The sequence below is a fragment of the Canis aureus genome, chromosome 22, assembly GCF_053574225.1.
Source record: "Canis aureus isolate CA01 chromosome 22, VMU_Caureus_v.1.0, whole genome shotgun sequence".
NCBI lineage: Eukaryota > Metazoa > Chordata > Mammalia > Carnivora > Canidae > Canis > Canis aureus.
The window spans coordinates 1580287-1868644 of record NC_135632.1 but is presented as its reverse complement, the minus strand read 5'-3'; the positions used below and the strand labels follow the sequence as shown (position 1 = coordinate 1868644).

The 288358-nt window shown below is 43.0% G+C and overlaps 2 protein-coding genes and 1 long non-coding RNA gene across 6 annotated transcripts; 1 reads left to right on the top strand and 2 right to left on the bottom strand.

Moving 5' to 3' along the window:
• Positions 1 to 53833: 53833 nt before the first annotated feature.
• On the bottom strand, positions 53834 to 58352 carry LOC144294274 (uncharacterized). Its single transcript, XR_013361703.1, has 2 exons — positions 57321 to 58352; positions 53834 to 54866 (listed from the first exon to the last, which is right to left on the bottom strand). It is a non-coding gene; the product is annotated as an uncharacterized LOC144294274 (long non-coding RNA).
• Positions 58353 to 64924: 6572 nt separating this feature from the next.
• VEPH1 (ventricular zone expressed PH domain containing 1) lies at positions 64925 to 287764 on the bottom strand. 4 transcript variants are annotated; one of them, XM_077864581.1, is made up of 15 exons: positions 286102 to 286186; positions 281768 to 281824; positions 281543 to 281663; positions 263620 to 263835; positions 253099 to 253273; positions 233537 to 233703; positions 219471 to 219680; positions 193114 to 193334; positions 173336 to 173545; positions 172138 to 172535; positions 120838 to 120977; positions 117503 to 117637; positions 90691 to 90808; positions 71636 to 71772; positions 64925 to 66484 (listed from the first exon to the last, which is right to left on the bottom strand). In XM_077864581.1, the coding sequence occupies exons 6-15, from the start codon at positions 233693 to 233695 to the stop codon at positions 66248 to 66250; spliced, it is 1965 nt and encodes a 654-aa protein (XP_077720707.1). In that variant the 5' UTR covers positions 233696 to 233703; positions 253099 to 253273; positions 263620 to 263835; positions 281543 to 281663; positions 281768 to 281824; positions 286102 to 286186; the 3' UTR covers positions 64925 to 66247. The 4 variants fall into 4 exon arrangements, with proteins under 4 accessions (XP_077720707.1, XP_077720706.1, XP_077720705.1 ...); XM_077864580.1 differs by lacking the exon at positions 286102 to 286186 and adding an exon at positions 287499 to 287764 and having other exon boundaries at positions 281543 to 281824; XM_077864579.1 differs by having other exon boundaries at positions 281543 to 281824; positions 286102 to 286240.
• On the top strand, positions 237486 to 243376 carry PTX3 (pentraxin 3). Its single transcript, XM_077864578.1, has 3 exons — positions 237486 to 237705; positions 238242 to 238532; positions 242150 to 243376. Exons 1-3 carry the CDS (start codon positions 237576 to 237578, stop codon positions 242761 to 242763), a joined length of 1035 nt encoding a protein of 344 aa, XP_077720704.1. The 5' UTR covers positions 237486 to 237575; the 3' UTR covers positions 242764 to 243376.
• Positions 287765 to 288358: the final 594 nt, after the last annotated feature.

Below are 288358 nucleotides of genomic sequence, written 5' to 3'. Positions count from 1 at the left end.
AATAGGCAAATGGGGCCAGGTTTTGAGCAGGGGATGTGTCCACTGGATGTGGACATTAATTTCCTAAGTCTAATCTCTGTGGTGTTGTTTTTTTAAGTCTTTTCGAAGGAGTCCCCAAAGCTAGCCACTATAGTAGTCATTGAGAACACCCTATCGATTTTTTCATTAAAATATAATCAATTTAAAGGATCCATCATCTGGAAATGATGAATAGGATCTTTTCATCTCAACAGTGACTCAGCCAATAATCCTTTTTATGGGAAGAGGCAGATGCAACTTTCAGGCTTAGACCATTGACGCAAGAGAGGGAGTAAATAATGTGTCCCCTATGGCCCAAAATGTTACTCCCCAAACAGTCTAAGGCAGCAAAGGCCTTGGTTGCACAGGCAGGAAAGATGGTGTAGACAAAATGGTAACTTCACGTCTCCCACAAAAATGTGAGACGTCTTCAGCCCCAACCTCACAAATCTGTGACATGGGGCAGGCACTACTGCCAAGAGATTTTTCTAGAACTAACAAAAAGCAAGATGACAAACGTCCTGTAGGGTCCGGGGCCTCTGCTGGCTCGCTCCCTCAAGAGGGGCAGCGGGCGAGCGGGGGGCTCGGGACCCCACTCTACGTGACAGGCCCCCAAGTTGTATCCCAGAGACAATATTCTCACTAGTTGCAAAGCCAAGCTTGGGACATTAAAAGACAAAAGGGAAACCCAGGGCACGTCTAGGTGGAAAGGGATCCGCCAAACCGACGGCCTCCACGAGTGCCCGCCTTCGGGCCAGGAAGCGCCACCGACCTGGACGGGCCCCGCCGGCCGAGCCCAGGCCCAGCCTCGCAGAAGCTGAGCCGTGGAAGCAGGACAGGGTCCGTCCACGCAGCCCCCGGGCCGCTGAGGTCTCCGGACCACCGGGTACAGGGAAGGCACGTTTCACACGGGGGTCACGCTCTGCCCTGTAGACACGAGTGAGGCCGGGCTAGAACCCCCGCACCCGCTGGTTTACAAGTAGCTTTAATTCGGAACAGCCAATGCGCTGAAAGTGGCAGCTCCTGTGGCAGCCGGTGCTTGACCCCACGCGTGCATCTGGGAAGGTGAGGGCGTGCGTGTAGGCAGGTGCCCTGAACCTCCAGGAGCCCACACCCGGGCCCCAGCCTCCCCCGACTCCCGCCCAGTTCCGCATCCGCCAGGTGCTGCCAAGGCACCCGGGCTGGAGGTCCTGCAGCTGGTCCTACCAGCAGCTAGCCTAGCGTGGTCCTGACCCCAAGCACCCCCACGGGCTTACTTAGAGGTGGAACCCCCAAACCTCACCTTTGGGGCAGCAGCTGCAAAGTGGAGACAGTCCCTTACCATTTGGACTTGTAGCCTGTGGGCTTCCAGAGCTTTTCCAGAGAACAGAGCTCCCAGGGGTCTCTTCTCGGAGCATCCCCTGGCCCGCCCTGCCAAGGCCGTCCCCTTACCTGGAGCTCTGCCCTCGAAGGGGTTATTGCCCGGGGGCGGGGGTGGGGTTAGGGCTTGCGGGGACCCATCCACCTTTCCCCCGTGAAAGTGAGTAAAGGAAACCATCTGAAGGGGTGTCGGGAGCCCCGACGGGGGAGCGCTCGGGCACACACCACACCTGACGGCCCGCATGACCAGCAGCAGGAGAAAGATAATTCTTACCTCGACGAGACAAGACATCCTCCGAGGAATTTTATCTCCTGGTTTTAAGAGAAAGAAGGAAGATCTCTTACAGGCCAGCACCAGGAACTAACCATGGCCTGTAGCCGGCGGGAAACTGCCGCCACCTCAAGCTCTTGTTCTTTCCATTGAACTTTGGTTCAAAAACAACTCTCCGCACTTTTCTCCTAAAACCTAAGAAAAGCCGACCTTCCTTTCATTTCTTCAGACTTGCCATCATCTTGCCATAGGTTGCTTGTCCCAGATTGCCATTCCTCTGCGATTCCTGAATAAACTCATTTTGTTAGCGAAATAACTGACTCTGAGTCTCCTTCAGGTTTTGAGGGCTGCTCTCTTAGTACTGTGAGCTCTCTGGGTTTATTTGGAATTTTTTTTTTTTTTTTAGGAAGGCATCACCCTTCCCTGGTGACTACTCTTTTGTGTCTGTTGTCTGAAGCTTCTTGGTAAGGAAGGAAAACACATGATGCACAGTGTTTTGGAATAATTGTTCAAAAATAAGGCCTCTCATTGTTAAGACGTCTCAGGGAATCCGAAGGCAAGTTAGGCTCCACCTGGCTCTTTAACCAGCGTCTTGGCGCCTTTCTTGAAAAATGCATAAACTTTTGAAGAATTTGGAATTCTTTAATGGCCGTTCTGGTGAAGTTTTTAGATAAACCCACTTTAAGGAGCCTCCTTAAAAGAGAGGGTTTCAAACCTCAGGGAGACAACGGCAGGCAGTCTGTGATTGAGGTGCAGAATCTTCTAAAGAGAAAATGAGTTTAAAAACAGATCTGATCGGATCCTTACAGTGTGCATATAAATACGTACTGTAATGAAGGACTTTGGCCATCTGAGCAGGAAACATTAACTTAGTCCACCTGCACAATTTGGATCCCATTAAGTTGAACTCTTGACTAATGCAGAGGTTAGGGACACCCACCTCCACCCGGTCCAAAAGCCCCGCGTGACATTTGACTCCCCCAAAACTAATAGGCTGCTGTTGACGGTGTAGGAAAGATTTTGGGGTTTGGAGCCCAGGGCCAAGAAGGAATTCTGGAGACATCTTTGGTGCAAAAAGGTGGTTCTATTTATCAAAGCACGGGTACAGGTAATGTAGTGTAGAGTGTGCATTTGTGAAGGCTAGGGCTTGGATTTCGGCAGAAAGAGCTGCCCTCGGGTCAGGAAGAGTGACTAATAATATATCTTCAAGTTGAGAGTGGGTTGGAGATGGCATAAGCCTCTAAGGAATTTTGGAAGCAAGGTTTCCAGGATCTTGAGGGGCTAGCTGTTGTTGGGAAAAGGTCATATTACCGCAGAATAAAACCCTAGTCATGAGACCCTTTAGATGTGTATCGGTGGGTCGTAGGCTTGGGGGATGAGCGCCAACATCTATCTTGAGGGGTAGAGATAAAGCAAGTTTCCAAAGGAATTTTTATTTTTTATTATTATTTTTAAAGATTTTATTTATTTATTCATGAGAGACAAAGGAACTTTTAGATGTTAAAGTAGACTCACAGGATCCTGGGGGTCGGGCTAAGATGGCTTTTTGCCCATAGCAAAGTATGAACACTGAGGCAGCTGAGTTCCTAGAGGAATGTCCCTCTGCCTGTTTCAAGGACTTGTCAGTGGGCTGCAGGTAGTGAGGAAATTTAATTTTTCTTTTGTGTTTGTTTCCCACATCACGGACAGTAAGCCTTACCCATAACAGGAACCATCAATTAACATATTGTACGCGTTATGTGGATTACATACTATATCCTTACAAAAAGAAAGTCAGAGAAAAGAAAATACCATTGCATAAGTCACAAAGAGGAGAAAATATATTTATAGTACTGTTTGGTATTTATTGGGGAAAAAAAATCTACATGTAAGGGAATCTGCACAGTTCCAACCCACGTTATTCAAGGTCAGCTTTACTTTTTCTTGAGTTTTGTACCTGAGACATGGCTAAAATTTCTAAACAAAAGCTACCATATATCTGAATCTATGTGTTATCTATGTCTGCATGTGTACCTTACAGATATGTCAGATTTTCCTCCCAATGGTATTATCAGAGTTAATTCATAAAGAGCTCAATTTAATTGGCTTAAAGAAAATTAAGCATTCATATAAATCAAATATACTTTCAGAAACATAGAAACTAATTCAAGTTTTTCCAGTTCATATGATCTGAGATAATCTCTGATGAATTGGTAGTTTGTTGGGTTAATTTTTAAGAAGGCAAGTCTTCAAAGTTCTCAGCATTAAATAAACATTTTGTACCTGAGTTTACCAGGCAGTCCAGACTCTCTCTATATTCCAAATTTATCAACTTCTTGTTTTTCAAAGTATAGTCACAGACCCTTGGTGAGTCATGATTGACATTTACACAAATAGAAAATATATGTCTTGTCTAGGTCTACATAGATAAATAGATACTACCTTCAATGTTATCTATAATTTATAAATGGATTCACTACAGATTACATATAAACAAAAAAGTAATTTCATAAAATGCAAAAGAGTAATACATGGAATATATTGGAAATAAGAAATACTTGTTAAACTTATTTCAGTTACTTATACGGGTATGTTATATATATGTGTGTGTATATATATATAAACATATGTTTATATATAATATATAAATATAATATATATTATATTTATTTATAAATATAATATATGTTATATATATATAAACATACATATATATGTATATGTACTGGGCCATAAAACACACTCTCTTACTGTAGAATGACCCAGCATGTGTGAAGGCCATTGCTTTTATATTACAGTAAATTGTGCCACAAAAGTCTGTGTGGGCAGCTCAAAAGGCCAGCATAAGAACAACCACTATTTTTTTTGTGTGTGTGTGAATACCCAGTGATTACTCCTCAAGACCAAGGTGTCATCACTGTTTGATAGGCTCATACTTCATTGCTTTTTCAGATTTGCATCCAGGCAGCAATCTAGTTGAAAGAACTTCCTCCATTTCTTAGAACTACTTGCAAAGCTGTTAATTCTGGTGGGGGCGGGGGGGGGGGTTCCCAGGGATTGATAACTGTGCCGCCAGTTTAGAAATCGTTTTTCGAATCTTTATTCTCCCTACTTCACTTAGAGCAACGCTCTTCATCAATAATGAGGGGATACTGTTGGCCCTGCCTGTTCTGTGGTTCCCAGTCTAACCGCGATAGGTCAGGATGAGCCTATAGACATGAGTAAACCTCATTCTGTAACTTCCAAGAAGTGTGTGGGTTTAACTCTATTATATAGGAGTTTACATTCGTTAAATATAATGCACAAGCAATTGCACTATCTTCTAAAAGTAAGTCTGGAATTATTTTGTAACAACTGCCTTACATTTCTTTTTAGATAAGCTTTATATGCTTTTGAAAGTGAGAAAGTAACATTTAAACTAATAAAGATGAAAATTATCAGCAAAAAAAAAAAAAAAAAAGAAAAAAGAAAATTATCAGCAAAAAGGTTTTGTTCCTCAGAACTACCAGAAACAATAACAAAATAAAAGTACTATATGAAAAATACATAAGGAAAAGAGAACGTGGTTGGGTTTTTTGGGGGAGTAAGGAAGTTTATAAAGAACATGGTTGGTTGGTTGTTTTAGTAAATGAAAAAAAGAATTTTGTCCTCAAGTAAAATGATTGTTCTGGAATAAGGAAAAAGACCATTGACATCTAAATAGATATAGAAAATTGTTGAAGGTTTATGGAAAAAAATTTTGAAAAAGAAATTTTATGTATGGTCAAGTTGGCTAAAAATTTTTCTTTGCCTTTTAAGGTAATCTACTTGGAAAGCAAAGATCTTATGTGTGTATTTTTTAAAGATTTTATTTATTTGACAGAGAGAGAGAGACGGGGAGCACAAGCAAGGGGAGCTCAGCAGGCAGAGGGAGAGGGAGAAGCAGGACCCTGGGATCATGACCTAAGCTGAAGGCAGATGCTTAATTGACTGAGTCACCCAGGCACCCAAGATTTTTGTTTTATTTATTTATTTATTTATTTATTTATTTATTTATTTATTTATTTATTAAAAAATTTATTTATTTATGATAGTCACACAGAGAGAGAGAGAGAGAGGCAGAGACACAGGCAGAGGGAGAAGCAGGCTCCATGCACCGGGAGCCCGACGTGGGATTCGATCCTGGGTCTCCAGGATCACGCCCTGGGCCAAAGGCAGGCGCTAAACCACTGCGCCACCCAGGGATCCCAAGATTTTTGTTTTATCAAAATAATTTCTTATACTTCGTTATCTTTATTGTCAAGTAAATGGAATCTTCTGGAGATTAAGAAAGCTAAGTTTTGCTTACAATCACATGACCCTTTGTTTTTGCCTTTGACACCTTTTACTGTTGCTTTGGTTGAGAAGATAATTAACTATTGTTTCATAATGATCTATGATCCTGTTCAATCAAGTGTCCAAAACCTACTGGTTTTTGTTTATGAATTTCCCCAAGGCTAATTCTAAATGTAGTCTTTTTGGTCTAAAAGTAACTTTGATAAATCCCAAAGGGTCCCTGAAACTTTTCAAAAGATTTGTTCCCTTTCCTTAGAAAAAGGGACGGGCTTTACTGTTTAGGATTAGTTGATATGTTAAATGACATGGGAAGCACGTCAAATGAGACGTAATATTATGCATTGTGTTATATCTGCATGGGTGTACATTATAAGTGTTCTAGGAATTAAAAAAAAAATCCCTAAAATTCTGATATGCCCTGGTATGATGTTATCAGTCATAATTCTAATTACTATCTTGAGCTGTTGTGTGGCACAAATAACGAAATTTCCTTGTCAAAATCATAATTAACTCTCATCAGCTCTTTAACCATTGCTATTTTTACATCTTTTGTCATTTATGCCCAGTTATTAAGTGCTTCATCTTCAAAGACATTCATGAGAAAGACCTTGACAAGTACTCTAGGATGCAGGTTGATAAATTTAAGATCATGACACCGAACGGAAGAATTTCTAAAGCTCTTAATAGAAAACTAGTTGCTTTAATATTTTGCTTTCCAGACTTCAAAACCCCCCTTCTTTCCTCTCCTTTAAGTTACCCATAACTTACAGCAGTTTGGTGAAATGTTCCAATTCTAGTACATGCGCTGCCAAAACGAGCATGCAGTTTGGTGAAATGTATCTTTACCACAAAGGTTGAAGCATTTATCTTTTTTCCCCATCCTGATTTCCCCAGAACTCTGAAAATCTTATTAAATATTTTTATTTTTCATGACAATGTGCCTATTTGCATAGGTTCAGTAAGAATCTCTTTTCCTCGTGATAAAACTCTCAATGTACCTTGCCCCTGCTTCTTTGATCCACAGCTGACAAGAAGAGATTTTTTTTTTAAAGATTTTATTTATTTATTCATGAGAGACAGAGACACAGGCAGATAGAGAAGCAGCTCCCCTCGAGGAGCCCGATGTGGGACTCGATCCTGGATCCCAGGATCAGGACCTGAGCCAAAGGCAGATACTCAACCTCTGAGCCATCCAGGCATCCCGACAAGAAGAGATTTACTCAAATACCATAAAGGCCTAATTGCTTCTATCAAAATATCCATGCTGGTAGAGCATTCTTTTCGGAGTCCTCCCAGGAGATGAAGACCTTATACGTCACACCTTGCAACCTGGGGACTCCATCTCTACAAAGACGCTCTTCCACCCCTTTGGGAAGATCCCATCAGGTACTGTTAACTGACCCTTGTGCAGCCAAACACCAAGGAATCGACACTTGGGTTCATGTGTTACATCTCAAGAACGCACCAAACCCATCCTAGACCTCCCTGCATATGTCCCGTGACCTGAAAGTAAAGATTTCCAGGAATTGGAGCAAGTGACAGCTTTTCTAGAATAACAAGACCAGGCCTTTATACCCCTTTCCTGCTGCTGCTTCTCACTTTGTTTTTCACCCCCCTTTCCCTTGGAAAAGTAATGGTCTTATGCACATTTCTTGGTCTATTGCCAAAGCATTAAGCCTCTCTGACTGTTGGATCTGTCGCCCGAGACTCCATTTTGCTTTCAAAGTCAGAGACCATTTGGTCTTACTTGTACCTAATTTCCCTTCAGTCCAAAATACCACTACAAGCCTATAGGTTCTACCTACGTGGTTAGGACCAGGCGTTTCTATTTCTTGTTTCAACCTTTCCCCAGTCATAACTGTACTCACTAAACATTTCCACATTTATCAATTGCACAACGCTGGCTCCTCTATTTTTCCTTTTCTAAATATAATCTGCCCGCCTACAACCTAAGAAAATACGATGGAATTTAGACCTTTTTGGGACACCTGGGTGGCTCAGCCGTTAAGGTCTGCCTTCGGCTCAGGGTGTAATCCTGGAGTCCCACGTCAGAAGCTTCCTACAGGTCCGCCCCCTTGAGACTTCCTGTCTGTCGCAAGCAGGATTTTCCAGGAGGCTCACAGGATTCTGCATCTGGGGAGCTTTTCTCCCACCCAGGGATCTGAGTAAATGCCGATGGATGCGTGATCAGAGATCTCTTCCTACATTCCAGACAGCTAGCTGACCCCACAACCAAAGCAGTAACAGCCCAACAAGGATCGCTTGACTCAACTGGTTAAAGTAATTTTGAATAATCGCACAGCCCTTGATTTACTTGCTCAACAAGGTGTTGGGCAACATTAAGTACCTGTGTGTTGCGCCTGGAAAAACTCCCCCAGGGAAGGAGAACCTTTATCGCATAAAATTAGAGAATAAGCATATTGGCTCCAACAAGCTCCACCTAAGGATCCGTGGTCGTTTATGTAGCTGCTCACCTCTTTGGCTTTGGGCTCTTGGTTTTGGATTATTATTTAACTGGAGTCATTATGCTGCTCTTTGTCTTATTTTGTATCATCAGTTTTAAACTTTGTACCTGTCGCCTGTCAGATCTCTGCAGAAGCCATGCACCAAATAGGGTGATGCAGGCTCAGTGCTTGGGGATGACTTTTAAGGCCTACGCCCCTGAGAAGAGAGCCTGTAGGTGGAAGATGCCTGCAAGTTCTCCCTCCTTCCCGTCCGTGGTACTCAAACGTGGCCTTGATGGTTTCCAATCAGTGCACTTTCCCTCCAGAGGAGGATAGGACAACCAGGGAAGGTTGTTCCTGGCACCGGGGTGGGGGTGGGGGTGGGGGTGGGGGTGGGACAAACCACTAACTGCGGAGAGCCTGACTCTTGATCAGCAATGCTTTCAAGAAAAGATCGGAACCAAGAGGGGGAGGTGGGAAAGTGAGTAAAGAGAACCTCATTTCAGAGGCCGGAGGTGGGGTGGGGGGGTGCGCGCTCCTCACGGCCTGCCTAACCAGCCCAAGACAAATCTTGTCTCCACGAGGGAGGACACGTCCACACGAGAATTTTATCTCCTGCTTTTATGGAGGAGCATGAGGCGGTCTCCCTGCCGCAGCTCCCCACACGCACCGCGGGCGGCCAGCGGGGAACCGTCACAGCTCAGTCTTGTTGGTCTCCCTCCCCACTTCCTCCTAAAACCCACCCAAGCGGGCCTTTCCTTGGCCTCTTCAGTCTTGCCTGTGGCTTGCCATAGGTTGGGTGGCCGGAATTGCCATTCCCCTATTTCCAAATAAATGTGTTTTTTCTAGTAAGAGAGCCGGCTGTCTAAGGGCTGGCATCCGGCCGGCGGCTCCTCTGGGCGGCCTCTTAGGGCCGCGGCCTGTGCCAGGCCCCTGGTGCCCTGCCCTGTGCCGGCCGCCCCGCCTGCGGGCCTGGGGAAGCGGAGGCTCAGCTCCAGCAGCTGCTGGGCTCCAGGGTGCAGGCGGCCCAGCCGCGACAGTCACCCGGAGCAGGAGCTGCAGGCCGCCCCCCAAAGGCTCCGGGGCCTCAGCAGCCGGCTCCCCCCACCCATGGTGGATGCACGCACCTGGGGTACCCCCGGGCACCAGCCTGGGGTTCCTACAGAGGGGCCACTTCCAGAAAGCACCCTGAGGCAGCAGCTGCAAGGGGCCACTATCGGTCCCCACTGGGACTGGCCCAGCGGGTCCAGGGCTCTCGGGCCACCAGGGGTCCCAGCAATTTTTTTTGAGAAAGCAGAGCACTCTGGAGAGAGGGGGCGGGAGCAGGAGGGAGGATCCTTAGCAGGCTCCTCGGCCAGGGCAGGGCTCGATCTCACAACCCTGAGACCGAGACCTGAGTCAGAATCAAGAGTCTGATGCTTAAGCGACTATGCCCCCCGCCAGGGTCCCCCAGGAAGGCCTTGTTACACCACAGCCTGGCCCGCTCGCAGCGTCACGGTGGGGAGACCGGCCCGCAAGGAGGCCGATGCCTGCGCGGCTTGCACCTTCTCGGCAGGCCTGCGGGCTCTGGCCTGTCCCCGTCACCGCAGGGGCCGGCAGCGTCGCGGGCCCCGGGGAGTCCACACTGTGCCCGGACACCGGGTGGGGCCCAGGCGCCTGTTGCTCGGCCGCGCCCTGCAGGGCACCGCTCTGTCCCCCAGCTCCGCCGGCAGGTGTGGGTAGGAGAGGCAGGTGCAGGCGCCCCACACGCCGGCCCGCGCCCCTGGGCCCTGCCCCGGTCCCCGCCGCCCTGACCTCAGCAGCCCGCCAGGAGCTGCAGGCGCCCACCGGCTACCCTGGGGCAGCTGGGCCCCTCGGTGTGTGGAGCCCAGGCCTACCCCCGCCCGCCTCAGGGGTGCACCCCAGAAAACTGCTCCGTGGCAGCAGCTGAACCCGGCGCCAGTCAGTCCCCGAGGACGCAGCCTGTGGGCCGGAGCTGTGGGCGTCTGCAGCCGTGTCCCGGGTCCATTACTGGGGGGCAGGGACCCTGCCCAGGGCGCCCCAACCCTCCCGGCTTCCAGCTCTGCCGTCGGCAGGTATTTGGGCAGGTTGGGCTTGCAGTCGGGCAGCCGGCAGGCGTTCCCAGCCCTGCTGTGACCCGCGACTCCTGACGACCCTCCACCCCAGGTCCCTGGGCACCCCGACCCCCACGGCTCATGCACCTGCAGGTCACGCTCCGTCCCTGGGCCTTGGGCTGTGGAGTCACCCCGGATCTGGCCCGACCGGGCTCAGTGCAGAGAGCCGGCGCCCTGAAGCTTTCTAGGCAGCCCTTCCGAAGGGCACCCGCCAATCCCCGTTTAGGCCAGTGGCCTGACGGGCCCCAAGTGTGGGCTAGTAGAGCTCCAGGGGTCCCCTCCCCCAGGAGGCGGCCCCCAGGTCCCCAGCTCTGCCACCCAGGGGGTCGTGGGCCCCTGTGGGGTGCCCAGGTGCTTCCTGTACCTGCTCTGTTGTGCTGACCTGTGGCCACGCTTGCCCTGTGCCAAGTTCCCCGCATCCTGCGCCCCCGGAGGTGCGCCCCACTGGCCTCCCCTTGGCAGGTGGCGCCTCCCCCAGTGGCCGGCAGGGCCCCGGGCCCACCCTGACCCCCCTCAGCCTCCCCCACCTCTGCGCGCCCTCACATGGGCTCCTGGGGCCCTTCTGTCCCGCCTCCACGTCCATGGTTAGTCACCAAGGATCTGCCTTGCGGAACTCTGCCCACCTGCCCACCCGCCCACCTGCAGGCCGCCCTCCTCTATGCGCAGGGCTCCAGCCCCAGGACAACCGGGATCCTGTTGGACAACCACACATCCTTCGGGAATGTTCTCCCCCTCCTACACCCTCTGGACGAAGGGCGCACTCTACTGCATGACTGGTTGCTACACCCTCCCTCTTTCCAACCCCCAGGACCCCTCCCACCCTTAAGCTTTTCCATTTTCTTAAGCAAAGAGAAGCAACCGGAATAGGACACCGAGGCTTTCGGCCCCACAGCTGCTCACGTGTGCCTGAGGGGATGCGCTGCCCTCTGTGCCTGTGGGTGACTGACCTGCTCCCAGCTGAGGACAGGGCTTTGCCTGTGCCCAAGGTCAACAATTATCAATGATCAGCTGATGGATTATTTTCATCCATTTATACTTTGTCCAATTGCAAAAGAAACAAATCTGTCCTTTGATTTTACATCTCCTCCAGCTGCTGCTTCATTCCCCCCCCCCCCCCCCCCCCCCCCCCCGTTCTCCTTCTAGCAAATACCTCAACATCCCTTTAGCTCCACCTTTCCCATTCTTTCATGGGCCCAACTCAAACCACGTTTCACCCCGCCACGTACCAAATGTGTTCACGTCAAGGTCATAATAACCTGCGCTTACTGGTTAACTCTCACATCTCACCTCCCTTGACCCATCACAGCCGCGGGGACGCAGTGGCTCCTAACTGGTTTCCCTGCTTGAACCCGTGGCCTCCTATAGTCTATTCTCAACACAGAAGCCACAGGGATCTTTTTAAGACTTAAAGCATATTATTTCATTCCTCTACACAATAAATTCTGATTAGAAGCCAAAATCCATATCATGTCCTCAGAGCCTCCCTGGATTGACATCTCTAGAGCTCTGGAAGCTTCTCCTGCTGCTCTCTCCTTGGCCACTCTGGCTTTCCAGTTGTTCTTTCAACAGACCTGGATGTGCTTCTCCTCGGAACATTTTTGCAGGGATTTTGCTGTGCCTGGAGGGTTCTGTTACTTCGTTTACTGCTGTAATTTCACTAAGAACTGTGCTGAACTCACAGGAGGCCCTCACCCAATGTTTGTTGAATGACTGGAAGACAGTCATGCTTCATCTTGGCCCTGGGCCTTCCAGCAAATGACATTGGCCAGGAGTGCTCTTCCTTCCACCTGGAAATGTTCATTCACTTTTTTTTTTTTTTTTTTTTTGGTGAAAAGTCTTTTTCCTTAGGTAGCCTCTTTTCTCTATCACTCATACTGGTGATTTTACATACACGTAACCACAATAACACAGCCTTTAGCATACTTAAAAATTTTGACATCGACACAGTATTTTCTAAAATGTATTTCCTATTCAAATTTCCCCAACCATTCTAGTAATGACTTTATGTCTTTAAAAAAAAACTTAGGGGCATCTGGGTGGCTCAATGGTTGAGCATATGCCTTTGGCTCAGGTCGTGACCCTGGGGTCTTGGGATCAAGTCCCACATCGGGCTCCCCACAGGGAAACTGCATCTCCCTCTGTGTCTCTCATGAATAAATAAAATCTTTAAAAAAGGGATCCCTGGGTGGCTCAGTGGTTATTGCCTGCCTTTGGCCCAGGGCACAATCCTGGAGTCCAGGGATCGAGTCCCGTGTCGGGCTCCCGGCATGGAGCCTGCTTCTCCCTCCTCCTGTGTCTCTGCCTCTCTCTCTCTATGTCTATCATAAATAAAGAAATAAATCTTTAAAAAAATCTTAAAAAAAATTTAGATCAATGATTTAATGAAGGACCACACATTACCTTGTTTTAAAAATTTGCTTAGTTTTCAATGTTTCTATTACTAATCCATGTCCATAATTTTCAAGAGAAAAGTGCCCCTCAGCAAGGTCAAATAAATGAGAAAATCTCTTAATGCCATTTTTTTTTTCTTCTAGATGCTATTAGAGCCTGACCACACAGCTTTCTCCTGGTGCTTCCTGTCACCACCACCCAAGAATTCTCATCACCTCTCTCCTAGGTTGGGTTCCACGAGAACCTAGATCTCAGGTTCCCTCTGTCTTGATTTACTCCCTTGTTTTGGTAGAAAACATCTTCCAGTAGCTTCTTGTGGAAGGGTGCATTGGAGGTAGGTTCTTTGAGGACTTACATGTCTGAAAAGACCTATTTTCCACCTTCAAACTCTATTGAGAGTATAGAATTCTAGGTGTAAAGATGATTTATCCTTGGTATTCCAAGGCATTGTTCTATTAGCTTCTAGTTTCCACTGTAGAGGTACCCAGCATGTTCTGATTACTTGTTCTTTGTAACTATTGCCCCAAGGCTTTTAGGATTAATTCTTCATCCCTTATGTTCTAAAGTTGTACAGTGATATGCCTTAGATTTAAAAAAAAATTATTTAAAGAGAGGGAGAGAGAGAGAGAGGAGGGAGGGGCGGAGGGAGAGAGAGAATCTCGAGCAGACTCCATGCTTTGTGCAGAGCCTGACGCAGGGCTCGAACCCAGGACCCTGAGTTCATGACTTGAGTAGAAACAAGAGTTGGACACTTAACTGACTGAGCCACGCAGGTGCCTGTAGATTTTTTTTTCTAATTCAATAACTTGGGTCCTAAGTAGATGCTTTCAATAAGGAAACTCATTCCTTTTACCCATTTCTTTCATATTTATTCAATAATTTCTTCCTTTTGGCTTATTCTCATTTCTCATTCTAGGACTTCCATTAGTCTCATGTTAAACTAGATTTACCTCCTAATGTTCCTATTATTTTGCCTTTTCTCCCTCCTCCTCCTCTTCCTCCTCCTCCTCCTCTTCTTTTGCTTTTTGTTTTATTTAATGGGCAGTTTCCTTAAGATTCTCTTCTAACCTTTCTATTGAAATGGTTTTCATCCTGGTTATTATACTTTTAACTTCCAAAACCTTCTTTTTCTCTGATTGCTTCTTTCTCTTTGGAAAAAAAAAAAAAAAAACTTTTAATGTCACCTCTTTTTATGTTATGGGTCCAATAACTTTTCTTCTTTTTTAGAAGGATACTAGTTTCTTTGAAATTTTCTTCTGTTGTCTCCATTATCTCTGTTTCTTCTAAGTTCTGCTCCCTTCCCCTCACCTGTCTGGTCTCTGTCCCTTCTGTCGGAAACTTTCCTAAAATGTGTGGTGATTCTTGGCTGTCTATCTGTATCTAAGAGCCAGAATGGAAAAAAACTGATTTTGATGGGAAGGGGAAAGCCTGATGAGTGGTGAGCTTCACTGGAGGTTTAACAAGCCTGGAGTGAATCAGTTTGTAGAGGCCTTTCCCCAGTGTTGGACCACAGAAGGACCCACCACTCTCTAGCCGTGGAGAGAGCACAGCAGCCTGGACTGACCACCTATCTGGGAATTGAGCAGGCAAAGGGGCTGAGAGGTCTGCAGACCAAGATGCATAGTTCCCCAAATTTTATTTTGTTTTCCGTTCACTCCTTGCCCCTGCCTTCTTGGGCCAGGGCAGGGGGACACGTTTGATTTCTGAGCACTCCCCCCTCCCTGCCCCTTTAGGTGGGATAGACTTCCTTCTCACTGGTTCCCCCTCTGTTGGTGCTTGAGTTTCAGCTTTTTCCCGGACCAGCCACATTAAGCCATTGGGTTGTCACCTTCCTAGAAATGTGCCTTGGTCTGCTGTTCTTATCTTCCCTCTTCTTCACTTCCTTATGGATTTACAATTCTGCTTTTGTTCTTGGTCTTTAAAGGGAGTGTAGGTTGGGAGACAGTAAAGATAGCACGGGTTCAACTCTCCATCTCTTTAGGTAAGTTAATAATTTGTTATTAGATGTTTTAGATAATCACTGCACAGGTTTCCCTTAGAAGAGGCCTCCTTCAATCACACCTGTAGTTGAATCCGCAGTACTTTATTGCTTTGCCGGAACAAACGGTCCTCGGCTTAAAGGACCCCGGTAGGTCCTAGGGCCATCTAGCGGGCAGCTTGAATTCGAGCCGTCGGCTGGAAATCTGACCCGGTGCTTTCTGAAACCCAGGAGAGCTAGAGACCATCCTTTACCACCTCCTCGGTGTCTCTGCGCAAAACCTCCCCACCTAGAAGGGTCTCCTCTGTCACATGGAAAGGACCTGCACACATTTAGGTTGTAGTTTATTTTAGTACCTATTTTATTTCATCTTCATGGTTATCTAGAAGTGTCAGCAGTTGAAATTTGAAAGATTTCTCTACTAATATCCTCATGAGAGATGAAAAAATAACTGACCTGTTCTCCTTTCTTTTAACAGCCTTTTTATTCAGTGAAGATTAGGTTCTATTTCTTCCTCCTCTGGGATGTTTCGCTCGTCCATGGCTGGCCTTTCCTAGGAATTAACCGAAAAGGAAATGACAGATATGATGAGGCTGCTAGAGCTGGTCAAGTGGTAGAGGCCAGGCTGGGAGGTTCCTGTGGCCAGCTGAGGCAAGCGGCCCGTGGATTATGCTGCTCTGTCGTTATTAATACATCGTGTCACAGAGGTGAATTGAAAAGACGTAAGTCATCCAGTCTCTCAATCTTACCCTCAATAGTTTACAAAAAACAAAACAAAACAAAACAAAAACAACAACAACAACCCGATCTAAAGATTTTAGGCAGAAATTTAAAATTACTCCTCTTTTCTTAACCCCAAAAGGATTTTATATCTGTATCTGAAGAACCTACTGGAGATGTTCCTAAACGTTGACTCAGCCAACTCCTGAGAGTTTCCACAGTGTCAAAATATATGAATCGCCAGTGCTTGAGCCAAGTGCAAACCGATTAAGGTTTCACATAGATCAAGTGTGAGCTGGAACGGCTTAGGTAATTCAAATGCCATCTAGTGGCCACGTATCTTTTTAGTCTTCAATCAAGATGGTTTCTGGTGCCTTTGAATATTTTTCTCAGGGCGATTTACTAAATAGTGTTTGAGTCGGAGATATTATAGCTGCTTCTGCTCTTGGACTGAAATGGAACTAGAATATTTCCACATCATAAAAAAAAAAGGTTTCACAGCTTGAAACGTGCCCAAGTCCCGACTCTTATGCCAGCTTTCTCTGTTTGTATGGCTGTGAAACGGAGTTGTGGCCCAGCTAGGCTACTACGCCATTAAATAGCACCGGTAATTATAATTTATTACTTTGTAATTGAGAAATAAAAAGTATATCTGTAATGTCAGGTAGCCGACAGAAGAACAAAATTCTAAATATTGACGGCCAGAGAATTTAAAAGATCAATCTTCAGTCTAGAAAGTTGAAGAGCTAGGAGAGAGACACAGCATTTATTAATGAATGAACGGCACGGACACGCACATCGGTGTGACGTTCATCACGGTGGTGGCAGTAACAGCATCTAACACGTATTGGACTAACAGGGGTCCAGTGCGCTGCTTGTATTAACCCATTTGACCTTCACAACAACCTGATGAAGTAGATACTATTTTAATACCCATTTTAGAGACAGAATTGAGGCACAGAGTGGCTAACTCATATACCCACTACTGAGAGGCTGACTAGGAATCAGAATGTTTAGTGCCCTTTGGTCTCACAGTTGGGTTGGGTTTTGGTTAACACTGTTTCGGTTGAAGCATCCTTGGAGAATCATGCAAGTCCCTTTAATAGAACCAGGGCACAGGTAACCCTTGATCATCTTGGGCTAGGGTTGCGGGTGGAGTTGACCCAAGGATGATGCTGAGCTCTGGGTTCCTGAGCGTATCATCTTTGGGTAGACCCTGGAGAACGGACAGTAGAATTCACTTTTGTAACAGTGTGGCCTGGGGTTATCTCTAACCTTGTTTTCCAGTCTGCACTCCAGATAGTAGAGAGTAGATTGATTTGAGCGTCACCAAACTAGCTGTGGTGATGTAATAAATAGGACATCGTTACATGTTTTTCTTCTCGTTGATCAGAAATCTGGTTCTATTCTTTCACTTCGGGCATGTGACCATTTAAGACCTTAAAGATAACAAATGGGTTTAATACCTCACAGGTGCTTTGTGGATTTCACTGGGCCTCACAAAGTGTTTTTGAGGTTGGGAACAATGAGTTTATTATCCTCGGTAGAACGATAAGAAGACTAGGATTCAGGGTAGGTGGCAAAAGTCCCATGACTACAGGCTGTAGGATTAAGACGAGAACACTTAGGCCCGTCATTGCATTCATTCACATCCACACACGCACACCTCCCCAAGTATGTAGTACGAGAATTTGTGCATGCATAAATGACCATGCCAACGGAATGTTAGATAAGGTAGCCTAATGTAAAAGTGAAAATTATTCTACTTGCAAGTTTGTCATCTATTCTGTGCTTTCTCAGCTACTGTTCAGAGATCTTTAAAAGAAAGTCAGATGACCAAATCAGCTAGTTCGGATAAGTAGTTTAGGTGTATTACAGCCCCAAAGGCAGACTCTAGGTGGTCTTTCAAGATCTACTTGAGTCCTCTAATTTCATTTTTTAATTTAAAAATGTAGCGCTCTAATTCTTTAAAAGAATGTTTGCTCGTACAATGGTGTACGTCCGTCTGTAGCAGTCTTACAGGCTTATCGTGCCTAATACAATATATCCAGAAGGAGGCAGCATTTTACTATTAAATTGATGCTTCTGCAAAGTTCTAACAAGTACTTTTTTTTTTTTTTTCCTTTAAAAATGTAGGTTACCTAATCATACACATCCAAAAACCTTTCAGGGCAAAGATTCCGAGATGTCACCAGAGCTTTGCATATTGGAATAGTCATAAAATCGAAATCCTCCTCCGATCAAATGCATCTAAAATGAAAAATAGCATATATGGTGGCCAAATTGGTAGGAACTATTTTGGCAGGAAAGACACTGATCAAAATACAGAGTTGGAGAGGAGAGTACAAGAAGGGTGAAATGCATGATTCAATTATTGCTAACTTGTGGAAAATAAGTATTTGGTCAATAAGAAATCAACTTTAGAGGAAAAAAAAAAAACCCTTTGAATCCCCTCAGAAATAAGGACAATGACATAGTTTTAATCATCTCCCCAGTTTCATAAATGTAACTTGCTTCTTTCCTTGTTTTCACGCAAGCACATGGTCTTTAGAAGGGACCTTGCAATATCATGTGACACAGCTCAGGGATTGCAGGCCAGAACCCATTGCATCCATCTAGGGAAGTGAATCTATCTGCTTTCAAGGAATTAGGAAGAAATGGATTCCAGCATGATAGGGGAAATCCAATTATATGGACGGTGGGGTGACCTCTGTTTGGCAGTAAGGCCCAGAACTAAAAGCAGTAATTGGGGTCTGACAATTTTTCTCCAAATTTTCTGAAGGGGCTAAAGCACTGAGCATCAGTCCTCGAGTATATGTCCTTAGTACCCACTTACTGGTCTATAAAAAAAGCCAGGCAAGGACTGGGCTGGGCAATTTCTCCTCTTTCCATTGGTGAGAGTCTTCTGACTGGCATTGCCAAGAGAATAAAGAGGATGCAAGACAATGGCTTTTAGGGGCTGCCTCTGGGGACTTCTGCTTAGAGAGCAGACTTGCTGGGCTGCCCATTCCTTCCAGAGCAGAGAAGACAGAAACTAGGGAGAGCTGGCTGGCAAGGTGGAAGAGGTGACAATGGAACAGTTTGCCCATCCATTATGTGTCATGGCCAGGGTGCGCGAAATCCCTTAGGACAAGAGGACATATGGAAGACAGCTGTTCTTTAGTTACCTTACTATACAATCCCCTTCCCCACTGCCCCTTCCACACACCACCCACCCCCTGCACGACAGTGCACCGTGACTTGGGGTATATTACTGAGGTAGTTGAGAGGGTAAGTGGGAGGGTCCATTGAGAGCTGAATCCTTCCTATGGGGTGCGGTGTTGTGGGGAGACCTCTATGACTAAATCTCACATGTGCTCCCCAAGAGACTTCAGATCCTGGCGTGCACACTCAGCTTCATTGGAGAAGCAGAGTAGCCAACAGAGGGAGGGTTACAGCTCTCCCTTTCCTTCCCCTTCTTCCTGATTCCCATACTTGAGAGGACCCAGGCCTGGGGCAGGAAAGAAGGGGCGTTTCAGAGCCAAGACCCCTTCCAACCCCATTTCACTACAAATAGTCAAGGTCCCAACTCCTACCTTCTCTGGAGAGGTGGGCTATGGAGGAGATGAAATTTATATAGAGCTCGAAATTGAAGTTTTAGATGATCCCTTTTTAATAACCAAAACTTTATACGAAGTGATACAATCTGCCCGGGATGCAATGGAGTGGTAGTGAAGGAAACTCTAAAGGTGAAGGCAGGGACAATTCTGATCACTAATTCCAGTGTGTGGGTTTTCTTGACACCGCCGGGCAATGCTCTGGACACCAGTTGGGTGTCCTACGATTCGACTCAATTCTAGCACTATCTACCTGGAGATGACATCAGATTCCACAGGCTCAGTCCTACAAGGCTGTCCCCACTTCAGATGGTAATCACAAGTCCAGATTGTTCTCTGTGCTTCTGACCAACGGCTACAAATCAGAGTTTTCCACAAGCACCTCCTTGGGTTCAGATAATGTGCTAGCGTGGACCACGGAACTCAGGAAACCTGTTTGCTCACTAGATTACTGGTCTACTACAAAGGATATTAAAACATATGAGTTAAAAGATGAAGAGAGACCTAGGGTGGAGTCCTAGACAAAAGAACTTCTGTAGACTCTGGAGCCCAGCACAGCGGCACACAGAAGCATTCTGGTTCTAGAAGCTCTCGACTCCATTCTTTTGAGTTTTTATGGAGGCTTCCTTACATATAGGCATGATTGATTAAATCATTGGCCATTGGTGATAGATTCAACCTCCAGTCCCTCTCCCCTCTCTGGAAGTAGGGCGTGGGTGCTAAAAGTTCCAATCTTCTAATCCTCTAATCACACGGTTGGTTCCCCTAGTAACTAGCCCCATCCAGACGTGCTTTCCCAAAGTCACCATTAATGTAATAAAACCCATCTTTATGGCTCCCAACACTCAAGAAACTCCAAGGGCTTTAGGAACTCCGTGCCAGGAATTAGACAAGACGAAATTATATATTTCTTATTATAAATCACAATATCACAGCAGGGATTAGGAAAAAGATCATTTCATATTTATGCACCACTGAGTAGAGAGAAATTTACCTCATAAGTATGTAATCAATGGGAATGTCTTTAAAGAACTGATATAATTTAAATTTTTCCACCCTTCACCATTACGGCTTATTTCCCAGGGCTGGAAAAGACAGTATCAAAGAAGTTCTGAAGGAAATTGTGACAGTGTTTCCCACCCAACGGGAAGAGAAAGTAGGGCAGCTCTGGTGGCTCAGCGGTTTAGCGCCGCCTTAAGCCCAGGGCATGATCCTGGAGACCCTGGATCAAGTCCCACATCAGGCTCCCTGCATGAAGCCTGCTTCTCCCTCTGCCTGTGTCTCTGCCTCTCTCTGTGTGTGTCTCTCATGAATAAATAAATAAAATTAAAAAAAAAAAAGAGAAAGTAGATAATACTTCTCATTTCTAGGAAGCTGTGAGTGGGGGGAGGTGGGAGGAGAGACAGACACACGCATGTGCACACACACACCCAGGACAAAGAGAGAAAGGAGAGCACAGGAGGAGGAAGGGAGATAACGGTCAAATAAGTGGGCTCTGAGTTTTTCCTCATACCTTCATGTCCAAAGGAGAGAGCAAGTTAGAAATAACCCTACCCTTTTTTTTTGGGGGGCGGGGGGAGGGTGGTATTTCCCAGAACAGAGTTTTGTTTCTAGTTTCCCTAAATGCAGACTGGGAAAATGTCAAGCCTTCTTTTTTTATTTATTTATTTATTTATTTATTTATTTATTTATTTATTTATTTATTTATTTATTTTTTTTAATGTCAAGCCTTCTAAAAGAATCATCATATCCAATATGGAACCATCCAGGCAGCAAAGTAGAAATGGCCAAAGATGGAGCATTTAAGCACAGAGAGGGTGAAATAGAGAATCCCTAAAATCCCTTAGTTTGTGTAGGATTTGGAAAGTTCCAGAAGTTCTTACATGCCTTGATGCAGCAATTGAAACCAGAGGCCTGCACTTACACAATTTACTATAACAACAACAACCACAAAATCCAGTTGAAAAATGGACAGAAGATCTGAATAGATATTTTTCTAAGGGCGACGTACAGATGGATAAGAGGTACATGAAAAGATGCTCGACGTCACTGATCATCCAGGAAAGGGAAACGGAAACCACAATGAGATATTACTTCACACCCGTCAGAATGGCTATTAGCGAAAAGACAAAAATAGCATGTGTTGGTGAAGAAGGTGTAGAGAAAAGGGATCCCTCCTACACTGTTAGTGGGAACGGCAGTTGGCGCAGCCACTCCGGAAAACAGCATGGAGGTTCCTCAAAAGGTTAAAAATAAAACCACCATAAGATCCAGCAATTCCACTTCTAGGTATTTATCCAAAGAAAATGAAAACACCAGTTCAAAGAAATACATACACCCTGAGGTTCACTGCAGCACTATTTACAACAGCCAAGATACGGGAGCAGCCCAAGTGTCCACTGACAGACGGGAATAAAGACGGTGTGACGTGATGGGTATCATGGGATATTATTCAGCCACAAAAAAGAACGAAATTTTGCCATTTGTGGCAACGTGGATGGACCTAAAGGGCATTAAAGTAAGTGAAATGAGTCAGACAATGACAATACCATGTGATTTCACTTACATGTGGAATCTAAAAAAACAAAATAAAAAAAATAAAAAATAAAATTAAAAAAATAAAAAAATAAAAATAAATGAACAAACAAAACAGAACAGAAACAGTCATAGATTCAGGAAACCAACCGTTGGTTACCAGGGGGAGGAGGGACCAGAAGGGCAGGTGGGATCGGTGAAGGGGACTGTCATGAGGGTATAAAGTACAGCACGGGGGACGCTGTCAACAGGGTTGTGATCATTTTGCGTAGCAAGAGAGGAAACTCGATGTGCCACGCGGATCACTTAGCTACGTACAGATATTGAACCACTGTGACGTACACCTGAAACTAGTAGGATCTTGTACGCCAATTATGCTTCAATTAAAAACCAAAAAAAAAAAAAAAAAGAAAAACAAAAAAGCGTAGGCCCGCTAAGGCTGTGGCAGCGGCGAGGGAGGACCCCCAGCGCAGGCCTCTCTCAGGCACCGTGGGAGGAGGAGGTAGAGAGACTGCACAGGGTGACAGGGCCAGCTGACGGGAGGAGGGGCCCCTGGGGCTCCCACTTTGCCAGAACACCTGACCCTGAGTGTCACCTGCAGGGTATGACCAGGAGGTACAGGGGACAGCTCTGAGGAGGCCAGCTTGGGCTCAACCTTCCCTTCCCCTTCCCCTTGGAGATGTGTGACCTTTGCCCTACGCCCAAGCCCCCACCTTGGGAGGGAAGAGAGGCGCGAGGGAGGGGAGACCCACCTCAGAGGGAGTCTGAACCTCCAGGTGGCTGCTGGCTTGGCTGGAAGAGACCGAGGCCGAGCAGCTGACTGACCCCTAACCGGCAAGCTAGGCCTCCCCTCGCCCCGGCCCAGGCTGCAGCCTCGAGAAGTGGGGGCCAGAGGTGTGGGTCAGGGCCGGTGCCTGACAAGGTACCACGGGCCGGGCACCTAACAACGGGAATCTAGTTTCTTACGACTCCAGAGACTCGAAGTCCAAGCTCAAGGTACCAGCAGGCTTGGCTCCTGGTGGGAACCTCCTCCTGACTGTGTCTTATTTGAAAACAGAGAAAAGAGAGAGAGAGAGGGAGGGAGAGAGGGAGGGAGGGAGGGAGGGAGAGAGAGAACACTCTGGCATCTCTTCCCCTTTTCATAAGGATCCTTTTAAGTTTAGAGGCGCTCCCGAGGGTGGAGCCCCGCCATGACCCCGTCTAAGCCCAATCACCTCCCGCAGGTCTCACTTCCTAACCAGCATTGGCTCGAGCGTCGGGGCTTCAGTACATGGATGGTGGTGGGGACACCCAAGTCCAGAGCAGGGGGCTTGCGGGGATGCGTCTATCACTTGCAGGAAGGCCCGATGCCACAATCTCTTGGGTGCACGAGTGACAGCAGCTGTGAGAAGGCTGATCCTACCCCAGGTGCCTCCAGTTGCCCCCATCTCCAGGCCCCGGGGACCATGTGTGTGGGCAGAGAAAGAAACGAGAAGGCAGGGGAGGGGGCAGGAGGAAGAGCCAAGAGGCTGGAAGGAGAGAAGAGGAGGAGGAATGAAGAGGGCTCAGGGGCGGGGAGGAGGGCACGGTGGCTTGCCAGGAGGGCTGCAGCCTGGGGTGAGGGGGCTGTAAGTAGAGAGCGTCTTGGATGGTCTCCTGTGGCATCTGGCATGGCGCCCCCCCTGGTCTCCCTGGACGCTGCTGTCAGACCCCCCCTTGACCCCCTCCCCGCTGTGCCCTTGCCGTGACACCTCTGGGTGCTGCACCTGCTGCACTGCCTCCAGGTTCCCCAGCTGTTTCTCCTATGGGGATGGAGTCTCCTTTGGAGCCTCAAGGTACCTGGGCCCCTACTGGGTCCCCCCGCTGCCCCCCTCCCCCCTCTCCCCCGCTGGCCAGCCTGCACTGGGCCAGCCACACGGTGCTGGGTGCAGGGTGGGGGCCGTGCGCTAACTCCCTCAATGAGTTCACAGTTCTTTCTTCAGACGATTTGCTCAGTTACCTAGAAGGTCCAATTTTACGTATGATGGTCCCGGTGATTTCAAGCTCTCTGCTGTGTGGCTCTGACTCCCTTCGAGTTCGATCTCACTGCCTTTTCTGACAGCCCTGGCTAGAGGACACGGGTGTCGCAAGATTTTCTTTTTTTTTTTTTTTTCTGATGGTCTATTTTTAGTGTAAAACTCTTGGTGAACATTTAGAAGTCTGGCTTACAACAAAGTTGAGTGTGTGTGTTTACTTAAAACAAGCGAACTTTAAATCTATCATAAATGCCTATTTTGGTTGATTACTTGCCCAATGAGGCATAATATACAAAAATGCAGAACATTCTGCTCAACCGCGTGAGACAGACTGGGAATTCTGAAGGATTAAATATCAGCATAAGAAAATTATAAAATTCCATATAGTTAAAAGAGAAGAGGAGGAAGAAGGAAATGGTAAATTTATAGTTTCTGGGGGGATAAAGACAACCTTTTGTTCTGTGTACAAAAGTAGGAGAAAGAGCTCCAGAACTTATAAAGTGCATTGTCTTTACGTCTTAGGGTAGGTTCTGTGGTCCACTCTAAAGCGTGAACAGAGGATGTGCAGCCACACTGAGGGCATCTTTCACAGTTAAAGACTATCTAGGGATGTTCAGGAAATAGTAACAAATACTTTAGGACTCATGATCCCAGGCACGGAGTCATAGAAGTAGTTTAGAAGGCTTCCTGGAGGCTATGTCAAAAATTTTTTGGACAAAGTCAAAGGTACTCTGAAATATCACGTACATTATGTTATTGTGACCAAAAGAATAGAAAAGTAAAATCATGTGTTAGAATGTGTTATAGGTGCAAAGTAAAGTGAAAACGTGAGCTGATTATCTGGGTAATTCAAATATAGGAGTCTGAAACATTCATTTAGAGGCACAAGTGAATTAGGATGAATCCTTTACTGAGGTGACTTCACCCACGGAGGATCAGTCTCAACACTGGGAAGGGGTAGGACCGTGTGTGTGTGTGTGTGTGTGTGTGTGTGCGCGCGTGCACGCGCATCATTTTGGTAGATTATTTGACTTAGTTGAGGAGTACCTCACCATTAGGAAATGTTTTCTCTGAATACGCACTTTAGTCATTTTGTCTTTTGCCTTATTCCTTTCCATTACTCCTCATATTCAAAATTGAAAGAGAATGGTCAGGGTGTGCTTTAGTTCTCAAGGTCGCCTACTTATTACCCGATCGTCAGTGAATTCGCCAATTATAAGACAGTCCTTGAGAGAGAACCAGAGTTACGCGCATCATGAAAGGAAGTAAAAAGAGGAGGACCCAGAAGGAAGACTGGGCTGATGCAGTCTCCAGTGTGCTGTGCTGATATTAGACTCAGAGCCACCTCAACATGCCTGTGCCCAGGTCACACGCATCTAGTCGCATACCCTTGCCAACACCCACCCCACACGTTCATTAACTCACATGAACAATAAATTACATCTGAAAAAGTAGGGCACAGTTCGCCTACCCAGAATCCTCCTTTCTCTTCTGGCATGTGATTGTATCTTTTGTCTCTTTTACATCACATTAAAGTGTCACCAACAGGATTGGTCAGCACTGAGGTAGGGCACGTCAGATGGTTCTGGGGAACTGGACCTGAGGTCATGGGGCAGCAATCTTAAAAACACAAAAGAAAGGAGTTTCAAATGGAGCACCTATTTGGGGGGCCTTGACCTTGCAATAAATCTTACCACAGCATACCTGCCACTATAATATTTTAACATTTTCATAGCGATTTTGGTCTAAGTATCTTAGAAATTTTTCAAGAAATAGCCTTGCCATTAGAGTGCTGTTTTATGTAAGTGGGAATAGTGAACCGCAGTGACTTTGAGGAGCATTAGTGAGTGATAAATGGGACTGGTAGCTGGTAAGAGATATAGAAATCAAGGAGAAATGTATGTAAATATAAAGATATTAGTCAAAAAAAATCTAGAAATGTGACTCCAACAAGACTTTACCTTATTTCATATTTTTGGTCTCTTTTCCCTTCCTACCAGCTCAAAATTTTTGTGTTTTTTTTTTAAACCCATTCTTTAGAATGTTCTAGAATAAAATTTGTAAATTTCAGCCAATATATTACCTCTTCCAGAAGTATTTTCAAGCCTTCCCTTTCTTTATGAAAGATAATTTCTGTCCTTAGTAAAATGATTTTCAAAGTCAAAAGAGGATAAAGAAGAACCTTTTTTTTTTTTTGGAAATAGTCCTTTCTAGTATAGTTCTGCTTGCTTCATCTGGAAGTGTTGATGGTTTTTGTCTGTAAATATATCTTTATGTAAGTTAGGCACAAAAAAAGCGAAGCGTTTCAGTTGATCAAGTGGAAATTCATCCATTTACTTTGAGATGGTCAGCTATTAATAGAATTTTTGTCTGCTCCATGACATAAGCCAAGAAGTCTCCACTAGCATGTTTTCTGGCAATATTGCAGAGCATATGTTACTGAGTTAGTAACATAGCTCCTCCTCAGTATCTCCATCTCAACAATACTGGGAGAGGCATTTAAGAAAAAAAAAGTAGCAAACTTGGAAAATAGAGTATGCTAAATGTCTGGACTAGTTAAGAACATTGTTTTGAAAGAATGAATGGCTTTATGATATTTGTGAAACATCACCCATATTCTTTGGTAAAATTTAAAAGGAAACACTGGGATGAAGACAATAGCACAGTTTTTGTTTTCACGATTGCATATCTCAAAATCAAAATATCAAGTCATTAAATTTGTTCCAAAGATTTGTCAGTTTACATATGATTTATTCTTTATTGCTGACAAGGGCAAATATATTGAATTAAATTTTTGTATCAAACCTATGTCCTATAGGATTTAAAACAAACCAGCCTGGATGACACATGGGTATGAAGCAGAAAGTCACTAATGAAACTACGGCAGGATTCCAAGTGTCTCAGATGTCCGTGTTTGTGTATGTTACATTTTAAAGAATGGATTTGTGATTTCATAAGCCTAAGGCCTTGGCTTGGGTTTAAGATTTTGATATTTTAATTACCATCCAAACCCTTTTTTCATCATTCTTTGACTATTCCAAAAGCCTCTACTCCATTTCTGCCAACTCTTGGTATCCTCATATCTTAGACCTTGTCATCACCTGGAAATACTTCCCACACCCTGCATTTTTTTTCCCTTTAGCCACATGACCTTTTCTCCTTCAACCACCCTCTCCCCCATTTCTCAACCCCTCCAAAATGGTTCTTCTTTCCATTCCACCTCTGGCACTTCTCTGTGTGGAAAGTCTGTTCTAGCTGTTGCTTCTTCTTCTCTCTCTCTCTCTCTCTGCTCACTGGGGGTCCAGAATCCTGTCTGGGCCACACTTGGTCCTTAAGAATGTGAATTCATTTGGGGAATATAAATAATAGTGAAAGGGAAAATAAGGGAAGGGAGAAGAAATGTGTGGGAAATATCAGAAAGGGAGACAGAACATAAAGACTGCTAACTCTGGGAAACGAACTAGGGGTGGTAGAAGGGGAGGAGGGTGGGGGGTGGGAGTGAATGGGTGACGGGCACTGGGTGTTATTCTGTATGTTAGTAAATTGAACACCAATAAAAAAAAAAAAAAAAAAGAATGTGAATTTAGAGTAACAAACAGGCTGGATCTCATTGTTATGTCCTTTTCCTTAACACCTTCCTCTTCTTAGTCTGGTGGGCCACCATTTCATTTGCTTCCAGCTGCATGTTTGGGAAAGAGAGAGCGTGGGGAAGGTACATCATGTACTTACCCACCCTGCTCAGAAGTGACTCACAAAATTGCTCACATTCTATTGTCCAGTAGAGCTGTAAGGGAGGCAGGAGTATAGAGAGGTACGAAGATAGTGATGAGCATTAACAGTTTCCTCAATAACTACCTTGTAAGATTGAGAATTAAATACAATAAAATTTGTAAAGCTTGGTAGATCATTTTCTCAGTAATTATTTTGTACTCCAATTTGATTAAAGTCTTTTTTCTCATGGTAAGTTGATGAACTCGCATTCCATTTTGTATTTAGATATTTCTGTAAGCGTGGTTAATGCAAGCCAAAGTCGGAGAGGACACCTCATACCCAGAGTATTAATAAAACGATGTTTCTGTGTTTGAAGATCATCTAGAAACCACTGAGAACATCATCCAATTGCTCTGTCACAACTGCTACCTTTTTTAGAATTGCACCAAATTCTATAGTATAATTTTTCTTTCTAGTCTTAGCCGGGCTTTCAAAACTAAGAGCTAAGGTACAGAGAATCTATTTACATGGATATTTCAAGTCATCCTAAGTTGTCTCTAGCAGGCTCCCTGTCCCTGCCCCACAGCAGTTCCTGAGCTTTTTGGAGCATGCCTGCCATGGAGTTTCCTTCTGGTATAGCCAATGGCGTTGGCTTGGAGGTCCTCCATTCGCTCCATAACCACAAATACTCAGCTGGCTTCCCTCTAATACTGACTCTGAATATGTCATCCTTTCTAATAATTCCACACTGTTCCATCTTCTAATCTTTCTGCCACATGCTTCTCAGATCCGGGCACATCTATCTCCAGGAAAGGCATGGCACATCGGCCTCAACATCAATTTTACTCAGTAGGAAGATATAAAAGTCATTATTTTTATTTTGGAGCAAACATGAATATGTGAGGGAAGAGGATGTAAGATCCCCTTAAATTTTAGGTCTATAACCACAAGAAGATTTCTTTTTTTTTTTTTTTTTAATTTTCAGAAGATTTACTTGAGAGAGGGTGCAGTGGGGAGGGGTGGAGGGAGAAGGGAAATCTGGAGCAGACTCCTCACATACCAGTCACCAGGTCTGGGTGAGGACCAGTCAGCAGGTACAGGTGAGCCCCATGTGGGACCCAGAGCCACCAGGACCAGATGAGGCTCAGGACTTAAGAAAGTCCATGTGTCTCATTTAACTCGGACTTGTTCTTATTGAGGTTAATATAGACTCTGATCCGGCCTGGCATCTTCTGAGAGGCCATTTCTGAATGGAGATTCAGAAAGGGTGGAGATATCCCTTTTTCATTCTTAGAGCCACACATGGTTCTCTTACGTACCTTGTTTAAGTTTTATGACTTAGTTATTTAACAAATATAGCAGTTACTAAGGGTAAGGCGATCTTCTTAGAGTGAACACATTTTATTTAAAAAATTTTTAAGTTCAGTATAGTTAACACACAGTGTTATATTTGTGCACAGTATAGTGATTCGACAATTCCATACATTACTCAGAGTTCATCAAGGTAAGTATACTCTTAATCCCCTTCACCTATTTCACTCATCTCCCTACCACCTCCCTTTTGGTAACCCCCTGTTTGTTCTTTATAGTTAAGAGTCTCTTGTTTGGTTTATTTTTTTCTTCCTTTTTTGTGTTTCTTAAAATTCCCATATGAGTGAAATCATGTGGTATTCGTCTTTCTCTGATTTATTTCAGCACAATACTCTCTAGATGTATCCATGTTGTTGCAAATGGCAAGATCTCATTTTTTGTGGCTGAATAATATTCCATCGTGTGTGCATACGTACACATACCTCTCACTTCTTTATCCATCTATTGGTGAATACTTGGGCTGGTTATTGTAAATAATGCTGCAATAAACACAGGGGTGCATATATCCCTTAGAATTGTTTTCATATTATTTGGGTAAATACCCAGTAGTGAGATTACTGAATCATATGGTAGCTTGATTTCTAATTTTTTGAGGAATCTTCAAACTGTGTTACACAGCGGCTGCACCAGTTTGCATTCCCACCAACAAGGTACGAGGGTTCCTTTTACTCTGCCTCCTAGCCAATACTTGTTTCTTGTTTTTGATTTTAGCCATTCTGACAGGAGTGAGGTGTCATCTCATTGTGGTTTTTATTTGCCTTTCCCTGATGATGAGTGATGTTGAGTATCTTTTCATGTGTCTGTTGGCCATCTGGAGGTCTCTTGGGAGAAATGTCTGTTCATGTCTTCTGCCCATTTTTGATTGGATTATCTGTTTTTTTGGTGTTGAGTTGTATAAGTTCTTTGTATGTTTTGAATACTAACCCTTTATTGGATGCCATTTGCAAATATCTTCTCCCATTTGTAGGCTTTTTGTTTTATTGTTTCCAGCAATGAACATATTTTAATTCTCACAACCACCATAGAAGTATTGACGTGTGTGTAGCTGAATGTATAATGCATGTGAGTGTGTGTGCATAAAACACTGAGGCAAAGAAATTAACTTTTTTGAAGTCACACAGTCAATATAAGCCACAGACCAAAGTTAGGATTTGAACTTGGTTATCTGACTTCTACATCTACACTCTTTGTCACTATGTTTGTTGCCTGTTGCATTAATAACTGGTTGTCTTTTTTTTCCCCCTCTCTCTAGACTATGAGGGCCTTGAGGATAGAGTTTTACTTATCTCTGTGTCCCTCAAACCTAGAAAGGGGCCAGGCCCATAGTAACAGTACAGCGAATATTAGCTAACCCTCAGAGCAGATGGGGGTGCCTAGGGCTGTGTGCTAGGCCAGGTGATGCTAATCACCCCAACACCTTCTTTATGTATGTAGCCTGTGGCCTCTAATTGCTAGAGGAGATTTAAGCTCATTTCATTCTCGGCTTCTCAGAACAGATTGTGACATTTTTCTGTAAGATACCTTTAGACATTTTCTTGGAATATTTTAACATTTTCTTTGAATGTCTGAGTGTGAATTCTGGGATTCCAATTTCCCTCTGCACCCTGTTTTTATGATTCTAGGAAACACGATTTAGTTGTGCCTATTCAAGGTTTGCCTTCTCATGCTAAGTGCGGAGATTTCATTTTGTACTACCTGTCCTAGAGCCCTGATGTCAGGGTCAGATTCCACCAAAAAAACAACACAAAACGAAACAAAACAGGACAGCTTGCGAGGCTTTGGAAGTAGAAGCAAATGCCACTACCTGCAATGTCAGCAGTTTCTCTTGGAAACTTTCCTCAGCCACATCTCAAGAAGGTGGTTTAAGATCGCAATTTTATATTCCCTGTGAGCTGAAGCATTTCAAAAACATTCATTTTAAATGAAGACTGGTTAGAAATAAATCTAGCTCCATGTAGGAGTCATCATCAGAGCTTAAAAAATCAAAACCATATTTTTCTTGGAAAACATTTTCTTCATGAATATCAAGCCGAGGATTTTCCTTATTTTGTTTATAGTCAAAAAAAGGGCTTTGTGTTACAACAAGTTTTGACTGGTCCTCTGGTCCTCATTTCCCCTGGCCGGTCCTGCCCTATTACACACACACACACACACACACACACACACACACACACTCACTTTTGTTGTTGTTCGTTTCTGTTTGGAATATTGCAAGAAAATGCTGTCTCCTGCGGTCAGTCCCCATGTCAACACTTACTGACTCACTAATATGGTAAACATGCTTTGTAATTTTACTATTACCTAACTAGCATCTGATTTTCTTTTTCAAAAACTGGAAATAGTTACACATGTCTTTCTATGATTAGATAGAATTATACCAAAATTACTCTTTCTCCCTGTTTCCCTCTTGCTCTTGCCCCCTTCTCTTCCCCTACCTCCAACTTTGAAAACAAACCATGGATGTTTATAGTCAAGGAGTACCTTGAGGGAGGAAATAGTTCTATTTCCTCTTGAGGGCAATCTAGTAAATTCTAACACTCTAAGAGGTGTGAATCAGTCCAGCAAAGCCAAAGGGATCATATGGTCGAATTCAGATCTTGAAGCAGTTACCCTGGATATAAAATGACTTTGCCACTAATTGTTTATGACATATTAAGGCTTATGGGCTGCAAAGATGATAAATAACAAGAATTTAGGGTAACGTATTTGAATCGTTGATCATTATCTACAGTAGGTAGACATAGTACGAAAAACATGACTGACACAGCCAAGATCAATGCTTCACATATTCACAATTAAAATATGAATCCGAATGTGTACATATGTTTATTCATGGCCTTTCTTATCTCAGAAAGGATTTTGGATTCTCTAAAATATACACACTACAGAGAGATTGAGAGAAAAAAAAAAACAAAGCAAATAATGAGGGTATCAGCCCCCGTTGAGGGTGGGAGCAATGTGGCTAAAGATGAGCGTGGTCAGTACGCACAACCTGTGCTGTCAATGATGGGTCTCTGCTCCTGCTGGGCTACAAATTCTGCTCTGAACTTCTCAGCAGTTAATAGGAGATTTAGCAGGAGAAAAACCACTCCTAATTCTATGAACGGTGAGGAATTTCTCATAAAGAGGGTGTTGTAAAGTAATCACAAAGCCCTCTGCAGTGTCCCCTGAGGAAGCACGGTGACAGGTTTCATGCGGTTGTCCCACAACCGGGGGCACCCTGAGGCTGCCTGGTACGCCTCCACGGGTAGCTTTGTGGAGCTGCTTAAGTTTACCATGACTGAGGAATCTTTGAAGGAGGGGGATGGCCACATATTATCTTTTTAGATTAAAATAGGTAATATTTTTCCAGCTGATGTATAGCCAATGTATAACCGAAGAATTGCATGTATATATTTTGAATCCCAGAAATATAATTTTTCTTAACTTTAGTGAGTAGCTATTTTTGCTTATTACTTAGTGTTATTTGAATATCTTATACTATCTAGTATGTGTATAAAGGAAAGAGGCTAGTAGTTAGAGGTTTTTAAAAAATTTCTTTCCTGTGTTTGCTTTAGAATCTTAAAAAAATTATGAAAGTGATCCATGCTCAGTACAGAAGATATAGAGAATATGGAAATAAATGGCCTCAAATCTCACCATCTAGCAATAACTTTGAAGTGCATGTATAATGTGTCTCTATTTATGCAGTGTATACATTGGCTTAGTTTCTTAATTTTATGAGGGTCACCTAACCACAGACATAGAAACTAGCACCACTGTTTCTCTACATACAATTAAGTAAAACTATTAATTTTCTCTGAAACTAATTTACTTTGAAAACACAGAACTCTCCTAAGATACTGTGGAATGGTAAGAAAAACACGAAAATAAATCTTTGCATATGAGGCCAGAGACTTGACATTCACAACTGGCATTTCCTCCTCCCCCATTTTTAAAATTAAATCCTTTTAGGTCTTGGTTTTCCACAAAGTTCGAATGGTACCAAAGTGATGGTGCTTCAGAAAGAAGGATGCACTGTACGAACGCAAGTGCTACTATCCTCGTTAACTAGCACAGTGGCTTAAAAATTGGATGAGAGCCCAATGACCAGGGTCTTGACTATGTACTCTCGACCCTTTAATACTGAGGAGGAAGAAAGAGGAGAAATTAGAAGGAACACACCAAAGCGGCAACAAGATCTAGACATTAAGAAGTCAAATCTGTACTCCTCGGAGTCTTTTCTATCCTTATCAGCATGTCCCTCCTCTTTCTCTACTTTTTGTTTTCTGTCTTTTCCTCTCATCTCCCTCCTCTCTTTCTTCCTCTTCTCCTTACTCCCTCTGCTCCTTCTCTACTTTTATGTGTCCTACATTCTAGACATGTTAAAATGGGGAAACGAAGGTAGGATACAGCCTCTAGAGTGGAGTTTGAGTTTTGAATCCTAGTGAAAAAGTTATATAAAATCTATGGCAATCTTGACTTGAGGGCCACAGCTAAAAATTAAAAAAAAATGTCCTTTTTCCTGGACACTTATATGCAAGATTTATGGGTAGGTGGTTTATAATTCCATGTCACTGCTGAGGGTGGAGTGATCATCTTGGCCACCTCCATGATTGCTCGCAACTGTCCTTCCGTTCCCAGGCCGTGGCTGCTAACAATTACAGCCATGGAAAGTTGTCTGAATTTTATGACAAGTGGACATTTTTTCCTCCTGAATCTGCTGCTACTTTTGCATATATAGCCATCCTAAGAGTAGGAAAATAAACGGATTATCAACCATACAATATATGTCTAATTATAGCAACTTAAACACAACCTTCAAAAGTATATTTCTAAAAAAAAGTATATTTTTAATATAGCATGTGTATCCTCAAATTTTTATCTTGTTTCCCTCCTATAGGAGAACACACTGGGTTGAGTCCAATGAACATCTGAATAAGGTTGAAATCTACAGCATTTGGCATGTTCACTGATTTCCATCTTTGTCTCAATAGTATTACTTCTATGAAGCCTATATTTCTCACTAATATCAACCATTCCATTTTCTCATTCTCCACTACTTTTTACAAAATGCTAATGGCAAAATATAATAAAACGGTCAAACTCTTTTGACAGCACTATCCACTGACAAATGCTGGCCAAAGTGAGTGGCTGTCTGGCCTCAGGCAGCTCCCCATATCATGGTTCAAAATGTTTGTCTGGAAGCCAAGAAAAAAATTCAGAATGTGGCCAACAATCCCTAGTTTGAGGGCCCTAATGTATAAAGTATGTTAAAAAAAAATGTGAGTTATATGGAAGTTGAATTTAAGAAAGTAGAGGACTATGCGTTCAAGAAGATGGATTAGGGACAGCAGTTAGAGCCTAAAGATGAAGTCTAAGCCACCACTACAACAAAATGATTACGTTGTAAGGATAATATTTTCATTATTTAGGATACGGGCTGCTATTCCCTAATTTAATTTTATTTGGGGTAAGAGACATGTATTGAGGCAATAGGAGAAAAGTGAGAAACATTTTTTGGAACATTGCCATTTTAATATATTTTTCCTGAAGCATCATTAAAGTTGACAGGAAAAAGTAACAATTGAAAGCATAAATTAAAGTGGCCAACAGAGAGCTCTTCATTCTCAGTCTGGGCCACGCCATTGAGTGCCTACTACGTTCTGGGCACTTTGGGGGTGATGTTGATGGAGATGCAGTCTTTACCAATGAGAAGTTCCAGGTGCATCATGCATAATACTGAGGGTAAAAAAACTAAAACGTGTAAACAGCCCACATTGAATAATGAGGTTCTTATTTAAATAACTATATAATAAAGTTGTATACATATTTTATTTAAAAATTTGGGACAATAAGTGATAAACTTTTAGAAAAATTGCAAGCAGAATACAGGACAGAAAACTTTTCATTTTCCTGAGTAATTTGAGAGGAAGTTGCTGACCTGATCTTTCGTCATCCCCAAATACTTTGTGTACATTTCCCTACAAGCACATAATCCTACACAACCGCAAAATAACCATCAAAATTGGGAAATGAACACTAAGTCATCATGAACTTCTAATCCTCAGGCCCCATGTAAGGTTTGCCAATTGTCCTAATGATGTACTTTAGAGCAAGAGGATCTGGTTCAGAATCCGACGTCGTTTTTAGCGGTCACGTTAGTCTCCTCCAGTCTTGACAAGGCCCTCAGGTTTTTCTTTTTTCTTTTCACTTTCACAACATTAACCTTTTAGGGATCATAGTCCAATTGTTTTATTAAGGGTCCCTTAATGTTACCTGATGTCTTTTCATGATTACGCTCAGGTTTTGCATCTTCAGCAGAAACCTCTCTTTGCGTCTGTGACGTACAATTTAGGTTTGTCCCATTACTAATGAATTTCACTTCCATCACCTGGTTAAGATGGTGCCCGCCTGGCTCTTCCACCGAAAGTCACTCTTACTCCCTTTGGCACTTTGAAACTATGTTTCTCATCAGACTTTCAATTCATTCATTGTTTAAATCTGTTTAGATTCATGGTTTCCTATTTTAATCAATAGGTTATGATTTTTATTTTGATGCTCAAATTATCCCTGTTTTGGGCAGTGGCAGCTCCTGCTCCTCCACACTGGCTTCTGTATCCTTTTGTCATTTCCCCATCATTCTTTGCATACTTCTTTGCTTTCTGATATAATAAGATGTTATCAGTTCATCATATCGTCTCCATGCTCCAGTTCTCGAATCATCCATATCGCCAAGAAATATAGGTTGCTGTTAGTGGGGAATCATATTTATAACCAAGATCTGGTTGCTGGGTGTGTGCTCATTGCTATTGGAATTTGGTTATTTCCCAGGGCCTCTCAGTAGACAGAGCTAGAGAATATATATGTAAATATGTGTATATGTGTGTATACATACATACGTACATAAGCATTTTTGAGCACATACGATATGTTAGATATACATCTTTTAAGACTGTTTAAGTTGCTATGATTAGACTTCTAGGTTTGATAAAGTATATATAAAGCATAAAGACACATTTGTATCTTTACATAAAGACACCTTTGCATGCATCTATATGCTCTTCTGTAGCTCTATACCTATATATATTGAAAATTATAAGTTCACACTAAAACCCTTCAGTTCCAATCCAACACCGCAGGTTTCATTCTAGTTTTCTCCCTTCTCTGACAATAAGGAAGCTGACTCTTAATATCCTTATTATTCCATCCATCTCCTCATATGTCACCCTACCTCCACTGCCATACTCTTGCCCACATGGGCAGTCACCTCACTCAAGGACACGTGTTTCATGTGTTTCCTCTGCTTGGGCTCCAGCGCTCCGTGCTGGGCAGCCCTCAGGCCTGCATGCCTTCCTCACCCTGCTCATCCTCTGACCGCCTACACCAGGCTACCCCCTCTCTGTGGACCACCTCTTCCCCCAGCTCTGACTCTGACACCCACATGGGGCAGTCATCCTGTGTGGTCAACCTCTTGTTGGGTTTGAGCTCTGGCACCCTGGTCTGTGGCGCTGTGGTTTCCCCTGTCAGGGGCCGATGCCCACTTGACTCTGCCTCACTTCATGGCTTTGAGGCTGAGCTGTCATGCAAGGGAAGGGGGCAAGGAGGAAAAGGAAGAGTAAGTTCTATTTTAAATTCTGAAATTTGAAGGAAATAAAACAACGAACACTGTTTTCCATGCCAAAAAGAAGTGAGGTTTTCTCTAGGTCTTCTAAAACGATTAAGAGATTAAAATGTTTTTAAGCTTTACATTTATTTTTTTTCTGGGGACTCATGTAATGCTGGGTAATTAGACTCAGTTTCCTTATTTATATTCTTACTTGGGGCCAGAAGGGAAGTCTCTTTCAATATACAGCCTCCCCCCCCCCCCTTTTTTTTTTCAGCCTCCCCTTTTTTTAATATGCCCAGAGGATTGGAAAATATTGGGAATTAACAATTATTGGTGAAGAGACTAGATTGTAAAGCTATTATAGTTTAAAATAAGGGTCAACACTGCTCCCTTTAATCCCTCCTGCTGTTTTCCCCAAAGGCATTTATCTTTGTCTTTGTCCATTGAAATGCATTGTAAACCCTATTGATTTAATCCAGATGAAGTCAAACAGTTATTTCTGACTCCATTTTGCAATTTTATTGGGGTAAGCACTATCAAGTGATCAGTGATTGAGTCTAAAAAAATGCATTTACTGATTATTAATTGAATAAACACTGAGTTAATAAAACTGTCCTAGGATATTATACTGGATGTTAATTGAATAGTATATAAATATCTACCTTCAAGAAATTATATCTGGAGGGAGATATTGGAGGAGGAATAATCCTTTCCACTTAAGTAAAAAGACACTAAGTGTTCCTTAAATAAAATGTTTTTCTAATACTTGGGAGCTAGGCTGCCTTAGGGTTACTAAATAACAATTTTACTGATGAAAATTCTTAATATGCCAAACATCTCAAGTTAATTTTTAAAATGTTGGAAAATCCAATGCCTTGTCTGAGAATTTTAATATCCAGCTACTAAACTGGATTTTCAAAAACGTATCTATATACCCAAGGTCTATTTTCATAGATTAAAAAAAAGTAGTAACAAGGTCAGATTAAATTAAGTTGAATACCCTCAAGTCAAAAGGCTTGACAATGGCCACAAGCCCATTACTTTCTTTTTAAAACTCAAGAAGCCAAGCAATTTCTTAAATAATCACGGCAGAAAATACAGGCTTTCTGTCTGTGACTGGCTTAGCCTTGCACTGTTTTAGGATTCTGGCTGAGGACTCCTACTAACCATAATATGGAAGACTTGTAGGGCCTTAATGCAAGACATGGCTCTGGAATTGTCATCTTGTAAATTCACAGACCAAAAGAGAAGTGAGAGGTCTTATACTTGGTAATGCAACGAGAAAGTTGGAGAGGTTATCCCAAGTGAGTGCTTCTGGAGAATACGCAGCGTCTAGGAGGCTACAGTTGCTCCCTGGAAAGGAAAACGACCAAAAATACCAACGATAACTTTAGTGATTCATCACCAAAATACATCTCACTTTTCTTTATATGAATGTATTTAGAAACATTAAACAGAGTCACAGTACAGTTTCAAGGATCCAACAATCCTTGAAAAGCAACAAATAATAGGATCAAAGGGAATGAACTGAAGGAAACTATGCACAAGGATGAAAAGATCGCAGTCTCTGGAAACAGTCAAGAAAAAAGATTACTACCCCCTGAACGAGGCCCCCATTCAAGTTCTGGGGAAACAGAAAAGCACTAAAGTGATGAACGGATCTAAAGAGTTCTTTGCTAAGAGACGAGAATAACACTTTGGCTTGCAGAAGCAAACACCTCTGAGACGTCAAAGAAACATTTTCTTTCTTTCTTCCTCTTTCATTTCTTTTTGAGTCTTTAGGAACCTGGTGACAGAGCTGTACCTGATGATGGCTTAGTGGACTTTGGGAGCCACCGCCTCATGCTCGGGACTGAAGTCATCTGCAATGTTCGTCAGGCCCTGTTCCCCACGCCCCCCTTCACCTCCTGGACCATTTCCAGGCAGACCCCATTCTAAAACTGTATCTGAATTAAAAATGCTTGCCTGAGGAAACTGAGTTCTTTTAAATTTATAGAGCTTAAGGATCTTAAACAGGAAATGTTTCCAAGCACAAAACCAGATTAGGAAAGTAGGGTAGCCTTTGTGAGGGCCAACTTGTGTTCAGTTCATTAATATGGAACCACTGGGGCCCATTTGATAATGACTCAATATCAGTGTAGGAGGCTGAAAAGGGATGGATGGGGGTGCAGACCACTACCTAGTCATTCTGAACTCAGAAGGAGATTTCAGATAGACTGTATCACAAATAATATCAAATTCTCAAACGTGTGAAACTCAGGTCATTTGTCTATGAACTCTGTGGTTCCCAATGACAAGAAGTCATCCTATAAGCAGCGGTCAGGAGTGTTGTTCTCAGTTCTTCACCGTCTCCTATAACATCATGATATATCCATGTTATCTGCCATCGAGATTTGAAGTGCTTCCCAAAGATTATATTTTCACGCCTATTCATGTTGGGCTTGGCCATGTGATTTCTTTTAGCCAACAGAATGTGGGAAGAGAAGAATAAATGGGTAAGGAAGGCGGGGTATGCATATCCAATGGAATATTATGCAGCCATCAAAAAGAATGAAGTCTTTTCATTTACAACAACGTGGTTGGAGCTAGAGGGTATCATGCTAAGCGAAATAAGCCAGTCGGAGAAAGACAAATGCCATAGGATTTCACTCATCTGTGGAATTTAAGAAAGAAAACTGATGAAAATAGAGGAACGGAAGAAAAAATAAGAAGAAAACAGAGAGGGAAACAAACCATAAGAGACTCTTAACCCTAGGAAACAAACTGGGGGTTGCTGGAGGGGGGGAGGGATGGGGTAACTGGGGGACAGGCATTAAGGAGGGCACGTGACGGGATGAGCACTGGGTGTTGTATGCAGCTGATGAATCACTGACCTCTACCTCTGACACTAATAATACAGTATATGTCAGTTAAATTGAATTTAAATTTAAAAATTTTTAAAGAATATAGGAGGAGGTGACAATGTGACAGTGCTGAGCCAAGGCCTTGGGGGTATTGCCTGCTTCTTCGCCCACCTCTTATATTCTTTCATTATCATCAGAAAAACCTACCACACGTAGCGGCGGCCTCTTCTGGCTGAGAGAGGAGGCCTGAGGGGCAGACCCAAACCAACTGAAAGACCCCGTTTCCATCCGGCCCGCCCTGAGCTCAGCCACCTTGCAGACCAACGTAGGGAGAGATGAAGGGTTGTTGCTAAGCCACTAATAAGTTCCTTCGTAAGCTTGCTTTCAAAATTTCCTTCTTAGACTACCCTTATCTCCAGGAGGCCTGACATATGGACGTGTTGACCCACTACATTGTGCACCTGAAACCGATAGAACACTGTATGGTGACTCCACTGGAATTAAAAATTTTTTTTGATTTTTATTTATTTATGATAGTCACACAGAGAGAGAGAGAGAGAGAGGCAGAGACATAGGCAGAGGGAGAAGCAGGCTCCATGCACCGGGAGCCCGATGTGGGATTCGATCCCGGGTCTCCAGGATCGCGCCCTGAGCCAAAGGCAGGTGCTAAACCACTGCGCCACCCAGGGATCCCTGAATTAAATTTTTAAAACTTAAAAATTTACTTCTTAGTATAAATCTTAAAAATCAAATGACATAATAGTGATGTCATCAACCCCTCCTATTTTGCATGCTTTCAAAATGAATTCTCAAAGCCTCCAAATACAAACATATAATTGAACCTTAGATTGTTATGATTAATAGGACTTGAGCATTGCAGCTCGTTTTCACGTATCCTCCTTTCTCAGACCTCCAACACCTCCTCCCCAGCCTCATTCCCAGCTGATGATGTTCTTTTTAGCTCACTGTACAAGCAGAGGCAGTCAGGAGAGGTCTAACTTCTCTTCCCACCTCCAACTCTGCTTACCTCTATGTCTATACCATCTTCCCTCTTGTCCTATGGTCTAGTCATCTCTGTGCCTGCGAGGACCACCTGTTCACAGTCACTGTCCTGCCTCCTTGACAGCTTTGCCTCTGCAATCATGCCCTCTCTTTTCCGCACTATCAATTTTTACCTCCTCAGTAGATCATTGCCATCAGCATACAAATGTGTGATCTCTCCTGTTAAAAAACCTTCTCTCCACCCAGGTTCTCCTCCATTATGGTTCTTGCATTGTAAAACTTTCAAACAGTTGCCTGTAGTTGCTGTCTTCACTTCCTCACCTCCATTCTCCCTAAAACTCATTCCAATCTGGCTTTTTAAAAGATTTTACTTGAGAGAGAGAGAGGCAGAGACCCAGGCAGAGGGAGAAGCAGGCTCCATGCGGGGATCCCGATGTGGGACTTGATCCCAGGTCCCCAGGATCACACCCTGGGCTGAAGACAGTGCTAAACCACTGAGCCACCCGGGCTGCCCCCAATCTGGCTTTCATCCCTACTGCTTCCATGAAAATATTCTCTTCAAGGTCACTGGACCTCACCAGGTCACTTGTCCCCTGCTGACTACTCCTTTCTCCTTGAAATACTCTCTTCACTGGGGTTCCAGTTCACTGCTCTCTCCCAGCTTCTTCCCACTTTACTGGGCACTTCCCCATCTCTGCTGGTTCCATCTGATCTCCTGGACCTCTACATGTTGGCGGGCCCTAGGGACAGCGTCTTTGATTCTCTTTGCTTATCTGTCTTATCCTGTCTAGACGATTTACATTTTTTAAAAGAAATTCTTGAGATTACAAACCAAAGCAAAATACATTAATAGTCCCTTATCTTTTTATGACAAAACAGAAAAAAGGTAAGTAAATGTTGACATCTGAACATAAAAAAGCTGTTACAATTAAAAAAATCAAAAGTTGATAATAATGTGGAAACCTAAAATTTACGAATTACTTAAAATTTGGAATTGCTGACTCTTCAAAAATTCTACAGATAGATTTTGAGTGGCTAGCAGCAGAAAGGGTTTGGGGTGTTCCTTATGGATCAGATCAATATTGGCAGATTTATTTTTAAAAAGATTTATTCATTTCTTTTGAGAGAGAGAGAGAACGCCCACATGAGTGGGGGGAGGGGCCCAGGAAGACCATCTCCAAGCAGACACCCCCATGAGCATGGAGCTGGACACAAGGCTCCTTCCCAGGACCCTGAGATCATGACCTGAGCTGAAACCAGGAGTTGGAAACTTAACCACCTGAGCCGCCCAGGTGCCCCTGTTGGCAGATTTAATTTGAAACTCTACCTTAGGTATTTGACCGCTCTCATCAAACTTTGATAATTTGATTCCTGATTTTGCAGCCAACTAAATATTTTGGAAAAGCAAGTTCATGGGAACTCAAATGTGGAAGGATTCAATTAGACCCAAAAGCTTTTTATCTCTGGTGAGCTGCATCAGGCTCCACGGAATCCAGTACAGTCACATAACACGGGGAAAGAAGACTTGTATTTCCATTTGGTGCAGGTTGGTCAAGCCCAGAGGTAGGTCCTCCAGGTCAGTGTTGAGGCACATGGATGATGCCTCATTGATGGTGTGGGGAAAGTTTTCTTTTTTTTTTTTATATATATATTTTTTAAATTTTTATTTATTTATGATAGTCACAGAGAGAGAGAGAGAGAGAGAGAGAGGCAGAGACACAGGCAGAGGGAGAAGCAGGCTCCATGCACCGGGAGCCTGATGTGGGATTTGATCCCGGGTCTCCAGGATCACGCCCTGGGCCAAAGGCAGGCGCCAAACCGCTGTGCCACCCAGGGATCCCGAAAGTTTTCATTGTTACCTGGACTACCTGTGTCCTGCAAAGAGGACCAGAGCTTGGGCTGATACTGGAGAGTCATGCCTGCCAGGGAGACCAGGGAAAGCCCCCAACAAGACCACAGAATATCTGGTCCACCAGATTAGTGTTGGATCGTGTCATGGGAGCAGCAGTGATGGCCTATTCACTTGAGTGGTCTCCGACCCGCCCTGCCACCAGGTCCGGAGTTTTGTATGCTCTCATATTTCCTCCATCTTGGATCCACCTTTCCCAAAGGAGAGCCACACTGGTTGGAAGGGATTAATATTTTGGAAAAAGTGATTCATAGAAACTCACGCAGAAGCGCCCAGTTGGGCCTCAGGCTGTACTGATCAGAGTGGCTGATGTCCTCTTTTAGATTTTCAACGGTAACAGCAAACACTTTACAAATGGTCATTGGTGGGAATAAATGTCAAAAACACAAGTTCATGATGACAGAGAAAAAGGGGACCAGTTGGGAAGGAAGTTAGGACTCTAGAAACGGATCCGTGGGAGGGTGGAACGAGAAGGGCAGGGAGAAATGCCCTGTCAGAGGGCAGCATGGGGAAGGAGAAGTGAAAAAGAGGGTGGAAGCTCAGAAAGTGGAAGAAGGTGTGGAGTGCAACAGCTCTAGCTATTGCTTTTACTGTTCTAGGACGATCCTGAACATTTCAAGACACTATTTAAGTCTGTTCACTAGGAACATTTTCTTCTCATTCAAACTCAATTTAAATTGTGGGCTCTTTGAAAGCAGGGACCACTTAAAATAGGAAAAGATTGCTTAGATCTGTTCTGACCCAGTGGCTCTCAATGTGAGGCCCTAGCCTAGCAGCATCAGCATTTCCTGGAAACTTGCTAGAAATGCAACATTTCCAGTCCCAACCCAGACTTACTGAATCGGAGACTCTGAGGATAAGGCCTAGTGATCTCTGATTTGTCAAACTGCAGTGATTCAGACACACACTGAAGATGGAGAGCAGCTGTATTAAACTCTGATTCATCGACCAGCCCACTGTCCTCATTCCTAATGCATTCATTAGTCCTCAGGTTCTTCTCCCCTTCCTGGGCAAATGGAAGGATCTCTCTTCTTCCTTTCATTGACATTAGGCATAAGATTTGCTTTAATTAATGAAATGTGAATGGAGATGCTGTGTGTCCCTCCCAGGTTGAGGTATGTGAGAGCCAACACATGATTTTCCTTGTGTTGTTTCTGGTCATGGTGATTGTGGAAGGATACTTTGATACGGACATCCATTGGATGAAAGTAGGCAGAAATCCCAGGACACCATAGGGAAGGCAGTTTCACTGAAGGTTCCCTGCCCCAGCTTTGTGGGAGCAATAAACATACGGTTTGTGAAGCCACTGTGGGTTTGGGATTCTTTGTTACCACAGCTTAAAGTGGCCTATCTTGGTCAATATGCTTACTTATTATAAATATCATATAATTATAGTGCTTGAGTAGTTTCAGGCACTTTGACAATAAGTATTAGTTAAATGAATTGGGCGAAGAATGAATTTAACAGTCAATCAACAAATGCCTGTCATTGGGGGAAGACATCAGCCATATTAGCTCGGTTCAGCAAACAATGACTTACGTGGGGGCTGCAAAGATGAATGAGACATACCTTCTAACCTGGAGGATTTCAGTTGGAAGGCAAAATTGGAAAGGTTGATTTTTGTTGCATGTGGAGGACTTTGAATTCAAGACTAAAGAATTTTATTTCATCTTGTAGACCATGGTGTATGTGGGTGGGTCGGGGGAGAGGGTCAGCGGGTTTTGAGTAGTGGAGAGGATTAAATTGTCATTTCAGGGAAGTGAATCTGTCGATGGTGGAGGAAGACCATCTGAAAGGCTATTGAGCTGCGAGGAGATTAGGGCCTAGGCCAGAGTGCCAGTAACTGGAAAGAAAAGGCAGAAGCAGAAGCAAGAGAGATCAGAAAATAAAAGCGGGATATTGGGTGTATCAAGGGCGGGAGGAGCGGAAGAGGAACGATTTAAGGACTCTGAGGTCCCACATCTGTGATGCACTGATAGGAGTCGGAGGACGGAGCAGACCAAGTCCTTTGTTAGGAGTTGAATCTGAGGAAGACAAGACGGCGCACTCGGGGAGGAAGGTGCTTCACGGCAGGGCGTGCAGTAGGGCCGGGGGAGCCTGGTGGAGAAGTCCTACCTGCACTAGAGGGGGAGAATGCAGTGGTCACGCTGGAAACCGTGAGGAGATGGGGTGTCTCAGGGGGAGCCTGGAGAGAGGAGGTGGCAGGAAGCTTTGGGAGAAATCTGCATTTAGGGTGGAGAAATGAAGACGAGGCAGCAAGGAGACCAGGGGGTCATTGGGAAGCTGGGATAAGGGGCGGAGGTAACGGTTCCTGAGAACCTGACGTGTATTTTCTTATTTAGTCCTCACGCCTTACCTGGAGCAGGAGTCCTCTAATTCTCCAGGTGAGCAAGCGGAGGCTGAGAACCTTAAGAGCAGCCCCCGAGGATCGAGAGCTACGACGGGCGACGCCAGGCCTCCCTGGCAGCACCACCTGTCCTCACCATCTCGGAAACGCAGGGGATCTAGTGCTCCCCCAGATCGTGGATCTGATTCCAAGGTCCACACGTGGCAGCTGTGGTCCCGGGAGGGCCAGCCGGACCCGGGGAGCTCAGGGGGAGCGAGCATTCAGAGGCCCACAGACGTGACCGGCGGGTCGGTGAGCAGGGTGGTGGTGGACACAGCCTGGGGGGGCGGCCGGACAGAGTGGGGCCGGGGGGGGGTCTGCTGAAGGGAACGAGGGAAAGGAGATCCCAGAGGCAGATCTGGGGTGACACGAACAGGTGCATTGGGTTCCAAGACAGAGAGACCCCACACAGACAGAACTGAAGTTTCCGGGTGAGCCAGAGAAGGAGGGGGCCACCCAGAGGTGCCGAGGGAGGGGGCAGCTGGAGACACTCGCCCCAGAGCCTGGGACCCGGGGGGAGGACGACAGCGGCTCCCTCCAGACAGAGCAGCTGAGTGAACGGGTCGTTCAATTTATTTGAATTTCCCGGAGTCTCCCTTATTACACCAACACCAAATGGAGCCAATTCTAAGTTAGATTAGCTCAGAATTAAATTTTCTGGTTATTAAGATATCCGACAGCTTGTGAAAATGTGAGAACTGTTCCTTATAAAGTTGGATCTCTAAAGCAAAATGATAAAAGTTCCCCGAGTTAGGCTCTTGAGTCCTCAGTACTTTATTTCAGGAAACAACTACTTCCTTCACCTGCTGACCTGGTTTGCCTTCTGACTTTAAAAACTACTCTTTAAAAACAAAAAACAAAAAACAAAAAAGCAAACTACTCTTTAATACAACACTCTTGTTTTGGAAACATCTCGTGCAGCGGTTTTTAAAAACATTCTTCGTTAAGAACCTCTTCGTTAAGAGCTTGCATCTTAAGTTTATTGGTTTTGGCCACTTTAAGTCACAATACACAGGTTTATATCATTTTTGTAATAACTTGTTGGCTTCTTATAGAAATTCCAAGGCGTGTTCTACGAGTCTCACCGCAATCTAAATCATTTCTTTTCCCCTCGAGCAAATAATCAGAGGGGCTTTAGGATTAATTACATGCTTAAACATTTAGGGACTCCCCTCACCCCCCCCCAAAAAAAATCAGTGAAATGTCTAGAAACCACCCCCTCGGTGTTCTAACTAAAGCCAGCCTTGAGGAATGTCCTTGGCTTTGTCAGGATTTAGGGAGCACAAAAATTGCTGGGAAACTCGTAGGACATTTAAAAAAGAACAGGAACATTTTGCCGTAAAACGGAGGAAAGGAACTCAATATTCTTGTCAGAAGCAAGTTTTCTCATATGGAAAAAGAAACGTAATTCGATTTGCATGACTTTCTGTCAACTCTGGTGTATTTTGTTGCTTTTGTTTGTTTATCTGCTTGGAAGGTTTTGGCTGCCGGGGCCTTGGACGAAGGCCCGAAGAACTGCGAGCTCCGTTGCCCTGGACTCGCCAAGGGGTGTAAGGAAATCGCGAACTTTTTGTATTTGTGAATCCTGGGACAGAGGGGGTTATAGCACTTATTTTTTTAGAAAACGTTTGCGAGTTTTTATATAAAAGGATGAACAATACAGTAGTCCCCCTCGTTGTGTGGGAAACACCCCAAGACCCCCAGTGGATGCCTGAAACCAGAGACGGCCCTGAACTCTCTATGGACTACGTTTCTTTCCCCCCCATGCACACGTACCCATGACAACGCTGAATTCAAAAATTAGGCACAGTCAGAGCCGAACGAGAGGGTGATAAAGGATTATGGCCACACACGGGGAGCACAGCCCCGTGGAGATGGAGAGACCATACTCACCCTCTTCTGATGCTGCGAGAGGACAACGTGCCCTCGTGGGGACACGAAAGGAGGCGAAGGACGCTGGAAGGGTGACCTGCTTGCTGACCTCAGGAAGCGACCTGGGCTGCGGGGACTGTCGGGCCTTGAACTCGAGGAGCAGCTGGGGGGCTGCCCAGCCTAGCGGGCTTCCCGGATGGCAGCCCAAGTGCCTCCCTCCCAGGCTCCTGTAGCTTAACCACATCCACCTTCGCAGCCTACGCTAGTAGAGCGGCTGCGCCCCCTGCGACGGGCCTCCCACCTCTAATCAACCCCGAGTTCTGGGAGCGCTGTCTCAACTGACTTCCCCTGCCCCCCTTTCCACATCTGGGAAGCAGCCATCTTCCGTCTCTCCCACCTCTAAATGGTTTCCAACCCTCCTGACCTCCTCCTTTCCAACGACTGTTGACCTTGTCCTGACCCCATGACCTCTTGCATCAACCAGCTAGTTAGCCTCCTCGCCTCCTTCCCTCTTCATTCCCCCCTGCCCTTGGCTGCAGGGATGATCACGATCACCTGCTGCTAAGGCGACGGCTCCTGTGCACAGTCTGGCCCCAGGCTGATCTCTGATCTTACCCCTCCTCCTCCCAGGCCGTATTTCAGATGTGCCATATTTCGCTCGTCAAGCGCATCATAACTTCCACGGCCTCCTGTTTGTTTCCCCTCCTATAATCACCTTCCTGCCTTTTCTGCTTGTTCAGATTATACCAATCCCTCAAACTCCAGCTCCACGACAGACACAATAAAAGAGGTGTAGAACGTAGTAGGATTCTAATACATATTTTTGGGGCTGAGTAAGTGAAAAAGAAAACACAAAAACCTCATGGCACAAATAAAAGATGGGGGGGGGTCATTTTGTTAGCTGAGAAGCAGAATTGAATTTGACTTTGGGGCAGCCCGGGTGGCTCAGCGGTTTAGTGCCGCCTGCAGCCCGGGGTGTGATCCTGGAGACCCTGGATCGAGTCCCACATCGGGCTCCTGCATGGAACCTGCTTCTCCTTCCTCCTGTGTCTCTGCCTCTCTCTCTCTCTGCATCTCTATGAATAAATAAATAAAATCTTAAAAAAAATGAATTTGACTTTGATGTGAGTCAAGTTTACTGTCTGTGACGCGACCCCTCTCCTGCAACGGCGTGGTCTGTCCTGAGCAATCCCTTCCCTAGATCCCCACTTAAAGAGAATTTCCTTTTTGTTTTTTTTTTTTTTTTAACTGAAAACAATACTGCAATGAACCTATTTTGTGACCTTTTCCACGTGTATCTGTAGTGTAGGTTCCTAGCACTGCAATTGCTGAATAAAAAGGATCATGGATTAAATCGTTGGATACACGTTGACAGATCATAGCAACCACTCTTAGCTCCAAGGTGTATGAAGATGTCTGGGGTCCGTGGCCTGAGCAAAAGTATTATCAAGCTTAGGTTTTTGCCAATTACATTGATTAGAAAAGGTTATTTTGGCTCACTAGAATTGAGCTTTTTTTCTGTACGTCTTTCAGAAGGAAATATTAATGACCCAGGAGCAAGACTCTGATAATTTGCATAGACACAAAAAAGAAGGCAGGAGGAATTCCTGAGAGAACTGCTGCGTGCTGTCGCAGAGCAGCAAAACCGGGGAGCCCTGCGCTGATTCCTTTAATAACATTGTGAAATTCAGAGTAAGCAGGTTATTTTCAAATACGAATGCATTCGCACAATATGCTTTTTTGAAAATGAAGCGTAACAGTTTTTGGTCAAAAAATGTAAGAAATTACCTTTAATTAGAAGATTCGTAAATCTTTCCTCAGTTTTTATCATCACTTGTGTTTGTAAGCTTGCTTGGCTAGAATGCCTCAGTTACTAAAATTAGCAATAAAAACTTCTGATTTCTCCATTTCCTCTAAGTGCGCCTATACTCATTTGTACCTACAAAGAATAAAATGATCACTGTTGCAAAAAAAACCCCGTTATTTTGGTTTACGTTTCTTTAATCATTAATGGGGTTGAGCCTCTTTTAAATATGCATTAGCCATTTTTTATCTTTTTCTGCCTTTCTTGTTCATGTCCTTTGTTTAATGCTCTATTGGGTTGGTCATCTTTTTCTTAACTGATTATAGCTGTTCTTTGTAAATGTAGGAAATTAACCCTGCAATGTGGGTTGTAAATAATATTCCACGTTTACCAATTACCTTTTAATTTTGTCCATTATGTTTTATTGTACGGAAATTTTTAAAAATGCAGTCAAATTTATCAATCTTTAAACTTCAATCTTTGTGTCATTCTCAGAAAAGTCTTCCCCATTCTAATATTATAAATAAATATACCCAGTTTTCAAGTGTTATCATAGTTATTTTGTGGGGTGTTTTTTTTTTTTTTTTTTTGCAGAGTTTAAATCTTTGATCTTTATAAAATTTACTTTGGTATAAAGAGCAAGATGGAGATTTTCCTTAATTATTTTCTAAATGGTTCCTAGTTATGCCAATTCCACTTACTGAATAATCTTTTCCTCACTGGTCTGAACTGTAGCTTATTTTTTTTTAAAGACTTTATTTATTTATTCATGAGAGACATAGAGAGAGAGAGAGGCAGAGACCCAGGCAGAGGGAAGAGCAGGCTCCATGCAGGGAGCCCAACCTGGGACTTGATCCTGGGACCCTGGGGTCACGCCCTGGGCCAGAGGCAGGTGCTCCACTGCTGAGCCCCCCAGACGCCCCTGAACTGTAGCTTTTATGTTAAATTCTGGGGTATGGTTAGGTCTATGTCTGGACCCTGTACAGTTTAGACACCATGTGTAGTTCCCTAAACTCTAGGAGACCCAGCATTTTTTTTAAAATTTTTTATTTTATTTTATTTTTTTGAGACCCAGCATTAAATCAGTGTTACTTTGCATCTAGATCTTTTAACAGGTATAAATACTGGTCATAAAAATCAGGGGACAAAGATGTACCTTTATTTCTCTACAATTAAATCTAGTTTCACCCTTGCATGCCATGTCCACCCTGTGGCAGGACAAAGGATTTAACCAATTCGTGGTATCTCTAAGCTGAGTGTTGGGGTGACAAAGGTTTCTCTTTCATCCTGGCCTTGGGGAAGAGAGTGAGTTTTTGGACAGCCCTCTTCATCCGTCTTTCGCTGGCATCCACAGACAACTCCATCCGCCCGGTCCTTATCCTTGTGCACTGGGGGCTGCTTGTGATCCTGCCACGGGCCTTCATTTGCTCCATGTCTCTGGGCTGCTGCCTGCGAAGTGAGGCAGAGGTTTCCTGGGCTCTCAGGCGCTCCTAGAAACCCATCTGGGCCTTCTCTTAGAGGTCCTGACTCCAGCACCGTGGGTTTGAACCCGGGGTGTGCAAGACACAGAGGCCTCTTTCGCAGGAATTCATATTGATGACTCATGCCTTGCTCGCTTTCCCCAAGTATCTTCTTTCCTCCAACCTGTGAGATTTTCCCCTCGTCTTGGGGGGTGGAGGCAGTGGCTGCAGTGGGAGGAGGAAATGGCTTAGTCATCATCCCACAATCTCTCCAGCTCTATTGTTTACAGTACAAACTTTGACTATAGTATAAACTTTTTGTTCAGACCACTGGGTCCTGATATTCAAAGCCAAGCTTTTGGAACCAAAACAATCTTTTGTCTCTCAGAAGTCCGATTCATACAAGTGAAAATATTTTGGCTTCTAATAAGATCATTTCTCTTATGAATTTTAAAAGCCTATTTTGGAACTCATGGACAAGAATCTGATTCTTTGTTCTTGCTGAATCATAAAGAGTAATGGGCAGAAAGAAGCCCTGGGGAAGGATGCTCCGGAGAAGCCTTTGTTAACATCTCAGAGAGTTCCCTGCAACACGAATCCTTGATCTGGCATCTAGACTGCTGTCTCCATCCTTGTGATCACTCTACTCATTAGGGGATCTATTTCAGTTAACGGCCTTCTGGTCCTCCTGGTTCCTTTCCTCTGCTCTTGCTTCATCCTGCTGTTTTCTGAACTGAGGTCCCACTAGGCTTCCCTCACCACCGCTCCTCCCAGGGATCAGAGTCTCAGAATCCACTCTCTTTGGCTGGGCCATCGTTTTGACTGCAGAGCTGTCTACCTTTCAAACCTTTGCCTATTCTCTGTTCTGGGATCCCGCTGATAAAGTTCTCCATCCGCCTCCTGTTGCAGCTGCTGGATCTTCCCAGATTACCTCCCCCATCGCCCAGCCTCTCTGCCTGACCTGGGGGCACACAGAGCGTTCTAGTGTAGGAGGCAGGCATGTGGGGTGGGTGGGGCAGGAAGTAGTATGTGAGGAGGGCCCCAAGGAGAATTACTGCAAGAAAGGCTGCATGGGCAGAGGTGGCTCGCCAGGAACAAAGCATCATAATGTTGCCCAGCTGAGCCTCGGGTAGCGTGTGATCCCTGGCGGACCACTGCTTTGATGTTCTCTGTAGCGAGTGACTCTTTTTCATGACATTACTCTCCTTCCTCCCATTTCATCTCCCACCCCTGAAAATTCTTCAGGTCTAACTCAGTATTTGGTCATCACAGGGAATCTTCCTTCCTATCAAGAAGTAGCCACTATCACAGGGTTTTGGGTTTTGTTGTTATTTTGTTTTTGTTTTTTATTTTTGTGCCACAAATGGCTTGATCTTTTTCTCTAGAACTATGTAAATAGGACTTCCAAAAATTATTCTTCTCTGACCACTTGTTTATGCTTGTTCTCTTATTTTGCCATTTCATAAAAGGCCTTTAACACAGAAGTTTTGATTTTGAAACAATAATTAGGAAAGAAAACATGTCTTGTGGGGGTGGGGATTATAGGGAAATGGCACAGTCTTCTTCCTCAGCATGTTGCTAGATGATCAAGTTCAGCAGAGCACTCTTTCTCCAAACTAATATTATTCTCTTTCCCAAATTCTGTCTTATGAGAGCTATTAGGAAAATTATGACTTTTTTGGTAAGTCGAGGATGTAATCTTTTCTCCTTTTTCTTTTTGGCTCAGCTGCTCCTTTGACTCAAAACAAAAAGCTGTGGAGTATACCTTTGTGCAAGTGTGTTCTTACATTGAAAGAACATGGGATTTGCTTGAGATCTGGGATCACTTCAAATGGCCCCATGTTGTGCTGTTCCCAATTAAGCTTCCTGGAATGTTCCCACAAGATGCTTTCCATATTTATCAACTTTTTCAGTAATCCAGGAACCCTTAGAACCTGATAAAGTAAAGGAATTAGGAAGGAGCTTCTCAGATTTGGGGAAGATGTATGTCTCTGTTATCTGGATAGTGTCTCTTTCCTAATCATAAAGCAGTTGATTTCTGACTTGCAGAAATAATAGTGGTCATTGTTCACTGATGACTTTGGGGGCGGAAACAACAGCTCCCGCACTTCTGTTTCTGTCATCATAACAGACTCGGTACCCTGTGGAATCAATCCATACAAAATGCCTAGAAATGATGGATCAAATGTAACAGATGATCTTTAAAGTGTCAGGCTCTCAGATAATACACTGTATGTTAACTGACTTAAGTTTAAATAAAAACATTACTCTTAGGAAAACAGGAGAAACTTTCAAACACCAAAAGTGATGAGGTGGTGGTCATTCTAGCCCCACCCCTACTTTGGGGACATTTGGTGACCTTTTGGGTTTCTGACACGTGGGGACAAACGACAAGGCCTTGAAGCATGGAAGGGAGGTAGAATTGAGGCTCTACATAATTTCTAGGACTCTCAAACACCTATACCACTGGAAAAAAGATGTCCAGGCAAAGAAAAAAACACAAGAGAACTTACCTGCTTTACCTGGGCTCTGGGTCAAAAAAAGAAAAAAAAGAATTCGGATGTGCCTATACATGATTTTGAGATTTGAATTTATATACACTGAGTGGTCAGAAATCCTAAGTTAAGAAGTTAAAATAAAGTGGTTCTTGTTTGTTAGCTCCTCTGCTAATTGGTAGAACTTGAAAGTGAAAAAAATTTCTTCTGGCAGCCATACATGCTCGCTAAGGGTTCCCTTCTCTGCTCTCCCCTAAGACTCCCCCATAAGGCTATTCTGGTCACCTCTCACCCTGATGCAGCCCCATGAAGAGTGGAGTGTGGTGATCCCACGTTGTGGATAGAGGCAAAGGGGAGAAGGAGTGCAATGGGCTTCTCATCCCAAACTCAAATATAGGGGCACCTCCACCCTCAAAAGGGGCCGGATCCCAAGCTTCCCTTCTCTCAACAAAGAAATCTCTCAGGTTCTCAGGGAATCCAGGTTAGTGCGCAGAATGGGGGTCAGCTACTATGATGGGTACCAGCATTGTCAAAGTGACAGCTGGGTCTCCCTGCTGTCCCCCTCTCCCTGACTACCAGGGGCAAAGCTTCCAGGATGGAGAGAACCTCTAGGAAATCCTACCCGTTGCTCGGATTGAGTCTTGCCTGTGGCAGGCTCCAAGCATCACTGTGCATCTCCAGTTTCAGAATGGGATGGAAAACAGTAAATTAAAAAAAAAATTTAGATAGATATGTATACACACACACACATATACCTACACTATCAAAATAACAGCTTAAATCCTACAGATAAACTTTACCAACATGAGCTTATAAACCATGAGGAAATAACCTACTAAGACTGAGAGTTAATAGAAACAGTAACAATGTGATTAAAGCTCCTCCCAAATCAGGAAATGAAAATATTGAGTACAAGATATTTTAAACAAATTATTTTAAATAATAAATAAATAACTAAAGTAATGGACTAACCAGTGAGAGAAAGGAATAAGATACTACTTTAAAATACCTAGAAGATTCAAAAAAGAAGTGAAAGAGAAGCCCTAGAAATGAAAATATAATCATTGAAATGAAAACTTGGTATACGTGATAAGCAGCCAGGAGATGAATTCAAAGAGCTTATGTATGACAAAGAGCATATGTATGACATCTCCAAAGAGATGGAAAAAAAAGAAAAGAAAAATTAAAGCACATGGAAGATAACATTTGTAGGTAAAATACACATTTAGAAAGTGTTTTGTTCCATTCCTTGTTATTTTACCCAAAAATAGAAAATGAAACAAAACAAAAAACATATACAAGAATGTTCATGGCAGCTTTACTTATAATAGCCCAAGACTGGAAACAACCCAAATATGTATCTGCTGAATGATGGATAAATGAAGTTGCGTATATTTATATGATAACCGTATCAGGCAATAGCAAGGAGGGAGCTCCTGATACACATAACCACATGGAGGAATGTCAGAACATGCTGAGAGAAAGAAGCCAGACACGAAGGAACACATCAGATATGACCCTGTTTATCTGAAGTCATAGAAAAGACTAAGTTAATCTATGGTGGTTGCCTCTGCAGAGAAGCATGAGGAAATTTCTGGAATGAGAGCAATATTCTGTATCTTGTGTTGGATGTTGATAACATGAGCTTATATAATTCTCAAAACTCATGACCTCAACACTTAACAATACGTGCACTTTATTACATGCAGTTTACATCTCAACACAAAATTAAAAACTTAAAGGTGAAAAAAGGAGAGAAACCAACTAGGATACATGTCTGGAAAATGTGATTTTTTTCCCCCCACAATTAACGTGAAAAGACAATTCAATAGAGGAATGTGCAAAAAAACAAAAACAAACAAAAAAACAAACCATAAGCAGGATTTTCAAAGAAAAGAAAAATCTGTAGAGACAATACAGGGAAAATGCATAGTTTCACCAATAATCAGAGAAATATAATCAAAACAACAGTTTGACACCTATGAGATATAAAAAGATTTAAGGTTGAAACAATTCCAAAATGCTGGTAAGCATGTAGGCAATGGGCATTCTCATATAGTGCAAATGGGAAGTTAGATGCAATCATTTTGAAGAATAGTTTGGAAATACTTAGCAAAGATAAATTACAACCCGGCAATTCCGCTCTTGGGTATAGTCAACATCACCGGTGCTTAAGCATTCAGTTCCCAGGACCTTGTAAACCTTTAGAAATTACCGAGGATGCTGAAGAGCTTTTGTTTATGCGGGTTATATCTGTCAACATGTACTCTTCCAGAAAACCGAGAAATTAAAAATGCATTTATTAACTCCTTTCAGAAGCCTGATAAGCCTGCTACATGTTAACACAAAAAAACATACTTTTTATAAAATATATTTTTCCAAACAAAAAATTTCAGTGAGAAAAGTGGCATTGTCTTCCATTTCTGCAAACACCCGTATGGCTGGCTGAACGGAAGACAACTGGAGTCTTTTTCTGCCTTCGGTGTATTGCGGTGCAGTGTTTTTTTTTTTTTTTTAATTTTTAAATTTTATTTATATATTTATTTATTTTTATTATTATTATTATTATTATTTTTTGCGGTGCATTGTTTTGACGGAAGCAGGTGAAGAAAACCCACTCACACAGCTATGGAACCCAAGAAGGGAGGAGCGTCTCAACAACTTCTTCTGTCCTCTTTGGTATGGTTCTCAAAACTCAACAAGTAGCGATTTCTTAAAAAAAAAAAAAATATATATATATATATATATTTCTATTTATTTATTTGTTTATTTATTTATTTCATCAAGAAGGAGGAGGTGAGCAGGGGGAGGGGAAGAGAAGGAAGGACACCAGCAGACTCCCTGCTGAGCCTTTTTTTTTTTAAAGAAGCGTATTGTATTATTGCTTATGGCTGGCTCTCCTTTGCAGAATTTCACGATCAATGACAGGCTATGCACACCCTGTTCCCCATCCCTCCGCCCACTTCCCCTCCAGCAGCCCTCAGTCTGTTCCCTATACTGAAGAGTCTCCTATGGTTTGCTTCCCTCTCTCTTTTTATCTTATTTTTCTTTCCCTTCCCCTATGTTCATCTGATTTGTTTCTTAAATTTCACATATGAAAGAAATCATGGTATTTGTCTTTCAGGCTGACTTATTTTGCTTAGCATAATACCCTCTTCCTCCATCCACGTCACTGCAAATGGCAAGATTTCATTTTTTGATTACTAAGTAATATTCCATCATACACACACACACACACACACACACACACACACACACCCCACATCTTCTTTATCCATCCATTCATCAGTCAAAGGACATCTGGGCTCTTTCCATATTTGGGCTGTTGTGGACATCGCTGCTATAAACACTGGGGTGCAGGTGCCCCTTTGAATCACTATTTTTGTATCTTTTGAATAGATACCTAGTACTACAATTGCTGGGTCATAGGGCAGCTCTATTTTTAACTCTTTGAGGAACCTCCGCACAGTTCCAGGTTGGGCTGCACCAGCTCACATTCCCACCAACAGTGCAGAGGCTTCCCCTTGCTCCACATCCTCTCCAACATGTGTTGTTTCCCGTCTTACTAATTTTCCCCATTCTCACTGGGGTGAGGTGGGATCTCACGGTGGTTTTGATGTGTATTTCCCTGATGGCCAGTGATGCGGAGCATTTTCTCATGTGTCTGTTGGCCATGTGTAGTAGGTCTTCTTTGAAGAAATGTCTGTTCGTGTCTTCTGCCCATTTCTTGACTCAATTGTTTGTTTTTTGGGTGTTGAGTTTGATACATTCTTTATCGATCTGGGGTACTAGCCCTTTATCTGATGTGTCATTTGTGACTATCTTCTCCCATTCAGTAGGTTGGCTTTTAGTTTTGTTGATTGTTTCCTTGGATGTGTACAAGCTTTTTTTATCCTGATGAGGTCCCAATAGTTCATTTTTGCTTTTGTTTCTCTTGCCTCTGGAGACGTGTCCAGCAAGAAGTTGCTGCAGTGGCCATTGTTGACATATTGCAGGCTTCTCTCTGTTAGGACCTATGGGAAAATTTTCTAGGGTGTCAGTATTGGGGGTATTTTCTTCCTCTGGGTACCTGGTTTATATTTAGTCTGGGAAACTGACTCATGAATCTGACTGAGCATCTCTCTTAAATTTGCTCGCATGAACGCACAGAGTCTGCTCTGAACCTTGCCTACCTTTTGCTAGTGAGTAGAACCTCGTGGCATGCATTTTGCCTACTTACCTCATCCTGGTGACTATCCCTCCTGTCTTGTTTTCTTCTTTCCCTATGCCTTTACTTGCTTTCAATATGGTTGGACTTCCTGGGAAGTAGACTCTGAGACAACTTAAGGTGCAGAACATTTCTTAAGGAGTAACTTTAAAATCAACACTATGGAAGCGAGTGAAGAGCAATCAAGATTGGGGAGGGGGAGAAGTTGGGCCTTGATGCAGTTCCAATGACAGCCTCAGCTGATCTCAAGGGGAACTCTGGAGCTAGAATGGCCCCTCAAGCTCAGTCCTAGGTTGGGCGTGAAGAGCCAGGTCTTTATATTCCTCCAGCAACCAATCATTAGATGTCAGATGCTTCAGGAAGAGTTGTGACATTGACCCTCCTGAGGCAATCCTTGAAGGGAGTGACAGTGCAAGGGTGTCTACCTAAAGCACTCCTTGCAGCTGGAGCACCAAATTCTTCATTGGAGGGGGGCTTGGTGATACGTTGGTGCTATAGACTGAAAGTCTGTGTCCCCCAAATTCACATGTTGAAACCCAGTCTCCAAAGTGATGGTATGTGGAAGTGAGGCCTTTGGGGGTGATTAGGTCATGAGGGCAGAGCCTTCATGAATTAGATTAGTAACTTTATAAGAGAGAGCCCAGAGAGCTCCTTCATCCCTCCTGTCGCGTAAGGACACAGCAAGAAGACAGCCATCCATGAACCAGGAAGCAGACTTTGCCAGACACCAAGTTTGCTGGCACCTTGGTTTTGGATTTCCTCGCTTCCAGGACCCTGAGAAAGAAATTTCTGTTGTTTATGAGCCACCCATTCTGGAGGGATTTGTTACAGCATCCTGAATGGATTAAGACACTCACTTATTTTTTAAAAATCTGGTATACATTTTAAAAGAAAGATAATTTTTGGAACAGAGCACAAATAAAATAAGTGCTCTAAAAATAAGTGGCCCTTGTTCTCACCTTCACCCGTTTGTGTTGTCTCAACTTTGATCCGAATCTTTGCATATGCTGTTCCCTAAGACTAGGGAACATGCCCTTTCCCTTCTTCGACTGAGAAAGTGGGAAAGTGTAAATGAAGAAAAGTGGGTTCCTTCTTCGGTTCCTTCTTCAGGGCCCAGAATCTCTGCACCTCCTCGGTGGAGGGTTTGCTGACTCCCTCCAGGCAGGGTCATCTGCTTCCTGTGCCATCTCTGCCATGCTCCCCACATCAACCTCACCCCCTTTGGTGTTCTCTTCATCATGAGCAGTGCTGCCACCGACCCACTGGAGCCATAATCCCAAGGGTGAGTTCCCTGCAATGGTTTTTTTTTTTTTTTTCCCTAAAATTCTCTCTCTGGCCTTCCCTTTATCTCCATTTCTGGTGCCACTCCCTCCTTCCAAGCTCTCAGTATGTCTCTTGACACAGCAGCTAGAGTGCTCCTACAAAAATGAAATATAGAAGATTAACAGGTATAAACTTCCAGTTATAAAAAATAAATAAGTCACAGAGACGAAAATTACAGCATAGGGACTAGAGTCAACAACACTGTGATGTCATCACATGGCAACAGATGGAGACTACACGTTCCATGGTGAACACTGAGGAATGTGAAGAATTGTTGAAATCACTGTTATAAACCCAGAACTAATATAACACTGCATGTCAGTTATACTCTAATAATAATAATAATAATAATAATAATAATAATAAATGCTGATCTAATTGTGTCACTCTGTTTTAAGCCTGTCAATAGCTCCTCCTCTGGGCCTGCATGACTTGCTCACCTCCCCAGCCTCACTACCCTCATTGGTTTTCCTTTCCCTGCTGCTATTTTCTGGACACAGTGGCCTGTTTTGATTTCTCTGATGGGCTGTGTCCCTGAGATCTTCTCTCATTGTGCTCTTTCTTATCTGCTTCTCCTCCGCCACTGCCACAGATTAGAGACTCCTGTTTGTCTTTCAGATTTCGGGTCAGCCTCCCTAACTTCCTGACCATGCACTGTGCTTCTTTGTAGTACTGGTCACATGGCAATTTCCTAGTTAATTAAGAAAAGACTTTAACATCTCTTTCTTCTACTAGAATATGAATTTCACAAAAGCTGGGACACTTGGATCGCCTTAGCATTCCTAAGTCCAGGACATAGGAGGTGCTTTATGTTTTAATTTACTTACTGGATCAATGTGTATTTATTTATTGAGTTTCTTTTTTTTTTTTATTTATGATAGTCACACAGAGAGAGAGAGAGAGAGAGAGGCAGAGACACAGGCAGAGGGAGAAGCAGGCTCCATGCACCGGGAGCCCGACATGGGACTCGATCCCGGGTCTCCAGGATCGTGCCCTGGGCCAAAGGCAGGCGCCAAACCGCTGCACCACCCAGGGATCTCCTATTTATTGAGTTTCTTAAAGGCAGGACAATTTACTAGTCATCTTTGAGCCCTGATGTCCGAGCATAGTATCTGTCACCTATTGGATGCTCTAAGTATTTGTTAAATGAATGCCTGAATCTAACTATTTGAAGGGTTGTCGGGGAAGAGGGAACAGACATTTTGTGTGGCTGCAGGGGAAAGAACCAGGACTTGAGGTTAAAATTTAGGGAAAGGCAGATTTTTTCCCCCCGAAGCTAATACTAATAAAAAACTAATAAATATAACCTTATAGGAATCACATCTGAACATGTCTATTGAACGTGTTTGGGTTCTGGGATCATGAGTAATTTTTATTATATTTTAGTAATCTTTTTGTGTTTTCTAAATTTTTTTCTACAATAGTACATTGTTTTCACCTACCATAAATAAATCCAGTAACTACAATTAGACAAAAATTATTTTTAATAGCTATGGACAGGTGACAAGGTAGTGGGATCTCTGTCTCTAGGAGTGTTTGAGCAGCTGGGAATGACACCTGCCAATGATGACAAGGAAGGGACTTCTCCATTGGAAAGGGGGATGTTGGAGTCCACATGCTCTAGGATTTTTCTGATTTCAATAGCCCATGATACGTTGTTTTTTTTTTTTTTTCCAGATTTTATTTATGTATTTGAGAGAGAGAAAGAAAGAGAACACAAGCAAGCAGGGAGAGGGACAGATGGGGGGGGAGGGGGAGCATAAGAAGCAGACTCTGTGCGGAGTGTGGGGCCTGACTTGGGGCACAGTCTCAGGACTCTGAAACCAAGAGTCAGAGGCTTAGCCAGCTGAGCCACCCGGCACCCCAGCCCGTGATACTGTTAACTGAATGATAAACGCCGTGTCCTTTTTCTTGGAAGAACTTGCTCCAGTGTGCTTGGTTGCCTTACCTGCTTCCAGTGGCTTCCTTACGTTGGAACCTCCCTGGGGCAGGATTAGCTACAGTAGAATATGATTTGTATTCAACTGAGGCTGATAAACAGCAGGATTTAGTGATGCCAAGAACATGAATATGTAGTTGAGGGGTGTTTGTGTGGAGAAGCATTAGAGATCTGTCTAAATTGTTTGAATAAGTCCTGATTAAAATGTTCTCAAATCAGCGCTTAACTCACACATACCCTAAGTATTGTATTTGATGGTTAATCTTTTAAAATAGACATTTCCAAACTGACTGCGGTTTTGGAAAAATTAAAAAGATGGGCTCCACTCTGATTTTTGTGTTTATAGGCTAGTTTGGCAAACGGGACCCGTGTTTTTCTCTCTCAAGAGAAAGGGCGTTTAGACCATTTCCTACATATTACAATAGCTCAGAATTGAGAGGGAACAGAGAACTCCCAGAGGAAATCTGGTGTGTAGAAGTGAATCTCTGTCTAGAAAACACTGGAACACACATAAAGCTCTTCCGATTACATTAAATCCCAGCCTAGATAAACGGAAAGAGAGAAATTTAAGGTGATGAAATAGAACCCCTGATTTCTACAACGCACGTGTGAAAACCACCGCACTGTTGCCGTAACACCCATGTGAAAGAGTATGCGTGTGTGTGCAAACGTGTGCTGTGGGCATTACTGAGTGAAATCGTGGTCAAAAAATAGAACAAGGTGTAGAGGAATTCAAAATGGAAAAAAGTAGAAGTCTCTATTATCCCCGCTCCTCCTCCTTAGTTTCCGGTGAGGTCTTGCGGAGCAGCCTCATTCCAGGAACAAATGAGCCTGTCTCTTGTATGTCACTTGTCATACTTTACGTTTTTACATTATTTGACTTCTTTAGGACTCTTCAGGTTCTCAGTACCACAGTGAAATCTAATCATTTCATTGATCAAAAGAGGAAATGCATTTTCTTTCTATTAGATGTAAGCTTTTAAAAAGGTTTGCCCGCAGAGCCCTAAGGAACCACGTACACACGACGTGTCTGATTATCATCTTACAGAAAAATTGGCGAGAAGGTTTCAGGATTTCCAACTCCCCCTCCTCACACCCTCAGAAAGTCTCTCTTTGAAGTAGGTAAGTTCATCATCATTGGGTTGGGGGTGTAGGATGAGAAGAATGTCCATCTGGAAAGTACTCTGTAAGGCTGGAGTCTCGTGGTGGGCCCCGTGCTCCCGCAGGCCTCTGGGGGAGCTGGTTGCCTGTTCTGCCAAGGTCATGGCTATAAGGCCTGACGTAACCTAGTCACAGATAAACACGCATGAGGAGATAGAGACTTGTCTCATCAAAGCACATTGAACAGAACCCTTCTCACCTGGGGAGTGCCTGAGAACACCCAGCCCTAGGGATTAGCATGCTGCTCCCCTAAAGGTCCTACAGGCCTCAGCACTTCCATCTGCAATACCCTGTGCCTCCTTCTGTTCTACCCTTGTTCCCCAGCTTCCAACCTGGCTCAAGGCCCTGGCTCCCTCATTTTGTCTCTGGTGTGGTTGACCTTGAGGGCCTCTTCTGGAAATGTCCTTCCTACTTGGTCTGGAATTCCTCCTTAGAAACCATCCTAATTTCACCTCCAGGCTCGCCAATCTGTGACAATGGGTAAAAGGCATACCAGTGCCCCCTATCCTCACTCCTACCACCTTGGCCCATTCTCTATTAGCTTCCCTGCCAAGAAAGAGAACTTGGAGAAAGGAGAACGCAGGAAAGCAGATACAGAGGCACCAGGAACATGCCTTGTGTATGGATATTAACCATCTTTATTTCCATCAAAAGAGAGGGTGTGATGGTTAATTTGAGGTGTCAACCTGACTGGCATAAGGGATGCCCAGAAAGCCAGTAAAACATTATTTCTGGGTGTGTCTGTGAGGATGTTTCTGGAAGAGATTAGCATTTTGAATCATTAGACTGAGTAAAGAGATCCAGCCTCACCACTGTGAGTGGGCATCATCCAATCCACTGGGGGCCAGAAGGGAACAAAATGTCAAAGGAAGGGAGGATTCTTTCTCTCTACTTGAGCTGGGATGTCCATCTTCTGCCTTTGGACATCAGAAATCCTGGTTTGTGGGTCTTCAGACTCTAGGACTAACGCCAGTGGCTCCCTGGCTCCCAGGCCTTTCAACCTGGATGGAATTACACCACTGGCTTTCCTGGGTCTCCAGCGTGCAGACGGCAGATTGTGGACTTCTCACCCTCTGTAACCACATGAGGCGATTTCTATAATAAATCTCCTCTTACATATCTATCTCCGTATATCTTGTTGGTTCTGTTTTTCTTGAGAACCCTGATAATACAGAAGGTAAGCATTCACGGAAATGGTTGATCTCATACCTTTGAGAATGGATGCACGGGGCATATCTTTACCATTTTAAAAGATTTAAAAATGCCTTACATTTGCGACAAGCCTTATTGTTCATGAAAACTTTTACATACAGTTTTGATTACTATGAAACAAATGCACGTACAACTCTTCAAGTAATACTTTTGCTCATTTATTTACATTTTTTCCTCCCATATAGTAAGTTCGGAAATTGGGAGGTGTCTTAGAATCAGTGGTGTTTTGCAGTTGTCATCCACCAGGAATGACTGTGACCAGGTGTCACTTAAACTTGGTCCCAGTTCTTTGTGTTGTCACTTTGGTTGAGTCATATGCATGGTTGACACCGTATGTGTTAACTGCTATTTGCATGTCTTAAAAATTATAATATGATTTTATTTTGAGACAAAAAGTTATCAGCTACAGGGAGAGGCAAAAAAAGAGTGGGATGAAATGTGACATTAGGGAACCAAAGAGCTGTCACTGGAGGAATGACTGCAGGTCCTCATGTCTTGCAAAGCAGCCACCACGTGTTTTACCTAATACAGGAAGATATCAACATGTAGAGAAGGCCGGATTTCATTTTGTTGCTGAAATAGATACAAAAGAATTACCTATCACACATCACTCAAGGTACCCCAACTAGAAACAAATGCCAAAACTCTCAAAATAGATAAAAGACATCTGTAAGTAAAACACCACTGATTAGACTATTATTAAGACATGGCATCATAATTTCATTTGTAGGATTTTTTTCTCCAGTGGTGATGTGTCAGAAATGGTGCACCATCAAGTACCTGTTCAATTAAAGGTTCTCTGTGGGCTGCTTTTACTTGACATTTAAGCCTCGCACCAAGTCTCCTCCATTGACATCATTATCCTCAACCTAGAGGTGAGAGACAGTCATTTGCTCAGGTTGGTCATTTATTTTTTGTAGACCTAGGACTTGAATCCTCATATGCCCGTGCCCAGAGCCTGTGCCACCTTCTCTAGCCTTCACTGCCTTGGTAGAAATCACCCTGATTTTCCAACTCCTCTGTCCTTCAGGAGCACCCATGGGAAGAAATGGCTCCAAAAGGCCTATAAACTAGAGCTGTTCTGGAACAAGATGACATTTTGGGTTTTTCTTGGTTTTTCATCTAAAATCTTATATTCTGGGGACTGGAAATCCTGGATAGGGCTTTTAAGCCTAGTGTTTCAAATCTTGACTAGGGTACTTATGGCATTTACTTCTCCATGAATTCCCCTCACGTATTCTCTCACCTCATCTTGCAATGGTTTCCTAAAGGCAATTTTTAAATGTAAATTTACCTTTAAATTTGAAAATAAATCTCAAAGGTAATTTTTCAGCTGGGTAATCTTTATTTATGCCCGAGAATAAAGTTACAATAATAGTCCCCAAAGGGCCTATACAAAATAGGTGAATTGAAGATAACTCAATAAATGTTTCTCAACATCACCAGCCAAGGATTTTCCAGAAAACTTGGTGTTAGAAAAGTATTGAACATTTATTTTTACCAAACTCCAGGTTCTCAAGAAATAACTAGATGAGAATTTCACATACAGATGTTTGTTTCCACAGCTATCTGAGACGGAAAAAAGAACCAAAATAAAATAAAAATGAAAACCACTTGGATTTCTAACCATGATTATAATTGTATTCATCCCAGAATTTTTAAAGGTTTAAACATGTTTAGAAAAGTGGTTTCTTCTTAGATCAGGATCAGGAACTTCAGCCCTCTTGGGAAAGGCCAGCCTGTGGTAAGCTAGCTGGCAACAGGGGTGGAAGTGCCAGAAATATCAGTGGGAAGACAACGAGTCTGAGATTCTTGTGTGATTCAACAATTTGCTTGAGTTTGGAATTACTACTATGTCATGGAATGAAACCAGAAAGATCATTATTCACACTTCATACATTTATTTCTTTCTAGCTTTGTAAATCTTTTCTGAAAGTCATATTCTTAACTAGAGGTATCCAGTTAATTAAATCACAAGGACTTTGTATCAAGTAACAAAAAGAATTCATTTCTTCTAAATCGAGCTGGTGGGGCCATTTTCATCTTTCTTGGGACAAGCATTCAGTGAAAACAGAATCAGCGTGCATCCAGGTTGAGTTTTACTATAATCTCTCTACTGTGAAAGGTTTGAGCACATTGCTGGCGTTTAAATTATTAATAATTAATGCAGTGTCACTTAATATTCTATTTGCCTGTTACCAGTTTTTTTCTAATGAACAGCTCGGATTACTCAATGGACTCTTAAGAATGGGCTGCTAGATCTCACAATAATATTTAGAGACTCATGTACAACTATACCTATTCCCACCTTTTCCTGCCTGACTTCATAGGAGGAGATATGTCTCTAGTCCAAGATGAATCACCGATCTGTACTCTAAATGTTTACATGGAATTAACTTTACCATTTGGCTCACCTCCTAAACTATTGCTTTGGAATTTTTTTCTCTCAGCAAATGCTACCATCTTGCATCACTTTCCTTCCCATTCCTATACCTACACTCCATCCAATCCACCAGCGTCCAATTCATTTTACTAATTCAACATTAACTGATTACCTTCAGCTAGTTCCACATCTTCAATGACCATCTGTATACCCAGTAAGGCAAAATCTTGACCTTCACAACTGTTTCCAACTTGTAATAACTTCTGTGACTCACAATACCCTCAAACTTTACATGTTAAAATTCAATTGTTTCTTTCCTCCAGCTTGGCCTCGTACATATTTCCTGTCCTACTGAGTGAGCAGTAGAGTCAAGGTAGAATTAAGAATACTGATTACTTAGATTCCCCGCACCCCCCCCCCCCAGGTTTCTATACTAGACTATGTAGTCAATAAATTTTGAAGAAAAAAATGACCCTTTATAAGTACTCCAACTTAACTTTTGTATTAATGATCTATTTCTATGGAACAAATTTTCACACACTTAGTGGCTTTAAACAACATGTATTTATTATCTCAAAGTTCCTCTGGGTTAGATGTCCAAGCATGGCTTAGCTGGGTCCTTTGCTCAAGGTTTCACAAAGCTGCCATCAAGGTGTAGGCTGGGGCTGAGATCCTCTTCCAAGCTCACTGGTTGTTGGCGAAATTCATTCCCTTGAAACTGTAGAACTTGTGGCAGCTTGCTTATTCAAGGCCAGGGGAAGAGAGAGTCTCTGACTCATTCACTCTTTTTTAAAAGGCTTATCTGATGAGGTCAGGCCCAACCAGGTAGTATCCTTTTGACTGACTCAAAGTCACCTGATTAAGAACCAGAAACCTCTTCACCTTTGCCATGTAATATAACATAATCATGGAAGAGACTATCTTATTCTTTCTGCCATATCCTATCAGTTAGAAGCAAGTTATAAGTCCCCCAGTTAAGGAGACAGTCAGGGTGTAGACCATTGGGGATCATTCTATAATTCTATCTGCCACCGCTTAATTAAAAAAAAACATATGAGTGATGAGAAAAACCATTAAATGTAATTCTGAGATATTAAAATGTTGACTATAGAGAAGAAAAGTATAGAACTTGAACATCTCCAAGTTTAGTGGAAATGGCACATATTTTGAAGATGGTGAAAATGGTTTCCTATGCCTAGCCTTACATTTACTGCCTTGGGCAGGAGATATACCCAAGAACCTAAACTTTAGATCATATTATATGCACCTAAATGGAATAATCAGAGACGTTGTTTTGAAAGACAGACATTTAATTACATAACTGTCTTCACTTGCAAACCATCTTACTATGTGTTAGTTTCATTTGCATTAGAGAGAAAAAAAACATCATTTTATGAATGTAAGTAAGTTATATGTGTTCCCTCAGGGTCCATAATTTTGACTTTTCCTCTCTTTTTTTCTTCTAATACTTTTGGCAGACAGTGGTTTTCCTCTGATTAAAAAGTGTTTAATCTTTCCTCCGGATAGGTATTTCAGGTATCTTGTAAAGTTGTGTTCTTACAGCATACAATGGAATACCTACAGAGGTTCCTAGATCCTCGACACCCCCATTTCTGCCCCATATCATCTCTAGCTCCTTTTCCTGGATGTATCACACAGATGCTCTTGGAGTTAACGCAGGCGTCATTAGAACATGAGATGCATAAGAATCCTGCCACTTTTAGGTCCTGCTTCTTAGGGAAAACTGTTCCACTGGTACTTAGTAAAAACACAATGTGACTTGGTGAATTTCTTTCTTTCTCTTGACATTGGCAATGATCAGGCAATGCCCATGGTATACGATCCATGTGAGGTCGGCTTGCAAATCCCTAGAGATATGTGGTTACTTCTCTACTTTCCCTCTCTTTTGCTTGGGCAACTGCCACATTGATGCACTGGAGCCACTCTTCTGCATTCTTCTCATCCTTGGCCTTGAAAACATAGGTTTTATTGTCTGTGAAGATTTCAAAAGCCCGAGGGAGGGAGCGGTCCCTGCGTTTCCTGGCCACAACTTTCACACTCTGTACTTTGCTGAGTTCTATTGGGGAGTCATCAGGATCATCTTTCTGAAATGCATATGGGAAGGAGAGAACATGAGCTGGCTCCCAGGGTATGAAAAGATCTCTGGCAACTGGAGACTTTTTTAAGAGGATCAGAATCCTTTCACTGAATATAGTTCATAACCTTTGGTATTTTGAATGCTAAGGCCTCAATGAGTCATTAAAACAATGGAAGGAGTGAGCAATTGGCCCTATGTTACTGTCTATTAAGTTGGCACAGATGGCTAATTTATAAAAACTTATTATTTGGTGGGATTTGGGGGAATGTTTAATTCATTTTCTTTGATTTTATGTCATTTTTATTGATATCAACACTGTATCAATAGAGCAAAAAGCAATGGTACAGTTAAAGTACTATTAATTCAGAATTTGAGACAGTTTGGGAAGCATGAAAATGAATTTTCCTTTGTATTATCTCTGAGAAAGGTGTATGAATTGAATAAACAGGGTTCTAATGTTTAAGTAAATCAAACTGTTTTTGAAATACACTGGAACTTTGGAAGTATGATTTGTCTACAAACATTTAGTGAAAGAATACTTGATGATTTACATTTTTCTTTAATTTTTTTTAATTTTTATTTTTTTATGATAGGCACACAGTGAGAGAGAGAGAGAGGCAGAGACACAGGCAGAGGGAGAAGCAGGCTCCATGCACCGGGAGCCCGACGTGGGTTTCGATCCCGGGTCTCCAGGATCCGGCCCTGGGCCAAAGGCAGGCGCCAAACCGCTGCGCCACCCAGGGATCCCTGATTTACATTTTTCTTGCATCAACACAGAGCCTCAAAGATCCCTGCTGCAACACAGGAGGGTCATCACAACAGGCTAGTATGAATAGTTTCAAAAGAGCAAGTACTTCTTTACAGCAATTTCTTTAAAACCCCTGAATACATTTGTCTACCGGAGGACTTGCCTGAGCCTGAGGCTCTTGCCAGCTCTCCTTTCCCGCCTCCCCTATACAACTACCTTTCTTTCACCTTCCAATGAAAAGGCACCCTTCTCACTCATCCCAAAGTTACCATGGTCTATCATCCAACTTGGAAAAATCTCAGGAGGATCAAACAAGTGAGAAAAGCAATTGAAAATACTGTTGCTGGGGAAGCGTCTTTCAACCAAAGCAATACAACCACTCCCCAGCTGTTTCGTTAAGAGAAGCATTTCCAACAGCATTTCACTTTTTAATGGTTAGTACCCATTTATAACATTTTGTATTATACTCATGACTTTTCAGAAGTGATAGTCTTAAAAATATAATAATAAAATATTAATACTTAGAGACTGATGTCACAAAATATTAAAATAAATTTCAATTTATATAGATCATTTTACTGCAGTGAAAAATGATTGGGTGATCAGGATAAAATACTGTGGAGCAGGTAGGAAACAATATGACTTGAAGGAAAAAGGATACGTGTAAACACTGCGGTAAGAGATGAACTAATTTGTTTATATTTTTAAATGGATGGTCGTAGGTGCCAAATTGCTACGGTATGTTATTCCAATGGTTATATTTGAAGGAGAAGTGTGAACTTTTTATTTTAAAATGATAATATTGGGATCCCTGGGTGGCGCAGCGGTTTGGCGCCTGCCTTTGGCCCAGGGCGCGATCCTGGAGACCCGGGATCGAATCCCACATCAGGCTCCCGGTGCATGGAGCCTGCTTCTCCATCTGCCTGTGTCTCTGCCTCTCTCTCTTTCTCTCTCTGTGACTATCATAAATAAATAAAAAATTAAAAAATAAAATAAAATGATAATATTTTCAGTTCAACAGAAATTACAATTTGGACAACTTCTTAAACGTAGGATAAACTTAAAATGCTGCGAGATTGCACAGATTTTCAAAATTCTTTTAGGGAATAGAATAAAGTTTGAAGATACTTGTACTAGATAATATTTTGTTAGCGCAATTTGGTCTAAAGTAAATATCTGTCAGTGATAAGTTTGTATTTCTTTGAATTAGAGACTAGACATTGATACCTGGAGGAACTGATCAAGAAAACAAAAAGTTACCCTAATTCTCTGTAGTCTTTCAGTTCTTATTAAAAATGCACATTTTTCTCATTTACAAGAAAGGTCCTTTACTTTTAGTTTCTGTCGTTAATGTTTGTTTATTTATTTATTTATTTATTTATTGTTTTTAAATTATTATTTTTTTAATTGGAGTTCAATTTGCCAACATACAGCATATCACCCAGTGCTCATCCCGTCAAGTGCCCCCCTCAGAAAGGTCCTTTATGATGGGGCCGAAGTCTCAGGTGGCCTGGTGACCCCTGCTAGGTCCCTGTGTCCCTGGGGGTGAGCGGGAATTTGCTGTGGTCCTTCTACTGCATTATATTATTTCTCAATATTTGAGCCACATGTTCCATCACATTTCTGAAATGTCAAACCATTATTTCCCAATAAAGATGTCAAACAAGTTAGCCAATTATAAAGTAGTTTATTCTTTAAGCTTTCTTAAAAAGCTCTGAATCAAGAAGTATAAAGGTTATTATCTGAGCTCAGGAAAAATATTCTTATGCACAAACTCTGCTCTGACTCAAGGGATCGGAAAAATCACTGTATCTTAACTTCTATTTCTGATTTCTTTTAAAAAACAGGAAATTCAGATGGTCATTTTTAGATACTTTAAAAGTACTTCAATGTGGAGCTATGCTAAGAAGAGTTTCTTTAAACCTCCCACCACGGTCTGAATCGAGCACACCATTATGCTTCTCCTTCAAAAAGATCTTCAGCCACAGAAAAGTCCACCTGTATATTTGATAATACCCACAGACGAAGAAAGTAGCATGAGCTTAGCGTAGGTATCACCAACTTCTTTCATTCAAAAAGTTAACATGAAGTTTTAGTAACTAAAGAAGTGTTGATCAAAATTTGTCATAATTCAGATATACTATGTTCCTGTTGAGTAAAATGTTCAAATAAATTTTATAATGAGCACTCCAAAGATATAGTGCGAATGTGCTCAGTGAATCGTGATTTTTAAATACTTTAAAATCTTTCATTATTTAAATTCAAACATAGTTTGGTTTGCCACTGACTGTATTGTAAGTGTTCATGGGACGCAGGACAGTACACTCATTTAATAACATGCTCCGATGTCATACTGTCTGTGTCAGACTCCAGTTTTATTCCTTTTTACCTTACTGGCTCTATCTTTGGTCAAGCTGATCAGTGTGTGTGTCTCTCCCTCACAAGGGGAAGGGAGTAGGGTGGGGCTTGATGTTACATGATGTTAAATGCTATATGGTGGAACAACTTTGAGATATGCTAGTTAACCAAAATTAAGTGGGCTATCTCCTGCGAGACTTGTCAGAGCCTTTAGCTCCTTTGTATCTCACAGATAACTTTGATGAGGACCAAGACCGACACCTGGTAATGACTGACAGACCCTGGGTTTTAAAGGCCACCAGCGGAACACAGTGGGCAGAGAGGCCAGCGCAGGGTGCTGTATGCGTGTTCTTTGGGGCATCTTTGTGCAGGAGTGGATGACCACATGTACATATGCACATGCTTTCTCCATCGCTCTGATTCTGGGGCTCAAATAATATCTGTAAAAGGGGGGACATGACAGAAATCCAAAGGCCAAGGTCTTGCCCTTCCTGGCCTGCCTACCAGCAAGATAAAGACAGAAAGTACCTCCGCTGCCCACTCAAGTCAGATCCCACAAGGCTTTCTTGGGTCAGACAACCTGGTATCTGCTCCTCCTGGGAAAGACACAGGCAAGTGAGGGCTCTCACTGTGCACTGTGCAAGGGGCCTCCGGGATCACCCCCCACCCCCAGAGGAGTAGGCTTCCATTCGCTGGCAGGGAGGGAGGGAGGGAAAGGCACCCCAGACTTACCCGTCTGTAATGCAGCAATAACAATAATGCTGACCTCAAAGGACTCTTCTGAAGGTTTTTAAATTTTGTTTATTTGACAGAGAGAGAGAGAGAGAGAGAGAGAGGCAAAGCAGAGGGAGTAGAAGGCAGAGAGAGAGGGAGAAGCAGGCTCTCATGTGGGGCTCGATTCCAGGACCCTGGTATCATGACCTGAGCAGAAGGCAGATGCTTAACCGACTGACCCACCTAGGCACCACCCCCACTTTTTAAAGAAGATTTTAGGGTAGCCTGAGTGGCTCAGTGGTTTAGTGCTGCCTTCGGCCCAGGGCATGATCCTGGGGTCCTGGGATCGAGTCCCACGTCGGCCTCCCTGCATGGAGCCTGCTTCTCCCTCTGCCTGTGTCTCTGCCTCTCTGTCTCTCTGTTTCTCATGAATAAATAAATAAAATCTTTAAAAAAAATAAAGAAGATTTTATTTATTTATTTGACAAAGAGAGAGAGAGAGAGAGAGTTCTGAGGATTCTTTCAGGCAACCCAGTGTGGCATGCAATAAGCTGTTATCATTATATTCACAATATCCAAGAAGTACGTCAAGATTTCTTTCTCTCTGATCCTGAATGAGTAGAATTTAATGATAAATAAAACTGACTTGAAAAGAAGAGAATAGCTTCGCATTGCTGATTGGAATAGAATGCTATTTCAGAAGTTTCCTACTCAAAATCCAGAGCACAGATATTTACTGAGCATCCTACTTCAGACTGAAAATGATATTCAATGAATATTTATTAATTCTTTTAGAATCCCATTCTAGTTATTATCTGGGTATTAAGTGAAGGGTGATAATGGTTTTCCCTAACCAGAACTGACCTTTGTTGACTACAAGAAGTACTTAAGATAAATCAGCCTTTGTTTCTTTCTCCCAGCCTGCTGTCTCTCTTCCCTGGGTCTCTGCCTCCAGATATAACCTTTAGTTCTAAAGGAAATCAGGGCCAATGTCATACGCTATTAATTTATGTGAGTGATCTATAAGGAAACAAAAGAAACACTGTTCAAGTCAAGCTCATTGGTAGGAGCTCATCTTCAGTAGTTCATCTTCTAAAACTTAAGTCAACTTTTAAAAAGATCTCCCCTAATAAACCAAAGAGAAAAAGTGAACCGACTAACATAAGACCAAACAGAATAGACAGTCCAGGGAACGTATGCAAAAAAACGCCGACACTGTAAAATTATAAATGGAAAAGGGCAAATTATTGGTGTTTTAACTCGAGACAAAATGCCTAGCTGGTTGGTGGAGATGGAGACCTTAGAAATACGAGTATAAAAGACAAGGGGGAAACTTACAGACTTTCCTTTTTGAAACAGAAGTTGATTTCCAGCCAGTGTAAAATAACGAGTTTTCCACCTCTTGATGAACTTCCATCGGACTTGCTTCTCTTTAAGTTTTCCTTCTATGAGAGGCTGGCCATCTTGATTTATAACTGTTGAAGGTAAGAGAATGATCAAGCCGTTTATTTCCCATTATTTGTTTGGCAAGCGATCAAAAGTCAGAATTATACAACAAACCAGAACCCAGGAAAGTATATTTGGAAAGTGCGGTAGTAAATTATGAATTTGGTTAACCTTTCCCCCTTTTGTCCCTAAAGGAATGCACAATTTAGATATGATGATGGGAACCCGTTGAAAGCCCTCATTGAGATTTTCAAAAGGAATAGAGTTCACAAAAAAGAGCATCTGGTTAGCAGTTTTTAAGATGTAGCCAGATATTCAACTTTCTGTGCTTAACTCTTTTGTTTCACATTAACTGCTCATACAAGCTGCTTAGAAGTATAGCTCTATAAATAATCATAAATCAAGGATATTTAGCCATTTGGCTGAAGAAATGCCCCTGAAGATGTGTTTTTCCTGAAGACACAACATCGCAAAGGCCAGCCCAACTCTTTTGAACGTGGTATTTCCACTCGGGAACACACGTCCTCCCTCTCCATTCTGCATACGCCCATCTCCGCCCAATCAACAACTAATCATTTCAGGTGTCAACCTAGATGTTGCTTCTTTTGGGAGAACTTCCCCAGTCTCAGACGAGGGCGGATTCACCTGCCATATGTTCTCATCACATCTGGCATGTTTTTTCTGTTTTTGTGTGTGTGTGTGTTTTTTTTACATCAAGAATCATTGGTAGATAGTTATTGGTATTTATCTGATTCACATGTGTCTTTCCCATTGAACTGAAAACTCTACAAGGGCAAATTTTTGCTTTGTTCACCGATGTATCACCCGACACCTAGTATAGTAGTGCCTGACGAACATAGGGAATCTGTATTTGCTGACTGAAAAGGTTAATTTTACAGTGAGGTAGAGTGTGTACGATAACGTGTAATCATGGAATTAGAAGATGTGTCACAATGCCAGAAGTCAAAAGTTACAATGCTGAACTGAAGAGTTTCATTTATTTTGCCAACTACACAAGATTCACTCTCCAAATTCACAGGCGAGCATCTGATTTCTGGGGATTATGCAATATTTACTTACATACATTATGTTCAATTTTCATAATGCTTTGAATGTAATGAAATGTGTTCCATCACTTAGAAATCCAGACAGTGCCTGTTTGACCATAGAAACACAACCCATTCTTGCTATCCTATTGTTTCTCTTTTCCAATACAGGTCAAGGGACTACTTCAGACCAGGAGGATTTGTCCATCTTGACAGTATTTTCAGGATAAGAATGATGCAATTTACAGCATGGATAGTTTTCATAAACAAAGTTCTACTAAGGCTAGTTTGGCCCTTTTCCCCCCTGTCTGATGAATGTTCAATGGAATGTTCTATTGTCAATCCCAATAAGGCTAAACACTGCAAACATCAAATATACCGTTAGATAGTGACAGGGCTATGATGAAAATGAATTGGGAGTGACATGGGTGTTGGTGCCCGCGCACATAGGTTGTCAGGAAATAGCCTGGATGTTTGAAGGGAACTTCAATCTGAGACTTCACTGTTGAGAAGTCTCCTGTCTTTGGAGGAGCTTCATGGCGGCGAGCATGGTGCACAGCAGAGCATAGAGAGAGCAGGAACTCAAGAAATATTGACTATCAATTTCAAGAAAATTATTTCAGAGCTCTGCATTGCCTTACTAGGAATCATCTGATTTAGACTATTAATACAGTAATGCTCTTTGGAAATTGAAATGTCCCATCAACATGGTGCTTGCTCCTTCTGTATGGCCTCTACACTCAGCGGTTACCTCGGACAGAGCACTTAGGACAGATGCTCTGTCTTTCCTGTGCTGCGTGGCCTAGAGAGCCAGAACAGCCTCACAGTGTTGGCCTGGACCGTGGGTTCAGTGTTTACTGACTGCATGCTCTTGAGGCACGAAGGGGGCAGCAGTCCCTCTGAGAGGAGGAACAGAAGGTCCAAAGGGAGATCCAAGAAAAAAGGAAAACACACTCTAAGCAAACAATGAAAAGCCCAGGCCAAAACTTACATTAAAATCTTTCCTAAAACATCCATTTCTTATGCTTTCAAATCAGAAAAAAAATCGCTAATCTAATTATGATGTCCGAGGATTTTTGAATAAGAATTCAGAAGAGTTATATTTGAGTCCTTTCAACTATAGTTTTCTGATCAGCAAGATCCCACCTGCTTTGCAAAGATGATGCGATCAAAAGTCAAAATTAAGAAACTTATGTGAGGACACCGGGTAAGTAAACGCTACGGCCCCCTCCGTCCTCTGCTTTTAGTAGACTTTACCACATAGTTTGTAATCCCATTGCTTTCTTGCCAAGGTTTTCATGGTAAGATGATTGAACGTAATGGCTTCATAACAGCACATTTTTCTAGTGTCTATCTTCTATATTTACTCAAAGAAGCATTTGAAATAGTCATGATACCTGAGCTGATTAGAAATCATGGTTGACTTAAATAATATTTAAGCCCATGGATCCTTCTGGATCTGACATAGGGGATTTTCTTCAAGTATTTCTCCTCAAGGCAGGTCCAAATGTTGCACTTGGGGCACCTGGGTGGCTCAGTCGGTTAAGCATCTAATTCTTGATTTCGGTTCAGGTCATGATCTCAGGGTTGGGAGATCCAGCCCCTCACTGGGCTCCACACACTGGGCATGGACCCTGCTTAAGATTCTCTCTCTCCCTCTCCCTCAGCCCTTCCCCTCGCTCACTCTCTCTTTCCCTCTCTCTTACTCTCACTCTTAAAAAAAAAAAAAGACTTTACAAATGTTGCACTTGAAGAGTATGTGACAAAGGTTTTCAAGGAGCACTTGGCAAAATAGTTGAAGGAATTGTTTGAGATGCAGAGTGGATAGGATCTCACACCCACAGACCGAACATAATGACCATAATGACCATGAAAGACTCAAGACGAAATGATAGGATTACTGGAGATCAAAAAGATGAAGGACTGCCGAGAAATTCTGCTGAACAGAGGCTTTCCATTATATAGCCCAGCCAAAATTACCCCAGGGAAAAAGTCCACGGAAAGGGCTGTAGGAAGGAAATGTTAGCAGAACTTTAAAGTAGCTGCGTGTGAGGGCCTGAATTTAGGGGTCGGAGTCAGCTTCTGATAGTTTTGTAAAAGCCAGACTATTTGTAGCTCTGGGATTAATTTAAAAATAGTTTCAGAAGTTAAAAAAAAAAAGAGACTTAAAAACGCTCCACCTACTATTCCATATCTTAATTTTATTTTGCAGTGATATCTAGCACGTGCACAAGAGGCCAAGTGTCAGTTTAATAGGTCTACTGCCCGTATCATGTCCTTATCAGCAATAGTTCTCATGATAACACTATCTTCATGATCAAAACGAGGAATTAATTCTTTCCAAGAATGATCATATCCTATTTGAAAAATAGCATATGTGGAATGAGACTGAGAGAATAATCACGTGCCTGAAACTATGTAACACATGCAGGATGTGCAAATCTTTTCTCACTCGCCAACTAATGCATTAGTTCATTGAAGGGCCACCATTGGGCTAAGACATTCTCTGCCAACCCAGATCTGTTCTTCTCTTCGTCAGTTAGCTGAAAAGCTATGGAAAATTAAACTGAATTCCCTCGTGCAATTGGAACCCAAACTGTTAGCGTGCTTACCAACTTAGAAGTCTTTCTGAGTGTTAATACAAATGTTTATACACTAATTGTATTTCTTTTGGGCACCAAGGGTTGAAGATATTTATGTCAATAAAAAATGAACTTTGAAGGCATTAATCTGACTCAGTGTGATGTTGGTAAGAGCGAAATAGTACCAGGCAGAGACCTCAAAGTTGAGAAGCCCCTCGGCAGGGAGAGCAAAGCAGTAAAGAATAGTCCTCTGTTCATCCGCCAACCATCCAGCCACCCCCGCACATACTCCTGAGCACAGATAAGCTGAAAGGCACTGTGCTTGGATCTGAGCGGGTGACAATGTCCAGTTCAGAGGGAGCTTGAATTTATCATCTTGCAGGTGAGGTAAAGTATTTTTACAAATTACACAGCTCAATGTGGAGTTTGGCAAGTGCCACCGGAGAAGTAAAAGCCAAGCACTACGATACTCAAAGAAAGGAAATTCTACTTCTGGCTGGGAGGAGGTGACATGGGGACTGGGCCTGTGCTAAGGAAGAGAAAAAGGGTATTTAGGAAGAGGGAAAAGGGCAGAGGTACAAGGGGTGTGTGTAAGGGAAAGCTCGTGAAAAGAAAAGAACGTAAAGAATCTGAAAAAAATCCATGAACTCAGAAGCAAGTTTATAAAGCACTTGCCCTGGGACAAAGCCATGAGGACTGAGGGTATGAAGGCAATTCAAGGTTTTCTTGGTGTAAGATCCAGGAAAGAGACTGGGTAACAAACTGTCATGGGGAGGTCATATTGGACTTCAGTTGTAGGTCCTTTTGAAGACTCACTAGAAAGGACTTTGCTTTTCTTAAGGACTAAGCAGGAGCCCAGAACCTGTGAAGGTCCTGCTGGCACAGGCACGAAGCCCCCCAGGGCCCCAGATGGGATCAGTTACGTATCACAGAGTCTCAGCAGGAAACAGAGGACACTTCACGCTGGGTAATTGAGGGGAGTTAATAAAGGGACTATTTACACAGATGTGAGCAAGGTGTAGGAAAAGCACCCTCGTGCTCTGGGCCAGGAGCCACAGGGACGCCTAACACGCCTCTGCATGAAGAGGAAAGGGGAGAGAGCAGTGAGGACCCAGAGGGAAAGCTGTGGGCAGAACACCGACTCACAGGAGCTGTGGCCCTGGGCATAGGGCACAGTCAACCTGCAGCAACCAAGGGGAGGGGAATCTGGGAAGAAATGACCCAACCCCACTCTGCTCCCTCCCTCTGATCTCCTGCCTTTGTCCTAGTGGTCAGCTGTAACCGAAAGCCGGAGGTAAGGGAGACTGGGACACTTCTTAACTGGGCAGAGGAGGCAGGAGAGCTTCCTGGAGTAAACGTATCTGAGCTGAATTCTGAAGAACAAGTAACGGTGATGAACATGAAGGGAGAAGAGGCATACTGAAAAAACAAACAAACAAGAACAAAAACAAAAACCATAGGCAAAGGGCCGCAGCTTAGAGACGGGTTGTGCAATGCATTCTAGAAACTAACTCATTCTATGAGATGGGACTTGGAGGGGCGGAGATGGTGTGAAAGTCGAGGAGAGGCCATTTCTTAAGGGTCCTGGACATTGTGCAAATTGGAACCTCAGGCTTTGCAATGAAACATAATGAAAAATAATAATTTCTGTAGTCACATAACTTTTATCTCAAGAGCACTAGAGTTTCCTTGAGTCAAGGTCTCCATCTTGTTTTAAGCGTTCTTGCAATTCGGAATATGTCTTCAGTCATTTATCGCTTAATTTAAACATGGTGCGCTGAATGCCACGTTTACTCGCCACACAGGGCTACGCCAGCAACTTTCTCCGGTATAGGCCTATAGTTTATGAGATGAGGGCAGTGGTTTTGAAGCCAGACCTCAACTGGAGTCCAGAATCTGCTACTTAACAACTGACAGGTCTTGCGCAAGTTACTCCACTGAGCTTCAGGTTTATCTTCTCTAGGGTTGTCACGCTTAACACCAAGGCCACCATGAATGGCTGTGCAGTTGGCCACTGCACAGGAGCACTCAGTCAAGGTCATGAGTAGAGGCTGAAATTCGGCTTGTATTTTGCTGTTCAAGTCATACACCCCCAACTGGATTTCATCCACCATAATAAATAAAGACACACGAAAATGCCATTAAAGTTCACAGTGGCCTTGCTTAACCAAATGGCTGGTATATTGTAAGGGATCAATAAATAGCAGCTACTATCATCATGACCATGATATCATCATCAACATAAAATGATGCTCATCATCCTTTTACTGTGATGATGAACAGATGGTTCTTATAAATCCCATATCCTAATGGCTCCAGGATAAAACCTGCCTCCATCCCCCCAAATCAGGAATGTAGTGAAATCCACATGAAGATGTTGGAATAATGAGAGAATTCAGGGTGAGGCAGTGAACACCTTTAAGGTTCAAGGACTTCAGGCTTTGAACTTAAGGTGTGAGGGGGATTTCAAAGAGTCTCAAAAGGGAGGTGAACTCTCCTGTTTTTGTGTGACAAATTAATTTATTCACTAATACTGCCATTTTCAAGCCAATCCAGTACGGATTGGGCTGCATTGGGAGTGGTTTCCACACCATCTGAGGATGCTCCCCTTTCTTCCAGACTTCCTGCTTGTTTTTATGATGGTAGATGGTAACCCCCATATAACTACTATTCACATTGCACAGTGACTTCCATCCAGACTCAGAGACTCAGAACTCCCTGATACTGTGTGTTTTTTGGATTATGTAACTTTTGTCTCGAAAACATTGCACTGTGCATGAATAACCCATAATGGAGACTGCCATGAATTTCATTTGTGATATTTGAGTTCTTAGATATTCTTTCCTGATTGTTAAAGATACATATACCTTCAAAAGAAGGCATATTCTGGAAGAAAAAAATATATAAATGTCAAATACTTAGTTTTCTGAATAAGAACAGAGAAAATGCATTTTTAAAAAAATTTCCCTTGAAATTACTGCTTCTGGGAATTATAACTCCTATACAGTCTGTGGGGAATTTCTTTGTGTGCACTGAGATTTACTTGAATTCCCTTCCACAGTTTTACCTATTTTTTGTAATGTGTCAGTTCTAATAAAGGCAACTCTAATTATAGAGGAAATGCTTAAAGAAGGATAGAAGCATTAAATGAGGAGGTTATAGGAGTCACATTTAGTAAACTGTGTCTGTGGTTTTTGAAATCACTAAGGATCATCACGAATGGTATGTTTCTAATGAACATCTAGGCGTTATTTTAGAGTGCCATATTTCTTTATCTGTAGTAGATGAAGCAGGAGGTACAATCCAGCATAGGTTTTGAAACATCCTTCAAGATGCCGAGGGTCCAGAATAGGACAGACAAACTCAATTTGACAGCAGCCCTTTGAGCACACTTCCACATTTAACTGAATGGCTTCCCTCCTCAATAATTTTATACCTGTCAAAACGTAGTATGCTTTCTAGGCTTCTCTATCAGTCATGGAAATGTTGATCTACAGAAGCCTCAGAACTGCTATTTTATAAGCCCGTAGAACAGTGTTTTCCAGACTGTTCTGAGGGCCACCTACATTGGAGTTACTTGCTGGTTTGTTGAAATGCACCTTCCAAGGTACCACCCAAACCTTTTGAATCATATTTTTAGGGTGGGGTGAGGGACCTTACATTTTTAATAAGATCCCTAGGTGACTCTCCTGTAGCCCAAGAACTTCTAGGAAATGAAAGAAGCCTCATGGCAAATGACAGTAACAGGTCACATAATACACAAAACAGTTAAACTGCAAAACCAAAAATGGGAAGAAAATTGGTATAACCTTTCCATGAAATTAAAAAACAGGATAGCAGTATGAGGTAGCAGGCACATCCTTGGCTTAAATCAACAGCGTTAACGGAAAAAATGCTCAGAATCAATATTCATGGAATTTGGCTTACTATTGTATCAGCTACTTGCTAAGAAGGTAACCTGTTCAGTAGTTTTGCGCAGCAAGCACGATCACCTTTGTGCCTTTATGGCAGCTATCAAGGAAGACTGGCCTGGACTTGCCCAGTAATGACTAGTAGGGGCCAATGGGAAAAGATCAGGGACAGTGGAAGTGAATGAAGATAATTGCTCAATTTTAGGATGGAATTTTGAATGAGGAAGGGTTCCAGACACATTTCTTATGTTGGGCTCACACTGCCATTCCGTTAATACGAGCTCATGGATGGGTCTTGCTGGCAGAGTTGGATTTACACACTTGTAAATGTTGAGGGCTTTCTCACTCCCCTGTGGACTGTGGAGCTGCTTCCCTTGCAGAGGGAAAAATCCATCTGACATACTTGTCAGCTTGTTAGCATTGTTCAACTTGAACACATCCTAGCCATCATCCCAGCTTCCTGTACATTGCTGCTGTGTTGGAACATCCTAAGGTGTTCTCTACAATGCTTTTGTGGAATGATTTAACACAAGTTCCATCTGTTGTGGTTCCAACTTTTTGGTAATAAATAGAAGTCTTACAATGTCTACATTGGAAACTTGATCTGTAACACGTATACATGTATGCCATCTCTCTCTGTGCTCTCATATTTGAAAAGAACTTATTTAGGAAGATACTGTTAATTCAAAAGAATATGTTTGGCACAAAAATTACACCAGAAATGTTATAATACGAATTATCTGTCTCTTAAAATGAAACACTGTGAATTCATTAATTTGTTTTTTGTCATCATTTGCCTGAGAAAAATTTTACTGAAAATTCTCTGAGAAGATACAAACTTTGGATGTTCACTTATTTGACAAATATTTATTGAGCATTGTGTGCTAGGGGCTGAAGGTGGATGGATGAGGAGGGCTCCCTTCGTATAATTTACTATTTACCAGAGGAAATAGACATTAATCAAATAACCACATGTAGAAAACAAAACCAAAAACAAAAAACAAGACAGCAGGTGTAACGATTGTCATGAGAAGAAGGCTTTGAAGGTTTTGAAGACCCTTGTTATCATGGAGGTCACAGAAGGCTTCCCCATGGTGGTGAATTTGAATTGTAATGGGAAAAGCTAAAATCTCTATTAACCAGATGAACAGAGGAGAAACTGCACTCCGTACAAAAACCCAGTGGCAGGAAGAAGCAAGGTGTGTATGGGAAACTGAAAGAAGATCCTCCTAGCCTTAGCGGAGAGAGAGAATAGATGACATATGGGACAAGATGCTGCTGCAGAGGATGGGAGAGACCATGTGAGGCTGTGAGGGGCATGTTACAGTCTGGTCTTTAAACTAAGACCTGTGGGAAGCTGTTTTAAGGTTTCATGCAGGGGAGTAGGATCATCAGAGTTGTGTTTTGAGGAGATTGTTCTTGTTGCATCATGGGAGGCCAGCTGGCAGGGTTGAGTAGCTCATTTAGGAGGCTTTTTCCATTATTTTAGGGAAGAGGTGATGGTATCTTGCTCTATGTGATGGAGAGAGAGAGACAGGGTTGAGAGCCATTGAGAAGGTCAAATCCACAATGCTAAGTGAGGGGCTGGGTGGAGGTAGGGAGAGGGCAGTGGGTCTCTGACTGCTACAGTGGAATGATTGATGTGTTTACTCATGAAGAGAATGCTGGAAGACAACTTAGTCTTTTTCAGGGGCGAGGGAGGGACAATCATTTGAAATGAAATGAGCCTGAGATGCTTTTGAGGCAGCCAAGTAAGTGATGGGAGATGCAAATCCAGAGGTGGGAGGAGTGGCAAGCACCGCAGATACACATTTAGAAGCTGTCACAGAGAAGGGGCTGTTGAAGCTGTGGACCCGGTGAAGATTGACTGGGGAGAGGTTGTATGGTGAAAAGGAGAGGGGTCTTGGCAATGAGAGTCTGGATGGAGGAAGGCAGCCTGGAAAGCGGGTTGAAAGGACTATTTGGAGAGTAGGAGGGAGACCAGAGTGCTGCATCACACAGTTAAAAAGGGAAAATGCTGGAAGGAGGAAGAACTGGTCAGCAGAACTCAATGCTGCTCAAAGTCCATAAAGCAAGGATTGAAGCACACAGTACATGCGAGACTTACCTGCCTGAACCTGCCTGACTCCAGAGAGCACAGGGACAAAGGATTTAGAAGGCAGCTTAGAGCGGGTCTGGTCAGGAGGAGAAAGAGGCAAAGACATACAGAGTGAGCACTGACACTTCCTTTTGTCTTAGAGGAGGCAAGAGGCAGGGCAGCAGGTGGAGAAAAGGAGAGTGTAAGGCACTTTCCCTGAGTGAAAGCCAATGGCAGCCACCTGGCCCTGGACTCTTGTTTGTTGGAAGTTTTTTGATTACTGCTTCAATTTCCTTTCAGGGCAATTCTACCAAACATTTAAAGAAGAATTAATATCTATTCCTCTGAAGAGAATGGAAAGAAAACTTCCAAATTGGCTCTATGAGGCCAGCATTACCTTGATTCCCAAACCAGACAAAGATCCCAGTGAAGAGCAGAATTACAGATCAATATCCCTGATGAATATGGATGCAAAAATTCTTGCCAAGACACTAGCCAATAGGGTCCAACAGTACATCAAAAGGATTATTCACCACAACAAGTGGGATTCATTCCTGGGATGCAAGGATGGTTCAATGTCCACATATCAATCAATGTGATAGATCACATTAATCGAAGAAAGGACAAGAACCATATGATCCCTCAACTCATGGAGAAAAAACATTTGACAAAGTACGGCATCCTTTCTTGATTAAAATTCTCCACAACGTAGGGATAGAGGGAACATACCTCAATATCATAAAAGCCATCTAGGGAAAGCCCAAAAAGAATATCATTCTCAGTGTGTGTGTGTGTGTGTGTGGGGGGAAACTTAAAGCTCTTCCCCTCACATCAGGAACATGACAGGGATGTCCACTCTCACCACTGTTGTTCACATAGTACTAGAAGTCCTAGTCTCAGCTATCGACAATGAAAAGAAATAAAAGCCATCCAAGCTGGCAAAGAAGAAGTCAAACTCTCACTCTTCACAGATGACAAGATATTTGATGTGGAAAATCCAAGAGACTCCACCAAAAAATTGCTAGATCTCATACAGCAATTCAGCAATGTGGCAGGAAATGAAATTAGTGCACAGAAATCAGTTGCATTTCTAGTCACCGACAATGAGACTGAAGAAAGAGAAATCAAGGAATTGATCCCAAGTATAATCGCATCAAAACCTGTATGATACCTAGGAATAAACCTAACCAAAGAGGTAAAGGATCTACACTATGAAAACTAAGGAACACTGATGGAAGAAATTGAGGAAGACACAAAGAGATGCAAAAATATTTCATGCTCATGGGTTGTAAGAATAAATATTGTTAAAATGTCTATGCTCCCCAGGGCAATCAACACATTCAGTGCAATCCCCATTAAAGTACCATAGACTTTTTTCACAGAGCTGGAACAAGTAATCCTAAAATTTGTATAGAACCAGAAAAGACCCTGAATAGCCAGAGGAATATTGAAAAAGAAAGCCAAATCTAGTGGCATCACAATGCAGGGCTTTAAGCTCTATTACAAAGCTGTGGTCATCAGGACAGTGTGGTACTGGCACAAAAACAGACACACAGGTCAATGAGCAGAATAGAGAACCCAGAAATGGACCCAATGGTCAACTAATCTTTGACAAAGCAGGAGAGAATATCGAATGGAAAAAAGACAGTCACTTCAATAAAGGATGTTGGGAAGATAGGACAGCCATATGCAGAAGAATGAAACTGGACCATTTTCTTACGCCGCACACAAAGATAAACTCAAAATGCATGAAAGACCTAAATGTGAGACAGGAATCCATCAAAATCCTAGAGGAGAACATAGACAGTGACCTCTTCGACCTTGGCTGCAGCAACTTCTTGCTAGACACGTCTCCAAAGGCAAGTGAGACAAAAGCAAAAATGAACTTGGTAGTTCATCAAGATAAGAAGCTTTTGTACAGCAAAGGATATAGTTGAAAAAGAAAACAAAATACAACCTACAGAGTGGTAGAAAATTTTTGCAAATGTCTTAACAGATAAAGGGCTAGTATCCAAGATCTATAAAGAACGTATCAAACTCAACACCCAAGTACAAACAATCCAGTCAAGAAATGGGCAGAAGATATAAACAGACATTTCTCCAAAGAAGACCTACACGTGGCCAACAAGCACATGAAAAAGTGCTCAAAATCGCCTGTCATCAGGGAAATACGAATCAAAACCACAATGAGACATCACTTCACATCAGTCAGAAAGACTAAAATTAACAGGACAGGAAACAAAAGACGTTGGCGAAGATGTAGAGACAGGGGGAACCCTCTCCCACTGTGGATGGAAATGCAAACTGCTGCAGCCACTCTGGAAAAGAGCATGGAGGTTCCTCAAAAAGCTAAAAATAGAGCTGCCCTACGACCCAGAAATTGCACTATTGCATATTTATCTAAAGGTTACAAACATAGTGAACCAAAGGGGCATCTGTACCTAAATATTTAGAGCAGCAATGTCCATAGTAGCCAAACTATGGAAAGAGCCCAGAGGCCCATCGACAGATGAATGGATAGAGCAGTGGTCTATGTACAATGGAATGTTACTCAGCCATGGAAAGGATAAAATCCTACCATTCACACTGACGTGGATGGAACTGGATGGTATTACGCTAAGCGAAATAAGTCAATCAGAGAAAGACAATTATCGTATGATCTCACTCATATATGTAAATTAAGAAACAAAACAGGACCACAGGGCAAGGGAGGGAAAAATAAAATAAGTTTAAATCAGAGAGGGAGACAAAGTATAAGACACTCAACCGTCAACACAGTGAGGGGTGCTGGAGGGGAGGGGAGTGGGAGGATGGGGTAACTGCGTGAAGGGCATTGAGGAGGGCATGTGATGTGATGAGCACTGGGTGTTGTATGCAATGGATGAATAACTGAACTCTACATCTGAAACTAATGATACACTATATTTTAATTGAGTTTAAACAAAAGAAGGGATCCCTGGGTGGCTCAGCGGTTTAGCGCCCCCTTTGGCCCAGGACGTGATCCTGGAGTCCTGGGATTGAGTCCCACATCGGGCTTCCTGCATGGAGCCTGCTTCTCTGTCTCTCTCTCTCTCTCTCTCTGTGTGTGTCTTTCATGAATAAATAAAATCTTTAAAAAAAAAAAAGAATCTGTTTAAAAAAAAATAAGTCTTAAAAAAATAAGTCTTAAAAAAAAAGCCAATAGGACAATTCAGTTCGGAGGAAGAAACAGAACAGGGAAGAAAGGGTAATCTATAGGATCTATAGGAGAAGGGGGAAGGATGAGATCCTACGTAAAATACTAGCCCTCTCTTGAGACACTTGATGACTTTATTCTTTGTGGCTGCTAAGAGCACATGTATGTCATCCACAGAGGTGAGTTTGTAGCAGAAACACAGATTTCTTTCCTAATGTATTTAAGTAGGTAAATAAAGGGGGTTACTCTGGCAGGTGATGACTGGAGCTCTTTTGAAATATATTAAGTGCTTTATTTTAGAACGACATAAGAATTTCTTAAATCAATGTGATCGTAAGCCTGCAGAGTGGTAAGAGATGGATTTGCTCATCTCGTCTGCCTTTGGAAAGGGTGCTTCTCCTCCTCCCCCGCAGATTGGCTTGACTCAGCTTGTTCTCCACGTGGAAAAGGACACATTTCCATGCCCGATGATTCACTGGTGGAGAACCACAGGGTGACTAATGCTTGGCGGCAAGTATAAGGCCTATCGGACACTTTTATCCTATTTCAAGATAAGATTGTTGACCCAATATGAAAAGGCAGAAGGATGAGGAAAGTGACGGGAGACGCAGAATAGAAATGAACCCCTGAGGGGTGCTAGCTTACTGACCTCAGCTTCTTTCCCGTGGAGGCTCCCGTGTTACTAGCGAGTTTCCTATGGACTCTGTGTGAATTGCAACCTTTTAGTAAGATATTAAAATCGAGTATGTTGGGTAGCCCCGGTGGCCCAGCGGTTTAGCGCCGCCTTCAGCCCGGGGTGTGATCCTGGGGTCCCGGGATCGAGTCCCACGTCGGGCTCCCTGCATGGAGCCTGCTCCTCCCTCTGCCTGTGTCTCTGCCTCTCTCTCTCTCTCTCTCTCTGTGTCTCTCATGAATAAATAAATAAAAAATACTTATTAAAATTGAGTATGTGAAAATCCTGTCCACAGCAACATTTTCTTCTTACAGACATTTATTTTGCAGAAGTTGTTATGTTAAGGTTTAAGTTCAGGGTGTATTTAATTCTGAGAAAGTATTAGACGCTAAAGTCGCACTTCAAATCTTGTATGTCTCATAGTCATCCTGTCACCTACACTATCCACGAGTTACTCAATAGTCCATTTATTACCTGGGGTGGGGGGTGCGTCTGTGTGTCCCAGCGTGCGAGCTCTGTGAGACAGAGGGGGGAGTGTGCGGGCAGGTGTACGAGAGAGAGGCATGGCCACGCCAGGAAGGCGCAAAATAGAAAAATGGGAAGAAGGGGGAGAAGGAAAAAGATTTCAGGATAATACTTTATCTGAGTCAACCGACGTGTCATTAGGGAATAGAACGTACGTCTGAGCAACAAGCTGGGGGTCGCTCTTACATAAGGAGTGCGCAGTCGGTGGTCACCAACAGGAGGTGAGTGTGCAAGGGTGACGTTTTCCTACACAAGCACCGCACTGCTCTTGGGACTCTAACAACCCTGAGCACGTAAGACAATGTCCTGACATGTGTAGGAGGAGGGAAGGCCTCACAAGACACCCCAAATGGGCTTTTCCTTTCATCACCTCCAAAGTAGTGTGCGAGCTGACCATGAAATTCAATGGAAAGTTTCATATCAGTGGACTCACGACGCTATTTGCCGCCTACGGCTCGGGTCCTCAGAGGTCACTGAGCCACTCGCACGTTGGCGTCTGGAGTGGAAGGCCGTGGAGCCCCCTCCGGGAGTGTCCAGCGAGGAGCGCCCCGGTGGCTGCGACCAGTCACCTAGCAGCGTGTGAAGCCAATCTCCTTCCAGAGTCCTTTCTTCCCATGCTGTCATTTTGAAGCCACCTCTGCCTGCCCGTGTGACCTAGCGGACGGCGCGCTTTAGAGCACAAAGATCTGAAATCAGGTTCTAAAGAGGGATCCTGATCGAAGGTTGTCTGGAAAAAAAAATGCACTCAGTTTCTTTCATACCCTAAGGAGACCTCCTCCCGGCAGTCACGCTCAGCATCTAGATACCTAGTGACTAAGAGCACAATCACACTGGGGGCCGCCAAGTCCTAGAGGAGGACCCGGTGCCAAAACTGAGAGGTCTCCGAGTTATTTTTCTGTAGGGTGTAAGAGCAAAGGCATCCTGCGTGTCTCAGGAAATAAGTGAAAGTCACGACCTAGTTCTTCCTCCTTTTAACAAATGTGACTTCACAGAAAGCCGGACGTGTCCCAGGATGGCCCAGCTGACTAACTGTTACTGTGACACGTGCGCTCGTGGCTCCAAGACATGAGGCCAACTGATAAAGGGCTTTTGCTTCATTTTCCAGAAGTAAGTTCTGTTCTGTTCCACCCACTTGCTCAATCTCTATTCTCTCATTCATGTGGAGTAAGGGGATTGGCCACAAACGCCGCCAGCAACTCCCAGAGGATTCTTGAGATATGTCAGGGATGTGCTAATCTCCTTCTCTGTGCTTTCATGAAACGATGATCAGAAACGGAATCAGCAATTGGAAGGACTGGAAAGAGCTTCCACTAGACCCATTTCCCTCATGTGACCATTTCCCACCCATTGTCATACCAAAGCCCCTGTTCTTTTTTTAAGTAGAATAAGTCATCAGGGAGGCGGGTGTTCTAACATCACGGAATAAGGGTTCGTGGCGTTCCCAATACTCTCTGTCCTTAATTTGGACGTGCCCAAGGGGTTGAACTTTCAGGCTCAGGAATTAATCTGCATTAAATCTGGGTTCTACCACCTGATAGCAGTGTGACCTTGGGACAATTACTTAACCTCTGTGTTTCGGTCTCCTCATCTGTAAGATGGAGTCAACAATGATGAGAATAGTGCTCAGCTCATAGCACGATAAACGACAGCAATGATAGTCATTCCAGGACGTTAGACCCTCCGGCGCTCATTTTCCTCGGAGTTCGGCTGTACCTAATTGGATTCAAAGCGTATTTTCCTGACTCCTAGATATTAAATGTCCGAGAATTTCTGTAGGTTGAGGGGGGTGTTAGTGGGCGATAAGGCTTTGATCTAACGAAGGGGATATACTTAGGCGACCTTGCAAGCCGCATGATTTGCTGTCGGTTTCTAGATGAGTCCCACGGTTAAGCGTACACACTGTTGGGAAGGATTTATATATATATTTTTTTTGGGGGGGGGAGGATTTATATTTTAAGATGTCTTTCCTGATGGCTAACTGAAGTTTTCTAAATGACTTGTTTTATTCCTCATTTATGGAGATGTTGAACGGTCCTTTTTGTTTTATATTGGAACAATGAATACTTGACAGCAATTGTCAAAAAAAAAAAAAACCCCATCCAAATCCAGTTTTTAAAATTTCTTTTAACGAACTAGGCATGGTAGAAACGGAGGTGGGCGGGGGGTGGGGGTGACTGGGTGATGGGCACTGAGGGGGGCACTTGATGAGCACTGGGTGTTACTCTATATGTTGGCAAATTGAACACCAATAGAGAATAAATTTATTAAAAAATTGACAAAATAAAATAAAATAAAATAAAATTTCTTTTGTCTTAGACTCCAATCCTACTGCTTTACATCCCTCCTCTCCGAGGCTGAACCCTGTGAGGGGCCTCGGGACCCTATGGGGGCACTGATTAAACCCAGAATGGTAACAAGTCTCAGGCATCTATGTCAGGTGCTAAGTTAGGAAGGGAGCCATTTGTTTTATATACGGTGACTTCTCTCAAGGAGGAAAGAAGCACCAACCTCCACTTGCCAGATTCACAATGCCCTGGGTATGGTGTAGTGATATATTTGATTTTATTAACACATAATCACACTCTTGAAACATCTTATTGTAACATTCGAGGTATATTTGATTTTGCCATTCCCAAATATTATTCATTCATTCACTCACTCAGCAAGTATTCATTGCATGCTATAAACACACAGGGTGTGTGCTAGACTTTTTCCATATAGGCCTTCTGGCCCTAACTGGATTATGAAGCCTTTCAGAGCAGGGATACTGCACCTTCCTCGTATTTTATCCCAAGCCTCAGCCTGTAGAAGACATTCAACCAATGCAACAAGCATATATCACGTAAATGAAAAGTGGGAGGCAGGTACTATGCTTGCTGTGCATAACCAAACGATAGAATATTTATTTCTATGTCTTGTTCATCTTTAAACTCAAAATTTAAGAACACGAATGCAAACATCACCTCCATGAATAATATATGTCAGGAGTATTACGTTGGACCTTTCACTTTCGTGAAATGTATGATCTATACGCTTCTATAAAAACAAGAGATCAACAACCTACATAAATTTCTCAGGGAATCGAGAGTTTTTGGTGAAAATAATAAGTTTAAAATAGGATTTCTTGCAGACTCACACCCCCTTTCATGTAGCAAAAGGAAATGAGCAAAGAAATCTAAGCACACTGATGTTTTCAGAGCCACGCGTTTTGATCCAATATGTTCTGCTATAAAATATTTGGCCTTGTTTGAATCTTTATTGCTGTGTGTTCTCAGTCTTTATTTAACTGGGAGAAACACAAGTAAGAAAGAGCAAATTGCAAAATGTTCTTTTCAAGTGTATGGCAGCGAATTTGAGAAAACCTATATTAAAGGAACGCTTTGTGTTTTTAACTTCCAGCCCCTTTTCTGAGGCCTCCATTGGCCAGAAACGATGAAATGTTTATTGGACCAAGGACTCAGTTGACTTGGAACGAGAATTCTTAAGGGTCTCTGAGAGCCACCTACGATCAGTGCCTTACTTCTCCGTGTCTTTCATGCTCTTTTTCAGAGATGAAATCAGGTCTACTTAGAAAGTTTTAGAATTCAATTCCCCAATTCCTTATTTGCTCAAATTAACTTTTTAAAAATTGGGGTGTTCACTCTGGCATCAGCTCTGTGCAGACTCTGTAATCAGCCAACAATCTGTGCCTCACAGAGGCTTCCGTCCTTCACTGCCAGCTTCTTCCAGCCACACCTTTTCCGTGGGGTAATACATCTTAATTGGTGTCTCTCCGGGAGTCCCTCTCCTTTCCATCTGGCCAAAGAAACACACGTTTTCCCCCATTCAGCTTTAACTTCTTGGAAAGAGAATAGGCTTGCCACAACGGGCAATCTTTAAGATGCACAAAGTCCTAAAGTGAAGGGAATGGGTACAGGCGGTGCCATCTGGGGCTCTCTAGTTAACCCACCTACAGAGTGGCTTTGTGCTCAACAGTGTTTTAACACTGCTCTCCTGGTAGAAACTGCAGCTCCCGAGCAGTGTCAGTGTTGAGATCTCTGTGTCCGCTCAGAAGGCAAATGAGTGATGAGATATCCTATTTCCAAGGGCGGCACAACTTCCTGAAGACAGGCTTACTATCAACCTAATTCCACTGGTCAGATTGGAGCAAGTGCAACCAGGAGGCAGGGCGGTGGAATGATGGTTAAGAGCACAGGCCCTGCGGTCAGACTGGGTTCAAATCCTGTTGCTGTTAATATGTGACCTGTGAGACTTCAGTCAATCAAATTGCTCTGTGCCTCAGTTTCCCCATCAGTAAAATGGAGATGATATTAGTACCAACCTGATAAGGTCATCATGAAGGTCAATGAGATATACCGACACGTTTAGCCGAGGGCTTGCCTCATGTTCACTAGTAATTATTTCTAGGCAAGGTCAGTAGGGCCAAATTCTTTGGGCACCAGAAAGGGAGGGAGAGGGTGAGTAACAGCTCTGCAGGGATTCCTCAAATAATTCCTCACTCCTTAAATGTTTCCCTTGTTTTGCAGCTCTGTCATGAAGCAGAAGGTAAGGGACGACCAGAGACGCCAGCGTTGGAGCGGGCACCCACTGCTTCAGTGTGGACTCCTTCCTTTGGGACTTTGGATAGGATGCCTGTTTTTCTCTAAGTCTCAGGGTCATCTGGGCTCTAATGACTGCTTTCAGGGCAAAACAGCCAGGCCTGCTTTCTTAATCACTACGGGCAGGTAAGGTGGTGTTTCTCTTGCTCGTATCTGGTCTATGTTTCTCTCCCTTTCCACATCTTCCCTTTCTCTCCATCCCGCTTTGGTCAGAGACCTTCCTCGGCCATCAGGCCTTCCTCCATGCACTATTGCAACCTGGGATGGAAGAAGGTGGCCGACTCGAACGGCGGGGCCCACGGGTCCCTGTGAATCCCAGGGGCACAAGGCTTCTGAGCAGGCGGGAGGGGGGTCTCTCACCGGTCGCTTTGTCAGGGTTGTTGCACATGAAGCACTGCCATGCTCCTGCTGCTTCGCTGAAGCCAAATACGTCAAAGAATCTCACTTCTTCCAGATGGAGCTGTACCTGGTCCAGATCCTGTTCCAGGAACACAAAGCACAAAGAACTCATGAGCGGGTGTGCCTGCCGCACGGCATTGTGAGGCTGGAAGGAAGGGCTCTGAGAGCAGGACGGCCGGTGCTCCCACTCGGCGCTGCGGACATGGAGGGAGCATGGAGAAAGGCTCCCGTGGGCATCCCGGGCGGCCTCAAACCCCTCCAACGCGGCGCTCCTCCGGGCCGAGGGCCGTGAGCACGCGGCCCAGGCTGGGCCCAGCCGCCAGGGTGCGGCCTGCAGTGGCAGGTGCATTCCCTTGCACCTAATGGCAGCTCCAGGATCTCTAAAGAGGTTGGGCAGCCAAGGGACAGTGGGGCCGAAAGCAATGCCGCAGGGGCATTTGTCTTTTACGTACACTTTGCATAAAACTGGGAATCGACCACGCATATAAAAAATTATTTTTGTCATGTTGGTTTTGCAGGGGGCTGATGGGAAATATGGGAGAGGGCTAATCCCTTGGCCCTTGGCTCTGGCACTGTTTTAGGTCTACATTTTATCTTAATAGTATATGCAAACCTTGCGTTACATTCCGTGATATGGCTGTGTCGGTTCTAATGGAAAATAATGTCTCAAATGACTTATCGGTAAATTAATTAATTTCTCCCTCCCAAGAGCTGAGTTGGACCGACCCACCGAGGATGCCCGCCCCTGTCTTGGGTACCCTGTGGCGTTGTGCCCGTGTGTCCCTGTTGAAGACGCAGGGGAGAGCGTTTCCATCACACTGTAAATGGACGGAATACGATTAGCCTGAGCAAGTTAAATGGCTCTACCGTCCTCCTTAGGCTCTCCTGTTATGTAAAGGGCTTGTATCCTCTGCTACAGGGTGGTCAGAACCACATTCTTAAAAGCTTGCTTTCCTAAGAGGGATTTGACCTCTTTGCTAGCTAGCCTTACATGTGCCCAGCTGACGGATGGGTTTGTCCTCTGCTGAGTTGTGATTTTATTCCCTTTCCTCTGGTCCACACACTCTGACCTTCTCCCCAGGGTGACAGCTCTTAGTAAGCTCAAGAGCCAAGGGATGGAGGCACTGTGCTGCTTTCGACGGATCTAAAATAGAGAATGGGCAAGTGGCTCCTCAGTCCCTACCCTAAAGTTCCTGTTTCTCAGGTCTACATTTCTTGACAGAGGTGAGAAATATGCCGAACTCTAAGCTCCTTGAGAGAATAAGCATCTATTTTGTTCACAGTTGTATCCCCAGGATCTAGTCCAACATCAGGAATGGATTAATAGCACTAGTTTACAAGCCCGGTGCAGAGCTTTCCAATGAGCTGTATGAAAGTATTATGAACACTTAAAGGGAATTCTTTTAAGAGAACATTTACACTCACTGGAACATAAACACAATGAAGGCAGGGATTTTCTCTGTTATATTGGCTGCTATGATCCCAGCACTAAAAATGCCTATCACATAAGCAAGCATTAAATAAATATATGTGGAATAATAAAAGGTATAAACTGGGACCAGAAATAAATCCTTTTCAGCACTCTTTATTAAGACTGTGATGGCTTGTGTTCTGGGATTGGACATCTTGGAGGCTCAACATGCTGAATACAGCGTTTTGAGTTGCTAACGTTTAATATCATTTTTTTAAAAGCATGTTCCCAAGGTAAAGACTGAAGAAGCACCTGGGAGTTTTGAAGGTTTCAAAGGATGAAATCTATATTAAAATTTATGGGGAAAAAGCAGATGTTCATAAATATCAATTTCAAAACTGCGAAGTCTCTGAAGTCTATGCTTGGCCATTGGGAGGCAGATCACTTCTCTATCGCTCACACAACTAAGGACCAACTTTTCATTCACCACAAACACTGCTAACAAACAAAGTACTTAAAATAATACTTAAGGGTTCCTTTATCTTTCCTGTTCTGAGACCAGAAAAGTCCCAGGTTGTTGCTTATAATCCACACTTGTCTTGGCAAAAAAGTTACTTGAAAAGTTTAGGACAGATGGCAAGCTACATCCCAGGATTCAAGTTCTGAAGTCAAAAGCAGGCTTACTTCTTCAGAGGATTTAGGTGTTGTGCAAAGGGAACTGACTGAAGAAGATAGACAGTAATTCTATGAACTGTTGGAATCAGCAATAACAGCCAACTTTGAATATAGAGAGATGAAACACACGTGGCTCCAAATATTGTTGGAAATTCAGAGTAAAATCAGTCACAAAACAAGCAAACAAAAACCGTGAACTAGTGATACCTAAATTTTTGGAATTTTGGTTTCCTGACTGTGTTTGAGATGATCATTTCTCTCCCCAACTTCTTTACGCTTCTGGGTCCTATAGCTTCCCAGGCCTTGCCCAGGAATTGCTTATATGATTTTATTTTTTAATACAAGAGAACTAAAATTGATTTGTTTAAAGAATTACAAGCTTCTTTTAAAAACAATTAGAGTCCAGAAGAATAATAAAAATCATGCATGGGATCCCTGGGTGGCGCAGCGGTTTGGCGCCTGCCTTTGGCCCAGGGCGCGATCCTGGAGACCCGGGATCGAATCCCACGTCGGGCTCCCGGTGCATGGAGCCTGCTTCTCCCTCTGCCTGTGTCTCTGCCTCTCTCTCTCTCTCTCTGTGTGACTATCATAAATAAAAAAAAAATTAAAAAAAATTAATGCATATGTAAGTGGAGTCCCTCCCTGAGTAGTTCAATGGGATTGTGGTGGACAGACCCTCTGGTGACCCTCCTCCCAATAATTCCCATCTCCTGGTATTCATCCCTTCATGTAATCCTTTTCCCTTAAGTGTGGAAGAGATCTGTGACTTGCTTCTGAGAAAATGGCAAAGATAATATCAATTCCATGATTACATTATTGTGTACACACACATACCACTTACACACTACTCATGTATATACACCACACGGACCTATCTTATTAGCAAATGCATAGGGAGACTCTCCTGTTGGCCTGGAAGAAGCAAGCTGCCAAGTTGTGAAGTGCCTACGGAGGGGGCTACATGGCAGGTAACTGTGGGTGCCCTCTAGGACCTAAAGGCAGTCTCAACCAGTAGCCAGTATGAGTTCCAGGCCTTTAGTCCTTCCACCCCAAATAAATGGTATCTGCTAACAGCCTAAGCACATCTGGAAGCAGACCCTTCCCATTCAAACCTCCAAATGAGACCACAGCCCAGCCTGTATCTTGATTTTGCAGGCTTGGGAGACCTTGAGCAGAAGAACCAGCTAAGTCACAAGCAGAGTCCTGACCCAAGAAAACTGCGGTAACAAACAGATACTGTTTTGAGCTGCTAGGCTTTGGTAATTTGTTACGCAGCACTAAGAATCAATACTGACATTGTGCCATGAAGAAGGGAATGTGACGGATACCCTGTTGGCCAATTCTCAGTGAAAATGATGAATCTACTTAGAGGGGTTTAGTTCTTCTGAGAACACTCCAGATCGGGCCTCAATAAAATCAGAAGGATGTAAAGAGAAAGAGATATAATCACAGTAAGAATATACTAAAAAAGTTTTCCTGATAAACACCATCAAATTCAAAAGGGATAGAAGCCCCTGGAGGAAAAATGATGTTTTCAAACAGTTGATCAAATGAATGTTTCTCCAGGTTTTTTTTTCATCATCAATGGGAGTAGGAATTTGCAGAACTATATAAAAAGTCTCTTGCAAAGTCTCTTAGGGGAAAAATAAGCCAGATAGCATGGAAAGATGAGAGCATACTTATAACATTATTTTGATGACGGTGACAGCATGAGTCAATGCTATGGATTCCGTAAAAGTGCAAAGTAGCCTCTGGATCTTATAACGTGGTCGATGTACTGTGAGAGGGTACGGGGAAGCAATTTTCCAGAAATCAGTGAAAGCCTACATCTGGAAGAACTTTGGGTTCTGGTACATTTAAATTCTGTTTAAAGCTATTTTTGCACAGATACAAAACATGGCATTGCCTCATGTGTTCTGTGCGCCTATGGTTAATGGGATCAACTCTAGGCACATACCTCAAGTATGTTTTAAGAAATGTAAACAAGAGTTTTTTTTTTTCTTTTTTAACGATCTCCAATATTTTCACATAATATTATTTATGGTTATTTCTAGTGCCTGAATTCTAACTATATGGAGTCCAGGGTGTGCAATAAACTTACTGAAGGAACAAAATTAATGAGGCATCCTTATATCATTTATCTTTCTATTATTTATATTGTCCTACATCGTGCAACCATAGGGTCTTGTAAGAAACATACTGTATGCTGAATGAATAAATCACCAAGAGAGACTCTAAAAAATACTTATGCTGTAATTTAATTTTTAAATTTATTTCAACTTCTGAAAAATGTTACTATAAAATTTAGCTTATAGCAATTAGCATTTATGGCATCCAGTGTCAGGAATCAAGGATAAATGGAGGAAGGAGACGCCATCCCGTATGCCAAGAATGTTGACACAGTAATGCACTGGGTCCATAGTATTCCTCACAGAGGAAAACTGGAATACATCTTTATTTGTGTTTAGTTGTGGTCATTATTAAGTTTCTTCTGGTGTGACTCTTGGCTCTCAACTGGATTAAGGCCCCTTGGCAAGAAGACTAATTTCTATATTACATTGTAGCTTCTGAAAATACTAAGTATAGCGCGTTACTCATAAGAGATGTTCAATGAATCTTTTTAAATTTTTGCTAATTGAGACACATAGATTTGTAATTTATATTGATAGTAGCATTTAGATTTCTGTTCTTTGTTTTAAGTAGGCTCCATGCCCAGTGTGGAGCTCAGTGCAGGGCTTGAACTCACAACCCTGAGATCAAGACCTGAGCTGAAACCAAGAATTGGACACTTAACTGACTGAGCCACGCGGGCACCGTAGCATTTAGGTTGTTAATTTTCACATCTATTCAATTATGCCCACTAAGATCTTTTAGAACATTTTTGTTTTTAAAAAAACATACCTACATCTCTATGTATATTGGAGGAATTCATTTAATTTTATAAAACAAGTTTCTAGAATAAAATGTTGGTAATTGAAGAATGATTGTCTAAATCCATCAGGGTAGCATTGTCACTGCTTGTTCTCAGCTTTTCCAAATCACCAGTTCTCAGGAGGCACAATCCCAGGGAAATGTGTTACAAACATCAAATACAGGTTCCGCCCCTGGAAGCCTAACCGGATCAGTCTGTGTTTGTGCCCAGGAATCTGCATTTCTAAGCAAATCCCTAGGTTATTCTGATGTGCAACGACTGGCAATTACTCCTACATCCTTGGAAACAGATGAGGATGACTGATTTGACTCCATCGATTGGTATTTGAGGAATTTTTTTCAACTCTCATGTGCATATGTTCATACTTCTCCACAATAGTTTGGTTTCAAATGTCAAAATATACAATCTGGTTGCAAGAACAGAAATTCCATTCTTGAAGATCAGAGACATGATTACTCCAAATTGTGAAACTTGGAAGGAAAGAAGAGGCGTGAAAATTGAAATTGTTGGGGCTCGTTTGAAAGTTGGCAGAAGGCAGGGATGTGTGGGGAAGGGGTGGGCAACAGGTGGGAGGCAGACTCTGAGCAGAGGCAGTGAGGGTACTGACCCAGGAGAACTCCCAGGGTGATCTAGTGCTCAATGTAAATGCCACACATGTGCTCTGTTCCATGTCTCTCCTTTTTCTATCCCAGATTAATAAGGGAACTCTAGGGACACACGAGTAAATGAGGTCAGTGTGGCCAGCTTCTTAGTTTCATTACAGACCATGAAATAAACTTGACTTTCTTCCTATCCTTTGAGTACCCACATGTTGGGAAGAACTGAATTGCTTCTTGGCAAGTTGTGGCGATTCTAACCATGGGTCTGGCTCCACGTAGCTGGAACACAGCATGTTTGACTCATTTCACAGAGAGGTTCTGAAGAACTGTTTCATGTAAGAACCAACAAATATGATAGAATATTTGATTTGATTCAAAAAGCCAAGTTTTTACACTTGCCTAAGGATCGTGAAAAAAAATGTGATTATAAAATGTTGGCAGTAAACATTACAAGTGTTTGAATAAAGCAGTTTATGCAAAAGCTAACGTAAGCATGTGGGTTGAGTGGAAACTAAAGGAGGAAAATTGGGTGAAGCTTTATAAATGTTTGATAAACCCATAATGACTTTCTTTATGAACCAACTTTCTTCTAAAATGGAGCCCATTAAAGCCAGCAAACTATTTTTAATCAGAGTGGAAGAAAGGGCAAAAGATTACCAATGTTCAAAATGTCAAGAAAAATTGACATTTTACAGTGGTGGCAGCAGTAAAATGGAAATGTTGGCATGACGGCGAGCACTCACATGGGATCTCCTCTCATATTGGAAAGCAAAGAATTTCAGTGTTGTTGTTGTTGTTGTTGTTTTTTCCTCCTGATGGTTGCCACCTGCATTTAACAACTATATATTGAGCATCTAGCACCACTATGTCCAGTAGTTCCCCCTATCTGTGGTTCACCCTCCACAGTTTCAGATCCCCACTGTCAACTCCAGTCTGAAAGCAGATGAGCCTCCTCTCGATGTATCACCAGCAGGTCATTAGTAGCCTAATACGACCACGTCACACTGCCTGCGTCCTGCCCCTCACTTCATCTCATCACTCGGCACTTGATCATCTCACATCATCACAAGAAGAGTGAGTACAGTACGGTAAGGTATTCTGAGAAACTACGTTCACATAAGTTTTATAATAGTACATTATTATATTATTGTATTTCACTATTAGTTACTGTCCTTAATCTCTTTCTGTGCCAAATTTATAAATGAGCCCTTATCATAGGTATGCATGTTAGGAAGGAGCATCGTATATATGTGGTTCCGTACTATGCCTGGTTTCAGGCATCCACTGGGGGTTCTGGAATGTAAGCCCGAGGACAGAGGAGCAGGGGACTACCCCGTGGTACTAGGCCACACACAGAGGGTGCTGATAGGGAACTAGCTTAGCAAAGGGGCTTTCTTTTTCTCCTTTGGAAATCAGTTAGTGAGGTAAACACACGCCTCAGCCATGTAGGTTATTTTGTTGGGGGCGAGGTCCTTCTCTTATTTTTCCCAAGTTATCCCCGATACCACCTTCATTCCCAGATGCTCCTCCCACCTCCCCTTTATGTAAGTTCTCATTCTTCTGGGTTAGATACATTTCTTTGAACAGGTCTGGATTCATGAAAAACATGTACTAATGTTTAGTGTATTTTTCATTTTCGTAAATGATGTGATGCCGTGGACCATATTCTGTGTCTTGCTTGTTTCTCTCAAGCTCTACACATGGCATCGTATGTGGACTTGTTTGTTGCCCCCACCGCTATGGAGCGATTTCATAGTGCACATCTGCCAACCCCACATTTTACTTAGCCATTCCCCTTGCCTCCATCTTTGCATGTACAGGAACCGTGCAACAGTGAATATCCTCAGACGTGTCCCCTTGTGATATGAGTTAGAATTTTTCTGGAATGAATTCAGAAGTGGAATTATTGCTGGATCATAGGGTATGTTTAAGACTGTAGAGGAACTTTTTGCTGTTGTTTCTACAAAGGCTTTCTGAGCAAATTTTCTTGAAACTTGGGATTTGGGCTAAAAGAACAAGCTGGAAAAGTTAATTTATGACTAATTAGAAAGTAAGAGACCATCTAGAGAGATTTATCTTCCCAGAAGTATGTGTTTACATCAAGGTAGGAATGAGACCCAGGATTGGAAGACATCTCTAAGCTGTCAAGCTGGAGACACTAGTCTTATCCTCCCCTTGGAGAGATTTATTTATAACCCACAAGACCAAATTTTTTTCTTTTCTTCTTTCACATGAGGGAGGGTGCTGGCCCTCCCCTGTATAAATATCCAGATCCACAGTCTCAGGGTTCCTTTACCTACAACACAGACCTAGCATGTATAGGATGACATCAGGCTCTCATTGTGTGGTCTACGGTTAATAACTGAGGCAAAGGGGAGTTGGTGAGGTTATTTGCTGTAAGTCATCTGCTCTGCTCCAGAAATCTTGTTTGCATGACACATTAAAAATTTAACATTATGCATATCCTTAACTTCATTAAGTTTTGTTAAATTGCTTTCCAGAATGATCTAATTTATATTCCCACCAGCACAGTATGAATTCCTTTTCTGCATCATGATGGAAAGCCTTTTTAGGCTCTGAAATTTCTGGAAAATTACTATCTAATAGTCTTTTTTATATCTGAATTAGGCCATGCTTTTAGTGACCACAGTCATATTGGTCTGATTGCAGTCAGGGGCTGGCAGTAGTCTCTAGTGACTATTTAAACCATTACTTCTTAAACCAGGGGGAAAAATCAGCCACATTTCTGTGGCAAACATTGCATTTTTCTTCATCTTTATTGCCTTTTGCTATCATAAGAAGCATTCCAAGTTCTGGGAATCAGACCACCCTTTCTAGGTGCAATTACTTTAATACACTAGTGCATATCAGCATTTAGCCAGGGTCTAGTTTTATTTAAGAACTACCATTTTGCTGATATGCTTACTACTTGGAATGGTTACAAAGGTGATAAAACTGACTGTGCCATGGATGCATGGAGAAGACATTGCTTCCCATGATGTAGAAATTTCAAATGTCTCCACTTAGTTTTTCAAAGAGTAGAGCATAGCACTAAGTGCTGATGAAGTATTAAGAGATCAAGGCAGATGTAATATTGAATTATCTCTCATAGAGAAATGGATTAAGTAAACTCTGCTCTATTTACATAATGGAGAACTTTATAGATACTAAAATGAATGAGCTAACTCCACATGTATGAACAGATAGATATATTTTTAAAACATAATGGTAAGCATAGAAAGGATATTGCAAAAGATATGTGCAATATGATAACACATATATAAAAGTTTAAAATGATAGTACAAAAATATCCATGAAAATAATACACACCAACCTCAAGAGAGTATTTACAGCAGTTTCTTTTTGTTCTTTTTTTTTTTTTTTTTTATGATAGTCACACACACAGAGAGAGAGAGAGGCAGAGACATAGGCAGAGGGAGAAGCAGGCTCCATGCACTGGGAGCCCGATGTGGGATTTGATCCTGGGACTCCAGGATCACGCCCTGGGCCAAAGGCAGGCGCCAAACCGCTGTGCCACCCAGGGATCCCAGCAGTTTCTTTTTGTAAAGGGGAATATTTAAAGTAAATATGGAAGAAATGTAAACATCTTTTTTTATCTTGTGGTGGGAATGGGTATTATCTTTCTCCACTTTTCTGAATTTATGAGCTATTTCAGAATTCAATAAAAAATAAAAGTAAGACAGAGAACATAATGAAGCAGAAACTGGCTAGTGTTAGGATCTGTGAGGAAGAAAGGTTATACATTTGGGGAAGGCTTCCTTGGTACCCCTTGAATCCCTTATAGGGAAGTCTCCTTGTTTTGTCTGTGGGAGGCTGGCTTTGGTGGTTAAGATCAGTAAAGGACCACCTCTTTCTCCTGATTTTTGCATTTTATACTACGTGTATTTATTCTTGTTGGGGGGTTCCACATGAAAGCTTCTTTTAATCTAGCTCTTCGATCTTAAATGCACAAGCTAACACATCTAAAGGAGCTGGAGATAGAACAGCAAATAAAGCCTAAATCTAGCAGGAGAAGACAAATAATAAAGATTAGAGCAGAACTCAATAAAATAGAGACCAGAAGAACAGTAGAACAGATCAATGAAACGAGGAGCTGGTTCTCTGAAAGAATTAACAGGATAGATAAACCCCTAGCCAGCCTTATTAAAAAGAAAAAAGACTCAAATTAATAAAATGATGGATGAAAGAGGAGAGATCACATCCAACATCAAGGAAATACAAATGATTTTAAGAATGTGTTATGAGCAACCATATGCGAACAAATTCGGCAATCTGGAAAAGATGGATGCATTCCTGGAAACTTATAAACTACCAAACTGATACAGGAAAAAATAGAAAACCCGAACAGACCAATAATCAGCAAGGAAATGGAAGCAGTCATCAAAAACCTCCCAAGAAACAAGAGTCCAGGGCCGGATGGCTTCCCAGAGGAATTCTACCAAACATTTAAAGAAGAATTAACACCTACTCTACTGAAGCTGTTTCAAGGATGGAAATGGAAAGAAAACCTCCAAACTCATTCTATGAGGCCAGCATTACCTTGATCCCCAAACCAGACAAAGATCCCAGTGAAGAGCAGAATTACAGATCAATATCCCTGATGAATATGGATGCAAAAATTCTCGCCAAGACACTAGCCAATAGGGTCCAACAGTACATCAAAAGGATTATTCACCACAACAAGTGGGATTCATTCCTGGGATGCAAGGATGGTTCAATGTCCACATATCAATCAATGTGATAGATCACATTAATCAAAGAAAGGACAAGAACCATATGATCCCTCAACTGATGGAGAAAAAGCATTTGACAAAGTACAGCATCCTTTCTTGATTAAAATTCTCCACAACGTAGGGATAGAGGGAACATACCTCAATATCATAAAAGCCATCTAGGGAAAGCCCAAAAAGAATATCATTCTCAGTGTGTGAGGGGGGTGAACTTAAAGCTCTTCCCCTCACATCAGGAACATGACAGGGATGTCCACTCTCACCACTGTTGTTCAACATAGTATTAGAAGTCCTAGTCTCAGCTATCGACAATGAAAAGAAATAAAAGCCATCCAAGCTGGCAAAGAAGAAGTCAAACTCTCACTCTTCACAGATGACATGATATTTGATGTGGAAAAACCAAGAGACTCCACCAAAAAATTGCTAGATCTCATACAGCAATTCATCAATGTGGCAGGAAATGAAATTAGTGCACAGAAATCAGTTGCATTTCTAGTCACCGACAATGAGACTGAAGAAAGAGAAATCAAGGAATTGATCCCAAGTATAATCGCATCAAAACCTGTATGATACCTAGGAATAAACCTAACCAAAGAGGTAAAGGATCTACACTATGAAAACTAAGGAACACTGATGGAAGAAATTGAGGAAGACACAAAGAGATGCGAAAATATTTCATGCTCATGGGTTGTAAGAATAAATATTGTTAAAATGTCTATGCTCCCCAGGGCAATCAACACATTCAGTGCAATCCCCATCAAAGTACCATAGACTTTTTTCACAGAGCTGGAACAAGTAATCCTAAAATTTGTATAGAACCAGAAAAGACCCTGAATAGCCAGAGGAATGTTGAAAAGAAAGCCAAATCTAGTGGCATCACAATGCAGGGCTTTAAGCTCTATTACAAAGCTGTGGTCATCAGGACAGTGTGGTACTGGCACAAAAACAGACACACAGGTCAATGAGCAGAATAGAGAACCCAGAAATGGACCCAATGGTCAACTAATCTTCAACAAGCAGGAAAGACTATCCGCTGGAAAAAGGACAGCCTCTTCAATAAATGGTGCTTGGAAAATCGGACAGCCTCATGCAGAAGAAGGAAACTGGACCATTCTCTTACACCAGACACAAAGATAAACTCAAAAATGGATGGAAGATCTAAATGTGAGACAAGAATCCATCAAAATCCTAGAGGAGAACACAGGCAACACCTTTTTTGAACTTGGCCAGCAACTTCTTGCAAGATATCCATGAAGACAAGGGAAACAAAAGCAAAAACGAACTATTGGGACTTAATCAAGATAAAAAGCTTCTGTGCAGCAAAGAAAACAGTCAACAAGACTAAAAGACAAGCTACAGAATGGGAGAAGATATTTGGAAATGCCTTATCAGATAAAGGGTTAGTATCCAAGGTCTATAAAGAATGTATCAAACTCAACACCTAAAAACCAAACAAATCCAATCATGAAATGGGCAGAAGACATGAACAGACATTTCACCAAAGAAGACCTACGAATAAATGGTCAACAGGCACATGAGAAGATGCTCTGCATCACTTGCCATCAGGGAAATACAAATCAAAACCACAATGAGATCCCACCTCATCCCAGTGAGAATGGGGAAAATTAACAAGATAAAAAACAACAGATGTTGGAGAGGATGTGGAGAAAGGGGGACCCTCTTGCACTGTTGGTGGGAATGTGACCTGGTGCAGCCGCTCTGGAAAACTGTGTGGAGGTTCCTCAAAGAGTTATAAATAGACCTGCCCTACGACCCAGGAATTGCACTGTTGGGGATTTACCCCGAAGATATAGATGCAGTGAATCGCCGGGACACCTGCACCCCGATGTTTCTAGCAGCAATGGCCACAATAGCCAAACTGTGGAAGGAGCCTTGGTGTCCATTGCAGATGATGGATAAAGAAGCTGTGGTCTATGTACACAATGGAATATCACTCAGCCACCAGAAACTACGAATACCCACTATTTACATCAACGTGGATGGAACTGGAGGGTATTATGCTGAGTGAAATAAGTCAATCGGAGAAAGACAATTATCATAAGGTCTCACTCATACGGGGAATATAAGAAATAGCAAAAGGGACCACAAGGGTGGAAACTGGGTGGGGAAAAATTAGAGAGGAAGACAAACCATGAGAGACTCTTGACTCTGGCAAACAAAAGGAGGGTTGCTGAAGGGGAGGGGGCGGGGGATGGGGTTACTGGGTGACGGGCACTGAGGAGGGCACTTGATGGGATGAGCACTGGGCATTATATGGTGTTGGCAAATTGAATTAAATCAAAAAACCTTCAAAAAGAAATCTAGTTCTTCGAACTCAGAGACAGAGATAAACATGAAATGCAGAGTGTTTGATTTCAAAGAGTTGATGTTACGTTGTTTTGTTTTAGAAAACAAAACAAAGCACAAATCCAAAGCATGTTAACACCAACTTATGTCATAGAGAAGTGCTACGGAATGGGTTAAATGACATAAGTGATACTTAGAAATAAGGGATTTTTTTTCTTCCTGGAGAGTGGTATGGCACAGAGAACATAGGTTTTGGAACCAGATGTGAGTCTGAGCCCTGTCACTGCCATTCACTAACAGTTCTTGGGAAATACCTTAATTTCTTGGTGCTTTCAATGCACTTCTCAGTCTGTAAAATGTCTGTGATCTCTAAGCTGTCCCCTTCAGAATTTGCTGCTGCAAATAAATTCATGGATAATTGTACCACACTGTAAACTATAGAGAAATAATACAAAGCAGTGATAATGATGACGATTTGCACGCAATGAGATAAGGAGCTCTTTTTTATGCATATGGATGGATACAGGGTTCTTTGTCTCTTAGCTAGATAAATATGTAAATCTTTCCAAAATAAATGAGTCATTTAAGAAACACTGATGTTAGGCGCCTGAGAAACGTATTTTGTTTTCTAAAAGCAAGTAACATCCTTATTTGTCTTTGTTAGTTTGTTGTCAAATCTAGGAATATTGGATGTAATGAGATGCAAACATAGAAGGATGTAATGCAACGTGAACACTTGAAAGGGGAGTAATGCCATGTGCATGTTTGATGGGGCCGTAATGAGATGTACAAATAGAAATGCACATGGAGATGTGCATGGGCAATAGTGTAATGAGATGCATAAATGGATGGGTGTAATGATAAAAGCATTTAGGGGGGATGTAATGTGATTTATAAATGGAAGCATTAAATGGGAAGGGTGGAAAGGGCAGGCCGTGATAAGAAGCAGAGAGAAAGAATGCAGTGCTATGCGTGAATGGGAGAGCTAATAATATGCGCACGATGAGGATGTAATGAGATAAAAATGGGATGGCATAATGAGGCTCACAGATGGAGGGATGTAATGAGCTGTGCAGAAAGGAAGGAATCATGACAACCATAAAAGGAAGGATTTAATACTATGAATAAAGAAATGGGCACAAGAAGACGTGAGCAGTGAAAGAAAGAGCAAAAAAAAAAAAAGGGACATGGGTGAGGAGATGGGAAAGGCGATGGGAAATAACAAGGTGGGCAAATGGAACACTCTAATGAGATGCTGAAATTAAAGGGTGCAACGAGGTGTGCCCATTTGGGGAATAATTAGACACACATCTAGGCCTATAATGAGGTACCTGGGCCCTGATCAGACGCGGGCCACAGTGTTCAGTTCCTATGAAGTAGGTGAAGACGGAAAAAATTCAGAGCAGAGCCATATATGTATATCTAAATGGTTACAAATGCGAAAAAGAGAATACTGAACAGGTGATTTAACCGGAGCCTCAAAGTTTATGAAGCAACGGTTTTACTGATGCTGTTTATGGGGCGCTCACTCTGGGCCTGGTACTCTCCTGGGTGCTTGACTGAACGTGTCATCTCCGACCGCCTTCCTAGCAACCCTGCCAGGCAGGTGGGTTTGTTCCTAGTTATAGGTGAAGAAGTTAGGCTTCAGGGAGGTTAACCAACTCGCCCAGATTCCCAGAACATGGTGGTGGCAGAGATGTGACTCAAGCCAGATCACCTGCATTCCAGCTGCCTTTGCCTCTTTTCAGGTAGTTCCCAAAGGGTAGTCCGTGGGACCTCCTGCCTCACAATCACCTGCACCATGTGGCAGAGAACCAGCCCATCCCCAAGATTACCACTTGCAGAATCCACAGAGGTCCCGAGAATTTGCATTTAAACAAGGTCTCCTGGGACTGTCACATGTGCTAAGGTCTGGGAACTACTCCACAGAGTCGGGGGGCGGGGGTGTTCTCACGCTTCCCACCAGCTCTGGTACAAGATCATGAAGAAAGGGGCTTAGGCGCAGCCTGAGCAGTTTAGGTTGGCTCCACGGGAGACTCCAGAAGGAATTATCAGACCCTGGAACGGGGCATCAAATGATTCTGTGGACTGTATTTACCAAAGCTGTTTTTTTTTTTAAAAGGCCTTTACCCTCAGAATGGTCTCCAATAGGAACCCCAAGTTGTAGTGAAGATGGTAGAATGATGCAACAATGCATTGAAAATAATTAGACTTTAGGAAATATTTGGATACTGAATTTAAAAAAAAAAAATGTTACTCCATAATCCTTAAAGGAAAGAGGGACATGTGGCAATGTGTTCCGAGAACCAAAAGTCTGCTAATCTACATGCGACGTACAGGATCATAAAACAAAAGGCAAATAGTGCCACTGACTGTTCTCTTTCCTGACACGCTTAGCATCGAGATATCTAAATTGCTATGTTTTTTTTTTTTTTTAGAGGAGAAAAACCAGAATCTGTATTTTGAAACGAGTGTTAGTTAAACTTGGATGACTGCTCACACGTCAGTGACACCCTCTGGAAGTCTCCAGTCTCTTCCCGAACCGTTGTGTAGAGTACGCTCGCGAGCCCCGGACACAACGGTTGCATTACTTTAATGAAACGCAGCTTGCACGTCTCGATGCCGTTGGGGCCGTCCCCCTGTTTCATCCACCTGGACCTGCATAAGCCTTTTGGGCTCTTGTGAAATCCGATCTCATTCTCAGAAGATGGAACCTTCGTCATTCATTTTAAGGGGAAGAACAATAAAATGATACCCGTTCGCATTGGCTGAGCTCTTGCTGCGTGCCCAGGGAGTCTTCTAAGTCTCCTAACATGCTGGTGAGGTGGGCACTGGTATTCCGTGCCCTTCACAGGTAAGGGGGATGAAGCACAGACGACCTACCCCAGGAGGCCCTAAGCGCCGCGGTCAGCATTCAAACCCAGATCCTGAGCTCCTAACTGCCGCACCTCCACTTTGCTTGGAAAGAGCTGGTTATTCTAATAGTTTAACGCCCAGGATTGCCCTTCACGCAGTATCCCTGACAGCACTGAGGGCAGGAAGCCTACTATCTGACTCATGCACTGATTCTTTAAGAAAAGGCCCCAAACCACTCCTGCACTATTGGACTGGAATAGGCATTTCAGAGCAACTATGTACCTCTGTTCCCCCAGGAATAGAGTTATTTTGCTAAACTATTTTCTAAAATGTTTTTTTTTTATTATTTTTTTTTAATTTCCTTGACTGATGCAGACCATCTGGCTGACTGCGCAGGAATGTTCACTACAGTAGTAAAATCGACATGCCTCATTATAGGACAGCGTGGCTTGTGAAAAGCCAAGGAAACACAAGACAGGTGATAAACCAGGTTTTAAGCTAAACCGAGAAAATCGCTCTTCTGCCAATTTTCATGTTTCGAGAAGAGCTGACGTACAACATAAGTATAATATGTGTGGGTGGTGGTCGGGGAGACACGAGCAGTGTGCGTTAATTAGCCGTGCGTAAGGATAACGATTTTCTAGTTTTTAGAGGGTGAATCAAACAGTCACTCAGGTTCAATGTGTTTATAGAGTCATGTGCAATCACTTAGTACGAGTTGCGTGTATGGAACTGTTTAGATGAGGGTCCCTATGGATTGTTCCAGTGTAGGGCTGTTAAGGGGGGACAAAGAAAGAAACTGAGCGAAGGTCGAGACAGTATTTAGGGGGGCAAGGCTGAGAGTGCAGCTGACCTTCCCCACTCTGCGGGCCCCAGGCAGGTAAGTCAGGCCCGCACAGGTGTCCAGGGCGTGTGTCTCTTCTCAAGGGCTCCCTCCACCTCCGAGCCTGTCTGTCCTCTCACGTGAGTCACCTTAGTCCCCGATGAACGACACCGTGGCTCTGGGGGGCACGCAGGCTGGGGTAAGCACAGGCCAGCAGCTGGGGGCAGGAGTGCGTCTTGTGCTGAAGCTCACCGTCCTAGCTTTGCAAGCCTGGCCTGGGCAGCAGGGCACCCCCGACCTCGCCTTGTCCGCTGGCCCCTGGGTGGGGGGCTCAGGGGTGGCCCCGGGGGGTCTGCAGCAGCTCCACCCAGCAGCACGACCACTGAGCTGTGCCCTGGGCTCCAGGGGGAGTCACAGAGCGGGTGTGGGGCGGAGAGGGGAGGCGAAGAAGTCTTGTGAAGAGAAGCCCAACACGAATCCAAACCCTCCTTCATTCAGAAAAATAACCTGTGGTTTCCTCCCTGCGCTCTGAAGATGGTCTTTCTGTTTCTCAAATTGGGGTCCCTATGTACCCCCCTGGTCTGCACCGTGGCTCTCCAGACCTGCCCTACCTTGACGCCTCTCAGCATCGAACTGCCCCTCAACCAGGGGACAAAAGCCCAAGCTTAGGCGGACCCCACTGTAGCACCTACACAGCTGAGCACCACCGAAGGGGACCCTGTTTCTGCTTTACTTCACGTGTCTTATCTCGGATCCCACATGGACGCGTCTCATTGCCCGACACTCCTGCTGTGTCTCCAGCAGGTTCACTGCTCCTTTGTCTGAGGATTTCATTTGAGACCTCCTTTGCTCTAGCCTCCTCCCTTCCATCCCTCCTCCCCCATCACACTCTCAGCTGATGGCCTCACCTCTTATTTCACTGAAAAAGATGAAAAGCCACGAAACAGAACTCATTCATCTTTCCCCCATCACATCCACTTCTGGATCTGGGTCTGCGTGCAATCGCTTTTTCTCATCTGGTCACCATCCTCGCCCTTTCTGTGGAGTCACCCCAACACTTGCAAACATGCGCGGGGGGCTTCCATTCCAAACCATCTCCACACTTCCTCCTCCGAATGGGTTGGACCCATTCGGCACCAACCTCTCAAATAGCTCTCCACAGATGCTTGTCTCCGTCCTCACTCTCTCCTCTTGTCTTCACCTACTCCATTTTGAGCCTTGCCTTTAAAATCCTCCTAGAACGGCCTTTTCCAAGCTGCCCAGTTGGATGGGCGCTTTTCTATACCCTGCTGCCTTGACCTGGCCGCCGAATCCCATTCGCTTCTGTTCTCTCTCTTTCTTGGACTCTCTTGAGATGCGTGACTTCTTTTTTGTCTTTTGGCTGCTCTCTGGACTCAATCCTGTACTGGGTCCTTGGCTCTCTAGACTGTCTTCTCAGATTGGCTTAATCTTCCTGTGGTTTTCCCCACCTCAGTGCCCAGAGTGCCCTCGTCTGTGGCCTAAACCACAGATTTGCCTGCTAGACGATTATTCTGGGACATCTCACAGACATTTTTAAATTTAAGATAGTTAAAAGTCCCCCTCCCCCTTACACTCTCCCATTAGCTTGCATTTTACCTTTTACCTCCAAAATTTGTATTGACTGTGTCATTCATTTTTATCCCTAGCAGGACCATCCCAGCTCTAATTACCTTCTTCTCCCATCTGGGTGAGCAATAGTCTTCACAGTCTCTCTGATTCCACTTTTGCCCCTTTCTGATCTAGGCCCCACAGAACAGACTGAGCCATCATTTGAAAATAGGCTGGAACAATGTCTGCTGCTCAAAACTCTTCAGCGATTCCTCCATAGACCGCAATAAAATCTAAGGCCCTTGTCATGGCTTACAAGGCAGACGTAAATCACCCCAGACCAACTCTCCCTTTGGTTCCCTGGGCTCAACCCTGATTCTTCTACCTTATGGAACAGTGGGAGGGGAGAGTTCATTCCTGGGGTGGGCATGACCACCCACAGTGTTGTAGGAAGAAGAAAATATTAGAACTCTCACTTTTGTTTACTTTTCATCTCATCCTTTAAGATTCCTATTTTGAATATTTTTAGAATAAAAATGAGTGTCATAATACATATATATTATTTATAGGCAAATAAATATATACACACAGAGGGTGCTTACTCAAAAAATTTTTTTTTTCTGATGGGATGTGGGATTTAAATTCGGAGGAGAATGCTCTAATGCACCAAGGTTTTGTCTTTCTCTTCTTTTTTTCTTTTAATTATCATTTTTGTTTTTGTTATATGGTCTCAAGGTCTTTGAGCAAATTATTCTCTTTGCCAGGAAAACTCATCTGACACCAGGTCAGAGAAGCTTCCCTTACCGCGCAACAAACACTGCTGTTCTTCATCACTTCCTTCAGGCATTTTATTTTTTTTTACAGTATCTTTCAGTGTGGCATCGTGCATTTCTTTACTTGCAAATTGCTTGTCTCCTCGGGGGCAGAGCATGATGATTTATGTTTGGTCTCTGCACAGAGCTTGGCATAAAGTAGGCATTCGCAAAAAAGTATTTGTAACTTAATGAATGAATTTACAGTTCTATCCACCAGGCCTTCACTGTGATTTTTTGTTGTTATTTCCTCCATCTTACTACGTGCGATGAAACCCTGTCCCTCTTTCATTTAAAAGTTCAGACTCTATTTTAATGTCCACCCTTCTTCCAACTCTGAGCCAGGGACGCCCCAGACATTGGCGTCTGTATCTACATCCCGCCCTCAATCTGCCTTCTCAACCCCTTTGCCTTCAGCTTCCTATTATGGATTATATTCTCGTTGTCTCTTGACCTCACCTTTGCTTGAGATGGTGCCAAGCAGATTTTCCTGGTTCTCAGCTTACAGCCTAAAAGTCCCCACGCCAAGTTAGGCTTTGGAAATCACAAACCCAGTTCCCATTTACCCCATTCTCACCTAGCTTGCTCTGAAAGGGAGGGCCCGACAAAACCAATCTCTCTCCAACACTGTGACTCACCCTGCTCCCCAGGAGGCTGACCCACCCCACTTGTCACACACGCAGACTTAAACTTATTTTGAGAATGTGAATCATTACAGCCTATATACAACAAATCCGCACCTTACTTAGGCATTCGTTGACTAGAGCACCGCATTAACACTGTAACTCGACACATTAAATCTAAGTCTTGGGGAGCATCAGAAAGTCTCCTTTTGTTATACCCAGAATCGGTGTTTCAGTCTTATTTATGCTTTGACACTACAGCCAATTACCCTGGGAACTGTCAAGTGTGTTTGTAGCAGTGTGGACTGAAAACAAATCTCCAAATGTTAGCCATATGGGGCACATTTTATTTCAGCAGTAAATTTAATTTTTTTTTTGTTTTGTTTTGTTTCCATAACGGGCAGTTTTGAGACCTCTTTTCTATGGCATATGGAATTTCTCCATACTTTGGGAACTAGAACATGTGATTCAAAAAAGGAGATTCCTCCCTCAAATTTCAGATTTTTAGTAATCCCCAATCAACTTTGTCAACTGCCTGCTTCCCTGGTAATCAGAGCACCCCTCCTTCTGAAGGGCTGGGCCGCACACGCACTGGAACGAAATCATTAGTGATACCTCTAGTTGCTCCCCGGAAGCCATCCTCCTTATTTCTTGAGTAAATTATTGGATTTTCTGCCTTTTTCTAAGATCTTTATTTTATAATGAAAACTGATGAACTTAAAATGGATTTTTCTTTAAGTAAACGGCTCACTTACATTTACTTACATAAGGCAATGTAACTAAAACTGTTATAATTGTTATTCTTTGATTATAAAAGAAGTCATACTTCTAACAGAAAATCTCAAAAATGCTAATTCCACCAACCAGAGCTAACCATTGCTAACATTTCAGTATATTTCCTTTTAGTAGTCTTAATGGAATTTTCCAAATAATCCTCTTTGGATAAATAATTTTGAATCTTGCAATGTGGCATTTGACATAGTACTGTTTCATGCCACTAAACATTTTTTATAAACGTGGTTTTTCATGTTTTCTTAATATTCTTCCATATGGGTGGAAAAAATATATATGTATACTTTTTATTCTCCCATCTTGAGACATTTACACTAAACATAAATAGCCCCACAATATTTTTTTGGTGTGCATATCTTAAGTTTTGTACACATTTCAGATTGTTTCTTTAGAATAGATTCCTAGAAACAGAATCACTGTGTTAAAGGATATGAACATTTTTAAGACTCTTGACCTGCATTGCTAAATTGTTTTTTAGAAGTGTTGAAATAATTTACACCCCAACTAAAAATGTGTGAGAGTGTCTAAACTCCCTTGCTGTAACCAGATTATTATCCTTCTAAAAATGGATTAAAAGGGGGTCATGTTAATGTTATTTTAATTTCAGCTTTTATATCTTTGACTATTAATGAAGAAAAATATTTTTTCTGAACTGAGTCTCCTTTGAGTTATTTGCTCATGTCCTTGGCCCATTGATTATTGATTTACGTATCTTAGGGATATTAAAATTCATCTTTCATACTGATTACATATTTTCATTTTAAGTCACTGTGCATGACAGGTTTTGTTTTTTATAAGCTTTGTATTTTTATGTAGTTGAATCTGTCAACACTCTACTCTTAAATGTTACTCATAGGTTTAATTGATTTTTTTAAAAGAGGAAAAGCATATGCAAAGGATAATGTAACAGATATCCATGTACTTGCCATATTAATAAATATTGATATTTTGCTTCTGATTTTAAAGGTTTACTTATTTATTTTAGAGAGAGAGAGCCCAAGCGTGAGGGGCAGAGGGAGAAGGAGACAGACTCTCAAGCAGGCTCCGCACTCAGCGTGGGGCTCAATCTCATTATCCCGAGATCACAACCTGAGCTGAAACCAAGAGTGGGATCCTTAACTGACTGCGCCCCCAGGCACTCTTGCTGCTGATTTTCTAAAAAACAAAATTACAGATGAATTTGAGATCTCTTTAATTCCCTTTCCAGTAACATTTCCCTCGCTCCTTTACCCACATCTTCATTATCCAGAGGCAAGCCTCTCATGAATTTTGGTGGATTTCAAAAAAATTTTTTAAACATTTTATTTATTTATTCATGAGAGAGAAAGAGAGAGAGAGAGGCAGAGACACAGGCAGAGCGAGAAGCAGGCTCCATGCAGGGAGCCCGATGCGGACTCGATCCCGGGTCTCCAGGATCACGCCCTGGGCCTAGGGCAGATGCTAAACCACTGAGCCACCCAGGGATCCCCCAAATATACTTTTTTATATTTTTACCACAGGTATGTGTACTCATAAGCATTCATAATACTGCTTAGAATGTTATAAAAATTTATGTAAGTTATCATGCTATTTTTTTACACTTTTGCAACCTGCTTATTAAAACTTAATATCCTGCTTTCAAGAGGGACTCCACGTTATTACGCATAGATTGAATTAATTCACTTTCACTGTCTGTAGAGCATGATTATACCACAACATGTCCTCATTTCTCTACTGATGAACATTTGCATCGCTCCTGATGTTTTGGTGCAGATAATATTCAGTGACATCTGTACATGTCTCCTGGTGCAGGCACGTTGAGAGTTTCACCTGGAAATGGAATCACAGGATGACAGGGTACAGGAGTTTATCACACCACCAGCTACTGCCAGGCTGTTCTTTGTAAAATGCTATAAAGAAAATTGCTTTGGGACGCCTGGGTAGCTCAGTGGTTGAGCGTCTGCCTTCAGCTCAGGGCGTGACCCCTTGGGGTCCCGGGATCGAGTCCCACGTTGTTCTCCCTGCACAGAGCCTGCTTCTCCCTCTGTCTGTGTCTCTGCCTCTCTCCCTGTGTCTCTTATGGATAAATACATAAAACTTTAAAAAAAAAGAAAAGAAAATTGCCTTAAACTTTGTCTAGGACAGAACATTTTTGTATGTTATAATACAAAAAACCTCCTTGTGGTAAAAAAAATTAAGCATTTATGATAAAATGCTTAAGCATTTTTCTGATAAGCTTTAAGGGGAATTAAAATTCTGGAAAGTTAGTTAATCACCCACCTTGTCAGTTATCAGTCATTTATGAATCTAATTAATGATTATTTACTTTTTCTTAAGTACTTTTTTCTTTTTGAAGTAGGCAATCTTTCATATTCTTATCGATAGTATATGAATATTCTCATTTTTTCACATCCTTCCAAGTCTTGTATTGTTACAATTTTTTATCCTTGCCAGTCTGATCATTGTAAAAAGGCATATAATTTTTAAATATTTAAATCAATTATTTCCCTGATTTTTAGTGAGACTAAACATCTTTTCTTATGTTCATTGTTCATTTGAGTTTCCTGTTCTGTGAATTTTCTGTTCATAGTCTTTGTCCAGTTTTGTCTTGGGTTGTTTGTTATCTTCCTTGTTGATTTAGGATTTTTGTGTTAATTATCCATATTTCAAATACCTTTTCACATCTTGTGCTTGTCTTTTAACTTTGTTAGAGTGTATTTTTGCAATACAGACATGTAAACAATGATGTAGTCAAAACTATTTTTTTCATCATTTCTGCTTACATATCTCAAAAAATTCTTTCTTATCCTGAGGTCACAAAGACAACTTTTGATATTTTCTTCTAATTATACAGTTTCATTGATTACATGTAGGCCTTTAATCCACCCAGAGTTATGTTGTCTAGAGTGTCTTTGTTATTCTTGAAAGAAAGAGAGAGAGAAATGCTGGCCAGAAATCAGAATTTTAGCCGACCTTTCTTGAGACATCGCAATGGCTGCCACTGTTCTGAGAACTACGTGTTGACTTAGTCCTCAAACAGCATTATGAGGTAGGAACAGATATTCTTGCCATTGCATAAAGAAAGAAAGTGAAGCTCAGAGTCAAAGTCTTCAGAACCCAGAAAGTGGCAGAGACAGATTTTAAACCCACGAAGTCTGGCTTCCGAGCCTCGCTTACCTACTCTGGCAGGTGTATGAGTCACCATAGGTAGGTTATGTGGCTGCACTATCCAAGCCTTAGTTTTTAACAAAGCACAAGACTGTTTCTTCTTCATGGGAAGTGTGCAGTGGGCCTGGGTGGCTCTCCAGAGCAGCAGTCCTCCACGTGGTGGCTCAGGATTCTGTGCGCACCTGCTGGCAACTCTCAACATTTGCTTCTGTAGTGACCGCGGTATAAAGAGAGGGAACACTTCTCATATTTCATTGGCTGAAGCAAGTCCCATGGCCAAACCTTACTTCCAGATGCAGGGAGATGTAATCTTCTTATGTGCCCGGAGTAGAGAGGAACCAGATGCCTCCGTGACAGCTGTGGTGTCACCTCGGCATGTGCTCATGTTCTAGCTCAGCCACTGACTAGCCGTGTGACTTTCGATAGGTCCCTTTGCTCCTGATTTTAATTTTGGGAAAATGACCTATTTATTCAGCTGGTGCTTATTAGTTATTGAGAGTCCAGTGTATGCCAGGCGCTGTGTGACCCTGCCATTGCAAGGATAAATGGGGTGCAATTCCTGCCCTCAAGCGGGTGGCAATTTAATAGCTATCTTACTGCTGATTTTCAGTTCTAAAATTCCAAGACATTGTTAAAAAGCAATCACAATAACAAACTCTCCAGAGCATTACGTTCTAGAGACTCAGACATTTTCTTAAGAGTTTCTTCCTTTTTTGTATATGTGAATCCACTTGGCTGCAGTGTTAGCTCATTTGCAGCAACAGATACACACATGCACATCACTTCCAAATTTCTGGTGTATGCACATACTGGCACGTGTGGGGAAAATAAAGCAGACTTTGGGTTATTCTCACGGCTCTTTTGAATTTAGTGGGCAGAACACTTCATAAAAAAAAAAGAAAAGAAAACAAAATCAATTCGATTGAGAAATACCTGGGCAGATAACTTTGCTACATAATGTAAATTCCAGATATCAGTGGTTTTTTAAAAAATTACTTATGAATAAATAAAATTATTAAAACTAAAGATTTCAAAACCATTTTGATTTGCAGTTAATTTTTCCCTAGAGGAATATTTATTCATATAAAATAGAAGAAATATGAAGACATATATTTACGAGCATGCACAAAACTGGCTTGCCAAATTTTTAAAAACATCTCTTAGGACTCGAGGCAGACTGCCAAGTTTTAATTTACTAGTGCCTGTAGTGAAAATACAGCTCACATGAAAAGATTTATAAGAATTTGAGGTATTGTCTTTAATCATGATGCAACAGTTTAAAATTTGAATGAAATATGAAAAAAAATCCATTGTACTTTACATTGATGCAATTATGGCATTCCCTTTATTCTTAATACTGCAAGTCTAATTCTTAAACTAAAGCCAAAAAAAAAAAAAATAGTGATGCAATAGTTGGATGGATTTTCAGTGTCTTACAGACCATTCTAAATAAATTTCTGATTGATCACATGCATTTGTCATCCTTCTTATAATCCTTCAACACTTAAGGGGTATTGAGTTAGTTTCACAATATAATAGTTTTTGATTAATTTGCTACTTGTTTGTACTCAAATTTATTTAACGCTGATATGCTTGTTCCCCCTTCTAATAGTAAAACAAGGAAAGAGACCATGACCATATACTCTCAGAACCTCTGGTTTGTCCAATAAACATCCAATTTCTTTCTTGAAGGTAAAAAAAGAATAATCAGAATCTTTGAGTATGCGAAGGGCTTAGAGAAGCTGGTTATATTTACTAAGGAGAGATCAATAACCATTCTCGATTCTCATCATACATATTCTCCTTGAATGATCTGATTTATTGCCATGACATCAAACGCTACCTTATGACTTCTCAGTCTATGTCTCCAGGAATGGCCTTCTTCCTGAGGTCCACACAGGCATTTCAGCTACGATCACCACTTAATTATCTACACAGATAGCTCAGATTCAAAATACACAAACAAGAATGCCTTATCTTCTTCCTCCACCTCAGCAACATTTGTGGTCTTTTTCAGAAGGGTGCCATCATCCATTCAGCCATATGATGCACCTGGAGTCATCCTTGGTTCTTCCATTTTCTTCAACAAGAACCAAGTCCTATTGGTTCTACTTCTATAATAGCTCTTGAACCCAGCCTCTCCCTACAACTTCCAACTTCAGTTTACACCTTTGTTTCTTACCTGATTCTAGTAATAACTTCTAAGTAGCCTTCCTATCTCCACCAAGCTTACTCTTGAATCATTTTCTCTATACCCAGGCCTATGACTTTTCTCATGCAAATCTGAACATGTCAGTATTGATACGCTTCCAGTTTTACCCTATTTGGTGAAGGGTGCTGTGCCACATTCTGGTCCTTCCCCAGCTTGGCTGTCTGCTCAGTAGCTCTCAGTCAGTTGTGCCCTGAGAGCGTTATCCCTGTTTCCACACTCCTAAAATGCTGTGTCTTAAGTCATACTTGCCTGCCTCAGTAGAGCTCTTTCTCACCTTGACCATGGTCCCTTTCTTCTGCTCACCTTCTTTTCTTCTCTTTTCTTTCTGTCTTTCTTTCTTTTTTTTTTTTTTTTTTTTTTTTGCTTTGTGGCAATCGCAGAGGACAAGGGGATGAAGGGAAGTATGGAGGGGAGAAATGAAAAGCACCAAAGAACTGGAGCTCAATTTCCTGATGCTCTTTGCCTTTCAACCCTAGAGTCCAGTCTATTTTGGTAAAACGTTTTCTATTCCACACCAGGTGCATAGCTTTTGTGTGTCTCTGAGTGGGCTGTGTTATGTCAGTTTGTCAGCCTTAAACAGCACTGTTGAGAATTTGGCTAAGCTACTCCATAGTATTGCTGCCTCAGCATCCATTTTGGTTGGCCAAGTGGGCTGCAGGGGCCTTAAACTGGCACTAATCCCCTCATGCACCTTCATGCCCTAGATAGCAGCCTGCAGAGTCACAAGCAAATACACACTCCTGATATGACACCTCCAATAGCTCTTGTGATCAACAGTTTCCCCTGCTTCTGAGGGCCTTCTTGTGGTGTCCCCTCTGGCCTTAGCCTTGGAACTTCCCAAAGCCCTCCACTCACAGCGCAATCAAGACATGTGTCCCAGGTCCTGCCATCTCTCTGCCTGCACCTTGCCTTGACCTCCCACTGTAGCCCCTAGAGTTATGCTGTATCCTTCCTCCGGAACATGTAAGTAATATGTTTCTCTATTTCAGTCTCTCTTGTGGTGTTTATTGAGCCAGGACTCATCATCTAGCACTCTGTTCTGCCATTTAACAAATATTAATTTAACAATCATAACAGGCAATGACCCTATCTACCAATATCACAATGATTTCCACATCAAAATTATTAATCAGTGTTTTTTGATAACGATGAAAGAAGGTTAAGGAAAGAAGAAAAAAATTCATCTATTAAGAAAAAGGCAAACTGTTTCAAGGCAATCTTGAATATTGGTTTAAAATAACATGTCCATGAAGGAAACACTTACCTTCTGCTGTGGAAACGTGGACTCCATCATGGCTGTTTCAAAGCTGTGAGCACCCTCTGCCTGAGTCTTCTCCCACAGAGCTCTGAGAAATTGTACAGAATGACTCTGTATGGACAGGGGCTCAGGAAACAGGCTCTGGAAGGGCATTAATGAGAAAACCATAACATTTCCTCTTGTCCTAACAATATTGTTAGATTGACTACCAGGTACTATTTAGGCTTGGTTTGAAATTCAATATGGTATAAATTTAAATAAAACAACAAAGAAATCTATCTTGAAGATCAAACAAATAATACATTTTAGGCTTTTCATTTTTTAATAGACAAGTAAAATTATATAATAGGATTCCAAGGCAGTTGATATTGATCTCTAAGTATGCCTAACCTTTGTAATGTAATATTTACCCCAATCATTTCCCAAGCATGGTACTTACTTGGAAAATGGTTAATATAAATATTCATATTTATTTGTTCAAAGATCTGAGAATTATGGTATAAAGTTAAAACTAAACTACAAATATCAAGTCTGTGAATATAGAGTAGATCATGAAGGCTAGAAATTAAGTAACTAAGAGTTCACTATGCAACAGCTCAAATATGAACAGTGTGAATGGATGGTGGGGAAACAAAAACACTTCTAATCCTAAAATGTGTAAGAGATGACTATTCCCAGAGCTAATACTCTAGTTTTGGATAATAAGATTATTCATATAAAGAAAATCACTTTTATATATACTTCATTCAAGTCAATGCAAATAAAATTTTCAAAGGAAGATCTAAATTGTGTTCGTTATGTATTTATTAATCAATCATGGGTTTAATAGTCATTTAAATATCATGATATGATATCTATAAAGTGAGAAGTATCAATTCAAGGGAACAATTATATAAAAACATAGAACATAATAAAGGCATAAAACATTATTTATATACATATAATACCATACATACTATCCTTCATGTGTGAGATATGATAAAATAATGATTTTGGCTTACAAAATTTTATTTTTTATGTCAATGACTGTCCAAGCATCAGTTTATGAGAATTTAGGTGGTTTATGTGTATAAAGTTTCTATTTAGTAAATGAAAACTAAAAATGTTTTTCCAGAAAAATCTAATTATTATTATCAAGATAAACTGTTTCTTATGCGGAGTGGGGAAAATGGAGGATCTTCTACCAGAAATGGTCCACAGATTATATAAGGCTAAGAGCCAGTACCAGATAAATTGATAATACAACCCATAATGTGGACACATCTGGGAATTTCTTGATTATTATCAGAAACTTATACAGCATATGATTTTCACCTGAAGAACAGGGCCTGATGTAACTAATCACCATTCCAAAGGGGACTATTTAGACTAGAATCTGTGAATTGAGAATTCCATTAATGTGTTAACTTGACAGAGAAAGGAAACAGCCTGACCCAGCATAGAAGGCATCACTAAGTTTGTAATGGTTAAGTCAAAGATCTGATTTTTGATGACCCCAAAGTCAGGGTTCACCCAGACTATACAATATCAAGGGTGTAGAAAAAGAAAGGAAGCATAGTAAAATGAACAAAGAGAAAAAGCATCATAAACAGATGCTTTTGGGTGATTTTGCTTAAAGAGAAACACAACGAATCAGACTAATTTAATAAAATAGGACTGAAGGAACAAAAACAAATCAAGTTTTTTGGTTTAGTTTCAGAAAACTGACAAGTAATGAGCAAAGCCAATCATGAAACCAAATAAAGACTTACTGATGGAAACTATTTGAAAAACATAAGTATAAGAAAAATAGAGTCATTTCTAGAAAAGGGAAAAAAATCAATGCTGGTTTTTATACACATACAGTTTGATTCACATCAAAATGTGAGTTGTTCTCTATGAGATATTATTAAATGTTCTTAAAAAGACTTCCCACAGGAAATGATGGTTTTCCTAAGGCGTCTCTATGCTGTCTTTTCTTAATTATTATACTTCCATTTTATTATTATGATCTATTCAGCATTAAAATTCATCTTTTCTTGGGATGCCTGGGTGGCTCAGCGGTTGAGTGTTTGACTTCAGTTCAAGGCATGACCCCGGAGTCCCAGGATTGAGTCCCACGTCGGGCTCCCTGCATGGAGCCTGCTTCTCCCTCTGCCTGTGTCTCTGCCTCTCTCTCTCTCTCTGCATCTCTCATGAATGAATAAATAAATAAATAAATAAATAAATAAATAAATAAATAAAATCTTTTCAAAAATTAAATTCATCTTTTCTTAATAAGCTTACCTTTTCTTTTTTTAAACTTTTCTTTATAAAAAAATGTAATTGGTTGCTAGGGGCTCTTATAGAAATATTTTACTAAAATAGAAATAACTAAGAATAGAAATAGAAACAAACTATTCTATTGCTTGGCCTAATTTTTATCTATTTTATAACATTTGTGTTCTGTTTTTTTCTGCCTCAGCCCTCTCTGCTTCTGCTTATAGTCCCTCATTTTATTTTTTAACACAAGTGCTACTGAGGAAAAGACCACTGAGTTAGGAGCCAAGTGGTCTGCATTCTGCCTTTAATCTTCTTATGAACTGTAGAAATGATGTCTGATATTCCTTCTATTACTAGCATTTTATAATCAAGTTTTAAAACATACTTATTTATTCATGAGAGACACATAGAGAGGCAGAGACATAGGCAGAGGGGGAAGCAGGCTCCCTGTGAGATTTGATCCTGGGAACCCAGGATCATGCCCTGAGCCAAAGGCAGACGCTCAACCACTGAGCCACCCAGGTGCCCCTTATAATCAAGTTTTACATGAAAGTTTAATGCATTCAGGAGAAGTATTTCCAAATATTGATGAATCTCTTTTGATGCTAAAATCTTTGCATCGAGTTGTTCATTTAGTTGAAAGTTCCTCTTTACATAACTTTTCCTATATCTATAAATTCTATGGGCAAAACTGGTATTCTAGTATCTTGACAATATCAAAAAGGAAATGTTGACACTAAAATTAATTAGAAAGCTGTGAACCCTACATAAGGAAAGCTATTCCTCCAAATAAGCTGTTTTTGTTGTTATTTTACAAAAAATATTTTCTCTCTTTTTTTTAAAGAGAAGAATATTCTCTTCTTCTTTAAAGCGAAGGACATTCAAGGTATTATTAGGTTTGGCCTCCTTAATACTAATCCAAATTCTTTTATAAAGAAACTACCCTAAAATATAGAAAACCCTTGTTAAGAATTAATGAAACACGTATGCATTGCTGTTATTTACACATGAACTCGTCAAAGAATAATTCAGTAAAAATGATTTTAAACTCATAGCCCACCAACTCACTAAGGACCCATGACAAACATGCAGATACACACCTGCTGAAAGAGGAACATGATGTGGATCCATGGCTGAGGTTCTTGGCTGATGAGAATAAAACTGGATTTACTGTAGAGGCAGTAATGACCCTTCAGGGAGCATGTGAAGAACAACTTTGCTACACAACTTCTAACAGAATCTAGAAATGAATATACAAAGCATTACACATAGATTCGTCCAGAGTTATACTTTATACTTCAATATAGAAACACATTTGGAAATACATTCTTCAGTTTCAGTCTGCAAACTAATAACTACAAACAAAACTATGCATTTGGGAGTGGATCCATTTCATGGAAAGTAGATTTAACTAAAGATGTCTTCAACAAGTTATATTCTTTCTATCCATCTTTCCCTTGTTTTCATTAATAATGCATTAGGAATCTCCAAGCAACTCACCTGAAGGAAAGAAAACCTCTCTCCAATAAAAAGGGAGATATAGTGTTATTACCCCCTGATTGGGCACTTTGAAATGAAAATGTGGGAAGGATAAGCAAATGCACAAGTAAATGCAGAGGAAACCTAGGCATTTTCTGCATGGACAAGTGACACTGTTCTCTTGGTTGTACAGGGGCCACAGAGACAGCCTCCAGAATGACTGCCAGAGGTGTGGCTTCCTGTGAACTGTCCTGGTTTGGTTTGAAAAGTTTATCTCAAATTGAAGAGGTTCATCAGGGACATTTAATGAGATTATTTTTAGAGATAAGAAAGTGGGGGAGGGTGGTGGTGGCTGCATGGAGCAGACATGGCAAGAAGCTGTTAGTAGGAGGAGCCACTTAAGTTTTACACTCTACAAGATGGGTGTTCTTCCTATTCTAAAAATGAGGAAACTTAGCACATTAGCGGGTCAGCCTAGTGAACCACTGTGAATGCCTGGTTCACCACTATGACCTTGACATGTGGCATACAATAGATGCTCAAGAGAGCATCTGGACAGATGAATGATGCTCTGGTATCCAGAAAAACTTCACAAGCCTACCCAATCTGTGGCAGAGCCAGGATTTAAACTCAGCTAAGCTTATGCCACATTAAGATGCTTTAGGCTCTACCATACTGGGAATTTTTAAATCTGTCATATTGATAATACATGAGGTATTTATTATTTCAGAGTTCAGCTAATATTTTAAATGAAATGTTTTGAAAACTAATAGATTTTTGGTATGCACTACTTTTAAAAATGGAAATATGAGTTATGGTTTACTAAAATTTGATGGGGACCCTAATAAAGTAGCTATCAGTCCCCACCTAAGAGAGTGCCCTGGGTTCCCTGGAGAATTGGGGAGGCCTGTCTGTGCACTATAAGGACTCAGGTGTGAAGGAATATCAGGCTTTTCAGGAAAAGGTTAAAAAATTTAAGGAAGAGTGGCCAATGACACATTAGAGGAGAAGGCATTGGAAATAAAGCCACAGATCAATTTAGAATTATGTACATCAATCTTAATAATTATAAATTTTTGTGATTCTGAAACACTGATATGGAAGAGGATGTTTTTGTGAAGTTAATTGTTTTGGGGAATTAAAAAAATGAGCATTCAATATTGAGATCAACTTCAAAAATGAGTTAAGCATTCAATATCCTTGTATAAGATCAGAAATCATTTCTGTATTCTGTGGGTTAATGGATTATGAGATGTAGAAAGACTGAAGGTTCAGTGAAAAAGACCAGGAGACCCTGCACTGAGAAAGAGAGATCTGAGTATAGAATTGAACACAATATTGGCTTAAAATTGCCCTATCAGAAATTGTTTGAAATGGTAATTAAAAATACTTTTTTGGTACAGATGTTCTAAAAATTGGATTTAAATTAATCAATAGCAGAGAAAAAGAAGACCAAGTATGCTATAAATGCACATACACACCGATGGTATTTGCAATAAAGCTAGTTGTGATGTATACACTGAGATAACCATATATTTTGCTTTAATAGAAGAGTTCAAAAGAGAACAAGTTCTTTTCTAAGTACCTATGCAATAGCTTGACAGTCACAAGGTGGACTCTGCCATAAAAAAAGTTTTGTCTTTTTCCTTTCCTTAAATATTCTCAGTGCTCATTCATGTTTCCTTTTGCAAATGAACATTGATTAGATTTATTTTACTTGCCCGGAGTCTACCAGCTTTCTATACACAAACCTCAGGCATCCCAGATCACACAGAATGGGCAAAGCAGTTGAAGACAGAGGTATTTAACTTAGAAGCATATATGCCGGCTGTAAAAAATAAGCCAGTTCTGTGATATCTTCTGTTAATGCTTTCCATAATCTGATCTGTAGCAATATTTTTTTTCCTCACTTTTTTTAGAACTTTTCTAACTTGGAAAAATTTCCCCACAACATTAACATTTAATCATTGACTTCTCTCTGCAATTTTCTCCCTCATGTTCTCTCTGTGGTACTGAATGGTAGGCATGCAGTAAATGGTTGTTGGATGAATGAATGAATGTCAGACATTATGTGGAGAGCAAGAAGGGCCAGAATGTTGACTCTGCTCTTAAGAAGCCTACAGCAAGATGGGAGAAACGTTTTTAAACAAAACATAAATTGTTTTAAGACCATAGGATAATGGAAAAGCACACAATTCTAACTGCTCAGAGAAACGAGCACCTATTTTATTTGGGGAACGAGGGGAATCTTCATGGAAAAGAGAATATTTGAGGTCACTTTGAAAGATAACCAAGATCTTTAACTTAGAAAAAATTGGAAGGAAAAAAGCAATTTTAAGTGTATGGAACATCCAGAAAAAACAAAACAAAACAAAACAAAACACAAGGCATGAAGTTCAAGGTAATTTGAGTTAGTAACTTTAGTATATCTGGGTCATTATGATATTTTTTACTATATAGTTGATGTCCAAAGGGTTATTTATAGAGTAAATGTTGAAGGTCATGCTTTGCTAAATATATAATGCTTTGCATATTCCCCAAATCTGATTATTTCTTTTTTTCTGGTAGATAACAGCCTATCTTTGTAAAAATCAAAGGATTTGTTGCGGTTTTTATAAATATTGAAGTTAACATGAACATCAATAGTTGTATAATGTAAGTTGAAATATCCAAAATACATACATCACACACATGGGTAGATTTAAAGGTCTGATACAAAATACAAGAAGAGGTTCCAGTTCAAGATGGCAACATAGGAAAATCCTGGACTCAGATAAGCAATATGCTTGATAAAGAATTTAAAATAATGATCACAAAAATACTCACTAGGCCAGAGAAAAGAATGGAAGAACTCAAGTGAGACCTTCAATAAAGAAATAGAAAATATTAAAAAGAACCAATCAGAATTGACAAATACAATAACTAAGACAAAAAGCAACTAGAGCGAATCAACAGATTAGAGGATGCAGAAAATGTATCAGTGATCTGGAAGACAGGATAATGGAAGTACGCAAGCTGACATCAAAAAGAGAAACAGATTTTTAGAAATGAGGATTAAGTGATCTCTTGGATAATGTCAAGCCAACAAATATTTGCATAGTAGAGGGTCCCTGAAGAAGGAGAGAGAGGTGTAGGAAACTTATGTCAAGAAACAATAACTGAAAACTTCCTTAACTTAGGGAGGGAAATAGACATTCAAGTCCAATAAGCACAGAGAGTGCTTCAAACAAGATGAAATGAATCCAAGGAAGTCTACACCATGGTCCATAATAATTAAAATGTCGAAGGTTAAAGATAAAGAGGGAGTCATAAGAGCAGTAAGAGAGAAACAAGAAGTCACCCACAAGGGAAAACCTATAAGATTATAAGCTGATTTTTAAGCAGAGACTTTGCAAGCCAAAAAAGAGTGGCATTACATATTTTAAGTGCTGAAAGGAAAAAACCTACAACCAGGAATACTCTACCTGGAATATCTCTATCCAGATTTGAAGGTGAAATAACAAGTTTCCCAGACAAAAAGAAGATAAAGGAATTTCACCACTAAACAGCCTTACAGGAAATGTCAAGGGGATTTCTTTAAGGAAAAGAAATGGCCATAAGTAAACATAATAAAAAGATGTAAAATATGACAACACATACATAGATGTGGAGAAGAGAGTAAAAAGGGAAGAGAAGGTAAACAAAATTATTTTTTTGTTTCCTTTTTAAAATGTGTTTGAACTTACATGATCATTAAATGCATATGGACTGCTATTTACTTAGAATGTTTATTTGAACCTTAGTAACCACAAGCCCAAAAACCTATGATAAATACACAAAAAGTCAAGGGAAAGAAAGGCAAATAAAACACTAAGGACACTCACTGATCACAAAGAAATAGAGCAAAAGAATATAGAAAAAAAAAAAAAAGAACTACAAAAACAACCAGAAGACAACATTTTAAAAATGGCAATAAATACCCATCAATAGTTACTTAAATGTAAGTGGCCTAAAAGCTCCAATCAAAAGACATATGGTGGTGGAATTGATAAAAAAATAAATAAAAATAAGACCCATCTATATGCCACCTACAAGAGACTAACTTCAGACCTAAAGACACATGCAGACTGAAAGTAAAGGTATAGAAAAACATTCAACATGCAAATAGAAGCAAAAAATAATAAAAATAAAAGCTGGGGTATCAATATTTACATTAGACAAAATATACTTTAAAACAAAGACTAACAAGAGAAAAAGAAGGGCATCAATCCAACAAAAGGATAATTATAAATATCTACACAGCCAATAGTGGAGCACCTAAATTTATAAAGCAAATATTAACAGATATAAAGAGAGAACTTGATGGTAAAACCATCATAGTAGGGGACTTTAACAGTCCACTTACATCAATGGATAGATCATCCACACAGAAAATCTGTAAGGAAGCAATGTCTTTGAATGGCACATTGGACCAAATGTATATAACAGATATATACAGAACATTCCATCCAAAAACAACAAAACACACACTCTTTTCAATTTCACATGGAACATTCTCCAGAACATATCTGTATTAGGCCATAAACAAGCCTCATAAATTGAAGAAGATTCAAACCATACCATGCATCTTTCCTGATCACAATAGCATGAAACTAGAAATAAATCACAATAACAAAACTGGCAAAAACACAAACACATGGAGACTAAACAACACGATAGTAAAAAAAAATAGGCTAATGAAGCAATCAAAGAAGACATTGAAAAATGCAAAGAGAAAAATGAAAATGAAAACACAAGAGTCCAAAATCTCTGGAACACAGTAAAAGCAGTTCTAAGAGGAAAGTATATAGCAATACAGACTTACCTCAAGAAATAAGTAAAACTCAAATAAACAATCTAACCTTATACCAAAGGAATTGGAAAAAGAAGAACAAACAAAGCCCAAGGTGAATAGAAAAAAGGAAATAATAAATGATGGAAGAGAATAAATATATGATGTAGAAAAAGCTAAAACAAAAACAAAACAGTAGAATAAGTCAATGAAACAAAGAGCCAGTTCTTTCAAAATATAAACAAAGTGGATAAACCCTTAAGCAGACTCATCAAGAAAATAAAAAGACTCAAATAAATAAAATCAGAAATGAAAGGGGAGAATGAAAAACTCACACCTCAGAAATACAAAGGATTACAAGAGAACATTATGAAAAATTATTTGCCAACAAACTAGACAACCTAGAAGTGGATAAACTTCTAGAAACATATAATCTTTAAAAACTGATGCAGGAAGAAACAGAAAATCTCACAGACTGATTACAAGTAATGAAATTGAACTGTTAAGTAAAAAAACTACCAAAAAATAAAAGTTCAGGACCAAGTGGATTCACGTTTGAGTTCTACCAGATATCTAAAGAGTTAACAGCTATTCTTCTCAAAATATTCCAAAAACTAGAAGACTAAGGAAAGCTTCCAATGCATTCTATAAGTCCAGCATTAATTACCCTGACACCAAAACCAAAGACATCACAAAAAAGAAAACTACAGGCCAATATTCCTGATGAACATAAATATAGAAATCCTCAACAAAATATTAGCAAACTGCGTACAACAATACATTAATAAAATTGCTCACCACAATCAAGTGGGATTTATTCCTGGGATGCAAGGATGGTTCAATAGTCATAAACCAATCAATGTCATACTCCACACCAACAAAACAAAGGATAAGGGGCACCTGGGTGGCTCTGTTGGTTAGGTGTCTGCCTTCAGTTCAGATCATGATCCCAGGGTCCTGGGATCAAGCCCCACTTTGGGCTCCCTGCTCAGCAGGGGAGTCTGGTTCCCCCCTCACCCCCTACCCCTTCCCTCACTTGTGTGCTCTCTCTCTCTCTCAAATAAATAAATAAATAAAGCCTTAAAAAAAACAAAAAATGAAGGATAAAAATCATACGGTCATTTCAATAGATGCAGAAAAAAACCTCGACAAAGTACAACCTCCACTTATGATAAAAACTCTCAACAAAATGGGGTTAGAGGAAACATAGCTCAACATAATGAAGATGTATATGGAAAATGTCCTGTTAACATCATCTTCAATGGTGAAAACTGAGAGCTTTCCTTCAAGGTCAGGAACAAGACAAGAATGTCCACTCTCACCACTTTTATTCAACATGGTACTAGAAATCCTAGCCACAGCAATCAGACAAGAAAAAGAAATAAGCATCCATATTGGTAAAGAAGTAAAACTTTCACTATTTGCCGATGACATGACACTATATGGAGAAAAATCCTAAAGATCCCAACAAAAAACTACTAGAAATAATATATAAATTCAGTGAAGTGATATAATACAAAATTAAGACACAGAAATCAGTAGCATTTTTATATGCTGACAGTGAAGTCACAGAAAGGGAAATTTAAAAAGTAACACCATTTATAATTGTACCAAAAATAATAAAATATCTAGGAATGAACCTAAGCAAAGAAATGAAGGACATGTACTCTGAAAACTATAAAACACTGATAAAGACATTGAAGATGACACAAACAAATGGAAACATATTCCATGCTCATGGATAGGAAAAAATATTATCAAAATATCAATATTACCCAAAGCAATCTACAGATGCAGTGAAATCCCTATCAAAATACCAACAGCATTTTGGGTTTTTTTTGTTTTTTTTTTTTTACAAAACTAGAATTTTACTAGGATTTATATGGAGCCAAAGAAGACCCTAAATAGCCAAAGCAATCTATGAGAAAGCAGGAAAGAATATCCAATGGGAAAAAGTCTCTTCAACAAATGGTATTGGGAAAAATGTTCAGACATATGCAGAAGAATGAAACTTGATCACTTTCTAACACCACACACAAAAATAAACCCAAAATGGATTAAAGACCTAAATGTGAGACCTGAAACCATAAAAATCCTAGAGGAGAGCACAGGCTCTCTGACATTGATCATAGCAACACTTTTCTAGATATGTCTCCTGAGGCAAAGGAAACAAAGGCAAAAATAAACTATTGGGACTATGGTAAGAAAAAACTTTTGCACAGCAAAAAGATTTAAAAAAAAAAAAGACAACCCATTGAATGTGAGAAGATATTTGCAAATGATATATCCAATAAGTTGTTAATATCTGAAAAATATAAAGAATGTATACAATTCAATATATTTGTAAATGACATATCTAATAAGCTGTTAATATCTGAAATACATAAATAACATATACAATTCAACATAAAAAAATCTGATTTAAAAATGAGCAGAGGACCCGAATAGACATTCTTCCAAAGAAGATATACTGGAGGCTAGCAGACACATGAAAAGAAGCTCAACATCACTCATCATTTTTTTTTTTTTTTTTTTAACTTACAGATGACATTTATTAAGGAAAAAGCATCCTGAAGGACCAGGACCATCTTCATCAGCCAGCAAATCAGATGAAATACAATATAATGGAAAGAAAAACTTTCTTTTCCATAAAACCAGAGTCTAGGAATATGCTAGTAAACTTAATGTGAATATAAAGGCTGCCAGAGCAATCTTCTACATAAATGCCTCCCAAATTTCCATTTCAGACACAGGAATGAGGGATTTGGGGGGAAATGATCTTTGAATCAACATTTTACCTTCAATTCTTTGCTTCCCTGACTTCTGACAGTTTGGTAAATTGGGGGTGGGGGGGTCATCGCATTTAAAAGAAATGCAAATAACAACCACAGTGAGGTATCACCTTACACCAGTTAGAATGGCTACAATCAAAATTACAAGGATTAGCAAATGTTGGCAAGGGTGTGGAGAAAAAAGAAAACCTCCTGCACTGTTGGTAGGAATGTAAATTGGTGCAGCCACTGTGGAAAACACTATGGAGCCTCCTCAGAAAATTTAAAGTAGCAATACCATGTGATCCAATAATTTCACAATCAGGTATCTACCCACGGAAAACAAAAACAGTAACACAAAAAGATATATGCACCCCTAAGTTTACTGCAGCATTATTTTTAATAGCCAAGACATGGAAGCAACCGAAGTGTCCATCAGTAGAAAAATGGGTAAGGAAAACGTGGTATATCTACACAACAAAATATTCGATGGCCATAAAAGAAGCTGAAACCATGCCATGGGAGACAACATGGGTGGGCCTAGAGGGTATGATGCTAAATGAAATAAATCAACCTGAGAAAGACAAATAACTGCATGATTCCCCTTATAAATGGAATCTTAAAAAAAAAAAAAAGAATAAACCAACAAAAACACAGAATCAGAACTTTAAATACAGAGAACAAAACTGGTAGTTGCCGGATGAGAGGTGGTGGTGGAAGGTTGGGCAAAATGGGTGGGGGGAGAGGGAGATACAGGCCTGCAGGGATGGAATGAGGAAGTCAGGGGAATAAAAGGCAGGAATATAGGGCCAGTGCTACTGTAACAGCGATGTAATGGGACAGACGGTAGCTAAACTTATTGCGAACATGGCATAATGTATAAACTTGTCAAATCACTAAGTTGTGCACCGGAAACTAACGTAGCATTATGTGCCAGCCACACGATTCTTTAGGAATCCTTTGGAATTCTTTTTTTTTTTCTTTTTCCTCTCTTACTTTTCTCCCTCAGTTTATACTCCTTTATTCCTGCACTATATTCATGGTACCATTTTAAAATTTTGTATGTATTTTCAAACAACTTTTATTTTAGAGTACTTTTAGATTTACAGAAAAGTTATGAATAGCTAACAGTTCTCATACACTAGGCAACCAGCTTCTCCTATTACATTTGTTAAGAGTCATGAACCAATGTTGATACACTGTTATAAACTTACTTCTTAGTTTATTCAGATTTTGTTCGTGTATACTTAGTGTCCTCTTTCTGTTCCAGGATCCGGTTCAAGATGCTGTGTTCAAGACATGTATTCATGACATATTTTTAGGCTCTTCCTGGACATGGCAAGTTCTCAGAGTCTCTTTGTTTTTCATGACATTAACTGTTTTGAGGAGTACTTCTGTTGTGTGTGTTGTGGGATGCCCCTTAGATGTGGTTTTTCTGTTTTTCTTTTATAATTAGACTGAGATTTTGAGTCTTGAGGAGGAAGACCACACAGATAAGGTGCTATTTGCATCAAGAGGAGTTTATTTGATCAACATGACTTAATAACTATTTATGTTGACTTTGATCACCTGGCTGAGATAGGGCTGACCAGGTTTCTCTGTTTCTAAGTTACTCTTTTTCTTCTTTGCACTTTCTACACTATCCTCTTTGGAAGGAAGTCATTATGCGGAGCCCACACTTAAGGAGGGGGGAGTCAGCTGCACCTCCTTATGGGCAGAATAACTACATTAATTATGTCAGATTGTGCACATATTTGTCTCTTATTCCTTCAGTTATTTCATTAAAATTATTTAGTCAATTATTATATCAGTATGTACTCATGAATATTTATTTTATAATTCAGCACTATTTTATTCATTTTTTTGCTCTAATTGTTTCTGCTTTGGCCATTGGGAGCTCTTTCAGTTGGCTCCCGTGTTCATTTGATGTGCCCCCATCATTGCATGGTGTGGTTTTGTTTTGTTTTTGAGCACTTCCTTACTTCCTGGTACTAAAAGATGATCCAGGATCATCATGATTGTTTTCTGCCCTGTTATAGATCATCTATTTCTCAAGGACTTCTTTCGATTGGAGAATAGTGTTAGAAACTACGATGTGGGTACTAGGTATGCTTGTTGTTACTGGGGTGTCATTGCTCCTTGGCCCTCTCAGCTGACAAAACAAGGAAATTATGTGTGCACACTAACCTGGGTGTGATTATATGTAACCTGTCTGAATATATGTCCAGAAAGATAAAAGTTGATGAGTTTGTGACTCACAGTCTGTCTTTTGACCAAATTAATGAAGCCTTTGACCTGTTGCATGCAGGAAAGGGCATTCAAACTGTTGTAAGGCCTTAAATTCAACAGAGAAAACATGTCCATCCTTGTACTGAAGTCTTGTGGTCCAACTGGAACAGCCAGACAAGCAGGGGGATGCTCTTCTAAGTTCACAGCCTCTTAGACCTTTTCTACTACTACTTTTAGAGTAACCTTCTCTAGGGAATAATATTTTTTGTATAATTCATAAATCTCTAATCAAGGACAAGGCTAATACAGTCATAAATTTGTTTTCTGAACTCTCCTTCACATGAATAATTGCCAACCCATTAAGGAATATTCTAAAATAATAAAAGTAATTTCTGCATAAAAATTTGTAATTTGTATATTTACATATCTGTAATATTTCTATGTATAGCCATCTGCATCTATGTTAAGCTAAACATGGGTTCATATCAACAACTTCAGTTTATTACCACATGGATCATTCTAGCCTCCTCCCCTTGCTTATCTGAATTCTCACTTCAACAGTGAAGGAGCCTGGTTCTCCCTCTGTTAGATTTTACTGTCTACTATAAAAGGTAGAGTTCTCTCCCTCTTCCTCCCTTCCCTTCCTCCCTTCTGTTTTTCTTTCTTAAAAACCTTTGTATATTGAGCATCCACTATAGTGCCTGGGGTACAGGCCTACCTCTAAACATAACCATGATATTTTATTCTACTCTTTCCGTTCCTTCTAGAAAAACAAAAGTAAAACCAGTAGGATAACCCCATGAACATAATGAAAAATTATAATACAAATAATACAATATTAACATCTATGTTGAAGTTTTATTTCACTTTAAACGCTCCACAATGTCATCTCTAACATGAGATATATTTGTAAACATGAACATTCTACCTTAGTTTAGCCACTTGTTTTTTTGGCCATATTCCAGATGCCAGTATCTCTTTATGATCTTGGTAAGTAAGTACTTTTTTGTTTTATGGCTGTAAAATGCCAAACAAACAAACAAACAAATGAACCCTAAAAGGTATACCAATTAACATTTTGGAAAACATAAAATTAGCAATGGTCCTAAGTGACATCCTGAAATTTCATAAAGGAGTTATAATTTTATAATAAGATTTTAAAAGTCTAGAGGAAATCCTAAATCAACCAAAACTATAAACAAAAATAAAACTTAGGGCAGCCCCGGTGGCTTAGCGGTTTAGCACCGCCTTCAGCCCGGGTGTGATCCTGGAGACCCAGGATCGAGTCCCACGTCAGGCTCCCTGCATGGAGCCTGCTTCTCCCTCTGCCTCTCTCTCTCTTATGAATAAATAAATAAAAAATAATAATAATAAAAATAAAAGTTAGACTTTTGTTGGCATGTGTATGAGTGTATGTGAATTACTTGAAATATTAGAGGAAGTCAATGTGTGAAATAACTAATATTAGTATTTACTCTTGTATCAATCACTGTTACATGTTTTATATAATTCAATAAACCATTCAATCCTCAATTATCTATTATTATCTCTTTTCACTTAAGAGATTAAAGGGTTAGAGAGGTAAGTGACTTAATAAAATAAGATGTGGAACTATAATTTTGACTCAAGTTTATTAAAATGCCAAACCCATGGGATTTTTTTTCATAAAGAAATAGGACCTCCTTCAAAGTTGTCTAATAGACTAGAATCTGCCTCTCAGCCGAGCTATCTATAATTTTTGCAGGGACGGGATGAACAGGATGGCACCAATATCTTTAACAAGACCACATCAGTTGTCCAGCTCTAAGAAACCGAAGGCATTAATTTCTATGCAATTACTATATAGTCAACATATTTTTCTAACCTGGGAGGAGGACAAATCTTCATAATCTAAAGGGCTGTGGCAAATCTATAAAGAGAAGTTCTTTACAGGTCCATGTAAAATAAGAATAATTGGTCTCCTTTAGCAGGAAACCACAAATGTTGGAGAGGATGTGGAGAAAGGGGGACCCTCCTGCACTGTTGGTGGGAATGTGAACTGAGGCAGCCACTCTGGAAAACTGTGTGGAGGCTCCTCAAAGAGGTAAAAATAGACCTGCCCTACGACCCAGCAATTGCACTGCTGGGGATTGACCCCAAAGATACAGATGCAGTGAAATGCCGGGACACCTGCACCCCGATGTTTCTAGCAGCAATGTCCATAATAGCCAAACTGTGGAAGGAGCGTCGGTGTCCATCGACAGATGATGGATAAAGAAGCTGTGGTCTATGTATATAATGGAATATTCCTCAGCCATTAGAAACGACAAATACCCACCATTTGCTTCGATGTGGATGGAACTGGAGGGTATGATGCTGAGTGAAATAAGTCAATCGGAGAAGGACAAACATTATATGGTCTCATTCATTTGGGGAATATAAAAAATAGTGAAAGGGAATAAAGGGGAAAGGAGAAAAAATGAGTGGGAAATATCAGAGACAGAGACAGAACATGAGAGACTCCTAATTTTGGGAAACGAACCAGGGGTGGTGGAAAGGAAGGTGGGCGGGGGGTGGGGGTGACTTGGTGACAGGCACTGAGGGGGGCACTGGATGGGATGAGCGCTGGGTGTTATGCTACATGTTGGCAAATTGAACTCCAATGAAAAATAAATACAAAAAAAAAATAGAAATAAAGTAATGGTTAGCAAAAAAGGAAAAAAATAAAATAAATTGTCCTGCATATGAGGACTGATATGAAAAAAAAAAAGGTCTCCTTTATTTTCAAATATGCTAAGAAGAAGTAGGAGATGGTTCTAAACCCAAAAGAATAATCAAAATGACTATGATTAGAGTTCCTTGAGGTGGACACAGCTGTGGAATCAGGAGAAGGAAGACTGTGGTGGTAGTTTTAATGCCCCATGATGCTCTGCTAGCAGCTGACAAGTGTGCCTTTTCCCCCCTAAATATCTATATTGGATCTGAGAAACACATCATTCTTCTTGACTCATCGCTCAGGGTGGTTCTTATATATAATCTATGCCATTATATACTTTTTATTTAGAGATAAATGCCTTTCAAGGATAAATATAGAATACGGCTTTGACTTTTTTTTTTAATATAGCTAGAGGAAATATCAAAGTTGGCTTTATTTTTTTGGAAAAAAGAATGTTAGCCCTTGTTTTGAATTCTTTACTGAACTTATACTTTGAAACTTCTCTCCCAGCTAAATAAGGATCAAATAAATGTATCTGGCTCATTTCCCAGGTATTTTAGCTGAGCCATTTGTCTCCATATCCAAACTATATTTCTAGAATGATTTGTAAAAACTCAAATGCAGGAATATATTTGCTGAAATTGCTAGACTGAAAGTATTCACACATTGAATATAACATAAATATGCAACAAATTTAGGAAGGCATTTTGTGGGACTTAGCAGCTAGGGAGCTAATTTTCATTGACTCTTTATTTTGTGCACAGGCATAAATGTAACAAACTGAATCTTTATGCAGTAGGTCTTATTATGCCCATTTTACAGAGAAAGAGATTTCAAGATCAAACTTACAGGAATCAACTGAGCTGGAATTTGCACCCAGGTTCCAAAGCCCGTCTCTTTCCAGTGTATTATTGAGTGGCTCAGATAAAATAGAGGTAATAGAAGGACTTGAAAAAGGAATATAGTTCAATTTAAAGATCATGGGCCCAGAAGTCAGACACCAGGGTCTTAGCGGGTTGCCTCCTGTTATCTTTTCTCTCTGTTCTCTGGCTTCTTATCTATAAAATACAGCCCAGCCTAAAGCTGATCCAGAAAGTACTTTTTAAATTTTACATTTTTGGGACAGCCTGGGTGGCTCAGTGGTTGGGCATCTGCTTTTGGCTCAGGGCATGATCCTGTGGTCCTGGGATCGAGTCCTGCTTTGGGCTCCCCACAGGGAGCCTGCTTCTCCCTCTGCCGGCGTCTCTGCCTCTCTCTCTGTGTCTCTCATGAATAGATAAATAATTTTAAAAATATAAAAATATTTTTTTACATCTTTACTTGCTTATTATCTTTCTCTCTCCTAAATTGTAAGCTCTGTGAGGATAAGGATTTTTTTATTGTAGTAAAATATATATAACATGAAATGGACCATTTCAACCATTTTTGGATATACAGTTCAATGGTAGTAAGTACATTCATATTGTGCAATCATCACCACTCTCCATCTCCATCTTCCACCTTCCCCAACTGAAACTCTGTAACCCTTAAGCTGCAATTCCTCATTTCCCTCTCCCACCAGACCCTGGCAACCACCATTCTACCTTGTGTCTTTATGGATTTGACTACTTATAGGTATCTTGTGTAAGTGGAACCATACAATATTTAACCTGTGTTTGGCTTACTTCATTTAGCATAATGTCCTCAAGGTTCATTTATGTTCTAGGATATATTAGAATTACGTTACTCAAAAGCTAAATAATTTTCATTCTATGTATACATCACATTTCGTTTATCCATTCACCTATTGATGGATGATTGGATTGTTTCCACTTTTTGGCTATCGTGGATAGTGCCGCCATGAACATAGGTGTACAGATATCTCTTATAGACCCTGATTTCAATTCTTTTGAGTACATACCTAGCAGCGGGATTGCCAGATCACATGGTAATCCTATGTTTAATTTTTGGGGAACTACCATACTAGAATGTACTTTTTAGCTCTGAAGTTCTATGATTCAGTGAAGAGCTAAAGAAGCCCATGAGGGTGTCTGTGATGACTTCCAAGATTAAGGTTGGATGTTTGCCCGGGGCTATCAGGACTTGCTGTCAGTACTCAATACAAGACAGATGGCAACAGGGTCTGTGAGAGATTTCCTCCTCCTACCTGATACTAGACAGACAGGAACCACTGAGGCCATTTCCCCCGTCTCCCATGTAGTCCTCCTCTGATGAATTTCAAAGATGTGAAATTCAAAATACTAAATTGGAATAAATAATATTGTCATTTCACTGTATGCATATCCTAAATTAGATGGAAAAAAATAGGAGGAAATGAATCTGGTGATTTGTTAGATGAGAGCTTTTCCAAAACAGGTAAGATGAAGAATGTTTTTGAAGTCAACCATAAATTACAATTTGGGGGCAAAATGTAGAGCATGCTTATTAACTTTAAAACACTTTTGCTTTTAGGGTGCCTGGATGGCTCAGTTGGTTAAGTGTCTGACTCTTGATTTCAGCTCAGGGCATGAGCTCAGGGAGATTGAGCCCTGCATGGGGCTCTGCAGTCAGTGAGGAGTCTGTGTGAGATTCTCTCTCTCTCTGACCCTCCACCCACTTGTGCACTTTCTCACTTTCTCTCTGAAATAAATGAAGTCTTTATTTTTTTTATTTTTTATTTTTTAATTTTTATTTATTTATGATAGTCACAGAGAGAGAAAGAGAGGCAGAGACACAGGCAGAGGGAGAAGCAGGCTCCATGCACCAGGAGCCCGATGTGGGATTCGATCCCGGGTCTCCAGGATCAGCCCTGAGCCAAAGGCAGGCGCCAAACCGCTGCGCCACCCAGGGATCCCATAAATGAAGTCTTTAAAAAAAACAAAATACTTTTGCTTTTGCCTGAAAAGAGAAATGGAAGAAGGCATCACAAGTCACTATGGAACACTTCTTAAACTTTAAGTCCATATGATTTACAAATACATATATTTAGGGATCCCTGAGTGGCGCAGCGGTTTAGCACCTGCCTTTGGCCCAGGGCGCGATCCTGGAGACCCAGGATCGAATCCCACGTCGGGCTCCCGGTGCATGGAGCCTGCTTCTCCCTCTGCCTATGTCTCTGCCTCTCTCTCTCTCTGTGACTATCATAAATAAATAAAAATTAAAAAAAAACCATATATTTATTTTAGACTAAAATTGTACTTGTCACTCCCAAATTAAAATTTAGGTATTTTGAACAGAATAACTATTATTTTATAACTTTGATGTAGGGAATAGAAGGAAAGATATTTCAAAGTAATAATAAATTCTATTACTATTATATATCATATTATTATATAATATGTATTGTATGCCATAATATATATTATATATTTATTATATTATATAAATAATAAAAAATTAGACTGAAAATAAAGATGAATTTCTGAAATTACTTTGAAATATCAAATAATTCTCTAAGGGTAGAAATGCTTTAATAATTGTGGTATTTCCAGGGCTTGCTTTTGCAGTAAGTGCTCAGAAGTATGAGTTATTGAATTGATGTGTGCTTAAGGAAAAATTACCAAATTTCTCATTTGATGAAGAGTCTAGGGCAGGAAAGTGACGGGAAAGGAGACTGTGTGTCTCATTTTCACTAAGTTCTACTTACAACATTATTGAGAAATACATGGTCTCTTCTCAGCAACTGACTGGCTACTGGCCATATCACATGCACATGTGAGCAACATCCCCACCCAGAGCCAGAGTACAAGGCTCATTTTCCTGCTCATGTCAAAAATTCTAGCCAGTTGCCAGACAAGCATGACAGATGCTTTTGTTTAGTTAGAATCATCCAAAAAATGAAATAAAGTTATTTTGCAAGTGATTTTTAATCATACAAATAAAATTCAGAGAAGCAAAAGGAAATTGGTAATTGCACATTCAGAAATGTACAAACCATTGGCGTCCAAGGTCCTATTCTTTGACCCTTGTTTTGGAAAAAAAAAAGTCAAAATTATATATTCGTATAAGAACATGTATATTTATTTAAATGCTTAGGAGAAAGATCTGTAAGGCTGTAGATCAATCACTGACAGTGATTATTCTGGGTTGAGGAGTGGGACTGGGCATACGGGGCATACACTTTTTATTCCATATGCTTCTATTTGGTAATTGTCTCCTTGTGGGTTTATATTCACATGTACCTACATAATTTAAAAAGAAAAAATTACATACAATGAAAAAGTGAATATTGATGAAATAAGGTGACTTGAATAACGTCTCACTAAATTACTATGCAATGGAGCCAGTATTTATCGTTTTAAAAATATTTTTCTCTTATGCCTTCCTGAGTTCACAACCTCTGTCTCTATCCACGTGAACCTCCACCTACCCGTCAGTCAGAGGGGTGTGGGAGTGGTTGTGGGTAGACATTAGATAACGATAGGAGTAAAAAAAAAAAAAAGATAATGATAGGAGTACAAAGAGAAAGACCAAGGTAAAGTAGAATTCAGTTGCCAAAACTGGATTATGTAGCATGACACAGCCTTGCTAACAAAACTTTTGTCTTGATAGTGGATATTCTAATTAATTTATCTCTGTTGAGTCTATCAACCCTGGAGTCTGGCGGACTTGCTTTATAGACTGGTGGCATGGAACAAATGGCAGCAAGGTCAATTTGATGGTTGGTTGGGAGAGAAAGAAAGTTGGAAAGTTGGAAGTAAAAGAGAAGGCTTTCCGGCTCTGGCAGGGGGGATTGTGGAGAGAAAGAAAGGGACAAGTGTGAAGTCATCAGACACGGGTCCTGACTTCCCAATCCGTTGGCGTCAGCCTGGGGAAGAGCGAATATATCAGATAAATTATGGTAACGCGGGGGGCCTTGGTGATGTTTACCAAGGAGATCCACTCCCAGGTGGCAGTCACCGGCCAACTTGGTGACAAGCACAGCTCACGGAGCTAAGCAAAGAAGGTCTGAGGTTCAGCTCTCAGGGGCCACCCTTGCCTTCGCTATGGAGTAGACGGGAGGAGAAAGGAGCTGAGACTGTTACTGGAGAACTTTTCTGAGAAATCACTACAATGTGTGTGGGAGTGGAAAGCTCTGCACGGGGGACTGCAGAGAGAACTATCTAAGGCCGAGCTTGGAGAGGCGTGTCACCCGTGAGCCGCGAGGTGGGGTTAGAATGGCCAGGTAGAGCTATGGGCCTGTCCTTGTGTACAGTTCCTAGCTGATATTACACCACTTGGACTCAAGCTAGGAGAGCGTGATCAGGAAAACAAAGGGCACTCCCCTTTAGGCAGGAAGACCCTCCTTCCCCCTCTGCACTCCCAGGCACAGGGCTTTCCACCGCCACACAAAAAGAGCAGCCCCCAACGCCACCTTAGGGAGATAAGCACGGACGGGGGGTAAGAGAAAGAACATTTTCAGTCAAATGAGAGATTGTTTCTTAAATGTACCCTTCAAATGATCACATGGTATTAAATTTAAATAGGACTCGGTTCATTTCCCCCCTCACTAGCCAGTTGTTAGTTACTGGACATGAGTCCTGGACAAAATGATAATAGATCTTCTCTGCAGGTATGAGCCGTACTGTGAAATTTTGTAATATCACAATAAATGAAAATTAGAGATAGAGAATAAAAGTATACCGGATAAGAAGACTCAGGGGGGAAAGAAATCTTGTCCTAATAGAAAGTCAGGAAGTCTTATTAAGAGTCACGCAGCAAAGGATAGCGGGTAGGGAGTCGGCTTAAGGAAGGATGTTGGATACTTGGCCCATGAGGGCTGAAATCTAATCACACACGGGGCAATGTACTTAATGCCTCCTGGTGCTTATGCTTGCAAATTTCTTATATGAAAACGGTTCAGAAATGATACCAGCTACCATGTCACGTCATTGCTAAAGAACAGGATGAGACTTGCCCATTAACTTGAAGGCGACGGCGTATCTTGGATGCTGGCGTACAACCCATCTTTCTGCTCCACAGGAAGGAGAAGCCCCTCTCAGAAGCCATTCTAGGGTCAATTGCTCTGACCTCCCCCCCACCACCCGTCCAAAGTCCAGTCCTTCTCGAAGGTGGTGGTGAAGAACCCAGATTCTCAGCTAGACTTCCCTACTTACAAACTTCGTGTCCTTAGGAAAGTTGCCTAAACTCCCTGTGACGTAACTGGGAATAAGAACACCTATTTCTAAGGGCTGTTTAGGGTGATCAACCATCCTGGTTTGCCGGGAACTGAGCTGCTGGGACTTGAGACTTTTCATGCTAAAACTGGGCAAGTCCTGGACAAACCAAGAGGCAGCGGTCACCCTGGTTAATATGAGCACAAGAGGAGTTAGGTCATATGAACTTCTCTGACAGAAGCGCACTTGGCACAGAGTGAGCGCTTAGTAATGGTTGTTACCACGATCACGATCACTGTTACAATAGCGCTATTGAATATATTGAAAAAAAAAGAGGACTTCTCAGCCAAGTGGAATATTTAAACGTTGCCATAATGCTGTTTGGAATAAAGGGACCGAATAATGACCCCTGGAAACTCTAGGTCTCTTAAGTGTGCTGAAATTTTTGCCCTAATTGTTCATTTAAAAAGAACTGAATACAGAGCTAATACTGAAGTGCAGGCTGAAATAAAATTGTGTACAACTGAAATAAACTTCTCTAGAAACATGACTGAAGATGATGTAGCAAGAAGGAAGATGTAGCAGCAGTGCTGGAAGTCATCCACTAGGTCTCTGAAATCCTCCGAAGTTCTAGTACTCCAGATAAGAGCAAGCGTGGCTTTTGATGCCAATGCTATTTGGAGGCTCAGGAGCACAGAAATGTGGCAAGAATGTGCCACCAGGAAGCTCTGAGAAAAGGTTTGATCCTTGCTGTATTCAAAGCAGAGCCAGAGGAAGGCTTTCTTGCAGCTGAATAAAGAAAAGACAGCTACCATGAATTGGTTCGTTTTTATATGTTGGGTGGTCTTTTTTTTTTTTTTAAGATTTTTTTTATTTTTTTAAATTTTTATTTCTTTATGATAGTCACACACAGAGAGAGAGAGAGAGGCAGAGACACAGGCAGAGGGAGAAGCAGGCTCCATGCACCGGGAGCCCAACGTGGGATTCGATCCCGGGTCTCCAGGATCGCGCCCTGGGCCAAAGGCAGGCGCCAAACCGCTGCGCCACCCAGGGATCCCATGATTTTTAATTTATTTATTTGAGAGAGAGAGAGGGAGCAAGCGAGTGAGAACACAAATGAGGGGAGGGGCAGAGGGAGGAGGAGCCAGCGTGCGAAGAGCTTTACGTGTGTATTCTCACTTAACATTCACAACAGTCCTGTAATACGGATACTTCCAGTTTAGAGAAAGAAGCTGAGGCTCAGAGATTTTAAGTAATTTGTTATGCTTAGATTAAATAGCAATTAATAACAGTTGAAGTCGAAGGGGGAACTTATTTATATGTGGGCATTTTTAATGACGTAAATCCCATTATAAATTGTGTCTCACATTGATTTATACGGTACTTAGAGATTTGTTGATAGTTAATGCTTGGTTTTGATTGCAGTTTTGATCCCGATAGCATAACTGGATGAGTTATGTGGTACATTCCCATTCATGCTCACACCTCTCTTGAAAGATGCACACGTGACTGACCCACGAAACCCTGCTCAAGATATTACTGTTCCCCGGTGGGCACCACCTGACCTGGAAGCATAGCCGTCAAAGAAATAATAAGTCAAGGAGATAAACTGCCTGTGTCAAGTTAGCTTTGGAAACTAGAAAGCTTACCATAGAAGCAAAAGTCATAATCATAAAATTATTTTTCCATAAATCAGTGTTACACACGACAGAGGCCAATATATCTTTGAAAGCCCTAGTTTCCTCTCTTGTTTCTTTCAAGTTGTATTTTAAGTGCAACTTGTTTGATTCTTAGGTAACCTGAAACTCATGGATGATGACATTAATCATCATAATTAGCATTAATGAGAGTCAGCTATTTTACTCTTTCTGGTAAATTATTCCTATCTCCATTTTCTTATTGCTGCCTAGAGAGAAACTTCTATTATAAAATAGAGTAGCAATATTATTCAGCTTCCAGAAAACTCAGCCTTCTAGTTGTAAATTTGGAACAGCTGGTTATATATTTTGTTCCACAGAGGAAGACAGAAAGATCTATTGAAGAACTAAAACGAGACTGAATAGAGCTGAATTATCCCTGCCTCAATTGGCTAGTTTTCAATGGTCTATGGGGTAGCATAAACTTTGAGGTGAGAAGACAATCAACATGCATTCACCAGAGACTGCAGGAGTGGCCTGTTGCCCTCAGGAACTCTGGCATCTCAAATATTTGCCTTGTGTGAGAAATCTGATAAAGTCCCAGAGCTATAGTTTCTCTCTTATAGGATAGGACTGCAAAGGAACCAGCCCAGAAAACTATTCTTTTCTTTAAAATCTTGAGATTCAAAAAAAATAAAAAAATAAAAATAAAAAAAAATAAAATAAAATAAAATAAAATCTTGAGATTCAAACACACCTGGAAGCATGGCAAAGCTCACAATTCAATTCTCCCCATGCATTTAGATCAGAATGGCTTGATTTCGAAATGACATGTTTCTACATTGGCAAGGCCTCCATAGTCAATTTTTTCTGTTTCACTGAAAGCCCCGTGTTGTAAAGGGGAATCCGAGAATCGGAAAGTCAAGATGGGAGGTATCTGAAAACAGTCGAGAGATTTTTAAAACCTGTCTACATTGTGTGACGGCACCTTTCTCAAATGAGATCTCTCAGCAGAGAACCATTGGGCTTCCTGCCGAGGACTTCTGGAAAGAGGACTTTCCACATTCATGAATTCACAATCATCTGAGCAACTACACAATGTCTGGTATTGTCCCGGGTGAAAAACTCTAGAAGGAAACATTTCATTACTGTTGAGTCCTGGATTGGTCTGGGATGGAGAGAAGCAAGAGAAAAAGAGCATGTGGGATAAAAGACAAAGGGTCTTTCCCTGGATCTGGGGGGCAGAAAGGCAAGAAGTGGCCCATGTGCTGTTTTGATTGCACTTACGAGGAGCCTGAAATGGCCACGGTGCTCCGGGTATACCTAACACGGAGCTGGCCCCCGCCTGGGCGAGCCCTGGCCCCCTGTCAAAAGCTACTTCCAGAACCAAGGGAGGCAGACCTGGTGGTTAACCAGGAGGCTCTGTCGCCACTAACGTCACTGGGCTGGAGAGGGTCTAGGTTGGAATGAACGAAGATGGAGAAACATGAATAGTGAGCCACGGGTCTCGCATTCTCCCCACTGCCGGGACCCATCCCATCTCCTCAGTGAAATGGGAGCTGACTGTGACTCTTGCTTCACTGCAGCCAAGTGCCCTCCCCTCTGGAGACTGGCCCAGTGTGTGGATTTCCTTTGTCCACCTGAAAGGACTGTTCTGGAAGCATGCCTTTGACATTCACTTGCTGCCAAGAACTGCATCTGTCCAAGAGTTGTGCCTGCCCTGCAAACCTCATCCTTTTAGACCTGACTTTGGGCCTTATCTGCAGGGCCACTGCTTGCAGCCACACAGGCTTCCCCTACTGCAGGAGGCCAGAGAGTGTCATTCTCACCTGCCGCGGTGTGAATGGCTCCTTTCTGGAGTTGGCCAATGCAGATGCCCTTCTGGAGTGGGCCACATTTTTTGGATGGCATCATTTGGGGTGTTATGGAGATCCCTGGAAGAGGCTGACTTTCTAACTTAAGTTTTTTTTTCTCGCTCATGAGAGACTCCCATTCTTTGTGCTTATGATATTTTTTACTTCTCTTAACCTCCTGCATGCCTCGTGGCCAAGCGCTTTCCTTGAGACTTGACCAAACTTAGCTTACTAAGCAATGAAAGACAGGAAGGGGATCCCTGGGTGGCGCAGCGGTTTGGCGCCTGCCTTTGGCCCAGGGTGCGATCCTGGAGACCCGGGATCGAATCCCACGTCGGGCTCCCTGCATGGAGCCTGCTTCTCCCTCTGCCTGTGTCTCTTCCTCTCTCTCTCTCTGTGTGACTGTCATGAATAAATAAATAAAATCTTTTAAAAAAAAAAAAAAGACAGGAAGGAGGAAACATGTTTGAGAAATTGCATATATCTCTTGTTTCAACAGAAGACTGTAAAAGCCACAGGATACCTCTGACCACAGCAAATCGCCTTACAGAGCGTAGTGAATCCGCACTGAAAGGGAACTGGCCTTCTTGTGGCTACTTCGTGTCATGTGCGTGTATGTTTGATGGTAATTAGGCAAGTAAGCAATAAAGCCAATAGAAGTATCCTTGTACTTTGCAGATTTGAATAAAAATAGTATAGTGTGCTCTCTAAGAACTCAAACTGCATGAGCATTGTTCTGAGAACCTGACAACATGCTGCCATAAGCACATTAGCTTTATTATCACAGGACAAGATCAGCTCAGCCTAATAGCACAGCAGCTAATAAGTGCAGATTCTGCAGCTAGACAGCCTGGGATCAATCTCAGGTCTACCATCTATCTGCCAGTTATGCAATCTGGGGCAAATATTGTTTTATCTTTTATATTTCAGTCTCTGCATTTGTAATTCGGGAATAACAATACTTTACTCAGCACTAAAACCAGCATATTAATTGTGAAGGAGAGGGATAAGGATATCTTCAGTCACTTTCATGGTCCCCTGATTGCACAGACAGATGAGCAGCAGCTGTCATAAATAATTCTTAAATTGGGATTATTTCTGATCAGGTGACTGATTGCTTATCATTACAGAAAAAGTTATTGTAGTAACATTAATCATATTGTTGTATTAATTTCAATATTGGTTCTAATATTTCCAGGAATTTAGCCAATACTCCCAAAATAGGGATAATGAAAATGAAAATTATGAAACTAATTTAAAGTTGAGCCTAGCTTTAAGTGACGATGTTGGTACTTTTATTACTTCTCCAGTGAAGTTTTGGTTGCCATTAGAAAGAATGTACTGTCCAACAACAATGATGAGTTTGATTCAGCTCTGGAAGGAGGAACCTGGGCGCTTTACATCACAAACCCTCCAGGGGGAAGTTCATTAGGAAGAGCTCAACTGTTGCCTATCATGCACCCTTGATAATCGCCAAATACAATTTAGATGTCCAAACAGTAAGAATACAAAGTAGTCAACATCAATATGGTCAGAAATAAATCTGGGATGGTTTCATAGACGCTAGCACAATTCGAAGAAGTGAAAGTAATTTTGAAATTTATATGAATTTTAAATCAAATACATACATATGTATCTCTCTATTTTTTATGATGCTAATGTAGTTGATTTCTGGCAATGATACAGAGTCACTTTGTGGTCACACTGAGTCAGTGGAAGCCCATGTGTTATAAATAAACATTTGGCTCTACCAAGCAGAAATTTATCAAAAGTTGTGCAGAGGCAAACAAGGCAGGCAAGCCTTGATCCCCTGCAGGTACCATTCCATGTGCGACCAATTACTTCACGATTCTGCAAAATATATAACAGCAACCAGATTTAGGGCACAGAAAATTTTAGGAAATTTTATTATTAAACTCCACTAAAATAAGTCTGTTTACGTGTTTTCTCCGCAAGGAAGGAAGGATAAGTCTACGATTGTCTAAATGCAAGTCATCCATCTTACTGCACTCCACCTGGTAGTTCTGAACTAAGACATTCTGGCCTAGCCACAGCCCATCAGCCTCAGGAGAACACCCCTGGGAGAGTGATATGTATTTTCTAAGAGGTTTGATGATGTCAGATAGGTTAGTGCAAGATGTGTGATACCTCCACCTAGTATATATCAACTATCTCAACTCTTTGAAGCTCTTGCAAGAAGTGACCTTCAGCAACTCCTCGTGAAGCCTGGCTTTTCTAGGATGTCTGCTCGGATTTATTCCAGGTTGATTGCATAATCATGTGTCTGATGTGGAAAAATTAGGGAGCATTTTGTTGCATTAAATGCTGCTAAATGAGGACTCACTACCATAGGAAGCAGCTCATTTTGTGCAACCAGTTCTGGGGATATACCATGAATTTGGAAGATAATTTTAGAACGTAATTCTAGTCTTAAGAGAAACTCAATACTATAGTCTATAAGTATGACTGAAAACATCCAAGGAAGGCTTTCATATGAACTATACTCTTAGAGCATAAATTCTGAAACACATTACAGATTACCTTTCATTGGTATAGCTGTTGTAACAAAGTAAATAGCTATAAACTTGAAGAAGGTTGACTTTTTAAAAGATTTTAAATTTTTATTTATTGGAGAGAGAGAGGGGGAGAGAACAAGCACAGAGGGGGAGGGAGAAGCAGACTCCCCACTGAGCAGGGAGCTTGACATGGGGCTCGATCCCAAGACCCTGAGATCATGACCTGAGTTGAAGGCAGGCGCTTAACCAACTGAACCACCCTGGCGCCCAGAAGGTTGATTTCATTTGTTATCCTGTACAAGGGAAATACCTAACATGATCATCATTATTAACAAATATTTTGTCAATTTACCAACTGCGGAACATTGGTCTAGGTATTGAAACAATAAAAAGGCTGAGTCTTATCACTTAAAAAGAAGTATTAGGAATATAGGAATATAAAAAAATGACAATTCAAGGGGATCCCTGGGTGGCTCAGCGGTGTAGCACCTGCCTTCGGCACAGAGCGCGATCCTGGAGTTCTGGGATCGAGTCCCACATCGGGCTCCCTGCATGGAGCCTGCTTCTCCCTCTGCCTGTGTCTCTCTGCCTCTCTCTCTCTCTCTTTCTGTGTCTCTCATGAATGAATGAATGAATAAATAAATAAATAAATAAAATCTTAAAAAAAATGACAATTCAAGGTACAGTGCAAGATGAGCAGTACTGAGGACAGAGGAAGTAAGATTTGATCTAGACTTGATGAATGATGAGCCCAGATATTTGGAACAGAGGGTACCTAGTGGAGTACTCATATGGGCAAAGGCATGGAGGTGTGCATGAAAATGGCAAGTCCAAAAGGGGAGTGTGGGATTCATTGGCAGTGGTATGGCCTTGAACCCAGGGTTGAGTCCTGACTGCCCACTGCTGGCTGTATTACCTTGGAGAGGCTATTTGACTTTCTGAGTCTGCTCTGTCATCCACAAAATGAGGACAATCATAACTAGACTGCAGGCTTTTCATCATGGTTAAATAAATCTATTCAGTTACTTTTTTTCAACAAATACTCCTTATGCTACATTGAATAAAGTTAGCTATTCTTACAGACAATAAATTGATTTACTTGGAATGAGCAAGTCCTTGTGGGAAATTAATGGAGCCCGAAACTAGAGGCATAAGCTGCATCTAAATAAAAATGACAGTCATCACCAACTGGTAACCCCTAAATACTAACACTGATACAAAGAAAAAACAACAGTAAAAACCAAGTCATGGTCTATTTCTATTATTTATAATCAGTATATTCCTTTGTTCAGTAATTTATAGGCAATTCTCCATTTTCTTGTTTGTTTTTACAAGGGTAGGGATTAGCTGGGAATAAGGTTGTCAAAGCTATAAAAATAAAATCCAAAGTACCCAGATATACAAAGGTTAGAGTGGGCTAAGAGTGCTCCTTATAAAGATTTTGTTTTTCTAAGCAGAAAAAATATAAGTATTAAAAGGGGTTTAACATAGTATAGACATAGATTTACAAGAATTTTCAAAAGATCATTTATTCAACATTTACTGAGTTCCTACAGTATGGCCACTGGATATGCAGGAGTAAATAAAATAAGGATTATTTTGTTTAGTGGAAGAGAGAATAAAGGATAATACACGAAAAAGCAAATGTGATAAATGCTCTAAAGGGAAAAGAAATGGTAAAAGTTCCCCCAAAGAACAATATTGGAACAACTAAGTGGGGGTCATATAGGGTTGTTCCAAGGAAGCGGTGTTTGTGCCGAGACATCAAGGACAGGCATGAGTGAACGAGGTGTGGGCAGAGGGCAAAGTGGTCAAAGGTCTTGACCCTGGGTGGGAAACAGCCTGGGCAATGGGGCTGGTACACAGAGTTTTCAAAGACTATGCCAGACCTGGTAATCCATATATACATATTTTAAATTTACATAAACCTTGACCACAATAGATGACTTCAAAGCCAACTTGGCCTGAACGATCTTTGAAATCCACTGGCAATTCTTATAAGTAGGACTTCAAATATTTGTTCGGGAAACAGAGATATTCTAATCCTTGTATCCCCAAGCATATGTAGAAGGATCACTTTAAAAAGGCCTTCTGGGGAAAAAAAAATAAAAATAAAAAAATAAAAAATAAAATAAAAAGGCCTTCTGGCTTCAAGAGATCACATTCTTAAAAAGCAACTCAAATCAGACTCACGAATGGAGAGGAAACACTGTGACTGTTTTGTGCTCTGAGAAGAAAATGGTAATGAAGGGTGTAACGGCAGGTGGTAGGGTTAATTTTATTTTCACCACAATTATACGTTGCTTCCTCTTGGCTTGAACCACTATGCACCTCACTGGGAGTGAGATGGCCAAAGCCCTTTGTGCAGGGGCAACACGGCAAATGTTGGTTTGCCTCCCTCTAAACTGGCTGATTGAACCTTTCTCCCAGTACAAGCATCACCTAACATAAATCCAAATGGTAGACAACCACAGATTGTCTCTGGCTGTCCTTACGCAGGGTCTTGGCCACGTGGATGCCTCAGGTATCCACAATAATGTAAAATCCAGGAGGCTGGGGAACCAGAGGCCACCGTGGGCACACGGGATCTGGCAGGAAGTGATGACGGACACAGTGCTCCATGACCATGAAAAATACACGCCTTTCCTATTCCCTGTGGGGATGTAGGCCTGCTATGCTTGAATTTTATTTGATCTTATTTTCGTCTCTGTCAAAACTGAAAATCTGTGACCAGCGCACTCCCCTAATCACCTTCATCAGTATTATGATGCTCTGAGCTCAGCGCAATGCTCTCTGAAAAGCTGCCCGTGGAGAGCCCAAAGTTTGTGCGTATGGGGTATTGAGGGATGTTTTTTTTTTTTTTTTTTCCCTTTGACATTCTCCAAGAGAGCAGACTGATCTAAAGAACGAAAGGAATGAGGATGGAATAAGGAAATGCAGATACAATGAACTGAGACAAAGATGAGAACATCACAGAGGGAGAAGACAGGAAGATTTATTATGAGGAAAGGAAATCCAATCAAAGGAAAGACAATAATGGGATGGAGGTAGTCCTAACCCAAGGCGTCCAGTTTTTTTTTTCTCTCTGAATAGAGCAAACAAGACCTGAATATAACTAGTGTCTGACTTTGGGACAAAAGGGAGAACAGAATACAAAAAGTGTCTGTCTCAACAACAACAACAAAAACCCACACAAAAAACGAAACCAACTCAGTCAACCGTGTGTTTTTTTTTTCTCATCAATGCTCCAAATACTCTGCTGGGAGAAGGCCATGGAGTCACTGAGGCCTATTACATTGGACCCCAGTCACCCCTGAAGTTTGCATCTGTCGCATCACAGCACACAGCTTCCCCAGGCACCGCAGCTGGGCCTGCCTCCCCTCCTCGCCTCCCTGCCTCTTCTGCAGACAGAGCCCCAGACGTGCAAATCCGCATCCCCAGTCGGGCCTCCCGCCTGTGCTCCTTCTCTTCCAATTTTCTGTCCTACGCTTCTTCCCATGATGGGATCTTGTCAGCGAGCCCCAGGGGTGACTCTGCAAACAAGGAGCCACGGGGTCCCTTGGAGAGGCCCAGAAAGGAGGCTGCGGGGGAGTTTCCAAAGAGGCCTTCTCCTTGCACTGACCCTCTCCTCCCAGAGCCTATGGAGCACCGGGAGGTTTGCAGCCCAGGTCAAGGCCTCCACCCTCAGTCCCCGTCAAGTACATTTGAGTTTTGCAAATACGCTCAGCGCGGCTGTTCCAACAACGGAGCATCCGTCGGCCTGTAGCACCTGCAGCCCTGGGGCCCTGGAGAGCTCGGTGCACCTGCTGGCCCCGCCCGCCCCACCTGGTGCTCCACTTGCATCTCCTTTGCTCTGCCACATGCTCTGTGGACAGGACAGCCTCTGTCTGCTGTTTTCACCTCCGTTTTCCCAAGCTCATACCTTTTAACTCCTCTATTATGATGTTGGTGGGATTTTAGTGAGAGTGGCAATAATCACGTATTTGACCGGCTACATGGACTGGCAGTCTGGGGTGTGTGTGTGTGTGTGTGTGTGTGTGTGTGTGTGTAGGGCAGTGTGAGGGGAGGGTCAGAAACCCTTAAACACCATCTACCATAAACATGCAGGTGAATGCAGCAGCCGGTAAGAACTGTCCTAGACCAAGGCTTGATAGAACTATAGCTCTGGACCAAGTCTGACCACATTTGTTGGTGTAAATAAAGTTTTATTGGAACACAGTAATGCCAACCCATTTATGCATTATCTGTGGATGATTTTACACTACAGTGGCGGAGTTGAATAGTTGCAGTTGAGATCAAATGGTTTATCTCGGACCAAAAAATTTTACTATCCGGCCTTTTACAGAAAAAGTTTGCCGAACTCTGGCCTACAATGCAAGCTGCTAACAATGCTTAATGATCGCAACACAATGTAAACATTTTTCTATAGTTTGAACGTGTTTGAGGAATGTTCAAAGCTTTGGAATTATTACATTTAATTTTAGTGTCAAAGTGAATGGCACAGGCAAGAAGAAAACATTTTTTACTGAGGTATGGTAAAAGAATATCTTCTCTAAAAATAAAAGTACTGGTCTAAGTTCAGTATATTGTATTCAATATAGCTGTGAGTTAATGTTACTTATAGAGGGAAACCTGGCAACTCTTTAGCATATTAAAGAAATGTTAGTTGACAAACAGGCCTGTCGTTTCGAGGGCCTCAACAAAAAATATTCCATTTAGGAGGTCATCATGCTAAAATTTTGTAGCAAACAGTAGTTGTAATTACACATCGCCTACTTGGATATTGAAATTGTATTTGCAAAATAATAAATAAATAAATAAATAAATAAATAAATAAATAGTATTTGCGAACTAGTCCACACTTTTCTTTTTTTTTTTTTTTTAATTTTTATTTATTTATGATAGAGAGAGAGAGAGAGAGAGGCAGAGACACAGGCAGAGGGAGAAGCAGGCTCCATGCACCGGGAGCCCGACGTGGGATTCGATCCCGGGTCTCCAGGATCGTGCCCTGGGCCAAAGGCAGGCGCCAAACCGCTGCGCCACCCAGGGATCCCTAGTCCACACTTTTCAAATCCAAATTTTTGCCATTATGATTAAAAAGTGAAGCATCTTCACTTTTAAAACATGACAGCCCTTTAAAAACCGATAGCTCTTCCCTGAAAGGTCAGAATACTTTTCAACATAGGCCTAGGAAGAAAATATATAGCATTTCTAACAGCAGTTAACAATGGTAAGATCAAGGATAATTTTCTTTGCCCCCTTCTCTCTTTTCCAAGTTTTTACAGCGGACATGACACTTTTCTAATTAGAAAAAAAAATTAATTTTACAAGGGATTTTTTTTTCCTACCAGGAAATGGATTAGAATTGGGTTGTGCTATTAGTTGATAAATTCAATTTATCTATCAGCTGTCACAAAGTTATTATCACAGGGAGCTAGCATTCTGAGAGATAAATGATGAGCTAAGGTTGTTTTCTAGATAAAATGATTTCAGGCAATACCAGTCTCAGAGGCGCAAAATACTCAGACTAAGAATTGCGTCTGAACACCACTGGACATAAGTGAGTCGTCAGTTAGTTTGGTTTTGTTTTGTTTTTCTCCAGCTCACATGCCCCAAGTTTAGTTGGAGAATAGCATCATCACCCCCCCAGGTAACACAGCCCACGGAACTGCTCTGGATAATAAGTCCGCCTTGCCCACTGCTCCGCTCGAGCCTCGCCTGGATATGGGAGGTTGGCGAGGGTTCTGGAGAATTACACTGTGCACTCATTCCCCACATTTTCTACAGATAAAATCCATATGTAATTAATGTCCATGATAGCTGGAGCCTGCAATGTGAATACTGACTGAGTTTCAGGTAAAAATCCCAAGAGCTTTTAGGAATAATAATTTGGGGATGCTTATCTCATTTAATTCTCAAATATGTGATGCATCACGTCATTACTGGAGAAAAGAGACTTCTGGCTCTTAGTCTGGCTCCTGAAGTCCATGTTCCTAACCACTCCACCCAACTGCCTTACTTTTGAAGTTCTCCTCTGATTTTATTTTTTATTATTTTAAAAAATTTATTTATTCATGAGAGACACAGAGAGAGGCAGAGGGAGAAACAGGCTCCCTGCTGGGAGCTCGATGAGGGACTTGATCCCGGATCCCATGATCATGACCTGAGCCAAAGGCAGATGCTTAACTGCTCTGCCACCCAGGCATCCCTCTCCTCTGATTTTATAAATAACTATAATGATACTCACTTATTAAAAGAATTAACAGTTATCAATTTCCACTAATTCAGTATTTTCTTCAATATATCAAGTGTTTTGAAAAAAATATATGCACATACTCCCAGCAAATGACTAACCATTTTGTGTCTTATTTTTTTGTTTATTTTTAAAGATTTTTTTTTTAATTTATGAGAGACAGAGAGAACACAAGCAGGGAGGAGGAGCAGAGGGAGAGGGAGAAGCAGGCTCCCCATTGAGCAGAGAGCCAGATGAGCCAGATCCCAGGACCCCGGGATCATGACCTGCACCAAAGGCAGATGCTTAACCAACTGAGCCACTTAGGCACCCCACATTTTGCTTCTTTTTAAATGATAAGTGTGAAATATAATTTCTTTATTTGTGGAATTCTTTGTGTGTTTTCAACCTTTTATATTGTACAAGACAATTAACTTTTCTTTTCCTAATTAAGCAAAGGCTACCAACCTAACCATAAGTTAAAAGTCACTTGCAATGTTAAAATCCATTTGATAAAGAGACTGATTCAGTTGCACACTAATGGTACACAAGCTGTCTACTAGATTAGGTTCTGGGTAAGCCTGCTCCTTGTTCTCCATTTGTTGGGTCATTTGTTCATTCATTCATTGATTCAATTGTGTGTGTTGGACACTTGTTCTGCACTATGCAGGGCACTAGGGATAGGGAAGGTCTAGAGCCTATAGGGATGTCACAGGGATATAGACTCAGACCCACAGTGCTGATAGCTTCTCATTTTAGTTGCTGTGCTTAGGGGGTTCCACTGTCTTTCTCTGTGTCGGGGACTCCAAACTCTAACACTCTCAGCAGGTACCTCACAAGGTGTGCAACTGTACAGGATAGTAGATAACTGAGTTATTTAAGCCAGAGCCCTAAAATCCAAGTTATTGGAAACATTAAACAAAAGGCACTCTGAATCTTATTCCAGGGCCCGGGGAATCTCCTCAGGTTACAAATGCTACTCTTGTCCCACCTTGGGCCTGGTTGAGGCCCCTAGGAGCTGAGAAGACCATGTCTGGTGCCCTGGGCTCTGCTTCTTCCTGCAAGGTTAGTAAAAGACTAACCTTGGGAAAGCATTTTGGGAAAGTCATTTATTTGATAAAGGTCGTGATTTGTGACCTGAGAAGGCCTATAATGGCCACAAAGCCTGACTTTGATGGGATTCATTGCTGCATGGATTTCTCTGCCTTGGTCAGCTGCCCATCAAAGATGTCAGGTCTGCTTTTCCTCCTGGGATGGTGTTGTCGAGCACTGGGCCCTGCACTGAGCGAGCAGATGCAAAGGCTGCTGAGGGCTCCAACTGTTCTTATCATCCTGGTCCATTCACTCAGGACACCTAACACTTACATTCCCCTTTTAGGGTTTTGTGTCTCCAGACCTGCATCTGTCTGAAGAATGTGAGCCAATGCTGCCTGGAGGAATGGAACAAAGGGTGAAAACACAAAGACATGCATTGTTAGTAGAAATTATTTGAGGCTACTACCTAAGAAAATGGTGATATGATAGACTTTGGATTGAGAAAGAGAAGGGGAATTCTTCTCAGACCTTTTAACTGATTTATGGCATATAACTCTCATCATTACTTTATTTTGAGGTAGTTCCAAGCCCAACCTTGCCTAACATGAATGGGCAAAGTACCCTATCCACATTCTCCCTGTACAAACCCTGCCCACAGCTAGTTGATTACATGATTCCATGTTAAATTATGCGGATTTGTTTGTTTAGCAGTAACAAGTGTGACAGAAACCAGAAAAAAAATTTTTTCAAGTCACTGAGGTCATTATTAAGGCAGTTTGGGTATAGGTTTCTTCTTAACACCAGCAAAGGTCCTTCTTTGATGATATTTTTATCAGTAAAACACCTCATAAGGATCAGAAGAGTTTACCAAACCATATCTTGATGGATAAAGTGAAAATAAATTTGAAACACATGGATTACATTTCCTTAAAATGTGCGTGAGTTCAAAAGTTAACAATAATAGTCTTTGACTAAAAGTATTTGGAAATTTCTTAAGCCTCAAGAGTTTGAAAAATCAGTTTCTAAGTTGAACTTAGATGAATCTTAGGACACTATAATTAACATTAAAGTATTCACAGATAACACAAGGATGGCAATATGCTATTGTTTTATCCTTTGCTTTGGAAATTTCCTTGTATTTCAATGTTTTAAAATAAAGTTTTAAATTTATAAGTTACTGACTTACTTTATGAAACCAGAATAATTCTTGGTATTGCACATAAATTAAAAATACACAATAGTAAATGCAAAGTTAAACAGGATAAAATTTCTCAAAACATTAACAAACACCTTAAGTGTTGAATGTACATTTGACTTTGGAATTATGGAGAGATTATACAATTTCAGTGTTGTAAGATATAAAGATTTGTCTTGATTTTTTTTATTATAGATTCAATTGTTTGAGTTTAAAGGATTTTTTAAAAGAACAATCAAGGGGATCCCTGGGTGGCTCAGTGGATTAGTGCCTGCCTTTGGCCCAGGGTGTGATCCTGGAGTCCCGAGATTGAGTCCTGCATCGGGCTCCCTGCATGGAGCCTGTTTCTGCCTCTCTCTCTCTCTCTCTCTCTCTCTCATGAGTGAATAAATAAAATCTTAAAAAAATAAAATAAAAAAATTAAAAGAACAGTCAAGCAAACACAAAATCACCTATGTGTAACTGGTATGACTGAAAAATAGAAATTCAGTAGAAAGACATAATAGGCATATAGAAAGACATGATAGGGATGTAGAAAGACATTAACAGGGATGTAGAAATGTGCTGTCTACATTTACTGGAAAAGGTAGGTTTTAAAAAAATATCTTCAAGTTTCTTTTTAAAAGAAGTTAGAAAAAAAATCAGGTAGGTCGAGTAGAGAAAAGATGGTCCAAAGGACAAGTATATAATTGCCTATTAAAAAGAATGAGGAAAAAAAAAAAAAGAGGGCCAATGGGATTAATCTGTAAATATTAATGGTAGGTAAGTTCACATATAGATACTTATCTAAACCCACTTTTCAATGTTTTGGGTTTAAGAAAGTATATATTACCTCTAGCACACTTTTGCTTAATTTAAATTCTCTGCATATTTTAAGGGAAATGTATTCCATATGTTTCTAATTCATTTATACAACTTTACTAATCATCACTGAAGATGTATTTGATACCCAAGTTATTTTGAAGCTATTAAAACTACCTGCTGAAGAACTAAATTCCTCATTCATAAAAAAAATCAGAAGGTCAAATACACTACAAATTCAAACATGTATCATGGAGTGGAGTTTCCTTACAAGCCTATTCATCCTTACTTAACTGTATATCCTGTGAGAAGAATCAAAGGACAACTGGAACCACAAAAATCAAGGAATAGTCCAGATGTCTGGGCCCTGTAACCTTGAGTGTCCTTGAGAATAGTCATCTCTTCAATTAAGAGGTGATTATTAAATGAAGAGTCAGTTAATTAAATCACAAATTCACTGTAAGGAATAAAATTATTTTCCCTACTATAGGATCCACTGGAATTTCTCATTCTTGTAGTAGCAGTGCTTCTTAAACTCAATGTCCATAAGACTCACTTGAGAGATCCTGTTAAACTATAGATACTGATCCAGTAGGTCTAGGATGGGCCTGACAATCTGAATTTCTAACAAGTGCCCAGGAGATGCCAATGTTTCTAGTTCATGAACCGCACTTTGAGAAGCAAGGGTCTGATCCAGGGTTTCTCAACCACCACTGATATCTCAGTCTAGCTCTCTTGTCCTTTGTAGAATGGTTAGCAACATCCCAGCCTCTACCCACTAGATGACAGTAGCACCTAACTCCACTCCTCTAGTCATGACAGCCAAAAATGTCTCCACACATCATCAAAAGTCCTAAAGCTGGAAATAAAATTGCCTCCAGTTGAGAACCAGTGCTCTATTTTTATGTTTAGTGATTGAATATTTATTGTATAACACCTCTTTTGATGAACTAGCTTCAGTGAATACAGCATCATTAACCAAATAAATAAACAGTTTCTTTTCTGTCCCCTCCAAGCTATTATAATACTTTTATTTATAGACACTCTTGATTCTTCACTGATTTTATTTCCTTCTTTACTGGCCACCAGGGTGCTCTGAGTAAATTTGCAAACCACATTTAGCAATTGTGAAAATTTATAGGGACAAATTAAAAAAAGAAACTCAACTACTAGATTTATTTTATTTCTTTTGTCCCCCTCATATTAGTAAATCATCTCTTTTTATTTTATATTTTCATAAACTCCTATATACCATTTGAAATAAGATTAGCTTCCTTTAAATAAGGTAAAAATTTTTTTTTCAATAAAAAAGATCAGCTAGGGGACTTCTGGAGAAGATGACAGGATAGGAGGACCCTAAACTCACTTCATCCCAGATACAATGATATAAAACTTGCACCAGAGCAAACAACCCAGATGAGGACCCAAAAACTGGCTGAACAAATTCCACAACTAAATGTACAGAAGTGTCCACTTCAAAGAGGGTAGGAAGGTCAAAGACTTGAGGACTTGGTGGAAACCTAAACCTTACAGGTATGCCACTGCAGGGAGGGAGCCACAGACATATAGAAGGGTAAGAAACAGACTAGCACACTGGGGATCCTACAAGGGTAAAAGAAATCCTCACAGCATTTGGCTTTGAAATCAGAGGGGCTGAATTTTGTGAATGCTTACAACCAGTGGGGACTTAAAGCTCAGAAATTTAAAATTCAGCAGGCTCAGCTCTGAGGGAGCCTAGAGGATGATAGGAAGCTGAGCCCCTGTCCTTAAAAATATAACACAGCAAACTCCCTGTGGAGATACAGCTTGGAAGCAGCAGTTTGAAAGGTACCTGGAACTTCCAGGAGGGAGAGTTAGTTACTAATCTTAGAATTCACTAAAGAACATCTCTAGGAACAAAGGAGCTTCCAGGTGCCATTTGCCTCCCTAATCCCTCATCATAAACACAGAGCCACTTGTGGGAACCAGCATGGCACCTGTACTCACTACCTAACTTGCTTACACCATGCCCTGTCTCCAGCTAGACCTGCCTCAGTCCCAGTACTAGAGATCCCCTCCCCTAGAAGACCCGAACAAACCTTGCCAACACTGTCTCCTGATTTTCCACTAAGGATATGTGCACTTGTTAAAACTGTGCCTCCCTCCCACACATGCTTTGTGTAGTGGCCCTGGCTGGCCTGGACTTCACCATGGCTGCACATTTCCTTGGAGGAGGACCAGTGTCACCTAGTGAAAGGTTCATATCCTGCCCACGACTCACAAGGGCAAGAGAGTTTCCTAACTTTTAGAGTAAGCTGACTTTCCTAACACACATAAACAGACACAGAGAATTAGGCAAAACGAGGAGACAGAAGAGTATGTCAGAAATGAAAGAAGAGACAAGACTACAGGAAGAGACCAAAGCAAAATGATTATAAGAAACATGCCCAATATATAATTTAAAACAATGATCATAAAGATGCTCAGGGGACTTTAGAAAATAATGGAGACATCACGGAGACACTTAACACAGAAATGAAAAAGAACCAACACTGATGAAGAACACAATAAATGAAATTAATGAACTAGAAGACAGACTAATGGAAAGCAATCAAGCTGAACAATGAGAGAAAAAATAATTATGTAAAATGAGGATAAAATTAGGGAACTTGATGATTCCAACAAGCATAGTAACATTTGCATTATAGGAATCCCAGAAGGAGAATAGAAAGAAAAGGGGTCAGAACATTTATTTGAAGAAATAATAACTGAGAATTTCCCCAAATCTAGGGAAGGAAACAGGTATCCAAATCTAAGAGGCAATGAGATCCCTCAACAAAATCAACCAAAGGACGTCCACACCAACACATTCAGTAATCAAAATGGCAAAAAGTAGTAATAAAGAAAAATTCTAAAAGCAGCAAGAGGAAAGAAGATGGTTACATACAAGGATAACACCCCCCCCCCCCATAAGGCTATTAGTGGAATTTTCAGCAGAAACTTTGTAAGCCAGTGGCATGATATATTCAAAGTGTTGAAAGGGAAAAATCTATAGCCAAGAATACTCTATCCAGAAAAGATATCATTTGGAATAGAAGAAGAAATGATCAATTTCTCAGACTAATAAAAAACAAAGGAGCTCATGACCATTAAATCAGGCCTACAAAAAATAATAATATTTCCACTCTGAGTGGAGAAACCATAATTAAGAGAATGAAAATTAGGAACCACAAAAGAAGTAAAAATAAGTATTTCTGTAAAAAAATCAGTCAAGGGATTCACAAAATAAAAGGATATAAAATATGACACCATATGCCTTAAACATGAGAGGGGAAGAGTAAAGAATGGGGTTGGGGGCACCTGGGTGGCTCAGTTGGTTGCATGACCAACTCTGATTTTGGCTTAGATCATGATCTCAGGGTCATGAGATCAAGCCCCACTTTGGGCTCTACACTGGGTGTACAATCTGCTTGGGATTTTCCCTCTCTGTCTGCCCCTCTCTACCCCCACTCACTCTTTTTCTCTTGAAAAGAGAAGAAAAGAAAAGAAAAAGAATAGGTTTGAACTTAAGCAACAATCAACTTAATACAGACTGCTATATGCAGAAGATGTCATATACAAACCTAATAGTAACACAAATAAAAAATAAGTAATAGATATGCAAAGAATACACAGAAAAGTATCCAAATATTTCACTAAAAAAACCAGCAAACCATGAAAGAGAGAAAGAGAAGAATGGATCAAAGAAAAACTATAAAAAACATAAAACAAGTAACAAAATAGCAATAAATACATATCTATCTATAATTACTTTGAATGTAAATGGATTAAGTGGTTCAATAAAAAGACATACGGTGATAGAGTGGATAAAAAAGACAAGACCTATCTATATGATGACTACAAGAGACTAATTTCAGACTGAAAAACACTTGCAGATTGAAAGTGAAGGGATAAAGAAACATTTATGATGCGATGGAAATGAAAAGAAAGCTAGAGTAGCAATACTTCTATCAGGAAAAAATAGAATTTAAAACGAAGACTATAAGAAGAGACAAAGAGGGACACTATAAAATCATAAAGGAAACAATGCAACAAGATATATAACAATTGTAAATATGTATGCATCCAACATGGAAGCACATAACAAACCTAAAAGATGTCATCAAGAGTAATACCATGATAGTAGGGGACTTTCACTCTCCGCGTACATCAATGGACAGATCATCCAACAGAAAATCAACAAGGAACCAGTGGCTTGGAATGACACATTGGACCAGATGGATCTAACAGATATATTCAGAACATTCCACCCTAAAGCAGCAGAATACACATTCTTTTCAAGAGCACGTGGAACATTCTCCAGAATAGATCACATATTAGGCCACAGAAGAAGCCTCAACAAAATCAAAACTACTGGGGTCATACCATGCATCTTTTCTGAGCACAACACTGTGAAACTAGAAATCAATGACAAGAAAAATCTGGAAAGAACAAATACATGGACATTAAATAACACACTTCTCAACAATGAATGGGTCAACCAAGAATTCAATGATAAAATAAAAAAAAATATGGAGACAAATGAAAATGAAAACACCATGGTCCAAAATCTTTGGGATGAAAAAAAAAAAACAAAAAAGCCCCCCCAAAACCCAAATTCTTTGAGATGCAGCAAAAGCAACTCTAAGAGGGAAGTTTATAGCAATACAGGCCTACCTCAAGAAGAAAAAAACAAAAAACAAAAAACAAAAAACCCTCAAATGAACAACCTAAACTTACACCTAAAGGAGCTAGTAAAAGAAGAACAAACAATCCAAAACCAGTAGAAGGAAGGAAATGATAAATATTAGAGCAGAAATAAGTGTTATAAAAAGGTAAAAAAAAAAAAAAAAAAGAAAGAAAGAAAGAAAGAAAAAAGAAAACAAATAGAAAAGATCAATGAAACCAGGAGCTGGTTCTTTGAAAAGACCAACAGAATTGATAAACTTTTAGCCAGAATCATCAGAGAGAGAAAGAGGCCTCAAATAAACAACTTCACAAATGAAAGTGGAGAAATAATCAACACCTCAGAAATACAGATAATTAAAGAGAGTATTATAAAAAGCTGTATGCCAACAAATTAGACAACTTAGAAGAAATGGATAAATTCCTAGAAACGTACAGTCTATGAAAATTAAATCAGGAAGAAATAGAAAATTTTAACAGACTGATTACTGTTAAAGAGATTGAAAAAGAAAAAAAAGACTAGGACCAGATCATTTCATAAGTGAATTCTACCAAACATTTATTTATTTTTTTAAAATAAGATTATTTATTCATTCATTCATTCATTTATTCATTCATTCGTTCATGAAGAGACACAGAGAGAGAGGCAGAGACACAGGCAGAGGGAGAAGCAGGCTCCATGCAGGGAGCCCGATGTGGAACTCGATCCCAGGTCTCCAGGATCATGGCCTGGACTGAAGGTGGCACTAAACTGCTGAGCCACCCAGGGTGCCCTCTACCAACATTTAAAGGAGAACTAGTACCTATTCTCAAACTATACCAAAAAATAGAAGGAAAATTTCTAAATTCATTCCAGGTCATTATCACCCTGATTCTAAAACCAGATAAAGACACCACAAAAGAAGAGAACTTCAGGCAAATATCTCTCATGAACATAGATGCAAAAATCCTCAACAAAATACTAGCAAACCAAATCCAACAATACATTAAAAAAAATTATTCACTGGGACGCCTGGGTGGCTCAGAAGTTGAGCATTTGCCTTCAACCCAGGGTGTGATCCTGAGTCTCAGGATCAAGTCCCCCATCAGGCTCCCTGCATGGAGCCTGTTTCTCCCTCTGCCTGTGTCTCCGCCTCTCTCTGTGTCTCTCATTAATAAATAAATAAAATCTTAAAAAAAAAAAAAAACTATTCACCATGACCAAGTGGGATTTATTCTTGGTATGCGAGGGTGTCTCAATATTCACAAATCAATGTGAGATGTCACATTAATAAGAGAATGGATAATAACTATATGATCATTTTAGTAGATACAGAGAAAGCATCTGACAAAGTACAAAATTCATTCATGGTAAGAGCCCCCAACAAAGTAGGTTTAGAGTGAACATACCTCAAAACAATAAAGGTTACCTATGAAAAACACACAGCAAACATCATATCTGATGGGGAAAAACTGAGAGCTTTCCCCCTAAGATCAGGAATATGATAAGGATGTCCACTCTCACCAATTTTATAGTACTGGAACATAATACTATAACATAGTACTGAAGGTCTTAGTCATTCAGACAACAAAAAGAAATAAGAGGCATCCAAATTGGTAAGAAAGAAGTAAAACATCTACTATTTGCAGATAACATAATACTACATATTGAAAACCCAAAATATTCTACCAAACAACTACTACAACTAATAAATGAATTCAGTAAAGTTGTAGGATACAAAAATCAATGTGCAGAAATCTGTTGCATTATTATACACTAATAATGCAGCAACAGAAAGAGAAATTAAGAAAACAATCCCATTTACAATGCACCAAAAATAATAAGATACCTAGGAATAGGCCTAACCAAAGAAGTGAAAGGCTTGTACTCTGAAAACCATAAAACATTGATGAAAGAAATCAAAGATGACACACAAAAAAGGAAAAGCATTCCAGGCTCATGGACTGGAAAAACAAATATTGTTAAAATGTTGATACTACCCAAGTAATCTACACATTTAATGCAATCCCTATCAAAATACCAAAAGCATTTTTCACAGAACTAGAAGAAACAATCCCTAAAATTGGTATGGAACCACAGAAGACCCTGAATAGCCGAAGCAATTCTGAAAAAGAAAAACAAAGCTGGGGTGTCACAATTCCAGATTTCAAATTATATTATAAAGCTGTAGCAATCAAACCAGTACAGTAGTGGCACAAAAATAGACACCTGGATCAATAGAACAGAATAGAAAACCCAGAAATAAACCCACATCTATATGATCAATTAATCTTCAACAAAGTAGGAAAGAAGATCCAATGAGAAAAAGTCTCTTCAACAAATGGTGCTAGGAAAGCTGGACAGCTATGTGGAGAAGAATGAAACTGGACCACTTTTTTATACCACACACAGAAATAAACTCAAAAAGGATTAAAGATCTAAATATGGGGCCTGAAACCATAAAAATCCTAGAAGAGAAGACAGGCAATAATGTATCTGACATCAGCAATAGCAACATTTTTCTAGATATGTCTCCAAGGCAAGGGAAACAAAAGCAAAAATTAACTATTGGGACTGCATCAAAATAAAAAGCTTCTGCACAGCCAAGGAAACAACAAAACTAAAAGGCAGCCTACAGAATGGGAGAAGATGTTTGCAAAGGACATATCCAGTAAAGGGTTAGCATCCAAAATATATAAAGAACTTCTACAACTCAACACCCCAAAAACAAATGATCCAATTAAAAGATGGAGAGAAGACACGAATAGACATTTTTCCAAAGAAGACATCCAGATGGCCAACAGACACATGAAAAGACGCTCAACATCACTCATCATCAGGAAATGCAATTCAAAACTACAGTGAGACATCACCTCACACCTATTGGAATGGTTAAATTAAAAAAACACAAGAAATGACAAATGTTGGCAAGGCTGTGGAGAAAAAGGAAACTTTTGCACCGTTGGTGAGAATGCAAACCGGTGCAGCCACTGTGGAAAACAGTATGGAGGTTCCTCAAAATGTTAAAGACAGAACTACCCTGTGATTCAGCAATGATGCTACTGTGCATTTACCCAAAAAACACAAAAACACTGAGTAAGAAGGATAAATGCACCCCTATGACTATAGCTGGATTATTTACAAGAGCCAAATTATCGAAGCAGCCCAAGTGTGCATCGACAGATGAGTGGATAAGGAAGAGGTGTATATTCCACGGAATACTATTCAGCCGTAAAAAGAATGAAATCTTGTCATTTGCTACAACAGGGATGGAGCTGCAGAGCCTATTGCTAAGCAAATTAAGTCAGAGAAAGACAAATGCCATATGATTTCACTCATATGTGGAGTTTAAGAAACAAAACATATGAGCAATGGAAAAAGAGAGAGAGAGAGAAACCAAGAAACAGAACCTTAACTATAACGAACGAACTGGTGATTACAAGAGGGGAGGTGGGGGCGGATGGGTGATAGGTGATGGGGATGACGGAGCGTGATGAGCACTGGGTGACGCATAGATTGCTGAATCCGTATATTGCACACCTGAAACTAATAGAACGCTATGTTAACCATATTGGAATTAAAATAGAAAAAAAAGGTAAAAAAAATATATATATATATGTATAGCCGAGTCAGTACAGGCACAGTGCATTAACTTGCTAGTCTCGGGTGGTCAATTGCTGTCTGATAGATATCAATAAATCTAGGCAGACAGTAAGACAAGCTTCAAAAGTATTGAACAATCTGGCCTATTTTCTCCCAACAAAGTATTATAGGCTGATGGATACAGATATCTGGAGAAATGACAGGAAATTAACATGAAAGAGAAGTATTTTTTTTTAACTTTACATGAGAGATATAGAATTAGCTATAAAGTTGAGGCTGATGAAAAACTTGGCCAAATAACAAACATTTACATTTTTCCAGCTCTGACACAGTATACACTTAGAATTAATTAATTTGTTTTAGAATTAATTAATTTAGAGCATAAAAGACTCTTTTAAAGGACCTAAAAATGATGCAACTGAGGGTTTTTTAAATCTCCTTAAACTGTGGGATCCTTGGTTTAAATATCCCTCGGGAAGGCCACTGTGTAACAGGAGCTGTATCACAGTTGCTCTGTTTGCAGGAAAAGGAAACGAGGAAAGAGGGGGATCTGGGGCCCTTTGAAGGGACCCCTGGCAGTTTTCAGTGAGCACAGATTGAGAACCCATGACCCCATAATACGTAGGTGGTACAAGGAGATGACACGTCCTGTCTGAGGAATTGAAACTACCCAATAGTAGAATTGGGACTGAAACTCCATTCTACAAACTCCGGTTGGGCAGGATGCTGGGAGTCCGGAGTTATCACCCAGGTGCAAGCTAACAGCGTCTCTCTTTATTACGGAAGCCGAGCACTCTCGTTGCAAAATTCCAAACCTTGCAGAAATACATACAAGATTCCAAAATTCCAAACCTTGCAGAAATACATACAAAATTCCAAAATTCCTAACCTTGCAGAAATACATACAAAATTCCAAAATTCCAAACCTTGCAGAAATATTTACTTTAAAATTATGCAAGTTTCACCGTCACTCTCCACTTTTTCACCTCCATCCCCAATCAGATTCTTCAGAGAAAACTAGTGGCGATATTTTGATATGTGTCCTTCCAGAACCACCCCCTTTTATAGACACAGATGTGTAAATCCTGTTGTATCCTCGTTCTTCTTAGCCGGCTCTGTATTTCCTTTTACCATAGTACTTAACACTTGCCAACACCCCACATCATTTGTTTGTCCTTTCTATTATTTATTGTATGTTTTTCACTACTAGAGTCATCTCTGTCAACCTAAGGATTTTGCCTGTTTTGCTCACTGACATTTCTGAAGTTCCTAGAAGGATGCTGGCATGAGTGGGCACTCAAATATTTGTAGAATTAATGACAAATGAATAGTTAAAGGAAGAAGAGATAGAGCAAAAATGATTTTGGGGGCGGGTAGTGAGACTATCCTCTATGATTCTACAATGGTAGATACATCCAAATAATGTAATATTATTTATGCAAAAAAGAAATGAGCTATCAGGCCACCAAAGATGTAAAGGAAGCTTAAATGCAAGAAACCAATCTGAAAAGGCTACTTGGAAGGCAGGGGGCTTGGGGCACCTGGGTGGTTCAGTTGGTTAAGTGTCTGACTCTTGATTTAGACTCAAGTCACGATCTCAGGGTTGTAAGATTGAGACACACAACGGGCCTCCCACCACGAGGAGCCCCTTAAGCAATGAGCGCTGCACTCCGTGGGATTCTCTGCATGGGATTTTCTCTCCCTCTTTCTCTGTCACGCCCCTGCTCTCTCCCCCCACCCCCTGCCTCTCTCTCACTCTCTCTCAAATAACTAAATAAATCTTTACAAAAAAAATAAATCTTTTACCAAAAAAAAAAAAAGAAATTAAGAGGTTTGATATGAGAAGGAGAATCATACTCAGAGTCTCTGAAATGGCATTATGTCTCCCACATTTGGGGCTTATTTTAACAGTGGCGTAATATTTTAATGGCTGCTGGATAACCAATGCGAATATTTCATATGAAAAATGATGTCTCCCATCAAACAATTTATTTTTAAAAGTCCATTGAATTTTTTTTTCTTAAAAAAGGAAAAAAATGATTTTATGACTTTTTACTCGTCTCTGATATGGACAAGGACAAAAATGTGAGCAGAGAAAACAGAGGCATTTGGTGTCCTTCATGTAATTCTTTTTCACTTATTCTAAGTGGATCTGCCAACACATGACATGAGATTGTCTGCTTTAGGCCGACTTATCTGCCGTTTGTAAACACACAACTCTATGAAAATAGACTGTAACACAAATAAACACCTTCTAAATGATCACTACCGGGACTCCTGATGGCCAATTAGGTAACTGCCCGTATTTTTTGGAAACACACTTTAAAATCCCCCATTGTCTGAGGGTTTGATGGTTGTTGTAGATCAAACAAGAGGAAATTAATTTTTTTTTTTTTTGCCTTTTCCTATATCGTATCAAAACTCTTCACCAACCATATAATTTCCTTTCAGTTTCCTTGGCTACCGGCTCTTCATCATAAACAGAGCTCAGAAATAGGGATTTGCTCAGTTTTTAAATGAGATTTGATGATATCCAGGGAGCATTTTGTTTCCCTACAGGGCATATACTGCCCGCTTCATAATGGAAGCAACTGGAAAAATAACATTCGCTTCCTGAAATTTCGTTTGTGGCAAGCTAGCCTGGAATGGGCCCTTGTGCTGGTGGCCGTCCGTGGCTCGGGACCGTTTCGTACAGCACTGTATGCTTTGGAGTGAAGACAGGCCCCAAACAAAAAGAAGGGATGAGCATGAGCTGCACTAAAAACAGATTAAGAAATACTAACTACCGCTAGAAGAACACGATGCCGTATCTTTTTATTTTAAAAATAATACACTCGGACGAATATATTTAAGAACATGACATCTGCTACAGCAAACTACTTCTGCTCCTAAGCACTTCCTCCTCCTTTTCTCTTTCTGTGGCTACCTTTAGGGCAAGATAAGCCAAAATGAACTCCCACACGTTTTTGCTCCGTTATGAATTTACTTTTACTTCTCTTTATCTATTAGTAACGGCTCCTTACACCCATCCAAGGCGGGTACTATATTAGAGGAACTGGCCATTTCAAGGGTTTAGAGGACTCATTTGATTCACAGGCAGATACTCACTCCTGGATTTCCAAACAAAATGGCCCGAGTGTACGTGTGCTCACCAATTTTACATTGAACTGTTTCCTATTCGGATGGATATATTTCTCATTCACAGATATATATCAGATAAACCAACATGCAGGTAATCAGCACACCCTTTTATTCAATAGCATGGCCGGGGCATTTTTCTTTACCTATTTGAATGGTCAAAGAAAATAAGACTTTTTCTTTTTTCCTTTCTTTCCTTTTTTTTTTATTTTTTTTTTAGAAGTAGTTTTTGAACATATAATTAAATGAGAAATAAAGTTATCTGGTGTTCTCTAATGGAACTTTGCAAACAGTTAAGTTGGGTATTTAAATGCGTCCCATCTTTACCAGTGATGTGGTTGCCTGCTGGGGACCTTGCAGCTACTCTGTTGGGGATGAACAAGGGCAAGTAACCTATGGTAACTCAATCGAAGAGTTTGGAAGAGATCGTTCCAAAAGAGTTTGGAGGTCTTCCTTCTATTTGTTTCATAATTAATTAAATGTTATTACTTAAATGTTTCTCATGGGACGTTGAGGATGACTGGAAGCAGGATACGAGTGGCAGGAGAACGTTAAGGGGAGAACCTGGCCACCCTTATATCTATCTTCTTATGACTAAAACCCACCCTGGAGAAATGGGAACTGCAGGTAGGTAATCCGTGATAGATTCCAGGGGCTCAGCCAGTTTAAGCATCTGCCTTTAGCTCAGGTCATAATCTCGGGGTCCTGGGATCAAGTTCACATCTGGATCCCTGCTCAGCAAGGGGGCCTGCCTCTCCCTCTCCCTCTGTCTCTCCCCTGCTTATGCTCCCTCTCTCCTTTTTCACTTGCTCTCTCAAATAAATAAATTAAAATATTTCAATAAAAAAAATTCCAAAGCACCAAGAAAAATTCTCTAGAATTTTTTCCTAACCAGGGTTCTTCACACAGGTTTTTCCACACCAGGGTTCTTTTTTTTTTTTTTTTTTTTTTTTTTTTTTTTTTTTAATTTGCCAGATATTCTTTTAATGAGAATTATAAAAGACCAAAAACATTTTTTGCAAACTGCCTTTTTTTAAACAAATGATTTGCTTTTGATTACAAATACTGTGTAAGACGATGCCTTCTTCTGCAAAACTAATAAATACAAGAACAAATTTTAAACATGTGATTTGTCCAAGATATTTCAAAGAAAGAAAAAAAGCCTGATTTTTTTTCAGTATTAAAAAAAAATCAGTATTCCCTAATCTTTCAAAGAATAAGTTTAAAGGTATGACTCAACTGGAGAAAGAGAGAGACAGACAGACAGAAACAGAGACCATCTTACAGCTGCTTTAAATAGCTTCTGATAATTCTTCTGCTGTTACCTTTCCTTTCTGGAACTTGTATCTTCTCAAAAGACTTGAATGTAAAATATTTCTAATGAACTGATTAATGGGGGAAAAGAAAATACGTATTGAACACATAATGTATAAACTTTACCATAAACAATTATGCATATCAAAAAGACACTAACTTCAAAAAGGTACAAAAAAAAGTGAGGAAAACCTTGAATTACAGAAAAGAAATCCAATTTATTTAATGAAAAACTAGAATTAATAAAAATTAGCAAATACACACAAAAAAATATACACACACAGCAGCACTATGTATTGACTTACAAAGGGGAAAAGCAGTGGTCCAAGACCACTCAACATGGCTTGTCAGTTAAAAGAAAAAAAAAACCCACACACAGATACACACACGCGCGCACGCACACCAACACTTCACACAGGGACCCACTGGACCCTATCAATGAACTGAGGCACCAAGGAGTTCGTAGTATCTTCCTATTTGCTGTTTTTCCCACTGAGATTGTGTGGGAAAGTTTGAGGATTTTTCTCTGCCTCCAAATCTTAACTGTCCTCATGGATAAATGATCCTAATCCTATGACTGAAACAATCTATTTTTAGGGGGGGTGAACTTCCTCCAGAACCACTAAATGAATATTATCATCACCCCCCAGATCGGACCAACCGAGGAGAAAGAGGTAAGGACTAGCTTGGTCATTCCAACATGAGGTTGCAACATTTCAATAAGAAAACTTTATCTGTAATTAATTATGAAACAGCACCTACTCCTTGAAATTTTATAATTAACTTTTATTTTCGTATATTCTTATAACTGTTCAAGTTGAAAAACCACCTCATGTCGGTCTATTAGAGAAGAGACGACATTACCAGCTTTGAAATTAGCTTTCTGCAAGTCAGGCTTGCTGGTATGCTCTACAGATGGGATGTATTTTCACCCAATCGGGGAATACTTCAAAGCAAACCAAAGCAGCATTGATGGGTTCTTGTAAGCTTTTATTTCATCCTTTATAGAACACTAGTGATGGGCCAGATTTTCAAGAATTTATTTCAATATCATGCATTTTTGGATTTTTTTTTTTTATTTTTTTTTAAACCTCCAATCATATTGGTTCACATAGAGGAATTCCAGGGATTCAGGTATTTAAAATGCCCTTGGGCTGATGAACTGAATTCCTTCAGTCTTGTAAGTAAATACAATCCGGTAGTGATGTGAGAGCATCACTGACTGTAAATACCTAACTTTCCCTGCTTGGCTGACCTGTGCCCGGGCCAGAGGCCTAGAAGGCCCAGGGGAGAGTTATTGACTTGGGAATAACAGGCTCTTTCATACCCCAAATGACACTGCTGACCCAACCTCAGTAAGACCTGGGGTTTGACAATTTTTCTAGACATGATGATAGATCTGTGCTGCTGTATTTATACTCTCGCCTGTCCCCTCTGTGATTAATATCATGCAATAATAAGATGGCTGACTGAGGCTAAGAATGGCATTTGTGACCTTGATTCACCTCATCCTGAATTCTGCTGGGCTGTGACTAGTGAGGTTCCTGTTCTTTCAACATAGTTTATTACTAAAGTATTAGGTTGAACCCTACAAAAGTGATGTTTTTGTAGGTCAAAGTAGGGGGGGTCAGTATTGGTTTTTTTTTTTTCATACCTATAAAACGCTACCAAAAGAACTTCTTTTTTTTTGAATTTTTTTTCAGTATTGTTTTTTTTTTCATACCTATAAAACACTACCAAAAGAACTTTTTAAAAAAATTTTTTTTTTCAGTATTGTTTTTTTTTCATACCTATAAAACGCTACCAAAAGAACTTCTTTAAAGGGTTGTTTTTACCATTTTCTTATGGTATAGACATCATGACATCAGTCTAAAATTATTCCTAATACTTCGTTGCTGCTGTTGTTGTGTCCTGCTATTTGTCTTTTTAACTCTAAATGTTGTGGAAGTGATTTTTATGTTTCTTCCCTTTGTTTCTCGATTATTTTTGCATAATTCAGCAAGGAAAACCAAATATGCCTTTTTTTTACACCACCAGCACATTCAACATAATATAGTTTCTAGGCCTAAATCTTTCTTCAATAAATTTTTAAGGAAAGAAATGCGATACTGTTGAGCTGAGTGATCTCGTGACAGCCAAGCAAAACTGTGTCAGCCAGATGACTGCTGGCATTCTCCTGAATGGTTTACACAATCTCTGGAATAATAACAACACGTCCCCTGCAGTCAGCGTGAGTCCTTTCTTGGTAGATGTATTCACAGTGAATCATATAAATCTTCAATCCCTCACACATATCTCTGTGCAAGGAATTTTCCGGGAACTTCCAGGAAATTATAAAAATGTGAATAAATTCCAAAATGTCAACTTAAAAAAAATATATACTCAGCTCTAGGTCACTCCTGGTAGGAAACATCAAAAGAAAGTATCTTTTGATTTTTGTTTTTAGTAAAGATGATGGATCCATTCAATATTTTGGAGGAAAAAATCCAAAGCACCCTCAAACCCCTCAAATAATTCAAGGCAATAAGAAATATCACGTGTTTTTGACAACTAGATGCTTGAAGTAACTGCAGGACCTCCGCACATTTTCACAACATTAATAGTCACTGCATAACACAACTTCAATGCTTTAAGCCACATTTAAAAAAGAAAACTATTCTAGCAGATGGAAGTATGGCTGACTTTATATTTGCTACAAACTTCCTCTTTTAAGCTGGGAAATTCGCTTAACCCCTTTTATATTAAATCCTCTAACCTGTGCATTAAATAGAGTATTAGTGAAACGGGAAATCATAAAGACTTTATGTTGAGTTTTATTGATTTTAGTTATTCCCAAATCTTGCTATACCTAATTATCTAAAACTTATGTTGAATATGAGCAATACCACTTTTATTGTCACCATCAAAAAAAGAGTTTTAAGAATCTTAATCAATGAATTAATGTAAACACCTCTGAAAATGTCAGATTCTAAAGATCCAGACAATATTTGTCATTACCAAATGCTTGAATCTCCCTTTCCCTTTGTTAGCACAATAGTCTTTCCTCTGCTTCAAAATGGGAGAAGGGGTAGTTAGTAGAGTATGGAAAAATAGGGCCTTCCTAGTACCGTCCACTTAGGGGTGACCGCCAGCTGGTGGATGAATATGAACTGGAATCATCATCTTTTCGCTGCGTTTCTTTCTGGAAGATACGCTGTCTAGCTTTTTCAATGTGGATGTAGCCAGTGAAGAGCTGTCGTGTCCAACAAGAGGGCTAAGGACCTTCATCTTAATCTCCAGGGAGTAGCATGACTGCTAACTGAGAGAGACTCTAGGAAAAGCCTAATTAGCCGATAATGCCTTCAAAGCATCCCAACCTGTTCAACCCACTCTCAGAGGATGAGCTTGCCCCAGGCACTCTTCCACCTTACTACCTGTGCCTCAGACCTACCTACCGTCTTTTCCAGGACCAGGGCACAAAACTTAAGAAGCACGAGAAAATTTAGTAGTCAAAATAAGTAATATTTTTCAAAAATCAAAATTAATACAAAAAGTTCACCATGAACAAAAGATCAAAATTGTAAACGGAGACATGATCAACATTACTCCTTGCTCCTTTGCCTCTGCTCCAACATGGCTTTGCAAGACATACTGATCTTGTCTTTATGTCAAATTTTACCCAGTTTTTTGGCACCTTCTTCAATTGTGCACCTAAAGGAAGTCCTGGTTCCTGACCTCTCTTTCTTTGTTCTCTGTTTTCTGACTAGCTCACACCCTCACTGGTTCCTGACATATATCACCTCCCAATTCACTCTTTTCTTTCTGTTATCTTCAAGAGGCCAGGGATTGTGACTGTGTGAACCTCACAGAAAGCTGAATTTTTAGCACAGTGCCTGGCACACAGTCACTGCTTTATAAGTGCTGTTGAACGATTGGGAGAAAAATCTCTTGAAGCTCAATGCTGTGCATGGCTTCCTTCCATGGTTACGTGGTTAGAAAAATGTCACTGGCTGGACCCCTACACCAGAGCTTGCTTTAGGGAACAGAGACCCTTTCTAGGATTTCCCTAAACACTAGGGACAGAAAGCCAGGAACAATATAAATTGAGGTTTAAGAAAAATCAGAGTTGGTGAACTTAAGTGCACCTCATGGATTCAAACAGAAATTAAAAAGATGATTGACTTATTAGGGGGAGAAAAAAGCAATTAAAATACTGTTAGGGTGTTTCAAGCAATCTATTTTGCAAAAAAATCCAGGGTATGGCAATTTTTATGATTTGAGCTTTTTTTTTTTTTTTTTTTTTCTCCCTAGCAATGTCTGAAATTTCTCAAAGTTAGGGTATTCAGAGCACATACCTTCAATGGTACACTGATCAGGGACTGGAATCTTCTTTCCGATTTCCACAGCATATGCTTTTACCTTGCTGAAGTTTTCCTTTAAATGCAAGTAGAGCTTATCTTGGTATTCTACAGGACTTGCAGTTGTTTCTGGAGTTTCTTCCTGGCAGTTTTCTTTAACTGTTTCTGGCAAATTCTCTGATTCTGTGTACACAATAGTTGGGTGTGAAACTGTAGAGTTTCCCAGCTGCGATCTGTCAGAGTTTGCCTTAAAGGGCGACTTGTCATTTCCTTGGCTAAGTGGGTCTGTTTCTGAAACAAAGATGCTGGCTGGCACATCTTCACTCTCTACAACTTCTCCATCGTCTGAACTCAGGCTCTTTGTTAGCACGGTGTGCAAAGCCAAGCTCTTTGACCTGCAATACAAGCAAGAAGCCAAGACAGGTAAAGAGGTTGAGCTAGCATCCACTGAGAAGGAAAAGAAAGGATAATGATGGTGGGAAAAATTACTTCCTTTAGAGTGTGAAACCGAAAATTGGTGCTGTTAAGAGATTTGATAAAAACACAGACCAGCGACAAGTTATGTAATAAGCCAACGCTTTGAAGATCTAGGCCACCTCTAAAAACAGATTTAAAAATCAATTTCATGGCAAAACTAACTGGAAAATGGCAGACTTACATAGTTATATTCTTTTTTTTTTTTTTCCTATGTCTGCTTCTGCTTTTTCATCAGAAAATAAGAGAGGCTTTTGACAGTCATTCTCGATAGAGCACATTTATGTTTTAAAAAGTATTTTTAGGGCAGCCTGGGTGGCGCAGTGGTTTAGCGCCGCCTTCAGCCCAGGGCCTGATCCTGGAGACCCAGGATCGAGTCCCACATCGGGCTCCCTGCATGGAGCCTGCTTCTCCCTCTGCCTGTGCCTTTGCCTTTCTCTCTCTCTCTCTCTCATAAATATTTTTTTAAAAAATAAAAAAATAAAAAAGTATTTTAAAAAAATAAGCCATAGGTTTGTTTTCCTTTTGTGTTCTCCTTTTAGCATAGCAAGCTTCTTTGGATAATGGACACATGGTGAATGCCATTTCATTCATGAAAAGATGGGGCTTTCGGTGCTATAGGAAAATATTTAAAAACCACCTCACAACAGTGTGATAATAAAACCAGTAGCAAACATGAAGTGCATACTTAAAAAAAAAACCAGCCAAGGAAAATTTATACCTGTTAAATCTAATGTCTTTTCTTTCTTCCTTAGAAAACTGGCCCAAACTATATCTTCTGATAGAGCTAGGAGTATTGCTCTCAGCATTTATTTTGTCTTCAAAAGCCTGTATTTTAACTTGCAGCTTTTCATGGTCTTCATTTTCAGCCAAAGTGAGCTTGATTTCTTCCAGCTTCTCGGGGAATTCAACCTCAGTACTGGGTTTTTTCCTGAAGGAATAAAAATTGCATTAGACGGCAGTCACATATACCTGCAGAACAGTGTTACTGTCTATTTAACTGCTTCTTATTCAAAACAGAAAAATTTACCCAATAAATTTATTATTATTCACTTAGCAAATATTCCTTAAATAACTACAATGCACATAATTTTATTTTTTTAGATTTTATTTTTAAGTAATCTCTATACCCAATGTGGGGCTTGAACTCACAACCCCAAGATCAAGAGTTACAATGTTCCACCCACTAAGCCAGGTGTCCCCCAATTTTTTTTTTAAAGAAAATTATATTTGTTCTAGTTTCCAACATCTACATCATTTCTGTGGTAGGAAATGTGCTCATTGTGGCCACCATCACTGCCAGCCCGTCATGGAGGCCTCCCATGTACCTTTTCCTGGCCTATCTCTTCTTTACTGATGGTTGCTGTTCTTCTATAAATATTCCTAAACTGATTATAGATTTACTCTATGAAAGACCATCCTATTGAATGAGTATATGACCTGAATCTTTGGAGAACATTTCTTTGGAGCTGCTGACACCATCCTACCTAGTGTGATGGCCTCTGTTATGTGGCCATCTGCAAGCCGTTGCATTATACAACCATCATGCACTGGCAGATGTGTGGCCTGCTAGTTGGAGTGGTGTGGGTGGGAGGCTTTCTTCATGCAACCACATAGATCCTCTTCAGTTCTGGTTATCCTTCTATAACCCTAACATCACAGATCACTCTATGTGTAATTTGAACCCTTTGCTCAATCTTGCCCGCACAGATACCCAACTCTTTGTTGCAGCCAACAGTGGATTGATCTATGTGCTAAACTTCCTTTTCTTTTAAAAAGATTTCATTATTTGAGTATAGTTGACACACCATGTACGTTAGTTTCAGGCGAACAACGGAAATTGTTTCTATAGCTTCTTCTGCCAGAAGTCTATAAACATTGGAGTGTGTGCCAAATTTACATTAGAAGGATTTTTTGAAGAATTCAGAGAATAAAAAGCAGTTTTTATGGTTATCTACTATATTCTTATCCAGTTCTACAAAAGCACAGCTTTCACATGAAATTCATGCCAGACATTTCTTAGAAAATTGTTAAGAGATAATTAGTGCTGAAATTGATAGAATAAGAACATTTCAAATGGGCTGTGTAAACTCATGGTTTTGTTAATTTTATGACAATCAGTGTGACTCTTTTATGTTATGAAATAAGAAAAATCTTTCTGAATTTTAATATGTTGGAGGAAAGAGATTTTCCATGAATGATATTAATAGTTCCAGCCATCTTTTTTACAGTAAAATTTATAAAGCACTTTGTGAGTCATTAAAATGATCTTCTTTAAGGCAGGGGTTGTTTGTGGAATAACTTTGGAACCCCTCTAAGGACTAACATAGGGCCTTAGATAGAGTAAGAGCCCACAGATACGCTGTAGAAATGGTTCACTGACGCTCACCGAATGCTATATGATTACAGAAAATGTAGTGTGTTTATCTTCCTTCACCTGCCTGAGCCAGCCTAGAGCTACTTTAATTTTTATTTAACGATCACTATCAAGCATATCATATAGGGTCACTAATTCTTTCTTTATAAATTCAGGGTTAATAATCCCTAGAAATTCATTCTTTAGATGGCTTAATGTTTCTGAAGTTTTGTCTATGTGTTATTTCCTCAGCCCTCTTTGCCATTTTTCCTAGAAGTTGATGAAAAGAGCCTCAAACATACAAAACAATCCTGGCTTTTTCAAACATATGGCTATTGTTCCCAAAGGGTCAAGGTAAACATGGCATTGTACATAGGTGAGAGTGAGAAAATACAATTTTGATTTTTTTCATGGCACTGCTTTTTAGGGAAAACTAACATGAAAGTGCTGGTGACAGTTTTGTTTTCAATTACATTCCAGCCATTCTGGGGCCATGTGTGTGGTGGGCACTGGGAAAGGTTGGTTGGCCGCTTTCCTGGCTGGCCTAGAGAGGGGTACTGGCTTTGAGGGAGGGCTTATAGTTTTCAGGCCCTCAGTTTTTAAAATTCCCATTAGTCCAGCCCACGGACAGACGTAAATAGTGCCATTGGGAAAGCAAGTAGATCATCCCATAAGTAACTAGGATATTGTTTATTATCTGATAAGCAATTGCTGAGAAAACTTAAATATATATTTATATAATTTTCATAGGCCTCCTATAGTTTTGCATACATAATGCAGAATTTATTATCCATGCCACGCTTCACTGAAATATACATGAGTAGATCTTCAGAATCAGTATATGGGAATAAAGGCTAATCATGAACATGTTTCCCTTTATGACACATATGATACTGGCTGCCCACAAACAGATGGGAGGTTTTGACATCTTCCAGCCAGATGATCTAAAAGCTGAACTTTTACTCCCACTACAAACAAAGATACTACTATCACTGGATGGTATTTTACAAACCATGATGATTATCAAGATCCAGCGAGACTTCTGGGGAAGATGGTGGAATAGGAAGATCCCAAGCTCACCTCGTCTCAAGGATACAATTAGGTAACACCCACATCAGCGTAAATAACCCAGAAAATGACCTGCATTTTGGCAGAACAGACTCTTCATAGCTAAATGTAGAGACGAGGCCACATTGAAGAGGGCGGGCAGGGTAGAGACATGATGGGAGCTAAATGGACCCATAGGACTATCCGTGGAAGAGGGAACACCATGGGCATGAAGGAAAGAAACAGACCCTTAAACCAGACAAATACCCTAGGCATGGGAAACCCATACACGTAAAATGAATCTCCATAATATCTGGCTTTGGAAACAACAAGGAACTAATTTCATGAGTTCTTACAATGGAGGCTTAAACCCTGAACTTTAAAAATCAGCAGGCTCCAATCTGGGAGAGCCAGAGGGCAAGAGGAAACTGAGTCCCTGCCCTTAAGGAGACAGAACAACAAACAGCTCTGCTACAACAAAGAAGTAGCAGGTACAGCATAGAAATAGTAGTTTGAAAAATGTTTGGTGTATTTAGGAAGACTTATTTACTAATCTCAGAGCATGTGGGGGAAGGGCAGACATGTTCCACAGACTTCTCCAGGAACAAAGGAGCTGACAACCACCATTTCCCTCCCATGAACCCCAGCCTAGACACACGGACACCTGTAAGAACCACCAAAGCACAAACATTCCCCACGTAATTTGCTAACCGCATGCCCCATCCCCTCCTGTAGACATGCCCCCTCTAGTTCTGCTGCAGTTTTCTAAAGCAACTCAAGGTCTGCTCCCACAACACTCCTGCATGAACCATGCATGCTAACATCACAAGTTCCATCTTCACATTCTCCTGCAGACCTACCCACAATGGGCTGGGGGCAGACCTCTGGTCTGAATGCTAGCTGCCAATAAACCTTCTCAGGGGACAATACAGCAAAAGCACACTGCTGATCATTTCTACTGCATCTCTGGCAAACTCCTTGTCTGACTCAACTCAAGACTGAGGCAGACCCAAACTGACCAATAACAACAACACAGGGACCAAACGCTGCCCACAACAGGCAAAGAGAGACAGGGATGAAAGCAAAAGTGGCTCAGACAAAATAGTAGGGAACTTGCAAAACACATAAGAGACACCACTGAATTAACAAATTCTGGTGAACAGAAGACATTGCACTGCAGGGCACTACACAACCTCTTTTTCATAAGGCCACTTTAAAGAGGAGGAAATGAGACTGACTTTCTTAACATATAGAAAAAGCACAGAAAGGGGCACCTGGGTGGCTCGATCAGTTAAGTGTCTAACTCTTGGTTTCAGCTCAAATCAAAATCTGATGGGTCATGAGATCGAGCCCCATACTGGGCTTCACACTCAGTGAGGAATCTGCTTGAAAGATTCTCTCCCTCTGCCCTCCCACTCACTCTCTCTCAAATAAAGAAAGCTTTAAAAAAAAGAAAATAAACACAGTTAGACAAAATGAGGAGACAGGGGAATATGTTCCCAATGAAGAACAGGACAAAATCACAGCAAGCAAGCTAAATGAGAGATGAGTAATATGCCTGATAGGGAATTTAAAGTAATAGTCATAAAGAAAGAAAAGAGTAGAGGACTCATTGAAACCCTTAACAAAGAGACAGAAAACATAAGAAAGAATCAGTCAGAGATGAAGAACTCAATAACTGAAAGTAAAAATATACTAGAGGGAATAAATAGTAGACTAGAAGAGCAGAAGAATGGATAGGCAACCTGGAGGACAGTGTAATGGAAAGCAACCAAGCTGAAGAGGAGAGAGAAGAAATGATAATAATAATAATTAATAATAATAATAATAAAAAGACTTAGAGAACTCTACAACACCATCAAGCATTGTAACATTCACATGATAGGGATACCAGAAGGAGAGGAGAGAGAAAAAGGGGCAGAAATTTTAAGAAATAATAGCTGAAAATTTCCCAATCTGAGGAAGGAAACAGAAATCCAGAACCAGTAGGCACAGAGAACTCCCAAGAAAATCAACCCAAGGAGTTCCACTCAAAGACATATGGTAATTTAAATGGCAAAAAGTAGTGAAAAAGAATTTTAAAAGCAGCAAGAGGAAAGAAAACATTACATACAAGGGAAACTCTAGAAGGCTATCAGCTGATTTTTCAGCAGAAACTTTAAGGGCTAAAAGAAAGTGGCATAATATATTCAGAGTGTTGAAAGGAAAAAAAAAAAACAACTGAGAATACTCTATTCAGCAAGGCTATCATTTAGAATAGAAGGAGAGATAAAAGAGTTTCCCAAACAAAACCTAAAGGAATTCATGACCACTAAACTAGTCTGACAAGAAATGTTAAAGAGGACTCTTTGAATGGAACGGAAAAGATATAAGTAGGAGTAAGAGAAGCAGGAAACACAAAAACAGTAAACTTCATTTTATCTATAAAAATCAGTCAAGCAACTGATAAAATAAAAGGATATAAAATTTGACACTGTATACCTAAAACAGAGGGATAGAGGAGTAAAAACGGTTTTAAACTTACTTGGCCGTCAACTTAATATAGGCTGCTAAATGCATAAGATATTATATACAACCTAATGGTAACCACAAATCAAAAACCTGTAATAGATATGAAAAAAAAAGCAAGGAATCCAAGTGTATTATTAAAGAAAATCAGCAAGCCATGAGAGGAGGGCAAGAGAAGAAAGGAACAGAGAAAAACTACAAAAACAACCATGAAACAAGTAACAAGATGGCAATAAGTATATTCCTATCAATAACTACTTTGAATATAAGTGGACTAAACACCCTAATCAAATGACATTGGAGTGGAAAAAGAAATAAGACCCATCTATATGCTGCTTATAAGAGACTTACTTCAGACTTAAAGACACATGCAGACGGAACATGAAGGGATACTAAAGCATTTATCATGCAAACAGAAGTTGAAAGAAAGCCAGAGTAGCAATACTTATATAAAATAGACTTTGAAACAAAGCTTGTAACAAGAGACGAAGAGGGACACTACACAATCATAAAGGGAACAATACAACAAGATATAAGAATTGTAAATACGTATGCACCCAACATGGTAGCACCCACATACAAAAAAAGCAACTAATACCAAACATAAAAGATGTCATCAAGAGTAATATCATGATAGTAGGGGACTTTCACACTCCGCGTACATCAATGGACAGATCATCCAACAGAAAATCAACAAGGAAACAGTGGCTTTGAATGACACATTGGACCAGATGGATCTAACAGATATTCAGAACGTTCCATCCTAAAGCAGCAGAATACACATTCTTTTCAAGTGCACGTGGAACATTCTCCAGTTCGGATCACATATTAGGCCACAAATCAAGTCTCACCAAATTAAAAGAAGATTGAAGTCATACCATGCATCTTTTCTGAGCACAACACTGTGAAACTAGAAATCAATGACAAGAAATCTGGAAAGAACAGAAATACATGGAGGTTAAATAACATGCTTCTAAGCATGAATGGGCCAACCAAGAATTCAACAAGAAAAATTTTTTAAAAAGTATGGAGACAAATGAAATGACAGCAGTCTAAAATCTTTGGGATGCAGCAAAAGCTGCTCCAAGAGGGAAGTTAATAGCAATACAGGCCTACCTCATGAAGCAAGAAAAATTTAAATGAACAAACTTAGCTTACATCTAAAGGAGCTAGAAAAAAGAAGAATAAACAAAACTCAAAAGCAATAGAAGGAAAAAAATGCTAAGGATTAGAGCAGAAGTGGGATCCCTGGGTGGCACAGCGGTTTGGCGCCTGCCTTTGGCCCAGGGCGCGATCCTGGAGACCCGGGATCGAATCCCACGTCGGGATCCTGGTGCATGGAGCCTGATTCTCCCTCTGCCTGTGTCTCTGCACCTCTCTCTCTCTCTCTGTGACTATCATAAATAAATAAAAATTATAAAAAATTTTAAAAGGATTAGAGCAGAAGTAAGTGAAATATACTCTAAAAAGAAACAAAACAAAAAAAAAGTAAAAAGGATCAATTAAACCGGGAGCTGGTTCTTTGAAAAGACCAACAAAGTCAATAAACCTTTAGCCAGACCCACAAATAAAGAGAGAGGGAAAGAAGTCAAAAAGTCAGAAATGAAAGAAGAGAAATAACTGACACCACAGAAATACAAAGTATTCTAAGAGTATATTATGAAAACTTTATGCCAACAAATTGGACAACCTAGAAAAAATGGATAAATTCCTAGATACATAAAGTCTTCCAAAACTGAACCAGGGAGAAATTATATATATATATATGAATACTACTCAGTTCAAGGTTTTGAACTTTATTTTAGAAATTTCTATAGCTGGGATTGTTAAAACTTAAAAATTGTTAAGGCATAAAGTACACCCAATGCGCATACATCAGATATTGAGCATATACAAATTTTTAAATCTGAAAACATAAGACTTGTTAAAGGAAAAATTTCTCACAAATTCACTAGTTTTGTTGGTTTTTTCTACATAAAGCTCTGGGTTATAACAACAGTTAATATCATTTTCTTCCAAAAAACTTCAAATTTCATAGGATTATCGTAAATCTTTCTGGATAATTTTATTGGATTAGCTTCTGGCTTTTTTAAATATACATTATTTTTTTAATTTACAGAGATCTTTATTTTTTAGTCTTTGTACCCATTTCCCTATCTACATAACAGGGAAAACAACTGTACTTAACTCATAGTGTTGTTGCAAAGATGAAATGACAGAGTCAGCGTGAAGCACTGAAGCTCCTAACAGGTAACATGCTGCTCAACAGATGTTAGATTTTATTCTTAGTATTATTATTAATTTAAATAATAATAATAATAATTATTTTTATTATTCCTTTGGAAACTTCATTAGCCCTGTCTGTCTTGTGTTAATATATAAAGAAAACATCAGTGGTCTAGCCACAGGCAGAGCAATATTCCATATCCTGGAGGGAACTAAGGTGCCCTGGAGGATGCCGTGGCCAGACTTTAGGAGAGGACACTCCGCTCCCTTTCCCTGCCCTGTGTCTGGTTATGAAGCCATCCCGAGTGAGTCAGCCCCCCCAGAAGTTGGGAGCCTGCCTTCGGTCATTCTCAGATTGCCTGGGAACACCCCTCAGAGGGGATCTGGGTGCAGGAGAGGTCATGGCCTATCCCTACACCCCCACTGATCCCAAGAGGGGCAAGTCAGGTAGATACCTCTAGGGTACAGCTGCCTCGTAAGATACAGGATGCTCAACCAAATTTGAATTTCAGATCAACAACAATTTTTTTTTTTTTTTTAGTATAGCTCTACCCTTAGTGGGATACACCATAAGTGTATTATACTAAACTAGACTGATTATACTAAAAAATTATTTGTTCTTGACCTGAGATTCAACTGGGTGCCCATACCTCTGTTTGTTAAACCCTACCCTGGGGTAATGGGGTAAATCCCTGCTGCTCAGTGGGTGGGGACCTGCCCCGTTCATCTTTATTCCCTTGTACCTGGCACAGTGCTGGACACACACAGGTACCTGATGTGTTTGTGGAAGTGCACTCACACCACCTTGGTTTCTAAAGCTAGCCTGCTCTCTGGGCCCCCAAAACCTCCTGAGTTCTACCAGAAGCCCATGAGGCACTGGACACTTCTCCTGGCCCGTAGGGGGTAGGGAGCGGGGTGGGTGTCATTTGGTAAATATCAAATGTAGAGAAGCAGGGGGCAAGGGGAGGAGGAAAATGAAGGGTTTGCAAAAGGCCGAATAAGAAGGGTGAAGACATGACAATAAAACGTCTGGGCCAGAGAAGCTTCCCTACATGAAGCTGATGAGCATTTCCAATACGTAGGATTCTCACCACAAAGTCGTTCTCTTCTGACACAGTCTTCCTTGTGTTTATGATTTGGAGATTCATGTAACACAGAAGTCAGGGGGCAGGGGTGGTGATGAAGACTCACCAAGGCAGCCAGAGCCACAAGATGGGTCAAAGGGAACTTTTTGTCACTGGGCATCGATCCACCCGGGTTTTGTTACAGAATTTTGCTGGCAGGGAGTTAGAAGAAGCCTTGGGTCTAGCAGGGTCGAAAGACCAGGAAATGGTAGACGGAAGTTTGAGTTTATACGAAACATTCATGGCTCCTTCGCTCGTCCTAGTTTTTAAATTTGGTTTAAGAAGACAGGAGAGAATTTGTTCAAAACCAAAAAAAAAAAAAAAAAAAAACCAAAAAAAAAACCAAAAAAAAACAAAAAAAACCCCACCTTTTCTGGGAATCAACTCTGTTTTCCTTGGAGAGTAAGGACATGCATCACAAACCCAAAAGCACTGGTGGAACCATTGGTCCTGCGTATGTTTACTTGTGGGGGGTGGAGTTGGGGGCCAGTGGGTTGGGCCCAGGCAAGGGGGTTGTTATTTCTCTTCCATTTGTCACTTCTAACTCCAGAGGTAGTTTTACAGAAATCTTTGTCAGAGTTCTGTAATCCCCTAAATATTAACTTGGCTTTAACTCAACACGCCACATTTAAGAGGCTCAGATGATTTCCAGTCTGAACAGTTTCTGGTCTTGCTGCCAAAGTAAAGTTTTCAGAAGTACCTCGAGGGATGCTCAGGGGGAGGCCCAATTACCTCCCTCTTGTGTGAGCAGGACTCCCCTTGGAAACAAATCAGGCCTTGGGCAGCTCGCTCGCTGCTCTTGCTGAGCCTGAGGATGAGACTATGAGGTTGGTTGGGGTGGAGAGACCGGCAGCCTCTCTTCCTGGCTCCTCAAGTCAAGGAAAAATAATAAAGTCTGACCACCTCGGCTTACGATCCCGCGTCCAGAATGCGTACGTCCTCCGGCAAGGTTAAGGGTGTTGGAGAGAAGTAGGAGAACATGAGGGACCAGATCCACGTTGGGCCCTAAATTCTTAGGATGCTCTAATCCTTCCGCTTCAGCAATTTCTCGGCTCATCGGTCATTGTAGGAACGACGGAGGATCGCGAGCCCCACGGCACTGTCACCTGTTTTGCGACTGTCGGAAGTAAGCAGCGCTGGAACAGCCCTACTCAAATACCAAGGGAAAGGAGGACGGGACGTCGGGGCCTGGGTAGTCCCTTCTGCCTCTGAGAGGCCAGTAGACGCCCTGTTCCAGGGACCAGTCCTGCCGCTGGTACAACTTTGCCTAAAATGAAATAACTTGACGGTGCGCTTCATTCACACAAGGTTTTTTAAAGGGTTCTCAAAAGAGATGGTTGTGGGGAGATGAACCGACCGTAGTCTTACAGGGAAGGTTTGTGACTCTCATCCCCTGGTTACGGGTAATGTGGTAAATCTCTTTATAGAGCTGAGTCTCATTTTTGTCATACAAAAATGGGATTCTTGGGCAGCCCGGGTGGCTCAGCAGGTTTAGCACCGCCTTCGGCCCAGGGCGTGATCCTGGAGACCCGGGATCGAGTCCCACGTCGGGCCCTGCATGGAGCCTGCTTCTCCCTCTGCCTGGGTCTCATGAATGAATAAATAAATAAGTCTTTAAAAAAACAATGGGATTCGCGAGAGGGTGTCCTCCGACGGCCGAAGGCGTTATATCATGGACTTGACGGTGTGGCCCGCACAGAATGGCCATGAAAAAGTCAAATGGTAAAAGCCGGGGGGCTGCTGCCCAGCCTGGCCGCGTGACACCGAAAGGCGGCAGCAGCCTGCATGGATGATGCAAACCTGGAAGGAGCTGCTTCCGCTCAGAGCCACGGGGACAGGAGCTTCTACCCCTGTAGCTCCCTGGGGAGTACGGGCTGCAGGGTAGCGCCCCTCACTACTGCGGTGCAGAAATACCTTGAAAATCAATCAATCAATCAATCAATCAATCAATCAATCAATCTGTTCCAGAAGCACAAACTGAGCGACTGCAGACCAAGAGAACTCCCTGCAGTTAGAATAAAAGCCAGGAGCCCTCGCAGGAGGGGACTGTCGGCGGGAGCGGAGCGGGACACGGGGAAGGATGAGCAAACCGTGCAAAGCACCTGCCCCCCACAGTGGACTCGCGGGGCCGCGGAGTCCTGGGAGGCGGCTGTTGCAGACCCAGCTCCGAGCCACCGAACCCAACACGGTCCGCAGGTGCTCAGGCTGAGAAGGAACAGAGCCCGGGAGGGGGCGGGAGGGCCTTCCCCGTCGCCCCCAAGCCCTGAGGTCCTCACCTGAGGCCCAGGTACAGGCGCTGTGCGTTTAGCCAGGCCGGTGGTGCAGGCGCCCCTGGATGTGGGGCCCAGAGCCTGGGACCAGGGTGGGCAGCGGCCTTAACGGGAGGTGCGGGACCCTCACACCTTGTCACCTGGTTGCGGCACAGGGGACTGACACACTCGGTAAACCACGAGGGAGGTGAAGATGGAAGGTGGTGGCGTCATCAGAACACTTCGAATCGCGGGTAAGGACCCTAAAAGCCACACGCTCCCCTTTTTCTGGGCCAACATCACCAGCTGGGGCCACGTGTAGGGAACAGGATCCCAGAGGGGGTCCTCCCTGGAAACCCAACCGTGGGGCCTGGAGGGGAAAGGCGGGGAGCCCCGGCCAGTGGCCCCTCAGGAGGAAATGCTTAGGTTCTCCTTAGTGGGTGCTCCCGGCCCAAGGCCCCAGGCCAGAGAGCCCGTACCCCACCTCTCCGGGTTGAAACGTGCAGCGAGACACGGGTGGATGTCGTGGGTCAGAACGCCCCGGCACGGAGCTGGGGACATGGGCCTTCTCGAAAGGCTGCGGCTCGATCCCCTGGACCCAGGAGGCAGCCTCTGCGCCCGGGAGGCCGAGCCTGGGCCTCCACCCGACCCCAGGCCCTGGCCACCCTGCTGCTTGTCCCCGCGGGGCCTCGGCCCGGCCCAGGTGTCGCTCAGTCTCTCACCCGTTGGGCCTCCTTCTTGAGGCCCCAGGAGGGTTTGGGGCCGAGGTGTCCGTGGGTCAGGAGGCTCCTGAGGCCCAGCCCAGCCGAGGTGGCCCCGCTCTCTGGCGGTGCAGACCCTGCGGGCGGGGGGCAAGTCCCGCCTTAGCCAGGACGCTGTGGGCACCGGAGAGCAGGTGGCCCGGCACGACAGGCCGCCCGGTGTCCCTCTCGGGCCACAAGGACGGCCTCCACCGACCCACAGGAGGCCCACCAGGGCCTGCTCCGGGCCGTGGCCTCCCCAGGCCAGGGTCAGGGCCTGCTCGTGCCACCTGCGAGCCCATGACACCCAGGGTGGCCCTCCTGGAGGGGCCCTTGCACCCCTGGGTCTCCGAGGAGCATCCTGCGGGCACAGGCGCCACAACAGGGGGCCCGCGGTCATCGGGCCACCTTCACGGAGGGCGGCACCCCGTTCACCAGCCTGCACAGGTGTTCACGGAAGGGCAGGACCAGAGAACTCAGGGGTCAGCCAGGACGGACGCCAAGAAGGACCCAGGTGGGGGGGGAGGGTACCTCTCCTGCAAGAGGCCACAGGGGCCGAGGCCTCTCCCTTCTTCTTCCACAAGCGCCCTTTTCCCTTCTCCCCGGCCGCAAGCTGGTGTTTCCTGTCTTGTTTGCAATAAGAAGCCAAGCCGTGGGAGCCTGATGAAAAGCTCTTTTCCCTTTTGTGTGTCTTGTGTTTTTAAACACTTCTGTGTTGCAGGCGAGGAGCCTGGAGACCCTGGCTAGGCCGCAGCTGCGTTGCCCACACCCCTTGGCAGGGCATCTCCAGCCCTCCTGGTCCACCCTCGGGGGGGGGCCCCCCGTGCTCCCCGGGCTCGCTTCATTGTCTCCAAAGAGGATAATGATGTCTCCCACCTCCATCTCTTGCTGATAAGCGAATTCCTGAAATACCTTTAAAGACCTTCGCATCGCCATAAATGCTGCTTTAAGGAAGGACAAATGGTGGAGTAAATGAACAACACATGGCAAATAAATGGTACCACATGTCGGGCTTAATCTCCTCGGTGAGCAGAGGGGCAGAAAAACCCCAAGGCCCTCCCTTCCCTCTGTACGGAGTCACCAAACAGCCACGGCTACTGCCGCAAATAGCTGCTACAACTCACTTTTTATACGAGTGACCAGCGTAGAACTCTCTAGATTGAAGAGATGTCCTTGTTTTTTTTTTTTTTTTTTTTTTTTTTTTTTTAATTAAAACTCTGGTTACCTTGGTGGGGCAAAATTGCATTCAGCTTTCCCTAAGCAGGGGGCAACGCTGACCAGAACATCACATGTTTCTAATTACGATCCCGAATCTCCTCATAGTCCCTGAGCCAACAGTTGCTCTCAAAGAATCAATTCCTCTTTGTATAAACACATCTTGCCTCCCCCTCCCAAAAAAAGTGGGAACTCTTAGGAGCGTTTTTAAGACTCTATTTTCCTTCCATGGAGCATAGGCTGTGGATATGAGCTGTCTCGAGTCTGGGGGAGGCCAGAGGGGCAGCCAGGGAGACCCCTAACCCTTGAGGGCAGGACTGTGGGTGCAGAGGGGTGGAAAGGCAGGATGGATGTAGGAGCTCAGGGGAGAGAAGGCCGCAGCCGGCAGGGGTCGGTGGGGAACACCTCAGAATGGAGACTTCGAGAAGGGAAGCCTTCAAAGGGAAAAGAGGGAGGAGGACGGCGTTCTAGAAGACAGGGATAAGGCTTAGGGAGGTATCGCTTTGGGGAGGAGAAGGCGAAAGGGACCCTTGACATTTCTGCAAGCTTCCTTTGTATCGTCCACGCAGTACTGGGAGCACGGAGATCTCGTCCACACTAACATTTGCAGTCTACTGGACTGGACCGAAGGAAGAAACAAAAGGAAATTCTATGAGCCGACGTCGGGGCATTGGCACCATTGCCCCTCCCAGAAGTCCCTTGGACCTAGAGGGCAGTGGGATCGGAGAGAGAATTCTCCTTTATTTGTTATTTATTTGCTTGTTTTTACTGAAGTTCCACTTGCCAACATACAGCGTAACACCCAGTGCCCACCTCGTCACGTGCCCCCCTCCGCGGAGAATTCTCCGTTATTCCCTCCTGCCTACGAGGTTGACCCCATCATACTGGAATGGGAAGCCTCTGTAGTCCTAATACTCATGGGAAGACGTCGTCGCTGTGGGGGTTACACCACGCGACACAGTTGGGAGCCGTTGGCACGACGTCTACCGAGCGGTAGGCGCTGGTCACCGGCGTGGTCGGGCCTACAGATGACAGCCCGTTGTGCAAAGTCGTAAAGAGCTTGGCCCCCCCACTCTCTGCAATTTCTGTTATGGACTCAGTACAAAGCCATCACCCTCGACCCCGCGTTGAGGTGGGCCGTGCCTCCAGGGGCTGTGATGCGATCCCCGGGACGTCGAGGTGGGACCTCGGGAACACGAGTAGCAAAAGGTTTGAAAAGGGTCTTTGCGGGCCGTGTTGCGTGGCTACACATTAGGGCCACGCGCCGACCCAAATCCCTGGGTCTCCCTTCGCGATGCATTTCTTTGATGTTTATGGCATGAAATTTAGGATGAACCACAACTGTGGGGCCACTCCAGGGAGGACAGATTTCCTGGCGTCGTTCCTTATGAACATAACCTGCTCACTCTGTCTTCCCTTCCTCCTCCCTGACATACTGTGGTTCCACTGTCTTCTCTCCACCGTGTCATCTCTTGCCATTTATACCAAAATCAGGTTTATACCTCCCCTTTTGTTTTGACCAAAATTTACCTTTCATTCTCCCCCACCCCCACCTCCGGGCTTGATTCTTAAAAACAAAGAATTAAACACGAAATCTCGCCGCTACTACCACCGTTACCACCAAAACAACCAAGAACATACCACCCACTTACCCAAGCCAGAGGTTCGGGAAAGCTTAAACCACATGCTTTGTGCTAAAACTTTTCTTAAAAGCAACTCCACACCCGCCCCCTCCATGACTTGATGGCTTTGGCGAGGGTTCAAAAGCTGGATCAGAAGGAGTCGTAAAACCCGACACCCATGTACCCCACCCGGGCCTGGGATTGGGGCTGCGTGCAGGTGCCCTTCCTCCTCGTCCTCTGCTTTCCCTAGGCCCTTTCCCATGACCATCCTTTCTTCCTGTCTCTTCTCATTTCCCTTATTGATCCCCTCAACCCATTTTTTTTTTTCTCTTTTTCTATTAAAGATTTTTATTTATTTGAAAGAGAGAGAAAGAGTGGGGAAGGGCAGCAGGAGAGGGAGCAGCAGGCTCCTTGGCGAGTGCAGAGCCCGACGCGGGGCTCGATCCCAGGACCCCACAATCGTGACCTGAGCCAAAGGCAGATCCTTAACTGACTGAGCCACTCAGGTGCCCCCCCCAACCCCTGTTTCTTTTCACAGTTTCCATCCTCAGCTGCGGCCCGAGCCTAACCACCTGCTAAGACCACCTGTGACAAACTGTCCCCAAATTTGAGGGTGCCTGATTAGCAGTCTCCCTGGAGCCTCATCACGGCAAAGGTGCCTCCTAGTCGGAGGACCCCGTGAATGCTCAGCCAGGAGCCCACCCTCTCCTTCCCCAGCTTCCCTTGGGTCCTGGTTGGCATAAGGTTCAGGGATTAGCGGCTGCCCAGAAGGCTACTTAGGGCTCCCGCGATTTGGAAAGGTATAGCTCTTTCTCCTGATCTTGTCACCTTCCTTTCTAATCCCCAGCTGCCGTTACCTCTTTTTGCTTCTCCAGAATTAGTTTCGGTATCTAAATGCTTTGCTTGGCTGTCCTGTTGTTTAGCTCCTGTTGGCTTATTGTTTAGATACACACATTCTTTTCTAAAACACAGGGACGAGAAAAGCGCAAATGCGTTACCTGGTGCATCTAATAAAACTCACTCAATTAATTCAGAATGGCTTGGCACAAGGAAGGCTCCCGTCTGCTTCAAGTTTTCATTCTCTCTAGGATGCTAATTGTTTTTTCTTCTGATAAACTTGTATTTTTGGCCTGAAGTCTAAAGTCTGGCCTGCTGGGCTATGTCAGATTTGTAAATTAGATGACATCTGTTTTGGATTTTTATCGTCTTTAATTTTCTTTCGAACTCTCTTCATTTATTCATTTCCCCTCTAATTGTAAGGATCACACTTTGCTGGGTGCTTTAGACGAAAGTGTAGACCTTTCTTCTTTGGGGAACACAGATTAAAATGACTGAAGCTAAGTGGTCACAATGAAGGCTATTCAGGAAAAAGATGTTGGGAGAGAAGCCTTAGCAACCCTCCCAGAGAGGATGAACGGCTAATACAAAAGGCTGGCTGTCTACACCAGCATCTTGAGGTTCCCACTGAATAATTACAGTCAATTAGGAGATTGACAGTGAGTGTTGAACACTGGCAAAGTGAGTATTTTGAATTGAGAAATGTTGACGAAGTAGGGATGGTGGTGCTGGTGGCGGTACGTGAGGGGAGTGGTGACATTTTTATCGCTTCACGTTTGACTTCTCTCTCTGTGTATGTGTTTTCCCCAGAAAAATAATAAAAGGAGGAGAAACTTAAATGCATTCTCATGCCTACAGATTCATATTTTATTTTATTATTTTATTTTATTTTATTTTATTTTATTTTATTTTCGGATTAATATTTTAATAGTAAAATCTTATTTTTTCCTCCTAGGTACGTAGCTCCTAAATTCTTCTTTTTCGTGGGGGAAATTGTTCGTTGCTAACTAGATTGGGCCTCCTTATTAAGGATCCGTTTTCTTGTTAGAATGCCCAACGCAACACCCTTGTGTAACATGTTTTTCCCTTATGCAAATATTTTTCTCATATATGCTCTTGCAGATGCCAAATGGCCTCTTGCAACTTTGCACTTGTACAGGCGATAGAGAGCGTGCAGGACACCGGCCAGAACACGTGCCTAAGCTTTCACATCTGATACACATGCCGCTCCTCGCTGGAGGAAGAAATAAGCAGGCTGGCCATGCACAGGATACAAAACGGCTGCCCCAGACACCTGCGGCAGAGGCTCTAGACCAAGTGGCTAAGACCACATCATGAAAATCGGTCAACAGTGACTTCGTACTTGCACACAAGTGACAAATCACCCCTTCATGACGCTGGCCTTGGGTTTCTCGGATACTGCTGTGTTTGGGCTGTTGCTAGGCAGGTCATGGGTCTGTGAGAAGGCTGTTTTTGAATACCATACGTATATGGCAGTAGTTCTCAACTGTGAGCGACTTTTGTCTCTCAGGGGACGTTCGGCAATGTCTGGATACATTTTTGGTTGCCACAACCGAGGGGGAGGTAGGACCCAGGGATTCTGGCAAATATTCTATAAGGCACAGAAACAGCCCCATAAGCAAGGATTAACTAGCCTAAATTTCAATGGTACCAACATTAGAAACCCTGAGCTATAGGCCTTTATATATATTGAGCCATCCAACAACAGATTAGAACTACGGTGTGTATGTTTTTTTTTTTTTTTTTTTTTTTTTATTTATGATAGAGAGAGAGAGAGAGAGAGAGGCAGAGACACAGGCAGAGGGAGAAGCAGGCTCCATGCACCGGGAGCCTGATGTGGGATTCGATCCCGGGTCTCCAGGATCGCGCCCTGGGCCAAAGGCAGGCGCCAAACCGCTGCGCCACCCAGGGATCCCTGTATGTTTTTTTTTTAATAATAAATTTATTTTTTATTGGTGTTCAATTTGCCAACATACAGTAAAACTACGGTGTTGAGAGAAAAAAGGGCACTTGTGAGCAGTCCTCTTTGGGTGAGTAGCTATTGTTGATTTTGATGACCCTATTGGTTAGATAATATTCTCTGTGCGTAGTGGACTAAGACATGCTGCCATTTGGGCTCCCCTCCCGCTCCTCTTTTCATGGTTATTAGCATCATCTTCCACGAGCATTCAGTCGCTCAAACTATGCGTCTCTGGGTCTTATCCACAATCGTCCCCTTCTTCTCACCCTACCTCCTGTCGGTGATCAGCAACCCATAACTTTGTGCTCTCCTCATTGAAATGACATATCCTGACTTCTTGGGTCCTCCGCTCCTGATTTAGCCCAGCACCCCTCACAGTTGAAAGAGCCTGTTGTCAAGGATCCAATGATAGAAACTATCGGGTCGCTCTCTTGCCATCCTGCTGCTCCGGCCACATCTACTCAGTGCTCTGTCCTTAGCCTCTTCCTCGTTTACCTGGTCCTCCAGCGAAGACTGAAGTGCCTATCCGGTAAGTACTCTGTTAGGAGCTGTGACCATTCCCTGGATTAAAATCTTAATCTTTCCAAGGCTACCTATTGCTTAAGAGACAAACCCCTCACTTCCTGACCCAGCATGTAAAAGCCTCTGATAATCTGTCTCTGCCCCAACATTTTGGCTTACTCCGCCACCCTGCCCTGAGGCACTTGCTCCAACCACAGGGAATCGATTGCTTTTCCTTAGTTTGGGTCGTACACTCTCAACCCCTCTGACTTTGCACCTGCTGTTCTCTCTATTTGAAGCATCCTTTCTACCCTTATCTGAAGAGCTCTCATTCATCCTCTGCAGCTTACTCTAGTACCTAGAGAAATGCCTGGCCCGTGAAGCTGCTCAATAAATATGGGATGAACTTAAATTTCACCCTCTCTGTAAAACATGCTATAATTTCCTGGCTGTTGGTACATCTCTCATGCTCCACAGCCGTTGTATGCACGTCTACCAAAACCCCTTCACATACCTGACTGTGAGTCCCTTGAGGGCAGGGATGGTATCTTAGGTCCCTTGGAACCTCCAGACTCTGTGCCAAGCTGGACATAAAGTGGACCCTGATGATTAAATGTTCACTGTTTTGTCCAGATGGCTTCTTATGTTCTGGGAATCCTTAACACACCCTGGAAATGGTATGCACCATTTGATATCCCCAAAACTCACAAAATCTGACACTAGTCTCAAATGGGCTCTGCCCCTTCTCTAGAACTGAACACCCCGCAGTGCACAGTGTGAAGATAAGGTTTCAGTCTGTCCTCTGTCACCTAGTCACTGTTTCACCTTGGGAAGACATTTAACTCACCTCGGCCCCTGTATTCTTACTTTGGTAAAATGGGAATAATGACACCTGCCTTTCTTACCTTGTGGAGTGGTCATGAGGATCAAGTGAGAGCACATATTTGAAATTGTTTTTTGACTTCTAAGAGTTATAAAACTTTCCAAGTGCTTCCCTATTCAAAATACAGCAAAATAAGATAGAACCCGTCCCTCAGTCTTGCATGATCTTTATTTTTTTTAAACAAAGTTCTGCCACAAACTTTGGCCAGTTTGAGGTACTGTATCCACTCTCTCCCTTCAACCCCAGGTATTGTTTTCTTCCCAGCCATACCACTTCCAGTTCATTCACCACAACCTTCAGTAGTTTCCCTATGGCAATACCCACGGACACTCTTCTGGCCTTCCCTCACTGGACTTGGCATCAGCCTGCCTCTTCCTGAGACATTCTCTCTACTGGAATCAGAGTGAGTTTCCTGAAACATGGATTCTAATAATACTTTGTCATGTACGAACCCCTACGCGACTCTTCAGAGCCTATAGAGTAAATTCCAGATTCCTTGGGAAGGTGTCAAGCCCACCGTCATGTGGTCCCTGCCTACTGCCTCACTGGCATTACCTAGTGTTGCTCTCCTTCTAACACACACCCTACCCATATAAAATGACGTCTGTTTCTAGAAAGTGTTGTGCTCTTTCACTGCTGCCCAGAAGGGAGCCTAGGATTTGGTTCAAAATATCATCTCTTCTGAGAACCTTCCCTGATCTAAGTCTCCTATTCCTCTTCATTCCATGCAGAAATAGATATCCCTACCTCTATATTCCCAGACTCCTCGGCAGGATCTTGATTAAGCATGACTTTCACACTCTTCTCTAATTACCCACTCAAGTAATTTATTGCCTCTATTAGACAGTGGGCTCTTTGGGTACAAGGAATATGTTTTTTCTCCCTCTCTATGTCTAGCTGCTAGCAGAATTCCTGATACAGAGTAAGCAATTGCTAAGCGCTTGTTGACTAAATAAGTGAGGGATATAAGCATGATTTGTACCACTTCTTATTCCTTTATCACATTTTGTGCACTTTTTAGAAATTTTTTGGTTACATTCTGGATTTCACTGATTTAGAAAAAATTCTGGCAAATGCCATAATTTATTCTGAGGTTACTCTGCACTGAGATAGTGGGTTTGGTTTTCTTTGGGGAGTTGAGTGCCTACTGTCTGCACTACACCTCCATGGGTTTATGACACCCCTGAGGTACACAGGAACTCCTGCTTACCTGCTGCTCCTGGCCTTGGCAGTTTCCAGTTGTTGGGTTAGGAGCCTGGCAACAGTGGTGAAGCTGTTGCTCATGCGGAAGATATCTCTGCTTTGAGGGCCCAGGATGGAGGAGAAAGTATCGGTGATGCTCTTGATCTCCAGCAGGAGAATATGATGAAACGAATGTTCCATGTTGGCCAACTGACTCACCAGGAATGGCAGGCAGCTTCTGGCTCTCTCCTGACAAGAACGATGAAAAACAGTGTGCACTGTTGGTGGGAACGTAAATTGGTGCAGCCACAATGGGAAACAGTATGGAGGTTCCTCAAGAAATGAAAAAATATAACTACCATATGGCCAGCAATCCTACTTAGAGATATTTATCCAAAGGGAACAAAATCATCCCAAAGAGATTTCTTCACTGCCATGTTCATAGTGGCATTGTTCATACTAGCCAAGACATGGAAACTGCCAATGTGTCCATAAAAGGATGAATGGACAAAGAAAATGTAGTATTCCATTAGAATACTACTCATCCACAATTATGTCACAAAAAAAGAGAAGGAAATCTTGTCGTTTGCAACAACATGGATGAACCTAGAGGATTAAGCTAAGTGAAATGAGCCAGACAGAGAAAGATAAGTACCTTGTGGTATCATCTATATGTGGAAACTAAAAAAAAAAAAAAAGTTAAAGTTGATCTCATATAAACAGGGACTAGGGGACAGGGATGGGTGGGAGAAATAAAGAGAGGCTGTGCAAAGGGTACAAGCTTACTGTCAGCTGTAAGTTGCATAAGGCCACGTATAACATGGTGACTATAGTTGATAACACTGTATTGTATGATTGAAATTTGCTGAGAGGAGAACTTAAATGTTCTCGTTTACCTGCAGCACCCCTCCCCATTCGCCCCCACTGCCCAGAAAAGGTAAATATGTGTGGTGATGGATACATCAACCAACTCAATGTAGAGGAATCATCCTGTGATGAATATGTGTATCAAATCACCACATTGTACTTTTTAAATATCTTAAGATTGTACTAGTCAATTACACATCAATTAAAGCTGGAGGGGAACAAAAGAATAATGAAAAACAAAAATCTGTGTTTTAAAAGAAAAACATAGTCCCCTGACCAACAGATGACAATTCTATGGGGAACTGGGAGAGCTGGGGAAAGCTAAATAATGTCTCATTCACGGTCCCTCTGAAATGGCTTGAGAGTTTAACTTTTCTCCTGATTTTTAGAACCTTTTTTTTTTTTTAAATGAAAACCTTTCCCCCATTATTCCTTTCTTAAAAATACACAGTCTCATATGCCTATCTTGTCAGGTCATAACCTCTCAACTACCATTAGAGATCTGACCCCAGGCATCTACTCTTCCCAATTTTGTGTCCTCCTCAGGCCAGTCTCCATGACTATGACTCAATAACTCTGCCTGCAAGGATGCGGCTGGTCAGTGGCCCCCTTGATCCATCCTTCTGTCAGACAGGGCCATGGTGTGCAAGGTTTACCTCCTCTCCACAGGGTATTCTCACTTGTTTCTTCGTTTTAAGCATCATTCAACATGTTACAGATTCCATGTGCCTGGTCAAGTGAGTGGACCATATTATCTACCTTTGACCAAGTTAATGCTCACAAGTAGGTTAAATAGGTTCCTTCAGAGAAATGGAAGATAAAGGACAATATGAACAATGCAGGCATGAATGAGTAACAAGTAAACGTCTAGATATAGGTCTCCTATATCTATATCTTCATGAGCCAGGAGGCACCATGATTTCATCCAACATGACTGGAAGTTAGCCAAAAATTCAAAATTATCAAAGGATAATTGGACCATGCCCAATATAAATAATGATCTGTATGCAATATAAATAATGATATACAATTAATAAAGATAATTTAAAATATTGCTTATTTCATCTTTAATTCTTCCTTTAGAATCCTATTTTTTAAATGTATTTAAAAACTGTTCATTATGGTAATGTAGTAGAATATACATATAATTATAAATAAATATATGCTAGATGTTGATGTTCAAAATCATTTTGATGGATAGGTGTATAGGTCTAAATTACTTTTCTAGCTAGATATTCCCTTTGACCCGTTGTAGCACTTGAAGCCCTAATTTCTTTCCAGACATAACTCCCACCCTATCTCCTCCATAAAGCCATTCCTAATGACCTTTGCGGTCCAAATTTTCATTGCATTATAGACTTTTAAAAAGTCTCATGAGTACTTGATTGCATTTGATCATTTGTGTATTCATGCTTTAATTTAATCACCAGGTAGGTATCGCATCCCTAAAACATGCTTGTGCTAGATTCTAGATGACAAAGGTGAATAAGAGGTGGACTCTGCCTCGGAGGGACTTGCAATCCCCCCTTTCCATTCATAATTCCCTAATGGTTATGTATACCAGTCGAGTCTCCTGAAGGGGTTATTTCTCAACATCAATCACCAGCCTGGCAGAGAATTGAGCCTGTAGAGTCTACACCCAGCGTATGAATCTTGATTCACTAATTTAAATGAAACTTATATGCCAAAATATGACTTTACAAATAAAATATGTAGTTGCAAAGGAATTTTGTGCTTTACAAGAAATATTTATTACTGAACAGATTTAAGCAGTGAAGTTCCCTAGTCTTTAATACTTAACTAGGTTTTCAAAGATTTCATGTGCAATTGTACTGGAACACATCTCTTGGGGATCTGGAGGCAGCTGCCAATCAATCCCTTCATAATTATTTTTAAAGAACCACTAAGTCAAAGTGCTCCATCTGGGTGTATGGGAAGAGGTTCACTTTGTGAGCGAGACATCTAATTGAAGAGACATTTATTCATTGAGGGGTGAGAATATTAGAAGACTAAAAAATAGAGACCATTGGAACAAGTTCCTGACAGCTCACTTTATATTTTGGCTCCTACAGTTGGCAGGTTGCAGAGTGACAGTTAAATGCTCTGGAGTCTAATAGGTTTTTTTGTAAAACATAGATGCTTTCATTCATGCAAGGTCTCCATGTGTGACTTCACAGTATGCAAGGCATCACAGGGACATTTCCCATTCCCTGTTTGAAAGCAAAAGCTGAATGTGGGGGTCCCTACCCTGTGCCAGGCTCTGTTTCAGAAGCCAGGAACACGTTACTGAAGGAAAAGGATAAAAGCCTCCGGCATCGCAATGCGGTGAGCAGATAGTAAACAAAATACTTATATAAAACATATAATGTGTTGGATGACGAAATACGCCTCAAAGAAAAACGTAGCGGGTTGGGGTGTCCCATGGGGGGGCGTCAACATTAAATAGTGTGGGGCAGTCAGATCTCACAGAGACAGTGATGCTCCGATTTAACTGGGTTTTAGAGTCTACACTCGACATTCTCAGTGGCCACAGAAAACAATTACAGTAGAACTTGTCCTGCTGGATACAGGGAGATGGAAGATATGAGAACATAATGTCAAATTTCAAGTCCCTTCCTTCCTCACCTTCAGAATCAGGTTCATTTTTAGCATTTTTTTCAAGCTATGTCACAAATATTTCATTTGCTTATCCAAGAAGTGTCCCTATGGTTTTATTAAGGATTCTTCTCACTATAAAACTCAGACAGCCCATTCTTTAAAGCCTGTGTCTTCCTAAAGGTGAGAGTGACTGAATGGGTATCTGTTGAAACCAACACAATCCTGGCTGATTTTCTGGCAGCCAAACTGAGCTGAAGGGAAAATTCATCACAGTGCGGGAACAAGAAAAATTATAACTGCTCTGGAGCTAACATATGAAACCAAGCCAACCCCACATCGTTTGTTTTGAAACCTTGGAGCACGTCCATGTACCTTACGGGGGTAACAGATGTGATTTTGGATTAGAAAGTGTGGTGTTAGGGTAAGAAGGGGGTTAGGAGATTCTGATTTCTTTCTCGGCTCCGCGATATTTTCTCTCTGGGGAGCCAGTGATTTCATTTTTTCTGCTTTCCATCACTCCGCTGGGGGTAAGGTCAGCAGCACCTGTATGTCCTAATTGCAGGCCTGACCTCATCTCTTCTGACAAATTATTTATTGTAAAAATAATAATAGCTGACCCACAGAGTACACTTAATCTAAGTGCCAAGCCTATTCTACACACTTTTTATGTGTTTATTCATGTAATCCTCTCAATAATACTCCGAGGTGAGTACTGTGATCACTGCTATTTTATAAGGAAGAAACTGAGGCACAAATAGAAGACTAACTTGCCTAAGGTCACACATGCCTTTCGTCTCTAAAGCTGTGTAGTCACTGGAGATACCTGCAGTCCCTCCCATCAAAAAACCCAAACCCACCCACACACATATTTTTGTACTTTTTGTTTCTACATCGTGTTTTACATCACTTCGTTATTTTTGATTTGGTGATATAACCATCATAAATACTCAGTGAATATAAAATAAGGCAGCAGATCTCAAACTTTTTGGTCTCTGAACCTCCTTACTCAGTTAAAAATGATAAAAGACCCCAAAGAATTTTTGTTTATCTGAGTTATAGCTACTCAAATATGCCATATATTGTCACATATATTAAGTTGAAACTGAAAAATTAAAAAAAAAAAAGTGTCTCGCGACAGACACTTTGGGTCGTCACAGCTGGGGAATGGGAGAAAGGGCTGGTAGTATGGAGTGAGTGGAGGCCGGAGAAGCTGATAAACATCCAACAAGGCACAGGACGGCCCCCCACAACCAAGAGTTGTCTGGCTCAAAATGTCAATGGTGCCAAAGCTAAGAAACCCAGAGTTAAGTAAAATTGGCTTTTGTTTGCTTTTTCCTGCAAATGTGTGGCGGGAAAGGACACAGAGTGCATTGTGGGGCCATTGTCTGGATGGGCGCTGAGGCATTAGCTTTAGCCACCGTCGCTTCCGTCCTTCCAGCACCAATGCCAACGCAACGCAAAAGGTCAATGATGTGTGAGTGTTACTGTGAAAATAACTTTGACCTCACAGACCCCCTGAGGGATCACACTGAGAACTGATGAACTAGGGTTGAGGGTCAGCACGCTTTTTCTGTAAAGGACCTGATAGTAAATATTTTTGGCTTTAGGGGCCATATGATCTCCATCGTGGGAAAACAGCCACAGGCAACAAGTAAACGAACGGGCCTGGTTAGACTTGGCCACAGGCACTAATCTGCTGAACCCTGAGCTGGATCATGTGCTTACAAAATTGCCTTGGCCATACCATTCATTTTTTATCAGTTATTCATTTTTGTTTTAAAAATACTGCTACTCCCATCCCATAAAGCTCCTCTGGTATTCTTTGTCAGGATAAGAGAATGCAACTCAGAAAGTGGCCAAAAATGAAAATGTGGGTGCCCGCGAAGATGCCGATCGTTTCCCTCTATTAAGCACCCCCCGTGTGCCAGGTCCTCGGCACGTGCTGCCTCCATCCGCACAACAGATCTTGCACAGGGGCTCTCTGGGATGAGGATTCTGATGACAAGAGGGCTAATCACCTGACCGACGTTACCCAGGTAAGAGGGCCATGGTGGCGGAGCCAGGAGAGAATCAAGAGCCGCCTGATTGCAGAGTTTGAATGTTTCCACTTCACCTGGACTGACAACGATGGTTTGTAATACAGCCCCCGGCCCCGGGCGCCCTAACCGTCCCTGTGTCCCATCTGCTGCAGACCCCACCAGCTGATCATAGTGTTCTCTGCTGAACCTGGAAGCTCCCACACCTTTTCTCAACACCGTCTTCCTTGTGAGTGCTCCTCAGCTCAGGCTGCACACTAGGGGACCTGAGAAGCTTTTTAGAACAATTCTAATGCCCAGCAAGCCCCCCCACGCCCCATTCTTATTTAAATTCATTGTAATGGGTGGAGTCCAGGCATAGGAGTTCTTGAAACCTCCCAGATAATTCCTAATGTGCAGTCAGGGTTGAGAATCACCAGACTGTATAGACACAAATCTCTGAAAAGTTTGTTGATTTAGGAAATGTAGATTAAATCCTAAAATCCACACTTTTTCTCCTCTACCATTTATCAACGTACAAAAAGTCATGGAAAAGAATATATTAAAAAAAAATATTTAGGTGCCTGAATAAAAATATTTAATTTCTTAGGCATCTGTTATTTTTGCTTATTTATTGGGTCATCATTATATTTCTTCACAGCTCAACTGTGAAGTCTGTACACACCGAAGAGACACAAGGGCCATTAAAAATATAGATCAAATGAACTTATTATCAATGCTTTCTCAATAAAGCTTTGCCAGAGAGGCCCCAAGTTTTGCTCATGAACCCTTAGAAGCATGAGCGGGGCCCGGGGCACTTAATGGCTTGGGTATATGTATTTTATGAGTCTCTTTCCTAATAATGGTGGCACTACTAGCTCCAGAACAAGAACTGAAGGATTCCACTGCCCCCTCCCCCAACCCTAATTCTTTGGCTTTGAGAAATTCCAGAGTAGGGGTCTAACTCTTTCCAGTTTGTCCTGGGATTTTCCCAGCTGCAGCATTTGAAAGTCCCTCATCCTGGGACACCACCCCTCAGTCAAAGGCAAATGGGCAAATTGACACAGTTGGTCACCTTATGCTGCAGTCTGTGAGAAGGTGGGAAATTATTTCAGCTCAGAGGGTTCTGTGAGTCTACAGACTTCCGTTGTTGGCGATACAATGATTTATCACTGTATAGACCTCCGTGTGTGTATCTGTGTGTGTCTGTGTATACACACAATTATTATTATTCAAGGTGATTATGTTCTACAAAGTCAGTAGGAACACTGAATTAGCAAATACAGAAGCACCGTTTCTAGGGGAAATATGGGGTGATGTTGTCACAAGCCTCTGGTCGTACATCTTCAACAACTGAGGAGTCCATAGCCTTGTTTCATGTGTGTTAAAGACATCGTACTATGTATCATTAATTCATTTAAATTGAACTCCCAGCCAACAGCACTGTAACCCATGCTTGGGTGAAGCTTATGGTAACACATGCATTTTCTCCATAAGGCACCTCACAGCCTTCTTATACTTGGAAACATTAGCGCTACACTTGTGCGACATTTTAAACAGCAAAATCAATCGCAAGAAACACAAAGATGAGGGAAAATGTGGCACTAAATAGACCGTGAAAAGAACAGACACTTATTTACAGTATAAGAGCTGTAACAAGAGGCAAAGCAGCACCCTGTTCCACCTCACCTGGAAAGCTGTGGGTTGGGTGGCTCAAATTTTTGGCTGTTCTGTGCATGTCTGTGGATGACCTCAGGAACACCTTGAGTATTGATCTGGGGTTACAAACACATCTTACTGGTAGGGGAATTCACAAATATGAAATCAATGAGGAAGATGGAAGGAAGGAAGGCAAAAGGGAAGGAAGGTAGGAAGAAAGGGAGGAAAATGGGTTGTAGGTTGGTAGGAAAATCCATCAATTGATCTCAGATCTTTGTGGATCTCCTATAAAAGGAAATATCTGCTTTTACCTTGGTTGGTCAGAGTTGAAAGACATTTTAAGTTGTTAACACGTGACCTTCCATAAGCCATTGCGGTTATGCCTGGAGAAATGCAAGTTCACCTTTACTAAGGTCAGGCTGAGTTTGGTCTCCAGCACATCTCCCAGCTTGTCTTTCGTTGTACTTTCCACTATCGGCAGATTCTTTTATTGCCTTTAAACTAATTGCAGTTTTCTGTAAGTAGCAAGTCACTACACATCTAAATCCATTTGACCTCCGTTTTTCACCACATATTAATCCTCCTGCCCATTATAGATCGTTTTGTGTATGTGACCCAACTCAGGTGTGCAGATTGAAGACCGCCATTTGCTTTCTGCATACCACTCGGTTTTTTATAGAGGAAGACGAAAATATGGGTAACATTGACCAATTCTGAAATCCTTCTTTCTTGCTTGCTTGCTTCTCCACATAAAAGGGGAAAAAACAATGTTAGAAAAATGCCATTTTAAAACAGGGGGATGGATCCATTTGGTTTGGCATACTGCACCATGGAGTGAATGAGAATCGTAACTCATTTATGAGAAAAAATTTTAATCAGTTGGAATCACTCTGGAGCAGGTAAAGTTGCACTTGCTGACAGTGTATGGTTCTTTGTCCTATTGTACTGGAAGATTTTCCGTATCTCCTACTCTGTTTCCTACTCAGAATTTGAAAATTAACCTTTAAGAAGAAATTCCAAATGTTCTATTCACTGATGAGTTTATAATCCCCCTTTTAGAAAATAAAAAATGTCACAAGAGACCCGTTTGCTTTGGTTTTCTGTTAGATTCAGCTGGTCTGTCTGTCTGAGCAGCGTGTTACATTTCTTCATTCTAGCCCCTGCTCGGTCCCCTCCTGGAGATTCATAGCTGTTTCTGAGATACCTTCGAGCTACAACCTAAATTGTTCCACTGCATAAAATCTCTTGAAAAAAAGGACTCATTAAGTATTTGGCTTTCCAGAAGCTTTCTTTCCTTCATGGAAAATGGAAATGACAAGTAAAAGACCAGCAAAGCAAATAAGAAGAGTACTGGCTGTTCAAATTGTCATTAAATGTGAAAGATTTTCTTTGGATAAGTATTCACAGAGCAAACCCCACTGTCAGGGAACAGAAAGGGGGCAGGACCACATAAGGCCCTCCCCTCCACGCTCATTCGTCCGAGCAGGCCTTGCGGTAGGTACTGTGGTGCTCACAGAGTGGGCTCAGGAGCTCCTTCCTGAGTTTGAAGCTTGGCACTGTGGTGGCCACTCATGGACCTCGGGCAAACGCTCCATGGCTTGGCTTATAAAACAGATTAGTAAGCAGTGCCTGCCCCATCCAATGGCTACGAGGATTCAAGAAGTTAAAAACAAAGCATTCAGAACAATACTTGGCATGTGGAATGCTAAATAAATGTTACCCATTATTTCCTGAGTGTCAAAAATTGTAAATGCAAATGCCGACGTATTTGAATTATCACAAAACCTAAAACAAGCTGTCTCAGAAGCACTGTATGTCCTCGATTTTCCCCAATTAACCCCTTTTGTGAATTGACAAAGGTTTGGAAGTTCTAGAAATGTCCAAAACCCCAGTATCAGCTCAGTATCAGCAAATATGGGCCACTGTATCGTTAACCTACAAAAAAAAGTTGACCTAGAAGTAAAATATGCTCTACATTCTACTGAAAAAGTCTGTTTCCCTTTTTAAAAATGTTACACTCTTAAATAAAAACACTGCATAATTTAAGATTTTCTTAGTGATCTGAACCAAGTTTTAGCTCATTATCTAGAGTTATCTAGATCTTTTTCTCTTGGCAATTATTATCCAGTCTTTTCCAATACTTTCCTGTGTCTAAAGTAAAAATATTTTACTATTTTACCATTTCCAACCCCACAAAAAGTTACTGTTATTGAAGTAGGCCAAGCAGTAATGGTCAAGCTATCCAGTTATCTATAAATGCCAAGCTAAATGTACAACTAATAAATTTTACTCTTTAAAAGTTATGTTACCCAAAAATATGCTCTTCTAGCATATCTTAAAAACTAGGATAAAAATGTATGCAAAATACTTGCACAGTAAGTAGGCATTAAATGTCATTAGTTTATAAATATCAAAAGCTAAGATTTGATAAATTTTTTAACAGAATATTGAAAAGGCAAGCTGCTTGAAATCTTCTTTTGTGGAACAAAGTAGGGAATAAATAAATAAAACATTGTTAATGTTCTGTTAGATAATCCTCCAATTTTTGAGCTGATTTGTTTTGTTTTATTTTTGTTTTTTTGGGTTTTTAACTTTTTGAGCTGATTTTTTAAATAGCATTCCAAAAAGTCATATTCATCAGTTCTTCTTTTTGTTCTCTAATCATGCCCCAATTTTTCTGTATATCAGCTTGGAGTAGTTGGACATATTTTTGTTGCCATTGATAAGTAAAAACTCTGTTGCAATGTAAAATGTATTCACACATTCTAAATGATTATTTAATCCAATGTAAATGAAATAAGTTCCCATCTTTTTCTTCTTGTTTTTGATTCAGTTTGCATTATTTTAGGAACACACAGTTTCCGTGGGCACATGGGAGAGTAATAAATCATGCCTAGTAAAACAATACCATCTAGGCAAAACAATTTAAAAAAATAAGTCCCAGTAATAAAAGTCAAGAAACAGCTGATGAAAACAGATGTATCCCTTGTTTTGAATGAACCTCAAATTTTGTAAGATGGCAAAAATTAAGGACCAACTGGACTCAGTTCAACTGCATGCATTTGGCACAGAATGCCAAAATAAACCCCACCCTTGTTAAAAAAAAAGTATGATTTTTTTGTATTTATAAACCAATTATGGCTTTTATTTAAATGTGGAGCCTACTATGTCTTCCTCAAAAAGACTTAGGATTTAAAATAGAAATCAGAGAATGTGAAAGGTAGCTTACCTTTATGCTTTGCTTTTTGAGACAGTAATGTAGCCAAATAAATTATATTTTTCGCGTGACTTTTTTTAAAGAGGATTAAAACCGGACATGATCTGCTGTCAAATAAAGTTTTCCAATTTAAAAATAAATTTATTTTTCCTAAAACAGCATTCAGTGTGGCCACAATTATATTTGAAAACCCAGATTGGGCTCCATTTGTCCTGAGGGTTTATTTTCTAGCATCTTTTCTTTGCATTGAGTCCCAAATACAGATGTTAAAGCTTGTAGAAGCCCTTCTAATTTGTGCTTCTAACATTGTGTTATTTTGTGAGTTGATAAAAGATTTAGAGGTTCTTTAGTTTGGATTCACTCTCTAAAAATTGGGGGCTTGGGAACTTAGCCTCCCAAAGGTAAATCTTTTGTGTGGGCACAAGGGGCCCAGAATGAATTATACTGAGCCCGGATTTCTTCTCCCACTACACCACGGTCCCTTCATGTAAATGACTTTTCACTGATTACCCTAACAATGGTTCCACTATTTCTTTTGCATCAATTAAGCAAACATTTTGAAAGACCACTGGGGCCTTTAGTGTTGAAACATTTCTAGAGAACTCAAGAAGCAGCCCATCTTTAATTACACAATATATGTTTGGCAAATGTAGTGTAATCGCAAAATGATAGAAAAAGTAACCACAGACCTTCTAGCCCAATCATGGAAACCATTTTGAAGAAAGATGCTTATTATGGGCCTGAAAAGAAAAGGAAAGAGAAGGAGAAAAGGAAAGGAAAGGAAAGGAAAGAAAAAGAAAAGAGAAATTGTGTTTGAGCTTTTTGCCAGGAAAAAAAAAAAATGCTTTTGCTCATTAGAAAAGGAGCAATTTGGTAAGATTTACCTCAGTTGAATTACACACCAGCTACAATTGAAGTTTCCATAATTTATTCATTACATAATTTACTCATTATATAATTAAACACTAGATGCCTATCTTTCCTTGCACCTACTTATTTTCGTAAGAAATAGCCAGGATGTTTTATTCATGGTAGCTGAGATTTAGCTCCTAAAATATAGGTTAGAGGCAAATATCTGGGTACTATTTCATTACTTACGGCAGAGAATAAAAGCAGAAAAATGCAGTTTTCAGGCAAGCGTAAATCTTGCCTGAGACTGGCCAGGAGAGTTCGATATCGGTTTTCCCGTACCCCGCTCCCCATCCTCCCAATGCTTACCTCTCGGTTATTGGATTTTTGCCTTGGGTTAATTATTTTTGGTCTCATAGCAAGCTATGTTTTCATAGTAAACTGCCTTAACTTCTTGCTGACATAAATTTATTTACCTTTATTTAAACTTAACTGGCATAAATAAACAAGTAAATAAAAACATGCATGTGAAGGGCAGCGAATAGCATGGGGTTTTGGACGTATGTCTGACCGTGTGTGCTCAAAAGCTCGAAATACACCAGCCTGAAGAGAACGATTACTTTCCAAGTTGCTTTCCACTTATTTGTGAGCTGACTCCTAGTAACAGCGGCAACAGAGTCCAACAGTCTTTTAGGATTCTTCGATGGGGTTGTATTGAGATCTTGAGTGGACTCCTTTTTTTGTCTTAGTCCATTCAGGCTGTTATAACAAGACGTCACATGCTGGGTGGCTTATAAACCACAAACATTTATTTGTCACAGTTCTGCAGGCCAGGGAGCCCAAGATCACGGTGCTGATAGATGTGGTGTTTGGTTTCATGGAGGATGGGGGCAAGAGAGCTCCCTTGGGCCTCTTTTATTGGGGACCTAATCTCATTCAGGAGGGCTCCATCCTCATGACCTACTCACCTCCCCAAAGCTCCACCTCCTAATTCCATCACTTTGGGGGTTAGGTGGCAACATGTGAATTGGATGGGGTGAGGGATGCACATTCAGACCATAGCATGACTCACTCTTGCCATTTCTCAACAGCAGAACAGAAGAGTCACCTCACTGTATCTACTGTGTCCACGTATCGACCACACGAGATAGTAAAACCCACGCATCTTGCCTTCAAGGTCATTCTCCCTCTGTAAGGTGAAGGAACGTAGAACATTTCCTTCAGAAGATCTTTGTAACCTCTACTCTTTCCTCTCGTCACCCTCCTTTCCTGCCCAACGAATTTGTACCTACCAGACCCGGAGGAGGGAGAGTTTGTAACCAGACAGTGCCTTGGGGATGGAGAGCTGTCCTAGAGAAGGTGGGAAAGAAAGGTTTTGAAAGAAGAAGGGGACTTTTGAGTGAGACGCAGAGCCTCATCACAAAGGACGCTGTCTGCAAGGGAGGGAGGTTGCCTCCAAAGCAGACGTCGGTGCAAGAAATCCTCGGAGAATGGAGGGCGCAGTAGGAGCTTTCTAAAATGAGCCGTCCTCAGGAAATAAAGACCTCAATGACATGAGACAGTTAGGAAAGCTTGTTTTCCACTTTTCTGGGTGAACTGCCAGATATTTGAGACTCTATGGGATCTACGTAACCTTGAAGAGTGACCATTTCCATTTACTCCCGTCCTGGGGACATTTATTTTCCAGTCCTCTCTAGCGTACTAGCCTTGAAGAGCAACAGCTATATCTTTATCTACTAGAGATTTATCACTTCACAAGAAATAAACCAACGTCAAGACACCCTTCTCAGTCTCATCTCTTATGCGTTATCTTCCCGAGTTCATGCGGATATCAAGCATCACTCTGGTTAATGCTAAGAACTGTAACAGGAACATTTCGGTGTGACAGCCCATCGATCAGCCGGCTGTCACAGGTATGGTTTCTAAGGGGCGTTAGCTGAGTCCAATGAACCAATATCAAGTTCCCAACTCCTACTCACTGCAAAAGAAATCCGGGCTTAAATTTTTTGATAAGTACATCTCTGAGGGATTCTGTGGCAGACAAATCCTGCAGGGTCTGGCTCCTTGAGAGCAGTACCTCTTACACTTTCATGTGCATACACGTGACCCGGGGATCTTGTTAGACTGGATTGTGATTCCTACGTGATGCCCAGTGCTCCTAGTCTGAGGACCACGCTTTGGCCACCACACAGGAAGCAGACCGACAGGTTCTGAAGACCAGCAGCCACCAGCCATGACCAGGACCCAAGCCTGTAGGTTTCCTGGCCTTCCTTAAACACAACCCGCCTTGTCATCCGCTGCCGTTTACTAGTACAAGATAGTGATGCTTGGTCAAGTTCCAGTCTAAGTGAGAAGCACATGCAACACGTCACACATGTATTCAGGGCCGGGGGATCACCGTGGCCTGGGGACGCATGGAAATGCCTTGTCCTTGGATCAGGATCCCTGAGACGACTGAAGCACCAACCCACTACTCGGAAGCTGCAGGAGCCGAGCAGGGGAGTAAAGTGCAGAGGGCAGTAGCTCACAAGGGTGCCTGGCAGTGCTGCGAAGAGGGATTGCATTTGAGGCACCTGCCTCGGCGCGCACCATTGGTGGAGGGCCGTGGGGGGGGACCTGGTTCTTCGTGTCTCTATGCAGTCGTGCAAGTTAGCACAGTGGTGTGAAGGTGAACAAAGCCACAGGCAGAGACGTGCCGACGCCGGCCCTGGAAGCAGCCCGCTTGAGCCCCAGTGGTTCAAGTCGGAGGCGGAGCGGGAAGGGCAAGGACTGCCGCTGCCTTCGTACAAGAGCAGCAGGATTTGAGCTGGAATCATCACCTACTCCATCCTCTCCACCGACCCCCCCCCCCCCCCCCACACACACACACCTGCTGCCAAGGCTCAGTTGTCCTTCAGGTGAACCCAGGACTCAATCGCTTCTTGAGTTCAAGGCTGCAGGGACGGTCCCTGGGTGGGAGCTTTCTACTTTCCGGGGCAAACGCCCTCACCTACTTCCTCACAGATACTGCTGTGACAAAGGCAAATGGTCCCCCCTTGGGGTAAGATCAGTTTGGGGGGGACCCTGGGCTGACCCTTCTGGCTTTCCATCCCCAGGCGAGACTGGCCGTCTGGGTGCTGCCGCCGCACCATTAGCTTTGTCAGGCTGCCCGGCTCGCCCAGGAGCCCAGGGCCCTTGGTGAATCTGGTCAGTCTTGGCCTGAATTACAGTCCATAATTACAAGACATTGTTGAAAATGGTTGCAACATGTAACTTTCGTAACCGTTATTTCCTACCCTACGTCTGGGACTATCTGCGGGGACTGTCTGTCCTTTACCAGGCAGGCTCCTTAGTTTCTTGGGAGTTCTGAGGTGCACAGTGGCCAATGAGAAGGGAAACAAAATACTGTTCCAAGGTCATGTGAGCACCAGGGATGAATAACTTCGGAGAGGGAAGGCGGAGGACAGGAACTACCTGCTAATCAAAGAGGAGTTTTCGCAATCTAGCCGCGGCCTACCGACCAGCCTCATGCCCCCCTCAACACAGCAGTCCTTCAGTGCTCCAGACCCTCAAATTCTTCATGGTTTCTACAAGCCTCGAGCTCTTTCCCCAGCTGCCTGATACTGTACGTGCTATGCCCTCCCCTTCCGCCCATGACATGACCCTATCAGCCGGCAAACCACGCGACTGCCCCACGCACGGTTACCTGCTTCCTTCCCGATGTGTTCAGAACAGGGTAACGCACACCAAAGCAAACTCAAACCATCTCTTTGTCCATCTCCCTTGGCCCACCTTCCCTGGGAGCCCCTCTCGGGCCAGGACCACAGTTTCCTCTTCTCTGGGCCCCTGTCATCAGCACTGGGGCGTGTGCCCGGAAAAAATCAGCGACTCAGCCCTGTGTCCTGGACGGAGGGAGGATGTGGACTAGCAGCACCATGATTTGCAACCTGATTCCATGTATACTCAAAGTTTTCTTTTCCTTACACTCTGGGAGGGGTTTATTATTGATACTATTTCCCATTAGCACGCGTAACCATTTCACCATATAAGAAAACAAGAGAACTAATTGTATTTTTTTGTGGGGAAAAAAGGTGATGACAATTCTCTAGTATTAAGCACAGACCAAGGCTTAAGAAAAAATGAACCTTCAAAACCACTAAGCCCACCAAAGTTTTACCTAAATTCTCCATCTTTGGCAAAAGTGCAATTTTAAGCCACAGGCTCTTCCTCTAACGAGGGGCCCCCCAGATCCCTTAGACTTGATTTGCAAGTTAAAGGAGCAAATCATCCATCCAGCTTCTATTTCCCAGGATGTTTTTCCACGGGCAGGATGAGGACAGTGATGTGGGTGTCAGTTGCCTTTGTGGTTCTTTTCCTTTTCCTCCTGAAAGTGTTTTTGTGGAAACCCCTGCCGGATGTCACAGAAATGCGACCTGGGCAAGATGTGTGTCACTTCTTTACTTGAAAGGTGCCCGGGACTCCGAGCCAGAGAGGATGTCACAGACAGCCTGGTGCTCGGCCAGCATAGTCCGGCCGGTTAGGAAAACAAGGCTGCAGCCACAGGATTTAACACCCCCACGGCCGCGGCTGCCGGGGAGGGCAGGCCATTTGATTCCTCGCAGGTGTGCACTGTCGGTCTCGAGCTCGGAAAACAACTGGCCACGGCATCCTTCCATGTGCTAAATCATTTCTAAAGAGCACTTTAAAGCACCTTGTCTCTGTTTGCACCACTGGGTCTGCGCCTCGCCGGCCTGGCATAGGGAAGCCCGTGTCTACACAGCATGCGCTACACACCAGCAGGGGCCTCCCAGTGAGGCTGGGTCCCAGTTAGCACTGGACTGTGAAATAAAATCGTTTCAGTTTGTTTACTTGGGCCTTTGGTAATTCACAGAACACATGAATGCAATTCAGCCTCTCCAAAAAAAGAAAAAAAAAAGAAAAAGAAAAAATCAAAGCCATTCCTAATGGAGTCTCCTTTCCACATTACCCCACACTGGGAAAGAGGTCTACGATAACCGCAGGACCCAACCCAGTGGGCCGAGGACACTTGCATGTCCAACGAGTCAAGAAAATGATGGAAAAAATAAAAGCCCCTAGAATTGAAATATTCTATTTCAGTTCTCCATGAACCAAAAAAAAAAAAAAAAAAAAAAAGTCAATATCTGGTCTGGGTTTAATTTAAACCACTTCATGTTTAGTTAATAAGAGCTTTTAAAAAAATGCTGCAGAATTATTTTAGCTGTTTTTATAGGTGAGGAGCTGGGGACGACCTGCCCTTTATGGAAAGCACTTTCAGTGCCCCCGAAGAACACAAGGCCTATTTTAAATTAGAATTTTTTTTTATGAAATGTGCTTTTATTATTATTTTTGTTACTCTTATTCCCCTCAGGAATAATTGTCTACAAAATAAATATAAAGCAGATATACATTCCACTCAAGAAAAAAAAATCTACACAGACCAGTTATTCTCTAACAAAGAATAAAGATCCGGTCAATTCTGCTTGGCACCTTTAGGATACATGAAGTTGCCTATGGTAACTGTTCCTTTCCTATCTGTCCTTATTTTGACTCGTCCCACGGATATGCATCCATTCAGCCTCTTTCACTGGAGGAGCAGGGAAGAGGCAGGCCATCTCCCTGGCTGCTGTCTTCCCTAATTTCAATCTGTTAGGCTTAAGCTTCAGTCTATATCCAAATAAATGCAAATGGGGAAGTCTTGAGCAACACGGAGGAGGTAATACATTAGATTGCTTGGACTTACTGACGGTCCACCATTTGCCAGACACTGTTCCATAGCATAGAATCCATTAAATCCCAACAAAAACTTACGAGTGAATAGTGTTGCTCTCTTCTAGGATTTTTATGATCTCAAGTCTCACGTTGAGGGCCTTAAAACATTTTGAGTTTATTTTTGCATATGGTGTAAGAAAGCCGTCCAGTCTCATTCTTTTCCCTGTAGACATCCAGTTCTCCCAACACCACTTATTGATGAGACTTTCTCCGTCGCATCTTCTCACCTCCTTTGTCAAAGACTAACTGGCCTTACAAATGCAGGTTTCTATCCGAGCTTTGTATTCTGTTCTATGGATCTATGTGTCCATTTTTTTGTGCCAGTATCGTACTGTTTTGATTACTACAGCTTTGTAGTGTATCTTGAACCCTGGGATGGTGATACCTCCACTTATGTTCTTTTTGAAGGTTGCTTTGTCTATTTGGGGTCTTTTGTGGTTCTTTACCAATTTTAGGATTATTTGTTCTAGTTCTGTGAAAAATGCTATTGCTATTTTGGTAGGGATGGCATTCAATCTATAGACTGCTTTGGGTAGTACAGCCTTTCTAACAATATTTGTTCTTCCAATCCATGAGAATGGAATATCCTTCTATGTCCTTGTCTCATCTTCAGTTTCTTTTGTCAGCATTTCATAGTTTTCAGAGTACAGGTCTTTCACCTTCTTGGTTAAGTTTATTCCCAGGTAGTTTATTATTTTTCAAGAAACTGTAAATGGGATTCTCTTTTGGAATTACTCTTTCTACCACTTCATTATTAGCATACAGAAATGCAACAGATTTCTACCATATTGATTTTGTATCCTACGACTTTATCAAGTTCATTTATCAGTTCTAGAATTTTGTTGCTGGAGTCTTTTGGGCTTTTAAATAACAGTATCACGTCATCTGTGATAGTGAAAGTTTTACTTCCTTTTTACCAAATTGGATGTCTTTTCTTTCTTTTTCAAGATTTATTTATTAATTTCAGACAGCAAAAGTTTCTCTGAAAAACTCTTTCTCTTTTGCATCTGAATGATAGCTATGCTGGGTAGAGTATTCTTGGTTGGAAGTGTTTTCCTTTTAGCACTTGGAGAACATGTCATTCCACTCTCTTCTGGTGTGCAAAATTTCTACATTTTTTTAGGGAGGGGGGAAGGGCAAAGAGAGAGAGGGAGAAAGAGAATCTCAAGCAGAGTCCCCACCAAGCATGGAGCCTGATGTAGGGCTTGAGCTCACAACCCTGAGATCATGACCTGAACCAAAACTAAAAGTCAAAATGCTCAACTGACTGAGCCACACAGGTGCCCCATTTTACTTCTTCTCCTTGTCTAACTGCTGTAGATAGGACTTCCAGTGCTGTGCTGAATAAAGGTGGTGAAGAGTGAACATACTTGTCTTGTTCCTGATCCTAGGGGAAAGCTCTCAGTGTTTCACCATTGAGTATGATGTTTGCTTGAATTTTTCACACATGGCCTTTATCATGTTGAGGTATATTCCCTCTAAACCTACTTGATTGAAAGTTTTTATCATGAATGGATGTTGAACTTTGTCAAATGTTTTTTTCTGCATCTATTGAAATGATCATATAGTTTTTAATTCTTCTTTTGATGATGTGATGTGCCACATTGATTGATTTAAGAATATTGAACCAATTCTGCATCCTAGGAATAAATCCCACTTAAATAAATAAAAACCACTTAAGTTTGAACTCATTCTTTACTCCTCTCCTCATCTCCAACATTTTAGGTATCTGGTATCATACTGTACATCCTTTCATTTTGTGAATCCCTTGACTGATTTTTATAGAGATAGTGAATTTTACTGCTTTTGTGCTTCCTACTTTCTTACTCCTGCTTATGGTGCATTATTTTTTTTAATGTACTGTTGGTTTCAATTTGCTAATAGTTTGTTGAGGACTTTGCATTTATATTCCTTAAAGATATTGGCCAGTTCTCTTTTTTGGTAGTGTCTTTCTCTGGGTTTGGTATCAGGGTAATACTGGCCTCAGAATGAATTTGGAAGCTTTTCTGCCTCTTCTTCGGAATAGTTTGAGAAAAATAGATATTAATTCTTCTGTAAATATTTGGTAGTGTTTGTCTTTCGAGCCATCTGGTTATGGACTTTTGTTTGTTGGGACTTCTTTGACTACTGATTCAATTTCTTTGCTGATAATCGGTCTGTTCAAATTTTCTATTTCTTCCTTACTCTGTCTTGTGAGTTTCTATGTTTCCAGGAATTTATCCTTTTTTTTGTTAGGTTGTCCAATTTGTTGGCATATGATTTTTCACAATATTCTTCTGTAATCCTTTGTGCTTCTGTGGTGCCAGTTGTGTGTTTTGTGTGTGTGTGTGTGTGTGTGTGTGTCTTCTCTCTCATGTTTTTAATGAATCTAGCTAAAGGTTAATCAATTTTGTTGATCTTTTCAAAAACTAGCTCCTGGTTTCATTGATTTGTTTTATTGCTTTTTTAGTTTCTATATCATTTGTTTTTGCTTTAATCTTTGTTTTCTTCTTCTGGTTTTAGGTTTTGTTTGTTGTTCTTTTTCTAGCTCCTTTAGATGTAAGATTAGGTTGTTCATTTGAGATTTTTTTGCTTCTTGAGGTAGGCCTGTATTGCTATAAACTTCCCTCTTAGAACCGCTTTTGCTGCATCCCAAAGATTTTGGACCATTGAGCTTTCAGGTCCATTTGTCTCCATGTATCTTTTGAATTCCCTCTTTGATTTCTTGTTGATCAATTCATTGTGTAATAAAATGTTATTTCACCTTCATGTGTTTGTGTTCTTTCCAGATTTTTTCCTTGTGGACAATTTCTAGTTTCATAGCATCAGGGTTAGAAAAGATACATGGTGTGACTTCAGTCTTTTTGGATTTTTGAGACTTGTTTTATGGCTTAATATGTGATCTCTTCTGGAGAATGTTTTGTGTGCACTTGAAAAAAGTGTGTATTCTGCTGTTTTAGTATGGAATGTTCTTAATATACTTGTTAGACCAATGTACCATTGAAAGCCACTGTATCCTTGTTGATTTTCTGTTTAGATGATCTGTCCATGAATGTAAGTGGGCTATTAGAGTCCCCTACTATTATTGTGTTACTCCCTATTACTTCCTTCATGCTTGTTAATAGTTGCTTTATGAATTTGGGTGCTCCCATTCTGGGTGTGTAAATATATATAATTGTTATGTCTTCTTGTTGGAATGTTCCATTTATGATTTTACAGTGTCTTTCTTCATCTTTTGTTATAGTCTTCGTTGTAAGGTCTATTTTTTCTGATATATATATTGCTACTCTGGCTTTTTTTAAACTTCCATTTGCATGATAAATGATTTTCCATTCCTTCACTTTCAATCTGCTTGTGTCTCTAGTTCTGAAATGCGTCTCTTAGAGGCAGCATATAGATAAGTCTTGCTTTTTTTTTTTTTTAAGTCTTGCTTTTTTTATACATTCCATCACCCTATGTCTTTTGATTGGAGTGTTTAGTCCATTTACATTCAAAGTAATTATTGATAAGTATGTACTTATTGCCATTTGTTACTTGCTTTATGGTTGTTTTTGTAATTCTTCCCTGTTCCTTTCTTCTCTTGCTCTCTTCTCTCATGGTTTGCTGGTTGTCTTTAGTGATATATTTGGGCTCCTTGCTCTTTGTTTTTTGCATATCTATTACTGTTTTTTAATTTGTGGTTACCATTAGGTTTGTATATAATATTTTCTGCATAGAGCAGTCTATATTAATTCGATGGTCACTTAAGTTTGAACTCATTCTTTACTCCTCTCCTCGTCTCCAACATTTTAGGTATCTGGTATCATACTGTACATCCTTTCATTTTGTGAATCCCTTGACTGATTTTTATAGAGATAGTGAATTTTACTGCTTTTGTGCTTCCTACTTTCTTACTCCTGCTTATGGTCTTTCCTTTCCACTCAAATGTTAAATGGCTTTTAACATTTCCTGTAGGGCTAGTTTAGCCGTCATGAATTCCTTTAACCTTGTTTGTCTGGGAAACTCTTTACTTCTTCCTCTACCCTGAATGATAACCTGCTGACAAAAGTACCCTGGGCTGCAGACTTTTCCCATTCAGCACTGTGAATACATCACGCCACTTTCTTCTGGCCTGCAGGGTTTCTGCTGAAAAATCCACTGATAGCTTTATGTGGTATCCCTTGTATGTACTTTTATTTTCTCTTGTTACTTTTAAGATTCTCTCTTTATCACTACTTTTTTACCATTTTAATTACTTACTGTGTGTCTTGGTGTGGGCCTCCTTGGGTTGATTTTGTTGGGGGCTCTCTCTGCCTCTTGGATCTGGATTCTGTTCCCTAGATTCGGGAAGTTGTCAGCTCTTATTTCTTTGAATAAATATTCTGTCCCCTTTTCTCTCTCTTCTCCTTCTAGGATCCTTATAATATGACCATATTATGCCTGATGCTGACACTGAGTTCCCTAAGTCTATTTTCACTCTTTATTGTTTTTTCTCTCTCCTCTTCAGCTTGATTTCTTTCCATTACTCTGTCCTCCATGTCACTGATCCATTCTTCTGCTTCCTTTGGTCTACTATTTATTCCTCTTGTATTTTCTAAAATTTCAGTTATTGAGTTCTTCATCTATGATTGGTTCTGTTTCATGCATTCTGTCTCTCTGTTAAGCATCTCAGTGAGGTCCTCCACTCTCTTTTCAAGTCCGATGGGTATCGTTTGACTATTACTTTAAATTCTTTATCAGGCGTATTGCTTATCTGTGTTTCATTTAGCTCTCGGGCTGTGGTTTTTGTCCTGTTCTTTCATTTGGGACATATTCCTCTGTCTCCTCATTTTGTCTAACTCTCTCTGTCTGTTTCTGTGTGTTGGGAAAGTCAGATACATCTCCTGTTCTTGAAAGTAGTGGCTTTATGAAGAAGAGTTTCTGTAGTGTCCTGTAGTGTAATGTTCCCTGTTCACCAGAACCTGGTGCTTCAGGCGTGTCTTGTGTGTGTTGTGTGTGCTCTATCATTGTGCCTATGCCACTTTGCCTTCAGTCCAGTAATACGCAATGGCTATCTTTCCCTGTTGTGGGCAAGGTTTGGTCCCTGAGTGGTTATTGGGCCAAGTAGGGGCTGCCTTGGTCTTGGGTTGAGTCACCAGATGTTTACCAGAGATGTGGTGGCACCAAACTGCTAGGCACTTTGGGGATGAATTCTTAGGAGATGCTGTTGTCTCCTGAGGTCTCCACTGCAGTCTTCTCATTGGAGAAAGACAAAAGGACCTGTGCATTTTTGCCGATATGAGGACACATCCAATATAGTAATATTTCTTATTTGTGCATCTGCTTCAACTGAGCATCCCATATAAGTGGGATGAATCCTGGCATGATAGAAACTATGTGTCTCTTACTTGACAGTGCCTAGGAAGGTGCACCTCAGGGACAAAAATGCATCAGTTGCCCCAGGAACATGTTTCTCTAGCCTGTGATCCTTCTGTTTTATTCTTAATCCACTAGATGTGCTTCGGGTGTCAGCACAAACCTGAAAATGGCTTGTGAGGTACTGTATTGCCTCCTATTGTGATACAAGCACTATACAGCTACTAAGCATGGTTTAATTTAAGTTTTGGTGAAAAAAAGATCTCTGAGTTCATTTGGGAGATAGAATAAGGATATATAGGTTTTAGTTTCAGGTTTCTCTACACAACTCTCCTCTCTGGGTGTAATGCAAATGGAAAAACTGTGACACTGCTTTCAAGCTGCTGAAAACAGTGTGCCCACTCAGATAGGCCCTGATATAAAGGACAGGCACATCCAGGCTGGTTCCCTGTAGTCAGACCTTGCAGTTCTCACATCTGGCCTCATGCAAGCACAAATGTTGAGGCATAAGTTGATTAATAACTCATGCAATTGATTCCAGTCTAGCTCTATACCAAGGTTATCCCTGGCCTGATGACTACATACTCCCAGAAGACTTGCCTTTTACTCTTAAGGATCTAACAATTCAATTTTCCATAGGCCAGGCAATAAGGGAGGGATGGAACAGTAGGCTACAGTCCATCACAGACTGTCCATTTCTAAAGCTGGAGCAAGATTCTCAAAGTTGGATTGGTTTTTCTGCATTTCTAAAACTACTTAAATCCTAGCAATGTCATCATCTGATACTTGAAACCTCTAAATATATCTGAAAGTTCTACTTTGATGCAAAGAGAGAAATTTCTAAATGAAGTCAATTTTTAGATGAGACCAGGACAGGATGAGAGAGAGAATCCTAGGGCCTGAAGTCACTAGAGTCCCATGCCTGTCTTATCATTAACACCCTAAACATTTCCATGTCTCATGTTATTCCTGTGTCTCTTTATCTCACAATAGGCCAAATTTTCCACACAGAAAGTGGTGCAGGTTGTTCAGGGAAAAGTTCCTGCTGCTCCTTCTTTACTGCAACTCCCTCCTCCATAGGTGTCCAGGACCCTAACTTGTGCCCTTATGCCCACCTGGCAATGTACTTCAGTAACTTCATGTTTCCTTTTAGAATGAGGCTGTGTAGAAATACACATACATATATATCTTCCCTACTGGATTTGGTCTTTGGGAATATGATTCCATAAGATTTTTAGAAAGTTGAACAGGCTCAATCAAATTGGTTAATAGCTGCTTAGACTACTACACTTATTCTTAGGACATCTGAACCTTATTATTCTTTAAAGCTAAAAGAGAGACTTTCGAATGGTAATAGTTTAGGTGTTAGAAACAAATAAGAAGAGTTTTATTTCTCAGTAAAGGAGCCTGATATTTATAGGTAATTTAGACTGGTCTTAAATGAAATAGAATAATGAAATCAAGAATATCAGAGCAGGAGGGAGGTAAACCTGTGAAAGGATGTTATTTTTTGAGGAGAGAAAACAGACCCAGACAAATGAAGTGACTTGACAAGCTGCAACAGAGGCATTCTTTGTCCCCATCATTATTTCTGCCCTTCTTTCTTGATATGTAACCATCTGAATCCAGACTACATGTTCCAGCCTCCCTTGAAGCTAGGTGTGGTCATATGCAGCTTTGTTTTCTGTAGCCAATGGGATATGAATAGTAGATTGTGTTTGACCATCTGGAAGAGTTCTTTCCATTCACCTTCTTGCTAGTTGAAATACTGACTTGATGGGTAGAGATAAGTAACCACCTTGGACCTTGGCACAGAAGTTATGTGCTCTCTAGTGTGCTCAAGGATGGGTCTCTGGGTCTCTGAAACATGGATTTCTAGACTGCTTTCTAAACTTTATGTGTGAGATATATAAAAGACTGTCTCTGTTTTAGCCACTATTGTTTTGAAATTTTGTGTTACTCTCAACCATACCTAATTTAAACTGCCACATCAGTAGTCTGGAAAAGTTTTAATTAATTCACATTACTTGATGGATAAAGGCAGGAAGAGTGAAGGACAAGACCTGATTCTAAGTTTAAGATAGAAAATGCTTTAAATACTTTACATCAAGGGATCTCAAATACTGATCCACTAACAGTTGCATAAAAATTACCTGGCACAGGGTCCCACAAGTCCAGGTTTCTAGGTCCCTTTCCTGGAGATTATGATTTAGTAAATTTTTCTATGAGTCTCATGAACTTATATTATTAAAAATCTTCCCCATGTAATCCTGATATCCAGGTACATTTGGAAGGTATTTGATCCAGAATTGTTCTTTGCTGAGGAGATGAGTCAGAACCACCAGAAAAAAAAATTTTCTCCCCCAAACATAGATGCCTTCATGGACACATAAGAAGGAGAAATTGGGGGAACGGGGGAGAAAAAATATTTTAATACTCTGAGTTCTAAAATAAGTGATTCCTCGATCTCTGGATCCCCTCCTTTTCTCCCTGCACCCACCTACAGTCATACAAATGTCACCCTAACAGGCCACTCTCTGTCAAGTTAGTCTTAGTTCAGGGAAACCTACAATGACATAACTGTATATGGCTAATGGGTTTTTTGTTTTTGTTTTGTAACAGAGTACATTTTCTATGGGAGGTTTATTCACTTCCAATGTGCATGACCACACATCAATGAATCATAAGAATATTTGTGATGAAAAGAACTACCATTAAAGGGCAGGAGGAGTTCAATTTTTAGAGATTCCAAGGCCTCACACATCAGAGGTTGAATTTTTTGGTACATACAAAAACCTGCAAGGTCAGCAGATTCAGTCAAACAGCTGTCAACTGAAGTTGTTCTAAAAGCACTAGGGCACACCAGCGGGTTCTCCTGGCAGCAAAGGTGACAGGCACGGCAAAGTGTTAGCAGAAGGCAGATTGTGGCAGGCGCGAGACATTCCCAACAGCAGAGGATAGAACAGGATTATACTAAGCGGCATGTCCACACCAAAGTAATCCTTTTACAAGATCCCCCCACCTCCCACCTCATATTGACAGTTCCAGGCTGCTTGGCAGCTCTGCTCTCCCACCTTCATCTGGGAAGCTAGAAAAAGGCCCTCCACCGGAAGGAAGCCTCCCATTCACCAGGCCATCTGCAAATCTCGGCAGAAATAAAATAAAACGGAACCAGAGACCCACTCTAAGATAAACTTTGAAAAGAATGCCAAGGATAGCAAAGACCTAACTGCAACTGGGTCACAAACTAACCCAGTCGCAGTCTGGGTAAGTCACTCAACTTTTCTAGTTTTTAATTTTCTCCTGTGTAGAATCAAGAAGTTGAACTTGATGAACAATGAATTCCCTTTTAAGAGTTGCACAATTTTATATTTATCTTATAGGAAACTGTATTATGTGAAAGTAAAAATTTTCTTCTATCAATTATATATTTGCTTTTATTTTAAAAAGATAAAAATCCTAAATCCCAATGTAGAATCATCAGACAGACATGCTCATCCTTCAGAACCTGAATTTCTGGAAATTGTTTCTTGGTCACCTAATCCCCACAAACTGATGGCAACCTCTGTTCCTGCCAAAAGATTCTATTATGTAAATATTTAGCCTAGGCCTTCTAAACATGTACAAACATTTCATTTTTCTAAGTAACAACATCCAGAGGACTCAAAAGATACTAAATCTAGGCATTTATTGACAGCATCGCTATGGGATCTTATTAATAGGGACGTCTATGACCTAACCCTATGCTTCTTGAGGGTCTCCTCAGGTGAGCAGAACTGCAACAAGAAATGAGATGAAACCCTTTTACTGGTTACTATTATTACAAAGTGTTCTTGAATCTGTCATAGTGCTCGCTCCAGTTTAATCCTTCCCCTTCCTCAGGTGACTCTCCAGTAATGAGATCTTTATTTCCTGAGCCTTCCAGCTAGTCCTGCTATAATGTGTCTTTGATCCGAAGGCCACTGTCCATGTACAAGGTTTTGAAAGAGAAATGGGAACTCTCGGAAGTTTCAGGACAAATTTAGAGGTCATAGAGCCCCAATGGATGAAGTGCCAATGGAATTTAGGGAAATGGAGATAAAAAAAAGCCAAACTTACTTCATCTACATGCCCCACGGCTCCATAGATTTTTGCCATTTGTCCGATGAGGTAGGGGAATCTCTCACCAATCTCTTTCAGCATTGGAAGGAAAGTGCTCAAAGCCACAGGGTCATAGCTTGTTATCTCTGTGAGGATGTTTAGGATGACATCTCTATGAGTTGAGTCTTTCAAATGCCCAATTAGGAAAGGAATACACTTCTGAGCCACCTACAAAAAGAAAAGAGAGGGAAAGAGAAACAAGGAGGAAAATTAGTTAAATCAGAAACAATCTAATATTTTTTGTGTTAAATCTAAAGTCTGGAAATTGCCCTCACTGGAAATGAAGCCTATCCCCCAAGTCTGGAATTTAAAATTTACAATAAACTTTCAGAGACTTCAGTTTCTTTTTTCTTTACATCTGTGCTCTGCTATTAAAGAGTGAAGTTTACAAAAATGTTTAGATGCTACTATTCATAAACCAAGGTTTGATGCTTTATGTCCTCACCAGGAGTATTATATTTCCTCTAACCCACGATGAGAGCTGTAACTTAAAGGGCAATATGATATAAGTACATAAAAGATCCTCGATGACTTTAATGAAAACCTTCAAGTTGGAGAAGTATGTCTTGGACATCCTTAATAATAAAAATAAGAAAGTAGGAAAGGGTTTTACATTTTCTTCAATTTTCCATTTTGATCGCAAAAATGTACAAGACAAAAAAGATGACCAAAGTAAAATAATTTCTACCATATTCCTGATACCGTCATATTGGTTTCTTGTGAATATAAACATGCAATAATTCATATTAAAGAAAATGTGACTTTTTATGTAATAAAGTCACTATTGTTAATACACAGATATGTTGCACATTGACAATTTAATGACTTGTTTTGTCTGCTAAAATAAAATAATTAGAAAGGACTATATGTGGAGAACTAAACCATAAAAGTAAAAACAATCTTCCCACCCACATGTCTACTGTGCTGATTTCTTTTGGTTGATGTTGGTTTACTCTTTTGGAGTGTTACTTTTTTGGGTAAGGTCAAGTTGAAATGTAGCTTAAAACAGAATCTGATACTCAGCTCAGCCTGCTAAATTTATAATCCAACCCCTGCCAAAACCCTACTTCTTCCACTTCCCTCTCTAGCCTCAAGTATCTCTTTTCTCCACAAATGGCACCATTATCTGCCTGGCTACTCAAGCCAGAAATCTGGGAGCCACTCTTGACTGCTGTTTTTCCCTTATGAGCAGCCTCATCCAAGCAACCGCCAGGTTCTCTTGATTCCACTTCCCCAAGTATCCTACAGATCTTTCCACTTCCCTTTGTTTTCATTCATTTCTCCACTCACTCTTCCCAGATATCCATTGAGTCCTCCCCGTTTGCAAGGTAATGTTCTAGGTGCTGGTGTTACAGCTGCTAATCAGTCTGACGGGTTCCTGCCTTTGTGGAATATTTCACTGTCTAGTAAAGGAGACATTGGTAAAACGAGTAATTACAAAGGAAATGTGTAGTCACAAATTCTAATTAATTCCAGGCAGGGAAAGTACCAGGTGCTACGCGAGACTGTCCTGGGGCCCTACTCTAGGCTGGAGCCAGGGAAGTGCTCTCTCGGCAGGCACATCTAAGCTAAGACCACCGATCCCATCATCCTGAGCTCGCCTTATTCCAACAGCTTTCTCACTATTCTCTCTGCCTTCAGTCTTGGCCACCCAATTCCTTTTCCGCTCTGTGGCCCCGATGCCAACACTTCCCCTGCTTAACATACTTCACTAATTCGCCATTGCTCTCGAGACAGAGACTCAACATACCTTTTCTGGGCTGACTCCTCCATCTTTCTAGACTGATCTTACCTCTTCCACTCTCCCCCCTTTCAGGTCCCATCACATATCATACTTCAACCATGTTGATTTTTAGAATTTTTCTTGAACTGCTGTTTTCTCTTGCATCTACAATTTCACTCATGTAATTAACTTTGCCTATAATTTTTATTGCCCCTATTTTGCTGGACACTCCTCATTCTTGAGGCCTCAGATTAGCTATTGTTTCCTTTAAAAGCCTTCCTCCACTCCTCTCTCTTCCCCTTCAGTCTAGTGCCCTGACTGAGGCCCCGACTGTGCCTTAAGTAGCTCCCAGCAAACCCTTCTCAGGCTTTCTTCATGTTACTGGTTTAGAAGGATTCAAAACTCTGCAAGGTCAAGATTCAATTCTAATTTGTACTCCGCTGTATACCCAAAGCCTAGCACAGAGCCTGCCAGACAACGCATCAATAAATATTTGAGGAACAAATCAAAGGAAGACAAATCTAAATGATTTTATAGAGTAGCATGGGATATGCTTTATCCCATAGCATGAAGAGTTGTACACTTTTTTAAGATTTTATTTAATTATTCATGAGAGACACAAAGAGGCAGAGACACAGGCAGAGTGAGAAGCAGGCTCCATGCAGGGAGCCCGACGTGGGACTTGATCCCGGGACTCCAGGATCATGCCCTGGGCCGAAGGCAGATGCTCAACCGCTGACGCCACCATACGGGCGTCCCTGTACATATGACTAACGTACATATTTCACATGTCATATACAATATAAATAACAGGGACATAAAAAAGACATTTTGAGATGACTAAAACTATCCTACATATGAATTTAAACTTGATATTCATACCCAGTACTTGTGCAGGAAGGGCCAGGGCTAGTCTCTGGTACATGGCTCATATGAATGAACAGTCCCATTAATGCTGCGTGTGCATCTGGGAGCGGTCGTATGTCCTTCAGGAGAAACCACGAGAGATCCCTGGCACATGAGGCAGAAGTGTCAGCCAGCTGCTCTGGGTCGGGGCAGCGTACTTAACCTGAGCCTTTTAGGAATGGAAAATGCTTACACATTTCCTGCCCCATTCTATAAAATTCCATTTCCTAGTCCCTGCTTTTCAGGGCCTATTCCTGGAACATGAAGGTCTCTGTGACATGTGCTTCCAGGCATGCCAATTTTATTTAAACTCCAGCCATACATCCCAAGCCATGCAAGAGTATATTGTATCCATTGTCCCATAAAGGAAAAGAAAAAAGAAAAAAAAAAAAAAACAAGCAAGAAAACGAGCTGGCTGGCAAATACGTATGCTTAGGCAGATTTGAATCCATAGAAGCAAAGAAAAGAGAAGCTTTGTGTAGTATAACTAAAGTAATTTTACCAGTTAAACAAAAGCTGATTATTTTGTGATTTCCTGATAACTCAAAGCTGCTTATTATGGTGACCAGGAAGACAGATATTTCTTGAAGTTTGTCACACACACACAAAGGCAAGTGGTGCTTTGGGCTTTAGACAGATTATTCTTGGATAAGAAGGAATTTTATTTTCTACACACAAGGCATTTCCTTAGGCTGGTCTCTTTGGGGTTGCTTCACTGGGAGCTGCTGCAGGTCTCATCACGGAGAGCAGGGGAGCCACTAAGGCAGCAGAGATGGGTGGTGGAGAGCAAGCTCACGTGGCCTTTGTTAGCCTCATGACGCAGACCTCTGAAAGAGCTTCCCAACTGGCCTCCTGGCCCCAAATGTCTTTCCTTCTGTTCTGCTTCGTTGTCCTAAAACCCCATATAATCACGTCAAGACTTCAAAGAGAGCTCATGGCCTACTGTTGGAGTCCCGATGCCATGGCATTTGCTGACGGGCATACCTGCTGCCTCCCACCGTGAACTCTGACCGGGGGACACACCACCAGTCACCCACAGCGACTTGAACACAGAGATGCTCATGCTCTCAAAGCCTATTTCAAATAGCACTACTTGTGGGAAGCCTTCCCATGGCCCAGCCTAACACACGCAGGACCTGGGAGTAGAGGACAAATAGAGGTCGCCACGCCGCACACTCAAATACTCAGCAGCTGCTTCTCTGCCTGACACACAAACCTTTATGACAATCTGGAGGCCTGATTTGAATTTTAAATGTTTGGTCTGCTTAGAGGGAACAGAGAGAAAGGACCTTTAGGCCCCATTCCTTGCCCTCCTTTTCTCTTTCTGCCCCTGGCTTTGCCCTGCAAGGAGTCTCATACGCGTGCATGAATACCCCCGCCACATGTGCAAGCTCATCCGGGACACTGCTCAGGCCTGTGGGGTCATACCGTTGGAATGGCCTGTCCTTGGAGAACAGATCCAGGGCCAGGCCTGTTAAGCCCAAGAAGGAGGATGGAGATATGTGCAAAAGGAATCCCAAGGTCTCCGTTACCTGGACTACATTTAGTAGGCGACAGAATGTGTGGAAACTGGGGGAAATCCAGATGGGGCCAGACCAGACCCTGTGAGGGAAGTAGCCCAGGGACAGCACCTACCCCTGGCTTCTCCACGCCGTCAAGAGCAGAACTCATCACTGCCATTTTTTTGTGCTCCCCGAGCAGTCTCCTGACAGGGTTAGCATCTTGTTATTGAGCTGAAGTTTTGTCAAAGCTTCTCATCACCCCAGGCCGCAGGGACCTTGAAGGTAGGGCCATCTGAACACATTGCACCGTAACTTAATTGCCAGCAAATGACATTTCAATTCTTACACGTAAAATAAAGGGTAGAGCTGCCGTATGCGTGCACCTGTGTGTGCGTGTGTAGTCCTGTGCTCCCTCTTAATTTAGTCCTTAGGCTCAATTTCCTCCTCTAATTAATTTGGCCTGCATTAACAACCTCTTTAAATCTCCAAAACTCTATAAAATAACTGCCATTCTTCCTTTACTGATTACTCCCACCAGACTGACCAAATATACATTCTGAAAACCACCGTTGTGCTCCAAAGACTGTTGCAGAACGGTCTATATATTCCATCACTCCGTCTTCTTAATGTTCCGCAAATGGCTTCTTATTTTAAATAAATACCAAAAGTGACCTCTGAGCATTGTCAGCCGGACGATGCTGAGTTAGGTGCTGTAGGATTAGGTATGTGAATAGGAATGCTCTAAGCTGCTGAGAGAAAATCCAAGAAAATGACTCTATCCTCTAGGGACCAGACCACAAAAGCAGGACCTCTGGCTTGGGACATTAATCAACAGAGGGCTGACATTGCTATTTGCTGCCACTCATCTCTGCATGGTGGGGGCTAGAGGCCCAAGTCCTGGGGATAATAACAGATGGGCTCTTATGTGTTACCATTCTGTTTCTTTTGTTGGCTGGATTACAGCATGGCTTGTGGCAGCCAAGAATACAGGCTGAGCCCCAAAAGGCCACTTGGAAAATTGACCACCCAGCCTTTTCCTATAAATGGACCCTGAGCATTCTCTGGAGGTTCCAGCCTGAATCACCAGCCAGGAACTGCCTCCTTCCAGCTAGGAAGGATGGTTTCCTGAAAGAGAGATACCCAGAGGGCAGTGATGGAGGAAGGGGACCCACCTGCCTGGCCGGCCACAATATCCACCCAGCCCCGGCCCCCACCCTGCTTCCTCTTTTGCCCACTGTCTAATTAAGGAACGTGAGAGAGGGGAGCTGCATCCGCATGTCGGGCTCACCGCCCGCACACCTCAGTTAGCAAGTGTGAGTTCACGAAGAGCTGCGTGAAAAACCACAGGAGGCAGGTGGGGCCTGCTTTCCCGCGAGAGATGTGTTGATGGGAAACAAAGATTTGGGTCATTCCTTTGCTACAATTTCTTCCCCCTTCAGGGGCTCTGGCCCAGATGGGGTCCATTCACGTCACTGCGGCTGTTTCCTAAACCCCTGCTTCTTTGTTCTGGGGTTCGCTCAGCACCCACCAGGCCTACGGGACTCCGCCTTCACTCCCTCCTCCCCATTCCTACTTCTCCTAGCTGGCTCACCTTTGTGACCGTCCACCGTCCCTCCGGAACTCCCACGGGCTTCACAAGCCAGAGGCTTACACCTCAAGTTTTCAGGGTGTTGATGCCAACGGATCTCAATGGCCGGAATTAGACTGGGCTTTCTACGTAGCCCGGCTGTATCTGGAAGAGTTGCCTGACCGGTGAGAGCCCCAGATTCTCTGCAAGTGGCAGTCTCAGGGATGGCAGTATGACGGGAGCCATCAGCGGGACACGGCGACGTAGCCCGTATGCAAACTGGAGGGGCTGGTGAAGACGAAGAGGGTATGAAAAGCCACCTCACTGTCGCTCCTTTGTGCCACCGCAGTTCCTAACCCCCCGAGTTTTGACTTTTCTGCTTCCCAAAGGAAAAAGTGGTTGTGGGGAATAAGTGAGATAATGTTGTAAAACACCTACACAGTGTCCGGCACTTGACATTACCTCAACCACGATGAGTGCCCCTTGTTTACCCTCCTCTGCTTCCTGGAACCAGCTGAGGACACCACAGGAATACGCTGGACATGGTCCAGACCACCACAATGAAGTGCGGAATCGAATGAATTTTTTGGTTTCCCACTACATGTAAAAGTTGTTTATGCTCTACTGTAGTCTGTTAGGTGTGCAACGGCATTATGTCTAAAAAAATACTTTAAATAAAATATTATTGTTAAAAAATGCTAACCGTCATCTGCGCTTCCAATGAGTTGCAATCTTTTTGCTGGCAGAGCGTCTTGTCCTATGTTGGTAGCTACTGACCGCTCGGGATGATGGTGGCTGAAGGCTGGGGTGGCTGCTGCAGTTTCTTGAAATAAGACAGCCATGCAACTTGCCACATCGATTGACTCCTCCTTGCACAAACGGTGCCGCTGTAGCACGCAGCACTGTTTGAGGGCGTCTTAGCTGCTTTCAAAATTGGAGTCAGTCTTCTCAAATGCTGGTGCAGCTTTGTCAACTAATTTATATAATATTCTAAATCCTTTGTTGCCATTTCAACATTCTCCATAGGGTCTTCACTGGGGAATAGATTCCAGATCAAGAAGCCACTTTTTTTTTGCTCCTCCCAACGAGGCAAGTCTTCCTCCTTTAAAGTTTTATCATGAAGTCATAGTAATTCAGTCCCATCTTTGGGCTCCACTTTTAAATCTAGTCCTTCTGCTATGTCTGTGACAGCTGCAGTGACTTCCTCCACTGAAGTCGTGAACCCCTCAAAGTCATCCATGGAGGTTCGAATCAACTTCTTCCAAACCCCTGTTTGTGTTGATATTTGGACCTCTCCCCACGAACCATGAATGTTCTTACTGATGTCTAGAATGGTAATTGCTTTCCAGGAGGTTTTCAGTTTACTTTGCTCCGATTCATCAGAGGAATCATTATCGATAGCAGCTACAGTCTCATGAAATGTATTTTTCTTTTTTTAAAAAAAAGATTTTATTTATTTATTCATGAGAGAGAGAGAGAGACAGAAAGAGAGAGACAGAGATGGGGAGAAGCAGTCTCCATGGAGGGAGCCCGACGCGGAACTCGATCCCGGGACTCCAGGATCACACCCTGGGCCGAAGGCAGGCGCTAAACTGCTGAGCCTCCTGGGGATCCCCAAAATGTATTTCTTAAGTAATACTTCAAAGTTCAAACCACTCATTGATCCACAGGCTGCAAAATGCATGTTGCGTTAGCAGGCATGGAAACATTAATTTTGTTGTCCGTCCCCATCAGGGCTCTTGGGTGACCAGGTACATTGTCAACGAGCTGTCCTAGTTTGAAAGGAATCTTTCTCTCTCCTCTCTTTTTCTGAGCTGTAAGTCTCAACAGTGGGCTTATAATATTTAGTAAACCATGTTGTAAACAGATGTGCTGTCAACTAGGCTGCGTTGTTCCATTTCTAGAGCCCGGAAAGAGTGGATTTAGCACGATTCTTTTTTTTTTTATTGGAGTTCAATTTGCCAACATATAGCATAACACCCAGTGCTCATCCCTCCAAGTGCCCCCCCCAGTGCCCATCACCCAGTCACCCCCACCCCCGCCCTCCTCCCCTTCCACTACCCCTTGTTCATTTCCCAGAGTTAGGAGTCTCTCATGGTCTGTCTCCCTTTCTGATATTTCCCACTCATTTTCTCTCCTTTCCCCTTTATTCCCTTCCACTATTTTTTATATTCCCCCTATGAGAGAGGCCATAAAATGTTTGTCCTTCTCAGATTGACTTGCTTCACTCAGCATCATACCCTCCAGTTCCATCCATGTCGAAGCACATGGTGGGTATTTGTCGTTTCTAATGGCTGAGGAATATTCCTCTGTACACATAGACCACAGCTTCTCTATCCATCATCTGTCGATGGACACCGAGGCTCCTTCCACAGTGTGGCTGTTGTGGACATTGCTGCTGTGAACATCGGGGTGCAGGTGTCCCGGCATTTCGCTGCATCTGTATCTTCGGGGTAAATCCCCAGCAGTGCAATTGCTGGGTCGTAGGGCAGGTCTATTTTTAACTCTTTGAGGAACCTCCACACAGTTTTCCAGAGTGGCTGCACCAGTTCACATTCCCACCAACAGTGCAGGAGGGTTCCCCTTTCTCCGCATCCTCTCCAACATCTGTGGTTTCCTGCCTTGTTAATGTTCCCCATTCTCACTGGTGTGAGGTGGTATCTCATTGTGGTTTGGATTTGTATTTCCCTGATGGCAAGTGATGCAGAGCATTTCCTCATGTGCCTGTTGGCCATGTCTATGTCTTCCTCTGTGAGATTTCTGTTCATGTCTTTTGCCCATTTCATGATTGGATTGAGGAGAACACAGGCAACACCCTTTTTGAACTTGCTCACAGCAACTTCTTGCAAGATACATCCATGAAGGCAAGAGAAACAAAAGCAAAAATGAACTATTGGGACTTCATCAAGATAAGAAGCTTCTGCACAGCAAAGGATACAGTCAACAAAACTACAAGACAACCTACAGAATGGGAGAAGATATTTGCAAATGACCTATCAGATAAAGGGCTAGTTTCCAAGATCTATAAAGAACTTATTAAACTCAACAGCAAAGAAACAAATAATCCAATCATGAAATGGGATTTAGCACGATTCTTAAGGGCTCTAGGATTTTCAAAATGGTCAGTGAGCACTGGCTCCGACTTAAAGTCACCAGCTGCATCAGCCCATAACAAAGGAGAAGCCTGTCCTTTGAAGTTTTAAAGCCAAGCCTTGATTCCTCCTCTGCAATGAAACTCCCACATGGCATCTTCTTCCAGGAGAAGGCTGTTTTATTAACACTGAAAATCAGTTGTTAAGTGTAGCCGCCCTCATGAATTTTCGAAGCTAGATCTTCTGCACACCTTGCTACAGCTTCAACACCGCACCTGCTGCATCACCTTGCACTGTTAGGTTATGGAGACGCCTGCTCTCCTTAAGCCTCACGAACCAGCCTCTGTTAACTTCAAATTTTTCTTTGGCAGCGTCCTCCCCTCTCGTAGATTTCGAAGAAGTGAAGAGAGTTGGGGCTTTGCTCTGGATTGGGCTTCGGCTTAAGAAAATGTCATGGCTCATTTGATCTTTTATCCAGACCACTCGAGCTCTCTCCGCTACAGCAATAAGGCCGTTTTGCTTTATCACTCACGTGTCCAATGGAGTAGCTCTTCTAATTTTCTTGAAGACCTTTTCCTTTGTATCTACAACATAGCTAAGAGGCCAATATTTGGCATAAGAGGTCTGGCTTTTGACCTATGTCAGCTTTTGACATGCCTTCCTTACTAAGCTTAATCATGTCTCGTTTCTTATTTAAAACAAGAGAGCTGCTACTCATCCTTTCACTTGAACGCTTCGAGGTTTTTGTAGATTAAGTGGCCTAATTTCAATTGTGTTGCATCTGTGGAAATGGGGGGCCCTAGGAGAGGGAGATGGATGGGGAATGGAGGGTCGGTGGGGCAGTCAAAACATACCCATTTACTGTTAAGTTTGCCGCCATCATATACAGGTACAGTTTGGGGTACCCCAAAACAATTAAAATAGTTTCGTTAAAGATCATTGTTCACATATCGCCATAACAAATATAATAATAATGAAAATATTTGAATTATTGCAAGAATTATGAATACGTGACACAGAGACACAAAGTAAGCAAACGCTGGTGGAAAAATAGTGCCCGTAGCCTTGCTCGATGCAGGGTGGCCACAACCTTCAATTCGCAAAAAATACAACATCTGCAAAGTACAACGAAGTGAAACACAGTAAAACAAACTATGCCTGTGCTTCTCTCAAGTGGAGGCTACTTGGCTGTTTCCCCAGGCCAAGGAGAGAGAAGGGGGCAGGGGGTCAGAAGTCCTGGCCTGTCACTGACTTCTTACTCTCTGCGTGCCGGGGGCGAGCTAACCTCCCAGAACATCCATTTTGACTGTTGTAAAACACAGAAAACTATAACACACCTTGAGTTACTGAGAGGAGTACATTAAATTGGTAGGATTAGATGCTAAAAAAAGAAGTCCTTTATGAATGATACAGTCCTCTGCAAATTGAGGCACGGATACTAACTCATCTGTGTTAAGAAATATTCGCAAAGTGACCTCTGTGTGCCAGATGCTCTGCAAGGCATCGGGGACACGGTGGTGAACAAGATGGCCTTCACGTCCCCGGCGTTTGCGTCACAGCCAAGGTGGTCCAGAGATCTGCTATGGCAGGGAAGGGAGGAGTCAGAGAAGACTCCTGGCAAGAAACTGAAATCTAAGGACCAGGAATAGTCAGCTCAGAAAGAGTGGGAGTGGTGAGGGAAGAACAGCCAGGTGAAGGACGCAGCGTATACGTAAAGACTCAGCTCCCTGAGCGGGGAGTCCCTGCCCATCCCTGGACCATATGATTGTGCAAGGCGCTGGAGTTAGAGGAGTTAGAGAGACCCTATGACAACAGGCAGTGGTCAGGGGCCTGGTTTGCAAATGGTCTCCTACGTCCTTCCCTGAGCATCTGGGCAGCCACAGAAGGGCTGTACCAGGTGTCTGACGGGACCTCTTTGAATGTCACACATGGTGCCACCCTCACTCTTGGACCCCATCGTCTTCAGTGGGGAGACCCCAAGTCTTTTCTGTCTTCCTTCCTAGAAGTGAGTCTCCTGCTGGTTTCATTTGCCTTTCTGTCCAGCCTTTAGCTCCTGGGAAATAAATTGAATTAAGTTACTCTCCCCAGATCCCCCTTGTTTTGAACCTGCCTTTCCCAAAACTAGGCTTTGCTCTTGCTTGCAGGCTGCAGATAAAATGGCACGCCAGCTGCCTCCTTAATTAAGTCAAGTTTGGCCTTTTGGTCACCCTTCCCCGTCACCTGTATCATCTGGTCCCCAGGCTCTAGCCGTGATAGGCAGAAGAATGACTCCCCAAAGATGTATATACGCCGTAACCCCCAGAACCTGTAACCATGTTGCCTTACATGGCAAAAAGGACTTTGTAGGTATGATTAAGTTAAAGGTCTTGAGATGGAGAGATAATCCTGGATCTTCTGGATGGCACCAAGGGGGCCTTAGAGGAGGGAGGGAGGAGGCTTAGAGTCAGAGAAGGAGACGTGATGAGAAAAGCAGAGGCGAGAGGGAGGCAGGACAGGAGCTGAGCTGGGCAGGCAGGGAAAAGGGCAAGGAACCAGAGTCTCCCCCAGCACCTCCGGAGGAATGCAGCCCTGCTGACCCACTGTGGACTTCCCATCTCAAGAACTGGAGGATAACAGATTGGTACTATCTTAAACCACTAGGTTTGTGGTCATTTGTTTCAGCAGGGATGGAAAACAAACATCCCACCCCTTCCGCACCCTTCACTCCCAGCCTCCGTTTAGATGATCCAACGATCCTTCAACTCTACTCCTTGTCCAAACTCTGCTACGGTTTTGCTCGAACTTTCTGTCCTTAATTCTTTCCCAAACGGATTCCTCCATTTGGAATTCATTCTCTAACTTCGCTCTGGAATTCATTCTCTAACTTCTACTAGCATCTGATTCTAGCTAGTACTTCGTTCCACGTCTTCAATCTCTTGTCATTAAATTTAATAGTCCCCAGTTGCCAAATCTAAGGTCAGTCCCGATCTCCAGGCTCCTTGACTTCTCTAGATCTTGGTCCTGTGGGGCCACTTTACACCCTTTGGAGCCCACGACACATCTTTTCACCGGTTCCCCATGGTCTCCGATCTCTTTGATCTCTTCTGGTTATTGACTTATTTTTGAATTCAACAACTTTTCATTGAACAACTACTGTGTGTCCGGCACTACGGTAGGGAGAGCATGTAAATATGCAGACACAGCTCCCATGCCCCTCAAGGCGTCCAGTGTGCCCCGGGAAAGACAGGCGTGCAAAAATAATGACGATACGCTGCCCTAAGGGCAAAAGCAAAAGCACACGCACATCAGATAACAGCTATCCCCAGTTCCCTGCCCAGCCTCTGGCCTAGCTACTCCGAGTGTGGTCCCTGAAGCAGCAGGAAAAGTGTCACCTGAGAACCTGTAAAGAGGCAGAGTCTGGGGCCCCTTCCCAGGCCTCCTGAATTGAAATATCTAGGGGTAGGGTGAGGTCTCTCTCCAGTGTCCAGGACCCCCAGCCCTGTCTCCGCTCCCCAAGGCCCTGTGCCCCATGCTCCACTTGGAACAAACCCTCCCGCTCTTCAAGGTCTGGCGGCGATGCCACTTCTGTTGTGAATCTTCTTGACACTTGTTTCTCCCTAAGGTAGAACTCACTGCCCTACCTTCTGCTTCTACCATTTGCAAACCATTTATCACCATTTATTCTGTTTGGTTTTGTGACTGCTCATGGAGAGCTACCGCCAAGGTCTGCGATACAGAAGGAGAAAAGAAGTCATTCCTCCCGTCGGGCCCTTGCAGCCACGGCAGCCTACCGCGGTTAATTGTGCATTCGACCCTTCTCGCCGGCTCTTCTCTGCATGGTTCGAGGGTTGACTTCAAATGTTCCAGTACTCACCTTCACGTTCACTGATTTTTTTTAAGTGGTGGGTACTGACTTTATCAGGAAATGAAGCGGAGTTACAACCACGGTCGATAGAACCTTGGGCTGACCTTTAATCTTCACTCGTACGTACCTTCCATGATCCGTTCCTACTCTCCCCTTCCTGGCGGCCTCGAGTCTCTCTCTGAGTATCCTCGGGAGTCAGCAGAAGCACCAGGCAGACGGTGTGTGTCCTAAACACAGAACCTCAGGACTTTTGTTTGGATGCTGGTGGTAGAGGTAGAAGAGGCGTGCTGCCTAGAGAGCCCCTTGGACCAGTTTGGATCCCACGAGGAGAAAGCTTGCAGAAAATGGAAGCCAACGCCAGAAACCAAATCCGAGAAATAGAGAGTAGGAAAAGTGTTCGGTTCGTATTATTTGAGCTCCTGGATCGACCACCTCACCTGAAGGTATTTTTTCCCCATCACATTAGCTAGTAAATTCCTTTATATTATTTAAACCAGCACTCAGTTGGATGTTCTGTGACGGGTAATCACAATAATCCTAATAATTATAATATTTTATTTGATCCCAAAAAACCAACAACTTGCTATCTAGAAAACGAGCCTTTGCTCTCACCCTAGGCTGCTTTCTCCACGTGCAGCTCATTTCCTCGGCCCAGAAACCACAGATTCCTGCGCCTCATGGCCACACTCAACGTCAATTAAAGCTTTTCCGCCATAGTGACAGGTTTTACCTTTGTTCTGTTTTCAGTACTGTACCTGTTATGGTTAATTTTATGTGTCGACCTCACTGGGTCATTGAGCGCCCACACATTTGCTTGAACACTATTCTGGGTGTGTTTGTGAGAGTGTTTCCAGATGAGACTGGCATGTAAATTGGTAGAATGGGTAAAGCAGATTGCCCTCCCCAGTGTGGGTGGGCCTCGTCTAAGCTGCTCAGGGCCTGAACGAGACTGGCCGAGCGGGGACACTGGTCTGCTCCTGCCTCTGGGCTGTGGCTTACACCATCAGCCCTCCGGTTCTGAAGCTTTCACGCCTGGACCAAAGCTCACACCATTGATCCCCCTCATCCTCAGGCCTTCGGACTCAGATGGGAATTACACCCCGTGTTCCCTGGGTCTCAGCTTACAAATGGCATCTTGTGGGTCTTCTCAGCTTGATGATCACGTAAGCAAAGTCCGGTTGCTCACGATCTATGTGTCCATCCTATCGGCTCTGCTTCTCTGGGGACCACAGTGCCATCCCCTCCTCGCTTTCACGGTTCTAGGAAAAGTGAATGAGTGCTTTCACGTAAAGGCGAGTGTGTTTAGGCCCACGAGGGAGGAAACCCGAAGCACACCTGCTGTTCTCCTGCCTGGTTGTGCGGACCGTCATGCATGTGATGTACTTTTTACCTCGGGCTGCTTTCTCTTCGCAGCTACGTGCAAAAGCCGTAGGAGATGGTACTGCTCTGGTTGCTCCAGCTGAGGCATCAAGGCCAGGAGTTCCATCAGGTGCCTGTTGATCGGCTGAGGCTGCTTTTCATACACAGCAGGTAACACCCTCAACAGCATGGCATTGCCTGTTGAGGGAACAAAACCAGGAATGACGAGCATTAGCTCACAAGCAGTAGAAACACGTTCACTGTCAATGCAATAACCCTTGCACTTACTCATTAAACAGCGTGGAGTGATGGCCAAGGCTTCTGCTAAAAATAACACAGTATCTTATTTTGAAAAATCACTACAGCGGGACTCAAACGGATTCCATAAAAGGGAATATCATATTTATTTATTATCTAATGAAAAAGTTTTCCTGACTAATGCTCCACGGGGAAAGAGGAACACTTGACAGTAACCACACCACACCCTGAAGAAGGAAACAGTTCTGATAAAGAATTCCTGACGAGAAACAACATTTGGATGCTGTTTAAATGAAAACTATGCAGTGTCATAAGCATGAAACGGAACCAAAAAGGAAAAAAAAGGCGCAGAGGAATGTTTTCACGTTCCTGAGAGATATGGAGGCCTGGTTCAGACAGCTGACATGTGGAAATGCAGCCTTATTTTTATGAATAGTTACAAAAAAAAGTAGCAATGCAAATTTAAATCCCCAATTTCTGTACTATTTTCAAGGGAAGTTGAGAGTCCGCTTGTTTGTCACACTTGATTTGCCTCAAAGACATGTATGGACAACTGGATTTAAGATGGCAAAGTCTCAAGAAGAGATATTGCATAAGCTACAGGGACTTATCAGCAAACAGCATATGGGAAACATCTGCTTATCACTTTATGGTATGGATTTTTTTTCTCAAAATCCTCTCAAGTACTTAAATGTCTCAGGAGAATTGGTTTCTAGGGATTTCTTGAACAAAAAAAAAAAAGTTCGTGCGTCTATTACTTTCAATTTGGCTTCGTATATAGACGAAAGACACAGGAGGAATCAACTGAGCAGCAGTGATTACACGTATGTGACCTTTCACGAATAGGGGGGACATGTCCATATATAAAGGACATTTAGATAGGAGAATAGAACAAAAGGGGCAGCCCGGGTGGCTCAGCGGTTTAGGGCCAGCTTCAGCCCAGGGCGTGATCCTGGAGACCCGGGATCGAGTCCCGCATCGGGCTCCCTGCGTGGAGCCTGCTTTTCCCTCTGCCTCTCTCTCTCTCTCTCTCTCTGTCTCTTATGAATAAATAAATAAAATTTTAAAAAAAGAGAGAGAGAGAGAGAATAGAAGAAAAAGGCTACCATTTTCAGAATATCCGGGACTAAAATTAATAGAAGGGTAACTCTGGATCAGATTGAATGAGTGTGGGTGATGATACATAATGAGAATTGCTTTTCCCGCACGTGGTTCACAGAATTAGTCTCCTGCAGATTTCCATATACCCATGGAATGCGAAGTATTAGAAATATTCAGGGTTTTCTTTTAAAAAAATGTCGAGTCCATCACAAAATATTGCTTGATTTTGTTTTCTATCTCTCTGAACCAAGAGCTTTTCCTTAAAGGATCAGGAATTTTTAATGTAATGCCCAGTCTGTACAGGGTACAATAGACCTTAGAACTTAATTATGTAGACATACTGATCAATCTCTAAAAAAGTTCATGATAAATCAGACTCTCTTTGCAACTGAAGACAGGAAACTGGTGTAAGGCTTTTGATACAATACCCATTAAATACCCTGAAAGCCTTGAAGGAAAAACTCCAGATTAGTCATTTTCAGCTGACTTGCATTTTGATCACATGATGCAAAAATAAATGCATAAAAATTTTTTCTGCGTTAGAAACTGATGAAGACACTTTGGTATAGACGTCCTGTAAATTCAGAGAAAAAAGAGAAATCCTATAAATTCCATGTATGAACTAATATTTTTTAAATTATGGAATATTTGAAGCCATTAGGCAAAAGTAGGCAATAAAGAATAAGGTCGTGCCCTCCAAAGCCACTTGGTGCCAGAATCACTTCCTATCCCACTCATTTCCTTTTTCTCCCCTAGGGCAACCACCATCCTAAAGTCGGTGTTTATCATCTTCATGAATGTTTTTTTACATTTCAGTTGCACGTGTATAGACCAACAAACATTTTATAGTGTTGTTTTGCAGGCTTTAAAATTTTTTGTCAGTGGTATTCATACTATGCAAATGTCTTTGCAATATTTAATTTTTTTTTACATTCAGCACTGTGTTGAAGTTTTAGCTCCAGGAAGCTCTCCATGGCTTACTCTCACAGTTGTATGGCATTCTATCGTGTAAGCAGGCAACAATTTATTCATACACTCTATGGTTGAAAGACATGATGATGATGATGATGATGATGATGATGCTTAGCTTTTACCAATAGTGCTGTAGGATGCTGTAATTTTTATACCTATTTCTTGACTCAGGAATGGGAGATCTTCCCGAGGGCACTGTTTTAGCACTGGATTGCTACAAAACTATGACCCCTACCTCCCTTTATTTGGGAGGTGGGGTGGCTAGCATCAGCTCTCAGGCTTACAGGGTTGGTCTTGGATCCCCACCTCCCACACCTCTTTCTTTGGCTCCTGGAGGTTTCCCTTACATTATCTGTAGCTCATCTGTACATTTAAAGTTTTCATTATAGTGGGATCACTGGGTGGCTCAGCGGTTGAGCATCTGGCTTTGGCCCAGGGCGTGACCCCGGGTCGGAGGATCGAGTCCTGCATCGGGCTCCCTGCATGGAGCCTGCTTCTCCCTCCGCCTGTCTCTCTCTGTCTCTCTTTCTTTCATGTATAAATAAATAAATAAATAAATAAATAAATAAATAAATAAATAAATAAAATCTTTAAAAATTAAAAAGTCGGCACTTGAGATGAGCACTGGGTGTTATTCTGTACGTTGACAAATTGAACACAAGTAAAATTATTAAAAAAAGAACAAACAAAATAAATAAAGTAAAACCCTATTTAATTATTGCAAAAAAAATTTTTTTAAAGTCATCATAATGTAAATGCATTCCTAGGTGTTTTGTGCAGGAGAGTTTTCAGCTTATTTGGGCCTTCACATTTCGAAGGAAGCAGGAATCCCTAAACTTATTTTATTATTTATTTATTTAAATTTATTTATATTATTTATTTATATTTATTTATTTGTTTATTAATTAATTAATTAATTTACTTATTTTTACTCCTGCACTGTTGGTGGGAATGTGACCTGGTGCAGCCACTCTGGAAACCTGCGTGGAGGTTCCTCCTAAACTTACTTTAGGAGCGTGATCTCCAGTGGGATGATACAATTTCCACCTCACAGCAGCTCAGGAAGAGCAACGTTCCTAAAGTCAGCGCTTCCCTCTCCCCCGGTGCCGTCCTCCTCGAGGTTTGCGGGTGGGTGAGCCCCTCCCTGCGGGGAGCCTGCGAGCGGGCTCGCGCCTGCAGGGGGACCCAGATGCTGGGGCTGGGCTGGGGCTGGGGCTGGGCTGGGGCTGGGGCTGGGCCCGGGCCCGCCCCCAGCACCCGCATCCTCCCGCGCACGCCGGTCCCCCTGGGCATCAGCTCGCAGCAGCCCCGCTCCGCCCCGGGAGGCCGCGCGCGGGAAGGGGCGAGGCTCCCCCAAGGGCTGCGGCGCGGGAGCGGGGCGCAGAGGGGGCACGGCCAGGCCTGCTCCCCGCCCCCCTCCAGCCCTCGTGGGGACGGTCCCGGCCCAGTTTCCCCACCTCTTTCCCCTCTGACCCTCCTCCCGCTAATCTGGCTGCAGCGTAGCCCCCGGCGGGCTGCTCTTGTGCAACGTGCCGGCCCGGGTCGCCCGCCCCCGCGCCCCCGCCCCCGCCCGCCCCCGCCCCGCTTCGGGGGGGCCCCGGGACGGCGCTGACCCCCGGCTCCCCGCAGGCGCTGCCGGCGCTTATTAGGGGCGCGGGGCCGGCCGCCGGTGTCCGCCGGTGTCCGCCCGGTGCCCGGTGCCCGCCCGCCCGCTCCCCTCCCGTCCCCCGGCGGCGGCGATGCGTCTCCCCGCGGTGCTGCTGTGCGCGCTCTGCTCCGCGCTGTCGCCGGAGGGCCCGGGGGACTACGAGCTCATGTACGTGGACCTGGACAACGAGATCGACCACGGCCTGCAGCCCACGGAGGACCGTAAGTCGGGGGGGGCTCGGGGTCACCTCGGCCGCGCCCCAGGGCTCCGCGGGGCCCACGAGGACGGGCTGCTGGGGAGGTCGGGGGGCGGCGGAGCTCGCAGCAGGAGCCCTGGGGAGCCTCGGGGTCACCTCGGCCGCGCACCCCAAAGGCTCCCGCCGGGCCCCCACGAGGACGGGCTGCTGGGGAGGTCCGGGGGGTCGCAGCAGGAGCCCGGGGGGGGCTCGGGGTCACCTCGGCCGCGCACCCCAAAGGCTCCCGCCGGGTCCCCACGAGGACGGGCTGCTGGGGAGGTCCGGGGGGGTCGCAGCAGGAGCCCTGGGGAGCCTCGGGGTCACCTCGGCCGCGCACCCCAAAGGCTCCCGCCGGGTCCCCACGAGGACGGGCTGCTGGGGAGGTCCGGGGGGTCGCAGCAGGAGCTCGGGGGGGGGGCTCGGGGTCACCTGGGCCGCGCCCCAGGGCTCCGCGGGTCCCACGAGGCCCACGAGGCCGGCTGCGAGGACCGGCGGGCGGTGACGCGCGTGTCCCCGCCGCAGCCCCGCCGTGCGCCTGCCGCCCGGAGCTCAGCCGCTGGGACAAGCTGTTCATCATGCTGGAGGACTGGCGCGCGCGGGAGGGCACAATGCTGCAGGCCGCCGACGCCGTCCTCCGGGCCGAGCTGCGCTCGCTGCGCGCCGAGCTGGGCCGCCTGGGGACGCCGTGCGCGCCGCCGACCGAGGGCCCGGAGCCGGGGCGCGCCCTGGGCGCGGTGCTGGAGGAGCTGCGGCGCACGCGGGCCGACCTCCGCGCCGTGCGGGGCTGGGCGGCCGGGCGCTGGCTGCCGGCAGGTGAGCACGGGGAGCGCGCGGCCCGGGGGGCGGGGGGCACCTGCGCGCACCTGCGCTCACCTGCGAGCACCTGCGCGCACCTGCGCACGCCCCGCGCGGCGCCAAAACGCGCTGCAGAAGGCGGAGCCCGGGGCCGCTCCGTCGGGGCTCTCCACTCCCTCCAGGTTTCGGGGGGCTCTGGTCCCCGCGCTATTTCGGGGCCCAGCCTGCGTTTTAGGGAACCTTTCCTGGGCCGCCCCCCCCCTCCCCTGCCTCCTCCCTGCGTGCGGGTTCTGAGCCTGAGGCTTGAGACTGAACCTGACCCCTGAAGGGCTTAGCGGGATTGCCTCCCCCCAAAAGGGGCCTGTGGGATTGACCAGCCCGGAGGGGGCCCCTCAAGTCCCAGAGGTTCGGGGGAGCCCTACATGCGCAGTGAGATGGGCTGCTGCGGGAGCACACTGGGAACCCTCCTCTCCCCAGGGACTTGCAGGGATGGGGGTGCAAACAGGAGAGAGGCGGTTCAAACCAGATAGAACGTCTTGAAGTCCCCCCCCCTCCCCTGCCATCCTACAGGGATCTCCAAAAAACACATGTGGGCCCGAAATAACACGTTTGAAAGGTGGGTCAAAGAAAGGAGATTTGGAGCCAAAGAACACTCCTTTGTGGAGGCCAAAATCTCTAAGAGATAGCGGCGCAGGAATCCTTTGTTGGGCCATATGGGAAAATCAGGGACTTAGGTATGAAAACAACAGCTTTCCTGTGCCTGAGAACGTCGGGAACAGAGGAGGATGACTTACAAGCAGCGCCGCCCTCCTTAGAGTGGCCATAAAGCAGCTCAGCTGTTGGGGGGCAAGGATCCTAATGGTAAGCACGTGGGGGAGCATGTTTCATTTAAAGTTGCAGAAACCATAGCAGGGTGTCAGTCGTTCCTAAGTATTGGAGGACTTTATCAATGCTGAGCAGATTTTCTGGACTATTCAGTACAGTTTCGGAGACTGGAAAAGCATAAAACCAAATACACGATTAGCTCCTCAGTGTAAGTGACAAGGAGACAAAAAATAATTCTGTGGCTATTCTAGTGGGTGACATTTCTTGTCTTTGGCAAAGCATATTAAAGTGATTGTACCTATGATGCACCCCCCCTCCCCAAAATGAAGAATTAACGCCAGTTTTCACTCACCTCTGTATACTGGTTAGAGCAGACAGGGATGTATTTCTGAATTCTAGAATGCTAATTCCTTATTCCATCCAATAGTACTTCTACCCACATGGTTTTATTTCCCCTCTCTTGGTTTCCTGCCAGCTTGGGTCCTCGGGGATTCCTAATTATTCTGTTGTCGGCCTCCTAAGAACCTGGTTTTAATTTTGTTTGGTCTTTGATAATATAATCAGAAAAACCTATTAGTTAAAAGCCATTTCATGAGAGAGTTTCTGACATTTTAAAGAGATATCAAGAGCTTCAATCACTGGTCCCCACCAAAAAAAAAAAAAAAAGCCACAAAAAAACCTGTGAACACGAAATTCCACTCCAGTAACTCACACAGCCAGTGCAGCCTGCAGGGGAGGCTGAGTCTCTGAGAGGCCATCAAGGAATGCTTTGGAATGCAATCCTGCCTGCCTGGGTTTATTTAAACAGGAAATCAGTTAATTAGACTGCAGTAGGCCCCTCTTGAACACTCCTTTACTGGGACTTTACAGAGAATAATATCTCAAATGGTTATGCATATGGTGATCTTTTGCTCCGTGATCTTTGTTTCATTTAATTAACACAGAAAAAAAAAAAAAAGTACCGATTTCATTTGAAGAAAGATTGTCTCATTAAGAATGAATCTTAAAAATCTTCAAAAATTCAAATTCTTCAGTGAAAAAGAGAATACCAAAAACGTGACGGGACCAATTTGTGCTTTAGTATTGTAGGTGCTTTGATACGATTTTTTGAAACTCAGTATTTCTTTGACTATTTCTAGGTCCACAGCTATTTGGTTTTTTTTAGGGCCGAGCGTAGCCCCCCAGTCACTTGCAGGCATTTAGCATAGTTGAACACGCTCTGCACGGACGCTGGGTGCCTCCAAGGTCTGTATATTCACTCACTGGTTGGTCTTTAAATGCTCTGGACGCCTGCATGCCAGAGCTATTTTATAATAAATCTTTAGTTTGTTATAAAGTGAATAGCTAGCCCTCGTTTAGATTAAAAAAAAAAAAAAAACAATTCTTTTTCTCATCTCTCCTACGCCTATGAGGTTATCACAAAGCAGAGCTCACCTATGAAAGGCTTTGGCACATTTCCCAGAGACACCTAGAAGGGCTTCCGTTCAGCACCTCTAGCTCCCTGACCAGACAGGTGACCTGGAGCTGAACTGAGGTGGGACTTTACTGAGCTCCCAGCCCCACGGCTGAATGTCTCCTTCTCACTGCTCTTTAGCACGAATATGTTCTCGGCCGGGCCCTTTAGAAGAGCTCACTCTTCCTTAAAGGTTTTCTGTTGCTGCCTCCATAGTATTTATAAGCATGTGGACAAACGGAGCGTTTCTAAGCATACCCGTGGCCTCACAGTTCTTCTCCCGAGCACTACGTTCTTGTTGCTTCGAGGCGGACGATCGGTAGCAGGATGGGAGGGGCCGTTACGGAAAATAGGAAAGCCCGGAGAGATTTGGGGGCTCATCAAAACCTGCAGGCTTGCTGCTAGTAAAACAGACGGAATCCCAGCGCTCCTAGCCAAGTGCAGGGGTTCCCCTACTGGGAAGCAGGGCCGGGTGCAGGCCAAGGGCACGGCCTCTGCAGCCGCAACGCCGCAGTGCAAAGCCCCCGTTTTACCACTTACCAGCTGGAAAGCGGAACCAAGTTGCTTCATGCTCTATGCCTCAGTTCTCTCATCTGTAGAATAGGAATATTAAGACCATCTCTTAGGGTCCAGAAATAGGATTAAAACCATCCAGGGCGGTAAGAACGGTGTCTGGGACCTAGGGAGTACCGGCCATCGTGATGGCTCGTTGCTGCTTCCGAAGGTAGCCTTCGACAGACTTTGCAGTTCACAGGTGTCTGGAGCACGTGGTATTTTACGATTCCAGCAACAATAGCACTGCCCTGGAGTTCCATTTAAAAACACGTCGACAGCAGGTAAAGGGTGAGCTAGGTCCATCGAATTTCAGAGGTGTTTTTGTCGTTGTTCTATGGAAGTTTGGTGAAGTCAAGAAGAGGGAAACAAGTCTGGCTCTAAGTTCTTGGAAACTACAGCGTCACTGAAGGTAACACGTGCAGGCCAAGGGCACGGCCTTGGCCATTTAACATTTTCATTAAAAAAAAGTAGCAACAGACCATCAGCTAATTGCGAGGGGAAGTAGTTATTAAAACATGGTTTCCACCATTTTTTGAGTTGGGACAATTTGGCTACTCTGCCCGCCTCCCTTCCACGTGGGGCCTTCACGGAGTAGGCCTGACAGTTGACCTTATTCCTCTTTCCTTTGCTCTGGAGGTCACACGGGAGGTCACACGCGAAGCTGCTCGGGTCGTGGTGGGCCACAGCATAGGATTTTCAGCTGTAGTCGTTCGAGTGCCTGGCGGAGACCCCTAAATGCTGGGATGACTTGTGAACGGACGCCCCTTTCTCTCATACCCTTGTCACGTTCTTGCTCCTCTAGGTTGTGAAACCGCCATCTTATTCCCAATGCGGTCCAGGAGGATTTTTGGAAGCGTGCATCCAGTGACGCCCATGAAGCTTGAGTCTTTCAGTGCCTGCATCTGGGTCAAAGCCACAGATGTTTTAAACAAAACCGTCCTGTTCTCCTATGGCACCAAGAGAAACCCGTACGAGATCCAGTTGTACCTCAGCTATCAGTCCGTGGTGCTCGTGGTGGGCGGAGAGCACAACAAGCTGGTTGCCAACGCCGCGGTTCCCCTGGGAAAGTGGACCCGCCTGTGTGGCACCTGGGAGTCCAGGAGAGGCCGCGTGTCCTTGTGGGTGGACGGTGAGCCGGTGGCTGCCGCGCTGGAGATGGCCACGGGTCACCTGGTCCCCGAGGGGGGCATCCTGCAGATTGGCCAAGAAAAGAACGGCTGCTGTGTGGGTGGCGGCTTCGACGAAGCGCTAGCCTTTTCTGGAAGGCTCACAGGCTTCAATATCTGGGATCGTGTTCTCGGCAACGAAGAGATAAGAGAGTCGGGAGGAGCGGAGTCTTGTCACATCCGGGGCAATGTGGTTGGGTGGGGAGTCACCGAGGTCCAGCCCCATGGAGGAGCCCAGTATGTCTCCTGAGTGTTGTGAAGCTCGACTCGAAGCCAAAGAAAGAACCTCACGTTTCAGACAGTTGGGAAGGTCTGAAAACCTCAGCGCGTGTTAAGAACACTTGAGACTAATGAAGGGGAGAGTTGAGATCAATCTTTATTTATCTGGGCAAAATTACCGAATAAACAGCTGAAGAGAAGGCATTGGGGAATGCTTGAGGGGATGTTGTTTCTAGACTTCACGCCACGGTGCTTTGCGATTAGTGCTGTGTCTCTGTCAGATAAACTCGCAAATAATTAAAAAGGACTGCGTCGTGGAACAGAAGGGCAATTGTTTCACTTTTCTTTGGTTAATTTTGTTTTGGCCAGAGATGACTTTTACGTTGGAAGGAACAGAAAATAACATTGGCTGTCCATTATTCACTGTTAACTGGCATGTACCTTATGATTACAAAATACGATGATGAAACATATTTATACTACGATGTGACTTAACAAATGCAAATGTAGTTTATGTGTCATAATCGAATGTCACTTTTTTGAGAAGATAGTTATATAAGTTATATTATAAAATGGTTTTGTATTAATTTTATTAAGACTATTTTTGTAAAGCTCTACTGTAAATAAAATATTTTATAAAACTACCCCATGTCATCTAATTTTATTTTATTTTATTTTTTTTATTTTTTAAGTATTGTTTTTTTTTTTTTTTTTTTTTTTTAATTTATGATAGTCATAAAGAGAGAGAGGCAGAGACATAGGCAGAGGGAGAAGCAGGCTCCATGCACCGGGAGCCCGATGTGGGATTCGATCCCTGGTCTCCAGGTTCGCGCCCTGGGCCAAAGGCAGGCGCCAAACCGCTGCGCCACCCAGGGATCCCGTCATCTAATTTTAAATTTAAAAGATGTTTTGGAGCAAATCCGCACTCTTGAAGTAGGAGCTAGTTCCCAGAAAACAGTTCTAGTTGACATTGGTAGGAACAGACTATAGAGTTGTCGTAAGCTTTGGCTTCCTAGGAGTCATAAGCAAGAAATCTGATCTCGGCTAAGTCAGTTCATCTCTCTGGATTTTAGTTTTCTCAAATGAGAAATCAAGGAATTGAGGAAATAATGATGTCTAAGTCCCTTTGACCACATATGACACTCTGCCCTGTGGAACACAGAAACACACATAAATTATCAGAGTTCCCCAAATATCCGTGGTGAGGGCCATTCCTGGGAAGATCAAAGAATCTGGAAAAACAATGATTCCTGCCCTTAAAGCGTACCCCATTCTCTTACTCGTGCATGAAGAAAGGACGGTCAAGGTCCTTCACCCTACAGATGGGGAGGTCACTCTCCGCCACACTAGTGTTCTCCTGTAAATGCTTTTTGGGGCGAAGAGAAGACCATCCCAAAGCTGCTCCTGAACATCAGCAGCAAATGTAGAGCCACAGTGATGATGTGTTCGCCTAAGGACGGGTCTGGACAACCACGGGTCACCTCTGGTTTGTGAGATTTGGAGCATAGGGCCGGGAGTAGTTATCAAACCACATTTTATAACTGACTAGTTGAGTGTCCTTAGGCAAGGTACTTAACTCCTCTGGGTCTTCTTAGTAAAACAAGGGGATTGGTCTCACTGCCTTTAGCCATAAGATGTCATGATTCTAGGAATCTTTGAGGATGCTCGTGATAGCAGTCGAGCTTCATCCCGCTTGTGAGACCCGCAAAATCAGCCTGATGGATCTCTAGGAAGAGTGTACACAGTTATGAGGCCGAGGGCCAGTCTCGGGCCCTCGGAGATTACACCGTGGCCAGACGAAAATCCTTCTTTAGCCATTATGTCCATGACTGGAATGCTTAACTGGAAGAAGAAACGCCGGACCCGACCATAAACAGAGAGTCAGGCATGCTTTCAATTTCCACATCTCAGCAGGAATTAGATCAGCTCAAGAGATCCTAGACGACGCAGGCCAAAATGCATGCAAACGCCTACGCCGACGGAGCTAAACCTGGGGGCGTTTTTAGTTTTTCTATGGGAATTACACATGGAGGGTAAAGAAGCAGCAGAGAGCAGAAAACCAAGCAATTGCTGGGTTACAGAAGCAGGAATTTCATCTGCTACAGCAGTAACCCTGGGTAAGTGTTCCAGGGGACTTCCGACCGTCTCCTAAGACCTATTTTCCCTCTTTTCCAAAGGAACAGAATTTAGGTTCACATGGTGGGTGTGTCCACTCGGGTGAAGTCTCTGTTTCCCAGCATCAGTGACAGCGAGGTGCGGCCAGGGGCCGACGCCCCGGCTGATGCTGGAATACACTGAACGGGATTCTCTCTCCCTCCTTCCTTCTGCCTGATTGGAATAGGGCAATGACGGCAGGAGTTCTGGCAACCTCGGCGGCGGGCGGTCCTGCCACCACACGGAAGGCGCCTGGGCTCCCGGGTGCGGAGCTGCCTCGCCAGGCCTGGGCTGCCTCTTCCTGCGCTGCTTTAACAGGGAGAAAACGGCACTTCTGTCACTGTAAATCCACCAGTGAGGGCCCCTGGGGGGCTCAGCCGTTGGGCATCTGCCTCCGGCTCAGGCCATGACCCCGGGGTCCCGGGATCGAGTCCCGCGTCGGGCTCCCTGCATGGAGCCTGCTTCTCCCTCTGCCTGGGTCTCTGCCTCTCTCTGTGTGTCTCTCATGAGTAAACAAAATATTTTTTAAAAAATCCACTAGTGTTTGATCACCTAATATGATCCAGGAGAACAATTTTTTTAAAAAATTGAAAAAACACTTTATCTCCTCAAAGCATTCAGAGACTACACTTAGAAAATACATTTTACAGGGATCCCTGGGTGGCGCAGCGGTTTGGCGCCTGCCTTTGGCCCAGGGCGCGATCCTGGAGACCCAGGATCGAATCCCACGTCGGGCTCCTGGTGCATGGAGCCTGCTTCTCCCTCTGCCTCTCTCTCTCTCTCTCTCTCTCTGTGACTATCATAAATAAATAAAAATTAAAAAAAAAGAAAATACATTTTACAAATTCTCAGTTGTTGGCTATCTGGCTTTTTTTTTTTTCTTAATATCATTTAATGAGTTCCGTAATGCATAATATTTGCAAAAGGAAGAGGTAAGAAATGTATAAAACGGAGATAAAATTTCTATAAAGAAGTATCAGTATGCTGGCTTAGTCTGGCACATTGGCAAAGAGTTTCATTTGCCAGAATGGTTGTTAAGGGCATCCCTATATCACAGCATTATTAAATAATTTTGTAAGATGACTCAAGTCACTACGAGGAAAAAATGCATTATATATATAAAATATAAAATATAAAATATTATGTGCATGTGCTCGTGTGACCAACTGTTCTGGTTTGCCTGGGATTGTCCCAGCTTCCACACTGAGAGTCCTATGTCCCAGAAAACTCCAGTTCTAGGCAAATGGTGACAGTCCATCACTTTGTTACTCTAGTACCTACATATGTATGGGCGTCAGGACAATATTTTTGCAGAGGGATATATGAATATATGAACAAAATACAGTTGATACATTTTCCTTGTCCAATATAATCTAAAATTTAGTGAAATGTTAATTCCTTTAAAAATCTATTCAGAACCTTTTACTACAAAGGGTCTATTGCAGAATTTTAGAGTTTGGTATTTACAATTACTTAGTTAACTTCACTTTAACAATTACATTTGCAAAGAGAAGAAATTATCACTGATATTTTACTTTTTTGTTAAATTTTGTATCAGGAAGCTCTTCCTTCAGAAGCTTACTAAGGCCAAATGTTTCCAGAACTGTCTTTTAGCCACTTAACAAATAGCACTCAAAAAGTTAAAAATCTTGGGCAGAGTGATTATAAACATTCACGTCTATATTTGTGGATTCAATGAACTGGAAAACTGAGATTATTGATGCTTGCATTCAGTTTTATAGATCTGGACCGTGGAAGAAAGCGTGCTGGGCTCAGGCTGGGAAGTTCACCATTCGAATCCTAGAGCACCATCGCCGACCATCTAGAAGCCCGGCCTGCCAGCTAATCTTTCTGAGTCTCACATTAGCCAAGAAATTAGCGATAACAGGACTTGCCTCCCTAACAGAAGGGTCATTATGAAAATGACATAAAAACTGATGGCGAGAAAAAAAAAAAAAAAAACTGATGGCGTATCTAAAAGTACTTTGTAAACCATAACATGACATTTGAAATGAAAGTTGTCCTTAAAAAAGTTTTTCCAAGTCGTTCCCAGTGGGTTAAATTTTAAAAAGAAGCAAAGGTGCAAAAAATACAAACAAATAAGGGAATATAAAAATTCCCTTATATTGCAGATCATTCTCAGAGGCCAGCTTGCGTGTTCCTCGCTGGGAAGGCCTTATTTTACTTCACAGCAACATCTGCTGGTGGAGTCAAGAAGGTGCAAACCCTGGCCTGCAATTGATCCCAGCCCTGGTTAACAATTCAGAAGAGGCCCTTTTCTGTCTCAAGACGTGTCTCTATTTCTTGATCCACACTTGGTTGGCGTCGTAGAGCATCATTTTTAATATTTCCCTATGTGCATTATTATTCAGTTTGAATATTCTTAATAAGATTGCTTAGCAGCCTATTTCCTGGAAATTGGATTAATACATTCTTTCTCAACAGCCTATAATATGGTGAACTTAAAAACTTTGTTCTTTAAGAATAATTGTATTATGAATTTTTAATGGCTAAGTATCTCCCCAAGGATTATAAACTCCACAGATGAATCCGGTTCTGCCTTTAATATTTTAATATGGCCCCGGTACATGGCAGATGCCCAATTAGGGATGACAACGACAATGATGTTGATTATGATAATGATAAGAAGAATCGCTGTAACCCTGGATGAACTACGTGCCCGGCATTGTGCAAAGTATAACTTCTTTATCTACTTAGGCCTCACCTCAGCCTATGTGGCCCATATCACTACTACCATAATAAATGAGAGGTTGATTTTTTATCTCTATTTTCAGAGACAGCTCACCAATCAGTGGCTTGAAATGTTGTCTCACATAGAGAAAGAAATGAGGTGAATTTATCATAATTAACTAGACAGTCTCTTCTAGAGTATTGCCAGTAAGTCAGAAAGGAATTTGGACTCTTGCTGAGACAATATTACATTTTCTTTCCAAAGACTTTCTACTTAAGTTTCCAATCATTTGAGGTCATCTTGTGGTCTGTGCCAGAGGACCGGGTAACGGGCACGCTGACGGAGAGGCGTATTTCCTTATTACGCCCACTGATTCAGAAATGCAGAGGAAGAGACATCATTGCTTTTAGTGTTGAAGGTAGTGATGCGCGCATCACAGAGATCCAAAGCAAAATTTGGAAAGGGTTTCCCTAGATGCCCTCAAGTAACCCCTTCCACTTGGAGATATCCTCATTTGCAGGTTCTCCAATAACATTGTCAGCCTCCTGGGTAAAAGATGTGCTAAATGATGCTGTACTCAGCACTGCTGTCATATGCCAATACCAGGCAGGCTCTCCTAAGCATCTACATGGCAAAGAACAAGTTTGGAGAATTATTCAGGAATACTGAAAAATGACTCCCACCCTGAAAAGGTGATGTCACAAAATACTAAATTACTTCTGATATTATTTAAGCTGAAATAAATTTGTTACCTAAGTGACATCCTTGTCTTATTTTTTATTTTTATTTTTTATTTACTTTATTTTTTTGAAAGATTTTATTAATTTATTCCCGACGTGGGACTCGATCCTGGGTCTCCAGGATCACACCCTGGCCTGAAGGTGGCGCTAAACCACTGAGCCACCCGGGCTGCCCTTATTTTTAATTCAAGGGGAAGAACTTCGTATTTTCCCATTAAGGGTGATTTTAGTTGTAGGTTTTTGTAGATACATTTTATTAAATTAAGGATGTTCCTTTCTATTACTAGTTTGTAGGGATTTTTTTTTTTTTGCCATAGACAGACTTTGAATTTTACAAAAGAAGAAGATATACATATGTATGTAGGTGTATATATAGTAGTCTCTTAATTATAGATAATAATTTTATATACATATGTATATATACATATACGATATTCCCTTAAACAGTTTAAGGAAGTTCTGCAAAATTCTTAGCTCTCAAAAAACTTCCTTTTCATACATGGGTCCTGAATTTTTGCTCTTACTGATCGCATGACTTTTTAGTCTTTTACTGTGGGGAATTACATTTTGAATATTAAGACATTCTTATATTCCTGGGACAAACTCAACCGAATCGTTGTGAATTTTATACAATGAGGATAACAATAGTTCTTTCCTCATAAGATATTGGGAGGATTACATGAGTTAAAAGACCAGAAAATGGTACACAGGAAGCATTCAGCAAATATTAACTATTATTTTCCTTAAGCATTGCTGGAGTCATTTTTATTTGTGATTTGTGCATCTATGTTCATAATTAAAATGGGCTGGCATTTTCCTTCCTTATGTTGTCCTTTTCTTGTTTTGATATCACATATATACTAGCCTCATAGAATTAGCTAGATAATGTTTTTCAATTATCTGAAAAAGTTCAGTCAAGCCTGTAATTATTACTTGCATATTTGTTCTGATTGATCTATAAAAGTAAATGGGACAGGATTTTTTTTCTTTTGGGGGTGAGGGGGGTGGTTGATGTAAAAGTACTGACATAATTGCCTTATTTGTTATAGGGATATTCAGGTTTTTCTGGCCCGTTAGCTCTTAAGTTTGAACCAAAGCAATAACGTTCATGGTTTTAATCTTTTCTCCAAATGGAAAGGACTTTTCAATTTCTTTCTTACTAGGAGAATTCAGAGAATACAAAACAGACAAATGGAGTCCAAGCAATTTAAATAAAATCAATTTCTATTTACATTTCATGTAAAAGTCAACATTATTACTTACATATTATTATTAATAATGAAAAGAAGTAAAAATTGGCTTGGAACAATTGAAATATTTGCCTTCAGGGAAAAATATATAAGCTCTTTTGACAGTCCCTCGTGATTGACTCACAAGCATAAAGGAGGCATTTGGTTTGGAATCGGGGACAGACATATGTATAACACAACCTAAAAATATGGTCAATGGAGTAATATCAACCAAGTAGAAGGAGCAGTCACCACTGGTATACCACAAGCCTTGCCTGGCCCCATCTGGTCTACTTTTCCATTAGTGTTTTTTTGTTGTTGTTTTTTGTTTGTTTGTTTTTTAAGATTTTATCTATTTCTTCACGAGACACACACAAAGAGAAGCAGAGACACAGGCAGAGGGAGAAGCAGCCTCCCTGCGGGGAGCCCGACGTGGGACTCAATCCCAGGACCCCGGGGTCATGGCCTGAGCCAGAGGCAGACACTCAACCACTGAGCCCCCCAGGGGCCCTTCCATAGCATTTTAAAATGAAGGTAGAGTGGTTCTGTTCATAAAAATTTAGATGCCAAGAACCTGGGAAGAACTGTAGATACACTGAAATGGGAGAATCATTGTCTAATAAGGTCTTGTTATGCCAAAGCAACGGGTTGAATCTTTAAAAAAGAAAGTCTGAAAGGATAAAAGTAAATACATAAAGCTGTTTGTTGGTACCCAGTATTCACTTTAAGCATTGCTGGCAACAGCCCTGGATTTGGTCGGGGGCGGTGATCTGCACCCCGGCGGGGGGGTTCTACTGCAGTTGACCCCCATTTCCTGCTTTGGTGGTGTTTCATTACCCAAGCCCGGTCAGTGGAAATCCTGTATTCCCTGTCAACAAGGATGGATTGGTTCAGAAATGGGCATGTGGCCCAGGTCAGGTCAAATAGAGACAATGAGACTGGATATGGAGTTTCTTTGCTGAATCGGTGTTCATGATGATGTGAGCTGGAAACTGCAGAGGGCCATAGCATGGCGCATGGAAATCCAATCCAAAAGGATGCAGAGCTAAGTAATGACTTCTGGGACTGCCACTGAGCCCTGAATCAAGCCACACGAGAAGTCTGATATACTTATGCCCTTTTCAGTCATGTGTTCTGGTAAGAAGTTCTTCTTCCTCCCCCTCTTCTTCTTCCTCTTCCTCCCCTCCTTTTCCTCCTCTCCTTTTCCTTTTCTTCCTCGTCTCCATCATCACCATCACCATCACTGTCATCATCAAGCTATTTACACCTGGGGTTTCTATTACTTAAAAAATACTACTAATTGGTAAAATGAGATAATAAAGGTGCTTTGTTAAAGGAATTTCTGGGAGGACTAAACGATACAATCCATATAAAGTGCTTAATACAGTATTTGGCATAACGAGAGCATGAGATAAATTTTAGCCATCGTAGTTATAATTGTTACTACAGTCATTATTGCTATTGAGTAGATGACCACTTGGTGGGGATTTAAGCATTGCCTGGGTAATTGAGCTGAATCATGTTAATGTCCCAACACAAGATTCCACAATTTTTGTGATTGTAGTCTTGTAAAAAAAAAAAAAAAAAAAAAAAAAGATCGAATCAAGAAACTGCCATACTTGAGCATTTTCTGTAGAAGTAGAAAAATTGGAGAACGCAGATTAAGGTAATATAAGCTAAGGAGAAAGATCTAAACGAGAGAAAACGATAGGCAGAGAAAAATAAAATCCCAATGATGGCTCCCAAAGCTGGTTGGGAATCAGGGAAGGAAAGAAAGAGAAGATATAACAAAGATTTGTAGATCAGAAAACTTACCGAGAGACAGGGAGATCTCCTCTACTTGGCAGGTCTAAGTTTGATGGGCTCACGTGAATGGTTGTGGAGTTTAATAGACACATTAGTCTTAAAAATCTAAGCCCTGAAATATGTAGTCCCAACTTCTCATAAGTCAGATTATCATTTCTCTTATGGTAATTTTTATAATGCCAGATCAAATAAACTGAATCATTTGTTTGTTTCAAATGCTTGCCCTGAATTCAGAAAGTGCATTTTGTGTTTCAAAAGATTTGTCATTGAAAGTGCATTAAAAAACAAAAACAAAAACAAAAGCAAAAAAACCCCAAATACATGAGCTACGTTCTTGGCAGCTACAAAAAAACAATCATTTTTTTTTCTCCAATAAATCTGTTACTTGCAAGTCTGACTCGCATGATTTTAAAATGTATGGTGTGTATAAGTGTTTGTAATATCCTATCAAATCTGTCCCAAATACGTAGCCAAGGTGGTGAAAAAAGCATAACCGGTTTTCTGAGCTTTTAGAAAATTTAGTATCACGATTAAAAGTCAAATTAGCAGTTCGATCCCACAGCCAAAGAGAATGAGACATGAATGCTACTGACTCGTAATACCAATGACAGATCTTCAGAGGGCATTTCCAGGGCTGTGCCTGGGGTCGGACATTTGTGGGCACCTAGTAGACCGCTGAGGTGGCTGGTCAGATGGTGCAGAGGGGGAGCGTCTGGTACGATAAAAACAACCTTAGGCCTTGGAGGGCCACCGTCATCCTGAGAACCGGATGATTGGTTTCTCGCCAGCCTGACTCTTAGCTGGAGAGCTGAGCCCAGGAAAGAGAGAGAATGTTTTGGGCACAGCACAAGGATACATTTTACTGCAAACTTGGGAATGGTTTGGCCTCGGGAGCTAAGCAACCCCACTCTGAGGCCTGTCTACCAAAGTGGGATGCCAAGGAGCAAGACAGGCGTCCCCCCGACCCGATCCTGCCACAGGCTGCCACGCGGAAGTGGGGGGCCGGGACTGGTGGCTCCCGAAGCTCTGGGGGTAGCGGCACAGAAGGACAGGTGCTCCCACCCCGGCCAAGGCAGTGCACAGTGAAATCCGCTCCTGGGACCTCCGGAGGAGCAGCCACAGGGTTTGCGGGGCCTGGGGTGGCGGGAGGCGCAGCCCAACAGCCTGGGCTCAAGGCCCGGTCTGGATACCCCCGAAAGGGCGCATCTGTGGGGCCCCCTTGGGGACTCTACGAAACACTTGGTCTGGGAGAGCTTTACAGAGTTGATGTTCAACTCGAGCACGTGGGGTGTGTGGCAGTAAAACGTGGGCCGGATGCTCACGGGCCTCCTACATTTCTGCTAATGGCAACTGGGGACATTGGATGCATATCAAACAATACCGTATACTGTTCTCCGATCCCAAATTTTAAAAAAAGAAAAGGAAAAAAATGTAAAGACATGACTTCTGATAGATGTGAAACCAAAGGAAACAAAAACCCCAACAAACCGTAAGGCAGAGAGCAGCGGGACTGGACTAACTTGGTCTCTTCCAGTCGAATGTGGAGCAGGGAGCGGGGCGTCCGGCTGGACTTCTCGGCGGTGGGACCGGACACAGTCACGCGTCAGGCCGGTCACCGCTAACGTCCCTTGCTTGGGGACCCAGGGTGCGAGGGGCGCCCGGCTGCCCCGAGAGCAGGGGCGGCTCGGCGGCCGGGAGCCTCCCGCCCGCAGCCCCCGCCCGCCCGCCCGCCGCCCGCGGCCTACCTCGCAGCGCGCTGTCCACGATGGCGTCCGTGTGCCGGGCCAGGAGGCCGGCCTGCGCCGTGGCGGCCAGGGCCAGGTAGCTGGACACGCTCCCGCACACGCCCGCGTCGCCGCTGCCCAGGAACTTCGCCGCCACGGGCACGGCCAGCGCCGCCACGGGGGCCCGGCCGTAGTTCTGAGGGAGCACAGGGGCACACGGGGCGCTCGCTGGGCCTCCCGCGCCCGCCCGCCCACCCCACCCCGGCACCTCCGGGCGCGGCCGGCAGAGCAGGCCCCGAAGGCACAGCCAGCCCCCCGGGAGCCGGACGAGCCCCGGCCCGTCCTGGGGGTGTCCAGGAGGGCCCCCCGACACCCGGCGGCCGCACCGTGGGGCGCCCGCCTTGGGCCCGGGCATGACCCCGGGACGGGATCCAGGCCTGCATGGGCCCACATGGGGCCTGCGGCCCTGCCCCTCGCTGGGTCTCTCAGGAACAGATAAATACAATCTTAAAAGAAAAAAAAAAGACTTTCTGGAGGGACTGATGTCACAGCTGGGCCTGATGAACAGGGGCGCCTGGGTGCAGGCAGGAAGGAGCAGACCCCGGAGGCGCAGGTGCGGGCCGCCCGGGAGCATGGGGTGGGGGGCACAGCTGGGCTACGGAGCTGAGCACCAGGCGGGGGCCCAAAGGGGCGTGACTAGCAAAGGGCTGGCCTTCCAGGCCCGGGAGGCTGCACTTGATCGCCAGGGTGACCAGGAGCCCCCGATGGTGACGAGAACGCCCCAGGTGTTCACTGGAGAGAACAACCCAAGGAATGTTGAATAAGGTGCTCTCTGGCCATATCGTAAAAACTAAAGTTGCAGCCAGTGAAATTCAGAAAAAAATAAGTGGATGGAAGGCTCAAAACTAAAGAAAATCTGGGTCCTAGAATAATTCTCTTTTTGGTTTACTTTGTGATTGGCCATCAGTATCCTCATATACATAAAATAGTGCTGTCAGCATCTAATTGCATAATTAGGGAATAATGGCTAAAAAAATGCAAAGTATTCTTAAAAATCGTTTGTCTTCACTACCATCAACTATTCTGTCAACCCATCCTTCGGCCTAATTACAAGGCAGAGCTTGCACACTGCGCGCTGTTGGACTCCATATCACCATAGTAGAAATAACAGGTAGTTGTTTTTCTGAAACCACTGAAACGAAAAATGCTCTTATTGTTCGACCTGTCGATTGCTCCCTCTAGTACTTCCCACAATTCAATAACCATCTGAGAAACTGAACAACTAATGAAGAAAATGGAAATCTACTGCGATAGTTGTCATCAGGAACATAGGAAGGGAGGCACGGGTGGGGGGACGCGTTTGCTCCCGTCTCTCTTGCTCACGTTGCTGCTAGCCATGGCGGAGGATGGGCCTGAAGCTCCACGCCATCCATTTGCAGGACTAGTTGATTGGGCAAGTGAGTTATTACACACTTGCTAGCAGATTCCTACTTCTATGGCCAAGGTGCCATGATACTTCTTTCTAATGAGGGCATTTGCACCGTTGGCTTCAGGAGCGGTCATGTGACTACATTGACCCATCAGAGAATCACATTTCTTTGGTCCCAATGAAAGGTTCAAGAATGGGCAAGTTACCCAATTACAGCGAAGGAGTCACTGCAAGGCTCTGGGAAAGACATTCTGTCCTCTACTGAAGCCAAAATATTGAGACTAGAAGACCAAGAGTAGCTGCTGCCAGGGGGCGGCCTCAGGAGGAGAGAAACTGTCTGAGACTCAAGGCAACACGCATCTACGTAAGAGACAAGTTGAGAAAAAATAGGTTTGGGGGACATCATTTGTGCCCCGTGTTTTAGTCTGTGCTGAGGCCGATGCTAGCCCCCAATTTTTCGGAGTCAATGAACTCCTTTGTGCTTAAGCTTTGCCCCCTCAGTCCCTAGAAACAAAAGTAGACCGTTTCTGTAGTTCTAGCCGTTTTCCAGATCCCAGGGTCAATCTGACTCCTGAGCAGAGGAAGTAGGTACTCGAACCCCTACCTGGTACTGCGCGGCCACGTCAGCCACGCCGGAGTCCTGGCCCTCCCGCTTTGTGCCAGACCTCATGCTTCTGCAGCCTTCCGCTCACGAGGCTGTGTCCTGATCCTTCCGAGAGCTCCTAACCCCGTCTGACTATTAGGACCATGGCTGGCGGCCAGACTTCTCTGATACGACGCTTTGACTTTATCTAGAGCACTTCCTCTCCCGGTGAACTTAATTGGGCCTGATTGGACTGGGCCATTACTGATGTGATGAGCTGTGAGGCCTCCCTGGGAGGCTGGCTGGGCCCTGCCTTTCAGCTTTAGAAGTCTGAGGGTGTGCTTAGTCAGGCCAGACAGAATTGTTTGCATCCACTGATGCTAACTCACACCAAGGGATTTCCAAAAGCCCGGTGCATAATCAGGCATGCTAGCTTACTCGTCTACAGCAAGGGTCTTTCCTAGGTCAGACTCTTTCACATTATCAGGATTGCAGGAACCAGATTACTAACCAGAATGGTCACTGACGGGCATAAAATCAGATAAGAGCAAAGAGAGATCCTGAGGGTTACGTCATCCGGGCCATGACTAAAATAGCAATCCTACCCCATAACCAAATCCCCATCTCTAGTAACTGATGGGAACTTTCCTATCCATCAGACTTGGTCTCTACCAGCCCTCACCATCCCCCAACACACACACAGAACGGTGCTGGGTAATTGTGCTAATTGTGCCCTAATAATGACCCCCCACTGAGCATCCTCCCCTCTGCTGACGTTCTCTTCAGAGTATATATTTAGGATGCGGTGTTGTTTAGCAGGGCCGGTTGGCGTGTTCATTTTCTCTATCATAATCTTCTTCTATATCTGCTCCCTTGGGGTTATTATAGTCAAGTTACCTCAATTACCGCATATGGGCATTTCCCAAACCCCTCAGTGCCACCCATATAATTTTTTGGTTTGCCCTGCAGACAGCCAATCTGCCCATTACATGTAGACTTTCGCTAGTTTAACTTTTAGACGACACATCTTTATCCCTGTCGTGGCTGAACAAAGCCCAAGTTTTGAGTGGAACACAATCACACAACTCTTCTCAGAGCTTTCCAACAAAGAACTTTGTGCCCGGGTTTACTTGACCAAATCTGAGTCCTTACCAAGAACAACTTGCAGGTAGAGAAGTACACATGTTTCGTTAGAGGAATACATCTCCAAGCACATTCACCTGTAACGGGCTTAGAAACCCCAGATGGTGGCACTGGGAAGTACAACTCATGTTCCTACTAACTGTGAACCCAGACAATGAAAGATCAATGAAAATCGGTATTTGCAGCGACTGATATCTTTAAACCTCGGGGGGTGAGCTAAAGTTTGCCAGCAACCATGAAAGAACCAATTCCATTATATTCTTCTTACAACAGTTCTAGACGCTCCAGAGAAAAACAGTAGGCAGCTACTAAAGTTTTTGAGATGTAATTCTTAGTGAAATGTGTAGTTTTTTTTTAACAGTAATAATGTCATTATTAAAAAACAGTGACATCATACTTCTAAAAATGCAGAAAAATAAAGCTGAACTACTCTCTCACACTCTGGTTAAACTCAAAACGGATGAAAGACCTAAATGTGAGACAAGAATCCACCAAAATCCTAGAGGAGAACACAGGCAGCCACCTTTTTACCTCGGCCACAGCAACTCCTTGCAAGACACGTCTCCAAAGGCAAGTGAGACAAAAGCAAAAATGAACTATTGGGACGTCGTCAAGATAAAAAGCTTCTGCGCAGCAAAGGGAACAGTCCACAGAACTACAAGACAACCTACAGAATGGGAGAGGATATTTGCAAATGTCTTATCAGATCAAGGCTAGCATCCAAGATCTATAAAGAACCTATCAAACTCAACACCCCAAAAACAAAAAGTCCAGTCAAGAAATGGGCAGAAGACGTGAACAGACATTTCTCCGAAGACATCAAAACCACGATGAGATGCCACCTCGCAGCTGTCAGAACGGCTAAACATTAACGAGACAGGAAACAACAGATGTTGGCGGGGATGTGGAGAAAAGGGAACTGTTACAGTGCTGGTGGGAATGCAAGCTGGTGCAGCCGCTCTGGAAAACAGTGTGGAGGTCCCTCAAAAAGCTAAAAATAGAGCTGCCCTATGACCCAGCAATTGCACTACAAGGTGTTTATCTAAAGGATACAAACATAGTGATTTGAAGGGGCACCTGCACCCCGAGGTTCACAGCAGCAGTGTCCACGACAGCCAAACGGTGGAAGGAGCCTCAGTATCCATTGATCATTGATTCTTGATCCACTGAATAAAGAAGGTGTGGATGAATATTGAGAGATGAGTATTGTTCAGCCATCAGAAAGAAAGACTCCTTGCCCTTTGCAATGATGAGGATGGGACGAGGGGGTATGATGCTAAGTGAAGTAAGTCAGTGAGAAAAAGACAAATACCATATGATTTCACTCATATGTGGAATTAAAGAAACAACCCAGATGAGCATAGGGGCAGGGAAGGAAAAAATAAAATAAGATGAAAATAGGGAGGCAAATCGAAAGAGATGCTGAACCGTAGAAACAACCTGAGTGTTGCTGGAGGGGAGGTGGGTGTGGGGATGGGGTAACCAGGTGATGGGCACTGAGGAGGGCATGGGATGTGACGAGCGCTGGGTGTTGTACGCAGCTGACGACTCACTAAATTCTACCCCTGAAACTAATAAAGGAAATAAATAAATAAAATGCAATTAAATAAATAAAATGCAATTAAAGTCAAATAAAAACAATAAGAGCATAACGTCATTATTTTAAAAACAAAACAAAACTTCAACACACTCGACTTTCCTATTTTCCTCCCACATACGTCCCCCGGAAATCTCTCAAATGACAGCAGAAGTACAACATTAAGCAAAGAGCAAATGGTTTGTATAAACACCAAGGAATGACTCCTGAGGGCTTCCCATGCCTACATGGTGTCGAGACCGCCTGTAGCGTATCGAGAAGCCAGGGCCACTGAGTGCGGCCTGGGAAGCCAAGCCGAGTCTGGACAGACTCGGGTCCCGCGGGTCTGACAGGCACCCTACAGCCTCCTGCTAATGCTGAGCTCACTCCTAAGCGAAGCAAAAGGACTTGATAATGCAGCAGATCTCGGGCCCGTGAATTTGTTTTATCTTTAGGATTATTTAGATCAGAGGAAGGCTAAGGGTACACGTGCAGAGAGGGCCCCGTGGTCACCGGCACAAACAAACCACTTTAACGGCCGCTGGAAACGGGGCTGACGACGGGCCCTGCCCCCCAGGGCAGGTGTGAGCGTGCCGGCGTGCCTATCACCCCGCAACTCAGTGCCCGGTACTCGGGGCACAAAGCCAGTGAGCTACAGCGGAGACGGAGAGACTTGCTCACGGGCACGGTTAATTTTTTCAGCTACAGAAGCAAAACAAAAGGTCTTTGTTCTGTGGACGCCAAGAATTATATTTCTTGACTAGATTAGCGCTGATTTGAGCTTTGGTGCGGGTTTTCCTTTTGAAAACATGCGCTTCGGGAACACTTCCCAGAGTTTTAAAACAGAAAAGAATAAAGCTAAGTAAAGGGGATATCTAGCTGAGCTGAGAGCAACGGAAAAGCTCGTTGGCTCTTGGGCTTTGAATTCAACGACCAGCCATAAAAGAGAAAGCTCGAGAAATAGTGAGTGTCCTTTATTAAAATCACTGTTTTATGGTTTTTTTCATCCCACATCACTGATCAGATAATCAAATCTTGGATTTATGTATAAAATGCTTGGTTCTTAGCAGCTTGGGGGTGCACATGAGATCTAAATGGCACATGCGCCTAGACTTTCCCAGGGTGTTTTCAGACAGGTAACAAGGAGTGGGTCTCAATACCCTGGGAGGTTGTGTCCCAGGCTCCTCCCATTTTTTTGTCTTGTGTGGCACAACGGAGACCCATTCTAGGGAGAAACACAGCTGTTCTGCAGAATCCAGAGGGCAGTCACATCTCCTGATCTATCCAATCCTTCATTTGTTCATTCATTCACCCATTCATCATTCGATAAATACTATTCCGAGCCCTTACTATGTGCCCTTTGCTACGCCAGGTGCTGGGGCGACATCATGCAAACACGGCTTCTGTTTGGGGGAGGGAGAGACAAGCAGTGAACAACGGCTACAATAAATGATTAAACGACAGCTCGTCGGGAAGCAGTAAGTGCTGCTTTAGAGTTTTCCGCAGATGCCAATCGAGCACCTGCGCAGCATTTCCCGCGTCCCGAGCACTTTACGTCCATCCCCTAATGACTAATCCTCAGCCTCACGGGGCGGCGGCAGCATTTTGCGGACGAGGAAGCGGAGGCACAGAGAGATGGAACCGCCCGGGATCTCCCTGCAAGTAGGCGGTGGAACCGGGATCGCCTCGTGGATAAAGATCTGGACCGAGCGGACCCATTCTGCCCCTAGGAGCTGCGGAGGACTTGCCCTCGGGAACGTCCAGGGCCCCCCGGCAACGCCTGTTCACGCAGCTTCCACCCGAGGGGCAAGAGGAACACTGAAGTGTGGGATCACGGTGAACGGGCAGGTGGTCCATCGACAGAAGAAGAGAAGTAAATACTTTCTGATTTCCACGTGAGTTCGAGGGCTGTCTGTCTTCCTCCCTCCTGCCCCCCCCCTGACAGCCCCTTCCCCTTGTTCACGCAGTCATCCATGACGTGAGCAGAGCTGGAGGAGGAGAGAGCCCGCTGAGCTGACCTGGCGACAGCGCTGCACAAGGTTGGGCTGGCACAGATGCTCTAACCGCCTTCGCTAGCGAACCAGGCACCGACTCGACGTCCCCGCGGTGGGCCTGGCCACCCAAGCCGGAAATCCATTCTCGCACCTCAGCTATGACAATCATCACGGTCTCCCTCAGGTGCATCTTTACTTTCTGCAGGCCCCTCCGGGCTTGAATTCATCCTAGGATGCAACGTGCCTCGGAGGAGTATCTTCCCTCTCAGGGCTCCTCTGGAGGCAAAGCAAGAGGCATTGGCCAACTCCACCTAGCAACCTGGTCAGGGGAAGCTGAGGCGTGAGATAGATCCTTCTGGAGAGTGGCTGGGCCACAGATGGAGTGCTTGTAGGAGAAGAGATGGTTCTCATGAGCAGCACGGAGAGCTGTGCCCCTTTCACAGATGCAGAAGGAGCCACAAGGTAACCTCCAGGCTCCCGTGCGTGTAAGACCAAGGGCGCTGGACCCAGGAGCCCTCCAGCTCCGAGGCTCTTTGCCATGCTACGTCTCAGGGCGTCCTCCAGGACGCAGAATTTTAGAGCAGAAGGTTTGCCGAGAGATCCCCTGGTCCACCCTCTGTTTTATGAAGGACAGCTTGCGAGACGTGTTCAGGGACGTGGGGAAGGTTTGTAAAAGCGTGTCGCTGGGGGCCAAAAAACCCAGACTCGCAGGTGCAGGTCATACGGGCACGGATTTTGTATTGAGGCCCGTGTAGAAGGCGACTACCAGGATTTTTAAGAACCATTTTAAGGTAAGTGTGGCGAGTTCATAAACGTGGGGGCCAAGAAAAGAAAGAATTAAATATATATAATCAGTAAAGTGGAAAAGGAACGAGGCACCTGACGTAGGTTTGCAGTACAGGTTGCAAAAGCAATCTGGGGAGGAAAGGACAGAAGGTTGCCGTGTGTGTGAACCTATTTAGCTCGAGATGAAACAGAAATGGCCAGGAAAAAAAAAAAATGGGTAAAATGGCCACAGATGTGGGAACAGCTGGAAGGTCTGTGCCTGGCAGTGCGATTCCGGCGTGGCTTATCTGGGGAGCTAGACGGGTGCAGAAGGACTCTGTTTCTTTGTTGTTTTCTCATTTTTGGGGGGCGGGGTGCGGTTGTGCAAGCTCAAAATGCGGAGCAGTTGGCTTTAAAGTTGATCTACTGTTTTATTTTCCTAAAAAAAGCAGAGCAGAATAGGAGTCATCTGGATTTTTACATGGTTCCCACAAGAACCTAAATTACATGTGGTACAAAATCCTGTTTTCGATATTTACCACAGGCCAAAAACGTTTCCCTTCAAATCCGATCAAAGCTAAACAGCAAAGCTGCAACCACAGCCTCGCCTTCGGTCCCCGGGGCTGACTTTCTGGAGCCACATCCCCGGGGGGGGCCTGGACGGCTCACCAGGCCTTGGCCGCAAGCAGAGTTGCCCGTGGGGCCTCTTGCCTTCCTCTTCATGCCTCTGCCGCCTGGGAGCCGAGGTGCCCGCGCTGGCCCTGCAGGCTGCAGTCCCCACCCGTGACTCACTGTCCCTCTCAGCCCAGAGCTTGTCCCTGGGCCTGTTCTCTGTCCCTGCCCCAGATGCCAGGGCCTACGCGTAAGGCTCTGCTCTCAACTGTCTCGCAAATTCATCGCCCGGGGGCCCCTGACGGGCAGGCGGGGTAGCGTGTCCATTTGCTCCCCAACCGCCAACCCCTTGTAGGACACCCAAGGCCTCTGCCCAGAATGAAACATCCCCTGCACGTTTAAATTCGGAGCATTTTGGAGGGCGGCCTGCTCATAAATTCTTTGACTTCGATCTCAGGTCGCAGATCTGGACTGTGACACAAGCCTGGAAGGTTCTGTTGGCTGGAAACGCCCTCGCGCTCCACCTCTCTACCCCGTGAAGTCGCCGCGCGTTGCTCGTAACCCTTTGCGAGTGTGCTCTCCACGCACAGAGGCCTCCTGGCTCGCTAGTCGTGCCGACGCCGGGGCGCAAGGGTGGCCACGTCCAAGGACCATGTGCAAAAGCACACGCCGGCTTTCCGACATGTGGTTTACAACAGAAGTAAAAGAGCTCGTTGACCTTCATATTGATCACACGCTGAAATAATAATAGTTTGGACATCCTGGGTTAAGGGCAACGTATTATCAAGCGAGTTTCATCGGTTCCTTTTCTCTTCTTCTTCACGTGGCTACTAGAAACTTTGAAATCCCACACGTGGCTCACGCTCGTAGCTTACGGTCCATTTCTACCAGATGGCGCCACTCGGGAGTCCACGGCAGGAGCTCTGAAATCACGGTGGGGGCTGCCCAGTACAGACGATTGGGGAATTTCTGTTGAACGTCTGTGGGATGGCACTTTGGAGTGAAATGATCTATACGTCGGATGAATGTCAATGACACATTCAATTATCAGTGGAGAACAGATGTATTAGGTCTTTGTTGTTATAGCCACGCAGCATTAACCTGTCCCTGATTGTGCTGAAACCCCCGTTTCCTCCCCTCCTATCTCTCACCCTGGAGACAAAGGAAAGACGGTGTGACAGGTACGGACAGTCTTTTGTTCACTTGACCCGTGTCTGGACTAGACAGACAAAGCGGAATATGCTCCAGTTAAGTATGGACAACTGTGAAGAGGAAGGAGAGGGGGCGAGGGAGAGGAGAGAAAGGAAGGGAAGGGGGACGGGGAGGAAGAAGAAGGAGGAGGAGAAGAAAGGAGGCCAGTATTAGATGTCACACACAGTGCTGGACACTTCCCCATCACCAGGATTTCTGGAACTTGCTCCGAAACCATAGTTCTCAGAGATATTCATAGATGTTGTGTTGGGGGTAGGGAGGGGAAAGGAAGTTCCACGGGCAAATCAGAATCAAAAACACGGTGCTCGGCAAAAGTGACCAGCTTTCTAAATCCCACCGTTTTCCAGAGCCTCTACTATGCCACGAAACAGATGGCAGCCCAACAGGGAAACACTGAATCCAGTGCTTCCAGACTCATTTGATCCCAGGATTCTCTCCTGAGAAACGCCTATCCACATCGCCAATATTTACCGGTTGGTAAAATCTGTCCTAGACAATGTCGTTCCACCCGTATTTTATAGGCAAGAAACCGTAGCTTAGCAAGTTAAGTGACTTCCCCGCCATTTCGATCTTACGTAATTGGTTTGTGGCTGAGCCCAAATTCTAAATTCATGTTTACACCAAGAGGAAGGAATTTTTTTTTTTTTATTTAGTAGGCCCCACGCCCCACATGGGGTTCAAATTCATGGCCCTGAGGTCAAGAGTCGCATGATCTACCAACCTACTGAGCGAGCCAGCCAGGCACGATTAGAATAGGCAGGTATTATTAGCATGGATTGTTCGAATACCTCGAGAAGTCTTAAAAGATGGCATAGTCGCTTCTCTCCACATATTCCAAGCTCGTGGCCCCTCAGTCCTGACTCCACCCCCCTTTGGTCTTGTTGGGTAAACAGGTTTTTTTTGTTTTTGTTTTTTTTTCCTGAATTTTCCAGGAAATTTTTCATCTTTTGGATCTTGGCATGCCTCCCTGTTAAGTTCTAATATGTACGCGTCCTATCTCGCTACGTAGCCCGGGGCTTGCTGTGGTAGGACTTTGACTTTCCCACACTGTGTCTGGCAGGCAGCAGAGGCTCTCGGAACCTTGTCGGGCTCCGCTAGGGATGGCTTGTGGTATCTTTTTACAGCTCCAAAAGGCTACAGAAACGTGAGCTCTTGGTTCAGAGGTGCCTCATGTTCACCTAAGTCGCAAAGACAGTATCAAATAGCGTGATGTCGAGCGCGGACGTACCTGCAGAATGCAACTCGTGATATCAGAAGCAATTTTCGCATGGGGAGTGTCTTCGTCCTTGCCACAGGGTCTCAGGCTGTGTTCCAGGCAGGAGTCCCAGAGTCCCACCAGGGCTCTGGCATGCTTTTCAATCGACCCCGTCTCTCTGATGGCTGTGGTGATTCGCGTGATACAGACTTCAACCACTGCCTGGTCATTGTTATTGGTTTGGTAATCCTAGTTGAAAGAAAACCTTCATGTTAAAGAACACTCTGGAAAGCTATCTTTCAAAGGACCGACAAAATACCAACTTATTCATTTAGCAAGTGGGCGTGCCGTACCACGTGCCAAGGGGTGAGGTTGGGAAGCCCCAACACAATGAGGGCCTTCTTCCCTGGAGATGAGAATCTCGTGGACAAGGCCACATGCAAACGTGCAGAAACGGAGCGGGCTCCTGCTCTCACAGACCACAGCCGGGGAGCGAGGAGAGGCCAAAGAAGCTTAATTATTCATTTGCCAAGTAGGTTTAATTTTCGGGCTGTTTCAGTTTCCAAGTCCATTACAGGTCAGGGTTGACTTTTTTGCTCTGGCATTTCAGTAATTTTTGTGAAATGTTTCAAACCACCCTCTAATTTCCCCTCATAAACATTCTTTCTCTTTCTCTACGCAACCGAAAACACATCATTTCGGCTCTCTCTTTTCGGTTCAGGTAACTACCAAATCCATGTTAGCTTTCCCCAACCACATTTCCTCTCATTCAACTCAGATATCTAATCCTCTTTATTGAGAGGTTATATGACCCTCCCAAACATCTAAATGTGAAAAAAAAAAAAAAAAAAAAAAACAGGCCCATCACTCTAATTTGGAAAATTGGTCTGCCCGTGGCCTGCTGGACTGACAAAAACGAAAATATAATCGAGCAGTGAAGCAATTTGATCCTGACACCAGCATGTGCGGTTAGAGATGGGAAGCGGTGGGGTTTCTCTGTTCTGCTGCAAGCTCCGGCCCTAAAAATCTGGTTTTGCTATTGTATCTAATGCTGCAGTAACCATCTTATATGCATGAAGCTCTCTCCATACTTAGATTATTTGTGACCTAGATCCTCTGGAAGTGGAAATTTCTGAGACAAAGGACAGGAACATTTTTAGGGATCATGATACATACGGCCAAACCATTTTCCAGAAAGGTCTTACTGATGTATAGTCCATCCTCTGGGTGAAAGCATGCTTTTCCCATTGCCCCTTTGCAAGAACAGAATATTGTTAATTTTTGCTAATTTGACCAGTGAAAACCAGTTATCTCATTGCTATTTTACTTGGAATTTCCTTGATCAGAAGTAAGGTTGAGTATTTTGGCTTATTGGCTATTTGCATTTCTTCCTTTGGGAATTGCCCACTGTATCCTGTCAATTTTTCCTTACATGACTCCAATTTTTGGGATCCTCCTTTGATATCTTTTTCTACCAAGGATGTTAAGTCAACATTTGGCATATTGGTCATGACAATGTCTCCATGTTTCATTATTTTTACTTTCTTTGCTGCTATCTATTGATATGCTAAGTTTTTAAAGAGCCAAATCTGTCAACCTTTTGGGATTTTTTTGTTTTTTCTTTTTTTTTAAGATTTTATTTATTTATTCATGAGATACACAGAGAGAGCGAGAGAGAGGCAGAGACACAGGCAGAGGGAGAAGCAGGCTCCACGCAGGGAGCCCGACGTGGGACTCGATCCCGGGACCCCAGGATCACGCCCTGGGCTGAAGGCGGCGCTAAACCGCTGAGCTACCTGGGCTGCTCTGTTTTTTCCTTTTTTAAACTGGAAATTTGAGTTGTTTATTTTTTTTAAAAAAGTAATACATGGACACAGTATAAAAAAGCAAAAGATATAAAGGAAGGTTTACAGTGAAAAGTTAGTATCCCTCTCACCCCAGTTTCCAGCCATGGGAAAGCCAAGCTCACAGTTTCTATGTGTTTGGCAGAGGGACCCTGAGCATGCAAATATCCACCTCTTCATCCTCGTTGCTTTCCTGTGATTCCTTTAACAACTTTGTTTTTTAACTTCAAACTCGCCTCATCCAAAGATTTAATAAAAACTCTCTTGTCTTTTTTCTAGATTAGAAAATAAAAACTTAAACATTTAACATTTGGTACGTTAGAAATTAATCCTTTAATCATTCATTTAGTCTTTAAACCTATACGCTGTGTATAGAAATAAAGATGAACATTTTCTACTAAATAGCTAATCAATTTCCCCACCATTATTATTGAATAATTCTGTTACTAGTAATTGTTTCATATACATCTGTTTCTATTTCGGAGTTGTCTTTACTGTTTGTATCATTTTCCAATTCTTTCAGAATACTAATTTTGCCATTTTCTTCATATAAACACAAAGTTTTAAAGATGCTTCCTAGTGTATTTTATGTCTCTGTTGTACCTGTTAACAAAATCTGTTTTTCTCCTCATTAGAACTTTTAATGTTATTGCTGATTAAGTCACCCTACATTTTTTTTGTATTCACTTTGCGTCCACCTGTTTAGCTCAATTCTTCTTAACTGTTATAATTTTTTCAGATTATTCTCTTGGATTTTCCAGAAACATCTCTGTATTGGATCCTCCTTTTATATATTCCATGGCTTATTGTGTCAGCTAGAATTTCCGAAGCTATTTTGCATAAAAGTGATAAAAGCAAGAATGCTGATTTAGTTCTTGGCTTTTGATTTTAAATTTTGTGGCCAAAAGCAAGAAGATGCTGTAAATATTTCAAAATCATATAGGATGCATCACTTTCTTCCTGTTGTCAAAGTTTAAACATTTGTTTTAATTTTTTTAACTGCCTTATTAGCATCTATGGAGATAACCAAGCACTTTTTCTTAGCTGGCATGTACATGCGAGTGTGATGTAAACATATAGTATGAAATTTCCAGATATTAATTGATCCCCACATTCCTAGAATGAACACCACTTGGTTTGGCAGACTGTTTTAGTATATTTTCTTTTACCCACCTCCTTTGTTGGTGACTATAATCTTTATTTTAATGCAGCAGAATTATTATTTATGCCAGAACAGAATCCTGCTGTGCAGTAAACAGGTTCTTTCGGAGCCAACTCATAGAGACAAAACAGAATGTGAATGAGCAAAAAGTGATTCTAACTTTTCCAAAAAATCTCTGCAGTCACTGAAAAGTCAGTCATTCTCAAGATGAAAAATAACAGAGAATACTCGTGGGCTAAAATCACTTATCTTTGGCCACAATTGCCCTTGTAAGTAGCAGTTACTTTTAATGGTATTATCTTCAAATATCAAGCAGCATCATGTGTAATAAAGAGTATTTTACGTGATAAAGAGAATATATACAACAAGGATAGCTAGAACAGAGAACCAATGCCATTGACAAAAGGAAGCCGACACTCAAATGACATGAGCCGTGCCTTTGTTATAGTCACCTCCGTGTGATCCAATAGGTGAACAAATGGAATAATCTTGGTGAGAAGAACAAGAGCTATGTATTACCCAACGGCGTAACTCCCATTCACCAAGGTGATCTCATTACCTAAACATGCAATTTGTTAGCAACAGAGGTCAATGTCGAGCCTCCAGAATGGCAGTCTCCCTCAGGGACACCAATCAACTATTTGGTGCAAAGCTACTTACATAAGACCTTTTCCACCTTGGAAGGGACATCAATTATATTGAGTGGAATTTATAGTGATCCAGGTTTGGGTTTGACTTTTCCTGCCCACAGGACCTAGGCTTGAGCCACTATTTGAAGGATCAGAGTATTTGGTGTGCTGACACGAGACCCCACATAACATTCCATCAGACTAGAGAACCACTGAGAACAGCAGTGGGCACCTGATGGTGGCTTTATTAGTCCTATCACATATGATGACCTTTCCCCTGCCCTGAAACTTCCGGACTAATAACCAGTGGTACAAGTCTTCAAAGAAGCAATTTAGATTAATATCTTGTAGGGATGAGAAGCCATCCTCTAAAAGGCAATGTATATACTAAAACAATGACTATTACAAGGTGTTAAATTCCCTATGGGTAAAATACTAAGCCTGGGAACTCCATCACTTCAAGCTCCTGGATCAAGAGACCAACAAAAGGAAAAAAAAAAAAGAGTGATCATCTTGGCAAGGCTATTGACCATCTCATCAGGAGAAGGTGAGGCTGCTGTTAAGTAAAAGGGGGCATCTCTAGGCACTCCCCCACCCAATTCTGGTGGCCAATGGATAAGGGAGCCATCGTACTCTGAGAGAGGCATGGAGACCAGGGACGCAGATCCCTCAGGAAAACACATGTGAGTCACTCAACTAGGAAGCAACTTAAATCAGCAGAGGTACTAGCTGAAGGGTTAGGAATTAGAGTAGTTGGTAGAAGAGGGAGGTTGTATTAGCTTTCTTGTTGTCGCTATAACTTATTATCACATCCTTAGTGGTTCAAAATTTGTGTTGATAAATTTATTTGCCTATAGTTCCAGAAGTCAAAAATTGAAAATTAGTTTCCCTGGGCAAAAGTAAAGGTGTCAGCAGGGCTGGTTTTTCTGGAGGCTCTGAGGGAAGAATACATTTCCACTCTCTTTTTCTAGCTTCTAGAGGTTCCCTGCTTTCCTTAGCTCATGACTACCATGAGCCTCTATCTTCAAAGGGCATCACTCAAACCTCTGCTTCCATCGTCCCACCTCCTTCTTCTTCAAAGAAAGGCCTTTGACCTTGTTGCTCCCTTATAATTATATTGGGCCCATTCAGATAATCTCTCCATCCCAGGATCCTCAACTGTATCACATCTGAAAAACCCTATATAGGATAGGATGTAAGATAAAATTCTATGTTAGGTAAAATTCACAGGTGGACATCTTTTGTTTTTGTTTTTTTGGTGGACATCTTTTGGGTGGGAGACATTACTCAGTCTACCACAGAGTACCAACTGCAGCCTTGATAGCAACTGCTATGATAGAGATGATAGATCCTCTCACTAACCTTCTTCTTATAAATTTTGTCAGGAAAAGCATCTTAGAGAAGCTGCCTCCATATAGAATGAAATTATTATACAAAGCAGGTGGATCTGAATGATGAGAGGTGTAGACGGCAGTAGACACTATGGTGCATTGCCCATAGACCCCTTTAGAACAGAGGCACTCATTTTCTCAGCTGCCAGTCCAGAGCCAAGTCTGCCTGCGGACACTGTTGTTTGTCAAAGGGAATGGCCTCCCTCAGGGGTTTGTTCCTCCGTTGGAACAGCCACCTTGGAATCTGTATTCCTGGGAACCCAATTACAACAGAGTCTACATAGATGACTCTGGGAACCATAACAAACTGTCTAAACGATGGTTTAACAGTAAATAGCAAAGGGATTTCCATTTGGATGAAATACGCCTCAGTAAAAGTGAAAGGCACAACTCAGTGAAAGTACGTGACATACGTAAGCGTCTTGGTTCATGAACACCAAGGTTCCATTTTCTTACTAAAAGAGAACTGAATTGATGGAGAATTCTGAAAGGAGCACTCTGGAATGAAGCTGGAATATACAGGAGAGATTAGTGTGTCAGCAGGATTGTTTAACAAATGGTACATATTCTAAGATTTCTAACTAGGAAAGTTAAGCAGTTGTCCATAAGGATAAACCAGGACACACTGGTCATAATTTTAGTGAATATATTAATATATTAGGCATAGGTGCATCAGTTATGAGCTTTGATATTACTGTGAATCTCTTATAGCTAAGAATTTCCTATAACATACTACTTTACTAAGAAGAAAAGATTTTTTACCTTGAAAAAATTTATAAATTTAAATTCCTACATATGACATGAAGAAAAACATTCTCCAAAATGGAGAGTTCCTCAAAAAGGGGGTTGAAAACCTGAAAAGCTGTTAATTGCTTTCTTCAACCAATATCCAAAAAGACAAAAGAACAATTTTTAAAAACTTTAATGATGTAATCGAATAGTTTAAAGCCTTTTGGCACAGGATCAGTTTTGCAATTAGGGTTTTCCTGACTCACATTCCAGGAAAACACCCTGTTCTTATGAAATATATATGTGTGCATACATACGTGTTTATGTTTGAGTTCAACATTTAATCAGTACCTGTGGGTATTAAAATTAGTAACTTCTAAGAACCAGATCTACTTAATATCAGACTCATTAAACTGGGGTTTTGAGGTTCATTCTCACAGTAACCTGGTCACTGTGAATCTTTAAGTAACTTACCCTAACGCGGTGGGGAGATCAAATTATAAAGGTGGGACAATGAAAAATCCACACATTGTGCTGCCCCAAGTCTAGTTACTAGGATGGATCACCCCCACTCAGCCGCAGACACCACACCTCCAATCAACATCCATAAACCATAAACCAGTCAGACTTTATGCTGTAAACAGTCTTTAGGGAGATGCCCCACTGGCGAAAGGGAATGTGGAACATCTGAAATAAAGTAGATAGTGGTGGGAATGGCATTGGAGTAGAAGTTGGAAGAGAAGAAGGAAAACATCTTGAAGATCATTTCTTCCTCCGTCCCTTGAGAGACGGTATAGCACAGCAGTTAAAAGTATGGACCCTTGGGTCAGAGTGCCTGTGCCCCGAGCCACATTCTGCTCTTAGCAGCTCTGCAATCTTGAGTGATCACTTATCTCTCTGCCCTTCAGTAGGCTAATCCTTAAAATCGGGATATTATTAATATCTCTCTCCTACTACTATTGTGAGGAGTAAATTGGTTAATGCAGAGAAAGGATTTACAACAGTACCTGGCACATAGTATGTACCGATAAATATTATAACACATGAGGAGTTATGAATATTTCCAAAATATTTTTGTACATTCATTTCACAACCACTTCATAATGTACAGCACAAAAAAGACCGCATACTTAACTCCTCTTACTGTCACATTCTACATGGCCTCCATACTAATAACATATTTATAGGTATATCATTCTTTCTGCTTTCAAGAGTGCACATGTATATATATCTCACTTCTTCTATCCTTCTAAGAATTGCCAAGGTGGAGACAGGAACAACACCATCAGCAGCACCAAAGATCCCAGAGCTGATAATGTCACGGGGACTCCCAGCAGAAGCAAACATAAAACTACTTCAGGGGTGGAACATTCAGCTAAAGCCATCCAGCGCTCACATGAGTAAAATTTTATTTAAACCAAATTCAAAAATTCAAACTTACAAAACTCTTAAGGAACCAAGCCAATATGAACACAGGTTAGCAGGTACAACTCGGGGCCATAGTAGACAGTCAAAAACCAGATAATGGAATTACTGACTTCAAATTATGCAACCAGATGTTCAAAATGATTCAATGCATTAAGGCGAATTCTTTTTATGAACAAAGACTAAATCTCTTTTAAGAAGAACAGAAAGATGTTAAAAATAAACAAATGAAACTTCTAGAAATAAAAAACTCAGTGAATGAATGAAATAGTGGATAAAATACACTTGAGAAAAAGACACAGTGGATTGGAATATAGAGCTGAGGAAATGAAAACATGATGCATCATTTAGAGACGGAAAATACAAGAGAACAAAAGGCGTGGAGGATAAAATCAGAGAATGTGAAGGATGTGAGGGCAGTGGTTTTTGTCTGCTTTGTCTATTGTTATATTCCCAATGTCCAGAAGAAAGTAGGTACTAAAAAAAATTACATGTGAAATGCGTAAGTGGTGAATAAATAGAATTTCCAGAAGGAAAAATGAGATGGAGAAGACAATATTTGGTATAATGTTTTTTAAATTTCCAAAACTGACAAAGGGCATGAACCCCAAACTCATAAAAACACAATGAGAGTTGAGTAAGGATATACAAATAAAACAATATCTGGATACATAATCATGAAACCACAGGACACACCGAAGATGGAGAAAAAGTAGGTTAGGCATAAAGAATGACAAATTGACAAAAGATTTTATAATAGCAATGGTCGGAGTTACTGAGAAATGAGAAGACTGCCCAGCTAGAAATCCATGCCCAGGTAATCTTCGTTCAATGTTAAGGGCAAAACAAGGAAATTTCCAGAAAAGACAAACATTTACAGGGTTTATCACTAATAGGTCTTCACTGGTGGGACTTTTAATTTGTATACTTCAGAAAGTGGAATCTTAGATGAAGAAAAAAGAAAGGAAGACAACAGGGAAAAAAGAATAGTGAGAAAAAATGGGGAAATATTAGGTGCTTGAAACAACATTGGTTGATTTTTTAAAAAATCAGTAACTTTAAAGAATAGTTTCAAGGGTATTAAGGTGAAATAAAAAGTGCTGCTTAACACTAACATATAAGAGAGGCATGAAAGTATTCCAAGGGCCTCCTAGTAATAGGAGAAGAGAGCTATCGAATATCATTGTAATCAATCAAATGTAAGATGGTGTCAATTTATATAAGATCTTCTGTTATAAAGAAAGAGAGAAGACTGCTAATTAAATAGTGGGTTATCTCAGGTCTTAAAGAGAATTCTATGCAAGACATAAGTGGATGGTACTGGCCAGCCTCTTATTTCTTTGAAATTTCTTTCATGTCTTCCAAGAGAATTGCCTGTTTCTCTTACTTTCTGTTGCATTACTTATTGTGATATAATAGACAATATTTTACCAGTATCTCAGTAACAAAAAAACATATATATTCCTCTTGAGGTTCCATAAAACTCTGTTATTATTTTGCAAGAAAATGTGGAATTCCGGGATCCCTGGGTGGCGCAGCGGTTTGGCGCCTGCCTTTGGCCCAGGGCGCGATCCTGGAGACCCGGGAACGAATCCCACATCGGGCTCCCAGTGCATGGAGCCTGCTTCTCCCTCTGCCTGAGTCTCTGCCTCTCTCTCTCTCTCTCTCTCTGTGACTATCATAAATAAATAAAAATTAAAAAAAAAAAAAGAAAATGTGGAATTCCTATCATTCCTGCAATGATGAATATTTTGTCCACTGATATAAAATGTGTATTCTGATGCTCTCTTCCAGGCCTTGCTGCATACCCTTTAAGTGTTTGTTTCAGTACCACATTATAGTCCAGAAGCTTTGGAAACATTTTTAGTGGACATTTAACCCAACACTGGTAGTTACAATAATGCACCTAATTCAGCTGGAATGTTAATGATATGAAAAGCTGTAGCCAATTTATGCACATGTAGACAAAGGCAACTTTATATGCCTAATACCTGGCCAACAGGAATTATAAAATTACCATCAATTATAAAATATATACTTGTTTCAGAGTTACAAATAGGTGAAAAAATGTCTGTCTTGGAATTGATAAAATATGGTGACAATGTTTGCTAAAACTTTAAAGGTAACTACTAAAAAAATAGAATGTAACTTTCAAACCAACAGAACCAATAGTGGTAGAAAAATAAAAGTATAAAATTTTACTCAATTAAAAAAATGCAGAAGATAAAGAGAAATTTAGAGAAGTCAGGAAATGTAACTCAAAATAAAATGGAGAAATATATCCAAATATATAATTTATCATGATAAATAAAAATTAATTAAATTTATCAGTAAAAGGCACATTTTCAATTTGGATTATTTAAAAAATCTACTTACGTGTTTACATATTATATTTCAGTCACGAGGACTTGGGATGGTAAAAAGTAAAAAGATAGAAAAAGAGAAAATAGGCAACTACCCCAAAGAAAACAGGCAAAACTTATCAGAATAAAGTCGCACAATATGTCATAGTAAGAGGAAAAGTTCTCCAAATGATAAATACCAATTCTAAACTTGTTCTCCAAGGAATAAATAACAATTCTAAACTTATAATACATAATAAAAGATACGTACACACACACACACACACACACACACACAGGAATACTACTCAACCGTAAAGAAGAATGAGATTTTGCCATTTGAGACAACACGGATGGACCCACAGGGTATTATGTAAGTGAAATAAGCCAGAGAAAGACAAATACCATATGATTTCACTTATATGTAGAATCTAAAAGGCTAAACAAATGAACACAACAAGCAAAAAAATACTCTCTTAAATACTGAGAACTGGTGGTTCCTGGAGAGGAACTGGGTGGGAGGATGGGTAAAATAAGGGCATTTAAGAGGTACAAACTTCCATTCCTTTATATGTTTATAAAATAAACATCACAGAGATGAAAAGTACAACATTGGGAATATAGTTACAATATCGTAATAACTGGGATCCCTGGGTGGCGCAGCGGTTTGGCGCCTGCCTTTGGCCCAGGGTGCGATCCTGGAGACCCGGGATCGAATCCCACATCGGGCTCCCGGTGCATGGAGCCTGCTTCTCCCTCTGCCTGTGTCTCTGCCTCTCTCACCCTCTCTGTGTGACTATCATAAATTAAAAAAAAAAAACCACAATATCGTAATAACTCTGTGTGGTGACAGATGGTGACTTCACTTATTGTGGGGAGCACTGAGTAATGCGTGAAATTATTGAATAAGTATGTTGTGCACCGAACCTAATAAAACATTGTATGCTAATTATGCTTCAATTTTTTTTAAAAAAAGCTCCCAAATTTATAAAGAAGTTTTGACAAAATTACAAGGAGAAATTGCCCTACCCAAAATGATAGTGGGAAATTTTTAAACACTTGTTTTAGCATTTGGCAGTCTAAGCACACATGAATTTATTGAGGATATAGAGAACTTAGTACAATCAAAAAGAGTTCTTTTAAAAAAAAAAGAGTTCTTTAATCAACTTAATACCTTATTCTCACTAACTCAATAATACACTTTCCTCTCGAATACAAATAAACCACCTCAAGAGTCAGGGCGATGTGGTGGCTAAGAAGTTTCTGAATCCAAATGCTCTGGGCTTGATTCTTGGCTCTATTATTCAGCTATATAATCCTGAACAAGTTAAATTATTAACCTCTCCGTGCTTCGGTTTCCTTATTTATAAAATGGGGGTAATATTAGTACACTTATCTCCAAAGGTTATTGAAAGGACTAAATGTATTAACGTGTGATGAGCTCTTAGAAAAATCCCTAGAGCGTAGTAAGTGCTACAGTATTAGTTACACAGATGAGCCATAGACTGTGCCAGAGAGCGACCGCTCCTAAACGAGCGGCATCAGGCCATCCACGCTGTCTACAATGCAGCGAAATCTTAACCGAACAACAAAAAGATTACAAAAATTCTTCAGGAAATTAACGCACAGACTTCTAAGCCACTTATGACTCAAAGAGGAAATCACAATCAAAATAAGAAAGTATTTAGAATTCATAATGAAAATACGACATCTCGAAAGCTTGTGGGATGACGCTAAGTGGCACTTAGCAAGAAATGTAAGGTCTTACATGCTTCTATTAGAAAATAGGAAAAGTAAAACAGGCAAGCAACAACAACAAAAAACAATAAGCTGATTGTCCAACTAGGGGATTAAAAAAAGAATAGTAGAATACAACCAGAAAAGGAACAAAGAGGAAAACAAGTGAACATTTAAAAAGGAATTAATAAAAAAAAATAAATAAAATAAAAAAAATAAAAAAAAATAAAAAGGAATTAATGAGATAGAATAAAAGACCCTACACAGATGATTAATGAACTAAAAGCTTTTTAAAAAGACAAAGCCCTGAAAATATTGATGAAAGAATCAGTGAAAAAGAGCATTTAAATACAGATAGAACAGAACACAGAAAGTAAGAAAAAAGTTTTATGCCAGTAAATTTGAAAACTGAGATAAAATATACAATTTCCCAGAAATGACATTTTACCAAAAGTGACTGAAGCAAAACTCTGATTTTCTTCAAAGAAATGAAATCGGTAATTTAAAAATCAACCAGCACCACCCCCCTCAAAAACAAAACAAAAATAGCCCCCAGAGGGCTTTATAGTTTTCTATGAAATTAAGTAATAGATTGCCACAATCTTATAAAAGTCTTGTAGATAACAGAAATGTGGAAACTTTTCCGAGCTCATTTTATGACCCCGTACATATAACTTAATACCAAAGCCAGGGAAAGACAGTGGAAGAAAGGAAAATTCGAGGTCAATCTAATGGTTCCAAAGCTCCTTTAAAAATATCAAACCAAATCAGGAAATGTACTAAAATTAATGTCAAATCTCACTTTATCCCAGATTATTATAATGGTTTTATATTTTAAAAATCAGCTATTAGAATTCACCACATTAATGGATTAAAAGAGAAAATAGGATTACTTCAAAAGAGAAGAAACAGCAGTTAATAAAATTAACCAATTCTTAGAAAACCAGGAGTAAAATGGAACAGAGATTGATCTATTTTTCTTACTCTTGTATCACCAGCATCTGGTACAGTATCTGGCGTATAATTAGTAAGCACCTAATAAGTATTGGTGAATAAGTTGAGGAAAAACCTATAGACAAGATATTAGGATTAATAAGAGAGTTGAGTAAGTTTACTGGGTATATGATCATGATACAAGGTCAATTCTGTTTTAATCACTTGAAAAAAAATAGCTGGAAAATAATTTTTTAAAGGTGTTATTTATAATGTCAGCAAAAAATCTAAAATACTTATTATTTTAAAGAGGATTTATACAACTTTCAAGATCTTTAAGAAAAAAATAATAAAATGTTATTGAAAGATTTTTAAGATCTAAGAAAATGTACAGATACATAATATCTACAGATAAGACAGTGACATAAAGATGTTAATTTTCTTCAAATAAATCCATAGATATAATAAAATTCCTATTAAGACAGTGACAGAATCAGTCATTAAAATTGAGAAGCTAATATTTTAAAGAAGTTTGGGGATATTTGTCCTACCAGATACCAAGACTTATTACAGTAACGGTGTAAGGCCAGCTGTATTAGGAATAGGAGAGGTGCAACATGCATAAGAGATAGGGTTTATGCAAGAATATAGAAAAAACTCCTTTAGATTATGAAGAAAAGACTTTTTAAAAGCCTCAATAGAAAAATGGAAAGAAAAGAAAAAAACCTAAACCATAAGCAGATATTTTACTGAGGAGGAAACCCAGATGGCAAATAGCAAACAAATACGAAAAAATGATCCGTTGCCCTTCCCAACAATGCAGGGAGTGTAAACTGAAATAGCAGTCAGATATGGTTCACTTAAATCAACCAAAAACTTCAAAAATCTCATAAAAGCAAGCATTGGTATATAAAGCCACTGGGAGCCTCAAGCATGTCTGAGGCAGTGTAAGTTGGTACAGCCACGGTGGGGAGCAGTTTGGTGGCACATCAGAAACCTGAAAGGAGCCCATCACCAGTTGTTTCTCTCCTAGTGGACTTCACGAGAGATCCTAGCACATCGGCCAAAAACACTGGTTTTAAGAATTGTTCACTGTCACACTGTTTAAATAGTAAACGTCCATCCGAAGAAGAATACGTAACCAAACCGTGGCCTAGTCATGTAGGGGAACCCTCTATCCCTCCAAAACAAACGAATTGGGACTACCTACCCCAACACAAACCTCAGAAGCATTATATCAAGTCTTACGGTACAATTTATATAAAGTCTAAAGGCATAGAATACAACGCTCCAAATAATTTTTGAGCTATGCGTGTGTAGCAAAGAAATGATAACTCTCATAGTCAGGATATCGGCTCCTCGGGGATGAAAGGGAAGAGATTTGAAGTAGAGAGAAACGTTCAGGTGATTTTAATTTTATCCAATTTCTAAAAATTGGGCAATTTGAGTGTATGTAACATTTTGTATTTTTTTTTTTAAGGAGTTAAAGAGAATTGGAAGGTGGGAGCATGGATTAGGCAAAGGGGACGTGGTAGGGGAGGGGGAGTGGAAAGAGTATGAGTGGGCGGCGATGAGTAATCTGGGAGGACAGCCGACGCCGCCGTAGAAGATATAAAAGTAATCCAACATGGACTTGAAAAGACAAAACTTAAAGGCACATTTGGGAACTTGGAGAGAACTTTGAGTGAGAAGTTGCATTTTTCAAGCAAAGCATAAGGACAGAACAGTCCCCCGTGGTGTTTTGGACTAACTAACGGAAAAGAAGGCAGGGACTGTACAATGGAATCCAGTAAGGTTCAATGGTTTTGTGAGCGACTTTAGGGAAAGGATTGAAGACCCTGCTTGCCAAATTTTCAGATTCTACAAAGATGGGAGTGATCACTAGTATTTTGGACAGAATCATGATTTTTAAAAGGTATGAATATCCTGACACGAGGGCCTGAAGACAAGAATATTATTATACTGGTTTAAAACGTGACATACTACGCTTACAATTTTTTTTTTTTCAAGTTCTCTAATTGCAAGTCTTGATTCAACCTTAGGGTTCTGGTACATGGCAAGATAAATGTGGCCAATTGTGCGATGTTACTGTTGAAAACTAATGTGAAAGATGGAGTGTCTGGCTCTTATCAGCAATTGTTCCAAGCAGTTGGATTAAGTACTGGGCAATGATAAATTATAATAATAAATCAGGAAGATTCCAGGGGGAAAGAAACCAGAATGTTGAGAACATAGGCGGTACTTGGGAGCTACAGTGAGACGTCCTCCGAGAATGGGGAAACGGGATTGCTCGTTGAGGATCAGTCGGGGGGAAACATCCACTTGTATGAGTGGGATTCACCAGCTACTGGGCTAACCCAACATGCTGTCTGTACATGAGTGACGACAGGTGAGCCAAATATGGGGCGCTAGGACTGGATGTGATTCTGAGGGAGAAGGAGGAAACCTCATCGACGATAATATCCGCCGTCTAGATAAAGACTGGGGGAACACACTTGGTGATGGCGGCCAGGAAGCGCACGAATTCTGGCCGACCTGAGTCATATTTTTCACTGTAAATCGGTAAGTCGGGGCTCCAGCTCATACCTCTGAGTCCTGCATGTGGATAGCGCGATGTGGACAGCATTTGTCACGTCCTGACAAAACTGAGTTTCCAGACCTAAGCCTTCTCTGCCATAGGCTCCTTCTTTGTCATGGAAAAAACCTAGGGACACTAGGACACCAAGGAGGCGTAGCCGAGAGGACAGAAGCCAGAGGTGATCCCTGGTACCTATATCTTCCTTAGTCTCACGTTCCCGCAGGAACAGGGTTGCACTCGTTTGATTGTTGGGGCAATGAACAGACCAAAGAACGACGTATAGAACGTGCAAAGAGTAAGATTTCATGTGGCCAGGAGGAGGAACACACTAACAATTCAAAATTCTGACAGTGCCTCTTTCGAGTTGTCTGGATGGACCGCAACGAAGGGCCATCTCTTTGGAGAACCATCCTCATGACAAGCCTCCCCCTGCTGACTTCGTCCCTACAACCACCAGGAAGGAAGTTCTGGTTGGCATAGTCAGGTGTCCCCACGTCTTCCGTCGCTCCTGGCAAGGGCAAGGTGGAAAACGACGGAAGGCTCCATTGGGGCTTCATGCAATGGCAAAGGGAAATCTATGAAGGAGAAGTTGAGGAGCAAGAAGAAAGGTCAGAAGCTTACTATGTTCTCATCGTCGCAAGCGTAGAAGGAGAGGCCACCTCTTTGTCAGGAGTAGTGAAGAAGGGGTTTCTGCGCTGGAAAGAAGTTGGAAAAGATGATTTAGAAGATCCCTTGGCATCCTCTGTAAAGAGGAGATTGAGACGTAGAATGGATCGCGGAGATCCAGGGTCATTAGGAAAGCTCTAATAGGGGAAAGGGGGGTCGAGCTACAGGGAAGTGAGCCATAGAGCGGACGTGGTGTTCAGTGGGCTGATGACTGGCATCGGTCATTGAACGTCATGCACATTGGGGTATCATGGGAAGGTTTTGAACAACGGGGTACATGCAATAAAATCTTGTTTGGGAAGCTTAGTCAGGGAACCGTTAGTACATCGAACTGGAGATTGGTAAGAAGGCAAGAAGATCAACTCTGTTGAAGGCCTGAGCCGGGGTGACGGCAGCAGGACGGGAAAAGAGGGAGGAGGCGAGGAGGCGTTTCTCAGGGAGACTCCGCAGACCTACAGGGAAAGGAGAGAGGGACGGAAAGCTCACGAGTGACTGCAGGTTGCACACCTGGGGATCTGAGAGAGTGACAGCACGGCGGGAAGAAAGATGACAACTTCTCATCTGCGTAGGTTGAGTTTGAGATCATGGGTATCGACTAGGACGGGCTTGAGGCCCAGGGACCGAGACCAAGGCTGAAAACAGAGATCTGGGATTCCCTAGCGTCCGCGTCGCCCTGGAGGCGGTCAGCTGCGAAGAGGGTTGACGCCAAAGAACAGCGTCAGTGTATTTTTAGGAGGAAGTGATTACTAAGAACTGGAACCACTGGGGGAAAACGAAGCTCGGGCTGGCTTTTAAAGGAACGAAGGGGGAGCCGGAATCCCACACCGAGACACGGTGGCCCGCGGGACGGAGCGCCAGCCCCTAACCGTGGGTTGATCTGCGCCGTCCCGCTGAAAACGACTTCTGCTTATTCTGCTGCCATCGGCTCAGCCGCCGTCGCGGACGGGGACGTGCAAGAGGCGCGACGTGAAGGGCGTCGGCAGGTGCAGGGCCGGGGAGCTGCTGGCACCTCCAGCTCTCGGCTGCGATGCCCATCAGAGGGCTTGAGGGGCAGACCCCGCTCCCGGCGGCAGGGCGCCTGCCTGCCTGCCTCAGAGGCGACAAGTGGGGATGCGCAACGGGCCCACTGGCCCTAAAATTCTGAGTTGGAGGAGCGCTGAAATAAGCCATTGGCGACGGGAACAAAAGAAATCACTGGCACGAGTGACCTCTAGTGGAAACGGGCTTCAGGGCACTTACACAAACATATACATTTAAATGTAAATACATGAATATGTATACGTGTGTGTGTGTGTGTGTTTAGGTTGGATTACACGAAAATCAGTGGCATATTCAGCTTCATTTCCACCGGGTGTGAAGGGAGGGGCTGCTGCGAGAAGCACACACGTCCTGCCCGGAAAGTGGGAACCGAACCCAACACTTCGGGTTTCGAGTCACACGGAGGCGATCGACGTTCCGCAAACACCTGAATACATGGTGGGTGTCAAGGACACGGGCCGAGAGCGGCGTGCTGGGGCAGGGAGTGCGCCCCAGGCCTGGGGGAGGCCCCGGCCCCCCCGTGCCCCCCCACCTCACGGACCCCGGAACGCGCGGCGATGCCTGCGACGGGTGCCCTTCTGGCAACTTGGAGTGTCACGGCTCCAGCCCTGTCCTTTCCCTGGGCCTGGGGGTGCTGGCGCCAAGTGTCAGCAAATGCTTCGGAGCTGGGGGGACGCAAGCCACGCGTGGGACGGTCGGCCTTGGGAACGGGACTGGGGCCACGGGTCCACGCGCCATGCAGAGGGCAGCAGCAGGGGCCACCCTGGCACTGCCCACAGCCACCCGCTCGGGGGATGCTTGCCAAACGCCCAACCTGGACGCGGAGGAAGGCCACAGGGAAGGGCGGGGATGGGGACTACAGGCTGTGGGATCGCCCGCGAGGCGAGGGGTGGGCGAGTTCAGTTACATGCGTTGCTACAGAAAACGGCGTAAAGAGAGATTTTTTTTTTTTAAATGGAGACTCTACACAAAATCCACAGAACCAGTGTCACCAAGGCCTGGGCAACTGCCCCCTCGGGCAGCAGCGCCATCCTTGTCCCCGTCTCGTGTTACCTGGTGGCCACAGGTGCGTCCTGCCTGCCTTCCTTACCTAGCCCCCTGCACACACCCCGCTTTGTCTGCGGAGGCTGTTGCACAGCCCGGCCCATCGGCTTTCCCCGGGATTCCCGCCCCACCTGCCTCCTCTCCGGGTCATAGAAACAGCCCTTGGGTGAGCCTTCGTGATACTCTCACTCTGGTCTGTGATTTCCAGAGGCCTGGCCTCCCTGGGCGAAGGGCGGTCCAGGGGCCCCCGGACTCCGGGTCTGGCCTGGAGTTACTCCTTAGACGCCGAACTGAACCACCTGGCCCCGTTACAAGGACACGGGGTGCTCAGGGCCCTCCCTCCTCCCCCTGCAAAGATCCCCTCCCCCCAAAACACGTACAATCGTTGGGCTCCCGAAGGGTCATTCCCGCGTCTAGTTCACAAACGGGTTTACTTACTGACGACGAGCTAATTATTTTGATTTGCTCCAAAGCTTCGGTCAGGCTGTCTTCAATCTCGGAGTCATCTAAGGAGAAGAGGTCCCCGGCCCGTGAAAGGTCTTTTTGTCCTAAAACCAGTCTGAACAGTTGATGCATGATGAGAAGACTGATAACCACTGGACTCTGTGTGGGTTTCAGTCATCAGAGCTTAAGGAAGGTGAAAGCACGCAGTGGGGGGCTCACTTTGTGTCCCTTAAAAGGTCATTTTTCTCCAGAATTTGAGGTCCTCTTTGACTCTCTCTGGAAAAGAAACAAATGATACAACATATTTGTTAGGAGAACCATGAGCTCGGGATTGGAACTGGGTGCCCAGCGGGGGGAGGGGGGGCATTCAGAAATGTGTGTAGAGTGACAGATCCTGACCTGATGACCTTCAAATGAACTCTTCCATTGTTATTTCTTTTTTTCAGAAGGTCCCGTCAAAAATTATTAGGTTTCTCCAGAATTTGATACGAACCTTAAGAAGCTGCTTGACCCGCACGCTTACTTTTCTCCTGCCTCCTCCTCCTCCTCTCTGCACCACACGGGAACAAGGGGACAAGCAGAGTGATGGGCCCGCCACCCACCACCCACCAGATTTCCCCCAGATTCCCACGGAAACCACACAGAACAGGGCGGTGAAAGGAAAGAGGGGACAGAAAAGGTCACCCAGACTCCCGCCTGCTTCTCTCTCTCCTGCTGCCTTCCTGGCTGGCTTCCTTCCTCTTCTGACAACGGGCGCTCCCCCAACCCTAAGTGCGGGACGAGGTCGCAGCACCTGCCTTCTTCGTCTACACTCTGAAAACAAGTAGCAGGGAGCCCAAGGGCCCGTGAGACCAGCTAGATCTGAGCGTGAGCGTGAGCGTGAGTGTGGACGCGGGCGTGAGCACTGGGCTCCAAAAGATGGCATCGCGACGCCGGCTAAGGGGGAAGGAAGGCCTTGGGGTCGGGCCATCCCCCCTCTCTCCCCACAGCTGAAATAATGAAGTCCCGCGTGCTTCTTGCTCACTTAACAGTCCCCAGAGAGAGGAGCAAGGGTGCAAACTGAGAGTCCTTCCTCTCTCGTCAGCCGCCCCCGGGGCCTCCTACAATCCCAGGCCACCTGCAGCCGCGGCCACCGGAGCCGTCCCCTCCGTCGTGAGCCCGAAGGCTCGAGCAGCTGCACGTGCGGCCGTCCCGGGCGCCTGGCCCCGGGCCCATGTTCACAGCGAGCAGAGGTGGATCCCGAAGCATGTTCCCCGGAACAAGTGTGTGCGGTCCCCCGGGGGGTCCCGGCCTGCCCCCCGCTGTCGCCGTGCAGGCCCGCGTGCTGAGTGCAGCTGTAAAGTGTGACGATACACACTCGCAGCGCACTACGGTCTCTGGCGTCATCAGGCAGATAAGCCGTATGGGTGGCTTTATGGCCACCGAGCGGGTGTCGAGGGGCGTGTCACCTACAGGCGACCTGTGTGCTCTTGCCGACTGGAGAGCGTGATGCCCAGTGCTTACGTTCGCCGGCCTGCGCGCCAGGCTCCGTCCTGGGGACGGAGCAAACCATAACTCACTTAACCCGCAGCACGAGAGGATGTTTCCCCCGTGTCACTGGTGAGGAGCCGGGGACCTGCCCCCGCCGCGGGGTGGCCAACCGAGAGCTGTGGTGGGGACCCAGAGATCGCAGCGCTGGGCCCCACGACCACCGTGGGCTTCGGAGTCGAGTCCACGTGGGCGGCTGCTGGGAGCAGGAGCCCCGAGCACCAGGAACATTCGAAGCAAAGATGCGGCGGCGTCGGAGCACGCCACGGACTTCTCTTCCCTCCGCCGCTGAGGGAGTCAGGGCCCGCGTCCTGCCCGTCTGTGCCCTGGGGTCGGGCCAACCAGGGAGCGGGGAAGTCACAGGGACGAGGGGAGCAGCAGAGTTGGGGGGAGCTGCAGGGGGTGGGGGAGGGAGAGCGGACGGAGAGGCCTACCAAGCAGGACGCACCTTGCGAATGTGGAGATTGTGACGGGGGACACTGGGTGAAACGGAGAATCTACGGGGAAATTGGGTCAGCGCGCTCCTGAACTGCCCCCTGAACACACCTCTCCCCCGGACATTTGCAGTGACAAGGTCCCGGTGAAAGGACATTCAGGAAAACAAGACACTGGACGGCCGTGGGAAATGGGGTCACCTTGACCTGGCAGCTGGTTGGTCCCCAGCCCTCCCTCCTGAAGCGGAGTCAGCTGTGCCCCAGACACGGCGCAGCCGGGGCTCTGAGAAGGAGGCGAGGGGCACCCCAGGCTCCCGGGGCCCCGTCCTCGCTCCCCCCACTCATAGCGCCCCGAGACGGAGCCCCACAGTCACGCCACCCTCGAGTGTCCATCACACAGCAAACATCACTGTCACAGCCCCGCCGGCCCGAGAACTTCCGCACCCTAACGGTGGGGTGGGGACAGCTGAGGCCTGCACCGCACGTTCGGTGACACAAGGGTGACCCGCACAGACGGCTCATCTGTTCTGCAAAAGGAAGCTTGGGGGAGCACAAGGGAGGCGGGGATCTCTCCTAGGGGACGAAGGCTTTGACAAGGAAGGTGCACAGGCCACTTCGGGGCTGTTCGGGTCCCACTTGCGGGAGCTGAGGACACAGAGCCAGCTGCCTCCGCTCGGTGGTTGTTGGGCCTCTGGCTCCTGCTCTTCCCTTCTCCGAGCCTCAGTTTTACTCTCTGCAAAATGGAGCTGATGCCTGCCTGGCCTCTGTGACCAGGTCGCCTCGGAGATGGAAGCTAAGGACGCGGGGAGAGCCCTTTGTCAACTCCGGGCAGCAGCAGGTGCAGCAGCAGGTGCTCAGCAGGCGGCGCCTCCCCGAGGACTGAGTGCTCCCTGAGGACCGTGTCCCCTAAAGCTCATGACAGTCCCCTGGGGTGACAGGGTGATGTTTGAGCAGACGGCAACTGGGCGGGGCACCCAAGAGGCACCGTGGGGGCGGGGCTGGAGGCCTTGTCTCCCAGAAGGAAGCCCCAGGGCACCCCGTGACCCCCTCCTGAGCACCTGCCCTCTGCACCCTGTGGACCCCCCCCCAGGACCCTGGGGCTCGGCCTCTGGGGCTCAGCCGCGGGGTCAGCGCTGTGCTCCAGGCCAGATCCCGGCCATGTCTCTGCAGCAGCGGGGGGCGGGGGGGGGGTCACCCGTGTCACGGGGTCCCGCGGCCCCCAGCACGTGCACCGAGCTCGCGGCTAGGTACTTGCTGCTTGGTCCTCCCGTCACCCCGCAGGGGGGCGGGGACTGTCGTCGGGAGCAGCGGGCCTGGGAAGGTCGCGGCAGGTCGCGGCTCAGGTCCCCTGGGCCAGCCCCCCCCACCTCGCCCTGTAGGGGCCACAGACGGGTGCAGGCCCGCCCCACCCGCAGCCTTCGCCGCGCCACGCCGCCCCCCTGCCTCAGCGACCCGCCCCGGGCCCCTCCCTCCGCCCTCGGCCTGTGTCCGGGTGTCCGGGAGCCCGCGGGGACTCGGGGTGCGCAGGGAGGAGCGGCGCCGCACCCGCACCCGCACCCGCACCCGCACCCGCACCCCCGGCAGCGCGGCAGGTGGGACACAGTCCAGGGGCCCCGCCCCGACCCCACGGCCCGCACCCACCCCGACCCCCCCGCACCCCCGAACCCCAGCACCCCCGCACCCCGACCCGAACCCCACCCCGCACCCCCGCACCCGGACCCCGCACCCACCCCGCACCCCCGCACCCCGGCCCCCACCCACCCACCCAGTCCGCACCCACCCCGCACCCCCGCACCCCGGCCGTCCCGCACCCACCCTGGCCCCCCGCACCCCGCCTGTCCCCCCTCGGCCGCCCCCCTGCCCCCCCCCAGCCCCCCGCACCCCGACCTTGCCCCCTCGGCCGCACCCGCACCCTCACCCGCACCCCCGGCAGCGCGGCAGGTGGGACACAGTCCAGGGGCCCCGCCCCGACCCCACGGCCCCGCACCCACCCCGACCCCACCCGCACCCCCGCACCCCGGCGCCCCGCACCCCCGCACCCCGGCCGTCCCGCACCCACCCCGGCCGCCCCCAGCCCCCCGCACCCCGACCCAGACCCCACCCCGCACCCCCGCACCCGGACCCCGCACCCACCCCGCACCCCCGCACCCCGGCCCCCACCCACCCACCCAGTCCGCACCCACCCCGCACCCCCGCACCCCGGCCGTCCCGCACCCACCCTGGCCCCCCGCACCCCGCCTGTCCCCCCTCGGCCGCCCCCCTGCCCCCCCCCAGCCCCCCGCACCCCGACCTTGCCCCCTCGGCCGCACCCGCACCCACACCCGCACCCCCCCCCCCACAGACACAGTCCAGGGGCCCCGCCCCGATCCCACGGCCCCGCACCCACCCCGACCCCACCCGCACCCCCGCATCCCGGCCGTCCCGCCCCCACCGCGGCCCCCACCCCACTCCTCACCCCACCCTGGCTCCACCCCATCCCGGCCAGGCCCCCGCACCCCGCCCTCCCCGCCCCCCCAGCCCCCGCACCCCGGCCTTGCCCCCTCGGCCGCCCCCGCCCGCACCCACCTTGCCCCCCCCCCCCCCCCGCCGTACCTGGCGCTCGGCTCGGGGCTGGGGGGGGCACGGCCGGGACCACGCAGCTCCCCGACCCCGACCCGGCGCTGGCGGCTGCTGGAGCCTCGGAGGAATGCGGGGAATGCGGCGGGCGGTCAGGTGACCCGGTGCACCTGGGGGGGCCGAGCCTGCTGGGGAAGCTGCTCTGCGGGGACCACAGGCCGCCCCGCGCTCCCGACCGGCCACACCTGCCCCGGGAAGGGGGGAGGCGGGGGGGGGGGGGGGGTGGTGACCGTGACCCGCGGCTGCTGGGGGCATCACCCCGCGGGGGGCCGGGCCTGTGGCTCCCGAGCTCCTGGGCGCTCCGGACGCTGAGCGCAGGGCCGGGTGAGAGCCACAGCGGCCGGACGGGGATCCCCTCGGCCCCCTTGGTCCCCCGGTACCCTCGATCCCCCCCCATCCCCTCTGTCCTCCTGATCCCCTCGGTCCCCCCATCCCCTCAGTCCCGATCCCTCGATCCCCCCAATCCCCCCATCCCCTCAATCCCCCATCCCCTCAGTCCCCTTGATCCCCTCCATCCCCCCATCCCCTCAGTCCCATTGATCCCCTCCATCCCCCCATCCCCTCAGTCCCCTTGATCCCCTCCATCCCCCCATCCCCTCAGTCCCCTTGATCCCCTCCATCCCCCCATCCCCTCAGTCCCATTGATCCCCCAGTCCCCCAGTACCCTCAGTCCCCCAGTACCCCCAGTACCCTCAGTACCTCTGATCCCCCTGATCCCCCTGGTCCCCCAGTCCCCCCAGTCCCCTCGGTCCCCCCAATCCCCTCAATCCCCCACTCCGTCCCCTGGTTACCTCGATCCCCTCGGTCCCCTCAGTCCCCTCAATTCCCTCGATCCCCTCAGTCCCCTTCCCCTCAGTCCCCTCCGTCCCCTGGATCCCCTGGGCCACCGCTGGACTGGGGCTGCTGTGAAGCTGAGGGCCCAGGAGGCAGGAGGTTGCTCCTGCAGGGGGCAAATCACTAGGCCACACGTCCTCTTCTGTCCCACCCGCCTGTGTGGGGAGACTTGGGGGGTTTGGGCTCCACATCCACTTCGGTGACACCCAGAGGAGACGTTTATCTCGCTTCACCTCACTGACCCTCCCAGGGGAGGAAAAGAGCCCGAGACGCACAACACTCAGAGGGTTCAACCCCTGACGGGGCATGAAGGAAACCCGGTTTCAGGGGCACCTGGGGGTGCCGCCAGTGAAGCCCGTGACTCTTGGTCCCAGCTCAGAGTGGGCTGCGTCTGCTTGACATTCGCTTTGCCCCTCTCGTCTGCTCTCACTCAAATAAGTAAATAAATCTCTTTAAAAAAACAAACCCGCCTTTTTACCTGTACTATTCTCTGCCTGCATTTTGTCCTTAGAGGGTCCACTGGCCACCACATCCCCTACCTGCGGGCGGAAGGTCCAGGAGGCTGCGCTGCAGACAAATTCCTCTGTGCGGTCACCAAGATGTGACTCCCCGCAGCACTACCCGGCAAAGGCCTGTGGCCCGAGGGACTGGAGGGACTGCGCACCTGTCACTGACCCCGTTGACCCAGGTCACATGCTCCAGGGGAATGACCTTTCTAGACCTTTGGTGATCGATCCCATTTTTCTGCCATCCTGTATGAGAATTCCTTTGCTTTGCACAGTTTGCTCCGTGACAATGGAGACTCCAGCCACCCCGGAGCAGGGAGCAGGTGTAGCCTTTCGCTGGTGGCTTTCTGGCTTGCAGATAGTGGTGTAGTTTCCTCTTTTAAAGGAACAGACTCGCTTTCTGTAGGCTTCCCCTTCTTCATCCCCTATTCCTTATTTCTGGTTCTTATGGCTAGATTTTACCGAACTTTTTAAAAGGAGTATAGGTTCCAGAATTGGACATTTTATGGGAACCCATTAAGAAGAGCAGCGTGGTTAGAGAATGGGGAACCCAGACCCCAGTGGGCTCAGCTATGCCGTGACCCGCGAGGACACATCGGGGCCGCTGATGAACCTCCTTGAGCCTCAGGTTCCTTATTTGCACCTGAGGATTGTGAAATGGGTTGTCGAGAGGCTTCCTGAGACTATGTAAAGCATTCGGCACAGAACCCAGCAAATAGCAGCCACACAAGAAGGAAGAGCAGTCGCATCCCCAGTAACGTCATGATCGTCATGATCGTTGTAGGTCACTTTCCTGGTAACTTGTCCTTATGCCATCCCTTCAAGAGCTCACACGCTGCTACCCGCTACCCCACCCTGAGTTCCCATGTCACAGATGCGGGGGTCTTTCCCGT

What these genes read in the sequence shown, in the direction of transcription:
- VEPH1 (XM_077864580.1), bottom strand. Translation starts at nt 281,680, where the DNA reads ATGCATCAACTGTTCAGACTGGTTTTAGGACAAAAAGACCTTTCACGG. An exon ending in TCATGTTCCTCTTTCAGCAG is followed by an intron (nt 117,638 to 120,837) that starts GTGTGTATCTGC and finishes ATGCCCTTCCAG; the next exon opens with AGCCTGTTTCCTGAGCCCCT. An exon ending in CAACCCTGACAAAGCGACCG is followed by an intron (nt 71,773 to 90,690) that starts GTGAGAGACCCC and finishes TACCTTCAACAG; the next exon opens with TTATAAATCAAGATGGCCAG.
- PTX3 (XM_077864578.1), top strand. Translation starts at nt 237,576, where the DNA reads ATGCGTCTCCCCGCGGTGCTGCTGTGCGCGCTCTGCTCCGCGCTGTCG. An exon ending in CCTGCAGCCCACGGAGGACC is followed by an intron (nt 237,706 to 238,241) that starts GTAAGTCGGGGG and finishes TCCCCGCCGCAG; the next exon opens with CCCCGCCGTGCGCCTGCCGC. An exon ending in CGGGCGCTGGCTGCCGGCAG is followed by an intron (nt 238,533 to 242,149) that starts GTGAGCACGGGG and finishes TTGCTCCTCTAG; the next exon opens with GTTGTGAAACCGCCATCTTA.